Raw genomic sequence first — 243726 nt, forward strand, 5'->3', positions numbered from 1 at the left:
CCCTTGTAATGCAGGAGTCTCAACTAAAGGATCATGGACAGATGACCATCGAACCTCTGCTTTAAAACCTCCAAGAAAAGAGAGTCCACCACCTCCTGAGGAAGTCTGTTCCACATTATCTAACTGCTCATAAAGGTAAAGGTAAAGGTACCCCTGCCCGTACGGGCCAGTCGTGTCCGACTCTAGGGTTGTGCACCCATCTCACTTAAGAGGCCGGGAGCCAGCGCTGTCCGCAGACACTTCCGGGTCACGTGGCCAGCGTGACAAGCTGCATCTGGCGAGCCAGCGCAGCACACGAAAACGCCGTTTACCTTCCTGCTAGTAAGCGGTCCCTATTTATCTACTTGCACCCGGGGGTGCTTTCGAACTGCTAGGTTGGCAGGCGCTGGGACCGAGCAACGGGAGCGCACCCCGCTGTGGGGATTCGAACCACCGACCTGGCGATCGGCAAGTCCTAGGTGCTGAGGTTTTACCCACAGCGCCACCCGTGTCCACCCTTTGGAACTGCTCATAAGACCAGATAAATTCTCTCTCTCTCTAGATCTTGAGAGAGTATTGCTTTCAGATAATGTATATTCTATTGTTAGGAAAATCCAAATCAATGTATACTTTGGAACCATAACCCATCTTTTAGTCATGACTATGCCATGAAGCTCAATGTGTGATGGTTAAAAATTTGAAGTGTGTCTAGTTCACAGGGTTGTTGTGAATGATGTGTGGTGGCTGCTGGGGTACTCAAAGACCAGTAAGTGTGTCACACACTCTAAGAGTTAGATGAGAAGAATACAGTGCAGGGGTTGCAATCCAAAACATTGAACTACATATTTAGGGAAGTCATAAAAAGACAAGAGAATTGCTGTTGATAATAATAATCAAGTTGGAGTTGGCGTAAGCTTTCCAGCTGACCCCTTTTTCAGTGTCGCCACAAACCTACAAGATAGCTTAGGGTTTAGAGTTTCACCATTGCAAGACACTTAAAAAATAATTCTGTCCAGCTCTGCTCATCTTTCATCTTCATCACCACTGGGGCAGCGGAGACCAACCTTGTATGGCGCTTGCTGTCCTTTCATCACTCATGCCCCAGACAGACAATAACCCTGCAAGCAGATGGCTACTTGATGGGCAATTAGCTGGCTCATTGATTTGCAAATAGAAACAATCTGGAAACATATGGAGATAGCATTGGCAGCACTGGAAATTATGTTAGGCACATAAGTAAGAAATCACTGAGCTATCCTTAGGCTAGACATCAGCATTCAATTCTGCCATTATAACTTGGACGGGAGGGATTCTAAAGTTGTAGCTTTGTGGGTTGCAAACAGCCACGGACCAGGAAATAATAAATGGTGCATCAGATAGCACCTGGGATGAAAAATATATGCACAACTTCATTCCTAGATGAGATCTATTGACCACCTTGAATCTGTGCCTTTCCTGAATTTGTGCAATCCTGTTTTAAACCCATCTAAGTTGAGGACCATTATCACATCTTTTGACTGTGAATGTCATACACCAGGCATGGCCAAACTTGGCCCTCCAGCTGTTTTGGGACTACAGTTCCCATCATCCCTGACCACTGGTCCTGTTAGCTAGGGATGATGGGAGTTGTAGTCCCAAAGCAGCTGGAGGGCCAAGTTTGGCCATGCCTGGCATATGCTGTGGGGAGAACTACACACAAGAAGGGCTCAAGATGCCCCAATATTTGGAGCAACAACTCACTTTTTCTCAGATTAAAGTTTTTTTTATTTTACATCCAGGGTCAGGCCACCCATAAGTTAGGAGGAAGCAACCTGTGTCCCAAGGACCCCCAAAATTATGAACCCAACTTTATCCCCTCTTTTGGTTTCCAGCAGCTGGCATTTGGAATCATTGTTGTATCCAGCTGTGGACACAGAAAATTGGCTTTCAAAGGGCATGGCATGCCACAATGGTGTGGCAGGAAACTATGGCAAGCAGGGCAGAAAGATTCAAGTACCATCAATATTACATTTTTGAAATGATTCATGTGCTCATGTAACTGCATTGTTTTATACTTCCTGGATGTCCCATGATCTTATTATAAAGTAGTTGTGTTCGAAGTTATAAATCAGGCACTGCAGGGAGCTGTTTCTTTTTGTTTTCCAATGGATGTATGAGAGCAAGAGGAGAAAAAAAAACTTTTCTCTATCCACTTTCACCATTCCACACATAATTTTATAAACTTCTATCATTCATTTGCAATGACAAACCTAGACAGCATCTTAAAAAGCAGAGACATCACCTTGCCGAGAAAGGTCTGTAAAGTTAAAGCTAATGTTTTCCCAGTAGTGATGTACGGAAGTGAGAGCTGGACCATAAAGAAGGCTGATCGCCGAGGAATTGATGCTTTTGAATTATGGTGCTGGAGGAGACTCTTGAGAGTCCCATGGGCTGCAAGAAGATCAAACCGATCCATTCTTAAGGAAATCAGCCCTGAGTGCTCACTGGAAGGACAGATTGTGAAGCTGAGGCTCCAGTACTTTGGCCACCTCATGAGAAGAGAAGACTCCCTGGAAAAGACCCTGATGTTGGGAAAGATGGAGGGCACAAGGAGAAGGGGACGACAGAGGACGAGATGGTTGGATAGTGTTCTCAAAGCTGCCAGCATGAGTTTGACCAAACTGCGGGAGGCAGTGGATGACAGGAGTGCCTGGCATGCTCTGGTCCATGGGGTCACGAAGAGTCGGACACGACTAAACAACTAAACAACAACAACAACATTCATTTGGGAGGTGCAGATCAGGTCAGCTGGTATCAGAATCAACAAAGATCAAGCATCCTGCAGCAGCCTGCAACATTCATTTCAAGGAAGACCCTCACCGAGGGGGATGGATAGCATGCAACAGCAGTACTTGCTAGTTTTAACAGTAGACTATGTCCACTGTTGGATGTTTCTATGTTGGAAGCTTCTCACAAGACAATGATGCTTTAACTTTGATCAGCAGTGATGATGCATTGTAGAAGACTGGACTGTGATATCAAAGCGGCTACTTCCCATTTCAACCTGCTTGTACACTGACCATTGGTGGAGGCCCTGCTTCAGGTAACTCCACTTTCAGAGATTGGTTGGCTGGCAATCACAGATTGAGCCTTTCCTCAAATGGAATTAAAACTGAAATGGTAGAAGCCAACGTTTATTTTATTTTTAAAAATTATATATTGCTTGATTGTAAAAAGAACCTCAACGGAGCAGTTTAGTCTTCATCAGCCTCCACAATGTTCTGGTAAAACACTCTTTTCAAACAATTGTTAACCTTAACACCTAAGGACTATTTTTAAAACCAATCTCACACCAGTACATTAAGAACTAATGAAAAGATCTCATTAAGGCCACTGGCAATCCAGTCGTCATCAAAATGTCTTCTAAAGGTGCACCTACGGTTTGGCACATGATAGAATTACATGATGTTAACTGTTCAAAATATTTTTTTATTAAATGAATGCAACTCCATGACCTCAATCACACCAGTGCTTGCTGCATAGTCCAAAAGCTTGAAGAACATTTATTTCCGGAGCCGTGGCTATGATTGCTCAAATCTGCCAATGGCAAAAATAAGCAAGCTACTTTATGAAACATTAAGATGGGCAGAATGTGGTTTTTGGACAGCTGGATGCGATGTTCTAAAAGCATCATTGCCCAGGATGTACATAATCATTTTTTATCAGCAGCCCCTTATTTTTATCCTTCTTTATCTATGAATATTTTTACCCTGCTCTTCAATCCTGAAAGAGCTCCTGGAGCGAATAACATTTAAAATCAGCAATTTAAAACAATAAACTTTCTAAAATAATCATTTAAACCTGAGCAATACACTTGTTTAAACCAGGGGTGTTCAAAAGGTAGGTTGGGAGCTGCTGATATATATCTAGGTCAGGGGTGCCCAAACTTTTTTCAAAGAGGGCCAGATTTGATGAAGTGAACATACATGAGGGCTGACCAAAGTTGTTGATCTTTTTTTAAGATTGAAGTTGTTCAGCTTTTGGGGGGATTGATGTTGTTCAGCTTTTTTTAGGGTTTTACCCCAGGAAATAAACTGCCACAGGGGCCGGATTAAACCACCCGGGGGGCCAAATTAGGCCCCCAAAATGGACTTTGGACATGCCTGATCTAGGTGATTTGGCATAGATTGGCAAGCATAGATTGAGAGCCAGTGTGGTGTAGTGGTTAAGAGCGGTAGATTCATAATCTGGGGAACTGGGTTCGCGTCTCCGCTCCTCCACGTGCAGCTGCTGGGTGACCTTGGGCTAGTCACGCTTCTCTGAAGTCTCTCAACCCCACTCACCTCACAGAGTGTTTGTTATGGGGGAGGAAGGGAAAGGAGAATGTTAGCCGCTTTGAGATTCCTTCGGGTAGTGATAAAGTGGGATATCAAATCCAAACTCTTCTTCTTCTTCTTTCTGGGCATTTCTGGGTCCTACAAAGTCATTGCGCAAGCACAGTGCAACTTCCCCTCTTTTCCCCAGTGAGATGACCTCTCCTCCTCAAAATCTGCCCTGAGTTTCCCCCAGGGACAGATGTATTGTGAAATTAATGAAGCTTAAGCTTCAGGGAATTAGGGGCCCTTGAAGTGACTTTAGCCCACTTAATTTTTTTGGGTCTAGTAGACCCAATTTGAGTCACACAACTCAAGTTGATTAGTTTTTTGTTGTGTGTGTGTGTGTGTGTGTGTGAGAGAGAGAGAGAGAGAGAGAGAGAGTATCAACAATCCCAAAGTCTGAGAGTCAGTAGGACAAATGTTGTACTCCCCTCCTTTTTAACAGAGGTCAAGACTCTAGAGGAATAGCGATGAGTTCACGAAAGGACGTAAGTACAGGGCTTTTTTTTTTTCAGCTGGAGCTCAGCTCTGGCACCTCTCAGGTGGGTGCCATTGCCATTCTAGGAGAACAAGGGGAAAGCTCACGGTGAGCTCCAGCACCTCTTTTTCTAGAAAAATAGCACCGAGTAAGTTGATGCCAAAAACGCAAACTCAGGTGGAAGCGATCTGTCGAAATTTCTAAATGTCAAAAACTATTTTGCAGTGTCAAGTGTGTCAACACCGACCGTTGAAACAAGCCAAGCCAGTGGCAGTGCATAAACTGTGGCAGCTCTTTCTAGGAATATTTAACCCACTTTTGATACAGATGATGAGCACTAGGCTTGTCAGGAAAATTCCTGGTAAGTCCTGGTTTTCGGGTGTAAAAATGGCGTTGGTGGGAATTTTGCCGAATGAGCAAAATGTCCGGGCGTGGGGGAGAGAGGAAGCATGAAACAGGAAGCAAATCCTGTGTTTTCAAAGAATACAATGACCATGGGCACTGGCCCAAAACAGTTGATAATGATTTTATACAAAACTGTTTAATGCAAGACATAGGTTTTTGTGTGTGTTTTTCCAGAATAAAAAACCAGGTGTACAGTGGTACCTCGGGTTACATACGCTTCAGGTTACAGACTCTGCTAACCCGGAAATAGTGCTTCAGGTTAAGAACTTTGCTTCAGGATGAGAAGAGAAATTGTGCTCCAGCGGCGCGGCGGCAGCAGGAGGCCCCATTAGCTAAAGTGGTGCTTCAGGTTAAGAACAGTTTCAAGTTAAGTACGGACCTCCGGAACGAATTAAGTACTTAACCCGAGGTACCACTGTATATGCCGAATCAAGCAGGGTTTACAAGGAGCAAAAAAGAAGTTTTAAAAATGGCCAGACTGTGAGGAGATCCTGATATTTATTGTTGACTCTGCGCCTGACCTGACGCATGTTGACCAGCTGGTAACTGTGGTTTGATAGTGCTATAATGGAAACCCCTGTGGGACATTTTTAACATTTTTACTGATAGAAAACGTTTCATCCACGACCTTGTTCAACAAAATGCCGCAAGTCCTGGGTGAACATAAGCTTTCACTTGAAAAGATCTGTGAACAGCTCTGTTCATAAGCCCAGTTATTGCTCAACAGGAAACAGGGGGGAAAGTCTGATATCTACAAATAGTAGCCACAGAAGATATTTCTATTTTTTTTCAGGAACTGGAATGGATACTGAACCCATCAGCAGTTTTACCCTGATGACAGACATGAAAATATGACTTCATTTTGGAACAGATTGTAACGGCTGGGAATGAAAACAGTATTTCAGAAAAAGGCTTTTATGTAGAAGTGGTTTGGGGGTCAAGTTAAATCTAACAACTGTGGAATCTGGAGAAAGAGTGGGACAAACCTGCACTCCTCCATCAGCCACAGCCAGCATGGCCAATGGTGAGGGATGACAGGAATTGAAATTCTCCCCAAGAAAGGAGATGTTATCGCAAGATGCTGGGAGGTGGGGTAGAATGAGGACTTTATTTTCAAAACAGCTCAACACAATCAGTTTAGTTTGTTTCCAAATTTTGAATATTCATGTGATGTGTTGTCTTTGTTTTGATAGCCCTGGAGGGAGACCTTTGCACAATAACCTCATCCAGATGTTTTTGACAACTCCCATCAGCCCCAAGCCAGGCTGCTCTATATGGTCCAAATCTTAGGCATTCTTCAGCAAGGTAGAATGGATCCATAATAACACATCTCCTTGTCTGGATAGGGATGCCTGCAGGGGTGCCCACTCTTGTTGTTCGGCCACCTGAGGCAGCTACCTCAGACTGCCTCATTTCCCGGCCCTGCCCGGTCCTGCAAGCTTAACTGAATGAAGTTTTTTGTTCCTATGATTTGAATGCAGTTGCATTATGTTTAAAAACCAGCGGGTGTATGAAATATACTTGGGGCCGAGGGTGGATTTCATGCTCTTTATTCAGCTCATAGTGGTGAGGAGGAATGGAAGTTCCCCCAGAATGTCTGCTTTATATACATTATTTACACAATGGGCTCCATGTGATTGGCTAATTCCGGGGTTCTCCTGTAGGCCAATCAGGTTGAGGATTCACTTCCATCTGGAGCTGGATTGGGTGGCTCATGTGGACCAATCAGACTGTTGCATTCTGGGTCCTATTGTTCTAGGACCAATCAGACTGCTGCATTCTGAATCCTATTGTTCTAGGACCAATCAGACTACTACTGCATTTTGGATCCCATTCAGCTCAGTACATAACAGTGTAGTGGTAAACTAGGAAGTACTGATCCTCTTCACGACAACCCACAGAGCCATACCCTAGACTAAGTCTATGCAACGAAAATTAACTTTTTGACTAATGCAGACAGGTAAGCCAGATATTTCTCATTCCTCCACCATGGCTTTGATTTACATGCAGCCTGATGAAGGGCTGTGGTGAACTCCAAAGCTTGCTCACCATCTTGTGACATTTTCATTGCGTCACGATAAAGGGGTTTTGGTTTGTTTTTTGGTTTGTTTTTTCCAAAATAAAAGTGGCATGTTTAACCGCTCACCATGCATGCTACTGCCTCTTCCTCTACTGAACTTCTCTGGTGGGTTCCCTCTCTGAGAACAGCTTATTTATGTGGCATACAGAAGATTGGCTAACGGCTCCCCAGAAGATGACATCATCTCCCTGCTGTGAGATAGATGTTGGTGTTTCCTTCCTTGCCCATCACTTCTCCATTGCAGTGCTGTTAAGAACTGTTTTAAAACCACAGGAAGTTTTGAGTTAAAAAAAAGAGAGCATGAACTGTTGGTTTCACTACTCCTTTTTTGTGGTTCTGGGTGGGCACCAGCTAAAATCCTGGGTTTGTCTGTGGATTTCTTCAGACATTTCTTTCTTTCCTTTATGTATTTATTTCATAAAATTTATACACCACCTGATTGTAAAACAACAACAACCTCAAAGCGGTTTACAAAAATAAAATTAAAAAAATTAGTAAAAATGGTTAAAAATAGAAATTATTTTTTAAAAAATTAAAATCAGCAATAAACGTAAAGCTGATTAAAACAGAGGTGAAGCGAAAAGGTGCCACCCTCGCTGCCCTGCCACAGAAGCCCCACTTACCAGTGGTATGTGGTAAGCCTCATTTACTTATCTCTGCCAGTTAGATCTCATGAAACACTTGTGAGATGGCACAGAAGTTCTGCAAGATCTCACAAGATCTTGCTGGAAACCACTGCCACTTCTCTGGCAACTGCCTCAGTCCATCTCATGAGAGCGTGGGCCCTGCTTGCTGAGATTCCAGTTTGTCTTTATTCATATTATGATTCTATACTTCTAAGTAAAGGAAACATTACAAAGACACTCTCAATCTCCACTACTTCCTCATGCAAAGGGAACCAAACCTAGCCACATTGCCTTAGAACATGAGTAGGCAAACTAAAGCCTGGGGCCCAGATCCAGCCCAATCGCCTTCTAAATCTGGCCCACAGATGGTCCAGGAATCAGTGTGTTTTTACATGAGTAGAATGTGTGCTTTTATTTAAAATGCATCTCTGGGCTATTTGTGGGGCATAGGAATTCATTCCTTTTTCTTCTTCAAAATATGGTCCGGCCCCCCACAAGGTCTGAGGTCCAGTGGACCGGCCCGCTGCTGAAAAAGTTTGCTGACCCCTGCCTTAGAACAATGGTTTTCAACCAGTGTGCCACGGCTCCCTGGGGTGCTTTGAATGATGGTCAGGGGTGCCGAGGGCAACACTGACCTCTGTCCCTCTTTCCTTCCTTGCTTGCCTCCTCTGATGCCTTCTTGCATCTCTGCCTCCCAAAGGCTTGCACAGCTGTTTGTTGCAGCAGCCCTGGCTACAAACTCCACAGGTGAATGGTGCCTCTGGAGCTGGCCAGGGGGTGCTGGTGCCAGGAGCTGAGATGGCCTCAGAGTAAGCAAGCAAGCAGGCAAGGGAGCCCAGCCAACCAGTCTGCCAGCTCTTGCTGGGACAGACAAGTCCCAAGCCCCTGTGGGGCACTGTGAGGAGGCATCTCTCTTTGGGGCAGGGGAAAGCAGCTCAGAGACAAGGGGTGGCAGCAGTGGCTGCCTAGTGACTCCCAAGGAGAAGGAAGAGGAGAGGAGGCTGAGGGAACACTCCATAAGGGAGGCTGTTTGAAAAGGGTGAGAGGCTGCTAGCTCTGCAGACAATGAATGACATAACTGGGCTCCTGAACCCAACATGAGTGCTGCAGAAAGAATGTCAGGGGTCAGGGGAACCATGGACTCAAAAAGGTTGAAAACCTCTGCCTTAGAACATCTCACCATCACCACTCAAGGAAGTGAGAGGCAGAAACTATATAGTAAGAAAAGCCACTTTTTCATTTGATCATGGAAACAAAAGAGCTGGTAAACTTTGGCTTACCTGTCACACCTTCCCCCATTGCCCTAACATTTGCACACAAAGACTATAAAGTTTTTGAGAAAGAACATATATGGGAAGAATGAGCCATACGGTACCAAACAAATTATTAGAAGATTGCAGATGAGGTTTCCTAGGAAGTAATTCACACCTTGACCCACTGGTTAAACTGGAATCCAATGGATTTAAGGTGATTGAATTGGCTTAAATCCAAGCTCTTGAGTAGTTTGGAGAGCTGGCAACCCGCCTCCGATAATCAACCGGTCTTTGAAAGGTATTATTATGTCAGGCAGGCCTAACTCTTTGTTTTTACTGAAAGTAATTCAAGCCTTCAGCGCTATTCCTGTTCACTTTACTGCTCCAACTCAGTAGCTCTATCCCTTGAAGTGCTTTGCCAGGAAGAGCTATAGGCGATGACAGAAACCTGTGATATCCAGGCGCAATTTAGTATCACAAATAACTATTGGTAGTAAATAAAAAGGATGATAGCCTGCCAAAGTACACACGGTAGGTGTTCCTCAGAAAAAGAAATGGAATTCCTTCTGAGATTTGCAAGTCCATGATTTCGCAAGCTAAGGGTGTGTTTAAACCTAAGTCTGCCATTCTGATTATAAATTACACAAACATTCCCTCCCGTATATCAAACAAGTCTCTCTCTCTTTTTTTTTGGCAGCAGATTTTACAGGTGGGCAAGAAAATAGCAGTTCTGGGCATTGTTTAACTATCAAGCCTTTTTTAAAAAACAAAAGAAAATCTGAAATTTTATTTGTTCCAAAAATTTCTGCCTCGCTTTTGACGAAATGCAGCAAATACCACCAGGCCGAGCATTGCGCTCCTTCCCGTCTCTTTGCCTCTGAGACCCTCCCTGCGGAAAAGGAGGAAGAAGAGAAAGAGGAGTTGCCACCGGCGGCTGCCGCAACGCGGACATGCAATGTCACACGGACTACATGCAGCCGTGTTCATGTGACATCTCACACCCGCATTGTAGTGACGGACACCCACAATCCTGAGGGTGAGATGGCAACCCAGGATTAGGAAAACGTGTGGAGAAGCCATCTGTCAACAATCCTTGGCTACGAAAGCCAAATGAAATCACTGTGTTCAAAAGCTGTGGACTAATGAATATAAGATACCAGGGCCAAGGACATACAAACACATACGAACAAATACACACACACACACACACACACACACACACACACACACACACGAGATGTTGACTTCGCCTCGTAGGCTTCCCAGAGGCACTTAACAGCTGGCTTATATTGAAGAAGAAGAAGAAGAAGAAGAGTTTGGACTTGATATCCCGCCTTTCACTCCCTTTAAGGAGTCTCAAAGCGGCTAACAATCTCCTTTCCCTTCCTCCCCCACAACAAACACTCTGTGAGGTGAGTGGGGCTGAAAGACTTCAAAGAAGTGTGACTGGCCCAAGGCCACCCAGCAGCTGCAGGTGGAGGAGCGGAGACACGAACCCGGTTCCCCAGATTACGAGACTACCGCTCTTAACCACTACACCACACTGGCTCTCTTGAAAGCAAGATGCTGGCTTTGATCTGATATTGTGCTCCTCCCCTCTGAATGGAAGCCCTCTGCCGCAAACGGCAAGGGAGACACATTTTGAATTTCCTGTCAGTTTCAGCATGGCATTCACCCACCAACGTCTTCCAGAGCCAACAGGCATGAATCATCCCTCACTCCGCTGAAAACCACAACAGTTCTGAGGCCCACAGTGGGTGGCGCAATTCTTCTGCAACTCATGGCTCCCATTGGATTAGACTTTTCCACAAAAGGATAAACTGTAGTGCCCAGCCCAGAGATTTTGTGGGTGAAAAGTGAGCCCTAGAGTAAGAGGCCAATTACAGGCAAGAAGCCGAAAACAGCCTTTGCTGCACTGGGGCCTGTAATGTGCATTCCTATCCTATATGTTGGCCAGAACGCACATCAACATTAGAAATGCCTCTGTCCTACTTTCGGCTTCTGCTTTTAGTGGAAAAATCAGGAGTTGCAATAATCCATTCAAAAGCAACCGAAGGGTGATTTAAGACATGTGTAAATAGAAAACACCCCAAACCAGCTATTGAAGCAAGAAGCTCAGTGACATGAGCATGACTTAATTTGTCCATGGGCTCACCCCCTAGAACCAGTAAGGATGAGAATAGTACGACTGCTGTGTGCAGAGTGCCACTGACCATGTGCAGAGTGGCTGTAGGGTGCAGAGAACTTTAAGGCGGAAGAGTTGGGTCTTAGAAGTGCTTCAACATGGGGAACATTACTCTCAATGTGCATTATTCATTCATTCAAAACACAAAAATATATAAAGTATATATATATATTGTAAAGCACTAGAAAAACCAATGCAAAACTAAAGTACAGGATTTCAGTGCATCATCTGCTGTAAACCATGGTTTCTGCCAAATCGGTATTAATGGTTATGCAATGCCTGGGCAAACATATATTTTTTAAACAAATGCAGGGAACATAATGTAATTGTTGCATGCTTTATTATGCATTGTAGATGGCATGTGGCTCAGTGACTGGGAGTTCTCCCTAGACTGAAAAATATTCTTGTTACTGCTAAGCTGGCGACAACATCTGTGGGCACCTAGCTATCAAATGTTCCATAGGCAGCTGTTGGTTCATTTCCAGGAAGGTGGATGAATTTGAGTTCTCTGGTGGTGTTGCTGTCATTTTAGCATTGTGCATTACCAGTTGTGCTATAATAATGGAAGTAGCTGCCCTGTTCCCACTGCCTGGTTTCCAAGAGTAACACTCTCTAAGAGTAATCAACACAACTGTATAGGAAACAATACAGTATGAGCGAAGAGAAGGCAGAGTCTTTATGAATCTTCAGTGTAAGCGGAAAATGTTTTCCTCTATGTTAAGCTCAGTCTACTTTCCTCATTTTAATTCGTATTTGCTAATAGCCAGCATAATCTCTAAAGTGCTACTTTTAATCTTATGACTGTCCATGCATGTTTATTTACACTATGAATCATTTTTTTGTTACCTAGTTTCTTTTAACTTCATTAGAATTCTCTTGATTCGTTTAAGACTATGATTCATAAGAATTTGTTTTGCTGTATCCATCAAACTATTCAGTCTGTAACCATTGCCCTTAAAATAAATCATTTTACTTTCATCCATTGTGGTTTTTTTTAAATAAAAAAAGTCTTTATTTTTAAAGGAACGTTATGGCTTGAAAGTTAAAAATTCCAATTAGTGCTGGGCCAAAGTGTTTAGCAGATATTTCTTTTCAGTATTTCTGAAATCATGTCAAATCATAGAATTGCAGAGTTGGAAGCGACCCCAGGGGTCATCTAGTCCAGCCCCCTGAAATCTGGGCATCTCAGCTACATCATGCATGTCAGATGTCCAGCCAATCTCTGCTTCGAAACCTCCATAAAATCATAGGTGCGATCCTATCAGAAGGTCTATTCAGCTTGATGTCTGAATTGAGTATTTCTTTGGCATGGCCTGAAAAGGGGAATTCAGAGTAGGGTCGGGGTCGGGGTGGGTCCCAAGCCTGTTCAGCATAAACTTATTTTCCCTCTGCCAGGCTTGGGCCAGCTCAGCCAGCAGGAGCCCTGCTCCTGAATGGAGTTTGGATTTCATGGCTTAATTTACCAGCTTAATTTGTTTTGTTTGTTTTGTTTTCTTGTTTTTGTTATGCATTTTGTGATTTTATCTTGCATTTTTATGCTGTGAACTGCCGTGAGATCTATGGATGAAGGGTAATAAATAAAATAAGTAACAATAATAATAATAATTTGCACCAGCTTTGGTCCTCCAGTTGTTGCTGAGCCACAACTCCCATTAGTGTCATCGCCCCATCCGAGTCCCGTTTCCAAGCAAGCAGGGGCTAGGAGTCTACAAGGAACAGTAACTTGAGAGCAGGCTCCACATACAATGTCAAACAGTCTAGAGGTCAGGGAATCCATAGGAACACAGAGCCAAGGGTCCCGATGGAGTGCAGGAAGCAGCAAGGTAGTTCCGGGAACTACAGGTGCTGTTACCAGCATTTGACTGCTGCTGAGAGCTCTGTTTATGAAGGCTAGAGCCAGCTAGTCCCCATCAGCGCCTTCTCCTCTGTGTCCTTGAAGACAGATCAGCTGCAGGTGGAGTCAATCCACCTTCTTCCTCTTCAGGCTGCTGTTCAGCAGGTGAAGCTGACTCCTGGCCCATGACAAGTAGCCCTAGCAAGCATGGCCAATGACCAGGGATAGGGGGACAAGTAGTTCTGCAAAATTTGGAGCCCCACAGATTCCTCACAGATGGCATAAACTACCCTTTCCATTTTTGTCTCTCCCAACCTGTGTTTAATAACAAGGGACACTCAAGATGGCTTGCAAGAGATTGTCCCGTTAATGCTCATAAGATCAAGTGGTACAATTTGAAAACGTTTGAGCAAACCTAACACTAAACACCTTAATTAATGCAACATGAAGATTCAGTGGAGATTTCAGGGGCAGTCATCTACCAGCCCGACATTCTGCAAGTTCTTCAGATGCTTTCCTTGCGAAATTGGAAGAGATTGAGCAACAAGGAGGTCTAGACCCCCTCCCTCTGTTATGCTCTCATTCTCTGCAAACACAGAAGTGGACTCAGCAAAGCACATTTGCTGAGAAGCATAGAGCCTGTATGAACCATCTTTCAGGAATGCCTTGTCTACAGGGGTGTAGACAAAGCAAATAATAGTACTAGTCTATTTGTCAGAAGCTATTTCTTCTTTCCATGAATGCATTCAGATAGAGGCTGGACAGTCGCCTGGTCAGGAAATGATGGTTAGGTAGCATGCCTTGAGGCAGGGATTGGACTCAATAACCTGTGATGTGCCTTCTGGCTATGATTCATGATGTTTCTTGTGAGCACCAGAAGAACACAGGTAAATGGACAACTAAGGAACAACTATTTTTCTTCATGAAAATTGGAACCACAGTCAAAACGATAGATATTTCCCCCCAGTAAGATTCCACAACAATTAACAGTAAGTTTCCTCCCCAACGCCTGTATGTTCTCCTAATAATGGACAGCCATCGCTGCTACAAAGGAGCCCAGACAATTAAAATCAATCCTTTGATCCACAGCTTTGTCCACTTCCCCAGCTCAGGAATGCTGGAGTTTGGAAAGAAAGCTGACATTTCAATAAACAAAAAGCTCAGACTGGAATTTTATATAGGAGGTGCCGGTTCCACCTCTTCTCGGTTGTCAGACAGGCCCTGATATAGGCAGGTGCTTCCATGCACTTCCCCCTCCTCTAGAGTAGCCTCATGTGCAGCTAGCTCCTGCCTACCTTGCTGTCTCATCCGTCCCTGTGGGAGATGTTTGAGTGTTTGAGAGGGAGCTGGGCTCCTCCTGGTAGACCTCAAGTTCCAGGTCTAGGTGGGGCAGAACCCCGTCTATCTTTCAGGAACAGACCCCTGCTTTCTGGGCTACAGCAAGGCCTTAGCAATGATTTCTGCATTGACTTCCAACTCTACAATTCTATGATTCCTTATGCCAATAAAGACCAATAATAACAACAATTCTATGATTCTGTGTTAACTGTTCTGCAGGTTACATCCAGGAATTCCATTAACTATAGCAGGGATGGAGTCTGTGGCCTTTTTGACACTGTTGTACTACAACTCCCATCATCCCTTACTATTGGCCATGCTGGATGTGGCTAATGGATCTGGAGTCCAATGACATCTGGAGGACTTCTGGTTCCCCATCTCTGGCCTTAAGGTAAACACCCAATTACAGTCAATAGGGCTTACACCCAGCTATGTGTGCATAAGGTTGAAGCCCTACTATGCAAATATACATGGGAATTACCACAGTGGGGCTTTGTTCCATCCAAGCAAATATGCACAGGACTGGGCTGCAAATCACCTTAGAAATGTGCGTAAGTTTGAGCCACCACCAGCGTTCTACACTCAATGCAATCTTTTCATCCCAAGAGTCTGGTGTTGTAAAGCTGCAATGAGTGTGGGGACATGGGTAGCCCTGTGGTCTAAACAACTGAGCCTCTTGAGCTCAGCGGAAGGTTGGCGGTTCTAATCCGCATGACAAGGTGAGCTCCCATTGCTCTGTCCCAGCTCCTGCCAACCTAGCAGTTTGAAAGCACACCAGCGCAAGTAGATAAATAGGTACCACTGTGGCGGGAAGGTAAACGGCGTTTCCATGCATTCTGGCTTCCGTCACGGTGTCCCGTTGCACCAGAAGCACTTTAGTCATACTGGCCACATGACCCGGAAAGCCATCTGTGGACAAGCACCAGCTCCCTCAGCCTGAAAAGTGAGATGAGGGCCATATCCCATAGTCACCTTTGACTCGATTTAACCATCCAGGGGTCCTTTACCTTTATCAGGAGTGCAGTAAGTGATGTTCCTACTCGAACAAAAGTCTCGATTCTCTTCTGCCATGCACATCCACCCTCCTCATGTTTAGCAACACTTTACAATAATTAAAATATTCTTGAGACTCTGCCAAATGAAGGGGATCATTGAGTGCAGATGCTCACTCTGCAGTGGGAAGCTGATCTCATCTCAGCAACCACCAAAGTCGACTGCTTGGGGCTTTGACTATTTTTGCCAGGAGTTCTGCCACTTCTCTTCTTGGCAATCTTAGAAAGCTGAGATCACTTTTTTGGCTCTTGGGAAACGTTGAGCAACCTCGGTTTCCACATGCCCGTCTTTCCCTTTTATGGCACCCACAGAAGTGGCATCCTCCCCACCTCCTCGTTAGCTAATTTCAAGGCATGTCATCGCTACCTGTACACACCTTTAGCAGCACACATTCCCCCTAAGGGAAATGGGACTTATTCCAGCATCGCCCTATGACATTTGTTTTATTCAACGCTGCAAAAGCGCACTACCTGGACCCCAGTAGAAGGGGAACTGGTGCAATGTTGGGCCTTGTAGCCTGATCCTCATATGCATGTTCACTCAGAAGTAAGGTAAAGGTAAAGGGACCCCTGACCATTAGGTCCAGTCGTGGCCGACTCTGGGGTTGTGGTGCTCATCTCGCTTTATTGGCCAAGGGAGCTGGCGTACAGCTTCTGGGTCATGTGGCCAGCATGGCTAAGCCGCTTCTGGCAAACCAGAGCAGCGCACGGAAACACCGTTTACCTTCCTGCTGGAGTGGTACCTATTTATCTACTTGCACTTTGACATGCTTTCAAACTGCTAGATTGGCAGGAGCAGGGACCGAGCAACAGGAGCTCACCCCGTCGCGGGGATTCAAACCGCCGACCTTCTGATCGGCAAGTCCTAGGCTCTGTGGTTTAACCCACAGCGCCACCCGCGTCCCTCACTCAGAAGTAAATGCCACTGAATTCAACCGTAGGAACACAGGGAGATGTCTTATAGTGAGACAAACCAATGACTCATCTTCACTTAGCAGCTTTCCTGGAAATGCAAGGGATGCAGCCTCGGTGCAAAGATGCTCTGCCACTGAGTTATGGCTCTTCCCAGCTCTGGCTCAAATAAGAGTGCATAGAATTGCAGGCTAACAGGCGAAGCTATGAACAAGGCAGGCAGCTATCAGCATGTCAGCAACCTAATGTGTGAGCAGGGCTATTGAGACTTGTTGGGTACAGGGCAGGCTATGGCCAAGCCAAAACTTCTCAGCAAAGCTATGGGACACAGTGCAACCTTATGCATTGCTGGGAACAATATAAGAACGATAATATATTTATGTGCTCACATTATTACATGTTTAATAATTTAATGGGTTGCAGCGCAACAGTACTGAGATCTTTTTCATATACTGTTTCCACTTTGGGGCCATTGTTTATTTTTATGGATTCAGCAGCATTTTACATCGCATCTGGGATGGCGTCCTATTTAAATAAAACTTATTGGTGAAGTGAAACTCATTAAAGAAAAGGAAAAATTGCCGGGAAACCGAATTCCAGAAAACTCAAGTCGGGGTGGGAGGTTCAGACCACATACAGTGGTACCTCGGGTTATAGATGCTTCAGGTTACAGACCCCGCTAACCCAGAAATAGTACCTCGGGTTAAGAACTTTGGTTCAGGATGAGAACAGAAATTGCATGGCGGTGGTGCGGCAGCAGCGGGAGGCCCCATTAGCTAAAGTGGTACCTCAGGATAAGAACAATTTCAGGTTAAGAACGGACCTCCAGAACGAATTAAGTTCTTAACCCGAGGTACCACTGTACAGATAGGGAGCATGTGGCTGCATCAGGTAGCTTCACTCTTGATGTATAAACTTTGCCAAACCAGTGAGCTGGCCAGAAATATACCTGCCCTGGAGGAATTACATGACTGCCATTCCCACCCCTTCCCTAAATATCCGCTTTGTTTTCAAAGGTAATCCGCTCAAGCCTAGCCCTTGAAACTGCACGTGGATCAGGCTTACGTAATTTGAACTATGCCTCAGCTCCGGAGCTTGCTTCAAATGCAATGGGACATTTGAAATAAATAATAATCAGGAGTGTTCTTTCTAAGGGACGCTCCCTTCATCAGCTATGCAAATTACACGGCTGTAAAATGTAACTACAGCCAAAATTGCCATCTGTTGGTATCTGTCAAGATACCTGTCCTTTTAATAGCTGTGTGGCACTCCATCACCGGCTGCATTTAAAAAAACAAAACTACTTTGCACCTGATCAGAATTCTTCATTCATGGTTTTCCATCGCCATCAGATCTGTGTTAGGTTTAAAGTCTCTCTCTTGCACTCTCTCTGCAGGAATGGGGATGCAAATGTCCCCCTTCTCACTCACCAGAGTTGGACAATGGTACTTCTAGATTTATATAATAACATATGGTAGTATAACTGATTCTATTTATTGCACCATGCTGTATCTTTTCTCTCTCGTGTTTTACTTCATTTGTATTTGCACTTTATTTTCTATAACTGGGATTTTCTTACTAAAATATTAATAAAGAAATAAAACAAAAAGGTCTGCACAAGGGAGAATTGTAGGTCCTGTATGTTTGTTTGTGTGTGTGTGTTGTCCACACCCACTGACATGTAGGCCCCAGAGGGTTGGTCAAAGATGAACACGATCCTTGGGTCAAGAAAGGGCTTGTTGTTGTTTAGTCATTTAGTCGTGTCTGACTCTTCATGACCCCATGGACCAAAGCATGCCAGGCACTCCTGTCTTCCACTGCCTCCCGCAGTTTGGTCAAACTCATGCTGGTAGCTTTGAGAACACTGTCCAACCATCTTGCCCTCTGTCGTCCCCTTCTCCTTGTGCCCTCCATCTTTCCCAACATCAGGGTCTTTTCCAGGGAGTCTTCTCTTCTCATGAGGTGGCCAAAGTACTGGAGCCTCAGCTGCAGGATCAGTCCTCCAGTGAGCACTCAGGGCTGATTTCCTTAAGAATGGAGAGGTTTGATCAGTGATCAGTGTGTGTCAGGGGGTGGGTTAGGAATGAATGAATGTTATTGTTGTTTAGTCGTGTCCGACTCTTCGTGACCCCATGGACCAGAGCACACCAGGCACTCCTGTCTTCCACTGCCTCCCGCAGTTTGGTCAAACTCATGCTGGTAGCTTCGAGAACAGGGAAGGGCTAGCCACACCTAATTTAGGCTGCATAGAGACCATACATTTAAAGCACATCTACCCTCCCAAAGAATCCTTGGGGGCTGTAGTTTACTGCCCACAGAGCTACCACTCCCAGCACCCTTAACAAACTACAATTCCCAGGATTCCTTCTGTGTGTGAGAAAATATGTTTTGAACATATTGTGTGTATGCAGCCTTAGTCCAAATCCCTTTTCCTGGATTCGAATCTGTTCTGGCCCCAGAGCAAGAGCTTCTAGTTTGGCCCCGAGGGCATTCACATCCTGTGCACCTCAGTCTTTTCAACAGGAGATGCTGAGAACTGACCTTTCGCATGCAGGGTATATGCTGCGGCCTTTGCCCTCAAAGTCTCAGGTTCAGCTCTTGCAGTGCGAAGCTTGGGGTGAGTGGAGTCTGCGCACACCCAAAGCTCAGCAACTTTATTTATTTCAGCGGGTAAGATTTTAAGTGCATGCCTAACTCTTCTATTGAAATCAACAGGACAATCAATCAATCAAAAGTGCTTATCTGTGGCTGGATCATGCCCTATTAAGAGAGGGTGCTGCAGGCAGCAAAGACCCATAACGTAGCACAGTATTCCTTGTAAAAATAAAGAGTCCCGTTTCTGGAAATTGCAGAAGGGGAGTGTGCTTTTGTGTTTGAGTCGCGCTCATAAGACTTTCTGCACTGTGAAAATAGGATGCTGAACTAGATGAGCCTTATCCATCAGGCTCCTCTTATGTTTGCAGAGATGTGTTGGGGTGTTACTTTGTTCTTCTCGTCCGAAGCGGATATTGCAATGAAATATGACAGTAATAATAATAATGAAGCACCCAGAGTAGTCAGCTAAGTCCTACCTGGAGTCAGACACACTGAAATTAAAGAACCTCCATCAGCAATGTCTGTTAACTTCAATAGGTCTACTCAGAGTAGGACTTGCGCTGAATATAACCACCCCTATTTCCATATTCAGTACTTAAAAAACAGGAGGCCATTGCTAAATGCCCCCAATTCTATATGGTGACTACAAGGCTGCAGTCCTACAGTATCTGTACTTTCTTAGAAGTCCAGCGGAATCAAGTTAAGACAAGCTAATTCTATGACAGCTCAGTCGGTACAGCATGAGACTCTTAGTCTCAAGGCTTTGGGTTCGAGCCCCACGTTGGGCAAAAGATTCCTGCATTGCAGAGTGCTGGATTAGATGATCCTCATGGTCCCTTCCAACTCCCCAATTCTGTAATTCTAAGTCCTGCTTATATATGCAGGAGGAGAATCAAGCAGCAACACTTTCCTTGGACTATACCACTTCACCCTGCAGGGGGAGGATGGCATGTTTGAGTATTTCACAGGATCGGGGAGGGAGGCATTGCAATGGAATTAACAACCTCCGATTATGTGCGAAACTAGCCTGCCAGCGGGAAAGGTTCAGCTTAGTGTTTGTATGCGGAAACTTTTTCACAGAACAGTACTGAAATAAAAACAAACTTGTGTCTGCAGTATGAGACAGTATTGCCACTTGATTCTCTTGCAAGCTGCCTTTCCGAGTCAGCACGCAGAAGATTAAGCTGGCTGCATTGCCTTTGCTGGACTGTTTAATCGATCACCAGGGCACAGGGAAAGGGGTATCCAGTATGTTCCCTGGACTGCACCGCCTCAGGTTTAGGCGAGAGTCTGTGCATTTCAACGTGGCATGAAATCTCCATTCCCCGTCCTGTCTCTCTCTTTGTGTATTAGTTTGCGTTTGCGGGCACAGCTAAGTCTGTGTGGCTGAACTATACGTTACAGATGCTGGTGGGTGGCAAGCAAGGTTCTTTGCTGCGGGTAGGCTATAGTCCCTTTGCATGATTAGAAAAGAACCAAACCTTTAAATAAGCTCCTAAACCTTTCTTGCTGACATGCTAGCTTTCTACGCGCAAAGTATCGTTGGATGGGGACGAAACGTTCTCGCGCACGTGCCGAACTCCCAACTGCAGACCTGCGGAGGGGGGAGGGCGCCGAAAAAACTTCGTTTGAGTGGAGGCCACAGGGAAAAAGCAGGAACGCACCCGATTTATTTGCATCATCGACGAGGCCTTTACTTGAGAGTAAACGCGCAGAGGCTCAGGCGCGCCACGGCCCTTGCTCGCCCTACACCACCGATTTCGCTCAGCTGAACTCGCGGGACGGCAGGGCTGCACCCATCCTTTGCCAGGATGGATGATGGCGATCGGGGTGGGGGGGACTTAGCTGGAGGGAGAGGAAGGACCCCACCCGCCATCCTCCCAGCTTCTACTGTCGAGGGAAGGCGCCCTTTCGCTCTCCGGCGTCCACCAGCTCCCGCGCCCCGCGTCTTCTCCGTGCGCTTTTGGCAAGCCCGAGCGCGCCGCCTTCGCTCCTTCGCAGCCGCGGGGAAAGGCCCTCCGGGCGCTTCCCGAGGCAGCTGGGCCGCACCCACTTGCCCCGTGGCCAATGGGGCGCCGGGCTGGGCGGAGCCGGGCCGAGCTGCCTCCCCGACTGGAGGAGCTCGAAGGAGCGAACTTGCAAACGGCGCTGCGAGCGAGTGAGTAATCCGCGAGCCAGGCGGCGGGAGCACATGGTGGCAGCAGCGGCGCAAGGACGCGCGGGCGCCGGGTCCGGGTAGCGAGTCTGTCCGTCTCCCTCGTCCCCGCGCTCCTCCTGCTCCTCGGTCCGGCTTGGCTGCCTGGGACGCCGGGCTCCCAGCTGCCCTCGGAAGGCGGCTGATGAATTCTCCCGAGAGAGAGACGCCCGGCGCCCCGGCTGCGCCTCTCTACTCCCGGCGCGCCGCTGAAAAGAAAAAGACGCGCAGCGGACACTTGAGTCGCCACCGCTGCTAACGGCAGACGGACTTTCCGAAGCCACCGAAGGGCTCTAGGTGGCGTCGAAGCTTTTCGAATCGGCGATCGGCTTTGAACTTGGCAAAGCGTTTGGAGGAGATACAGTTCGGATTATTATTATTTTTGTATATATATATTGGAGAGGAGGGGATTCATTTCATGTTGACATATTGCATATGCATACGTAGGTGAAGACTTGCATCGGAGTGACAAGTGAGGTGGGCGGGGACTGGCCGAACTAGAAGAGAGGGATGGAAAGTCCCACTGAGGCAGAAGGCAAAGACCAGTTTGCAAGCTGAACTTTGAAAAGCGCGAGACCTGGCAAGAAAAGAAAGCCAGCCTAACAGACAACTGAGAACGCTTTTATGCAAGAAAAGGCATCTTTTGCTGGCTAGCCAAATTGCACTCAGCTTCTAAGAGCTCTTTTTGCTATTACTGGCCACCTTTTTTCTAATCTACCTACTTTATGAATTTCTCCGAAAAAGCCTGCCGCCTTTCCACCATCTGCTCTCCTAGCTCTGCCTTTGAAATGCAGGATTCTTCAGTTCTCTCCGATTTGGATTTCCATCCTCTTCCGGCTGAAATCTGGGACTCTTGACTTTTGCTGCCGTTTTGTTCTTCTTTGACCCAGTTGGCTCCTTGCGATTGTCCCAGCCTCACCATGTCTTTCAACCCCACCATGCTGCCTTCTGCCAACGGTTCCTCCAATGGGACCGGAGGGGCACCTGAGGGCAGCAAACCCTTGACCATCCCCGCTGTCATGTTCATCTTTGGGGTGGTGGGGAACCTCATTGCCATTGTGGTGCTCTGCAAGTCCAGGAAGGAGCAGAAAGAGACCACCTTCTACACGTTGGTGTGCGGCTTGGCCGTCACGGACCTCCTGGGCACCTGCCTGGTGAGCCCGGTCACGATAGCCACATACCTGAAGAACGAGTGGCCGGGCGGCCAACCGCTTTGCGAATACAGCACCTTCATCCTCCTCTTCTTTGGACTGTCTGGACTCAGCATCATCTGCGCAATGTCCATTGAGAGGTACCTAGCCATCAACCACGCGTACTTCTACAGCCATTATGTGGATAAGAAGCTGGCAGCGCTCACGCTCTTTGCCATCTATGTTTCCAACGTCCTCTTCTGTGCCTTGCCGAGCATGGGCTTGGGCAGCACAAAGCTGCAGTACCCCCAGACTTGGTGCTTCATAGACTGGCGGACCAACGTCTCCACGCATGCCGCCTATTCTTACATGTATGCTGGCTTCAGTTCCTTCTTGATCATGGTCACCGTGGTTTCCAATGTCTTGGTGTGCATGGCCCTGATCCGTATGCACCGACAGTTCATGCGGCGCACCTCCCTGGGGACAGACAATACCGCCAGCCGATTGTCGGACTTCCGCCGGCGCAGGAGCTTCCGGCGCATGGCCGGCGCAGAGATCCAAATGGTCATCTTGCTCATTGCCACCTCCTTGGTTGTGCTGATCTGCTCCATTCCTCTCGTGGTGAGTAACGTTGGCTTAGCCTTTTCTTCCCAGTTTCGTCATTGCAGCTACAGATTCCCCACAGCAGAAAAAGCCAAAGGCTGCTTCTGTGGTTGGAAAGGGAGGTTCCTAACGGCGATATTTCCATGCAGGTGATCTAAAATGTTCTCTCAATGCCCCCCCCCCACCGCCATCCACAAGGGAAAAGAAGGAAGCGACTCTGTCCCAGCCTTCTTCTTTGACACTGTTTATTCCTAGGCGGGGTAGGAGAAGGCTGTGGCCATTTTCATAAAGAAACTAAGAAGCACCTTTGAACTTGCTCTTTGTGTCACATGTTAATGTTTTGTCACCTGCTCACGTGGGACAGGATGCAGAAGAGACATTAAATGCACATTGTGGGCCAGTCCAAATGTGAAATACACATTGCACTCAAAGTTAAGTGGTGGGTGTGTCTGTGGGTGTATGGTAGAAACTGATTGAAGCCCAGTTTCTGAAAAGTCCCTTTGTGCCCCATGAATTGTCAATAGCTCCCCAAATATAAAAGCAGCCCTGCACATGGAGTAGTTAAATAATACTTGAATTCTATACCAATGTATTGCTTGAACTAAAGCTCATAGAAACATACATGCACACACAGATACTTCCTAACCTCAGACTTACTGAAACTACAAAGTTTGTGGCCAGCATGGGAAGCTGGATGAATTTCTACATGTTTATAGGGCTAGCATGAAATTTGCAGAGACACTCACATGCCAGAGAATAAAATGACTGCTGAGGTGTTTTTTAAAATCCCCAGCTGTTAGCGATACATGTGTTGCATAAATATTTCTGGATGGGGATTTCAGGCTGAAACATTCACAGTCTGCGCCTTACAGTCTGCTGGTTTTAGCTGGTTCCAAAAAGATCTCCCTTTGAGAAATGCAGAGATGTTATTGTTGCACAGATTGCTTCAGTAACAGTTGTGTGCTTGATGTCAGGAGGTAAACCTTCAACTTCTAGAAAAAAGCACACCCTTAAAGAAAGACCAGTGCCTGTCTTCCCTTCCCCATTGACTGGGGTGGGGAGGGTGAAGGTGTGTGCCGGGGGTGGGGTGGGGAAAACCAGTTGTGAGCTTAGCTGAGACTTGTACCAATAAAACAGAAATGAATGAAACATGGCAAACTACTTCTTTCTTGGCAAGGGTACATTAAACAAACAACTGGCAGCACATACTTGCTTATCGCCCCGCCCTTTCACCCCGGGAGCTAAGCCATTGTTGTTAGGGGAGAAGTATGGCGAATCCAGCTTGGTGCAAGGGAGCTTATTGTAGGCGATAATCGTTCTGAAATAACTCCCTCTCGAGGGTGTAGCAAAACCAGGGAGGCTCATAATTAAGAGGGAAAGAGGACTGGGCTGAGCACAATCCTGAACTGTTCAGGTAAATGGTATACTTTTACAAGTCAGGCCAGTTTTGCTACATAACTAGCATAATCCAGCTGTGGTCTGGGTTACTAGCACTTGACAAGCTGTCCGGCTGGTGTTTTCCGGTGTGTAACTGGACACCTTTGCATGCGGTGCTGTTTACAGGGACTGTACCAGAGGCTGTGTTGCACAGTCTTTTTCTTACAACGAAACCATCTCCATTTAAGGGGGGGAAAGTGCAATCGACACATAGGAGAGGCATGCAGTCAGTGCTCTGCAAAGGTTGCCTCAGCAGAAGAGACACATGTGCGTTCTACCTTCGTGGGTGGAGATAGTCTCTGTGTAGGAAGAAGCATCCTTTTAAAACATGCAATGGATTGAGTCAAAAACATCTTGGGTCACAGGGTATTTCAAGTAGAATACGTTCACAAACAGAGGGAATCTGAGCCTACCGACTTGTGTGCTTTTGGACAAAAAGCAAACTCTGAACAGTGAAAATAGACTTTGTTTACTGCCCAGGCACTAGCCTGTTTTCGTTTCAGCAGCAGATGGACTCCTTGGGCAATAGAATAACCCAAGCATTTTGACATTGTTGCAACGTGTATTAATAGGCCCTAATTGGAAAGCCTGTTTCTCCACCTAAACATATTCTAAATGCCAGTGGCTGGTCCTAGAAGTTCAGCTATAGTGAGTGGGCCGTGCTGGTGCCTCCTACACATTTTGAGATGAGAGAATTCCGGACCGTACCATTTCAGACTGCATGCTGGGGACCGCTATAGTTTTGGATACAATCGTTCTACAAAAGCTCTGTTGCAACTAGTAAAACTAGTGTTCTTGTTTTGAAGATATTAAGAAATATCTGTCTATATCTATCTATCTATCTATCTATCTATCTATCTATCTATCTATCATCTATCTATCATCTATCTATCTATATCTATCTATATCTATCTATCATCTATCTATCTATCATCTATCTATCTATCATCTATCTATCTATCTATCTATCATCTATCTATCTATCTATCTATCTATCTATCTATCTATCTATCATCTATCTATCATCTATCTATCTATCTCTCTATCTATCTCTTAGAAGATGTTGTTGATACCTATTGTATCAAAAATTCAATAATCTGGCCTGCAGCCTGATGTGCAACAGTTCAGAACTGTACCAGCTCTTAAGATGTATAGGCTTGTACTTTAACAGGCATCTGCCAGCTTGCCAGTTCTCCAGGGCAAGTGTCCTCTTGCAGACAACTGATGCCTACCTCTCAGGTCTCATTTCTACTGCATTTTTCAAGCAGGTAAGAGACAGCAGCAGAGAGTCCCACTGTTTCTTACCTCTCTCCATATCCCACACAAATCAAGAGAACAGGCCCTCTGTGCATGCCGTAGGATGCAAGGGAGGAAGTGGGTGAGTTCCACAAGTTAGTGGATAGCAAAACCCTGGCAGCCCAGTGGTGGGTCTACCAGGATACAGAGTATGGGGGGCAGGGAAGAGAGACACTTCGGGAAGCACTTAAGGTTAAGATGGTTTGCCACTGTGGGAACAGGCTGTTTGGCTAGATGGACCTTTGTTCTGATCCAGCAAAGTTATTTATATTCTTATTAAATCCATCTGAGATTCCAAAATGAAACAGGACATGTGAAATGTTTGTCCAGATTGTCAATTGGAAACAGCAGTTGGAAACAAAGATGGGATAATTGTGTAAGAGTCGGTGAGTTCTAAACATGGGTACATAAATTCTGTGGGGTTTGCTTCCCAGTAACTGTTTGGAGGTGCATACTTTCTTTTCTTTCTTTTTTAAGGAAAAAGATGCACTGGTTGAAAATTTGCATCTGATTTAGAGGGGAACTGAGTTTACTCCAGTGCTAGCTCTATCTATCTATCTATCTATCTATCTATCTATCTATCTATCATCTATCTATCTATCTATCTATCTATCTATCTATCTATCTATCATCTATCTATCTATCTATCTATCATCTATCTATCTATCTATCTATCTATCATCTATCTATCTATCTATCTATCTATCTATCTATCATCTATCTATCTTATCATCTATCTATCTATCATCTATCTATCTAGCTATCATCTATCCATCCATCCATCTGTCTATCTATCTCTATCGCCTGTCTATGCTATTGGGCTAAGAGAAAGTGACTTACCTAAGACGCCCCCCCCTCCGTGTGCTTAATGAATGAATATGGATTTGAAATTAAGTATTTCTGATCCAAGCCCAACACTCATGCATGTTGAATGTATGTTGTGTTTGGGGAAAGTTGAGGCTGATTGTGGCATTGGTGACGCAACGGTTACTACATAGCTGTGAAGTTTGGTGAAATTATTTACTATGTGAGGAGCGGTCCCACAGCGGAGGACAACTCTGCCCTCACAGGGCTGACACAGGCAGTCTAGCACACAGTGCTTGTGGCAAAAGAATAAAAAAAGTATGAGGAATAGATAACTAAACGAAAAACCACCAGACTAAGTTATGCCTTGCAATTTAAACTGGCTAATGAATATGAAAGTAGTTTAATGGCAAATGCATGTAATTAGTGGGAGAATCCCCCTACTGAGTTTATTTCAGAAACTAGTGCCCTATATTTATTGAAGCATTGGAAGAGTCAAGTTACTTGGCTAAAATCTGACAGAAAACTGGAAAAAATTAAGAGCAGAATAAAATTATTATTATTATTATTATTTAAAAAGAGCACACAGACAAATAAAAGCATGTTGCTTCCACACATTTGAAATGGTTGTATATTCATGGTCAAACATTGAATGAAGGCCTTTAGTGTACCTTTAAAGTGAAGAGGCAAGTAATAAACCCAAAGAGGTGTATATTTAGCAAACAGCACATTCCCTGCTGAATGAGATCATATCATAATAGGGTTTATTACATGTGGGTTTTTTTTGGAAACAGCAGCAACAATGTATTTGCATCATGTCCTCACTCTAGTAAGTTATGACAAGGAGTTTCTCGTGATTTATATCTTCGACCTGGTGCCTTCCAAACATTTTGGACTCCAACTCCCATCAGCCCCAGCCAGCAGAGCTCACTGATGGGAGATGAAGTCTAACAACATCTGGAGGACCACAGGATCTCCATAAGAGAGAATGGCTGGCTTAAGACCAACTCAGGAATTTGAACCCAGATCTGCCCGGTGAGAGGCAGGCATTTTCTTCCACTAGGCTGAGGTATTAAGAATAACAGTATCTTGCATTTGAAGGAGCAGATCTGATCCTCTGTCAAGCCATTCTTGGTTTGACCAAAAGCAGTTTAGTGATTTACACTGTGGTGACAAGTGATTTCCCTCCACAAAAGTGACTGTTTATTGAAGTTTGGCTCAAAAGAAGCGCTGACTGTCAATTGGACTTTGCACTGATTTTAGTCTTTCCCTTTTTCACATCCTGCAACATGGGACTTACTCGAACGACTTCTATCATCCCTGTGTACTCGGGGCTGATGGGAGGTGGGAATCTACCAACATCCTTGCTGTGTTCATCTATGATCACCTGGGGTTTCTGAACAAAGCTCCCCATGTTCTCTTTAGATTGGTTTCAGCTGGCACTGATGAGATAGCAGGCCAGATTTTGGAAGTGCACGGAGGCTGCGTAAGGCAAGTACCAAGTTCTTCTGGGCAAAGGTTACTTCGTAAATCCAGCCTCCCACTTAATATTAACTGGCTGGCTATATATAGCCGTGTATCAGAATGTGATAGAGGGACTTTTATGAGCACAGGTGAAGACTTGGTGGAAGGAGACTCCTTTGTTTGTTGTGGGAGGTAACTGCTATAAAATGGCACTTTATGGTAAGCTTTGCTGGGTAAGGCGTATATAATGTTTGCCTTGAGTCAGGACAGGAAAAAAGAAAAACCACCCCTAAAGTATTGGATAAAAACTAAAGCCCATGCTTGCACACGACACATTTAAAGCACATCCCTCTGACCCCATAACAGAATACTGGGAGCTGTAGTTTACCCCTTACAGAACTACGATTCCCAGCACCCTTAACAAACTACAATTCCCAGAATTCCTTGGAGAGGGAATGTGCTTTAAATGACTGGTATGTATGTAAACTCAGTGTTCCAGGCTGGCTCACAATACTGTCTTTTCTTAGCGTTGCAAAACCTCAGAATCATCACACCGGGAGCTAAATATCTTATCTGGATATGGAAGCTTTCCACGTGGAGGGAGATTTTGACATGGAGACGTACTCTGTCACCCATTCTCATGTGCATTCTGAGGTGACACAGCCACATGGAGGGCTGTACCGCATGGGAGTCTTCATAGTTGAACTCTAAAAGCATGTTTGAGGCATAGAAGCCTTCCTGTTTTGAGCTTCGGAGGGAGACGGTTCCACTGTCAAACAGTTCTTACTGTCAGAAAGTTCATCCTAGTGTTTAGTCGGAAGTGCCTTTCCTGCAACTTGAAGCCATTGGTTTGAGTCCTACCCTCCCGAGTTGGAGAAAACAAGCGCTTGAAATATTTGAAGATGGCCTTCATATCTCCCTCTCAGTCTCCTCTTTTCCAGGCTAAACCACCACTGGAATGTGTCCTCCAAAAGGTTGTCTAGAAGGCATTCTGGCCCCCGAGCTGGAAAAGGTTCCCCACCTCTGCTGGAAAGGATTTCAATGGAAGCAATTCCCATTGAGCTCAGCTGAACTTGCTTCTGAGTCAAACATGGGTTGGATTGCACTGTTTTGAGTTTGATTTCCACCAGCAGCCCTGCTAGTAAAGAGGTCTGGGTGGAGCTTCCTTTGGGAATGAAGTCATTTGTTGTCTCCTGCAACAAGGTTCCAAAATATGAGCACCTTTCACTGTGTGCAAAGAGTTACGATTGGCAGGTATCACTAGCACACAGCCGCTACAAATATCCAGCAATTAATGCAGCTTTGCGATAAAAATGAAGGTTATCGAGTTAAGTGTCCTAGTTTGCTTAGTGACTGATTGGGTTGTTTTTTATTTTAAAAAATCGGCATTAGTCAGGCGTGCTGTGTCAACTTCGTACGAGTTTTAGGAACAGCTGGATACACACTAATATTTCCCCGCAGCGGTCTCTGCATCAGAACGCTTTTATCCTAACAAGCTGTTCGTCTGAGAGTGGAATTTAGACCATGACTACATTTCCCTGGAGTAGCAGTGTTAAAGCAAGAAGCAACTTCATTTGTGCAATTACAAGGAGGGCGGTGGGTGGGAAGACATTTGTGAATTCAGATAAGCTTATCTGGTTGTGTCTGGCACTTAGACTTGCCTAGGAACTGCTCGGAAATGAAGGTTTTGGCATCTACCAGCAGGGCTGCCAGATGGCCATTTTTTGAGAGGGTTGTCCAGAACCTCGTCGGACAGCTGTTTCCAACCTGCTGCCCTTCTGATGTAGCTGGACTACAACTCTGGCTGTCTCTGGCAATTATCCATGACCTCTGGGATTTGTGGACCAGCCACATCTAGTGAACATCTAGCTTGCTGCCAACTCACGCCAACTCTGTAGAAGCGGGACCACATCTCAGAACTGCCCATTTGTAAGATGTACATTTAACTAGGGCTGAGCGATACCTGGTTTTCAACATTGTGATATATAACCAGCTGAACATCGCAATGCACCGATATATCACAATGTCTGAAATAAGGATGCAGCTATGTAGAGGCATCGGCGGGCTTCACGGTTTTCCCTGCTTCGTGATTTTTGCCAGCCCCCCCAACCATCATGATTCACGATATATTACCAGGTCAAAAATAATGAAATCGATATCACAATATGGACTTCAAACTTAGGTTTTAGATGATATATTGACATATCCCCCAGCCCTACAGGTAACATATTTTATGTGGGTGAAATGGATGCTTTCAACTATGTGTGCAACAGGTAGATTCACTAGAGTATGTGGGATACATATATCCATGACTGTCCTAGAATGTAGCCATGCATTTGGTACCATATAACACACAGTGAAGCTTCTAGGTTCCCTTGGGGGCAGGGGTGGCTGTTGGTCTGGCTGGGGGTTTTTCAAATGGTTCTTAATTTTATCTTGAAGTTTCTTGAGCTCAGGGGTGGCTACCCTGTACCCCTCTGCTTGTTGCTGCACTACAGCATCCAACAGCAGGGGTAGCTTACTTGGTAGAACATGAGACTCTTAATCCCGGGGTCATGGGTTCGAGTCCCATGTTGGGCAGAAGATTCCTGCATTGCAGAGGGTTGGACTTGATGACCCTTGGGGTCCCTTCCAACTCTACAATTCTCTAATTCTATCCCATGCTGGCTGGGGGTGATGGAATCCATCAGCACGTGAACGACAACAGTTTGGTGACCCTTGCTTTAGATATTTGTTACCAAATAATAAAATATACTTCTTCTTTATTTAGAGGTGAGTGTGTAAAGCTGTATACAGGGTCCCTCTAGCCCAGTATTGCCCTACTGTGACTGGTGACGGCCCTCTAGGGTCCAGGTTCTCTAGGGTCCTGCCTTCTTCTGCTAATTTTTCAAAAATTAAACTGGAGATGTTTGGGTTTGGACCTGAGACTTTGGGCGTGCAAAAGCTGTGGTCTTTGGCTTGTCACCTGTGGTGAGCAAATGAATAACATAGGCATGTGCAGGCAGGCTCAGTCAATATTTTTGTGGGCTTTATTTGCAAGACTGCAGAACATTAAAGCATATGCAAAAGAGAGAGCAGCGAATATGCAGTGACTTCACCCCCATACAACCTATAACCGGAATACTCGGAATTCAGCCTTAACAGAAAATTGTTGCAGGCTCCCAAAAGATGCCAAGATACATCCTTTGGTGAGTCACCAAGGAAAGAGAGATCCAGAGTACCTTAAAGGTATTTTGGAGGTAAGGGAATAAGCCTGGTTGATTACCATTTCCTATGGGATGGTGATTTTCTTCTTCTCCCTTAGCAGTATGAAACTGGACAGCCAACACACTGCGGTTGGATTTGGCACCTGAGTTTCGAATCTGCATTCTCTTGAGGACTCCTGGCATAGCTATGGATGAACCCCTTGTTGCTTGCCTCCGTTCTCACTCTGTAAAACGGTAAATGCAAGGTAGCACAGATGAGGAAATATGGCTCCCCTCAGCCTTCCTTATTCTGAAACACTTGCCTGGTGGCTGCAAGCAACAAGGAATTGAATGCAGGCGAGTGAGGGGGCTGGGAAGCCCCTCCTCCCCCTCGGAAGAACATAGGAAACTGCCTTATGCTGATTCAGACCATTGGGTCTATATAGCTCAGTATTGTCTGCACGGATTGGCAGCAGCTCTCCAGGGTGTCAGGCAGGGGTCTATCCCAGCCCTACCTGGAGATGGCAGCAATTGAACCTGCATGCAAGGAAGATGCTCTGCCACTGAGCCATGGTCCTTCAGTAAGCAGGACAGAGCTCCTTATTCCTTCTGCTAGGTTGCTGCTGCTTCTTCATCTTGCAGGCTAGTAACTTTTGTGGGCTTATTTACAAGGCTGCCTTAAGCCATCAGCTTTCAGACTTTCTTCTTTCAGGAAACACTTTCCACATCCATTTGTCTGCTAAGGATTTCTTTTGCATCTGCAATATATTGCAATAGGTACTTGCAAATATTTGAAAGCTCACATTCTGCACTGCGTTGGCCAGCCCTGTTGGTTTGAAAGTGCACACCCAGATCTCACCTGAGATGCCCTTGAATTTACTGCAAAGATCAGCAGTGGTGGGCAGCCCCTGATCTTCTACAATGGCTGAACTTCTCACTGTAATAAATAGAGAGGTCCCTGAACAGCTTCTAAATAATAAGGGGCAGCTTGTTTGTTGTCTCTGGCAACAAAACCAACAAAACGTCTTGGGGCATCCTAAAAACGAATACATTTTAGTACAGCATAAACTTTTGTAAACTAGAGCATCTGATGAAATAGAAGGCTAGTCTGCAAAAGCTTATGCCAAGTGTTAAAGGTTAAGTTTCCACAAGACTTTTTGGGCAGGTAAATGGTGAGCTCCTCATAGGTGCTCCTCATTGGGTGCAAATCCGATGCCTGTGACTTTAATTTTCACAATCTAATTTTGTTTGGCTTTTGCCGCACTTTCTTGCTTTATATTAAACCAGCTTTCACTTTGGGCTACAGCCCTCCAAAGCCGAAAGCAAATTCTAAAGGCAGCATCGGAAGCATAGTTTCTCTGCCACCTAGTGGTTTGAACTGAATGCATCCAGTTGAATTCAACCAGTAACACCTTCCGGTCAAAGAAACTATGCTCCAGCAGAGCTGAGGTGCTTCTGGGTGGGGGCTTATTCTGTAAACAGGTTGTTGAGAATTTGCAAATGCAATACTGGCACAGATTTGCCAGTTAAATGGGGTGAAATTTGGGCTAGTATTTTGATGCCAACAATGCTGTGTGGATGCTGAGGAAAAAGGAAAAAAAACCCACCTTGCATATGCAAAGAGTACCAATCCCACAATGAAACATTTGTCTGGAAGCATCCTTGTTTCCATAGAATGAGAAGCAGAGCAAGTGAAATCCCAGGGCCCGCTGGTGCATAAGATGTGAGTCTGTTACTTTCTTAGGAAGCTGCCTTAGACCAGCTAGCTCAGTGCTGTCTACACTGATGGCAGCAACTCTACAGAGTTTAAAACAGGGAAATACCAGGGATTGAGCCTGGGACCTTTTGCAGCAAAGCAGATGCCCAGCCATGGAGCCACATCCCTTCAGGTGGATGTTTAAGAAAGGTTTATGATAGTGGGGAATGACTGCTTATATCTACAAGGTTATGTACAATATGTGATATCCATATTGCCAAAAGTTCGATATAATAGCCTTTTGTGGCATTGCAGGAAGTGTAAGATAATTTACAGTGCAATAAACAAAGGCTGTTATTAAGTACTATTATTAATCAGCTATTACTCATTATTAGAAGAAAGCGCTAACTATTTTCTTTCATTACTTATTGCAGTCAGATACTAGAATCTGCTCTCAATCACCACCACCAAAATGTCCTTAACTCTCTGTCCCTTTTATTCAACCGAAACTTTAGTTTATTAATCTGAAAAATGGAAGTTTGCAGCTCTGCCTAATACTAGCTAGCATTTATATAGCATTTCTTGAGTGTTGAAAGCTTCAACTTTTCTGCAAATCCCATACAAGCCTGTATGGTAGGGCAGTATTATAACCCCCACATTGCAGATTGGGGCAAGTGAGGAGCTGAGAGTGACTTCCTCTCTGTAACAAGAGGTGAGATTTGAATTGCAGACTTCGTGATTTTGCAGCTCAGTTTCTTAGCTGCTATGCTCTAGCAGTTCATTCCTAAATGAAAAGTGCAATCGCGTAGGTCACAGGGGTGCCCAAACCTTTTTCAAAGAGGGCCAGATTTGATGAAGTGAACATGCGTGAGGGCCGACCAAAGTTGATTGAAGTTGTTGAGCTTTTTAAAGGGTTTCCCCCCAGGACATATACTGCCACGGGGGCCGGATTAAATCGACCTGCGGGCCGGATTTGGCCCCCGAAACGGACTTTGGACATGCCTTGCTTAGGGTGCAGCTCAAGCCCAAAGTTCAGTGCTTTCAGGTCTTGTTGACTTGAATAAAAGCATAATTATCTCACAGTTAAAGCCAAGCAGGACTTTACAAAGTGATTACCGTTGTTTTTTTTTTTTGCTCTATAAGACTCACTTTTTCCCTCCTAAAAAGTAAGGGGAAATGTGTGTGTGTGTGTTATGGAGCGAATGCAGGCTGTGCAGCTATCCCAGAAGCCAGAACAGCAAGAGGGATCGCTGCTTTCGCTGCGCTGCGATCCCTCTTGCTGTTCAGGCTTCTGAGATTCAGATTTTTTTTTTCTTGTTTTCCTCCTCCAAAAACCAGGTGCGTCTTGTGGTCTGGTGCGTCTTATAGAGCGAAAAATACGGTAACTTTGGCTGGTTCATTCCCTTAGGGAGATATTCAACAAAAAGGTTATGCTTGCATAAGGATTAGCACAGGCACAATGGGATATTCCCCCTTTCCTCCCCACCTTCAGGGTATCCCCCAGATCTGCTCCAAAGGGTTGGGGAAACCCCAGAACAGATTTGGGAGGGGGCACCCAGAGGGAGAACATCACATTGCACAAGGAGAAATCCTTGCACTGACAGAACATTTTGCTTAGCTCTGTTTGAAGTACAGCCCATAGTCTTTAAGACCTATGAACACCTTTTAAGTATCTGGCCATCATCCTATGCCATTGTTGTTCAACTTTAAACTATCTGTCCGACTGCTGCCAGGATTTGTGTAAAACATTATAAATAGGACATCACCAGATGCACATGGGAAGATGTCAGCTGCATAATTTGATGTAGTTCATCATTTTAAGTGGTGTACATTCTTTCTTTTTTTATTAAAAGAAAAGGTTCATTCCAGGCAAGCTGTTGTTAAAGCAGAATATCCTCCGACAAGCTTCTACAGGCAAAATTTGGAGGGTATATATCTATAAAAATCCTGGAATACTCAAGTCTTGGAAGATACCAGCAAAAGTTACTTCTAACCTCAAAGAGCATACAGTTCCAGGCTTGTCCCTGAAAGAGAATTTGCCTGTGAGGTGGAAGTTTGGGTCCAATTTTTTTTTGTTTTTGGAAACATATATTTATGAGGAGGCTGGCTGGATTAGAGTGATTGGCTGGATCTCCCGAAATGACTCAAGGCCACATTCTGCAGCTCTTACGCACCCAGAACAGTTAATAGCAGAGTTGGTTGTAGAAGGGAGAGAAGAAGGAGGCAGCTGAAATAACAAAAACAAAATTGGGAAGAGGCTTAATTTTGAGCTCTAAATTAGGGAAGAGAGACGAAACGCCAGGGAGTGCAGAGAGCATCAGAAATAATTCACAAAATATCTGTTATAAGAATTTTAAGGTCTCAAATATAGAATAAATATTCATAAATGCACACATATCAAAATATATGAACCATGTGTCTGAAATAGTAATGGAGAGCAATCCTGAAGCCATTTTGACTCTCCAAATGACCTCAAATATTCCTCTGCAGTAAGGGAGGCAAATGAGGGAAAGCCTTCCCATTGTCTTTTTGCTTTCAAATCCTGTCTTAAGGTTGCATTTGTGTATGAATGGGGTGAGCCTGTGACCTGGATTCAGGAACTAAAGTATTAACCATCACAAAAGAATGGCCAGGCTGCCCAGGTAATGCAACCAGTGACCATTATCAGGTATCCTGGCAGGCAGGATTTCTGCTCTAGACCGCCTCCTTCTGTCATGCATGTATGATGTTTTAGGGGGGTGGTCTTGGGCTACAGGGTGGGCAATTTCCAAAATCTATATAAGGGCTTGCACACCATTGTTCAGGGTTCTCCTCCCTCCTGCGTGTGATAAGTGGGGACCCTGTTGCAACAGTTCCTTGAGTAAAGATCAGGCTTACTAGCTGCTTTGCTTCTCAGTATACTCTGGTTGGCCTCTTACTTTCTCCTACCGATAGAGAACCCACTTAAAGACTCTGTACAGTGGTACTTCGGGTTAAGAACTCAATTTATTCTGGAGGTCCGTTCTTAACCTGAAACTGTTCTTAACCTGAGGTACCACTTTAGCTAATGGGGCCTCCTGCTGCTGCCGCACCGCTGGAGCATGATTTCTGTTCTCATCCTGAAGCAAAGTACTTAATCCGAGGTAATATTTCTGGGTTAGCGGAGTCTGTAACCTGAAGCATATGTAACCTGAAACATATGTAACCTGAGGTACCACTGTAACATGTTTCATTGGCCTGCTTATATGCCAGTATTTTAGATGGCACGGAAGGCAGGGCACAAAGGTCTTTTTATCTCTGCACTGGAAATCTCTCCCCCCCCACCCTGGTTCTGAAAACAGCTCTCTTTTGACATGACACAAACCTTCACTCTGCCTGCTTAATATGCGGTTGCTAAGCCAGCTGTTAACTTTGAAATGTCAGCTTGGCCCTCGCTCATCAACTTTATATTTCTCTCCCTCCCTCCCTCCCTCCCTCCCTCCCTGCAATCTCTCTTCAGGTGCGTGTCTTTGTGAACCAGTTGTACCAACCGCCTTTGGTGAAGGACATTCAGCAAAACCCCGACTTGCAAGCCATCCGCATCGCATCGGTCAACCCCATTCTGGACCCCTGGGTGTACATCCTGCTTCGCAAGACGGTGCTGAGCAAAGCCATCGAGAAGGTCAAGTGCCTTTTCTGTCGTATCGGCGGAGGCCACCGCCAGCACTCGGGAAGCAACTTCAACTGTGCGGACGGCCGCCGGGCTTCCTCTGCCACAGCCACCCATTCGCCCTCCTTCATTTCGCGGGAGCTGAGGGAGGTCAGCAGCACCTCGCAGACGCTTCTGTACCCACTGGAGCCGAGCGAGGGGGCCGCTGGGGACCGGATGCTGTTGCCAGGGGCCAGCAGCCGCCCGGCCCAGTCAGACACTACGTCCATAAGGACACTGAGGAGCTCAAACACCTCGGAGTCGTCCCAGGGCCACGAGTCGGAGACGGTCTTTTTGGTGAACGAACTCAGGCCCGGCGCTGCTCAAAAGGGCAGCTCTCTTCAGGTCACCTTCCCCAGCGAGACGCTGAACTTGTCGGAGAAGTGTATATAAAAGAACGGAGGACGTTTGTGAGGTGCAGAAGGTCCTTTGGAAGAGGACCAGAGAGGAACTCGTACAGCGGACATATCAAATGTCCGGCCTTTGCCATCCGGTCTGCTCTGCCCATTGTGGTTAAGGCACATCAGAGGCCGAACAAGGCCGCCTTGCTGATCTAATGCGACCGTGTAGCCGTTTAGGGCAAGGTGAGCTGTAAATGGGCATCTAGTAAGAGAGCTCCTTTGGGTACGAAATGGCAATTGGGTGGAATTAAACATCCTGGCTGCAAAAGATGGTACGCCATCTTTCCTGAAAAGCTGGGCGGTGGAGCTGTAACTTTGACCGGATGTGCATTTGAGTGTGATAAGCACAGTTCTTGCAGGTGACTAAGGATCACCCCACAAATGCATCAGACTCTGCCGATGTAACAGGTGAATGTATGGTGGTGGCAGGTGTGCAGGCTGCTGCTTGTTGTCTTTCCTTGCCCTGTGACACAGGACTGTTTTGCAGAAAATCCAGGGTTTGGAAAGAGTTGCTGATTTTCCCCATCCAGACATGACCGAAGCATACTTACCCCCTATTCCTCTCCCCTCCCTTATTACTTAATAAGGTTTCGAGAGAACTGCAGTTCAAGCAGTGTAAACTGCTCCAGTCAATAGTGGAATTGAGAATCTCTCCTGTGGCGTGAAAAAAAAAATGTGAATTTCTCTGGCTGTGTATAGCGTGACTGAATGTATTTAAAAAATGCTGTATTCTTCTCTGTGAGAAGGTTCGTTATTAATACAAAGTATATAAAAAGAAATATTGCCAGCCCTCTCTTCCTCCTTACGCCTGCTGATAGATAGTTTTACGTTAAATTTATTTTTCAGATATGCAAACTCAGCAGGCCATAGCAGAGCGAATTCCTAAGGCAGGAGTGGAGGGATTTGGAATCAAACAAGGAAAATGTTATGAAACCACTGGGGGAAATAAAGGAAAAGGCTTTTATGTTTTTTAAAATGTTCCTTGTATTGTATGTGTGCGTGTGTGTACTAAGAAAGAAAGCGAGCAAGAAAGCAGTTTATGTGTTGTGAATGTCTTCTCAAAATGCAGCAGCTTCAATGTAGGCCAACAATCCAGTCCCCTAAAAATTTTATCCGAACTTTCGGCACAATCCTACTCAGGTTTACTCAGAAGTAAGTCCCGCTGTATTCAGCGGAGCTTAGTCTCAGGCAAACAGGAAGAAGCTTTTGCAGCCTTAATTATGATAGTGGGAATTCTTGCAATCTGGAAAACGTTTCCCGGATCATGGCTCAAAACATCCATCTCTGGCCCCTGCCCGTTTTCCTCAACTTCAAACTTCTTTCCTCGGAAGCAGCTTCTGAGTGGAGCCCAAGCAAATATGTTTAGGGTTGTAATCCTAGGACCAGCTCATGCAGCGAGTTGCTCCTTTGCTGGAGGTTGCAGGGCTGTCAGTGGTCTAACAAGCATTGTACAGTGGCAAGTATTGTGGCAAGTGCTGCTTCCACATGGGATATGTATATGCAGCTGCTGCTGTGTGTGTGCTTGTGGCAGCTTAAAAAAAAAAAAAAGGCCACTGCCATTGCATATATTTTTGGGCTGCAGGTATTTGGGGGCAGTAGATCCTACCATGGAAGTTCATACAGCCGTGCCATGAACACATCATCAGTTAGAGGTGACCAAGTGCATGAAGAAATGCATAGCCTTGAAAAAAGCTGCTAAAATATTTTGACTTGTTAAATGTTTTCTCATTGTACAGTGCCCTTGGCTTACAGGAGTGTACTATTGCCAGTTGCCTGCACAGAATACCTTTTCGATTGTCAATAGACGGCCCCTTCTAATTCTACTGTTCTAGTTACCATTGCTTTCTGTATTAAGGGTTGGACCACTGTACGAGATGTGGAGAAGCAAGGAAACACAGGACCCGGTGCTGTATTGTGTCCATGTGCATGCTTTAGCATTGAACCTAGAGATGATCAGTATTCCACCATGGGCAGCCTGGTGTGGGGGCTGCATGCTAGAGGTGGGTGGGGTTGGGGGCAAAAATAGACGGAGCAACAGATGCAAGTCTTACCTTTGTTGTACAGTAGTTTTATATTCCACCCATGGGAAAGTGAGAGGCTTCTAATACCCACACATTTATCCATCTGGCAGGCAGGCAGGCAGGCAAGCAAACAAGCGAGAGGCATCGTCCTAATTCAAGGGTGGGACTTGAGGAGGATGTGAAGCAGGACTAGTGAGAAGTGTGGCCTGAGGAGTCCCGAGGACCAGACAAGGGAGGCTTGCAGGCCTGTGGTTCTCCATCCCTGCTCAACACCACCCTCCCCCTGCTCTGGTGTGGGTCTAAAGCAGTCTCTCCCAAACTTGGGTCTCCAGCTGTTTTTGGACTACAAATCCCACCATCCCTAGGCAAAAGGACCAGTGGTCAGGGATGATGGGAATTATAGCCCCCAAACAGCTGGAGACCCAGGTTTGGGAAACACTGGTCTAAAGGTACATGAGGCCACTACCTTGCAGAAGCTAAGCAGGTCTAGGTCTCCATTTGGTTGGTGTCTGGATGGGTGAGTGCCTGGGAACCACAGTCTACAGCCTTGGGTTCCATGATTGAAGAAGAATGCAAGAAAAGAAGTTTCAGCTCATCTGAAGTTAGACTGCTCAGTTTGGCCTTATACACTCCACTTGTTACATGGGAGAAAGTAAGTTTGCACTAATACATGGGGAAAAGAAGAGTGCCTCACATTTAAAAACCAATACACTGATTTTTGAACCTCAACAAAAAAAGAGGAGACACAAAGTAATGACCAGTAAAATACTAGGGGGACTATTAGCCTTAAGATTTCACTTCACTAGAAATAACAGGTAAAGCTAGAGGGGATTTTATGTCTGTGTGCCATGTTCAAAGGGTTACACTTTGCCTCCTGGTGTTATCCTGTACAGCTATTTGGGAGGCCTGGTTTTCGTCAAGGAAAATATTAAGCATGTTATGTTGCTCAACATGTTTTCATGTGCATTGCTTTCTGTTGGAATTAGAATTCTGAGCCTGAATGTCAGCGATATGTTTTACAAAACTGTTTGTACTGGCACAAAATCTCTTCTGGCAATCACCATTAAATGCAGGCATGCCACTGGAGTACAGAAGTCTGTGTCTGTCTACTCAAGTCTTTTATTATCTCGCCTTTTATAACACAAACACCACATTCAACATCTAAGTCAGGTGGGTGACTTGTGACCCTCCAGACTACAACTCCCATCACCCCTGATCATTGGCCACACTTGGCCGGCTGGTGGGGTTAGAGGAGGCTGATGGGAGTTGGAGTCTTTGAAACTACTGAAGGCACACAAGGTTCCCCATCCCTGCTTTAGCTATGTCCAGACAGCCAATGCAAGACATAGCTAAGCAGTCCTTTTCTTGATACTCCTAAGTTTTCATGTAAATTTATTGCCCCAAAGAATTGTCATAAGTCTAGGCTCAGGTGTGGAGGGGCAGGCTAAGCCAAACAAGGACGGGGGACAGGAGGATGACATACGGCTGAGACCAGGGAACAGAGGTTGGAGAAGGCATGTATTTATACCTCTTCAGATCTGGCTGGTGAAACAGGACTTATAGCTCCCTTCTTCCCGCTTGGGGAAGTTGCACAGCAAAGCAATAAGGAAACAGCAGCAGCCCACTGAGAGGAATGAAGGAACCAGAAGGGGAAGGCACAGCCTGTCTGGCCAGGACCTGGTAGTGCTGGGAACAGAGTCATCCTCCTTGGTGCATCGAACATCTGCATGCTTGGCCATCTCTCAAAGCACAACAGTCGGGTAAACAAGAACCCCAGTACTCTTCATTGTCCCTTCCCTGCTCCCAGTCTAGAAAACCAAAATGAGTTATGCAAAACGCTAAACACTGACAAACTAAGCAGGCAAAATGTAAGTAGTTTTGCATATTTACATCATAGAACTCAGCTCTTCATGGTTCAGAACTGCCTGGATACATAATTTATTTAGTGTGGAGCACACACACCCTGGGGCACAGCATTCAGTGACTACTGAATGACAACTCAGATTCTAAGCAAAGACTTCGTTCTCATAGTAAGCCAACTTTAATTACAACACAGGAATATTCAGTGACAAACCTAGGCATGCAAAACAATCAGGGATATGAAATTAGGATAAAACAAATAAAGCCAGTAGAATGGATAAAATATCAGTAGCTAAAGAACAGTGACCGACGGCTACTTCTTCATGAGACTATCTGTTGAAGTTACATATCTGAGAGGGAAGTCTTGATCTTCTGTCCTCTTTAATTCAATTGCTATCATTACTGTGGTGCATATGTGAAAGTCACAACACTGAAACAAAAAAGTTCTGGTAAGCTTAAATGAATTCAGGATGACACTTTCCATGTTCAAGCTGGCAGGAACAAGGACACCAGCAGCAGCTTAGATTCTCCTGAGGTTGTTGATGAAAAATGTCACTGTAGCTCCCAGATTCCCAGTCTCTCATAGGGTACAATCCTATGCATCTTTATTTGAAAATAAGTCCCTTAAACTCAATGTGACTTACTCTGAGTGATCATGCACAGAAATAGGTGGATTAAAGTGATGACTAGGTCAATTAGAAATGTGGAACTATTATGGGAACAAGGTGATTTGAGTCAAAGACTTCGTTGATCTGTGGGAAACTATATGAAAAACCTTTCATGTGAATCTTATGACAATCAATGGACCTTACAAAAGCAATTTTTTTCAACCTGTTATGCACTTATTCAAAAGATTATTAATTCAGGTTTGTATAACTGAGTTTATTCCAAATTTTACTGTCAAACAATTTCTCAATACTGGCTTTTTAAAAGAATTTTAAATTAAGCGTGGCTACCAAGATTTCATGGGATGACCTGAGAAGTGCTACTGTGGTACAGAGCTCTTTACAAAGAAATTTGGTTTGAGATTACAAGGGAATTTACAGAAAAGAGCACACTTACACATACACCTTATTCAATATACTAGAATTTCATCAAACCTGACCCAACAACTTGGACAAATGGCATGAACGCGAGGGCAAATATTATGGGGGGCATTGCATTTTATCTTGTTTCTTTGCAGATTCTATTTCATTTCATTTTTAAATTGCAGTAATAAAAACTAGTTGTTTCCACAACCTAGTGCCCAACTTGTTCCACACCACAGAAACAAGAAGATGAGCAGGGCAATCCAGTTAATGAACATATTTGGGTAGTCATAACTACAATATATGTACTCCAAACTTCTGCTGACCGTTACTTTACAGTGCACTACTTTTTGTGAAGAAACAAGACCTGTTTCTTGGCAGGAAAGGAAGGGAACAATTTGCACCCTGTACTCCTCACGTGTATCCATTCAACTGCAAATAGGGAATTCTTTTGTAACTGGATTTTTTTAAAAAGAAAAGAATTGAAGCATCTTGTATCAGAAGCAACATCTGATACCATAAACTGCTGCAGTAACAGTGGAATCTGATTAAATCAGATCTTGTCGCCAGAGGCTTTAAGTTGAAACATGTTTGGCATACCACGTACTGCGATAAGTTCTTTTCTAAGCATCATTTTGAGGCTCGGCCTCCACCTTTTCACCTTTCTTTGTTTTGTGTTCCTGTCCCTTTGGTGCTGCCTCCTTTTCCCTCCTCCTCATGACAAGAATAACGACAAAGTAAGGCAGAGGAGGAAAACCTAACCAAGGGCTGTTTATGGGACCAGGAATGCACATTTCCCCAACTTCCAGCTCAAAACCATCATCTCCATCTCAGGAAACCCAACATGTCCAGGAGAAGCCACCTCTGTCTCCATAGTGCTGTCGTAATTCCAGGGCACTGCTATGGCCCTTAAGCCCTTTCTCCCCTACCTTGAGATATTGGTAGCGAGGGGTTCAGGAAGTAAAGTGAAGCAACTGCAGCTACTGTAGCTTAACTTGTTGGGGGCAGATGAACTCCAGTGCAAGATGATCCAAAAACAGGCTACAGCATGGGGGAAAGTTGGAAAACAGGATTTCAAAGGCACGGCTGTCAATCAGCAGAGTCAGTGCCCTTTACCGTGCTTTGATAAAAACGGTACCGTCAGGGGCTGTGGTTGCACATTCCTTCTTTTCAGTTACTGTCTCAACCTCCCCGGAAGCAGAGACGATGACAACAGTTTTAGAGGCCAATGTGGCTTTCTCTTTCTCGGCAATGGCTGCACACACCGCTAATATCTCGTCACTTTCAAAATCGTAATCCGGGATTGCTTCCTCTGAAGTCTCTCCCTGAGATGCCGTGCTTTGCGTCCCTGTCTCAGCTTTGGTTGCTTTCTTCTGCTGCTGTAATTTCCTCGCCCAAGACAGATCTTCATTCCACAGTTCAGGGCTCAGTGGACAGATATGCAAGGCAACCTGGAAACTTCGGATGGCCTGTAATGATGAGCAGGGACACAGCACAGTGAGAATTTGCCCACATGAAATAGACATACTGGGCTCAAGAGATTAAGTCACATCATTGAGTAAAACACAGGTGATGTTTCATAAATGCCAATAGCAGTCGTTACAGAACCTGATTATTTTCAAATAGTAAGGGTCCACAAAACTGACTGCTGAACTTATGGGATGTGGCCAAATCCTTGCCACAAACTCACTGGTGGCTTTGGATAAGTGTAATAATAATTCTTCTTCACATTTATAAAGTGCAATTCCAGTCTTAGGGCTGATGCAAATAACGGGAGAGCTGTGAATTCGTGTGAGACTGTGATTCTGAAATCTGCTATCTTCCCAGATCATAGAAGGGAAACCACGACCTGCACTTCTTACCTGTAAAAGCTGAATAAAGCAGCAAGGGTGAATGAAAAATTTAAAAATGTGTAACAAAAATAAACACATCTTGCACACGTATCCGCTTCTTCCAGTTTTAGGGTATAAGCACCAGCTGTTTTAGATACTTCCTTACAATGCAAAATAAAGAAGGCATTGTTTTGCGTGTTGGTACATTGGCATTCAGCAGATTTATACTGTTTGGTGACTCAGAAGACACATAGACATTGACAGAAGGTATTTCATTGTATAGGCCTCTGTTAAAGCTATTGGAACTGCTTATAACAGAGCTTTCCTTCTGCCACTCCAAAGGCAAAAAAAAACAGACCCAACTAATTCCTGCCCCAGTTGTCATTGCAACATATGCATTCCATATGGAGATGGATTGGTCCCAGCAGAAAAGAGCTGTGAACCTTGTGACTTCTGTGAAAGAAATGCTGAATCCCGGATAATAACTACGGCATGTTTGTTTTTCGTCTTGATCAACTGCCTTTGGTTTCCAAGGAAGAAAGGAAGAAAAGTGGGCGGCAGGGATTTGCATTTGAAGGCTACTTGCCAGCACTCAAGTTTCTGAACATGCTTGACACGCCAAATGTTTGAAACAGTGTAGCTTAATTATTTCAATGTAGCACCAGTCAACAGCTGTTAGCATCAAGAGGCTGCGGAACTGTGAGTAAATATGAAAATATCCGAAGTATTACAAAACAACTCAAGAACGCTTTGATTTCTTTCTTTTTTAAAGTTCCTCAGGGCATAGGTTTGTCACTGTATAACTTGGTCAGTAAAGTACCATTTGCTTTTATGAGGCTATAAATTGTATTACTAAGCACCTTTGTTCTAACAGCACATTCTAGACTAATGCCTGCTATTGGATAAATGGACATTTCCATAGTCAGAAGTAAGTCTGCCAAGGATGCTAAAATGTAACAGGATTAGCATAGCATTAAACAACCTGACTCCCACGAGTCAATTAACTCTAGCCCCTGCCAAAAACATTCTGTAAAAATCTGAATTTTCAGAATGAAGAAACTTTGTTTCAGGGCAATGCCTGAAAGCTAAGATACATCACAGAGAAGGGCTGATTACAAAATCAAAACTGGGCATCATTTTGAGAGAAATCCTGAAATTATATTGATAGGGTATCTACAAGAATGAATTAGAAGAGCCAGATGCTTTATTGCAAATTTATCAGCAAAAGCAATCCTTGCCAAAGGTTGAAAATGGAGAGACAAATTTGGTGGGGAGACAAAGTACAGTTGGCTACGTGAATGGTAAAATTGCTATCTGTTCCAGAATTCATTCCTGCCATAATTTAATGGAATTTAGAATCCTTAAAAATAAATAGCCAATTCTCTCTCTCACACACACCACCCGCTTTCAGTTTCAGGAATAATATAGGAAGGGGAAAGCTATATAACATGGCCTGGCCTGATGCAACATCTGTGTTTGAGCACCCAGGACTCCACTTCGCACTACTAATCCATCAGAAGTCACACTAGTCACCTATTTCATAGGGAGAAAGACGATCTCCTTGCAGCTCTATCTCCCCCCACTTTCTGCCTGAAATGCTATCAACTCACCATTTCCCCAACAGTTCCAAATGTGCGTGACCCGCATGGCTGGGCCAGAGGATGGGCTCCACACAAAGGGCCACACCTGTCTGCATGAGAGATACCTCACAGAATACCTCATGAGAGATACCTCATAGAATGTATTCAATAGGGAGTGTCTTTTGCACAGTGTAAACAGAGCTAGGAAACTGATTACTAAGTGGCTTTGTATGTGGAGTTTGGAACTGACAGGGTCAGTACTCCGGTGTGTCCTGTGTCTGAGAAGAAAAGGAGGGGGAGCAGAAGGAGGGGCTTGTCGCAGAGAAGTGACGCACAAAGTCTTTCTGTTTCCTCACTCAGTTTCACTTCTCGGTGAGCAGCAGAAGCTGCGTGTGTGCTCTTGGAGCACGGAAGAGAATGTCTGAAGTTTCGGACGGTTTTATTGCCTTGTAAATAAACGCTTCTAGAGATAAGAACTGAGCTGTCTTTGGACTTGATTTATCCCTCATCTCACACGGACGGGACCGCTGCAGCTCTGCTCCCCTGCCGCGTCAACTTCCAGCAGAGCGACGCAGGGAAGTGTGACTGGACGCAGGGGTTTGATTTATGCAAGAGGTTATGGACGTGTCGCGTTTCCTGACAAGTGTGAGAAGGGAGGAAATTACCAGCGTCGGTTTGCTGTAAATCTCCTGCCAGGAAAGGGCAGAAGGGAGATGCCGGAGAGCGGTGCCAAGAGCCAGAAGGAACGGCTGCTTCGGAGGTCCGGCTTGCTGGCAAACTTGTGAGTACGCTGAAGCCCCGGGGAGGGAGGAAGAATGGCTGCTGCACAGGCACAGCAGAGCCAAGAAAGCTACCCCGGTGAGAGGCTGAATGGGGCCAACTGGGAGGCCTGGTCAAGAGGAGCAAGGGGGTGGTTTGTGGCCACAGGGCTCTGGAGTTCAGCCCAGAAGGAGCCGGCCCCACCCATGCATGCTACTGCTCTGCTGAGTGAGAGAGAGCAGAGAGAGCTTTGCCTGCTGAAAGCAAGTGTGGACGCTTTGCTGTTGCCCCATCTGGAGGGCGTTGAGTCGGCTGAGGCCGCTTGGCAGGTGCTGAGGAGTCTGTGCGAAGGCTCAGCAGGAGCCAGGGGCCGGGAGAAAGCCGAGGGCCAAGGGAGCAAGCCCCAGGCCGGAGTGGGAGCCACATCAGAGGGGGCTAGAAAATGCCCAGAGAGAGCACCAAGCCCAGTGGGGGCTGTTCCGGGAAGCTGTTTCTCTGTTTCGACACCTCTGTGTGCTGGAGAGCAGCTGAGAGCTGTGGAAGAGAGCGCAGGCTGCACCCCAAAAGGCAGTGGGGGGGCAGGCCAGGCAGGCCATTCCAAGAGCTCTGAGGAAGCGAAAGGCTTCGAAAGTTGTTTGTGCTTTGAGACGACGTCCAACAGCGCTGGGAAGCATCCGCTTGAGGCCCAGGCTGCCAAGGACACTGGCCGGCGTGGAATGTCAACAAAGCAGGTTCCCAGGGCAGGTTCCCAGCAACGGCGTGGGAAAGCAGCAGGCGGGGAGAAAAACAAAGACAAGGCGTCTTATCACCTCACAGCTGCGCTAGCGTCTCTGAGAAAAGACAAGAGCCTTAGCCCGGGAGAGGCTGTCGCCATGGCAACCGATGGGAGTGCTAGCAACGCCTTGGCATCTGTGGAAAACAACCAGAGACACTCTTTATCTCTCGTCATCGATTCAGGCGCCACGCATTGTTTAGTGACATCGTCTGGGCATTTGAGGAACTGCAAGACAGTTAAAACTGGACGTTATGTTACTTTAGCTGATGGGTCTCAAAGACCATTGACTGAAACTGGTCTTCTTTATTGCTCTTTCATAGACCATTGGATAGAAGCTTTTGTGGTACCAGAGCTTGCCCACTCTCTTCTAAGTGTGCCAGCCCTTATGGCTGCTGGGTTTGATGTTTTGTTTTCTAACAATGTGTGTTCCTTTTTCAGGAATGGGAAGAAGATCCACAGTGTCCAGAGAAGAGGCACGCTCTTTCTGATCGAGATGCCCATTGAAGATGGGGCTGGTGGGAAAATGGGGCTGGTGGAAAATGGGGCTAGTGGAGAGTCCATTGAAGATGCCCAAGGGCAGTGTGCCAATGTCCCACCACACCATGATTGCTTACACCTATGGCATCGCAGGTTTGGACATGCAGGGTGGTCATATGTGAAGAAGGCCACAGACAACACCATTGGGTGCAGGTTCAAGGCATGTGACAAATACCTAGATTGTCAAGCCTGTAAGCAATCAAAGGTTGTAACATGCTCATATCCCAGGTCTGAGAGGAAAACCAGTAAACCCTTTGAACTTGTTCATTCAGATTTGTCGGGACCCATGCCGACACCTTCGTTAGCTGGTTCTAAGTGGGTTTTGGTTCTGGTTGATGATTTTACAAAACATGCGTGGCTGTTTGCACTGAAACAGAAGTCAGAGGCAGCTGCACTGATCAGGGATTGGATCACAGCGGTAGAACTACGGTTCTCTACCAAAGTAGTGTCCTTTCAAACCGATCGTGGGGGGGAGTTTACAGGTTCTGCGCTGCAATCGTTCTTCAGGCAGAAGGGTATCAGTCATCGACTGACGGCCCCCCACTCTCCGCAACAAAATGGGGTTGCAGAGAGGAAGTTTCGCACGCTGCAGGAGTCAGCGAATGCTATGCTGGCAGACTCAGGTCTGCCACAGCGCTTTTGGGCCGAAAGTTTCCGAACGGCTTGTTTCCTGCAGAACAGAGTGTTCAATTCCAGTGTAGGGGACACACCGTACTTTCTGCTTCATCGGAAAAAGCCGAAGGTCCATTTTCTGCGCACTTTTGGATCTACAGCTTGGGTTCTGATTCCAAAGGCCATGCGCAGAAAAGGGGAGCCAAGATCCAGGAAAATGATCTTTGTGGGCTATGAGCCGGGTTCAAAGGCATGGCGCTTCGCATACCCTGCTGGCAACCAGTCCAGGCTGCTTATTAGCGGCAGTGCTGAGTTTTGCGAGCAGAGTGGGTGGAAGCGGCTTCACGGAAATCCGGAAATCCTGGTAGAATCAGATGAGGAAGAGGAAGAGGGTGAGGCTGAACCTGTTGCTGATGAGCACAGTCCACAGCCACAGAGTCCAGAGCAGGGATCTCCAAGGGAGATGCTCCGTGTCTCTCCAAAAGGGAGTCCCAGGACCCCTCCACAGGTCTCTGTCAAGTCTGAGCCAAGAAGGGAACCATCCTCGCCAGCAGAACCAGCTGTTCGCCCTAAACGGCGCAGCAGGTCAGAGGGGGATGATTCTGACATAGAAGAAAGGAGGGTTGATCCAGGTGAATCAGGCGCAGTTCCAGAATTCACGCTGAGGAGGTCAGCAAGATCAACCAAAGGGAAGCCACCTGAAAGGTATGAAGCCACAAGTGTCTGGGTTGGTGTGGCTAGGTGTGAACCTGAATCCTTTGAGGATGTTCAGAAGTTGCCTCGGGAAGAAGCCAGCAAATGGCATGAGGCGATGCAGAAGGAGATGAACTCTATGGAGTCTCTAGGAGTGTTCTCACTCACACAGCTGCCGGCTAACCAGCAAGCTGTAGGCTGCAGATGGGTTTACCGTCTTAAACCCACAGAAGCAGGAGAGCCACAGTACAAAGCGAGATTAGTGGCGCGTGGATTTACGCAGAAACGCGGGGTCCACTTCACAGAGGTCTATTCGCCAACTTCTAGGGCGGAGACTTTGAGAATGCTGTTGGCAGTAGCAGCACAGAGAGGTTGGAAGGTGAACCATTTTGATGTAGATGTCGCCTACCTGAACTCAGATCTCCAGGAGGAGTTGTACATGCGTCCTCCTCCAGGGTTCGAGGTCAGTGAGCCAGGCGTCGTGTGGCGGTTGCACAAATCCATCTATGGGTTACGCCAATCTGCCAGGAATTGGAATATGTGTCTACATGAAGCTTTAGAAAAGCTAGGTTTTAAGAGATCTCTTGCAGACAGTTGTCTTTACATTAGAGATTCAGGCTTGCAACAGCAAGTGGCACAGGTGTTTGTTGATGACATCTTGTTGATGACAAGGACAAGTGAACAGGTGGAGAAGTTTGCTAAGGAGCTTGGTAAGCGGTTCAAGCTGAAGCAACTTGGAGATGTCAAGTCCTACCTAGGCGTAGAAATCGCAAGAGCAAGTGATGGAAGCTTTTTGCTTCGCCAGAAAGGTAAGATTGAGCAGTTGCTTGAGAAGTTCAGGATGTCTGATTGTGCAGGTGCCAGATCACCCATGGAGACAGGGTACGTGAAGGAGTGTCAGCAAGTAGAACGCGTGGTGTTCGAAAACACTGAACTCTTTCAGTCAGCTCTGGGTAGTTTGTTGTATCTGTCACAGTGGAGCAGACCAGACATAGCGTTTGCTGTCTATCTGCTCAGTAGAGAGGCTTCAAGTCCTAGTGTGCAGGCCTGGAATGGTGTTAAGCGGGTGCTACGTTACCTGCAAGATACCAAAGACTTTTGCCTCAAGATGTCAGCTGAGGGTGATGTTAAGCTGACCGCCTGGGTGGATTCGGATTGGGCTAACCTTGAGGACCGCAAGTCAGTGTCAGGCCTAGTGGTGAAGTTTGGGGACTCAGTGATTGGGTGGAGGTCCCGGAAGCAAAGTCTCATAGCGCTTTCATCTACTGAAGCTGAGTTCAGTGCGCTATCAGAGGTTTGCAGAGAACTGGAGTTCTATGTGTGTTTGGTCGAGGAAATCTGTGAGGAGGATTGTCAGCCTGTTGTGGTGCATGAAGACAATCAACCGTGCCTTAAATTAGCTGAGACAGGGCAATTCAAAGCGAGGACCAAACATTTGGACATACGCTTCCGGAACGTATGTCAGAGCGTTCATGAGGGGCTAGTTGCTCTGAAATACTGTCCCTCAACAAAGAACCTCGCTGATGGTTTCACAAAACCATTAACCTTCCAGAAGCACGAGGAGTTCTGTGAGGGTCTGTGTATGGGGAAAGCTTTGATGGCTACTGTCCCCAGACGCAGGACAAGAGGGGGTGTGGAGTTTGGAACTGACAGGGTCAGTACTCCGGTGTGTCCTGTGTCTGAGAAGAAAAGGAGGGGGAGCAGAAGGAGGGGCTTGTCGCAGAGAAGTGACGCACAAAGTCTTTCTGTTTCCTCACTCAGTTTCACTTCTCGGTGAGCAGCAGAAGCTGCGTGTGTGCTCTTGGAGCACGGAAGAGAATGTCTGAAGTTTCGGACGGTTTTATTGCCTTGTAAATAAACGCTTCTAGAGATAAGAACTGAGCTGTCTTTGGACTTGATTTATCCCTCATCTCACACGGACGGGACCGCTGCAGCTCTGCTCCCCTGCCGCGTCAACTTCCAGCAGAGCGACGCAGGGAAGTGTGACTGGACGCAGGGGTTTGATTTATGCAAGATTGTACGCATCACTTACAACAATATGTATACTTGCATCTGCAACTCAGATTATTTAATGTACTGTTTATTATTCGTTTATTATGTTTATATCCCACCTTAGTAAACTTTCTTTAAGCAGAGGCTTGACAACCATATGTCAGGAGTGCTCTGATGGTGTTTCCTGCTTGGCAGGGGGTTGGACTCGATGGCCCTTGTGGTCTCTTCCAACTCTATGATTCTATGATTCTTCTGCAGGACCCTAAATAACCTGTACAGTGGCTATAGATATATTGGTAAATGGCTCCCTGCAATACAATGGTAATACGGCCAAGCAATTTTTCTGTTCTCTATGTTAGTTCGTTGGAGTCATCTCTCATTCCCCAATCAGTATGATTGGTTTTATCATGCTGTCAGATTAGCAAAACCTGACAACATGCATATTTGATCTGAATCATTATTATTTTTATGCGCGCACACACACACACGCGCACACACACACCTTTCAGAGTTTTCATTTACATTTACAAATACAGAACCACAGAACTGTAGAGGTGGAAGGAACCCTGAGGATCATCTTAGTTCAACCCCCTGCAATGCAGGAATATGCAAGTTGTGCCATACAGCGATCAAACTCGCAACCTTGGCATTATCAGCACCACACTCCAACCAACTGAGCTATCCAGCTTGCTTATAGATAGTAAGACAGTCCCTTTTGTGCACAGACAACAGATTTTACGACAATTATGTTTTCCTGCGGTATCTTTGCAACATGTACAGTGGTACCTCACAAGACGAATGCCTCGCAAGACGAAAAACGCGCAAGACAAAAGAGTTTTCCGTTTTTTGAGTCGTTCCGCAAGACGAATTTCCCTATGGGCTTGCTTCGCAAGACGAAATGTCTTGCGAGTTCTTGCGAGTTTGTTTCCTTTTTCTTAAAACCGCTAAGCCGTTAATAGCTGCTAAGCCACTAAGCCGCTAATAGCCGTGCTTCGCAAGACAAAAAAACCGCAAGACGAAGAGACTCGCGGAACGGATTAATTTCGTCTTGCGAGGCACCACTGTAATGTGCATGTGCGGTTTGGGCATCAAGCCAGGACATCAAATTCGACTATTATGCCTGTATGCCTATTTTCACCTGTGAAATATTGGATGGCATGGGAAATTAAAGGCTTCTGAATCCAGAGACACCAGCTAGGCAAATGGATCAAGTTCAAGACTCTGAACCAGCTGCTGGAGATCAGGAGAGCACTGCACCTAAGACTATCAGGCAGGAGCCCCCAGAGGAAATTCCTGGACCAAAAGGGGCTGTAGGGCTAGGGTTTAGACCCAAACAGGAACTTTCCCACGCCACCACATGCCTCTTCATCACACTTCACTAGTCCCTGCAGGGCAGGGAACACACTGGGAGGGAGGCTATGGAAAGAAGGAGGATGGTCAGTCTCCAGACCTGAGGGTTGGCCCTTTAAAGGGTGGAGCTCAAATGAGGCAGTGCAGAGAAAGTGGTTTAAAGGGTCTCAGTTTAGTCTCAACCTGAGGGAGTGGCTCACTTGGAGCTATCCATGGTACTGCAACTTCTGACCATCCTTGCTTTGCCTTGCCTCCTCCTCCTCTGTGAGATCCAGTGTGGGACCAGAAAACGATACTTAACATCCAATATATAACTTGACTAGGCCTCCCTCAAGTTATCATGTTCCAAATTTGCAGCTAGGGAACTGCACTCAAACTGATGTGAAAATGCTATTCAACTTCCTCGTTTATGCTGACTTTTTCTTTTGGCCTACATTTTCACACTTCTACAGCAGAGCCAATGCAAATAAAAGGACTGCCTTTACATCGGTTTCTTTCTAACCTGAGTAGCTTTCCCCCCAAACAAAAACATCCAAAAGGGTTCGTCAACGATATTAGTAAAAAAATCACAAGATGCTGAAGCTGATCTCTATCTATTCCAAGAACAGGTCTGACGTATTTTGAGAAAGCATCTTTATTTCGGATAATTTCCAAGCTGCTGAAACGAATAAAATTTCCTTTGTTCTGCTTGCCTGACAAATGGCAGAACAAAGAGCATCCATTTCTTCGAATAATGCATAAATTACGCTGAAGCAAAGTGCTTCTTTGAAACACAAGGGATATTTTCTTATTACTTTTCAAATAGATGATCAGCAGAGAACTCTGGGATTGTTTTTTGAATTCTCCCATAAAAGCAGCCATAGTCCCAAAAGCTTTTGGCTATTTATAAAAATGAGAAAAATTGCTACATTTCATCAAAAACATCACAAGCTCTCTCCATTGTCGCCCAAGGCTGATTAGTGGAATCATCTATCTATAGTTCTCAAGCCCGTGTGTTTGAAACTTGCTTGCTTTTAAAGTTTTTAATTGTTCTCTTTGGGATATCTGGTATTCTGATCTAAGGAAGTTTAAAGATGATTTCATGCACTGTGAAGGTCGCAGCAAGATATAGCTATATGTCTGTAAACAATTTGGAATGGAAGATGAGCCTTTCTCCTTTTTTATACTTACCAGTGTGATTTCTCCTAATCCAAGCTGGGCACGTCCCAAAGTTTGCCATGCCTCCCAAGAATGGGGATCTCTTTGGACAGCCATTTCTGCAGCATGCACTGCAGGGAACATTTCATGCAGAGACATCAGCACCTAGTAAGGGGATACACAACAGAACAAACCATAAACTAACCAATTATATTGCAAAAAGAGTTCAAAAGACGAGTATGCAGAGGACTTGCAATGTAGATGGTTCTGGAGTCAGTTATGAGCTAGGTAAAAGGTAAAGGGACCCCTGACCGTTAGGTCCAGTCATGGCCAACTCTGGGGTTGCAGCACTCATCTCACTTTATTGGCCGCGGGAGCTGGCGTACAGCTTCCGGGTCATGTGGCCAACATGACTAAGCCGCTTCTGGTGAACCAGAGCAGCACACGGTAATGCCGTTTACCTTCCCACCGGAGTGGTACCTATTTATCTACTTGCACTTTGATGTGCTTTCGAACTGCTAGGTTGGCAGGAGCAGGGACCGAGCAACGGGAGCTCACCCCATCGTGGGGATTCGAACCGTCGACCTTCTGATCGGCAAGCCCTAGGCTCTGTGGTTTAACCCACAGCGCTGCCCGTGTCACTTATGAGCTAGGTAGTTACCTCCAAAATAACTGTCCCAGAATCCTAGAATTTTAGAGTTGGAAGGTACCCCAAGGCTCATCAAGCCCAACCCCCTAAAATGTAGGAATCCTGCTCCCAGCCATCCCTGAGTGGGCTTGAACCACCAAGCTTCTGGTTCAGTAAGATGTACTGGCCCACTGCGCCACAGGGAAGAGGGTTGACTCTGAACTGAACTGATTTTTAAAAACCCATATATGGAGTCATACTTATGCAATTTGCTCTTGTCCTAAATGCTTTCTTAAAAAGCAACACGGTAGTCAGTTTGATGATCCGCTTCATCAACCAGTTTTGCAAACAACGTAAACCCAAACTCATTCCTATACAAATACCAGTTGGGATACCAATGACCACCACTCACAGAGAACTCTGTATTTAGCCTGAACAAGGGACTATCAGAATGAACCACCTACCCATAGTAACTTGGATAAAGCCTGGAGGAAAGAACCAAAAATTATCAGTATATTCAAGATAAGTAACAGATTAACCCTTGCTTCTCTTGCACTGAACACATGGCTGACGGTATATGAATGATTAGTGAAGACTAAAGTGGAATAAAGCAGATATTAAGTGGTTCCCAGGAGTTCATATTTTTTTTTAAAAAGATTATTATTTTTAAAAAATGATTATACTATACATCTTAAATATATGCTCAGTTAAAATGAAATTTGAATGTAAGAAAACCATATGGAAATCTACATCGCAGTCAACAAAAACAAAGGAGACGGAGGGTCAGCCCCTCAGTCCCCAGCCCTTAAAACTGAGTGCAAGTCCTGTTGCCACAAGCACCACAACCTTACACATATCTCTCCTGCCTCTAAGTTAGCAACTTGAAGATCAAACGGATACTTGCCTAAGGGCTACTTTTGCCCCTGAAGAAGCTAGTTGCTTACTGCCTATCTTAACATTTTCTCTCAAATCAAATCCGGAATATGCAATCAAACCCACTGAGCTTAAGAATGCTGGCCAAAGAAATCTGCATGTTGAGGTCAAGCATGATCACCAGTATTGTACAATACAGTGGAACCTCGGGTTACGTACCGTCCTCCTTACAAATGCTTCGGGTAATGAGCTCTGCTAACCTGGAAGTAGATGCCCCTGGTTGCGAACTTTGCCCCGGGATGCGAGCAAAGTCGCACACCAGTGGCACGGCAGCAGCGGGAGGCCCCATTAGCGAAAGCGTGCCTCATGTTAAGAATGGTTTCGGCTTAAGAATGGACCTCCAGAACGAATTAAGTACGTAACTGGAGGTACCACTGTAGATCATATATAATGTTATGGATGATACCGTGGTTCAAGAATTAGCTAGTCCTCACAAGTGTTGGGATTAAGCTCCTGGGTCTACAAGACAACATCCTCTGTTTCATCAGGATTGATTGGCTGAACTCATAGTCCTAATTTTAGACAAACTACTCCATTACTCAAGTTCTACAATAGGCTCAGCTTTTAAATTTTTGAATACTTAGGATTGTTATCAACATGGACATATAATTTCCATCTCACACAAAAACACTATATCTCCCCAGTAACTACTAGACCTTCAGTTCTATCCAATTAAGTCATTCCTCATACCCTCTGGAGCAAAGATAGGTGTACAGGGGGAGGAGAAGAAAAGGAAATTCAATGAGGGACCACAATGTCCTAATTGGGCTCAACCATTTGTTTCTGGAAAGTTCTGGTCTCATTCAGCAATGAGGAAAGAAGCGAACCCTATCAGATTCACTGTCGCTTTCACTCAGGCTCATTTTGTTTGCTCATCTTGTCCAAAGAGGACTTGCGCAGGAACATTGCACCAGCTGTCAAGTAGAAAAGACTTAACAGAAGCTTCTATTTCATTTGGATGTTTGCAGAGCGTGTGGTAGATCCAAGTCTCTGCCAAGTATTAATTCTTCCCACAAAACATTGGGAAATGGGAACAAATGGGAACAATTGCAGGATACTGCCGGTTGTAAAAACTGGAATGTGGGAAGCTCTTCCCAGGACTTGTTTGTTCATCATCTAGGTCAGAACAATGAGCTCAGAACCAGAGTCCTTCTACATTAAAGCCAAAATTGGAAACCAGCAGCTACAATAAAACTTTTGCCGTCTGCAACAATAATTTTTTTGCTGATTCTTCACCTTTGCCTTCCGATTATATCTCCCATGAGACAGATGTAGCCTTGGACACAACAATTCTATATCTGATCTTCTGCACACCAAGCAGTCACCTTAATGTTGTCAGTGACAAATAATGTTATTGTGGCATATTGCTTGGGAGAAACAACTCATTCATATTTATCCTGTTGATTCAAAATTCTATTGATGCTAATGCAGTTGCCAACAGTCTTGTTAAGTCAGGAGTGAGGAAACTATTTCCCCCCAAGATGAGATTGGTAAGTGAGAAGGTAGTGAATACGATAGTGTGCGGATGCAGGCACTGAAAATGCGCTTCAGTGGGTGTGGAGTTGCACTTGGATATGTGTGCCCTTGGACAAAGCTACATGCCTCCCATGGTTATGGTGAAAGAAAGCACAATAAAAGCACTTGCTGCATTACAAATGCTTCATAAATTAAAACTGCAGGCAGGGCAAACAAGTAGGTTAGGATGACACCATCTGGCAGGTTTACTAAAACAGAGCAGGAGCCAAAGCAGTGCAGACACAGAGGCAGCCAGAATGTTTATGGCTGAGCACTGGCTTGATTCAGAAAGTTGATACAGCATCGCCTGAGCAATCGAGATGTGGTCAGACATCAAGAGATGTGGTCAAGGAGTTAAAAAGGGTCTCATGGCTTCCGTTGGGGTGGCTGTGAAAGCGCTCATACATAGATTTAAAGATCTTGGATTCTATGATTTTTCAATGCTGGTACCAGCTATTAATTGAAGAAGCTGCCTGTGTACTCAGGGATCTATTCCAAGTTTGTGAGTAGTGAGAGGAGTCATTTGTAGATAAACCAGCCATGCAAATAAGGTAGGAAGAGGCAGCTCAGGGCCATCATATTCTGATGAACCACTGTCCCCTCGCCCCACCATCCCCTCTAAGCACAGAAACCAACTGCCTGCCACTACCATGTGCCATGCATCCAGCTAGCTCCTAAGGGAAACATTGGCAGCATACCAGTCCCTGTCACCCTTCTGCCCTACACACACTATGGGTAGAGAGGGTGCTGCATGTGCAATTAACCCAGAAAAATGCATACAGACTTATTCGGACTACTTTTAAAAGTCTATCTGCTCTGTGTTTTACTTGCATCATGGCCTATGGTCAGAAAAAATAAACTCACAAATTCTTACTCTGCTGAGGCTCTGTCATGCATTACCTGTGATTTCATCTCATAGAGGGTAGCATCTTCTGGAGTTAACTGAAGTGCTTCATCCCACTTCTGAATAGCCTCCCGGTACCTGCAAGTTGTTAAAACAATAGTTCATTCTTACTAGATTTATGGGTGTTTCAAAGGCCAGTATTCTTACCTTTTCATTAAGGGACCAACATTGCTTTGACTAGATATTCATTCCAAACATCTCACAAATATAAATTAATGTTCCATCCCACCACCCCATGAAACACAGGGGGTAAAAAAAAAAAAAGACAGCGCAATTGCAATTTCTTATTGTGTATTTTGCCAAACATGGTTAAGTATGCATTTGAACAGATGCACGTAATTGGTGGGAATAAAGTAGGCCTCCGCATGTGACCTCTCAGCCAAATCTGGAGCCTACTCTACATGTTTTAGCCATTCCTGGGGTCAATGCAATAGCAAGTTCTCCTATGTCCGTTGCAGAAAATAACAGACTGTTCCCCTGCTCGTGTGTATGCACAGAACCCCCGTGCAACTATGCTCGTGTCTTCCTTTCAACTGAAGCAACTAGTTAATGTGTGAAAATCTGTACCTGTGGAGATATACATATGATAAAGTGCACAGAGAAGCCCTGATGGGTGAATAAAACTTTCTTTTGGACCTTGGAAACCCCATCCTCAGAAGGGGCAGCAGAATCTGGATGACTATGTCTGAGGGAAATACACACTAGAGAAAAAAAGTGAGCGATCGTTTAACTGCATTTTGTTAGCTTCAAGCTGTCATCATAGAATCACAGAGAGAACTCTGAAAGTCATCTAGTCCAACCCCCTGCAACACAGGAATCTCAACTAAAGCATCCGTGACAATTCACCATCAAACCTCTGCTTTAAAATGTCCAAGGCAGGAGAGTCTACCACCTTCCGAGGGAGTCTGTCCCACTGTCAAGCAGCTCTTACTGTCAGAAAGTTCTTCCTGATGTTTAGTCAGAATGTTGAAACAAGATTTTGATGAGGTAGTTCTTTCCGAAACTTGGCAACGAAAGTGTGCTAGTGTGGTACTGCACCACCTCTAAAATTATGAAGGCATCCTATACAAATTTTTGCTGTAGCAACTGTATAAATAAAAACTAATTTATAGCCCATCTTAACATTCCACAAGTGCTGTTTACTTTAAATGGAAGGGAAAACCTTACAAAATGAATAATTATACAGTTTCATGAGAAGTATACAATGCATTATAAAGTGAGTTTTCTATTTTGAAAATGGGGTGTTTTTTTTACAGAATTGTACAACTTTTACATTTTTTATTAACAGCTGCCTCACAATCATATCGCACATTCAAATGTAAAACATGCAATTATTATTTTTAAAGAAAGAAAAAACCACAGGAAAAACAGATATTCTTTTTTTTTTTTTAAGGACAGAACACGTAGAGAACTGAATGTTGGACGTGCTACTGAAAATATCTGGAGAACAAACAAACACCACAAGGCTGCAAAATTGTCAGGGCAATGGCTGATTAAAACCATGACTTTTGAGCTGTAATAAAAGTTAAACTCTTTGGGGGCTTATATAGTCAGCAAAATGAATGAAAAAATGCAGGCCATAATCCATGCCAAGCAAGAAGACAACATATTTTTCCATGAATAGGGAAAAAAAATATTTGCATACACTTTTTAACAAGGACAAATTCAGCACAATGAATGAAGTGCAGCCCTTCCAGGTCAGAATCTGAAACTTTTGGGTCTAGAGGCTACTACAGAGGCCTCAAACATTTTGCCAACACAAATGATGTGGAACCTAGGGCTGTGAAAGGAATTTGACATAGCATCTCCTCCTTTCCCTGCTGCCTCCCAATCATATGATAAAAATAGGGTTTTGAAAACCCTTGGCGCCTCAGCGAGGCACTAAGTTCTGCCCAACATTGGAGGGGCTCATCGCGTGTGCATGACATCACACATGTGATATCATGAGAATTGGGAGGAGGCCTGCTGCCACTGCAGGGAGGCCCTGAAGATTGGGGTGGCGGCGGCGGCTCTGCCCTGTCCCCACATATTTTCCAATTCCAAAGCATATCAAACAATGCGAAAAATAAAAATAAAAAATTCGCATGCCACCATTGAGAGATGTGTATGAGAAAGACTGGCATGGAAAAGTAAGGAAAGGTTTAAGCTATCTTTTCTAACCCTAAATTTCAAGCATGGTTCACCCATAATGGGACAAACATGCCTAATGGTGCATACAACTATTTTGCTGCATATGCACACACTGACTCTTCACATCTCAGCCATTATGTAGAACTGGCAGAGGGGTTTGTGAGATCTACATCATTCCCCAAATTGTTACTTAGAGGAAGAGGGTGATGGGAGAGGACTGGTTTATTTGCTGATGATACTACAACGGGCTTTAAATCTATAATACAATAGCATTTTCCCTTATGCTTGTTCCCGGGGTGTTAAGGCATACTTTACCAAGAAATGTTGGCGGGTTCGCTTTATTTCTGCTTTCTAATGGAATATCTCCTGATCACAATGGTGGAAAAGTTCATTGAAAAGACCCTTTAGGTTCCACAATACAGTCGTACCTCATGTTACGTCCGCTTCATGTTACGTTCTTTCAGGTTACGTCCCGCGGCAACCCGGAAGTACTGGAAAGGGTTACTTCTGGGTTTTGCTGCTCGCACATGCGCAGAAACGCAAAATGACGTCACACGGGTGCGCAGAAGCAGCGAATCGCAACCCGCACATGCGCAGATGTGCCACGGCGGGTTGCGCTCTTTTCGTGTTGCGAATGGGCCTCCGGAATGGATCCCGTTCGCAACCAGAGGTGCCACTGTACCATCTCCATGCCTTTGTAACATTACCATCTGCTCACTACCAGATCCAGAAATCACCACATGGCAGCAGAGAAATGCAAGTGGGTTATGTCTCCATTTTGTTGCTTAAGATCAAGTAAACAGGCTGAGGGACCTCACACATACACAAGGAGAAATTGTGCGACCAAAGCGAACCTCAGGCCAACACTGTTTCTAGCCCCACATGAAAAGAGAAGGCAGCAAGGGGGGAACTGTGCCAGTTATCTCCTGCTATCTATGGAATCAACTCAATTCATCTTTGGAGTACTGCTGCTTCCCAGGCCACAAAGATAATATCAGAAGCCAAAGGACGCATGAAGCTCCTCTCCATGCCAGCCTCATCTCATCCAGAAACAGGAGCAAGGAACCACGGGTCCTTCCATCTGAACTGAGTTTTTTAATGTTACCTCTGTGATGTGCACTGATGAATTCAGACTCCTTTGCAAGGAAGTAGTATGAGAAGGTTATGAAAAGGGCATTAATTGGCTTTGCTCTTACATAAAAGGAAACATTAAATAACATTTCCTTGTGAATAAGAACCAATTACCACCTCTATCAGCAAGCTGGAAAATTAGAAGCCTGAAAATCTCTCTCTAAAGGCCAATTTCACACACGCACAAAAAACCCCAGCAACTTGTCCATTAAGATTTGTGGATGCATGAAAACATAGCTTTGCTGGATCCAGTCACAGGCCCGGCTAGTCTAGCAGTTTGTTCTCACAGTAGCCAACCATATGCTTGTCGGAAGGCCACAAGCAGGACACAAGAACAACACTCTCCCACTCATGATCCCCAGCTACTGGTATTTAGAGGCATACTGTGTTTGACATAGTGTTATAAACTCAGATATATAGGCGTCAAATGGCTCCTTTAACCAGGGTTGTAGTCAACTAAACAGAATGTCTAGTTGCCATTTTTGGACTAGACGGCTCGAAAGCTGTATTTTTCAATAATTTTTTTGGTTCCTGAAATTCATTCTGACTGTGCAGATAAAATATAATGGATAGAATTATACAGGATGTGTTGCACCTTCAGGCATGCACCTCTGGATGGTAGAGATGTCAAGTGTCATCCTGGCGCCCGGGTATCTTCACTTGGTCACAAGCCTTGCACCTGGTGAATTTCAAATGCTGGTCTGGTACAAGAAACAGTGTGATGCCATCACAACTGATAGTCATGGATGGATGACAAAGAACATAGCAAAAGCAACTCCCACTTCTTCTCAGCTCACCAGATAACCCAAATCTTGAAAAACCAAGGCAGACTGCAGTTCTGAAACATACTCAGACCTATTGTTGGAAAATGTTTGAGGGAATTTGGAGCCTTCAGTGCACACATCAGCATTCATGGTGGAACACTGCCAACAGCAAGCAGACTAAAAAACACAGATCAGACAGCATTTTTGCTAAATTTTAAGATACACAATATTAATCTTCTTTCTTTAAAGTAAGGTAGCAGATAAACAGACATCTCTGGAGACTATATCTGGAATGCCTGAAGTTCTCGTACTTATAAATATACAGGCAATCTACTTAACTCCAGCGGCGTCAAACATTTCAAACCATTTACACATAATTCCATGGACCTAATATTGCAGTAAGAATTCCATAAGCGCACACTGGACTACATATTATGTTTTAGTCAGTTATATTGATGTAGCTGATATATTACCTTATATAATTATGATTCATCTACATAACACTTTATGTTTATAGCAACAACTTTGATAAACATAACAATGATCTCTGATACATTCACTTGGTGGGAGGGGGGGTGAAACACACTCCAAGTAGACTTTAAAAATTATAGTTGCCTGGTAGTCTTTGGTACTGCTGGAATTTTAAAGATTTCTTTCAAACCACTTTGAATGTTTTGTTTTTATGCCACTTTTTTATTACAAAGAACTTCTAAAGTAAACTAAAATAAAGTAGACCAAATATCTAAAATATTATGCTATGACAGTGGTACCACGGGTTACATATGCTTCAGGTTATGTACGCTTCAGGTTACAGACTCCGCTAACCCAGAAATAGTACCTCAGGTTAAGAACTTTGCTCCAGGATGAGAACAGAAATCGTGCAGTGGCGGCGCAGCGGCAGCAGGAGGCCCTATTAGCTAAAGTGGTGCTTCAGGTTAAGAACAGTTTCAGGTTAAGAACGGACCTCCGGAACGAATTAAGTATGTAACCAGAGGTACCACTGTATCACTAAGAACTGAAAACATTTCTTTCACTCTTCCAAAGTTCAGGCTTTGGTGAGCCTTAAGATGTTGGGAGCCACTGTAGGCACAAAGGTTTGCTTTATTTACTTAGAAAATTTGTAATCTGCTTTTGTTTTCCAAATTGAAACTGCCAAGTTACAAAACAATAAAAGTAAAATAATAGTAGTAGAGCAACAAAACAGCAAAAATCCAGCAGAAAAAAGAGATACACTCCCCGTTTCAGACATTTAGTATACCTGCTTTGAACACCTGGTCTGATGCACCTCAGATGGGAGGAAACTCCATATGCACAACAGCCCCCTCTGAGAGAACTCAAACAACTGTAGATGGCGAACTTGGCTCGGTACCACATTGTTAAGAAGTTGGCCAGTCATAGTGCCCTGTCTCCCGCCCCCAAATACACACATAAAAGCTCTTGTAAGTAAAAAAGAGATCTTTATGCAGGCAAATAACGGTATAGGCTCAGCAACAGGCACAAGGCTCGGGAGCCATGCTTCAGGAGTTCAGGAGCAGGGCAAGAAGTTCAGAACTGGACAGAGACAACGAAGCTGTCCCAATAAGTTTCCCATGCCCCACCCACCAAGGTGTGGCGCACTCGTTCCCTTGTGGGAATGTTGGAATAACAAATCCATGTTCCTTCATGTAGTCTGCCCCATCTGCAAAGGTGGCACCTGATTCTAGGTGACAAGACTGCACCCCCTTGTTTGGGCTCCTGTTCAATTATTGACACCTCTGGTTCCTCCCTGCCCCCCATAGCTGCTTCAAACCTTTACCAGTTTCCACTGGGCTCTCTGCTACACCCATAGGAAAGTTGGGGGGAGGAGCCAGTAAGGTTCCAACTATTCAGGCCCCGCCTTCTGGTTTTTGCCCCTCCTCCTCTTTCGAGTCTGCAAATCCAAAGCCAATCCTGACAGCACTGAAGGCTTATGTCAACAGCATCCAAAGGAAGCAGCTTGCCCTGTGCCGCTTGTTAAAGGGAACTATTGTTTTTCTGTTTCAGACTAGTGCTGCTATATTTCTATCTGACAAAGAAACTGCAGTATAATCTCCATGTCCAATACTCTCATGTATAGGCACACAATAAATTAATGAAAAGCCGGGTCAAAGAACATTGTGTGAAGTTTATCACTCTTAAACTCGTCATAGTATCTGCTACCCGATAAGAATATCCTGGTACAACCTTCCCAGGTCGATAAGAAGAGCAATATTATTTCCATACAAGTCAAATCTACTCGCAGAACATTTATAAACAAGGATATCTCAGGAGATATCAAATCGCAGATGTCCGACCTGACAATGTCTGTGGGCGGTGGGGGTGGGGAATGAGGTTTCCTGGCAAAACCAGACCAAGACATTCATAGTTAGCATGTCAAAGGTTGAGAACAGGATAAAAGACCCCCCTGAAAAGGAAGCTGTTTTCTTCCTTTTATCTCTCACAAATGAGAGGTTCGCCTTTTTGTTACTCATTTCTTTTTTTAAAAGGACCTCTGAGAATGATCTAGCCAGATTTCCTTCTATAAAACACAGAGACACTGCAGGAGTTGGAGAAAAGATTTTTCTTACTGAAGGGGCTTATCTTTTTAATTGGCCATTGATTATATACATCAGTGAATGAATGGCCTGTGGCCACACCACAAAAACCAAACACCAGCAAAAAAAATGGTTCCAAAAGTGACATGACGTGGTACTGCTGATTTAGCTGGCAGCATTCTTCCATCTGAATCACAATTACTTATTACAGTGGGGATGAACTGTGATTCTGAGAAACACAGTGCTGTTGGAGGCGTCTCTTCGCTGAAATAATGGACAACTAAGTCTTAGGACGCGGGTGGCGCTGTGGTCTAAACCACAGAGCCTAGGGCTTGCTGATCAGAAGGTCAGCGGTTCGAATCCCCGCAACGGGGTGAGCTCCCATTGTTCGGTCCCAGCTCCTGCCAACCTAGCAGTTCGAAAGCACATCAAAGTGTAAGTAGATAAATAGGTACTGCTCTGACGGGAAGGTAAACTGCGTTTCCATGCACTGCTCTGGTTCGCCAGAAGCGGCTTTGTCATGCTGGCCACATGACCCGGAAGCTGCCCGTGGACAAACGCCGGCTCCCTCGGCCAGTAAAGCGAGATGAACGTCGCAACCCCAGTCATCAGCGACTGGACTTAACAGTCAGGGGTCCCTTTACCTTTAAGTCTTGGTACTTTGGTCATATTCAATTGTGGGCAGGAGAAAGGTCTCTCTTAAAAGGTGTGAACTCAAGATCACTTATGAGGAGGGTAAAAAATAAGAAAGGGATGGAAACTAATCTTTTCAGTATGTGTTTATGGGTGGAAATGGGGTTTCAACCCACATTGTGTGGACTAAGGAAAGGCAGTTTTATTGCTTTGATTTGATATCCTTCCTGCACCTTCCATTTCTAAGCTGTTGGTGGCAGTTGATTAAAAATGGCCTGGCAATGTTTGTTTGTTTGTTTGTTTGTTTGTTTGTTTGTTTAAGGAACAAGAAAAAAAAAACCCATAAAGCATATACAAAAGTAGTGCAAAAATTAGAAATATATAAACATGTATTTCAGAAACAGATTGTGATACAACATAGCTACATTATATCACAAATGATGTCACCACTTTTGGAGGTTTGTTATAATACACAATGGGCAATAGGTTACAAGGAATCTAATGGTGGAATGATGCTACAATACGGCAACAGGCATACTAAACGCACTCGTTTGGAAAGCAAGTTACAACTAAATCAATGATGCTCGACTATATCGAGCCTCATGGAGCTATACAGCAGAATGTAAGCATTCTAAATAAATAACAACTGTCTTGCACTGAATGTCATTAGTCTATCCTGAACAGTATTTTAATCTGAATGGAAACTGCTCCATATTTTAAAAGGCTGCTGTCTACACATGCATTAACACATTGGGAATCTATAATATTTGGTGTCTTAAAGAAGTTTTCATGTCACTGGCAGATGTAAGAGAGGAGTAGGGCAATCAAGGATATAGACCCATGGACAAAGGGAGGGTTCAAAACCTAATTTCTCCTATTTATTACTGTATCACAATGACAATGAACCCATCTATCAGGAGACAAGAGCTGCAACTCACAAATGGAGTCTGTACAGAAAACAACACTATCAAACATATTATGAGAGGAGGCACTTGCCACATGAAAACCACCCTTCTGCATTGTAAGAACAAGTCCAGAGATATCATTGTAACTGCTGAAATGGACTGGATCAAAACAGAAACAAAGCAAAATCAGAAAATCCTGAAAAGATGAATTTATATCCCAAATAATCCGTATCTTTGAACCCAATGTTGATGGCGTAACTCTGGCCACAGTCACAACAATGGCCTCTATTGTCTGAAAAAGGAAGAAGATTCAAATGCAAGGCCCAACACAGATAGGATGCTTTCTTATCCGGAGTCAGATTACTGGGTCCATCTGGCGCAGGATGATTTGCACTGATTAGTAGAGGATCTCCAATATTTCAGAAAGGTGTTTCTCCCCACTCAGCTTGAGGTGCCAGGGACTGAACCTGAGACCTTCTGCATGCAAAACAGATGCTCTTCCACTAAGGCACAGCCCCTCCCCTTCCACCTAAGGGGACACACACACCTGATTGCTCCACAATCTTTCCATAGATCACTTGAATGGAGCTGGCAGACCACCAGGGGTCTGTGGGCTATAATTTGAGAGCCTCTGCCCTAGACCCTGAATTCTATCCCCAGGGCCCTGCAGAAAAGCTGTGAAACTTATATGGGTTTAGACTAAAGCATAGTATGGGGGGGGGGACCTGGCTTTCACTGGACAATGACACTCACTTCTTTCTGAAAGATGCATATGCCCCCACTCCCACTTAGCTCATTTCCTGTTCGGTAACGATGGTTCTCTTGGGTATCATCATGCAATGTGTGTGATTCAATGACTTCTACTTCTGTACAGAGGATTTGGCCATTTAATTTCTCCTGAAAAGAGAGATGGCTCATTCTTGATTTCAAGAACTTTTAATAGCTGGGGGCAGGGACAGCTGCTTTGCAAAGATGAGCCGCAAATAAATGTCCCACCCTTCATCTCTTTTGTATACATTTAATAGTTTAGTTCCCAGAAGGTATTTCCCCCCGACTATATTCTACTACTGCCATGGTAACCAGTAGCACTGCAAGTGCATTTCATTTCTCCTTAGAAGCAATTGCTGCATTTGTGCTTTATTACCCTGGACAAATGCTCTTTGGGGACCCACCGCATGAGCTCATTCTTACTCTTCCTTGGAATCACGGAAACTGGAAACAACCAAGACTTGTTATCACCATAATAATCAGGGGGTTGAGTCTCCTAATGAACAATTACTGTTCATTAATCAAGTGCTGCTCTGAAACATCTTAGGTGACGCGATCTCTCATCATCTAGTATAGGAAACAATTCCCAAACACTTGCAAGCATTCTCTGGACACGTAACAGGCCACGGATAATATCCAAGTTTGCCTTCAGAAATAATGTACTAGCTTAGTGGGCTCCAGTGATGTTAGCTCCTAAGGTTGTGCAGTCTCCCCATTTTATTCCATAGAAAGAGTTTGCAGGTTTTACAGTCTACAGGCTTACAGATTTTTAACGCCTGAAACTACCATCCTTACGCCATATCACTTACACAACAACAACAGCAACTCCCCATGTTTGCCATGAGATATAAGGTGGGCTGCTATTCAAAAGAAACAAGGGTCCAAAAAGCATTATGATTAATATGGATACTGTACAGCTGATATGGATACTGTACAGCTGATCTGTACATCACTGCTCTTTGTTGGTATTGCTAATGCTATGTTTTTATGGAATGAAATGTAAATGAACAAGAAAGAAAGAAAGAAAGAAAGAAAGAAAGAAAGAAAGAAAGAGTCTACACAATTGGTAAAATTCACATAGTAAAGTTTTTCCTGGGCTGTACCTCTTCAGTCTCCAAGACACAAGGCACTTTTTGTGTGTGAGAGATTTACATACACACGGGGGGATAAAATAAAATATTTTGGTAACTAAGCAAAATAAAAAAATGTATATAAATATATGTTACCATTGCAACAATCTGTGCAAACCTAAATGCTGATGTGTGGAGGATGTTCAAGTTGTTTTTAAAAGTACTCCATGTTTTCCTGTAAGCACACTAAATAAAAACTTTTCTTAATGTCCAAAGCCTGATATTTTGAACTCAAGTTTCATTCTGATAATGAAAGCTATTAAAATCAGGAAAGATAAATCTATAAATTATTCTGATGAAAACCTTTGTATGCTCTACAAATTACAGTGAAATGAGATTTATTGTATGGCCTGTAGAATCTCCAGAATTATGTGTATTCAAAAGCAAGCCCCAATATGTTCAATGGGTTTCCTTCTAGGCAAATGTATGACTACAGTACTGCTCCAATCTTATCGTTGTGAACTAGCCCAGTTTGGTATTCTTTGCATACAACAAGAAGCAGGCCTGTTCTCCCTGCTTCTGCAGATCACAAGGTCTGAATAATCACTCAAAATGGCACTCCATCTTAAATCTACTCCCATCTACTGTAGAAAGTAGTATGGCATTCTCTTCTCCGGATATCATCAACCTTTTCCTTCAAAGAGCAGTCAATGAAGTGGGGTTGGACAGGAGAGAAAGTTCTCCAATATATAGCGGAGTAGATAGGAGCAAAACTTGACACAAGGGCTCTGCTTTCCGAAGCAGAGTAACATTTCTTCTAATGAGTGGCTTGCCCAGATTGCTTTAACCACTTGGGATCCAAGTCACAGTATCCTATTGAAATTGCAACTTAAGCTACGCTTAAGCCTGCATGCAACTGCATGCCATATTCTTAATTGCATAACATTATTATGTGCTATTAAACAGCAAGTACATTTCTCCCGAGATTATTTGGTTCATATCACATTTTCATATTACACTTGTGCAAGAAGTGTCAGCTTCCTCAACTGATTAAGCAACTCTTAACAACTTTGTACTCTGTCAATGTTCCCCACATTTAAAAGTAATCGGTATCCAGGAAAGAACATAATTTCGTTACTCTCAAATGATCCGGCATCTAATGTACCTTTAAGCCAAGAGATAATGTTTTATTGGTATCATAACATTCTACGGAAGGAAACACGTGCTTGGAATTAGCAACCATAATGGCTTCAGATCTCAAGAAAAATGAAGTTCTTTACGCTGTTCCAATATCAAATACAAACTGATTGCATAATGTTAAACAGCTCTGACCTCCATGATAATTTTTTAATAACCTGAGCAGCAATAAAGTACACAGGAAGCAAAGCTGTTAACAGCATTTATGTCTATCAATTGGCCAACAATTACTGCAACACACTATATGTGGGGCTTCCATTGAGCTTAGTCTGAAAGCCATGGTTAGCACACCATGCTGCAGCATGATCACTGACAAGATGGTCTTGCTCAGAGATGTACACTATATGTTACTGGGACAAATTTAAAGTGTTACTATAGGTATATAAAGCCCTCAATGGCTTAGGGCTGCCTCACCCCGTCTGTGCCCACTTGACCACATAAATTTAAGGATCTGGCACTTTTACAAACGCTGAATAATATTAATTCCACATTTGCAAGCCATCAATCTTTCAGCGTGGCCACACATACACATTGGAACTCCCTGCCCATGGGTGTTAGAGAGAAGTCCTGGCAGGGCTCTGATGGGTGTGTGATGGAGGCAGAGGGGGCAGAAGACTGACCCAGGAGAGAGGCCAGCAATTTATGGAGTTTGGTGCCGCCCGCAAAGCAGGAAGCAAGATGGCAGGAACGGGAAAGGTCTGAGCAGTCAGAGACTGCTCAGTGAGGGCACAGGACATGTTAGAAGTGAAGGAAGAGGGTGATCTTCCAAGGGGTGGGTTGGTTGAATCCCCACCATCTCCCACCCCACTGTCTCCTAGAACCAGGAAGGCCTTGAAGAGGGAAGTGCAGCGATGATTTCTGTGTAGAAGTCTCAGGTTACATGTGTGAACTCCATTAAGTGAGGTTAGAATGTAGGTCAGTAATGTATCCACAGCGGCTAAAATAAATCTCTCAATTTATTTCTAGGCCACCTATCTCGATGACTTTCTATTCTTTTCAAAGATCTCGTTAATCAAGAAATAGATTTAAAATTGACCCTACAGTGGTACCTGTAGGGTGACATACGCTTCAGGGTTACATACGCTTCAGGTTACAGACTCCGCTAACCCAGAAATAGTACCTCGGGTTAAGAACTTTGCTTCAGGTTGAGAACAGAAATTGTGCTCTGGCGGTGCGGCGGCAGCGGGAGGCCCCATTAGCTAAAGTGGTACCTCAGGTTAAGTACAGTTTCAGGTTAAGAACAGACCTCCAGAACGAATTAAGTACGTAACCCAAGGTACCACTGTATTTCTAATCCTCAAACAACACTGTATTAAAGAGGTCTTTATCACCATCTACTGGCTAGTTAACATTACTACTACTAGATCATGGCAAAAAAAAACCTATTTTTTATATCTGTACTCTTTTTTTGACCGTAGATAATGGAACTTCCCCCTCCTCTCCCCGCTCTGGCCCCACACCCTCCTGAAATCTGCTCCAGAGGGTTGGGGGGACCCTCAGAACAGATTTAGGTGGCACACAGCAGAGAGGAAGTTTTATTGCCCAGCCAACACAACCTATACACCTCAAAAAATCCATCATAAGACTTAAATCTTTCAAAAACCATCATCTTTACCTTTCATTCTCAGCCAAAATTGCACCTTCATCCTTCAGATGTTTACTTTTGGCTATGCAGTCTTCCAGGAGAAGCCCCTTTTTTCTTTTAGTGTCATGGAACCATTCAGCTTCATCACTGTCAGCAAGATCCTGCTCATCAGCAGCCTGAGCTTCAAATTGCTGAGATGTTACCTTCGACACCTTCTCACCAATCTTCCTCTTCCACCCAAAGGAAGCCATTTCGGAAAGCTTTTGGAAAAGAAGGTAATTTCAACCATTGGCACCATTTTGTTTTAACACAAACCATAACAAATGACAACTGAAATTAGTTGCGACAGAGGTTAACTTGCTCAAAAGAGACTGATTTGTGCAAATGAATTCTGGCCATGGTGTGACTTCCACATCAGCCTTGCCAACTTTAAAGACTTGTCGAAAGAGGAAGGTCTTCAATAAGCATCAATAATAACATTAGGAATACAGTGGTACCTCGGGTTACATACGCTTCAGGTTACATATGCTTCAGGTTACACACTCTGCTAACCCAGAAATAGTACCTTGGGTTAAGAACTTGGCTTCAGGATGAGAACAGAAATCACTCGGTGGTGGCGTGGCAGCAGCGGGAGTCCTCATTAGCTAAAGTGGTGCTTCAGGTTAAGAACAGTTTCAGGTTAAGAACGGACCTCTGGAACGAATTAAGTACGTAACCAGAGGTACCAGTGTAATAATAATAATAATAATAATAATAATAATAATAATAATGGCAGCAGAGGTATTGCCCCATCTACTAATTAATGGGAGCGTATTCCAAAGGGTAGTCTATCAAATGTAATAATAATTGGGACTATTACAAGGATATTTGGGCCACCATTCAAGCAAAGGCTGAAAGGGCGAGGGAAAGTCTACATCAGGAACAAGGGGGTAGGGAAAGGAAGACCAACATTGGGATTGGCTGGGGGTCCTGCCGCCCAAGGCAGTCGCCTCACCTTGCCTCACGGGTGGGCCAGCCCTGTCCCTACATTTATCAGAGAGGGGTGCAATACAGTGGCAGTGAAGTATCAGTAAATGGCAATGGTTATTATGGGATGGGGTGAGGGAAAAGAAGCCTGCACCTCCAAACTTCCACTGCCTCCTCAACCTCCCTCACAGAAACTAAACCAGAGACGAAAAGTGGAAGGCTTTAAAGGAAGGCACTTCCCTCCTTCAGGAGGCAGAGAACAAGGTGCTCAGGCAGCCATTTCTCTCCCTTGAGAATATTATATCCATGTTTAATTGCCTTTTTGATGACACCCCGCCTTGCCCCCAAAGCGCGCGCCCCCACTATGCTTTTAGCGGTTCTTATCTGTAAGCCGCCTTGAGTCCCTGTCAAGGGAAAAGGCGGGTATAAATAAAAATAATAATATAATAATAATACAGGGGGAGGAGCGGAGGCACAATCCCCAAATGAAGACGGGGGGGGGGATATTTACCTGAGGCCCCCTCCCCTCTCCAGCTCTGTCACAGTCCGAGCCGGGTCACATCTGATTTTTCAGCTCCCCGGAAGCGGGGGTAGGGGAGAACCGGAAGCAGCCGCGCTCGGCCGGTTTGGGAAAGCAGCGTCTATGGCAGTCCATGAGGCCACTTCCGGTCTAGAACTCAGGAAGGTCTTCGCTCTCCCCTGACGGTCTTTTGCCGCAGGGGCTTCTAACGCGACCCTCTCCCTCCCTCTCAGGGCCGGGAGAGACCATAAAGATTTCCATGGTAGAGCGGCGCCGCCCGACCTTCGCCATTGCATGTTTTATCTACCTTCTACAGGAGCCGGCGGAACTGAGAATTCCACCCTTCCGCCCAAAAGCATGCTGGGTGTTGTAGTTCAAGGAAGGCAGCAGCGCCCTGATGCGCCAGTGGCTGTTTGATGGGGTTGTTGTTGTTTAGTCGTGTCCGACTCTTCGTGACCTCATGGACCAGAGCACGCCAGGCATTCCTGCCTTCCACTGCCTCCCGCAGTTTGGTCAAACTCATGCTGGTAGCTTCGAGAACACTATCCAACCATCTTGTCCTCTGTCGTCGACTTCTCCTTGTGCCCTCCATCTTTCCCAGCATCAGGGTCTTTTCCAGGGAGTCTTCTCTTCTCATGAGGTGGCCAAAGTATTGGAGCCTCAGCTTCACGATCTGTCCTTCCAGTGAACACTCAGGGCTGATTTCCTTAAGAATGGGAGAGGTTTCCAACCCCAACCTCTCTGTTTTTTTTTTTTATATAAATATTTATTAGATTTTCCAATTTTATATAAACACAAAAAGAAAAAGAAAAATATTAAAAACAAGTCAATTTCAGTAACAATTTTTCAATAACATATTTCTTTGACTTCCTCGTACCTCCCCTTCTTGTTTTCTAGTTCAACTTGTTAATCCAGCAAATCCTAATCTCTTAACATTCCTTTTAAAATAACACCTTATTTTCCACTCAACTTTTTTTAAATTTAATGACTTAAACAATTTTAATCCCTATTATCTTTATCATAACAGCTAGAGACCACAAAAGTTCAATCCAACATCTTTTCAAAGTTCATTACCAACCCCAACCTCTCTGACCACCAAAGGAACACAAGTCATAGCTGTCAACTTTCAGATTTGAAAATAAGGGATCAGCAGCCTCAAAAATAAGGGATCACCAGCCAAACCTGTCCCGGGGACAGTCTATGGGATATCTAACAATCCAGGATATCAGCGGGAAGCAGCCAGAAACGGCGCTGGAATAAAGGAATTTCCCGCAAAAAAAGGAAAGGTTGACAGCTATGACACAAGTGAATAGCAAAGAACCTGTACAAGCGAGGCTGATGCAAAACCCCACAAGTAAAATAGAAACATCGCCACTCGACCCCAGCCCCACCCACCTCTCCCCACTTCACCTCTCTCCCCCTTTTCTTCCTAATGTCTCAACAAACAAAACTGATCTGTAAAAAATGTAAAAGTAATCTTTAAAAAAGAGATTGCACGTACTTTTGTAGACCAAGAAAATCCTTAATGAAAATACATTTTTTAAAAAAAGAATGGATAGTTTGATCTTCTTGCAGTCCATGGGACTCTCAAGAGTCTCACTGTGTTGCCGTGGCGAAGGGGCTTGAATAACTCCAAGAAGCTATGAGCTATGCCGTGCAGGGCCACCCAAGACGGACAGGTCATAGTGGAGACTTTTGAGTAAATGTGATCCACCCGGAGCAGGCAAGCCACTCCAGTATCCCTGCCAAGAAAACTCCATGAACAAAAACAACAGGCTTGATGGGGGGACGCCACAAAAAATTGGTTATGCGCACACCAGATATCTGGCCTGGGGACAGTGGAAACACACCCATATATGCAACCACGCTGACCTTAACCTTCTGAAATCATGTGCTCTCTGAAAACCTTCACTCATTGTGAAAGGGAAGGTTTTTTACAACTGATTTTAAACTGCAATGCTAGCTCTAACAGGTTTGAGTTACATTGACTTTGTAAAAATGCTACTAATAAATAATTCATTTATACATTTATATTCTGCACGATTCAGCACAAATGCTCTCAAGACGGGCAACATAAAGGATGCACCTAAACCATGGGTAGGCAAACTAAGGCCCGGGGGCCGGATCTGGCCCAATCGCCTTCTAAATCCAGTCCGTGGACGGTTTGGGAATCACTGTGTTTTAACATGAGTAGAATGTGTCCTTTTATTTAAAATGCATCTCTGGGTTATTTGTGGGGCCTGGTTGGTGTTTTTACATGAGTAGAATGTGTGCTTTTATTTAAAATGCATCTCTGGGTTATTTGTGGAGCATAGGAATTCCTTTTTTTCTTTTTTTCAAAATATAGTCCGGCCCCCCACAAGGTCTGAGGGACAGTGAACCGGCCCCCTGCTGAAAAGGTTTGCTGACCCCTGACTGAAACGACAGCACATCTTCTGGCTGCACAATGTTTCTCAGCACCTCACTTGGTTTCATAAACCCATCCCCTAGAATATACTGATCGCAACAGCAATAATGGGTATTCTTCAGGGAAGCTTGTCTGGCGTTACTAGTGTCCTTATTAAAGAATCTGACAAATGTCTAGAAACCCAGCAAATGCTCAGGAACAGTTGAAATAAATGGCTACTGTTGCATTTATTTAATAGCCATTTGTGATGTTTTTGATATTTATACAGTTTTGATATGAATTCAGTATAACTACCACATTCTACTTATTGTTAACTATATTATCGTAAGGGCTGTTCAGATATTGCTGTACTGATAATTTCTGATTCGCTGCTTTGGGCTTTCGGGAAAGAAAAGCACATGGCGGATATTAAGCAGAAGTGAAGTGGAACTCCATTGGTGTAGTTTTTATACTTTTACCAATTTTGTAAGACTGAAATCAAGTTTAACAGCTTCCCAAAGGGTTAAGATGTCAATGTAGACTATAGAGATGAAGAAAGCCAGAATGGTTATTGAAATTAGCTGAATATGCAGTGTTAGCCAAGTTAACCAAAAAATTGAAAGACAACTCAAAACAAGTCTTTATTGCAAAACATTTCTTAAGAACAACTGTGGTAGTCTGAATTTAGTTGCTGGCTTTGAATAACCTCTGTAGCTGTACTAAGTAAAAAATAATGATATAGGAGAAATAATACTTTATTATAGAATGAGTGGATAGGTTTATGCAAAAAGTTAAAGAACAAGAAATGAAGTATAAAGAAAACAGGACATTAGAAGTATTTTTTAAAAAATTACTGTCAAGTATATGAACCTATTTTTCTTTTTTGGTGACTTTGTACTTGTGTGGTAAATGATGTAAATGTATGATTTTCTTTTTTTGTGTTTTGTTGATGCGTAAACATAATAAAGCATTTTATATATAAAAGAAAGAATGCCAGGACACCGTGCACACAAATACATTTCACAGATTTACTTGCATACAATTTAATGTTTATTAAAAGTAACAAGTCATATACAGCTATCACAAGCATATTTTTTTTCATTCAGTATTGCCGAAAAAGAAAAAAGAAATCCGCAATAGAAGTAGGCACATCTTGTTTGTAAGAGAAGGTGGTCATCCATGTCATAAGCTATACAATGGTAAAATCAACTGACAAAAGAAAGTCTCTCAAAAGCTTGTACTGAAACACATAAAATGTCAGAACACATACGAAAGTTGGTCTTTTGAAAATATTGCACCACAAAGATGGACTTCTACCCTCTCACCAGTGTTAAATTACATTGCACGTGGACAGTTTTATACACACACACACCTCGCAACTGATTATGAATTTCAGTAAAAACAAATCATTTGACGGTACTTGGCCAATTAACATGATGCTCCCTATTGACTTTATTTTTGAAGTTGCTGTTGAGAAAGCCCTTTTTTTTCTTCACAGTTCCATGGCTGTCTCTTTTACAAAGCAGTTCCTCTTGTTGCATGACCATCTATTGCCCTATCCTAACATACCACTAAGAAAAGTCAATTCTAAGGTGACCTCATAGGGTCACACAAAAAAGAAGTAATTACAACATCAATATTTTACTGTAAGTGTAAAAAAACCAAAACACTATGAAAAAGGGTTGTTTTTTGCTTGAATAATACACATTGGATAGCCTGCACTTTGGGGAGGCATGGGAAAGTTATTTTTAAAAGAATGGAATAGAAAGAGAATGTTTCATGGCCAAAAACTATTTAAAAAAAATAAAAATAAAAACTGGCCATTTAAGATTAAGTAACTGTACCCTTCTGCTATGTATTTAGCCCTAGGGACCATGATAATATAAAGGATGTATCCAACCAAGTTATATATGGGAACAGACCCATTAGAATTAAAGGACCCAAATTAATGCCCATTAACTTCAATGGTTCTGCTTTATGTAAGAATTAACACTGGATACAACCCAGACAACCTGGTAGCAAAACCAAAAATGACATATATTGTTCCCAGTGCAAAGACACGGGGTGCAATCCACAGATGTTGCTGGCATATATCTTCCCAGTCCCATCCCTCTCAATGGAGCTTGTATAGCAGTCTCACCGAAGCTGTAGTCCTAACGCAAGCAGAATTAGGAATAAGCCCCATTGAACTGAGTGGGACTTCCATAGAAACATGCATACAATTGGGCTGCATATCCCACAGAGATAAGATAGACGATGTGCAGCAGCGATGCTTATGGCTTGTGCCCACTATTGTCTGACGTTTGCCAAAGAGAGCTTTCGGGTTGGTTTCTGAACACATCCTAGGAAAGCTACCCAGCAAATAAAGGGGCAGGGGCGGGGAAGAGTGTGTTCATATCATTTTGCCAAGTGCACTATTAACAACAATAAAAATAAAATCACAATTACTGAATAGGTGCAGCAGAACTAGACATAAAAGGTATTTATATAAAAGGTAGGACTGTTGCTTGGTCCCCCAAGACAACCTCTCTCTCTTACGGCTTCACAGCAGCAGTACATACCCCTTGTTCCTTTAAAGCCCCCTCCCTCCCGACAACACACACACACACACACACACACACATTCTCTCCTTTGGGAGGACAAATTACAGATCGCTGCTCAAGTTCCACTCTAAAGACATTGCTGCATTCTGGAAAGTTATGTTACTGTTTGAAAATAGGCGGAAAATGTGATGTGAGACCACTCAATGTATCTGGCTCTGAAAGACTAGGGCATGGCAAGATTCCCAAGTAGCTGGAGTTTATGGGCTTTTGACACCATAATAAGCCATGCAATGGTCCAACTTCCTTCTAGTTAAACTACCGACAGTCAACAGTGCGTGAATTCATGCAGCAGATGTGGGCTTAAGCAGCTGCATGTTTATTCTAACTCAGTGCATATTCAAGCGCAGATATTGACTATGATGGGACAATCATTACCTTGGTTTAAAGGCAAGCTGTGAACAAGTGTTACAAAGCCCCTTCGCATTAGCTAGCAAGGAAATCAGGAAGCTTTCCATTAAGTATAGTTTTCCATTTTGTCCTAACTGGAAAACTACGGATAACCCAATAGGCCAGGTATTAAACCACTAATTAATTTGGTTGAAAATGGTGCCTTGTTCTGAAGCTGTTAACCATGGTTTCTCTGTTCATACAAAACAGGAAACTATAATTAATTGAAGGCTTCTCGTTTGGTTTGTTCCTATCACAAAGCAAGGAACGAAGAGGCAGCATAAAAGGCTTGTTCATATCTCAGCTCATTACGCTGAGAAACTATTGTTATAAATCCTCCCATTAGCTCACTCAGCAGATCCAGATTAATATTATATCAGTTCAAACAGGTTTGTTCCCTTTGGTGGTTCTCTACTTATTGCTGGCGCAATACATTTGGAAGATTACCACCAAAATGGATGAATAAGAGATCCATTTTCTGTGATCTGCAGGTACTGTGCAGCAAACATAACACTTAACATGGTTGTGTTTTCCTTAACTGTCTGAACAATTAAATCATACTTAACCAACCTGATGCCCTTTGGGTGTTGTTATCGACTCCAAATCCCATCACCCCCAGCCAGGAGACAATGGTCAGAGATAATAAAGTCATAGTACAATAACATCTGAAAGGACACCAGTTTGGGGAAGGCTGACCTAAATCATGGTTAAGGATTGGCTACAAACTAAGGTGCAAAAACAGTTTGCGTTAACCATGGTGAAAGTGCTACATCTGCAAAGCACCATAGGCAAGGCAGTTTCCACTACCTGCTTGCAAGGTGAAAGGCAAGTCATATGTACCTTATTATTTGGGGCGGGACTTAGCTTGGCAAGCTAAGATGTAGCTTCACTGTGTGTTTGGTTTGCTTGAAATCCTAACCAGGATTAAGGCAACAGACCAAACTATGTGTTGATCATGATTGGTATGTCTGCACTGGGCAATGATTGGAAAAATGTAGCATTTCCACTGGCATATCCTTCTGCAATTCTTTAAAAAAACAAAAACGCACACAAAAAAACATTTAAATCAATGTGTTCTTTGGAGTAAATTCATCAAATAAACATTTAAAAAACCCACAGCACACCCAGCTGCTTTTTGCTGTTGCTGGCCATTCTGTCAACACTTGCAGTTCATTACTGAAAAGCACACTTAAGTTTCTAGCGGCCAAACCTGCTCGCTCATTTTTTTAATCAAGAGGTTCCTGTACATTTCAAAACTGAACCAAAGCTACTTATTTTTTAGAAATCTGAATTCAGTATTTAAAAAGTTGTGTAAAAAAAGTGATTTATGCAACACAGGCCATTACCAGAAGAGTAATCTGCCAAAAATCTGTATATGAAAGCCATATGAAAACAGGGCGCCAAGGAATTCTCAGTGCAAGATTCCAGAACTGCATGCACCAATCCACTTGGGACTGTCTGATGAGCCACATGCTGTAAATAGCATGCAGGAAGCTGTTCACTAGCTACCGGTATGACACATGGGTCACTGAATCTACACAGTTGTTAACCTACCAAGGATATTCTTGACTTTAAAGATCGGTAGCACCAGAGGCTGGAGAGCCCCTTTCCCTAAGTCAGGGGTGGATAATATTTTGGGGGGCTGAGGGCCGCATTAGCTGTTGGGGGCCACATTCCAGCAGATCTATTTGCAGAGGAAGGAGCTGGACTTGCAGACTTTGCACAACACCAAAGGCCTTTCCCCACCCTACAGAGCAGCTGGTGGTCAAGAGGGGACCCACGGGCTGGATGAACTCTGGTTATGAGCTGCATCCAGTCCGTGGGGCTAAGATTTTCCATCCCTGCTCTCTGCAGTTCTTGATTAAATCCCACAAGCAAGATCCAAACATCTGATTAGGCTCAGAGAAAGAGCCTGCACTAAGTGTGGGGAGAATTCTGAATTGCTCCCCCAACTAAACAGAGGTCCCTGAAATGCTTCTGAAACATGTGTGTGGCATATGCAGTAGCTGCTCAAGAAAAGTCACGCCTAAAACCACCCTCAGACTCAAAAACAGGTTCCGGGATTCTTTCGATCCCGGCCCATTTCTTCCACTCTGATCACAATTTCTAACCCAACACTGCTCTGATTAAGTCTATTTGGCGTTACAATTTTCACTCTTATGCTTTGTGCAGAATTCAAATGCATAAGGTTTCTGACATTGGGTTGCCTCTAACTAAGGTTTACTCAGAGTAGACGCTTTTAAATCAATGGACGCGACTAACTTCAGTCCTTTCATTTTAATGGGTCCACTCTGCGTACAACCTAGTTGCATCTGCCAACACATTGACTAGCAAAAGTAGAAGTTGCTTTAGCCTTTTTCATCCCAGCGCATCACTGGCTGTCAAAAACCGGAGACCAGTGCCACAAGTTTCAAGAGCTGTTTGACAAAGAGAACGCTTATACTGACAGAGGAGGGTGCAGCTGACGGCTGGGATCCAAAGAGTCACCCCTCATCTAGAAAGTGACCACTTATACTGTAACAGGTATATAATATCAGCAATAGAAATACATACTACAAAAATGATCCACACGGTTAATACTCCATGAAGCCCCAATGTGCGTACAATGAAAGATAAACTCTTGCTGGAAAAGGCTGTCATAGGTTTTTTTTGTACCTGTTATCACAACAGTGACTGTCTAATCATAATTTGCTTCATTACGTTAAGAGGTCTAGACTGCTTTTAAATGTATGTTCAATTCCTGTGCAAATTGCAATGTGGCTAGTCTTCTCAGCGCCGAAGTTAACTACAACTTGATTATAACTGGAAGCATCAGACTATGATTTTTTTCCTCTTTTTTTAGGCATGCTTATTGCTGTAAAAAAAAAAGCCAATCTTACAAATCATTGTGCAAGTATTTTAATAAGATTTGCACACATCTCAAAAAATTCTATCGTGTGGCTCCCTGATCTTGGGGTTAACTCGGTTGCAGAGGAATCAAGGGAAGAGGTCACTGATGAGGTAAGAGACATATCAGAGGATTTTCCTTGAGCTTCAGTGTCCAAATCCTTCTGACAAGATCTGTAGTTCGTCACAGAGCCTGACCTCTGGGGAGTGGTAGTCCCCGATTTTCCTTCGGTAATTTCATCTGGTGCAAGAAAAGAAAACAATTTAAGAGCCGCAGTGACAAGGCTGTACAATGGCAAATGAGGTAGCTGAAGCTGTTACAACACCAAGAAGAAGAAGAGGAGGAGGAGTAGGAGTAGGAGGAGGAGTTTGGATTTGATATCCCGCTTTATCACTGCCCTAAGGAGTCTCAAAGCGGCTAACATTCTCCTTTCCCTTCCTCCCCCACAACAAACACTCTGTGAGGTGAGTGGGGCTGAGAGACTTCAAAGAAGTGTGACTGGCCCAAGGTCACCTAGCAGCTGCATGTGGAGGAGCGGGGAAGCGAACCTGATTCACCAGATTACGAGTCTACCGCTCTTAACTACTACACCACACTGGCTCTCAGTGTGGATTATTATGGTCACAGCTCACCAGGCAAAGCCATTGTGCTTCAGTGGAAGAAGCGCTGACATCTGGTTCTGGAAGTAATCCTATGAACTCAATTGGGACCGTAAGAACTGCCTTGCTGTTCAATCTCCCCCTACCATTCTGTTTCCACTAGTGGCCAGCCAGGAAGCTCACAAGCAATCGTGCTGGCCATTCCATTTGCCCCCCAGCATATGGTCCTTAGACGTATACCATCTCTAAACCCGAGTCTCTCATACAACTATCATCACTATGATACCCTGGTACCTTTCCTCCATGAAAAGTCATGGCCAGCATTCACCTCCACATGTGGTAACAGTAGAGAATGTGGCGGCACAACTGCTGACAGGCTTGAGGTGAACAGATTGCTTTAATTCTGCATTAATTAACATTATTTTTAATATATTAGTGGCCATGTGATAATTTTAGCTTACAAATTTTATTGTTTAATGTCTTAACTTGCATATTAAGGTACTTTTATAGCTCTGTTTAGAGTAGGTAATGTCTTGATAATATAAATGTTTTAAGTTTTTTGTATCAATTCAGTATATTTTCTTTTAATTGTTGAATGATTCTGTGTACATTGGGGCAGCCTTTGGCTATGTGCAATAAAACTAAAAGGAAGAAACGAAAGCTCAAAGCTCTTTACAGCTCAGGACCCCAATTTCTTCTGGAATGCCACTCCCAGATGCTTAAACCGAGGGTAGCTCAGAGGGTAGGGACACTGAGACAGCCTTTTCGGTGGTGGCTCCCATTCTGTGGAATGCTCTCCCCAGGCATGGTTACCTTTGTTGATATCTTTTCAGCAGCAGGTAAAAATTTATCTCTTTCCCCAGGTTTTTAATAAGAACTAAAATTATGTTGTTTTGTTACTAAAAGCTTCCTATGGTTCCCACCCCCCGTTTCTGATGGAAAAGTGTATTTATATTTATGTTTTAAATGTGTTGTAAATTGCTTGGAGACCTCCAGGTAACAAGTAACTCTTAAGTCTGAATTAATAATACAGTGGTACCTTGGATGTTGAACTTAATCCGTTCAATTCCCGGAACAGTTCAAAAACCAAGGCACGGCTTCCGATTGGCTGCAGGAGCTTCCTGCACTCAATTGGAAGCCGTGGAAGCCCCATTAGGCGTTCGTCTTCAGAAAAATGTTCGCAAACCAGAACACTAACTTCCGGGTTTGCGGCGTTCGGGAGCCAATTTGTTCGGGAGCCAAGCCGTTCGACAACCAAGGTACCAATGTAATAATAATGAATTAATAGATTAAACCCGCTGCAGTAAATCTCATCGTGTTTTTAAGCCATCCTCAGATCCCACGTGTGGAATAATAGTGGTTTGCCTCACAGGTTTGAGGGCCAGCACTTTGGATAAGGAAGAGGTTGGTGGCAAATGATCGACATGACATACCATCAATGCTACGAAAATCCAGTAGGTAAGTCCTACTGTCGACCTGGTATAACTGGAGGCTCATTTTGGAATACGTGCCGGTCACTGGATTCTTCCTTCGAACACGCAAGTAGTATGGATTCACCACCTAGGGAACATAAAGGTAAAGGTAAAGGGACCCCTGACCATTAGGTCCAGTCGTGGCCGACTCTGGGGTTGCGGCGCTCATCTCGCTTTATTGGCCGAGGGAGCCGGCGTACAGCTTCCGGGTCATGTGGCCAGCATGACTAAGCCGCTTCTGGCAAACCAGAGCAGCGCACAGAAACGCTGTTTAGCTTCCCACCGGAGCGGTACCTATTTATCTACTTGCACTTTGACGTGCTTTTGAGCTGCTAGGTTGGCAGGAGCAAGGACCGAGCAATGGGAGCTCACCCCGTCGCGGGGATTTGAACCGCCGACCTTCTGATCGGCAAGTCCTAGGCTCTGTGGTTTAACCCACAGCGCCACCCGCGTCCCATAGGAAACATAGTTGAAAGTTAAAATCCCACCTTTTAAAAAATAAATAAACTAAGGGACTCCCAAAACAGTAATGCATAGGTTGATGCCAATGAAGATAGACACGACAAGTCCACTGAGTTGGGATTCAACCCTAAGCCTATTTTTGTAACTTCCTTTTCAAACCATCATCTGTTAGCAGAAAGGAATCATCTCACCTTCCACTCGTAATCCAGCTGTTTGATTGCTCGACAAACTTCTGCCATGATGTCGTTGGGTCGACTCTGGCTCCGGATTCCCAAATGCCACTTAGCTCTCCTGACCCCTTGATGTTTGGACTTCTGTGGGTTTAGCTCGTCGAGCGTATGGCGTTGCCTTGGCGTTTCAGCCACTAAAAATGGCACTCTTTCGGGGTGGGGGCGGGAGAAGTGATCATCGAGAAAGGAATCTGGTGGGCTCGTAGCCAAATAGAAGTCTTTTGCTTCATTCATTATTCTCCTGTTATCTATAATCAGGTGGTAGGCGACCGCTAAAGGATCCTGGTGGTTCCGGTTATACAGGCAGCCCAGCACCTCCTCCTCTGTGCATTCAAATTTATCGCAGACCTCTTTTAAGGCTTCGTCGTCAATCATCGTTGAACTGTAAGATGGGTCCTCGGGAAAGAGGTACTTGGGGAGGTCTTGCTTGAACCATTCGTGTTCCCTAGATGCCAAACGATCCAGTCATTTCAAAAGCTAATTGGTGTATTAGCTAGAAAGCCTTTTATCAACAAAACATGGCAAATACGGATTTTACTTTGACTCAGCAGCTTAAGAACTTTTGAGTTCTCACTTTGAGAATGGAATTTGATGTGGCTCACAGCAGAATGCTGTGATAATTGCTGCAACTGTGGCCAAAGTAGTCATCAGGCTACGATATAAGCCTTTTTAGTATTCTCTCGACCCAATATATGCCTTCTAGCTAATGCGTCTTACAGAGTCTAAACATGAGCACTTCTCTTACACTGCAATCCTAACCAAGTCTATTCAAACAGGGCTTGTCCCCCATTCCAAGTGGGGCAGCATTCTTGCCTTCATCTCATATTGAATTGTGTCTGATTGGATTCAATTCAGAGTAGCCCCATTGAAATTAATGGACCTAAGTTAGTCATGTCTAGCAATCTCAGTGGGTCTACTCTTGTGTATGACTGATGTAGAATACAACTTATAATCTCTGACAGATATTTAAAAGTGAAGCTAGAATAAGATACAACACTCTGTTTACAACTTGATTTAAAACTGACTTAATCTTTTCTACATATTTTATAATATGAGTCTAAAGGTAAAGGTAAAGGGACCCCTGACCATTAGGTCCAGTTGTGGCCGACTCTGGGGTTGCAGCGCTCATCTCACTTTATTGGCCGAGGGAGCCGGCATACAGCTTCCGGGTTACGTGGCCAGCATGACTAAGCCGCTTCTGGTGAACCAGAGCAGCGCACGGAAACGCCGTTTACCTTTCCCGCAGGAGCGGTACCTATTTATCTACTTGCACTTTGACATGCTTTCGAACTGCTAGGTTGGCAGGAGCAGGGACCGAGCAACGGGAGCTCACCCCGTTGCAGGGATTCGAACTGCTGACCTTCTGATTGGAAAGTCCTAGGCTCTGTGGTTTAACCCACAGCGCCACCCGTGTCAATATGAGTCTATTTTCCTGTTATTTAAAGCTTATTCTCGTGTACTTGAATGGTGGTTGCAAAACATTTGAATTACAATGAAATCTAATATTAAAATCAACATATGACAAAGCTAAATATACGGTAGGGACTTAATACATTACTATAACTAAGAAAAACAATGCGAAAGCAAAGAAATGAATCCTGCAAATACTGTTTTTGAAGCATGAGCGTAGGAAGTTATTCAAACCTCTAGGAAATTAAAATGAAGGTTGTATTAAATCTAATTTTTAATACACTAGCATAAAAATTTAGAAAAAGGGGTGCATCCTGGTCTATATTTTATTTTTTACTTCAAGTGAAAAATACCTTATGTCTCTGATTGTAGCTCTCTTCATGGGATCCACCTGCAGCATGTGTTTCAAAAGGCTAATTACTGCTGGATTCAGGTACTGAGGCGTATAAAAGATACCATCACATATCTTTTTAAAAAGAGTTGGCACATGATCATCATCGAATGGAAGTGTTCCACATAACAAAGCATAGAGAATAACGCCACTGCTCCATATATCCACTTCAGGACCTGCGTATAACCTGAAAAATGAAGCTCATCATTAAATTTTGTTCAGGTAACACATACACAAAGCACTTCTTCATCTGGTTTGTCAGTCATTCAGCAATTAATGGAAAAGACTGCACACAGCACTAAAATTCAATGTGCTTTTAACTGTTGCTATAAAATGGACCCCCAAAAAAAGTGTGGTGAACTTTTAGTTAGCCACCATGTCTATGTCAAGTACCTGTTTAGAAGCAAGCCCTGGTTATTCATAACCATGGCTACTATTTGTCTCCCTGCTTTTTCTATAAATGGATGCCTCTGCTGGCATCACAGCGCTAGGAATATCACCCAATACATTTCCCACTAAGGAGGAATTGATAAAACCAAAACCACATTACGATAATTTAAATTCAGATGGCAAAGCCTGAAAACCCTCCTAGGATCATGGTCACCTTGGTTCATAAGATACTGAAATTACTGTATTTTTTGCTCTATAAGACTCACTTTTTCCCTCCTAAAAAGTAAGGGGAAATGTGTGTGCGTCTTATGGAGCGAATGCAGGCTGCGCAGTTATCACAGAAGCCAGAACAGCAAGAGGGATTGCTGCTTTCACTGCGCAGCAATCCCTCTTGCTGTTCTGGCTTCTGAGATTCAGAATATATTTTTTCTTGTTTTCCTCCTCCAAAAACTTGGTGCACCTTGTGGTCTGGTGCGTCATATAGAGTGAAAAATACGGTATTTTCCCAAGCATGCCCCAAATATATGAGTTTATCATCTTCATTAAAGCCAAGAGCTTGCATATTTCCAGCAAAGCTGAATGACTAAAATTGGCAAACTGCGTTTTTTTTTAACCACTTGGACAAGTTATAGGCAGTGTTAGGATGATTGTATCTTGTTGGACTGCACCAGTTGGACTGCCCTCCTGATAATGGCATGATGAAGGGGACGGTTAGGGCAGTGGCATGGTTGGGTACACCAGTGTGCGCAATGAATGGCCCCCATGATGCACCTGTGCACCCCCAACATCACTGCTATCCTGCTCCTACTTCATTCTAATAAGTTGTAGTGATGCCACTGTTTGTAGGATGACTCCATGGAGGATACAAGTCAGCATGCATGGAGCAACTCCATTTTCCTTTCACATAAACAAGCCAGAAGTCTTGCATTTAACTGTATTTTCCCAATTTGGACAAAATGGTTTGTGTAAAAGGGAGAAATGGAATGGCTGCATGTGCAGCCAAAGGCTCATATTCAGATCTTGACTTATTATTATTGACAGTCCAAATGCCAGCCCCCCGAGAAGGTCTTATACATAACAAGCATTGAAAGGAACCAAAAGAAGTCACTAAAGTCAGACATTTCAAGTTTCCAAACCTGGAAGTTCAGCAATCTACCTTGCGGCTTTAACACTGAAGAGCAGGGCTTTGTTTTTGACAATACATATTATACATTTATCCAAGAAGAGAAACTACCTTCCTGAAATTACTTCTGGAGCAGCATAGTTAGGAGAACCACAGCTTGTTCTTAAAAATTCTCCATCTGACATCATATTTGAGAGGCCTGAAAATGCACAAAAGTTCAAATGAAGAGGACGAGCCCCAGAACATATATTAAAGCCTCTCACAGTGCTAAAAAAAATTATTGGCCTACCTGCACAGAAAAAGTAAAATGATGATACCAAACATACAGTAATGTAAAGAAATAGGTTTTATGGTTGTAATCTGAACAGAAATTATACACAACAGGGTAAATGAGTCCCAGCCTGCCCCCCAAGCTGAATTTTTAGGAAAAACTGAATTGGCTATTTTGAGGCTTGTACCAGAATGTGGCAAGACCAAGAATTCTGAAGGGAGTTTAAGAAAACAAAACAGCAGCTGTGTCCCAGAAGTTAGGGAGGAAATGTTCCTCTGCATCAGTTTTAAGAACTTGCTAATATAATTAATAAGAAACTCAATCGGCAACTAATGACAAGCATATTTTATAGATGTCACATCCAAACTTCAAATCACAGGATGATATCCAGCTAAGTGGAGGCCAAACTTGGCCCTCCAGCTGTTTTTGGACTACAACTCCCATCATCCCTAGCTTACAGGATCAGTGGCCAGGGATGATGGGAATTGTAGTCCCAAAACAGCTGGAGGACCACTGATAAGGCAAACCCTGAGTAGACCACTAAAGTCCACTGATTTCAATGTGCCTACTCTGAGAATGACTTAACATTGGACCCATAAAGAGGAAATGCTATTTCATGTACCCTTCACATAAAGAAGAACAGAGATATCATGCTGCTATCATTCATTGCTAAGTCTCCTTCAGTTGACGCATCACCACTTCAGCATGACCCCTCAACCACTTGCAAGTTGTAGTTTATTTTTGTTTTCGCTTCTGCAGGAAGGAAGGGGACAAGACTGGGAAGCGAGCGGCAACGGTAGCCACAACCCAGACAACATCATGCTTCTCAAGTGTACGTAATTAGATCAAAAGGCACAGCTCTGCTAAGGTGACATGCAATGGTGGCACAGCACAAATGTGCAGGATCATCTCTGTAGCACAGCAAAGTGGGGAATCTCTGGCCCATGGGCCAAACCCGGCTCACCAGGGTTTCAAAGTACAGTGGTACTTCGGGTTAAGAACTTAATTCGTTCTGGAGCATAGCTGTCAACTTTCAGATTTGAAAATAAGGGATCAGCAGCCTCGAAAATAAGGGATCAGCAGCCTCACCTGTCCTGGGGACAGTCTACGGGATATCTAACAATCCGGGATAGCAGCAGGAAGCAGTGGGAAACAGCGCTGGAATAAGGGAATTTCCCGCAAAAAAGGGGAAGGTTGATAGCTATGTTCTGGAGGTCTGTTCTTAACCTGAAACTGTTCTTAACCTGAAGCATCACTTTAGCTAATGGGGCCTCCTGCTGCCGTTGCACTGCTGCTGCACGATTTCTGTTCTCATCCTGAAGCAAAGTTCTTAACCCGAGATAATATTTCTGGGTTAGCGGAGTCTGTAACCTAAAGCGTATGTAACCCGAGGTACCAATGTAGCCATTTCCCCAAACCGCACTCACCCATTCCACACCTGACGTCATATGTGACGCTAGGTATAGGGCAGGTAGAGATGCAGTCGCCAGTTCACAGGTGTGTAGTTCCCAGTTGTACATTGGCATGGGATGACAGGCTTTGGCTCTACTCCCCAGCAGCAGCTGATGGGTGGTAAAGTTGAACCCTGCCAGATCAGCTGCAAAGGGTATGCAAACTGCTTTGTGCTGGGGACTCCAAGCCCTCCACAGCCAGCTGGCTGTTGGGCCCTTGGGAACCACTATGCAAGGGGTTTTGGCAGCTTAGCAGGACAACCTACCTGTCAATCATCCAACAGAATAATGCTGTTCTGTGATTGGCGGGTGGGTTGACCTGCCCACCAGTCAAAGTTGGCCTGCAGGGCTGTGGCCAGATAAGGTTCTGGCCTGCTGAGCCAAAAAGTTTCCCCACCTCAGCCAGAGAACGACAGCTCATCTCCCCTTAAAGCCAACCACAGGCAAATTACTTACTCTACAGTGGTACCTTGGGTTAAGTACTTAATTCGTTCTGGAGGTCCGTTCTTAACCTGAAACTGTTCTTAACCTGAAGTACCACTTTAGCTAATGGGGCCTCCTGCTACCGCCGCACTGCCAGAGCACAATTTCTGTTCTCATCCTGAAGCAAAGTTCTTAACCTGAAGCACTATTTCTGGGTTAGCGGAGTCTGTAACCTGAAGCGTATGTAACCTGAGGTATCACTGTATTTGCAAAGGGCTGGCAGAAGGGGAAGGGCCATACATCAAGCAACAGAGAATATGCTTTGCATGCAGAAGTCTACAAGTTCAGTTTCCAGCCTCTCCAGCAAAAAAGGGTTAGGATATCTGCCTGGGAATGCCATTGCCAGTGAGAGCAGATACAGTGGGCCACTTGGGCAGCAATCCAGCTTGGGAGAAGGCAGCTCCTTGTGTTAATGCTGTTCTAAACCATATTTAATATTGGAAAGTTAAAATGACATTCTACTTTAAAGATAAGCAAAGCTGCTTGCTGTCCCAAAGTGTTTGGGCATTGAGATGTAGCAGTCCACCAGAGAGGAAAGATGCGGCAAGGTGGTGAACCTCCAATTATACCGTACCTTTGAAATACCTAAATACTTAGCATTTCCACAGCATCTTTCATCAGAGACCTCAGAGCTGTTTACAAGGGCAGGTGCTAAAACACCATGGGAACAAAACCAAGGCCAGGATTACGCAGCCATATATTCAAATTTATATGCCACAAATTATTTGTAAGGACAATCCACAGTGCAGGTGTTTGTGGATTTGCTTTCTCTAGACTCAGTTTTTTTAAAAGCCAAGGCAGCATACAAATAGCATGGATATATGATATATTTAAGGATTGGTGGGCGGGGCAGGCTCTTCTGTCTAGAAAACAGGTTCTTCACTAAAAGGATGGACTAGGAAGAAGGGACTGCAGGCTGATACAGTGGGCGGCTGGTGGTAAGGTGCCAACTCACATAGTGAAGCAGGGAAGATGAAGGGTGTGATCCTACACACTTACCTGGTAGTAAGCCCCACTGTGGGAGGTTACTTCTGAGTAAACATGCATAGGACTGCACTGTTAAGGATGCAATGCTTATGAAGGGTTTCTTGGAATGTCCCCATAGAACTCGTGGGACTTACTACCAGGTTAACAAGCACAGGATCGGGCTGCAAATTCACATTACATAAGCTTGGTCAAAGCAAGTTGTGGCACCGGCTTTAATCCCATATAAACAGAAAAGAAGGCAGAGTAAATAGGATTTAGTAAGACATTTGCTTTTCCTCTTGGGTGGTTTAATCACCAAGATGCATGTTGAGCGTTCAAATTTAAATCCAAAGTAAACAGTTTGCATTTGATTTCAAACAGCAATAGGCAAGTATACAGAATGCACTGCAGTGTTATTTTTTAATGCCACTGGCTTTCACTAAAGTATATTATACTGAGGTTTTTAAATACAAAATGGGAGCATCATCTGGATGTAGGAGCTAATCTTCCACATCTGTTAGTCTATATAGAATTAAACATCCCGCAGACCAATTTTACCTGGTGAGGGAGACTAATTATTGAGCTGTTGAATCACTGTTTGGCATTTTTTTGTTTGTTTGTTCTTATTTGTTTTAGTTACCATTTTTTCTGAAATTTTCAAACAATGTATTTTGTTAATTAAAAAATAATAATGCAAACAGGAGCAGTATTGAGTTAAATGTTTCCTAAATGAGCAGAGCCTCAAAGGAGAAGGATGCCTCGATAGCATTTTTCTGCAGTGTTCCAACAAAAAGAATTGCCCCCAAAGAAAGAAAATAATCAATGCATTCTAGAAGTTAACAGCTACAAAAAAACTTGGGGGACAGACCTTAAGAACCCTTCTTTCTTTTGCTTCCTAAATAGGCAAAGGAACACCTTAGTACCACAAGACACAGATCTCTGTTTAGTATCAGAGTTCAATGCAAGCACCAGGAACTCAGTACTACATAAATGTTCATTGTATACCAAAAAATAAGAGACATTCATCAAAGGAAACCTACCAAAATCGGCAATCTTGGCATTCATGTGTGCATCAAGCAGTACATTTTCAGGTTTCAAGTCTCTATGCACTACCATATGCCTATGGCAATAATCCACACCAGAAAGGATTTGCTGGAACAGACGTCTACTCTCCTTTTCATCAAGCTAACAAGAGGAAGGGAGAGAGAAAAACAAGGAAAGGGATACATTTTTAAACAAACACACACACATACAATCAATCAAACAAACACACAAACGTACTGCAAGACATTTGAGCATTTCCAATTTTTTAATGGCAGAGCATGTCAGCTTTGTGGCATTAGGATGCCAAATATATTCCCTGTTTTGTTTTGTTCAAAAACAGGGTGGGGAGAAAAATGCTGGGGTACAAAAGAAGTTGGAAAAGTTAAACAAGTCTTGCTTACTTAGTGGTAGTGGCAAGAGCTAGATTAAGAACTTTGCTGTCTCCAAAAAAAGAGAAAAAAACGATTTGGTCCTTGAAAAGCGTAGCTGTGTCAAAACCAATGTTTCATGATTCAGAAAACAGCTTCTTAGATACTTTGTCACATCGACTTTACTTAATAAGGGTATCTAACATGGTTTAAAATGTCAACACACACACATAAATCCTCAACCTCTCCAACCCGCAACTAAACCAAACTCTTTTGAAACTGCGACACACTTTTAGCAATGCTAATACGTGATTTTGCTAATACGTGATAATGCAACTTCACATATGAAAAGCTATCAATCATTCTGATAACAAAACCAGAGGTCCATCAGTTCCCGCTTAAGGTGGCATTCTAAACAATGCCAAACATTGTTTGGTTTTGAAAACAATACGAAGGATCCCTTTGGGTAAAAACTCTGGTTCAGTATAAATACAGTGGTACCTCGGGTTAAGAACTTAATTCGTTCTAGAGGTTCGTTCTCAACCTGAAACTGTTCTTAACCTGAAGCACCACTTTAGCTAATGGGGCCTCCCGCTGCTGCCACACTATTTCTGTTCTCATCCTGAAGCAAAGTTCTTAACCCGAGGTACTACTTCTGGGTTAGAGGAGTCTGTAACCTGAAGCGTCTGTAACCCGAGGTACCACTGTACTGACACCTTTTGACACTGACTAGACCAAGATCAAAGATATCACACAAAGCTTCATCAGACCCTACTGCAGTTCTCATATGAACTAGGGCATCTCGACTGATTGTAGCTCCATGTTGGCAATGGAAACGGATACTGAAAGACCCCCCCCCCATGAGACCAATGGAAAAACTCTTGCTTTCACAGAGCTCAAATAAGCACAAGGAAAACACAATGGAAGCTGTCATATATACGGTCAGACTACTGCCCATCTTGCCCAGACTTTATCTGCCTGAATATGGCTAGCAGGGTTTCATGGCAAAGGCGGCCTCACACTTCTAACTGGAGATTTCAGGATTTGAACCTGGGACCTTCTGCATGCAAAACATGTACTCTTACCAGTGAGTTACAAGACCAAAGATCAGCCTTGATCCTTGAAGCTACAAGTTAGACTGCAGCCTAGCCAAATGCCTTTCCGTGCCGCTTCTTACCAGTGTGCAACCATTCATCCGTCATACAAATATATCAATAAGGAAGGGAAGGAAAAAGTTGCAGCCACAGATACATGACTTCACTGGTAGAAAAAAGAGTGCCTGTCATTCTCCTTTCCAGTTCATTGTCCGTTATTCTGCATCTGCTTCCAGGAAAATATATACATTGAGGGGAAAAATACTTTGGAAGGTGATGGGTCTCTCCTTCACTGCATGAATTTAAACAGAGGTTGGATGGTCATCGGTCTGTGATTAGCTGTGATTTCTGCAATGCAGGGGGTCAAATGCCTTTCTCATGGGGTCCCTTCCAACTGTACAATTCTATGAAAAAGAACTGGCATACAATGCTACTACTATTAGAAGAGTGGTGTTACTGATCAGAAGTACTTATTGTGGATACTTTCTTCGAAAGTTAACCGCAGAAATGGGGAGGAAAACACCACTGGTATTTGTTTACATGTATGTGAACATTTTACGCATCCTATCACCCACTACTGCTGATCTACACAGTACCAGAGTTGATGCCATTTCTAAATAAGTCAGAGACTGGGTCCTAGAACTCAAGATGGGCTGCTCTGCACAAAGACATGGCTCATAAAAGTGATTGTGGGAACGATGTAACATGGGGTTAGAGAACAGTCCAGTCACTTGCTCTGTTCCATGAACTGTGAAATTGCAATTTTCTAAAACAGAGAAAGTTCATATAAGCAGACTACTCGAATGTGAAGTATACTTTCTGCATACTTCGCTTTCAACATCTAGTCTGAACCAATGAACTCACAATTCTGGTCAGCAGCCCACTCATGAAAAATATAGGGAGGATTTTGAAAAAACTGGGTAGACTTACCCTTCCATTTTTACAGATGTAATCAAACAGTTCACCTCCTGAAACATATTCCATCACCATGAATATATCGGATGGGGTGCTGATAACTTGGTACCTGAGAAAGAAAATATATTATTTTACTCACTGTGTACACTTACTTGAGCCATACAAAGTGAGCAGCTCTTCCAATTAAAGGGTGTGTACGGATGAGCAACCAAATAATACATGTGCTTATCTAGAAGTGAAGTTTCATCAGGTTCAATGGAGCTTACTTTCACATTCAGAGTGCGAAGGATTTGCCTCAGGCCTTTCCTTTACACATGCAGCTATCACAGGATTTTCTGAGTCAGTAAAAAATGCAGAGCAGACCTGTGGCACCTGGAGGGAATCCATGGTAGCTTTTATTGATGCCCTAGACTCCTGAAAGTCTTCAGGGACTGCTTTGGACTATCCTGGACCAAAGAAAATATGAAGTACTACTGTCTGGAGCTGGGGAAAACATTTCAACCACCAAGTCTATTTTACCACACATCACCCAAGAGGCAGTATGACTTGACTATGGCAAAAGCTTCCACAGCTAGGGACAGCATCAAAACAAGGAGAGGAGATTCTGAGAAAGCAGGTTCTTGATCAACTAGGTTATACGTTGGATGGACTGTGTGTTGTAAAAGGATGAGGCACATAGAAGCAATGCAAATATACCACTCCCGGTGTTTTGAACCATGGTTACAAGATTTTTAGGGGAACTCAGGATCATGCAATCCAGTATTTCTGAAGGAGTGTCTCCACCCCCATCGTTCAGCCCGGATACTGAGGTCCAGCGCCGAGGGCCTTCTGGCGGTTCCCTCACTGCAAGAAGCCAAGTTACAGGGAACCAGGCAGAGGGCCTTCTCGGTAGTGGCGCCTTCCCTGTGGAACGCCCTTCCCACCAGATGTCAAAGAGAACAACAACTACCAGACTTTTAGAAGACATCTGAAGGCAGCCCTGTTTAGGGAAGCCCAGCCAGATGGGCGGGGTATAAATTATTATTATTATTATTATTATTATTATTATTATTATTATTATTAATCTCCCTGACCCTTGCCATACCTCACAGAACTCCCTCTGCCTTAAACGTGATGGTGCATTACATCAGCATTGAGTGCTACTGCTAAAGAAACCCCTTCTTAACATTGGAAGCTATTTCAGATCTTGGTTGCAAACCCTGGTAAAGATAGAACCCTGGATAAGGCTTGCAGAAGAAATTGGAATCAGAGGAAGGGAAGAGAGGAGAGTCTTATGGCCCCTGATCTTCTACGGTATGATCTACTGCTTGCTGGTTTTGCTTTTTAGATTGCACTTTGTCTTGTTTATAGGTTGCGCTTTTGTCTTATTTGGTACTGTGTCGTTTTTGCGTAAGCCACCTTGTATACATTTGTAGAAAGATGGGGTATACATTTAATTACAAATCGTGATATTGGCTCCTAAGACCTACTGCAGTTGCAACACAAGCAGGTAGTCAGAAGACGATACACACCATAATAGGTAGACGTTTAACTGCTTGCCATGGGGCAACTGCATTACCTAGTACTAAAACACACACACCCCCACACACATATTCAAGCCTTGCTTCCACTGACTTCCCCAAGGGAGTTATTTTCCATCCTTGTTATTGTGCGGCTGAAAAAGCCTTCACTCAACATTTTAGCCAAGAGCCTTCCGGCTCCCTGTGAGTTATAAATGGTTGCTTGCCATGACTGGTTTATAGCACAAAGGAGAAACAAGAATCACACCAGAAAACCTGCCAACATTCATTTTGCCCATTGAACGGGAGAGCTCCATTTCTCAAGGAACACCCAGCGCCCGGGAGATTATTCTTGAACGGAAACATCCGTGAACTTACAGCTTGATTATGTGCGGATGCCGGAAAAGCTTCAGGTTCTGAATCTCTCTGCGGATTTTCCCCACCACATCAAGGCTGCGAATCTTCTGCCTGTTCAAGATCTTCACGGCCACTTTGTGCCCAGTCAGCTCGTGTTTGCCAACTGAAAGAAAGAAAGAAAGAAAGATAGTTAGTTTAGCCAGGGTTGGCAAATATTGCTTCAAAAAACTCCAGGGACCAAGGGGCTCTCATAGACTACAGTGGTACCTCGGGTTAAGTACTTAATTCGTTCCAGAGGTCCGTTCTTAACCTGAAACTGTTCTTAACCTGAAGCACCACTTTAGCTAATGGGGCCTCCTGCCACCGGAGCACGATTTCTGTTCTCATCCTGAAGCAAAGTTCTTAACCCGAGGTACTATTTCTGGGTTAGCGGAGTCTGTAACCTGAAGCGTATGTAACCTGAAGCGTATGTAACCCGAGGTACCACTGTATTTCATTGATGCTGTATCAGGTGCCTTTACCCTAAAAGAGGTTGGGGGAGGGGGCTTCTTTCAGATGACTTCACCTGAACAAAGGCAAGCCACACCGGTTACTTCTGCAGGAATTATTCAGCGGGACACACCTTACTTCCTGATCACTCACACAGAGTTCTGCTTATTTACTATATACTGCCTTCCAGACAAAAGAAGAAGAAAAATGACCAGGCAAGTGAGAATTGCTGCCAATCAATCAGAGAAGCTTTTGTAAACATCAAGAGGGTCGAGTGATATGCAAAAACAAAACAAACCAAAAAACCAAATAGAAGGCACTTGTGGGAAAAGATGGGGTCATAAAACAACAGTAACTTGCACAGACTTGGTTGTTGCAAGACTGTTTCGGAGGAGCAATTTTTAAAAGGGCAAGAGAATGTACCTTGCAAACAGGGCCACAAGACAGTCTATGGTTGAAACTAGCAACAGTTGTGTGTTGTTATGGGAGAGGTGTGGAGGGTCGTAAATTTTATTGCTGTGAAAGGAGGTGATTGGAGGCGGTATAGTCCTATGGTTAAACATAGGAAATGGTTATTTAAGACCATGCCCCTCCACAAACATTTAAAGGAAGAGTGGGAAGACATATTGCGGCAGAATGCAGCAGCTAGACTGGTGACTGGGAGTGGCCGCCGGAACCACACAACACCGGTTCTGAGAGACCTACATTGGCTCCCAGTATGTTTCCGAGCACAATTCAAAGTGTTGGTGCTGACCTTTAAAGCCCTAAACGGCCTCGGTCCTGTATACCTGAAGGAGCATCTCCACCCCCATCGTTCAGCCCGGACACTGAGATCCAGCGCCGAGGGCCTTCTGGCGGTTCCCTCACTGCAAGAAGTGAGGTTACAGGGAACCAGACAGAGGGCCTTCTCGGTAGTGACGCCTGCCCTGTGGAACGCCCTCCCAGCAGATGTCAAGGCAATAAACAACTATTTTACTTTTAAAAGACAACTGAAGGCAGCCCTCTTTAGGGAAGTTTTTAATGTCTAATGCTGTATTGTTTTTAATATTCAGTTGGAAGCCGCCCAGAGTGGCTGGGGAAACCCAGCCAGATGGGCGGGTATAAATAATACATTATTATTACTATATTATTATTATTATTATTATTATTATTATTATTATTATTATATTAGATCAGTTGCGATGGCTGCCAGGTCAGTTCTGAGCCAAATTCAGTGATGGATTTAAAGCCCCAAACAGCTCGGGCCTCAAATATCTGAAATGCCCTACAGACTTTCTCGGGTGTTAAAATGGGCAGCAGGGGCCCTCTTGGTAGCTCACCACTGGCAGAAGTTTTCTTGAGCAACCTGGGAGAGGGCATTTTCTATGGCAACCCCTATGTTGTAAAATCCTCTCTCCACAGAGGTGAACCACTGTAAACCTTCTATCGTGTACTTAATATTTGCCATTGATGCCCAAGAGATGTATCTGTAGGACCTACCCTATGATGCTGACTGCAAATTTTAATTGTAATACTGAATTGAGGGAGGCAGGTTGCATTGCTGTGACCCACTCTGGCACCTTGTGGCGAAGGGTGGGTACAAAATCTAAATAAATATATAACAGCAGCACAGCAACGTATTTGCTATCTCTGGTACTCTTTGGTCAAAAACAAGTGGCTACCCCACTTAACCATGCCATATTTTTTGAGTAAATGTCATGATTATCAACCAGCACTGCAGCCATTCTGCCCCACATGCCAGATCTCACAGGCTAACAAATGAAAGTTGCTTCGTGCAAAGGGCCAAAGCAGAATTACAGGGGGAAATCAATGAGTATGGTCTTTCCATTGAGGGGAGGGGTTTGTTGGTGGTTTTCCATCTAATAATTAGCAGTCCCGTAGGACTACTTCAAAGATCTGGGAAGTGGAGAAGGTGGTGTCATTTTCTAATCTAAATCACATACCTACAAACAAGCACAGAGGACCCCCCCCCCAAAAAAAAGAAAGCTATTAGCTCTATGGAGTGAAACTTAAACTCATATGGCACCTATTCATTTTTCTCTGCAGAGCTACTAGTAGTTTTGTCAATGGGAGAGGGTAAGTTAGAATGACCCCTGGTATTCAAAGCAGCCATGTGGGACAGCAAATCAATAAAAACTGGGAGATCCTGATCAGCGATATTTCACAATATCACAATCTTTTATTTTCCATGCTGTTTTTTAGATATATAATTGCAATGCTATCAGGAAACCTTCATTGTCAATATATGCTTTACTTAACCGTCTTTATAGAATGGGGAAGTGCAAATCCACATAAATTATATACAGTTACTTGCCGCTATTAGCTGCACGAAGATGATACAGAACTCAACTCCCAAACCTTCCAACGTTCATTATACAAACCAACCAGAAAGCCTCAGTTTCTGAAAGAACAGCCTGTCTTATAAAGGGGGGCATTACCGTTGAATAGAAACAGTCATGAAAAGACACCAAGAAGAAAAACCAGTTTTCACACAATCTTTTGGGGAAATTTGCATTTATGAATTCGTGAACAATATCATCATCTTGTTTTCCAAACAGAAAGCTCATAGGATGAGCCTCAAACACAAGGAGAAATTAGGAAGACAGCAAAAGACATACATGGCAATTTCAAAATGCCTGGGCAAAACTAAATCTAGATACAAATAAAAACACAACAAGACTGTAAGGACATGAAACTGGTGCTTCAGGTAACCTCAACTTTAGAAGTCAATTCTCTAGTGACTCACCAAAGTCTCAGTCTCTGCACATTCTGGAAGCAGCACATTTTTATTCTAACCAGATGTTGAGAACCAGCAACAGAGCAGAATAAGAAACATGTTACCTGCCTCAACTCAACCCTTAGTATTAGGAGTGTCAGAAGTCAAATAAAATACATTTTACAATAGACCTACCATCATCATCATCATCATCATCATCATCATCATCTCTTTGACATCTGATGGGCACCAACACTTTGAATTGTGCTCGGAAATGTACTGGGAGCCAATGTAGGTCTTTCAAGACCGGTGTTATGTGGTCTCGGCGACCACTCCCAGTCACCTGTCTAGCTGCTGCATTCTGGATTAGTTGTAGTTTGCGGGTCACCTTCAAAGGTAGCCCCACGTAGAGCGTGTTGCAGTAGTCCAAGCGGGAGATAACTAGAGCATGCACCACTCTGGCGAGACAGTCTGCAGGAAGGTAGAGTCTCAGCCTGGGTACCAGATGGAGCTGGTAGACAGCTGCCCTGGACACAGAATTGACCTGCGCCTCCATGGACAGCTGTGAGTCCGAAATGACTCCCAGGCTGCGCACCTGCTCCTTCAGGGGCACAGTTGCCCCATTCAGGACACAGCAGTCCCCCACACCTGCCTGACCCCTGTCCCCCAAAAAGAGTACTTCTGTCTTGTCAGGGTTCAACCACAATCCATTAGCCGCCATCCATCCTCCAACCGCCTCCAGGAACTCACACAGGACATTCACCACCTTCACTGGTTCTGATTTGATAGAGAGGTAGAGCAGGGTATCATCCGCATATTGCTGAACACCCAACCCGAACCCCCTGATAATCTCTCCCAGTGGTTCCATGTAGATGTTGAAAAGCATGGGGGAAAGGACAGAACCCTGAGGCACCCCACAAGTGAGAGCCCAGGGGTCTGAACACTAATTCCCCACCACACTTTCTGGACACGGCCAAGGAGAAAGGAGCGGAACCACTGTATACCAGAGCCCCCAGCTCCAATCAAAAGCATTGTCTGACTAGCACAACAGTTAAGATGTTTGGAGGCAGGAAATGGAAAACTGTCCAGAAAAACCCAACACAGAACCATTTAAAAGAATTGCAAAACGTGAAGCTTAGTTAAAGGGAAGCAACGGAGTAGATGCTAAAAAGGTCAAATCCATTCAAGAAACCTGGGAGTTATTTAATCCTCAATAGTTAAATGAAGCACATTACTAGCTGAACACTGGCCAGTTCTCATGTAACTCTAAGTCAAACCATGGCTTTCCTTGCTTGTGCTAACGTGCAGGTTCTTGGATCAAAGATCAGAGCACTTGAGCTCTTCCCTCAGTCCTGATCCTGCTGCACTACCCAGTCCTAAACTATGGCTTGACATAACCTAATGGCCAAACCAGGGTTTGATGTTTGTCTTGCTGCAGACAAACCATGAGTGGCAAACCAGTAACAAACCTTGGTTAAACTGTATGGTTTCTCTGCAGCAAAGCAAACCACAGGCCCCGGTTCAGATGTACCACAACCCCAAGCCATGGTTTAGCCCCGGATAGTATAGCAGGACCAAGGGAAGACATGGCGATCATGAGCTTTGCTCTGGAAATCTATTGTTTGCTTGCTTGTGCTAAGGCATAGTTTGGTTTGCACATAATGCTAAGCCAAAGTCTGTGCCAAATGAAAAACACTGTGTACCAAGGAGAAAGATACTGTGGTCTTAATGACTCAGAGAAAACAGTGCACAATTCAAAGGTACTGAAATCTATTATTGCTTTTTTCCTTTTAATGTTTGACCACTTATTTTGCTTAGACAGGAGTTCTGCGAAACAAAAAAGCTTCCAGCACATTTTGAAACACTTAGTTCATTAAGAGATGACACTGCCCCTCTTTTAGGATGGTGGTTCTGTTAATAATTTACCATCAATTAACACATCTTCATACAGGGAGGTAAGCCAAACAATCTAGATGTTTAACTATGTTATGTCCCGGAATATGTAGGCAAGGCTTCCCAGTGAGTTTTTAATGCCTGTGCCTGGTTTCAGCTTACCTTCAGTATATGTTTTGCTACAGAGTCAGCAGGTGTGCGCAGGGGGTCTCTAAGACACAGCCTCGTGTGGCAAAGAAGTTCAATGGAGCATGAGAAAGAAACTGTAAAGCGTTCACATCACAACAACACTGGAGGGTTGTGGCCCAGTAAAAAGAGCACATGATTCCCATGCAAAAGGGCTCTGTGTTCAATCCCTGGCATTTACTATGAAAAATACCTTAGTTAGTAGGTGCTGGGAAAGACCTCTGGAGAGCCACTCCCCATCAGAATACACCAGGGGTCCCCAGACTTCTGGGGGCCTCAGGCACATTTGGAAATCTAAGAAACTGTTGTGGGCATCACAAAATACCCATTTCCCAAAAGCAATACTGGTGATGCTGTGAAACCACCACCCCACACCCCAAACAATGGCAAAACCTACACACTCCGAAACCAACAGAAGACAACCCACCAACAAACAACTCAAAAATGCACCAAAAACCCAATCTTCAGTTTATTTATTTTTGAAGGGACAGGTGACCAAGAAGATGTCTGAAGGTGCTGTGATACCACAACTGATATATCAGGAGACCACAATGCGGAGTTACAAGGAGAGATTCATTCACATGTCACAGTAAGCCATAATTATATGTTGCAGAAGTAATGAACCATCTTACGGGAACTTTTTCTCTCCTCTGTGCTAACTGTGTTATGTGCAGACCAGGGATTACGGTTTGTTTTGCTCCAACGAACCACAACTGGTAAAGTCACTAGTGGCAAAAGATTTAGATGCAAAATGCAAAGCCAGGGATTGTGGTTTGTTTCTTACTGGAGTGAATAGGAAGGAAGGAAGGAAGGAAGATTTGTTTCTGCACAGCAAAGTAAGGTTTATGGCTTACCATGACATGCAAAAATGGTCTGAGGCAGGCTGATATATTCAGCGTCTATACAGTGGTACCTCGGGTTAAGTACTTAATTCGTTCCGGAGGTCCGTTCTTAACCTGAAACTGTTCTTAACCTGAAGCACCACTTTAGCTAATGGGGCCTCCTGCTGCTGCCGCGCTGCCAGAGCATGATTTCTGTTCTCATCCTGAAGCAAAGTTCTTAACCCGAGGTAATATTTCTGGGTCAGCGGAGTCTGTAACCTGAAGCGTATGTAACCTGAAGCGTATGTAACCTGAGGTACCATTGTATAAAATATGCTTTCAGTGTGGAGAGTTATGGTGAGGAAGCAGTGTCTTTTCAGCAAGTGGTGCCATTGCTGTGTTAAGTTCTTAAGTAAATTAATCGTGTTAGCTCTGCTTTCCCTTTGAAAAACCTTTTTATTCCCAGAAACTTTTGAGAAATTTTATTACCCATGGTTAATATAGTTTTTAGGGTTTTAGCATTTTGCCTGTAATGATTGACACTCAGTGTTGTGTTTTACTGCACACACACACAAACACACACACACACGCGCCCTGGGAGTTCTGGGGAGCAACTGTAGCAGGAACATAAGTGTGCAAGCATGAGAGAGAGAGAGACGCATTGATGCCTTTCAGATTAATTTTTCCTCTACATAAAACCCTGTATCATGTATGAAAGCAAATGCTCCAAAGCTTACCCACATTTGGCAAACACTCAACGAACAAACAGGTTCTACCTGAAGTACTGTGGTTTTCAAGGACACACAGAACAAGGTACTTGGATGTGCTTGTTTTCCACTGAATTCAATGTTTCAAACGGGGATACGGTTCCTGCTGATTTCAATGGAAGATAAGGTTCACCTAACTTTCGGTACCTATTCTACACATTGGAAGTCTCCCCAAAACGTCCACTGTGCATCATTCCCCCCCAACCCCAAGATATTACTGGATTCTATTCAACCCCAAAACCTATTTGATAAATATTCTACTAGAAAAGAATAGGAAAAGAAAGGCTACGATTAATTCTGAACAACCTGATGTAAGATTGCTATGTGCCTTCTCTGTCTGACAGCAACCCTCCAAGATCTCAGTCAGAGATTTTTTTATATCAACACTTGCCTCCGCCACCCTTAGCATGGTATGTTCCAAATGTTTTGGATAAAAACTCCCATTATCCCTGACCTTTGACCATGCTGGCTGGGGCTGGTGGAGGCTATCATCCAAAACATTGGGAAGCTGAGCTGCCTGATCCCTTTTTAACTGAAGATGCTAGGAACTGAAGAAGAGACATTCTGCATGCACAACATATGCTCCACGCTTGTGCTATTGCCCCTCCCTAATAAAGTGTACAAATGCTAGCAAGTCAAACATAAAACCGAATCAGTTTTCCCGTTTGAGAACACATGCACGTATCCAAGTGTTTGGAATGGAGGGGTATACGGTGGTACCTCGGGTTACATACGCTTCAGGTTACAGACTCTGCTAACCCAGAAATAGTGCTTCAGGTTAAGAACTTTGCTTCAGGATGAGAACAGAAATCGTGCTACGGCGGCGTGGCAGCAGCAGGCAGCCCCATTAGCTAAAGTGGTGCTTCAGGTTAAGAACAGTTTCAGGTTAAGTACGGACCTCCGGAACGAATTACCGTAAGTACTTAACCCGAGGTACCACTGTATATTTTGTGTGCCTTTTTGCAATACAAAAAACCCCCAAAGCCTTGTAGGTTAATCAACACCTTATAATAGAGGCTCACATAAAATGTATACCACAATTAGAATTCAACGCATATCACAATAAAGATTTAAAAACATTTGTTAACTGAAATTTAGAGCTACAAAGCTCATATGCCCAATTTGCACATCACTGTAAACTATGGACAGTAAACTCTGGTTTGCAGTAGACAATCATTTACTGTGAATGCCGATTTTTCCCTTTTGCTTCTCCCTTAAGCATGAACAGCAGCAAACCAACCACGAACTTTGATCTCTTGCTGGGCTCTCTAGTTTATTGGTAGGAGCTGTATGGCGCAGCCTAATTTACAGACAAGATCACTCTCTAGAGGACCTACTATCAAGTCCTGAGATAAGTCACTCATTTCCTCTGCAAACGCCCCTGATTAAAAAAAAAAATCATTTGCACTTGGCCTCCCTATCCCAAGAGAGAAAATGTATGAGGAAGTTATGACGTGATGCATGAAAAATATGCTACATGGATTATCGGCACTGGTAAATGAAGCTGCAACTGCCAGAGAATGGCCAAATATTTAGATAAATAGAGAATGCCTTAAAATCAATAAGCAGCTTTTTTTTCCAAGGGTGACTGTGAAACGTTTGCAAGGGAATATCTTTTTCTATACAGAACTGCTAATACACTTTGACAGATGGAAAATCAGAAGTCCTTTTCATCTCTCTTTCTGTTTTCCCTTTTGCTTCTATTCTTTTTATATTCCTTCTTCTCTCCCCCCCCCCTTTTGTTTTTCTTAGTGTCCTCTACTCTGGGAGTTTTATTGGGATTATATACACAGGAAGGTGATGGCTGGCTGGTGAAGGACCCTTTATGAGGGGCAGAGAAGGGAAGATCACCAGGGTGGGCAATTGGGGGAAGAAAGGAAAGCTCACCCCTTTCTATGTGAGACAAGGGTTAAGATCGACCTTTAAGAGAGGACTCTGCATTTTATTTTCTCTTTCTCTTTTTGTTTTTATTTAGGTTACCTTTTCTTGTACTGTATTATGAAAAAACCTTAATAAAATATTATTGGGAGGGGGAAAGAACTGCTAATAAGGAAGGGAAAAAACACATCTCTTGGTGCCTAGTCACTCTTTGATCATTGGTATCTCCTCCCTCTTCACCTTCACAATTTCTTCTTACAGTTTCTCAAACATAAAGCAATTTAGCTTTATTGTTTAGTTTCTGGAAGACCTCAAGACAAGCCAGGCAGCCAAACTAAATTTGCTAAATTGCATGCTTTTAATACAAAGAGAGAGAACAAGAATCTCTGGTAAGCAGAAAGTGTTCAAAGGACCCGACGAAAAATTCATTGGCAACAGACAGTTGGCCGCTTGCACCTCTGGGACTGAATTGCAGAGTTCAAAGCAAGCTTGAAGAGTTCATAGCATTGCCTTGGTTTCTGTGGGAAAGGAAGAAAAGGCAAAGCAGACTTTCCTTCCTTATCCCATCAAGTTATTTCCCACACAAAGCAAGGACACAAAACACAGCTTTTCTCTAAAATCAGAACACAAGATACTCAGATGCAAAATTCTAACTACCAAAGGGAAGCAAGTTCAGTTTGCGTGCCTAATAGCGTTCACAAAAGGTTACTACCCCTCGTTTTTATTTTTACTAGCCTGCCTGGTCTCAAATGCCTGTACTGGTCATTTGGTGTATACTGACAGGCTGCAATCCTAACTATGTCCACTCAGATGTCAGTCTCACTGAATTCACCGTGGCTTACTCCCAGGTAAATGGGATTCAGATTGCTGTCTAACAGATTTGGACAAGCAGGGAAGATTTTGAAGCCTGCCCACCAAGGTGTTTTGTGTGTTTTTAACAGCTCACCGTGGGCACCACCTATTTAAAAACATGAATCAAGTGGTTTAAAATGGCCTAAACCTGGATTAAGGTGGGTTGAACCAGAGAGTTGCAGATTCTGAGGACTGAATTATGACAGCCAGTTTTCAGAGGTACTGTGTCCAAGTTTAAGCAGAGGAGGAAAGTTAGCATTGAACTGTATTCACATTACTCCCAGTTCATCATACCATACATAAAGCACAATAACAAAATCTGATTTGATACTGGGATGGCTCAGCTGGTACAGCATAAGACTCTTAATCTTACGGTTGTGGGTTTCTAGACCCACATTGGGCAAAAGATTTGTGCATTGCAGGGGGTTGGACTAGATGACCCTCGTAGTCCCTTCCAACTCTGCAATTCCACGATTCTATGATGCTCTGGAGAATATGTTTAGCCTGGCACATGGCCTGCACAACGAAGCCCAATTTCAACAAAAGTTTAAAAGCTGTGCGTAACAACTAGATGAGAAAACAGAAATCCTAGAACATGAGTATTATTTCTCATAACAAAGCGTGGGCAGAATATGATTCAAGAACCACAAAACATAGCAGTACCGTTGTCCCGGGTCAAAATAGTAGCCTTGAGAAGACTAGGTCTTGCACTGTTATGAAACATAAAACATACAGCACAGCATGCTATAAACGATGAGAGCAAGAGGCCTTTGGGAGGGGAAAAAATGGATTAGCCAGTCAGGATTTCTATGTGAGCTACGGTTCTTCAGCAACTCAAGCAGGTTATTATTATTTTTAAATTTTATAGATCACCTTAATAGTAATAATAATAATAAGTAATAATATCTTTATTGTCATTGCCCCCTCTCAGGGACAACGAAATTACTTACCAGTTATGCAACCGCCCAGGGCAGTGTACAGACTATAAACACATACAATAAAACCAGTAACAACGATCATTATTATCAGGCTATCAGCTCACTCTAAAACTAGCAGCTAAAATGTCAATAATTTCAAAGGTCGGGCAAAACGCATTGGCTTCTGTCATTTCCCTAAGGGCAAGGTAGAGTCCTCTAGTGAGGATGTTGCAATGAAACTGAGATACAACAGGAAAGGTAAGTATCATGTACCCTCCTGGAACAAGCCTCCCACCAAATGGAACAGAGACCATCACCTTCAGGTCTATAAACATTTATTTCCTTAACATCTACAATTCATCCGCTGAGAAAGCTGACATGCTGAGGGATTAGCAGGGCAATAAAATAATCAGATTATTTTCTTTTCTGCCCCAGTGGGTTCTAAGCTTATTTCACAATGTGAAACCTTTGGGACGGACTCCACGTTTCTACATAAAGTTGCACTCACATGTACACATGTGGGATTCACCTCCAGGTAAATATGCACAGGTTCAGGCTATGTGTGAAAGCACCAGCAGGAGATAGCATCTACCCACCAGGAAAATACTTTACAGAAGACAAATGGGATGTGCAACAAAATGTTGCCGTATACAACATGCCGGTCTGGGATATTCCACTCTATTCCCCTCCCATTTTTTTCTTCACCCTGCCCCGTATAATTAGTCAGTATTCCATGTCCACTGAGCACATTCAAACCATACAGGGCCCCTTTCCCCAACCCAGACGTGTACTTCTGCAAATCTCAGGGCTCCCCAAACCTGACGACACTTCCCTCTTGGATGTGGATGGTATCACATGAGGACCATTATTCCGAGAACTGAAATCACTTTTAGTACAGAGGGGACGGAGCAAAGATAGGCAGCTTCCATCCAAACTCTCAGGAGTCAAACAATCCAACCCACATGTATATGATAAGGGTCTTGAGCAAAACTGGTACAACCAGAAGTAACTTCATAGGAACATAATGCAGACACCCTACTGAGAGATCATCAACAGGATTGCAAAGGAACAAAAGTCCCTCCCCAAAGCTCTGCTCACTAAGTAGATCTGCTGCTGTCCCTTGTCTTAACTGAGCACGGCTCCTTTTTCTGCGAGAGAGAAGGGGGGGACCTTAAACCACACCTTGAATCAAATTTGGCAGGACTGCTAGGAGCCTCATAAAGTTATTTCAGGCACTTTATGGCCTGCAGACTTTAAGCTGGCCACCTCCGATATGGAGTACAGAACAGAAAATAATAGACTCAGGAGGAAGATGATCTTGTTTTTAAAACAGAAAGACTGTATTACCAGTCATGTTCTGAGGCTGCTAGGAACACAGGAAGTTGCCATAGCAAGTCAGATCATTTGTCCATCTATCTCAGTGGTGTCCAAACTTTTTTCAAAGAGGGCCATGAAGGGCCGACCCAAGGGCCAACCAAAGTTGTTAACCTTTTTTAAGGATTGAAGTTGTTGAGCTTTTTTAATGATTTTATCCCAAAGTTGGAAATAAACTGGCACAGGGGCCAGATTAAACCGACCGGCAGGCCGGATTAGGCCCCCGAAACAGACTTTGGACATGCCTGATTCTAGCTCAAGCATAGGCAAACTCGGCCCTCCAGATGTTTTGGGACTACAACTCCCATCATCCCTACCTAACAGGACCAGTGGTCAGGGGTGATGGGAATTGTAGTCCCAAAACATCTGGAGGGCTGAGTTTACCTATGCTTGAGCTAGTTCAATATTGTCTATAGCGATCAGCATAGATTCTCCAGGGTTTCAGACTGGAGGTCTCTCCCAGCCCTACTTGGAGATGCTAGGTCCTTCTGCATGCAAAGCAGATGTTCTGCCACTGAAATGTGGCCCTTCCTGCCGAACCACATAGCTCTTGAAGGTCTCCAGCTCCTACTAAACATGATCAGCACTCGAAATTAGCTAGCGCGTTTTGCAATGGAGGATTGTCAGAATGCGAGCACTTCCAGAAGTCTTGCTGCCATGTATGGCGACTGAGACTCGATAATAAAATTGCCACCGCTGCCACTGAGGGCATGGGAGGAGAAAAGCCTTCCTGTCCAACTCCAAAGTAGGAACACTGCAGCGCAGTGAAGTACCACTCCCCCTGCCACAGCGCAAGTCACTCTTGTAAAAAGAACAAAATGGCGACTAGACTTTGTGTTTTTGCACCCGTGACCTAGGTTCCAGGAGCCATGTGGCGAATAATTTTCTATCCAAGTTTCTAAGACTGTAAGCAAATGTAGTGCTATACAACTGTCATGCAAGGGCCAACAGGACTAAAAACTCCCTGAACACCTCCCTGAAGGTGCTCAGTGCTCCTAAAGATTTAGTTTGGGGCCAAAGAACTTAAGTAATTGCCAAGCTCTAATTAACATGGGCTGGGTTGACAGTGAAATTCTCATTTCAGGAAAGACCTGAATTAAAACGGTTGTGCAATGTGGAAGAAAATTATTTCCTTGCCGATTAACTGCTTTCTTCTTTGCAAGACGGAACAAGACCTCACCCAGACGTAATTGGGCTGCAATTTCCTGTGAAGATACACAGGAAAAGAACAAAGCATCTGCTGCATGCTATCCAAATATTCACGTGATGATTCTGATTCCATCAGCTGTTCAAGCCCCAAAATAAAAATGCTTGAAAGCCTGCTGGAAAAGACAGGCTAAAAAGTTCCACAAACACATACATGTATGCATGACCTCAACACACACTTACATTTCAGAAAGGCCCCTTCAGTGATCCTTTACACAAGAGAACTAACAACTTGCCCAGTTATTACCACACCAACATTCTCCCCTCTTATGTCAATTCTGCTCTGCTACTATTAGTCAGAGATGCTGGAACAGCATTTGAAATTGGCATTTTGATTCGTACATTTAGTGATTCATCCGACTGAAAATCGTGTCTAAGACAGCAGTAAGCAAAACAGCAGATGCTTAATATATTTCTTCGAATTGCCCACAGAGCAATTGCTGCAAGAGAGATAATTTCTCCACTGAGGTTTGCATTAACAGCTTATATCACCTTTAAAATAAATTTTAAAAGCTACAAGGCGGGCATGTTACAGACATTGTTCCAGTTCTGTTTGTTTTAAAACAGGTCTGCCAATTTGACTTATTAATGGCATCAAACTAATCCCACCTGCATATATCCGGAATACAAATGGATACCTGCTTTTGGTAACTTCATGAAAAGACTGAAAATAGGTTGCAAAACACTATTCTAAGACTGCAACCCTATGCACACCTTCTTGAAAATAAGTGTCATCAAACTTCTCCAAATCTCTACATAAATGTGCATGGGAGGTTCAAGTTGCAAGGCCTTGTTGACTAGAGTAGCTAGAGCACATTGCAGTTACACAGCAAGTACTGAATTAGAAAGCTGGATTAGTACATTGATTTTATTATGTTCATCTTCGATAATCACCTAATCCATCACAATTATTACTTTTAGCAATTCCCTTACAAGATCCTCTAGAAAATCACAATTCATTAGCTCCTAAACTTGGTTGATACACATTATACAGTCTTAATGTCTACTATTCTGTTAGCACAGCACTGATTACAAAGTATTCCACTCTAGTACATAGGTCCAAATTAGGCAATGCCATTTATTTGAACAATGCATTCTGAACAAGTGACACAGAACTTTGTCAGACAGCCTAGAAAGCCAGTCAGCGCTCAGCGACAAAACAGTACCAGTTCAAAGTTTATTGTCAAGTCCAAAAATCAAACATAATAAAGAGCAAACTACTGTTTGGAATATTTCTGTGAAATTTAGCAACAGTAAGAAGATCCATTAACAGCTTTTTAACGCCACTTGCAAATACATGCAGAACCTTCTGCAGAGTAGGTCAATAAGTCATTTTAGCAAGCAGTTGGAAAAGGTATCTGCACCTTATCTTTTTCAAGACAGAACATTTGGACAAACAGCGGAGAGTATCTTCCTCTACATTGTCCCCACAAATGAAGAGTGATCATCTGCTGTACGGAAAGCTCTTCTTGTCAGATAGTAGGTGCCAACAGATCACAGCTACTTACTAATGCAAACAAAACTTTAATGTGCAATTGTGCAAGATTTATTCAGTTGCATCTGGTAAGCAGCCTGCCACCAGTCCCTGAAGAAAATGGTTTGCCACAGTCACTTATGCTCTTGCAACCTCCTAGATCTATTCCTGTAGAGGTAGTGCTCTCTAGCCAAGGTGCAAACAGATACAAAATACTACCCTCCAATTGCTTGCCGGAATCATGCAAAGAAGACACACTGCTCTCGTTAGCACATCACTTTTAAATATAGCTAACCTTATGGTTGCCATGCAACTGAGAGCTAAGCCACTGTTTGGCTTAGAAGTCTGAACCGATGCACATGGTTAGTCTCTGTCAAACAAACCATGACCCTGGGTTTGGATACATTAACCCAAGACATGGCTTAGTTCTTGATAGCACAGGAGCAATGGAGGAATGAAAAGGCAGCAATTTTTTTCCTATGTACACCAGCATGCATTAAGCCGTAGTTAAGCTTGACCGTGGTTTAAAGTGATGTATGAACTGGGTGTTTACCACTTTGGATCACCTACACTTTGACTGACTAATTCAAGATACTAGCTCTGATTACCTTCAGAGCATGAAATTAGCAGAGCCATTATATTTGAGGAAATGTCCCCCCCCCCACACACACACATATGAGCTTCAGGAAGAGCACTGCTCCAGGTATCATCCTAACGGGAGGTTAAACAAGGGACAGCCCAAGCCAACAATCAGTGCAGAAAGCTACCTTGAGAGTCAAAATTCAAGAGGTAACATGTTATGAAAAGCTATCAAGGGACAACAAAACATCCTCTGATTAGCCTTATAGGAAGAGAATCTCTCCATGTTTCCACTTGAAAACACCCTTGAGGAGGAAAGCAAATCACTCCACCCACAATATGAAGAAAGAGGAAAGTGATGCAACAAAGTTAATTTTTATCAAAATAAAGTGATGCCTGGGTTAATCCATCAGCTTGATGCACAGCTAACCATGGTCTGGCTGTTGGGACCATTCCTTGGGATCACACTCTCACTCCTATGTTCTGGATCCCCACCCTCACTATGACTTCTAGCTCACTTGGCTGAAATGCAAAAGCAGGAACCGGGAAGCAAGGGAGGGAACTGAAGCATGCAAAGAAGGAGCAAAGGAGTCTGAAGTACAATCCCATGGGCCAAATCATTGTCTAATTGTTACAAGTGGGTGATGCGGCCGGACACTTTCTGGCAACACCATAATTTTAGAATATGTTCCCAAAGTGAGTCTGCCAGACTACAAAACTATTAGGATTCTGAAGATGAACCAAATCCTTATTTATTTCAGCTAGTTTTAAATGTACAACTACCTACCCTGTCTTTATTACTTTAATGTGCATAATTATTTTATGATGCTGAGTTAATTACTGTGGTATCTGTATCTGTTTATTCCTCCAAGTCATTTCTTTTGTGAAGCCCTGAGACTTGCATCTAAGTACACATGATTAAGATTGGCTTGTAAGATCCAAGACCCCATTAGGAATATATCCAATGGTGATTTTAGAGGGATAATTATTATTTTTTTAGGCAAGAAGTAACAGAGAAACAAATTCCACCCTTGCCAGCTTTTAGTAAGAACACCATGAACTTGAAATTCCATGTATACACATCAATCACCTCGGCTTTAGCACTCATAACTAGCCTGTTCTTTTTAGAAAGAATTTAGACTGTTGATTACTGCTGCAAAGTTTTCCAGACAGAGCACAATTCTCTACCTGCCCATATTTACCAACACTCTTATTTTAACATATCACTTTCAGGACAGATCTCAGCAAAAGCTGCTTATGGGGAATGGGAGGAGGGGAAAAAAAAATGCAGCCCTGGACTGGTTGAAACTGGTTAGGGCAAGAACAAGGAACTTAGCCCTGGCTGCAAGCAGCAGGAGGGATTGCAAGGTGACAGTAACAGAAAAGAAGCCTGAAGGTGAGTTCACAAAACTACACACTTTTGCTCCACATCAACTAATTAGGAAAAAACACAAGCTGTCACTCCTGTGAGTCATCCAAGCCATAAATGCACATACCACTTCTTGGAAGTAAGTCATATCAGAGTCAGTTGGGCTTACTTCCGTCTATAAAGTGCAGTAGATTGCAACTGCAAGGCTGCCTGCAACCCAGAAACCCAAATGAATTCAATGGGACCTTGTGTCCTGAGCCAGTAAGTTTGTTAAGGATCAGGTTGTCAGGACACAAATCCCAAACTCTGGGAGCAGAGCCTCACTGAACTGACTGAGCTCTTACCTCTGAGTAAACATGCACAGGTTTGGGGCTGCCCTGCGCGGTTAAGCCTTGCAATCCTACACCCTCTCTTCTATAGAAGTGAACTTGCATCCGGACAGGCAACATAGACAGACCATCTTGCATTAGCAGAGCCATAAGATATGGGTTGCTGGGAGGTTTTGCAGGCAGATTTTTTTGGGGGGGTGGGTCTTTTCACACCCAATCCTGATATTTAGCTGGAAGACCGAAAGGTGCAATCCACCTGCCTTCTTCCCTACCTCCCGCCCCCCCAAAAAACGAGAGCCCCGTTTTGCAAAACTGAGGGGGGGCCAAAGCTACCACTGATGCAACCCCTCCCCAGGTTACTAAGCAACGCCCCGTCCCGCCATCGCCTCTCCCACCCCCCAAAAAATTCTCCCCGTTAGGAAAAGGCGCCAGCAGCCTTTGGGGTGGAAAGGACACAGCCCCTTTCCCCCGCCACCCTGATCCCAAATGATCCGGGAAGGGGGTCCACTCCGCTGCCGCCTCCGCCCTCCCTGCCCCGCGCTCACCCTTGACTTTGCCGAAGGTGCCCACGCCCAGCGTGTCCCCCAAGATGTAGTGCCCTATCTTCACCCGCCCGTGCTCATGTTTCTGTTTATCCGCCGCCGCCATCTTGCGCCGAGAGCCGAGCCTGCGCACAAGGGAGCGGGGGAGCGAGGCGGCCCGGTGCCCTCCCTCCTCGCCAATAGGAGAGAGGAGCTCAGGCGAGGCTGTGCGGGGTGCGAGGAGCCTCAACCACACAAGCGCCCGCCCGCCTCGAAAGCCCAGAAGCGAGATTCCGCGGCTTCTTGCTTTTACCCCGCTTTTACCTAGGGGCGGGAGGCGGGTGGGGAGACATAGGCAGGCAGGCCTCGGGGGGAAGATCATTATTCCAAATAATCCCAGAACACCCTCCAAGTGTCCCCGTTTTCCAGGGACGTCCCCGATTGAGAGAAGGCGCCCCGGTTTCTGATAGGATCCCGGAACGTCCCGCTTTATGTCCCTATTTTCATTGCAGAAATGTTGGAGGGTATCCGACCCCCAGACGACTGATGGCAATCAGTGTTTGTGTTTTTTTGTAATGTTTTATTATGTTTTTATGTATGTTGGAAGCTGCCCAGAGTGGCCGGGGCAACCCAGTCAGATGTGGTGGTGGGGATAAATAGTATAATTATCATTATGGAATGGGAAGTCCCTATTATCATTGGTGAAATGTTGGAGGGTATGTAATTTCCTGCTTGGGAAATTAGGAAACGACAGAAAGCCTTGCTTCTAGACCCTAGAGTGAGCCTGGTTGAGTTCAAGGGGACTTGTTTCGGAGGTACAGTGGTACCTCGGGATGCGAACGGGATCTGTTCCAGAGCCCCGTTCGCATCCTGAACAGAACGTAAGACGCGACTGCGCGTGTTGTGTTTCACCGCTTCCGCACATGCACGTGATGTCATTTTCACTGTCTGCGCATGCACAAGCGGCAATACCCAGAAGTGACGTGCTCCATTACTTCCGGGTTGCCGCAGAGCGCAGCCTGAAAATACTTATCCTGAAGCATATTTATCCCAAGGTATGACTGCATATGCTGTTTGAATCGCAAGCCTTTTAATTAAGCTCAACAATTCGGTTCCTGAACTATGAACCGACTTGAGTCCATGGCGGTGGGGAAAGGCATATAATTGCCTTCTGTCGTTTATGATCTAGTTGAGATCCCTAAACTAGATGACCCTTGAGATCCTTTCCAATTCTATGATATATATGTGTGCATATATATAGTCTGCTTCAGCACATGCACAACTAAAAGACCGCAATAAATCCACTCCTTCGTGCAGCACGTTGCCCTATGGGACTCACTCCCACAGAATATAGTGATGGCAGGGCTTGCCCAAGACATCTTGGCACCTGAGTCAAACCACAAAAGTGTCCCTCTCCCACCCTGTGCCAGGGAAGAAGTGGGGAGTGAAGATCTACATCAGGACTAAGATCTGCATTCCTTGGAGGCTGAATCTGCTGCCCCAGTGAATCCTGCTGCCCGAGGCAGTTCTCTTACCTTCCCCCATGGGTGGGTTGACCGCCACCACCTTGCATGGCTTTCAAAGTGGATTAGGCAGATTCATGGTGAATAAGGCTGCCCACTGACTCCTAACCATTCTGGACGTGCTCTGCCCCCAGTCATCGAGTGAGGTGAGCCGGAGGCATGGTTGGTAGTGTCTGCTCCAATATTGTGGAATTCCCTCCCAAGAGATGTTAGACTGGATCCCTCCTTGTTATCCTTTTTAGACTGGTGATGCTGACCACTGGTTCAAACATATTCAAACATTTCCTGGCAGATAGGAAGATATTTACCTGTCTAATTTTTGCAGGCCGCGCTAAGATTAAAATACATGGCAGTAATCAGTTTTTAAGAGTTACTAAATGTATTCCAGAATAGCTCAAACACAGACACACAGAGAAGAGATTCTCTCTTCAGAAATGAACCTGGCCAAGGGCCAGATCAAGGGAGGTGCAATAGGCGGAAGAAAGGCTGACTCACAGTTCTCCTTCTCTTCCGTTATAAAAACACACCCACTATTTCACACAGAGAGAGGCTGGATTCCCTCCAAGGTTACTAAAAAATATGTTGCCCTGTATTAAAAGGTAGATGTTTTAAGTGTGCATGCATAGGATTGCAGCATTAATATGCCAAACCTGCATTAGCGCAGGTGAGTAGTCAGCACTGCAACAAAACAAAGAGATAACATTCTCTGGAAAGAACAATCAAATGAGTACCTGCTATTGGGTCTGGCTTTGTTCGCATTATTGCAAATCACTGGCTACGATTCACCCATGTCTATAACAAAATAGCAGCCACCTCATCAAATTCAACTCATGTAATCAGCAACACAAATGAAGTATTTTCTCCAGTTCTGGCAGCAGTGCTCCTTCGTAAAGGTGCAAGGGAGCCTTTGGAACTACAGCCTTGTGGTTTGTGGATACAACTAGAATTTCTTAAAATGTGGACATTACCACAGTTTCTGCGGTGTGGGACAAAATAACTGCTGCAGTGGTACATGGTGGGGAGGGCACATAGTGAATCACAAAATACTGGGAGTATCCCAAGAACAAGTGCACACACCTCCATTGACCTGCATGCAGGTGGTGGGAGATTGTCTGCAAAAATGGCTGCTGGATGGGGACCTTCTGCATCTGATCCTTAGGGTCCCTTCCAACTCTACAGTTCTTTGATTCTGTGATTCACAACTCCACTGAAAAAAATGCATTTGCTGCTGAACTGTGGTCTCTCCTCCCAATTAGGTATGCTCAAACCCATCTTTTACATGCCTAAGCATTAACTGGAGCATCAATCAGACCATTGGTTGATAGAGATCAGTACTGCGTGCAGTGACTAGCAGCAGCTTTGCAGGCTTTCGGACTAGAACCAGAGACGGACCCCCTTTGAGCTATGGCAGAATTTGATACCGGATGGCATACTTTACAGAGCAGATCTCTTACTATCAGATAAATGAAGTTTTCAAACTGGACAGGAAAATTGGCTTCCAGGTGGAGAGGTCAAAATTAGAAACAGAGCTATTGGAATCCAATACTAAGAATCTGTCAAGAATGTATAACTTGCTGTTGAAATGGAATACACAGGATGAGACGGTTAAATCAGTTATGATTAAATGGGCACAAGACATTGGTCATAACATTATGTTTGCTGACTGGGAACAGTTATGGACCACCGGTATAAAGTTCACGGCATGTAATGCCTTAAGAGAGAACATTATGAAAATGATATATAGGTGGTACATGACCCCAGTCAAACTTGCAAAAATCTATCATATGCCCAATAATAAATGTTGGAAATGTAAGGAAACTGAAGGTACCTTTTACCACCTTTGGTGGACGTGCCCTAGGATTAAGGTCTTCTGGGAAATGATTTATAATGAAATGAAAAAGGTGCTTAAATGCACTTTCGTGAAGAAACCAGAAGCTTTCCTCCTGGGCATGGTAGGTCAATTGGTGTCAAGGAAAGACAGGACGTTCTTTATGTATGCTACAACAGCAGCAAGAGTACTCTTAGCAAAGTATTGGAAGACACAAGAACTACCCACACTGGAAGAATGGCAGACCAAGGTGATCGACTACATGGGACTGGCGGAGATGACTGGCAGAATCCGTGACCAAGGGAAAGAGACGGTGGAAGAAGACTGGTAGAAATTTAAAGTTTATCTTAAGAATTGTTGTAAAATTAATGAATGTTAAAATGTCTTGGGTAATGCAAAATAGAATTGCAGTGACAAACAATTGGATACGGGAAAAAAAAAAGAGTTAAAGTGTTATGAGAAATTGAAATTAGGGGTTGCTGGAAGGATTTAAAACAGGGATGCAGAAAGGGGAGGTATGGGGAAGTCGCTGAAAGAAGGTTTTAGGAAAGAAAGGTCAAGAAATTATACGTGTTTATATGTTTGTTTGTTTATGTATTGTGTTGTTTTGTCTTTTAATATGTGTTGAAAAACCAATAAAAAATTTATATAAAAAAAAAAAATACAGAGCAGATCTCACCAAGGCCCTACTTCACTGTGCCCGCCAATGACCAGACACTGTCAGATCTTATACCAACAAATGATCTAGAAGGTAATCCATAATTACTGAGAAATTTGCATTTTGCTACTTTTCTTAAGTGTTGCTTTTAAGCTCTGTAGTCCAGTTGTTGAATGTGCAAAGTCCCAGTTATGCTGAAATTTTTAAAAAGTTTTTTCTTGAAGCTATCAAAAATCTGGTTCTGTACATTATAGAGAATATAGCATTTCATGTTAGTGCTTAGTATTAACTACAGCAGTTAATACTCAGAGCAACCTGCCTTGTAAACCTAATTTTTTTGCCCAATGCTATGCTCTGCTATCTTGGGTTTGTGTGTGTTGGAGACCAATGTGGAGACAGCAAAGAAGTCAATGCTCACGGCGCTCTCAAAATTCCAAATTTGCCCATGTGGCCCAAAACTTTGGCCATGTAATACTATCATATATAGCACAATCCTTACTTTATTGGACCTTTCCCCTTACAATGGACAACTTTGGCAGTATATTAAATGCAAATACAGTAGGTGATATCCAATGTTAGTCATACTTGTAGTAGAATCTCTGACACTCAAGTATTTCGATATCAAAGGGTCTACGCCGCTACGTCAAGGATACCCAACACCGAACATCTCATAATATGCCTTATTTTAATTCACTATATACTGGCAACTCGGCAGTATAATAAAGGGCACATGCCCTCTGACAAATTCGACATTTGAATTGTAATAAATACTTGTACAGGCTAAAATGTATGATGGTTTAGGTCAAGACTACAAAGGCAGCTCCACCTCTATTAAACCAAAATGAAGCTGTTCCTAGTATCGTTTTACTAGTGAACTTGCAGAGGAATGTTTCAATAAATTTCAGATGTGAAAGCCCCCACTTGATGTGCCAATTTCAAACCTCGGGCAAGACTTCGGTGGATATAATCCCATTATTTGGAACTCCTAAGTAAAATGAAACCTGACATGGCTATGTTGAAGGTAAGCCCAAAATGCCGAGATGTTTGTCAAATCAAGTCCTTCCCCTTTGCAACAATAAAGCAATGCTTGTTGTAAAGACCAACAAAGCAAAGTGATAAAACAAGTGCTCAAGGAAACAAGAACCTTAGTAAATATTTAGCATTGGGAAAGGGTGCATTTTTTTCTATGCAGTTTGAGTTTTTGTTTACCATTGCTAACCACATTAAAGTACAGTTGAGATCTTCTTTATGCAGTATTGAACTTCAGAACATTCCTGGAACAATTTCATTTTGGTGCAGCACTGGGACTGCTTTGGAGCAGGTGGAGAATTTTACCAAGCACTTTAAGGATTACAGCCTAAATTACCATCTTCTATATGTGAATATACAACGCTAGTTGTGGACACTCCAATAAAATGTATTCTTTATGTTATAAATTTCTGGAGCAAGTTTTCTCATGACACATCTTCAACATATCCAACTGTACCATACCACCAAAATGAAGCTTCACACAACCAGTACTAAGGTTTTGGGGGGGGGGGTGTTGTTGTTTTTTTGGGGGGGGGGTTGTATATTTGAACATGAGATTTTATATATTTATCTCATCAAATTTCAGATTACTTTCCATCAGGAACTATCTGAACAACCAAGCTTGAACAAAGGTCTCAGTGTGGAAGAGGAGATACTGAGGAACATGTAAAGATGACAAGCGTTCTTAGCAGTTCAGGCCATTTATTTTAAAAACACATTTGAGTCCTTAAGATGAGCTGGATGCTGCAACAGCAGCTCTCTTGGGCTTTGGCGCTGTTCCTTCACGGAATCCATTCCTGTGTATACAAGACGAAGTGGAGTTAGTGATTACTACAAGTGTTCTAGAGCGAACATTTCCATTTAACTGATTTTAGTGTTCTTTTTAATCAGCTTATCTCAGTTAAAAAATGAAATCACTTATGAACTCAGATGTTCAGACTTTTGTTTTTTGTAGGCATCATAGATAAGCTGCTAAAATGAATAAACACATCTCAACATGCTGAACATTTTAAAGTGCCCTTTAATGCCCCCCAGGGGTAGCTGTGTTTGTTGCAACACAAACCTGTCTTAAAGACTAACCAATTTATTATGTCATAAATCTTCATGGACTAGCATCAGCTTTGTCAGATGAGTCAACTTTAATACATTGCATGTGTGTATGTGTGTTGGGGGTGGGGGTTAAAGCAGTAAGATTTAAATACCCTGGTAGTGTTTTCAACAGTATAATGGACTTCAAGATGCACTGCTGGAAATGTATCAGCCATTGGGGCTGCTCTTTGTTTAGAATACACTGCCAGGTTAAAACTATTTACAGTGCAATCCTACACAAGTTTACTAAGGAGAAAGTCTCACTGAGTTCAGTGACGCTTAATCTCATTTAAGAGATATAATTGCTTTATTACCTATTAATGTTGTAATGGACATGACTAACAGGCACATTAATCTAGTTAGCTAGAACTCATTACTTCTAATTTATTAATATTTATACCCTGCCCATTAAAAAAAAAACCACCATGGTAGCTTACAGCATATATTCATATGGATCTTGCATTAAATAACCTACATTGCATTCCAGAACACATTATCTGTAATAGCAAGGATATACTACTGTACCTGAATCTGCGGTAGACCTTTTTCAGATGCCTCATACGGCCAGTTCCGGTAGTATTGCGCCTCTTGGCCTTAGCACTCCAGTTATCTAGAATACAAAAAAGCAGATTATGTGATACATTACAATCAAGAAGCAAGTTTATTTGATCTGCATATCAGCTTTCCTCCACGGGTTCTACTGCCCATTTTTATGCTCACAGATAAGGCCTAGAGAGTGACTGGCCCAATGTCAGCCAGTGAAACACATGGCTTGAGTAAGGATTCAAACCTTGTTGACTTCAATACTAGTCCCTGCACTTTAACCATTCTACCCATGCTGGCTCTCTTTGAAAAGGCCAAGGGCAGAAAATATGAATAGCAATCTCAGAAAATGTGAAAACGTTTTGTTCTCCACGTTAAAACTGAAACACACACACACAAGTAATTAGCCCGCCATTTTTACTAGTGTGCTCAAGCTAGTAGCCTGAATTTCTACACTGGCGATGGAGTGAAATTGCCTCTATCAAAGCAGAAAAAGGGTAGCACAACCTGTTACTCCTTCCTCAGCCCAGTCACTTGCCTGCATGAAACCTCTGATTGCCTATAGCTACGATTCGTTAAATCCAAAGTTATATTAAACTTGCTACATTGTTTTTCTCAGGCAAAATATTTTCACAATAAACTATGTATTTGCGTTTATATGGTGCAACACCATGGATCTCAAAGCAGCAAGGTATCATAGAACCAGTCATGTGAAAGTCAGATATGTTCCTGCATTTGGGAAGTTCTGCACTTACACTTTCTCTTGCGCTTAGCAGGATATCCACATTTTCCACAGGTGGACTTCTGGAGATGATAGGCCTTGGACCCACATCGACGGCACAAAGTGTGCGTCTTATTGCGACGCTTTCCAAAGGAGGATGTTCCTTTCGTCTAAAACATAAATGAAAATGTTTATGCAACTACTACGATTATAATAATATGCAGTGTTACATTATTAGAATAAACAGATGTAGAACATTCTTAATCCTACACTTTGATAAAGCATTAACGAGCAACAAGCGTTTTATAGAAAAAAATGAAGTGTATTTTGCATACATAGTATAAGGACAAAAGTTATTGGGTTGGTACAGCATATGAAGAGTGTGAACTACAAGATATTCAGCTCCCATCTCTGCTATGCCATTCACTTTGTGGTTTCAGAAAAGCAATTCTCCCACAGTCTTTGCCCCAGCAAGACAGAAACAATGCTGGCCCACTGTTGGGATTACTAGGATCTTTTTGAATGTTTCCTTGAAATGTACTATATACATGCTCATCATCCCATACCAGCACAGCTGTGATGACTGGAGGAAATAGGAGTTGCAGTCCAACAAATTAGGAGGACACCAGATTGGTGAAGGCTTAACCATACAAAGGACGTGAAACATTTCTAAAGTGAAACCAAGGGTCTCTCATTTCCACTGAATGACAAAACTACAGAAAATTTATGGTGGGTTTACAGGCACTGTCAATTTTCTGTGCTCTTTCCCAGACCACCTTATTATTAAATGAAAGGCATGCTTTTCACTCAAAATGGCAATGCATTTCAGATTTTAAATGAATTTCAAATCCCTCTAAGAACGAGGGGTGCCGGCCTCCCTCAGAAGGTGCCCAAAGCCCCTTACCCTTTTGCCAACCTTTTTGTTTTTTAGTTCACCTTTCCATTGCTGTGCTTGTGCTCGATTCAGCTGCTATACTAACAAAACCCAATAAAATATTATAGCGATGTGATCCCCGAGGCCTCTGTCCCATTGAAACTGAGGTTTTAATCTGAGTCTGCATGAGTAGGATCCGGCTGTAAAGCATTTTCGAACATTCACAAAGTTCGCTGAGACACCCTTAGGCATTTTAATACCAACTGGTATACTGGCCAAAGCATCAGTATTAGGGGACCCACGTGTACACACGCAAACATAAGCTATCCAACACATTGTATGCGATATATATATTAAAAAAACCAAGAGCTTTCATTTTTCTACAGTGCTTTAAGGTGATTTTTTTTATTAAGAAACACGAGCATTCTGCATCCTTCTCAGCCCAGTAGCATCTTTCACTCCAGAAATCAGAGCAAACACACACGCCTAACATGCCAGTATTGCAACCCATCAACTTTGCAGCCACACGTTTGGTCACTCTCATTCCTCGCCCTTAAAACAACGCGAGAAACAAGACAACGGGTCGTGGCTCGAGCTGGGAGGTGACCTGAGCCAGGCCTGGGCCTCTGCACGGCTTCCCCCTCTAACCTGCGCCCAACCAACCCGTGGCGCTGCCGAGACAGAGGAGCCCGCTGGTAGGCCCAACCGGGCCTCCTCGTAGCAGCTCCCCGCGCTATGGGACTCGAGGCTCCCGCGGCTGAGCGCGGCCGCAACGCCTGAGGGACGCGGCCAAAAATACACGGCTCCCCGTCTTTAGCAGTCTCCGGTGAAACGCTTCCCTACGCGGCCCCGGCCGCAGGGCCATAAACGGCGACAGATGGCAAAGGATTACCCGCCGCCCCCAATCCCGCACTCACCATCTTCCTTCAGCCGCCACAACCAAAGAGGGCTGGCTCCGCCTCCGACTTCCGCAATATCCTCGCCGCGGCTTCCGGCGAAGGAAGCGCAACCGCTTAATAGGCTCCCTTGAATAGGCATGCGGAGGGGGAGCGGAAGGGGAAAAGGGTGACACGAGGAAAGGGCTCGGGAACGGCGGGGGAAGTGACGTCAGTGGGGGCGGGACTGAGTCTCAGAGTTCTCTTTGCGCTACTCAGCATCTCTTGCAAATAGTAACTTACAAATAATAGTATAACGACGCTACAACCCCTGGAGGCGGCAGCGGACATAGAGTTGCAAATTCCTTTTTCTTTTTTTGGAGGGGATCTAAAAGCAAACGGCCCAGATACTTAGAAATTCTGCCGTGAATTTTAATGGGTCACAGTATTCGATAACTTGCTTGTACGTTTTTAAACAATTGTAATTTTTTCTTGATTTTATTGTTTGGTCTTAGCTGTTTTGAGATGTGTGTTTTTTCTCTCTCACCCCGCCCAGCAGTGTATAAATTTTATGAAATAAATGGACCACCTGCAAAACTCTTGCACGGAACGCCTTGCAGCACAACCCTGTGCGTGTTTACTCTGTGCTGTTTTCAGTAAGGCTTACCCACGGATCCCGATTCTAGCAAATGCCGGTTTTGCTGTTACATTACAGAACAATTTAAACAAAAGCTCGCGACAGTACTCGGGAATAGGCCCATTTAATACAGTGGGACTTCTGTGAACATACATAGGGCTGCACTGTAAACCTCCATTTGGAACATAATCCTGAGAGTTGAAAAGTGAATTCTTTTTTGTTGGCTCAACTTCAGTTGTGCAGTATCTAATTTCATAGATGAAAATAGGAGCTTGCTTTCCCAACATCCCAATTCTAATGCATTGCTACAACCTCTTCTCTTATTACATTGCCTAAAGTTTTAGTCTGCATATATATATATATATATATATATATATATATATATGGTATATAAAAAGCATTTAGAAAGCAGTATCATTATCAGAGGCCTAGTGTGCTTCCTGGGGCAGAACATACACGGACAGGAAGGTGAAGGCAAATCACTGCCCCACTTATAGGAGCAGATTCAGACCAGTGATCTATCTAGTTCAGGGGTCAGCAAACTTTTTCAGAAGGGGGCCGGTCCACTGTTACTCAGACCTTGTGGGGGGCTGGACTATATTTTTTTGGGGGGAAATAATGAACAAATTCCTATGCCCCACAAATAACCCAGAGATGCATTTTAAATAAAAGGACACATTCTACTCATGTAGATTCCCGGAGCTACCCATGATCTAGTTTATGGATAGGCAAACTAAGGCCCGGGGGCAGGATCCGGCCCAATTGCCTTCTAAATCCAGCGTGTGGACAGTCCGGGAATTAACGTGTTTTTACATGAGTAGAATGTGTCCTTTTATTTAAAATCCATCTCTGGGTTATTTTGGGGCCTGCCTGGTGTTTTTACATGAGTAGAATGTGTGCTTTTATTTAAAATGCATCTCTGGGTTATTTGTGGGGCATAGGAATTCATTCTTTCCCCCCCCCTAAAAAAAAATATAGTCCAGCCCCCCACAAGGTCTGAGAGTCAGTAGACCGCCCCCCCTGCTGAAAATGTTTGCTGATCCCTGATCTAGTTCAGTATTGTCTACACAGTATTGTCTACACTGACTTCCAGCAGCTCATTTGGGGTTTCAGGCATGTCTCTCTTAGGCCTGCCTGCATGTTCAGTGGGTGAAATGGGGAACTCCACATCAGTGTTAGGAATCCTGCATTGCTGGAGGCAGGCAGAGGCCAGCAGGGCTGAGCCCCACCAAATCAAGCACAGCCCACGAGTCATGTATGGCACTCATCAGGGATTGATAAAATTCTTGGTTTCGATGCTTGTCTTAGATTGCCAAAATACGACTGTTGTCAAGCAACTGGTGCTCTGCTAGTTACATTGTGCAGGCTTAATGTGGACAACACAAACACAGATTGCCACTAGAGGTCAGTATGCTTCCAGTTAACCGCTTGCATCTGCCCAATTATTTTTGGGTTTGAGAGGGTGGGAGGGAGTAAGTGACTGTAACTACTGTGATTTTCAAAAGGTCAGCAGGGAAATTGAAATTAAAGTGAAGTCAAATTAAAGAGAATGGTGAAGTCAGACGCCCCACTATTTCTTTAAAGTTGAATCCTACAAGATAAAAATATTCTGAAGGGTTTTAGTGAGGCATCTGGGCATGTTTGTTATTCCAGATTTCATTCCATGGAGGGGTCATATTAGAAAGGCTACCTCGTGACTCATTTCTTACTACTAAACATAAGGGTTTTTGTGGCGGATTAGTTTTGAGGATCACTATCGTTGAGAACCCTGCTCACAAAGACAGATGACACCAAATGCTGCAGGTGGACGATTGCTTCATTGCCAATTCTGGGTATTCTTTACCATCTGAAATCCAGAACTGGTACTGTTAGTTGCTGAAATTGCACTTTTAAGGTTGAGAGCTTAAGGAATGGTTCTGCAACTCGTATCTTAATTTCTGCGACCCTGTGTCCACAGTGGATGATGTTGTATAGAACCTGCTGCATGAATGTGCAAAGAAATCCTTTGTTTTCCTTGGAGGCAACAGAAGGTTGATTAGGCTCCTATGAAAGTTTGCTTCCATTAAGCCCCCTGGGAAAGAACCATTTGTGCTGCAGAAAATAGCCAAACACTGTCGTTTGACACATTTCCAAAAGGCACGTCCCTAGGCTCATTCTATTAGTCCCTGAAATGTGATAAATACTTTAAGAATTTTGGAGCCAGCTAATTACAGCTAATTAGAAAAAGCAAATGACATTTGCTAACAGAAGAAAGTCCAGAAGCTCTCGCTGACAGCCAATTTCCCAAGCTAAGAACATATCAGCCCGATGTTCTCTCTCTCTCTTTCCAGCCATAATTTGACCATCACCATCTGCAGAAGTAATAGAGAGAAAGGGTTGGCATCTGGGAACATAACAGATAATGAATGGAGAGGGAGAAAGAATATTTGGACATTAACAGGGATGGTGCATCAAGGGATGCGTTTGGTTGTCTGTCAGCTGCAATCTTCAGATCGAGATCAGAGGACCTCTTAAGATCCATGACTTAAATTCAATTTTAATGTGTGTGATGTTGTTATGCTCCAAAGGCATTTGAAATTTAAGGAGGAACCTGAATATCTGTTGCATAGAAAGCCAAAGCTCATAAGGAAATATAATAGACTCTTTGGAATGCTACAACGCTTTAGGAAGAAGAATTAAAGCTTTCTTAGGCAGTATCTTGTTTTGTTCTAGACGACAGATGGAAGTAGCCTGAAGGGACCCAAGTAGAAACATCCCATTAGTCCCTAGACATTCAGTTCCAGTACTGTCTATTTGTGCAGCAAGTTTTAAATTACTTACTGCACTGAACAAAAAAGTTTGGGGAAGGCTGAAGCTCGTGGCACCATATTGCCTCATCTTCCTCACTTTTTCTTTTCCTTGGTTCTTCGTTCCGTTCTCCGTTCTCCAGCTGTTCCGTTGTCCAAACAGAAATTCTAGCACAGCTTTCTCCAACCATTGTGCAGGCCAGAACTGATGGAAGTTGTAGTTCAAAATGTCTGGAGGGCACTGGGTTGGGGAAAGCTGTTTAGTCCTATCATTGTCCAAAGGAATACTTAGTCCTGAAAAGATTATCTTTTCTACAAGATTTGCGAAGCACTTTGAAGTCAAAATTGCCTGGAACTATGCTGAACGCTTCTGGTGAGAAAAGCAATGACAAACCTAGACGGCATCTTAAAAAGCAGAGACATCACCTTGCCAACAAAGGTCCATATAGTTAAAGCTATGGTTTTCCCAGTAGTGATGTATGGAAGTGAGAGCTGGACCATAAAGAAGGCTGATCGCCGAAGAATTGATGCTTTTGAATTATGGTGCTGGAGGAGACTCTTGAGAGTCCCATGGACTGCAAGAAGATCAAACCTATCCATACTCAAGGAAATCAGCCCTGAATGCTCACTGGAAGGACAGATCCTGAAGCTGAGGCTCCAGTACTTTGGCCACCTCATGAGAAGAGAAGACTCCCTGGAAAAGACCCTGATGTTGGGAAAGATGGAGGGCACAAGGAGAAGGGGACGACAGAGGACAAGATGGTTGGACAGTGTTCTCGAAGCTACCAGCATGAGTTTGACCAAACTGCGGGAGGCAGTGGAAGACAGGAGTGCCTGGTGTGCTCTAGTCCATGGGGTCACGAAGAGTCAGACATGACTAAACGACTAAACAACAACAATGCTGAACGATGCCAAAATTAAAACAAAATTTTTTTTTCCTTCCAGTAGCACCTTAAAGACCAACTAAGTTAGTTCTTGGTATGAGATTTCGTGTGCATGCACACTTCTTCAGATGCCAAAATTAGTTCAGGCTTGTTGGACAGCAATGGAGCACTGCCAAGTTACAGACTGTGGATGTTGTTGCAGCCTGGCGATGTGAGCAAGAGGCTTGTAGTGGTGAAGCTGACTGCCTGCCCATCATGGCTGGTTAAATCTAGTAAGAGGTGCTTGACAGGATGGATCGAGGGAGTGGTTAATGCCACACTATGGGAGGAAGTTATTCCTGCCACTTTGAAAAAGGTGATGATGCAGCCCCTCTTGAAGTGGTCCTCCCTAGAGGAAGCAGGTTATCTAAACCAATCAGAGTTTCAGTACCAAAACAGCCTTAGTCACCTTGATTGAAGACCTCACAAATCCTCCCCACTATGTGTTGTGTTTCAACTGAAAATCCTAGTGATTATATCTAACTTTGTTTTTTGTTTTTTATGTGTATATATCCTTTTATTGGTTGAAAACTTTGTAACAAAAATGTACAATAGATGTTATAGGCAAAATGAGAAATAAAAAATAAACAATTATTCATACTTGCTTTGTGTATACATTTGTTATTAAATTATACAAGGATTCCGATCTTCCCCTTGTGTTCCCGAATTAAATTCCTTAAATACACACTTAGACTTTACTTTCTCCATGTTATTTAACTTACTATCAGTTTTATTTTATAAAATTATCCTAATTGCACATTGAAGCTCCATCAAGACCTGCCAACGGACTGATCTTTTGACAATGTTCTTTTACATAGACTCTGTATGTATCCCACTCTCTGATAATTTTTTCATCCGTAACGTCTCTTAGCCTTGCTGATAATCTCACCAGTTCAGTGTACTCTCTTAGTTTGTTTTACCAGTCTGATTTAGATGGGATATCTTCTTCCTTCCAGCCTTTTGCGATTAGGATTCTGGCAGCAACTGCAACATACATAAAGACTCTCCTGAACTTTTTTGGGGATTCCATTACCCATAATTCCTAGCAGGAAGCTTCAGGGTTATATCTAACTTTGCATCTGTATGTCTAAATTAGCACCAGGCCATGGAGAGGCAATGGGATCCTCTCTCACTGCTGCTGCCACTATGGGCAAACTCTGGCTCATCCTCCACCCCGAGCTCAGTGGCAGCAGCACTGGTGGATCAAATCAGAAGCTTTCATAATTCCGGCACTATGCCTGGAAAATCAGGGCACTTGGAGGGGATGTTCTGATACTGAATCAGACTATTGGTCCCACTAGTTTAGCGTTGCCTACACTTTCTGGCGGACGCGTGTGGCGCTGTGGGTTAAACCACAGAGCCTAGGACTTGCCGATCAGAAGGTCGGCGGTTTGAATCCCTGTGATGGGGTGAGCCCCCGTTGCTCGGTCCCTGCTCCTGCCAACCTAGCAGTTTGAAAGCACGTCAGAGTGCAAGTAGATAAATAGGTACCACTCTGGCGGGAAGGTAAACGGCATTTCCGTGCCCTGCTTTGGTTCGCCAGAAGTGGCTTAGTCATGCTGGCCACATGTCCCGGAAGCTGTACACCGGTTCCCTCGGCCAATAAAGCGAAATGAGCGCCGCAACCCCAGAGTCAGCCACGACTGGACCTAATGGTCAGGGGTCCCTTTACCTTTACACTTTCTGGCAGTGACTCTCCAGAATTGCTGGCAGGGGACATTCCCAGCCCTACCCAGGGGTGCTGGGGATTGAACCTGAGATCTGCATACCAAGAAGATGCTCTGCCACTGTGCTACTCCCCTAAAGGGCCCAGAAAGCAGATGCCAGTCAAAGTCGTAGACAACGCTGGTCTAAGTGGATAAACAGTCTGACATGTTGCAAGGCAGCTTCCTAGACTCTTAAAAAAAAATTCACCAGGGCTATATTCCACTCTAAGCCAAGCTTTGTTTTATAATCTAGTTCTTACTATTTTAAGATACTTGGGCAGTTACAGGAACAGGCTGTTAGTGTCCCTAGAGGAGAGGAGATGGGTTATTGTTAACATTCCTCCGTATTGCTTAAGGCCTCTCTTGTGAAAGAAAAAGCAGAACCGCCAGGCAAGCTTAGTCTCCAGAAGTTTTGAGACAGACAGACTGACGACGGCTCCTCCTGGTTCTAAATTGCCTTCTTCTCCCAGAGGAGGAATGTTTTCTTCGCTGCTAGTTGCCGTGTAGCTTGAGCGTTTCTCCCAACATGAAGGTAAGGCAATCATTGAGCCAATTTCTGTAGATGAAACCAAGTCTAATGCAAAATTCATTTACACAAGGCATATGGATGCAGAACTACCAGGATGTGGGGGGGGGGGAGTGTCGATGGGGACATGCTGAGTTGCAATAATTGGAACCTTTAAATTCAGCCCTACGACTTTCACAGCTTCTTGCCTTTGAGTTCTGCCTGATTTGGATGCGATCCTAGCCCCATTTACCTGGGATTTAGCTCCCTTGCAGTCAATACAAGTTGCTTCTGAGTAGGCATGGTTAGGCTTATGCTGTTATACTTGGAAAATCAGTCCAAATGTGAGCCAAACAATAATCCAAGCCTTCCCTTCCTTCTTTTTAGGTCCTTGGAACATTCGTTCTGATGGCAATTGTGGGCTCCTTTCCTGCTTTTTCAAGGTGAGAGGTTATTTGGTACTTTGAAAAGGGATGAGCATATATATTCAGCATGTATTTTCCCCTGTTCAGCGGTAGGGCTTGAGTAGCTAGTATAAGTTTAGGATTGAGGGTGATCTTTGCTCTCTGGTAGGGCTCCTGTGCATTTAACAGCTGCACGATAGGCAGGAATTCAGCTGGTAAACAGGCAGACAAATGCTATCGCAAGGGAGGGGGTGGAATCACAAACTGAATTCCTGCTTTTTATGCAGTTGTTAATTGTGGAAGTCCTGGACACTGACGACTGCACAAAAATCAGAAATTCAAACCTGTGATTTCCACCACCCTGCAGGAGCTCTATGGGAAAAAAGAACCCCATAGTTATTGCATGTGCAATCTCCATATGAGATTTTTCATATTACGATAAAATTATTGAACTATAGAGTTGGACGAGACCTTGGAGACCATATCTTCTCACTCCAGCATCCCTAACAGATCACATCCACACCTATACCACTTTAGCAGTCATGGCTCCCTCCAAATAATCCTGGGAACAATAGCTTTTAAGGGTGCTGAGACCTACAATTCCCTGCAAACAAACCACCATTCCCAAGATTATTTGGTGGAAGCTGTGGCTGTAAAAGCAGTACAAGTGGTACCACTTCAGTTTCTTCAGAGTAAACATGCTTTGGTACTTGGTGCACATTTCCCAGTGCCAGGAAGCACTGCTGTACTTTTGTAAAATCAATTGCTGGTGAAGCTGCAGCAACCACTGGCTGCTCCACACTTCTGTATGATCCGCTACATAAAAAGCATGGCCTTGTGCAGTAACAGAAAGGGGAAGAGCTGTGGCCAGGCAAGCAGAGAACGGGAGCAGCCCAGCAGCGAGGCAAGAAGAGCAAATGGCTTTTCTCAATACAGTCTTATAGTGAGGACAGCAATCTTCCTGCACCTCCATCAATTCTCTGTTGTCCGTAGGACGTTCTTCTCCAAATCACTGCCATCCCACACTTTCTCCTATATCAGTCTGGATTTTCTCTTACCAGGGATACTCCAAAAGGAGAGGGAATGAGAAAATCTGGATGGAGGAAGGAGAAAGTGTGGAAAGGCAGTGATTTGGAGGAGAACGTGTTACGGACAAGGAAGAATTGATGGACGCACAGGAAGCTTACTATTGGCAGCATATGACCATATGCATGAGCCCCTCATCAGCAAGATGTGCAGCCTAATAATAATAATAATAATAATAATAATAATAATAATAATAATTTATTATTTCTACCCCGCCCATCTGGCTGGGTTCCCCCAGCCATTCTGGGTGGCTTCCAACAAACTATTAAAATACAATAGTCTATTAAACATTAAAAGCTTCCCTAAACAGGGCTGCCTTCAGATGTCTTCTAAAAGTTTGGTAGTTATTTTTCTCTTTGACATCTGGTGGGAGGGCATTCCACAGGGCGGGTGCCACTACCGAGAAGGCCCTCTGCCTGGTTCCCAGTAACTTGGCTTCTCGTAGCGAGGGAACCGCCAGAAGGCCCTCGGCGCTGGACCTCAGTGTCTGGGCTGAACGATGGGGGTGGAGACGCTCCTTCAGGTATACTGGACCGAGGCCATTTAGGGCTTTAAAGGTCAGCACCAACACTTTGAATTGTGCTCGGAAACGTACTGGGAGCCAGTGTAGGCCTTTCAAAACCGGTGTTACATGGTCTCGGCAGCCGCTCCCAGTCACCAGTCTAGCTGCCGCATTCTGAATTAGTTGTAGTTTCCGGGTCACCTTCAAAGGTAGCCCCATATAGAGCGCATTGCAGTAGTCCAAGCAAGAGATAACTAGAGCATACAGCACTCTGGCAAGACAGTCTGCGGGCAGGTAGGGTCTCAGTCTGCGTACCAGATGGAGCTGATAAACAGCTGCCCTGGACACAGAATTGACCTGCGCCTCCATGGACAGCTGTGAGTTCAGAATGACTCCCAGGCTGCGCACCTGCTCCTTCAGGGGAGCAACTTTCTCCCAAGGAAATATTCATAGGGCAGTAGCAGCACAGGGTTGCAGCCAATGCTACTCCTGCTCAGAGTAGTCCCACTGATGTTAATGGACATGATTAACTTAGGTTTGTTACCTGGATCTGCTCTGAGCAGGACTGACTATAACTCATAGTTTATATAGGGACTAGGTTGGAAGGAGCAGTGCTGAACAGGATGATTGAGATGCAGGCCATCCACTAACTCTGGGATTCCTCAAGATTACTTTGTTATGGAGGAAGTCAACAACTTTTCAAAACAGACAGCTACAAGATCAAATGGGAATCTTTCCGAGACCTTCCTGCAGATGCTTGTGATTGAACCTGGGATCTTCTGCATGTTCTTTACCATTGGCCTATGGTCCTTCTCCCAACGTTGAAACCTTGACAGTATTTTTCTTTCTCCCCAACAGGGCGTCTCCAGTCGATTGCAGCTGGAATCCATTTGGTCCTTGGTCAGAATGTGATGGCTGTACTAAGACTCAGGTATAGTATTATAAATGTGTGCCATTTGTATGCTACTCGGGTAGTAATAACAGCAACAATCTTATTGCCATTATTTTGTTACCCATTATTTTGAGGATCATATGTTTATTAATAATCATGAATTAATTGGATTATAGAGGTAATTTGTTGATTTTAAGTGATGGCTACGGATGAAGATCTAGGACAGGAATGGGCAGACTTGCGTGATGCACTTAGTTCTTTTATTAATTCTCCAGTATCTACCAACCAGAACCAGGTGCAAATAGCATATACTTAAAATTTTAATGACACATATACACACACATGGTGCTTTGAAGTACATTCTGAACCCTAGGGGATTTACTTTCAGCACCAGAATAGAACTCAGCTTAACCCTTTCATGGGAAATCCATTTCAGCAGTCTAACTGAGTTGGGAAAATCATTTTGTTATTACTGTTAAACGACTAAAAAATTGGAAACCCTGGCCAATCTACTGCAGATCTCCCACAGATCTACCAGTAGATTGCCCACTCTTGGTCTAGGGCACAGTCGTTTGGGAAGTTCTCCTGCTCAAGTGCCTTGGAATGGGAACTGCACAGCAACACTGCTGAGCTTCAGCACAGCCTATTATTTCAAAAGGGTTTGCACAGGAGAACTTCCCAGAGGATCATGCCCTAGATAAGGGGTTCCCAAACTGTGGTCTTCAGGCCAGCAGGTGACCTAAAATGTATCTGTGGATTTGTGGTTTAAGATGTGAGATGGTATATCCATCATATTAAATTGGTGTTTGATTGTATTTTTGTTGTTTCTTTTATTTCTTATATTGTATTTCGTGGCAATATGAATCCACAATTACACGTTAAGTTGCAATACAATGAAATACAATATATAATTGGGGGGGGGAATAAAAATACACTTAGTATCGTACTACCACAATAATTAAAATTGCTACATTGGGCAGAAAAACCATTACAGGGTCCAGCAAGAAGACACTCTGCCATTTGCAAGTGGTCTGTGAAGAGAACGTTTGGGAAATGCTGCCCTAGATCTTCATCTGCAGCCATTGCTTAAAGTCATTTTCGCCAATCACTACAGGTGCATCCAGAAGTCCTGTTTATGAGCATTCATTCATTTATTTTAACTTGGGAAGGTTAAATGATGCTACTATTTGAACATTCATTCTGATTTGTGTGCGGGAAGATTAGACAACATTGTGTGAAGGATAGCTCAGTTGTCAGAGCATGAGACTCTTTAATCTCAGGGTCGTGGGGTCCGAGCCCCATGTTGGGCAAAGCAGGGGGTTGGATTTGATGGCACTTGTGGCCTCTTCCAGATCTATGATGCTGTGGTTGTGGCAGAGCAAGTGTTATCCCACACTTTCCAGTGCATCTTCCCCTACAAGGCCACTCTAACTGTGCAAAGTTAATTTGCCAGTACAGTGGTACCTCGGTTTTCAAACACCTCCGTAGTCAAACGTTTCGGAACTCGAACACCAAAAACCCAGAAGTAAATGCCTCAGTTTTCGAACTCGCCTCGGAAGTCGAACAGGAAATGCAGCTTCCATTTTGAGTTCTCAATATTGAGGCTTCCATTTTGAGGCTTCCGCTTTCAGTTTTCGGTTTTCAAATGTTTCAGAACTCGAAGGAACTTCCGGAACGGATTACGTTCAGAAAATGAGGTACCTCTGTATGTGATTGAATCCCACCTGAAACACCCTATATTTCACACCTCAATCTTATTTATGTTTACTCATAAGTATATCCTACTGAGTTAAGTGGGACTACATGTGCATAGGATTGCTGCCTCACAGGGCAATCTTATGTGTGCCTATGTAGGCACAAGTCCCATTGTGCTCAATGGAGCTTACTCCCAAGGTATAGGATTGCAACCTCAGCTAGCTAAACTACACTACTTTAGCTTTCCTATATTGATTAATTTCCTCGCATCTGAGTTCTCTAGCAGAGGATATATAAATCCAGGAACAGACAGCCTATAAACCAAACCGCTGTTTTTCATTTGCTGCTGATGTGGCCAAATAGAACCGCCTGTTTCCCCCACAACAATAACTCTCAAATTAAAATGCAAATTATTTCCATGTTTATATTCTTCGCTGGTTACTTTTACAAGATTCATTGCCTGAGTGGCTGAAATGTTCCTCGATTAAGGCAGCGCCAGTGAACAATCCAAGTTTTCTTACCAGATTATTAGTTAATTTTCTCTTTAAGCAAACTCCCACACCATAAATGGTGAACATGTGGTCTAGCAATACAGAGTTTTTGGCCTACAGTAACCAACGCAGGGAAACTTAATAAGGTTTTCTGCTTGAGTGACAATTTGAAACTGGGTCTCTCGTATCCAAATACAACACTTCTGAATATGCGGCAGTATAAAGCACACATGGGTACGGTTGCCAACTTTTAAACCAGGTCCTACTCCTACGCCTTATAACAGCAGCTTGTTCTGCAGACAGGTGAACATGTGATGTTGCCAGTGACGCAATTAGGACTGCACTTTGGGTATGAAGTTCATGGCCCTACATCTGACCACTGAGAGCGGCAGATGATGGAGATAGAGGCAAAAAGGCCCAGCATTGACCTACCTGCCTCCACAGGAAATTTGTGACATTCCCCTTTCTTCGAAGGGCACAAATTCAGAGCTAACATATCATCCCCCTTACCCCTAAGAGCACCACCGGAACCTACCTCTAGCCTAAAGGATTGCTTTTTGGATTTAGATTCGCAGACGGACCGTAGCAGTTTATGGGCAGTTTGGAGGACAGCCATGTCCAGGAAGTTCCTTTGAATCCCGTCCTTGTGTTCCTGCGAGAGGGTGCCCAACAGAAGACGGATGTGGCAATCGTTTTAGATGTTCGTCAGGTACGTTGCTTCAAGAATCCAACTGACCTGTTCATTGTCCTTTCCAGCTCTATGATTCTATTATCCTATGACTGTTCCACAGCGGGAGCTGATGGGACCAAAAAGGGGGAGATATGGGAATGCAAGTGTAACTCTTCATTATGATTTTTACTATTCATATATATACACACACAGACAAAGAGAGAGTTCTTTATGCAGGGTCTCTAGAGGGACTCACAGTAAATGACTTATACACTGGTAAATAACAGAACTCTCAGGCATCAGATAACAGCACATAAATATGGGTTGCCTGCACCCCAATCTCTGAGCTTTGAGAGACCCCAGGAGTTCCAGTGCTTACCCAGGGTACAGTTTCCTTGGAATGAAGGTTAATGGACACTTGATGTCTTTAGGATATATGGTTTTATTTACACATATATACAACTTGAGGATAGGATAGAAGGGCTCACTACACTCCAACGGACCTTGCTTGCCCATGAGGTTTCCAGAGAAGCCTCTAAAGGGCCTGCCAAGGAGATTTGCCTTGTCACAAAGGACAAATAACTAATCCAGAAACTTAGTGGGAGGCGGAGGCTGGGTTTCAGTCCCAAATACCAAACCAAAGCAACCCATTTCACAGAAAGAAAATTCCAAGACACTTGGAGAAACATGTCCATCCACAAAGCCACAAAAAATTGGCAAAAATCTGCTGATCCATTCCCAAACATAAAACGAAAAGGAAAGAAAGAGGACATTTGAAGGCTGAAGCTTTGCTTTCCACTGAGCCCAGCATTGTTCAAGGTCAAAGAAAAGAAAAACCCAACAAAATGTAAAATAAAGGAAAGAGAGAACACCAGGAGACTACAGGGGCCTCCATAAGTACCAAGTGAGTTGTTTTGGGGCATTGTGGTAGGTGATCCATGTGAGAGCCATGTAGGGGCCCCACCTTTCCATGATGGAAGTGGAGTCTCAGAGGAATCAGTTCTGTTCTCTAGGTGGCTGCAAGAGTTTCTTCATCATTCCTGTGTTACCTGTCTTTATGGCCATAGGGCAGTGCATTAGCAAATCCTTGCTGTGCAATGGAGATCACGACTGTGAGGAAGATGGCGCTGATGAGGACCGATGCGATGAGATCAAGATGGTGTGTGAAAACACCAAGCCACCTTTGAAGCCGCCTCCTAATGTAGAGCTCACAGGAGCAGGGTGAGTTCTTTGTCGTTCTTATTCATTTTGATGCAATGATTATTGGTTATTTATGAGGAACAACAACATTTAGCTACTATATAGGGCGAAGCGTTTATGTAGGTTCAGGTCTTCAAAGTATTTCGCATCCATTGTCTCGTGGCCATATGAAGTGAGAAGATTATCTTTTCATGAGCATTGTAGCTCGGACAGGTCATTTAGAATTTGTTTTGGGAGGTCCTCAGGGAGGGAGTTGCTCTTAAGGGGCCCTCCTCCCAGAGCACGAGGACCATTTCTTTCTCGCCATTGTTGTTGCTACTGCCCATTTGCCTGTCTCTCCCTCTGAGCCTGACCTTCCTTGCCTTCCTCAAAGAGAGAACAAGGCACCTGGGCCGTCTTTAGCATATGCGCCACTGGGGTGCAAAGATTCTCCCAGCGCCCCCAAATTAACTTTTATTGAGCTTTTTTGGGAGGTGGGAAGCCAAAATTGTTGACCTTTTTTGGGGGAGGGGGGAATTGCTCACCTGTAACAACAATGCAGTGGGGGGGGACTGCTTTTGTTTCCTGACTTGTCGGGAATATTTGATGCTACAGAATAACAGAGCGATGGAGACTTTCGCTCCATTGCTTTTCACTGCCGCTGATCGAAAGGGACTGGTATACAGTGGTACCTTGGGTTAAGAACTTAATTCGTTCTGGAGGTCTAACCTGAAACTGCCCTTAGCCTGAAGCACCACTTTAGCTAATGGGGCCTGCTGCTGCCGCCGCACCGCTGCTGCGCGATTTCTGTTCTCATCCTGAAGCAAAGTTCTTAACCCGAGGTACTATTTTTGGGTTAGCGGAGTCTGTAACGTGAAGCGTCTGTAACCCGAGGTACCACTGTACAGTAGGTATACATTTGGCACCCCCCAGAATTCAGTGCCTGGGTGTCCCACACCCCTTGCACCCCTGGGTAAAGTTGGCCCTGCAAGGCACGAAGAGGTTGCTACTGCTGCTCTTGTCACTGCTTGCTTGAGCAGCTACAGCATGGTCAGGAGGCCCCAGAGCTCCAGAGGCATGGGCCTTGAGTGACAATGTAGACTTCTGACCAGAAGTGCCATCTTCTCAAGTTGATTGTGGGGGCCCACCGAGACATCCTGACATCACACATGTGATGTCATGGGAGGAGGCAGAGTTGAACAACATACAATAATTACCACAGCTGTTCTTACAAAACACTTGTGGGGTAGGCCAATATAGTAATCCCTGTGTTGCAGGTGGGTGAGGTATACTCTATCACCTCCCTGCAATGGCTCATAGGAACGGTCACAGTGAACTACTGCTGCTATTCCTTAGCTCTCGGTGGATTTACCAGAACTTCAGCATAAATGGCAGGTGATTATTTCAAAGCAAATAAATTACAGGCTTTATGTGTCCCCGTGGCCTTGTTGGTGACCTCAATTCAGGCTGAACACAGGAGGAGAAAAAAGATGCGAGGAGATTGACCATTGTTGTTTGTCAAGTTGCATTAATTTTACCTGGAAATGTAACATAGCAGGGGCGGTTGCCATAGAGATAAAATGCATTAGAATTATCAGGTGCTTGCTCTTTTCTGTTGACACACTCCAGGGGAAACATTTTGTTTTATTTTCCCTGATGTAACTTGCAATGGCAGGGATTTGCATCGTAGCTCTGCCAGTACAAAATCTCATTACAGAGTGCCCTGTTCTTTGCATAATTTAGTTTTGGAAGTAGTCTGCTGATGTATGCTAACATTTAGTTAACAACTGATGTTTCTAAATCCTGTGAACTTTGCAATCTGTGTCCTGACTCTGATTGGTTGCAGCTTTGACGCCCTTACGGGTGAGAGCAGACGTGGAGTCATCCATACTAAGAGCTTTGGTGGCCAATGCAGAAAAGTGTTCAGTGGAGACCAGAGAGAATATTATCGGCTGAGTGACAGTGTCCTTGCTTACACATTCCAGGTGTGTTCAATTGCTTGTTTTCAGTCACAGTATCATCTGAGGATAGGAACAGAAGCAGCCCACTGGCTGAGCAGGGGCAGAACTTTAGCATCCTGGCAGCTGGGTCTCTGTTGCCTATCAGGCAAGGCGAAGAGTTTGGTGCAGTGCAAACACACTGGCAAGAGAGCTGGATTGGCTCAGCTGGTGCATTTGCACCTTGTTGAACTACTTCCGCTATGCTCCTCTTGGCAACCAATAGCAACGCACCTGAGAGCCAGTGTGGTGTAGTGGTTAAGAGCGATAGACTCGTAATCTGGGGAACCGGGTTCGCGTCCCCGCTCCTCCACATGCAGCTGCTGGGTGACCTTGGGAGGAAGGGAAAGGAGAATGTTAGCCGCTTTGAGACTCCTTCGGGTAAGGAGTGACCTTGGAACCGGGTTCGCGTCCCTGCTCCTCCACATGCAGCCGCTGGGTGACCTTGGGAGGAAGGGAAAGGAGAATGTTAGCCGCTTTGAGACTCCTTCGGGTAGTGATAAAGCGGGATATCAAATCCAAACTCCTCCTCTTCTTCTTCTTCTTCTTCTTCTTCTTCTTCTTCTTCTTCTTCTGTATGGAAGCTAGTGTAGTGCTTCTGTCCCACCCTGCAAACTGCTTCTAGACAGGAACATAAGAAGCTGCCCTATACTGAGCCAGCCCGTTGGCTCATCTAGTTCTGTTTGTCCTACACTGACTGGCAGCTGCTCTCCATAATTTCAAGCAGGGCTCTCTCTCAGCCCTACATGAAGATGCTGATGCCTGAATCTGGGACTTTCTGCATGCAAGCAAATTCCCTATGACTGGTATACAGTCTTTCTCATGGGCGGCTCAGTCTACTTCCAGTCGGAGTCCATTTTTCATGTGTTCATTCACAAGTCTATGCCGGCTCGTTTTCTCAATTTAAAAAGGACCGAAAAACTTTAAATATACTCTTCACATGTTTTTTATTTTTATTATGGTTTTTTATTGTGATTTTATGTTGTGAATCGCCCTGAGATCTATGAGTATTGGGTGGTATACAAATAATAATAATCATAATAATAGGTATACAAATATAAATGTTTTATCTCAATGCACACATTTTAAAAAGCACTTTATTCTGCAGTATGCATTTTGGGTATGTTTTTAAAGCTAAGAACTGTATTGCAATGTAGAATGTGTGAAACCCATAGCATAATTATTTTATGATCCAGTGGTGATGTGAATTACCGGTAGGTTGGTTTGCTTAAAAATACAAGCTGAACAACATTTTTTTTAATGCAAAGGTGTCTTGGGGGATGCAAGAATGTACATTATCTTTAGGGTTCAGGTTGAGCTATACTGCATGGACACAGCGTTTGTCCACACTTTCCAGGCAGAGGTCCACAAATGCTCCGTCTCTGAGTGGTTTTTTGACCTTGACTTTCCCCACTAAAACCTACTCTTTAAAGCTGATTCGGAGCAGTCAGTTTGGGTTTTCTGTGGATGGATGTTTACTCCAATTGAGCTTTAAAGAGCGTTTTTTGAGGGGAAAGCTCCAGAGCAAAGAGAGGGGCTTGGAGACACAGCTTTAAATTGTGGTCCTTGCCTGGAAGGAACAGAGGAAAGGAAACTCTGAAGAACCTGCAGTACATCACAATAACTTTAAAAAGAAAGCATGTATCTGGCAGTCATGACAGAATTGCTGGGGAGGGGGACAGGTGCTTTATAATACACTAAATTTGGTGTAGTTTGTGGATGTTTAGGTTTAATGTTTCACACACAATTTTGGGTGGCATGAGTTAAATTTGTACATTTCCTCAAGAAAATAGCTAGCATGAAGGTACCTAGTATCTGGGCTGAGAAACAATAGAATTGCCAATATTTTATTTCTTTCTAGAGAATTTTATATATAGATACCTTTTGCTTCTTTTTAATAGGTGGCCATTCAGAATGACTTCAGCGCTGAATTTTACAACAGTTCCTGGGCTTATAGAAAACACACAGAGAGGCTTGCAACTGGAAAAAATTACCGCCGGGAAGAAAAAAATACAATTGAAAATAGCCATTCAAAGGTACCCAGTGTTCTGCATAATTTCTTGCAAGCAATTTCCCCAAATTTAATGCATTTTTAATGTTATTTTCACTATTTGTGTGCTTTCATACACAGTGTCTATTAATATACACAGTTATGCGTGCATATTGTAAGTTGGAAACGTGCAAAATTTAAAGGATCACTGTGCTTTGATTTACGTTCTGTTTTACACATCAAATTCACATCAAAATGTGAATAGAACTGAATTTCTTTCCCATCCCTCATCATCCATTACAGCAGTGGTTTTCAACCAGTGTGCCATGGCACCCTGGGGTGCCTTGAATGATGGTCAGGGGTGCTGTGTGTAACACTGGCCCTCTTTCCTCCTATCCCTTCTCTGATGCCCTCTTGCATCTCTGCCTCTCAGAGGCTTGCACAGCTGTTTGTTGCAGCAGCCCTGGCTACAAACTCCACAGTAAATGGTGCCCCTGGGGCTGGCCAGGGGGTGTTGGTTGCCAGGAGCTGAGGCAGCCTCGGGGCAGGTGGAGCAGCTCAGAGACTCAGAGACCCAAGCAGAGCAGAGAGGAAAGGAGGCTGAGGAAACACTCCACAAGGGAGGGTGTTCGAAAAGAGTGAGAGGCTGCCAGCTCTGCGGGCAAGGGGTGATATAACAGAGCTGCTGAGCCCCACAGGGGTGCCACAGAAAGAATGTAGTTGGTCAAGGGAGCCGTGGACCTAAAAAGTTTGAAAACCTCTGCATTACTGGATCAGGTAGTTTGAAATTTCAGTATTTCCCTGTTTGCTGAACTCTGACACCAAATAGCTAACCAGCATGTGAAATTCAGCAGTTAACAAAGAATTCTTTATCCAGGAGATATCAGCTGTAAATTGCTCTTTTTATAAACACTTTCCTACTATTGTGAAAACAACTGCCTGAGTTCTATATATTTTTTGCTTTCCTAGAGTAATCTGCTCATGGTTATCGAAAACAGCGTGGAAGTTGCTCAGTTCATCAATAAACAGCCGGAATTTCTAAATCTTGCTGAGCCCTTTTGGAAAGAGCTTGCTAACCTTCCCACCTTCTATGAATATAATGCATACCGAAGGCTGATTGAACAGTTCGGAACACATTTCCTGCACTCTGGATCTTTGGGAGGACATTACAAAGTTCTGTTTCATGTTGCTTCAGACAGTGCAAAAGCACAAGGTAGTGTACCGGTACACTCATTCCCAAATAGTAAAGGAGTGAGGTTGCAGCGCTCATCTCGCTTAACTGGCCGAGGGAGCCGGCATACAGCTTCTGGGTCATGTGGCCAGAAGTGCTTTCGAACTGCTGGGTCATGTGGTCATGTGCTTTCAAACTGCTAGGTGAGCAGGAGCAGGGACCGAGCAACGGGAGCTCACCCCGTCACGGAGATTCGAACCACCAACCTTCTGATCGGCAAGCCCTAGGCTCTGTGGTTTAGACCACAGTGCCAACCGCAGTATAAAGGAGTGAGTTTGGGAATAAAATGCATTCTATTCTTGCATGCAAGCAGCAGAGAAACCCCAAAACATTATTCTCTGTTTATATGAAATGCGGAGGAGCCCTTAACCTAGTAAGCAAGAGTAGAATCTAGTTCTAGTACACTTCCAGACTGTCGCTGTTTTGCCGGTGGGATACAATGGTGTAAGGTAAAGGGGACCCCTGACCATTAGATCCAGTCATGACCCACTCTGGGGTTGTGGCGCTCATCTCGCTTTATTGGCCGAGGGAGCCGGCGTACAGCTTCCGGGTCATGTGGCCAGCATGACTAAGCCACTTCTGGCGAACCAGAGCAGCGCACGGAAATGCCGTTTACCTTCCCGCCGGAGTGGTACCTATTTATCTACTTGCACTTTGACATGCTTTTGAACTGCTAGGTGGGCAGGAGCAGGGACCGAGCAACGGGAGCTCACCCCCGTCGAATCCCCGTCACGGGGATTCGAACCGCCGACGTTCTGATCAGCAAGTCCTAGGCTCTGTGGTTTAACCCACAGCGGTGTATCAGCCATTAAATTCACTCTCTGTTTTCCCACTCCCTCCCACCCCCAGAGAACCCTCAGAATGCGACTATACTCTTACTTCAGAATATACTGGTTGGAGTTGTTGCTGCAAGAGCTCAGACCCCCTTTAAATGACTGGAGTCCTTGGCGTTGATCCTGTTTCTTACCCCTATTAGCTGTATGATCCACAGATCTCCTGTTACAGGCTGCCACTGGTATATCCAAACCTGTTTTTCTCCTCCCACCTTCCTTTGGATGCTGCTGTCACTCACCATTTTTACCTGATTTCCTCTCCCTCTTCCAGAGTCTGGGATACTTACCTCTTTTGTTAGCCTTCCTCCCCCAAGATGGTAAAAGATTCATGCAGCTAGCCTATGTAGGTTGTGACACTACCCATCTAAATGGCTATTCATCTGCGTCTTCATCTACTAATATAGGCGATGTCAGCATCTTCATCTCTGCTTGCCAGCTGCTTTCTGGCAAGTTGTGCTTGGCCTTGATGGAACCAGAGACTGGAATCACCTGTTGATGGTTCCTTTACAGTTCTATTTGAGACCTTAAAAAAATGTGTAGGCTGCCTTGAAGCCTTTCGCTTAGGCAGAAAGGTGGGGTGCAGCTCTTAATAAACAAGCAAATCAGTAAATAAATCCATCTTGCTTAAGAAGTTCCAAGCTACCTTGGGACCCAGTTGTGTGGGACATTTTCCTGCACATTGGAAATGATTGCATCGATTGTTCATTGATCATCAAGGTTAATGCCCATTTCTTGGCCTAGGTTTGAGCATGCTGGACATGCACAAATGCACTTCATCAGGCTGGAATCTTCTGTTCGTAAAGAAGAAGAAAACAGAATGCAACAAACTAGATCAACTGCTGAAACAATCTTCAGGTAAATAGTTGTGTGTGTGTTCTTGGAGAGGCTTCCTGATCAATAGCAGTCGTCCGGCTTAACCGATTGGAATGTTTCACTAAAGCAAACAGGAGCCGGCCGGTCCTACTGTATTCAGCTTCGCAGCTCCCTTGTCTCCAAGGGCACAAAGAGGCAGAGCAAAGAGCACATGGGGGCCCTTCTCTGAAGGAGTTTAAGACTGCTGGGGAAACAGGTGGACGAGGAGGAGATGCAGGGGGAAGTGCGAGGCTCTGGCAACTGCTTAACCGAGGCCCGTCTTGCCGTAGGTTTCTCTGTTTGTATTCTGTTTCCTTGAGCAAAGAATCAACTTGACTGCTTGTCTCCGAGTCTCTGTGCTGACCTGCAGCTGAACCAGCCCTGACCCAATGATGGCCCCCAACCTGGTGTCAGGAGTTCAGCCTACACTTGAGTATGACCCTGGTAGAGACACATGCCTGACTGGCATGTTCCCTCCCTCCTGGTCGATTGTTCGGGAGCTTCATAAGCTTTCTTCAGCCCGAACATCACAGCGACCGATGCCAACAGACACCGGCACACTTAGGGATCCGCAGAGTTTTCGCAGTTACGTAAAAGAACCCCAGCAATTCAGCATTTTGGCTAATCTACTTTATTTATGTATAAACACACAGAAAGCACTGCAACATGGCTCCCTCTCTCTCTAGCGTCAGACAGCAAAGTGAAAAAAACAACAAAGAACAATAGTCCCACTTCACGGAACACAATAACACAAGCATCCTGTCTCCGTCACTTTCCACTCTGTGGAGTCAAAACATATACCGTCATGTGATAGACAAAAATCCCATGACTGCAATCATGGAGCAGGAATTCTAACACTTGGATGGCTTTACAAAGAGAGTTAGAAACATTCATGGAGATGGCTGTGCTCTGTCTCCAAGGTCAGAGGCAGCCATGCTTCTGAATATCAGGTGCCACATTAGGGAAGAGGGCTCTTGCACTTGAGTCCTGCTTATAGGTTTTCTATAAACCTCTCATTGGCTGAAGTTCCTGCAGCCAATCGGAAGCCCTGTTGGATGTTTGGGTTCCAAAGAACATTCGCAAACTGGAACACTCACTTCCGGGTTTGCAGCTTCTCAGAGCCAAAACATCCGAGTACCAAGGCGTTCAGGATCCAACTGTACTTAATTTATATGTTCTCAAGTCCATTTAGATGTCAGTTGTACGTGCCACCACACAACTGTTTGACAATATAAAATGCTTGTTTTTAAAACGCTGTGCTCTTTTCATGCTTCCAGGTACCAGAAGCAATCAGATTCGAGCTGACCCGTTAGTTGAGGGAGGAAGTCCCGGAGCTGTAGCTGGGCTAAGCTACATGGACATAAATGATCCTGTGGCAAATACTCAACGGTACTCCTTCTGGGCTAGATCGGTGTCCTATTCTCCTAGAGTCATTAAGCAAAAGGTAAAACTCTGATTTGCGTGATTTTTTTTTTTTTATTAGATGAATCATTCTCATACAGTTAAACGCCAGGGATTTTCAGCACATGAAGTGGGAATATGCTTCTGAATACCAATTGCTGGAAGACAGAGGAGGAGTGCTCTTGTGCTAGAATCCTGCTTGCGGGTTTCTCCACGGTAGCTGTTCAGCCCCTGTGAGAACAGGATGCTGGACTAGACGGGCCATTGCATTGACCCAGCAGGGCTATTCTTATGTTCTTATCATGCTTTTTGTCATTGTTTCCAACCTTCAAATGTTGATCTCATCTTCTGCACAGAGCTTATACACATGCCACTTGCATGCTGCATGAACCCTAGAGATAGATGCAACTGTTTATTTCGGCTACTTTCATTTTTCCAGTCTAACATTCAGTTCTCCACAAAATGCCTCTTTATATGTTCTCCCAAAAATTAATCAGTGTTTTAGTGCACATTTATCCCAATGTAAACATTTTTGTATGCAATTTTGCCTAATAGACACATTTCTGCAAGCAATTTCTCCTAATATAAAGCATTTTTGTATTATTATATTTTTTAAAATGCTCACAATTTTATGCACACTTCCCCCCAGACATGTGCATTTTTCTATGTATTATTTGGTTGGAGAATGGCATCACAAAGTTCAGAGACGTGCAGATTTCAAAGGATAGTTTTTGTTTCGATTTGCATCTTGGTTTAGGGGTTGCGAATTAGATCGGTTCGCAGTTAATGCGAACTGAACCAACTTTCTCCCTCATCCTTAAGGTGTGATCTGGTGCACTGCAAAATGCAGGCTTCACCCATCACACACAGAGAGCTTATGTGGATATCATGTGTGCATGCAGAGGCTCTGTTTTTACAAAGGAACAATCAATGCTTGGGTATCAAGAGCAAGGCAGTGGGCATGATGTTGAGCATCCTTGAGTCGTGACCATCTGAGAATGTCTACTGGCTTCTTAAAAGTGCAAAAGGAGAACTCCTACTGCAAGGCTTCCTGAGAGAGGCTTATGCCTTCAGTTCAATATCGCTGAAGCAGCTCTACCATCACTGTCCCTGACATGGCTACTGCCACCCAGAGCTAGACAAGACTTCCATTTAGTGTAAGTTACTCATGCCCACTTTTTAAAAAATCTCCTTTCTTTTTCTCCTTCATTGTAGTTTCCCCAAAAAACGCTATTCAAGTGAAAGGAAGTTGCTGCTGAGCTTGCTAAGTCAAATAAATCAAATAAAAGCAGAAATCCCTGTGAGCATTGTACCTTGTTTGCGAGTTAATTAAGGTCCCTATACTCAGTCTGAGCATCTAGTTTGCTCGGATCCAGTGAGTAAGCAGAAATTTCAAGATGTCAGATTTAAGCAAAGCAATTCAGCGTTATTGCATTTGGCATAATTAAGATTCATATGCACAGTGCTTGCCAGCTGTGTAGCCCACATGAACAAGTTTGGTTAGGTATAGGCATCACACAGCAGACATTATCCTGGGTGACTGGCTAACTTCATCTAATGAATGAAACACGCCCCTCCCCCAAAGACAAAACCTCAACAGATGCACAGGTCAGTACTTATTCGCCTGAAAACACGGCCCACTTTTTTCATGAAGTATCCGCCAAAATTCTAGTTACAGGTAGGTAGCCATGTTGGTCTGCTGTAGTCGAAACAAAATAAAAAAATTCCTTCCAGTAGCACCTTAGACACCAACTAAGTTAGTTATTGGTATGAGCTTTGATGTGCACGCACACGAAAAGTGTATCTGAAGAAGTGTGCATGCACACGAAAGCTCATACCAATAACTAACTTAGTTGGCCTCTAAGGTGCTACTGGAAGGATTTTTTTTATTTTATCTGCCAAAAGATGGACTTGCTTTAGACTATGCAAAGAAAAAAAAGAATGTAAACCAGGTTGAGATGTACACGCTGCATCTTGCACGCCACATGCAATTTTAATTCTTAAAGGGATTCCACTGGCAATTAAAATAGTTTTAACTACTGATTATTTTGGCCTGTTTAGTCATTATTGTTGTCTTTCATCTGTTAATTTTGCTGCTGTCCTTTTGGAAGTTGCTCTAGAAATATGGCAAAAGGCAAAGTTAAAAAAATAAATAAAAAATAAACAATAGAAGTTTTCCACTCTGATGTCCAGGGAATGATCTGAGGATGCTCAGATTCTTTGTCACTCTTAAGCAGGTCTGAACCTACTCACCTCTTGAGCGAAACACGGTACCACCTGGAAGCCCTATTATCACAGTCGTAACAAATTAAGTTCGTTTATGTCCCACGGATTTTAACAGGCATGTTAATCACACAGGACTGACATGTATTAATGTTGGTTGCGCTGAACATTGCTCTTTGTTTCTTGAGGCAAGAGTAGCATTAATACTGTGCCAAAATCTGGCCTCCAATTTCACAGAAGTTTTCTTCCCCTGCAAAAAGAAAATAGGTTTCATTTTTTCCCCTACCTAATTCTCAGGGCAGTTGAGAATTCCTTTAAAATTTCAGGGGTTTGGAGCGTACTCCTCATCACTGCAAGGTGGCTAGGCATGGGGGTGGTGGTTCTGCTTTCCAGTAAAGATCGGACCAGCGTTGTGCAGCCTCCCCAGCTGTCCACACTTACTGATTAAAAAAACAACCACCATGGGAGGAATTGCCTCCAGGTGTCTTTTCCTGGGTTTTAATTGAAACATGTGCACCTTACTCAAAAGTAAGGGAAATTCAACAAAAACCCCACACATTAATTTCATCTTCTCTCCCTTTGAATAATTTTTGAGTGCAATTTCCCCCTCGTGGAGAAAAAATGGGGAGCCAAGTAGAATGTAAGAAAAAAGTAATGTTCTTTGAAAACAAACAAACAGTTGGACATGTTAATTATATATATATATATATATAGCTCACACCACTGTATGAGTTGGTGAAGGAGGTACCTTGTGCATCCGTCAAAAGGCATCACCTGAAACGAGCCATCGAAGAGTACCTGAGCGAAAACGATCCCTGCAAATGCCGCCCGTGTCGAAATGGCGGTGAGCCGGCTGTTGTGGAAACTCAGTGCCTATGCTTCTGCAAACCGTATACTTTTGGAGCAGCTTGCGAACTGGGAACTCTTGTGCAAGACCAGCCAGGCAAGTCATTTCTCTCCTGTTTTAGAGTGGAAGTGTTTAAAGCAGGTAGTGCAATGTGTGGACACTACAGGCCCTCCCCTAATGCACACATGCACACATGATGTTACTGTGATTTGAAGTTACTTAGGGCTTATCCACTCTACATTTCTCCCACTGCTTCCCCACCCCAAGGGAAACCTGATATTTCAGGCTTCCTCAACCTCGGCCCTCCAGATGTTTTTGGTCTACAAGTCCCATGATCCCTAGGTAGCAGTACCAGTGGTCAGGGATGATGGGAATTGTAGTCTCAGAACATCTGGGGGGCCAAGGTTGAAGAAGCCTGTGATATTTAGTGCTGACTTGGAGCAAACAGCAATGGGGTTTTCTGCCAGTTGCCTTTTTGTTCTGATTTAGTGCTAAAAAGTAGGTTTTCGGGGGGGAGGGCAGTGGGGCAAAGGCCAATTGGACCTCTGCCTACAAAGCATGGGTCAAGTGGAAGACCACCCAGACTCATGCTTTCTAGGCATGGCTTAAGCGAAAGTGTGGCTGGGTCCTTAGATCGCAAAAGGACCAACTCTTGTCCCTGTCCTCTTCAATGCCAGAGGCAGGCTTGCAGGATCGACTGTAACTTGCATTTGTTTTACTAGAACCTCAAGGTAAACCTGGTTTCATCCAAACCTGGTTCTAGTAAACTTGGTTTCAACCGAACCTGGAAGCAAAAGAGTGGTTCAGGGGGAGGAGAGTCTGATAGCTGAGCGGCTGGAGATAATAACCCACCACATTCTGTAAGTCACATGCTGGAAGGTACACATCTGCTTTCTATAGGCATCCACAGGAATTTTTAAAGCAAAACACTGAAAAGGGGAGCAGGCCAGTTTCTCACAACAACAACAACAACAACAGCAGCAACAGCAACAACAACAAGAATAGTGGCTGTGCATTTCCTCTCATATCTCAGGTTATACAAGTCCTGGAAGCTTGCTCTTTGGGGAAAAAAATAAAGCTGGGAATTGGGATTATGATTCACCGGGGCAGGGGGGACAACAGTCAGCTTTTCTGTGAATTGCCATTTGCTCTGATTCAGCAGTAAAATGCAGGTTTTCCCGGGGAAAGTAGTAGGACACAAAAAGTGCTTTTAAGTGCTGATCTGTGCCTAGAAAGCATGATGCAAAAGGAAGTCCGGATGAGTCCTTAGTCAACAGCAAGCAATTATGTACCCATAATTTACGTGTGAGGAACACTGGTACTGAGAGACAAGGAATCAGTACATCAGGATTTCTGCCCCCTCCTTACTTGCGATTGTCAAACAACTGGGAGTCATGAACTCTTGCTGATTTACTGTAAATCACCTAGGGCTCTGCCAAATGATCTCTGTTGGTCTTCTGTGCAGTTGCAGCAATGTGTGAACTGTAGGGCCACCGTAATAGTTAACAGCAGGGATCAGCAAACTTTTTGAGCAGGGGGCCAGTCCACTGTTCCTCAGACCTTGGGGCGGGGGGCTGGACTATATTTTGGGAGAAAAAAAATGAATGAAGTCCTATGCCCCACAAATAACCCAGAGAGACATTTTAAATAAAAGCACACATTCTACTCATGTAAAAACAACAGGCAGGCCCCACAGATAACCCAGAGATGCATTTTAAATAAAAGGACACATTCTACTCATGTAAAAACATGCTGATTCCCGTACCATCCGTGGGCTGGATTGAGAAGGCTATTGGGCCAGATTCGGCCCCTGGGCCTTAGTTTGCCTACCCATGGTTAACAGCTCAGCTATTTTCACCTCTAAGAAGGGAAGCAGCTGAAACTGAAGGCTGGTGCATAGACAAGGGTGCAGTTGGCCCTCACTCCTTAAGGGGAATCAAATATGTCAAATTTCCCAATATTGTCCAGGTTTCAAGCTCTTTCCTCTGGAGGAAGGAGGGTGCAGGTGAATATCTTGTGACAGTGAGTTGCATAGTATCCTGTGTCTGATCCACTGAAAAATGATGCATGACCTTTCCTGCCATTATGAAGGAGTCATTGATGGGAGCTGGAGCTGCTGGTCCTCATGGAGTTCTTGTTCAGGAGGAAGGAAATCAAGAAGTCGAAGCTGTAATAATCCCAGTCCCAGTGGCGGTGGAAGGTCCTGCATTGGAGAAGCAACCGAAAGCCGCCAGTGTGAGGATGAGGATTTGCAACATTTTCGGTAGGTGGAAATGATACTTGCTAAGAGGAAATATGGTTTGGCAAGTCTTGGAGTCACCTGAGACTTGTTGCAAATTATACATTGAAGAGAGAGTCAATGTATTGCTCTCCAGAAGTTGCTGAGCTATATTTCCCATTATGCCTGACCACTGGTCATGCTAGATGAGGCTGATGGGAGTTGTAGTCCTACAACATCTGGAGGTCAGCCCATATACATGGTGTAGTGAAGTGGTTCTCCAACAGTGATCTTTGGACCACCAGTGATCCACAAGGTTCATTCAAGTGGTCTACAGTACATCTGTGGATTTGTGGTTGAAGACAGAAGACAGCACATCCATCACACTGAATATGCCTATTGGCTTTTAATGGTATTTCAATTGCTTCTTTTATTTCTTATGTTGTATTACAGACATTCTGTGTTGATTTTGCCACACATCCTACCATTTTTACTTTGTGCTCATAAAGTAGTATGAATAATTATAAAACAACATGGAGGCAGGGAGACCCACTTTTGGTGCTGGGTGCAAGATGGGTGAATGGCTTGGAGTTCTGAAACCACCACAAATGTCTACCAAGTGCTTAAGATGAAACTTTTCAGTGCCTTCAACAAATGGTTTGGGAGGACCTGAAATGGCAACATTGCAGAAATTGGGCAAGCACAGTTCTGAATGGAAAATCCAGTTGTACGATCAGGATATAAACACTTTTTTAAAATTGCAATTTTTCAATCTCATTAGAGAATTATTCGTGAGCTGGAAAAAGTATTTATTATTTGTGACCTGGAAAAAGTTAGCTCAAACTAACTTTTTTTCATGCAAGGATTTGGAGCATTTCATTTAGGCTGGGACAAGAAAGAGACAAAAGTCAGTGGGCATCCATAAGCTGCTTTTTCTCCATGGGTGTGTTTGTGGCCCTCTCCAGATGCTGATAATTTAAATTTGATAAAAGCTTAGTGGCCTTGCAGAAGCAGAAACAGACACCTCTGAGAAGTAAAGTGTTTTGAAATGAAAGGTGACAAATCTCTTGAACTCTGAAATAAATTATAATCATGTTTTTTCCCCAAAATGTTTTGCTTTATAGTTCAATAGAACCACACTGCTTTGATGTGTCTACACTGGGCACAGAATCCTGCCCGCCACCTCCTCCCTTGGAAAATGGATATGTGCAAGTAAGTGAAGCACAATGGAATGCCGTCCTTATGCAGGTTCTCTGCATAGATAAGAGTAGTAAAATTTAGGTTGCAGTTCTGTGCACCTCTAAGGTAGCCCATGCGGTAACCTCCAGATGTTGTGGAACTATAATTTCCATCAGCCAGCATGGGCAGCAGTCAGGGCTGATAGGAGCTGTAATAATCCAAACAGGACCTGAAGGCCACCTGGAATTCCCACTTGCCCAGGACTAAGCCCCATTGAACTCAGTGGAACTTAACTTCTGAGTCCATATGTTTGTACTTTGATTGTACTACAGTGGTACCTCGGGTTACAGACACTTCAGGTTACAGATGCTTCAGGTTACAGACTCCGCTAACCCAGAAATAGTACCTCGGGTTAAGAACTTTGCTTCAGGATGAGAACAGAAATTGTGCTCCGGTGGTGCGGCAGCAGCAGGAGGCCCCATTAGCTAAAGTGGTACCTCAGGTTAAGAACAGTTTCAGGTTAAGAATAGACCTCCAGAATGAATTAAGTTCTTAACCCGAGGTACTACTGAACAGTGGTATCTCTGGTTACATACGCTTCAGGTTACAGACTCCGCTAACCCAGAAATAGTGCTTCAGGTTAAGAACTTTGCTTCAGGATAAGAACAGAAATTGGGCTCCTGCGGCGCGGTGGCAGCAGGAGGCCCCATTAGCTAAAGTGGTGCTTCAGGTTAAGAACAGTTTCAGGTTAAGTACGGACCTCCAGAACGAATTAAGTTCTTAACCCGAGGTACCACTGTATATGGATTTCATATATGGATTTCATTGCTGGTTCACTGGTTTATTTAGGCAGTAAGCAAGTTTACCTAGGCAGAAATATCCATGTCCTGGGCCACGATGCTGATCATTCAAAAATGCAAACAAATAATTCTATAACGCTGTATATTTTGAATAATTACGTCAGAATTCTTCAAGCATGTAAGAATAGAGAGGCATCCTTCCACTCAGTGATCCTCAATTTTTCTACTTTTTAGGATGCCGATTCATCCTATCCTGTGGGGAAGAGCATCATTTACACCTGCAATAACGGATATGCTGTTGTGGGGGAGCCAGTGGTGACCTGTGGCGAAGGCTTGAGGTGGACCGTTGGAGAGATGAGCTGCCAGAGTATGTATCTGTAAGCCTGGCTGCAAAGTTCAATTCACTATTTACATTTGCGTGCCCAGGCAGAGACCCCCTGACCCCAGGCGACACTCGGGTGGAATAATGACTCGTGACAACGTGTTATGGGATTAAAATTTGCCACAACTTTATTAAACTTTCAGATGTAGGAAGACCTTGCCTTAGGCATTGGTCGTTTATCCCTCCCAGTCCCCGGCCCAGTCCCCCCCTCAACACAACCCCTTTAACGGGGAATGCTGGGATCGCTGCTGCGGGGGGCGTGTGCAGTGGCGTAGCGTGGGGGGTGCAGGGGGGGCCGGCCGCACCGGGCGCAACATCTGGGGTTAGGGCAAATCCATGGGTTAGGGGGCACAAATCCATGGGTTAGGGGGCGCAAATCCACGGGTTAGGGGGCGCAAATTACTTGCCTTGCCCCGGGTGCTGACAACCCACGCTACGCCACTGGGCGTGTGTCACCACTTTACACCCCCCCCCCAATTTAGGTAAGATAGACTAAAGGATTCCACCCAAGACCTTTAACTGCCAAAGTTGTGACGTTTTGCTACAGGGAAGGCAAAAGCTGCCAATGCAGGGAAATTCCTTCCCGGTCCTTCAACAGCAACCATTGTAAGACTGTAGCAGTGCCTTGATGAGCTATGCAGAACTGGCTAAATTGACATACAAACTGCGGGACAAGGACAACTGTGACTTTAAGGAAGAATGGGAGCTTTTTACAAATTATCTAAAAAGATAGCAAAATGAACTGGACTCCTTGGCAGGTTTTGAATAAACATGCACAAATTTATTGGTTGATAACATGATAGACGGATAACTTAAGGATACATATAATTTTATAACATGCAGAGAACAATATATGCTGAGAAATGAGAGAGAGGAGCTGAGGGAAGTCTTGAGGGGGGAGGGAGGGTTTGAAGGGGGGAAAGGGTGAAATAATGAATATGATATGTTTTGACAGTGTGCATGTTGAAATTGTTAATAAAAACATTAATATAAAAAATAAAAAAGACTGTAGCAGTGCCTGCATACCTGTAAAGAAGTAGTTAAAGGTAAAGGGACCCCTGACCATTAGGTCCAGTCATGGCCAACTCTGGGGTTGCGGCGCTCATCTCGCTTTATTGGCCGAGGGAGCCAGCATACAGCTTCCGGGTCATGTGGCCAGCATGACTAACCCGCTTCTGGCGAACCAGAGCAGTGCACGGAAACGCCGTTTACCTTCCCGCCGGAGCGGTACCTATTTATCTACTTGCACTTTGACGTGCTTTCGAACTGCTAGGTTGGCAGGAACAGGGACCGAGCAACGGGAGCTCACCCCGTCGCGGGGATTTGAAGCGCCAACCTTCTGATCGGCAAGTCCTAGGCTCTGTTGTTTAACCCACAGCGCCACCCGCGTCCCTAAAGAAGAAGTTAACCTGCAATAAAAGGCCTAAACGAAAGGCAGGAAGGCTGAGTGAAGCTCTGGAGCTGACTAAGAGCTCCCATGTAGGCTCCGCCCCCCTTTATGTTTAAAGAGCGGACCCAATCCTTAGTGTTCCGCTCACCTGGCTCTGCCTCCGCAGTCACGATTGGCTCTTTGAACGGAGGTTTGGCGGGAACCTCAGGGTTTGTGACTTGGGGTCGTGGTCCAGGAGCGCTCCGCCGGGAGTCATGTAGGACCGGGGTGCTGTGCGTGGGCACGAAAAGGGCGCCCTCCATTTGGGGAGCGGTCATTCTATGCCAGGAAAAGGACACCGTTCTTAAATTTCTGTCATGCAGCTGTTCATGACCATTGCCGAAGGAGATGAGGAAAGGGAGTAACAATAGTGTGGTGTAGTGGTTAAGAGCAGTAGATTTGTAATCTGCTGAACTGGGTTCGATTCCCCGCTCCTCCACATGCAGCTGCTGGGTGACCTTGGGCCAGTCACACTTCTCTGAAGTCTCTCAGCCCCACTCACCTCTGTGCGGGAGGAAGGGAAAGGAAAGTCTTAGCCGCTTTGAGACTCCTTCGGGTAGTGATAAAGTGGGATATCAAATCCAAACTCCTCTTCTTCTTCTTCTAGGTGACTGCTGAGAGGGAGCATTTGTTTGCACCTCACAGCCCTCAAGGGCTAGGGATACAAATGTGTTTTCATTCTTCCCTCCCTCTGGATATAGTCCTGACACAGCTCTCCCTTGCCCAGTTTATCTTTGGGGCAGGGCCTTAATGTTCACCCTAATGAACCAGCCCCCACAACTTGGTTCTCCTCTTTATTCCCTAGAAACGGCTTGTGTCTTGCCTGCGTTGGAAGGAGGACTGAGTGCGGACCCAGTGAAACCATTGTATCAGATCGGAGAGAAGGTAAAGCTGTCATGCCCAGAAGACACGCAGTTGGAAGGAGCAGCTGTCCTTTTGTGCGAGCCCACCCTGAAGTGGTCTCCTAACATCAACAATATCCAGTGCCGGAGGAGAGGTATGTAGATCTAGGACTTTTTTTTTGGGTCCACTTGTAGCCTGATCTTTCTTTGGAAACTTCAGAGCAGCGCCTGTGGACCTCCAGAGAAGCATTCCACTGTCCAAACTTAACTGAGCATGTTAAGACCAGATCAGTTTTAGCCATTTAACAACACCCTGCACCGCAAAAGCTATTCACTGGGTGCAGAGACATTAACTGGATTTCAGAGAATCTTCTCCCATTTGAAGGAAGGCAAGCCTTGTCACTTTTGCCTGTGTGGGATCAGTGTTGTTTTTCTAGAAAAAGAGGTGCCAGAACTCACTGTGAACAGCTCCTTTGTTCTCTTAGAATGGCAATGGTGCTCACCTGAGAGGTGCTGGAACTGAGTAATAATAATAATAATAATAATAATAATAATAATAATAATAATAATAATTATTATTATTATTATTATTATTATTATTATAACCCACCCATCTGGCTGGGCTTCCCCAGCCACTCTGGGCGACTTCCAACAAAATATTAAAATACAGTGATCCATCAAACATTCAAAGCTTCCCTAAACAAGGCTGCTTTCAGATGTCTTCTAAAAGTCTGGTAGTGTGGTGTAGTGGTTAAGAGCGGTAGTCACGTAATCTGGGGAACCGGGTTCACGTCTCCGCTACTCCACCTGCAGCTGCTGGGTGACCTTGGGCCAGTCACACTTCTTTGAAGTCTCTCAGCCCCACTCACCTCACAGAGTGTTTGTTGTGGGGGAGGAAGGGAAAGGAGAATGTTAGCCGCTTTGAGACTCCTGAAGGGGAGTGAAAGGCGGGATATCAAATCCAAACTCTTCTTCTTCTCTTCTTTGACATCTGGTGGGAAGGCGTCCCACAGGGCGGATGCCACTACCAAGAAGGCCCTCTGCCTGGTTCCCTGTAACTTGGCTTCTTGCAGTGAGGGAACCACCAGAAGGCCCTCGGCGCTGGACCTCAGTGTCCGGGCAGAATGATGGGGGTGGAGACGCTCCTTCAGGTATACTGGACCAAGACCGTTTAGGGCTTTAAAGATCAGCATCAACACTTTGAGTTGTGCTCAGAAATGTACTGTTCCTTTGAGTTCCCCCTGAAAAAAGCCCTGGGTGGGATGATGATGATGATGATGATAATAATAATAATAATAATAATAATAATAATAATAATAATAATAATGATGATGATGATGATGCCACCAATTTGGAGTCAGCTGGTAGGCTTAACTCCTCTCTTCCCCTCATTTTCAATGGGAGAAGGTTGAGTTTCAGAGCACTATAGTGGGCACTTGCTGCAGCTTCCAAGGGTCCAGGGGAACTACATTTCCTCTGCTTCCCAGCATTACTAAATTGTGCAGCAACAATGCACCATAGCACCCATGTCCTCAGTCCCAGCTATGGCATTCCTTGGATGCCCCCGCCCCCGACAATCCATGCTTCTTTTCACTGGTAAGTTGCACAGTGTGAGAGGAGGAGGATGGGGAGAACGCCAGAGAATGATGCAGCACAGAATGGGGGAGGTGTATGATGGATTGATGGATTGATTAAATTTCTATACCACCCTTCCTCTGAAGATCCCAGGGCAGTTCACAACATAAAAATACAAAATGAAAACACAAAATACAGAATAAAATGAGAACAAAAACAAACCAGTGACACCCCCCCCAAACACATTTAAAAGGCCATAAAAAGTCCAGTCAGCCCAAGGCCTGGTTATGGAGAAGCATTTTTCACCTAAAGATATGTAACAAAGGCACCAGGCAAACCTCCTTAGGGAGAACATTCCACAAATGGGGAGCCACTGCAGAAAAGGCCCGTTATCATGTTGCCACCCTCTAGAACTCTCACCAAGAAGATGGGCCTCAGATGATGATCGCAGGGTCCAGGTCAATTCATACGGGGATAAGCAGTCCTTGAAGTAGAAGAAGAGTTTGGATTTGATATCCCGCTTTATCACTACCCAAAGGAGTCTCAAAGCGGCTAACATTCTCCTTTCCCTTCCTCCCCCACAACAAGCACTCTGTGAGATGAGTGGGGCTGAGAGACTTCAAAGAAGTGTGACTAGCCCAAGGTCACCCCGCAGCTGCATGTGGAGGAGCGGAAACGCAAACCCAGTTCACCAGATTACGAGACTACCGCTCTTAACCACTACACCACACTGGCTCTTTTGCGGTCCTAAGCTGTTTAAGGTTTTATAGGTCAAAACCAACACTTTGAATTGGGCCGAGAAATTAATTGGCAGCCAGTGCAGTTGGGCCAGGATGCAATATGTTTAAACCATCTTGGCCACTGAATTCTGCACCAGCTGAAGCTTCTGAACTTCTAACTCAGCGCTAAAGCCCCTGCTTTGGATGCAAAAGTTCCCAGGAAGGACTCCAGCTTGAAAACAGCTTCTGCCATTCAGTGTCAATGATACTGAAGCCAATGGACTGACTCTGTATGAGACAGCTCCCTCTGTTTCCAGTTATGGATCCAGTTCAGAAGGTTTGGGATTCAATTCAAAAGTATATTAGGAGGAAGAGATACCTATAATTTGGCTCCAAACTTCCCTTCCCTTCCTCATTTTGGAATTTGCCCCATGACTGCTGCTATATCAGGATTAGCCAACGTGATGCCCTCCAGATGCTGTTGGACTACAACTCCCATCAGCCCCTGCCAGCATAGCTAATGATCATGAATGATGGGAGTTGTAGTGCAGCAACAACTGGAGGGCACTGCGTTGGCTACTCCTGTGCTAGATGGTTAAACTCAGCCCAAGGTTGTCAGTTGTTAACCCTTTCAGTACTGTGTGGGCAGAGAGAAGCATCAGTGATGAAGAAAGAGAATGCCTTTTTTAAAAAAAGTTCACAAAAGAAATGAGTTGCCTTAAAACAGGTATATTAAAAATGAATGGGCTGCATTAACTGTGTTTGTGAGAGCTTCTAAAGTAAACATAATTGGCCTTTTTGAGTCACGGTACTGTGAAGGGAAAAAAATCAATAGATTTCCCCCTCATTGTAAAACCAGAGGGAAAAGACAGGTCTAGTCGCTCCAGAGGCTGCAAACGGGGAGGTTTTTAATTATGTTTTGATGGATTGGGATTACATTTCAAGTAGAAATAACTCAGGACCGGAGGTTCAGTAACAGAAAAGGCCACAAACAGGCCAGTCGTCAAGCATCAAATTTGTGCAGTTTCTTTTCCTGGTCCTTTGGTGGTTGTTCTTCTGTATTGCTATGTGTGCCCCCAATCTCCAAGAAATCTCAGGGGTGGGGACTCAGCACGCATCTCTTCTTGGAGCAAAGGTCACCGGAGTCTTATGGCGTCTTTCTGATAGATGGTTTTGTTTACAGGCTGAGCGTAGGCTAGAAGGTGCACAGCATTAGCATTCGCAGCCGATCTTCCTGTCCCATCAGGTTTCTAGCAGGGCCGCCAGTGCCATTTCTTTGGATTCTTGCAGAAAGCAAATCAGACCACTGTTTGTTTTGAGCTGGCTGGTTGTTCTTCTTCCCCACTTGCTCCCAGCCCAGGGAAAGAGAGGGAAACTGAGGCCCCATTCCCAAACGGCTTTCCTTCCAGCAAAGCCCACCGACTGAGAGGAACCTAGAACGCTGCCTTATAGCGAGTCAGACCATTGGCTCCATCTCATTCATTGTGTTGATTTGCAACTGGGCCAAGCTCAAGGTGTTACTATCAGTATATAAAGGCCTTAAAAACCAGGGGGCCAGTTTACCTGTGAGATCACCTTGCCCCATATGCGCCCCCTCAGCCGCTTCGATCAGCGGAATTGACACAGGTACCACATAACACCCTTTCCACATTTGCGAGAATTCAATCTTTTAGTGTGGTTGCAGCTACCCTTTGAAACTCCCTGCCTATGGATATCAGGCAGGCACCTTCACTGTGCTCTTTTTGGCACCTGCTGATAACACAACTTGAAGGAGCATCTCCACCCCCGTCGTTCTGCCTGGACACTGAGGTCCAGCTCTGAGGGCCTCCTGGCGGTTCCCTCCCTGTGAGAATTGAGGTTACAGGGAACCAGGCAGAGGGCCTTCTCAGTAGTGGCACCTGCCCTGTGGAACGCCCTCCCATCAGATGTCAAGGAAATAAGCAACTATCTAACTTTTAGAAGACATCTGAAGGCACCCCTGTTTAGGGAAGTTTATACTGTTTAATGCTGTATTGTGTTTTAATATTCAGTTGGGAGCCACCCAGAGTGGCTGGGGAAACCCAGCCAGATGGGTGGGGTATTATTATTATTATTATTATTATTATTATTATTATTATTATTATTATTATACTATTGTTTTGACAAGCCTGTCAAGAGATGTAGGAAGTTGATGTGCATTTCGGTCTGCTTTTTAGTCTATTGTTGTTTTAACTTTTCAAAAGTTTTGCACCAATTTTTGTTTCCTCAGTGATCATTTTATTGTTTTAACTCATTAGTAAACTGTTTTTGGTCAGGGGTCCCTTTACCTTTACCTTTAAACTGCTTTTAGGTGCTTTTTTTTTTTTTAACAATCAAGCAGTGTATAAATTTTATGAAATAAATAAAAGATATCATTGTCTATGCTGACTGCCAGCAGCTCTCCAGGGTTTTAAGCAGGGGTCATACTCCCAGCCCAAATTTGGAGATTGAACCTGAGTCCTTCTGCATGCAAAGCAGATGTCCTGCTGCTGAAATGTGGCCCTTCCTGCCAAACCCACATAGCACTTGGATGGTCTCGACGTCTTACCGAACACGGTAACAGAGTTAAAAGGGCAGCGTTCGAAATTAGCCAGGCGCCAGGCTCATTTTGTGACTGGGGATTGTCAGGAGGGGAGAGCGTTTCAAGAAGCCTTATCACCGTGTATGGCTGCGGAGACTCGATAATAAGTTTGCTGCTGCTGGCACTGAGATCGCGGGAGAGGAAATGCCTCGCCACCTAACTCTAGAGAAAACAAAGCAGGAAGGAACATTGTCGGCTCTGCCAGGGCTATCAAGATAATCTCTGGCCGGTCTGCTCATTCCATTCTAGATCGTCTGTTTCTTCTTTCTCCTCAGTTCCCAGCACAGATACTGGGCCAGCTGCCCCAGAATGCCAGCCATGGGAGAAAGCCCAAGAGGCAAAATGTGTGTGTAAGATGCCGTATGAATGTGGGTGAGTAGCCATAGGTATCTCATTTCTCTTACAAAGCTAAACCCTCCAAGGGCATGAGCCCATGACGGATTAGAAAGCTTTGGAGAAATAAAGCGAGCTTTGCTAGCAATAAAATACCGTTTTCTCAGCCCTGTCCCACTTTAGTCCGTTTCATCTTTTTACCTGCCTTGATGGAGCTGTCGTTTGGTATTAGTAGAGATATAGCTTGGCTAAAAGAACAGAAAGGGGAAAGAGGGCTTTGGTTGTGTAAAATAGGGAGAGAAAAGGAGACAAAAACATATATTCTGGAGATTTGGAAGTGTGGCAGCGAGTTACCTTAGATCCTGCAGGGACCTTTTTCTAACAAAGGCAAGTGAGCATGTGAAATAAAAATGGATGGTTTTTATTTGGGGGATGCTAGTCAGATAAGTAATAAGTAATTTGATTCCCTTTTTCCGCTGAAGCTTCGGAGAATTCGTCCTGTGATACTGGCAATCTCTGTCAAGTAATATATGCCCAACCTGACATTCTTCTTTTAAGTTTATTCCTGAGGGCCCCTCCAGACTGCTGGGTGTATTTTTTGTGTGGGTATATTCTGCAACATGTCATTGACGGGTTTATACTGAACTGTCCACACATCATTATTTTGCTGTGTGGACTGTAGAGAATTCTGGTTGACAGGAAGCATCTGGCTTTGCGGGTCACAAATTGTGCAGGCTGCCCCCGTAAAGCAGGTATAGGTAACCTGTCACCTTTCAGTTTTTGTTGGGCTACAACTCCCATCATGCTGGTTGGTGCAGACTTAGGACAGGGCCTTTCCAGTGGTGGTCAGGAGGGATTTGAAAACACCCATGTTTACTCAGGCATTTGGTGACTGAAGAATACTGTTCCTGCCAACCCTGGGATCATGGTTTTTAACCACAACTGCTTTTAGGGTGTTTTAACTTGTAGGTTTTTAATTCTTTTCAGAATATTTTAACTGTTTTGAAATGTTTTTGCTTTGTTGGTTTCTAGAATATGTTCCATTTACGAGGTATAAATTCAAAAAAGTAAAATAAATCCCTCACCATTTGCCACGCTTGTTGGGGCTGATGGGAGTTGGTGTCAAACAACAACTTGGAAGGCCGCAGATTCCCCAACCCTGCTGTAAATTTCAGCCCCCTGTCAATAGTGTGATTTCCTGCTTTTCCTCCCAGCTCTTCCCTGGACATCTGTGCTACAGACCAAAGAACCAAGAGAAGCACGTGGCTAACCATCTGCAAGCTACATGCATTGGAGTGCATGGGCAGGCAGTATGCTTTGGTCAGCAAGGAAACCTGCAGGACTCCTGCTGCATCCACAAGACCTTGTGGCTCATGCCAGCTGTGGGAGACATGTCATGGTAAGAGGTTTCCCCAACATCCTTCCCCATCCAAATTCCCGACCACATAGTTCAATTTGTGGGTGCACTTGCTCCCCACCCCACCGCGGTACTTCTAAATGCGATTTACTGGGAATAGCATGGAACGAGCTTGGATTAAAGAAAAAAATATGTGGTTGACCTTCTAGATTTAGTGCAGAGTTATCTTAGGGTTGGGACGTGGGTGGTGCTGTGGGTTAAACCACAGAGCCTAGGGCTTGCCGATCAGAAGGTCAGCGGTTCGAATCCCCGTGATGGGGTGAGCTCCCGTTGCTCGGTCCCTGCTCCTGTCAACCTAGCAGTTCGAAAGCACATCAAAGTGCAAGTAGATAAATAGGTATCGCTCCAGCGGGAAGGTGAACGGCATTTCCGTGCGCTGCTCTGGTTTGCCAGAAGCAGCTTAGTCATGCTGGCCACATGACCCAGAAGCTGTACGCCGGCTCCCTCGGCCAGTAAAGCGAGATGAGCGCCGCAACCCCAGAGCCGTCCATGACTGGACCTAATGGTCAGGGGTCCCTTTACCGTTACTATCTTAGGGTTACCCTCCCTAGATTTAGCTGGGGCATTTCCTGTGTTTCTGGCAAAGAGCTTCAGAACTATGGAGAAGGAAAATTAGGATTTGTTTCCAGAGATGAGAGCAAAGGTTAGCAGTAGGAGGAAGTTTACAATGGTAGTCTTCAAACTTACTTTTCTCATTGATTTGCTTGATGAGGAATACCAATACACCCACACTGCAGGGTTCTAGGGAACATTCTTTGAACCAAACTACAAATTATGTTCACTGTATAGAAGGGGGTGTTTTTCATTTAAAACGCTTTGATGAGTAAAACTTACCCAAGGCTGAACAACTTACTGAGCAGCAGATAAAATACAGCTTACAACAATTTTAACACATGAGCTATTGCTGCTCCGATTGTATATTTTATCTTTATGAACTCTGTTTTTATTGTTGTCAGAGCTACCCTAGGTCCCAGCTCACTAAGGACCAACGCTGCTTCGTTGTTAAGTATAAAAGTCTTTATTGAAGTTCAGTTTCACTTCCAGAGCCGCAGCGCGCAGCCCCACGTCCAAAGTCTCAGACCACTGATGCTCCGTCTGAGTCTCCTCCCCCTTGACACCAATTTAATAGTCTAGCCTTGCTCCACCTTCTCCGCTGCTCCTTCCTCCTCTGGGTCCGCCTGCCCGCCGGGGTTCCGCCCTTTCTAGCCTCTTCTCCCGCTGATTCCCCTGAGCCTTCTCCCTCCCTCCGGCGGGCTTTAGGAGCTGGTTCCCCATCCGGGTCTCCTGCTGTTCCGCGCGCCTGCACATTTGAACTTGGCGCGCACGCCCAGCCAGCAGCTTTCCTCCTGACCGTTCCACTGCTGCTGTCACTGCTTCCCCCATCGGGGGGGCTAGCTGCAACTGACCTCCCCTCCGTTGGAGGTGTGGTCAGCCCTGACTCCCTCTCTGGAGGAGACACTGCTCCTGACACATGTGACTCCTCCCCCCCACTACGCTCTGGTGGGGAAACTGGTCCTGATCCTCCACTGCTGCTTTGGGGTTCCCCTCTGGCTCCTTGTTTCTGGTGCGTCCCCCCTGGGACCCCCCTTGCCCTGACCATCGGCGCCCCCTTCTGGGAATCTTCTGATTCGCTGGAGAAGCTCATGGAATCTCTCGGGCCACTGTCATACTCCCCTACGCTGCCCTCGGATTCTTCCCCTTCGCTCTCCCAATCCTCTCTCCCCAGTGCTCCTGCTCCTGATTCCCTGACATCCATCCCCCCCTCGAAGCCCCCCCTTCCCCCCTCCCCCTCTTCGGGTGTGGGTTCCGGGTGCTCCAGTCCAGTGGGTGTGAGTGCGGGATACCATTCTTCCCCCCTGGTGTGTAGCCGGTCCACTGCATCCGGCCCAACCGCAACTGGCTCGTCGACGTCGATTTCCTCTGCTTCCATCTCTCTGCTGATGTGCTCGAATCCAGGATCCTCCCCCAACACGTCCATGTCCTCCCCTCCCCCGGGTACCTCTGGTGAGACTGCTTGCAAAGGTCCCCGCAGCAACTCCCTGCGCCACCCCACCTCCGGTTGAGTGTCCCACCAATAGGAGCGGTCTGTGGCAAACCCCGAGAGAGACCCCTCCGAGGAGCTAGTGTCCGGCGTCGTCTCTTCAGCTGATGAAAAACCCTGGAACGTACTGGCTGACAGAGTGGGTGTGAAGAGCCAGTCGTCGAAATACTCTGCCGGCATAGGTCTGTGTGGGAAGAGTGCATGGAACTCGTCTTTAAGATAGTGCTCCTCCACGGCATAGCACGGTACCCACCTGTTAGCGCTGGCTGGGGTACCTTCCCTGGCGAGGAGGTATTCCACCCCCTCTTCCCCCCACCTCGAGTCCAAAATCTCCGTGACCTCGTTGAGTGGCGTCGCCCTCCGTGACCCCTCCCTCTTCGGAGATTCGTTAAGTGGGTCTGGCACGTTCCCTGTCGCCTGAAACCTGTGGGGTTCCCTGTAGGGCGTGAGCACTGACCTATGAAAGACTGGGTGCATTCTGGAGCCCTCCGGGAGTGTCAACCGGAAGGCCACTGGATTGATTTGCGCCGCGACCTGGTAAGGTCCCAGCTGCTTGTGCTTGAGCTTCCTCTTAGCTAGCGTCCTGGCCGGCACTGCCTGGGCTGCTAACCAGACCCAGTCCCCCACCCGGATGTCCTCCCCGACCCTCCTGTGCTTGTCTGCCTGCATTTTGTAGGCGTGTTTCGCCAGTTCCAATTGCCTGCGGAGTTGCTCGTGGACCTCCTGTAACTCTGCTGCTAAGTGCTCTGCTCCCCTTGGCTCCCCCTCCCCCTTCGTCTCTAACCCCGGGAAAGTTCTGGGATGCCGCCCATTATTGGCGAAGAACGGTGTCACTCCTGTAGACCCGTGCTTCGTGTTGTTGTAGGCAAACTCGGCCAGCGGTAGGTAGTCCACCCAGGTCGAGGGTTGTTGATTGGCGTAGCATCGCAGGTACTGCTGCATGATGGCGTTGACCCTCTCCGCTTGTCCGTTGGTCTGCGGGTGTCGTGCCGACGCTAAGTTGATTTTGACGTTCAGGATGCCCAGCAGCTTCTGCCAGAAGCTCGAGATGAATTGGCGACCCCGGTCGGACAGGATGGACCGTGGCAGGCCGTGAGCTTTGAACACGTGGTCTATGAACAGCTTGGCGGTCTGTTCCGCTGTGGCCACCTTCGCGCACGGAATAAAGTGCGCCATCTTGGTGAACATGTCTACGACCACGAGCACCGCTGTTTTGCCTCGCGAGCTGGGCAGATCTGTGACAAAGTCCAGGGCCACTTTCTCCCACGGTTCGAGCGGCGTCTGCAGGGGTTCTAGTAGACCCGCCGGCTTCCTGTGTACTGGCTTGGCCCTTTGGCAGGTGTCACACCTGGAGACGTAATCCGCGACTTCTCCCCTCACCTTGGGCCACCAAAAGTCTCTGGTTACTAATTCCGCCGTCTTGTCCTTGCCGAAGTGCCCAGCGCTGGGCACGTCGTGTAGCTGCTGCAAGACTTTCGCGCGGAGGTCGTCTCCGGGCACGTAGAGAGCCCCTCTGCGGATGAGCAGTCCGTCTTGTATCTGGAACTCGTCGTCCTTCGCTGTGCCTTTTCGCACCTCCTCCATCTTGGATTGTGCGAACGAATCCGTCTGCAGCGCTCGACGCACCGCGTCCAGGTCCACGGCAGCTGAAGCGCACGCCCACGCTTTCGGTGCGAAAATGTGCTTGGCCGCCACCGGCGCCGCTTCCTCGAGATACTGCGGCTTCCTGGATAGTGCATCTGCCATGACGTTGTTGTCTCCCGGGATGTATTCTATCCGGAAATCGAAATCCGCAAAGAACTCCGCCCAGCGAATGTGTCTCTGGTTCAGGAACCGCGCCGTGCGCCAGTACTCCAGGTTCTTATGGTCCGTGCAGACTTGCACTGTGTGTCTGGCTCCGACGAGGAAGTGCCGCCACGCCTTGAAAGCTGCATGAATGGCCAGCAACTCCCTGTCCCAGATGGTGTAGTTCTGTTCCGCCTTGCTGAGTTTCCTGGAGTAGAATGCGCACGGCCTCCATTCCCCTTGCGGATCTTGCTGCAACAGGACGGCCCCCACCGCTCTGTCCGAGGCGTCCGTCTCAACCCTCATTGGTCTGCTGGGGTTTACATGTAGCAGCTGTTCTTCGGACGCGAAGAGACGCTTGAGTCTCCGAAAGGACTGCTCCGCCTGGTCCGTCCAGGTGAACTTCTTCTTCTTGGAGCTGAGGGTGTCCGTGATGGCCGCCGTCTCCTTCGCGAACCCTTTGATGAACTTGCGATAAAAGTTGGCGAAGCCGACGAACTTCTGGACCTCCTTCCGATTGCGCGGGCTCTTCCAGTCCAACACCGCGCGGACCTTGGTGCTGTCCATGGCGAGTCCCTTGTCGGACAGCTTGTAGCCCAGGAAATCCACCTCCGTCATGTCGAACTGGCACTTCTCTAGTTTGGCGTAAAGTCTGTGCTCCCGTAGCCTCTGCAGGACCTCCTTGACGTCCCTCTCGTGAACCTCCTGCGATTCCGAGAAGACCAGGATGTCGTCCAGGAAGCAAACGCACTTCTTGTAGAGGAGTCCCGCTAACACGTGATGCATGAAAGCTTGGAAGGTATGGGAGCCATTTTGCAGACCAAAAGGCATTACGCGATATTCATAGGTGCCTAAAGGTGTAAACATGGCTGTCTTCCACTCATCGCCCTCCCGCATGCGTATAAGGTTGTACGCCCCTCGTAGATCCAACTTGGTGAAGATCCGTCCCTTCCTCACCGTCGCGAGCAGGTCGTCGATCTTGGGCATGGGGAATGCTGCGGGCTTTGTTTTGGAATTTATGAGCCTATAATCAACTATGAGCCTGCGTTGGGGCGTGTCCTTCTTCTTCACGAAAAACACGGGACTGCCCCCCACTGCTTTAGATTCTTGGATGAACCCCCGCTTCAAGTTGTGATCTATGAACTCCCTGAGTTCTTGCAGTTCGTCTTCAGACATGGAATACAGTTTCCCAGTCGGCAGCGTCGCTCCCGGCAGGAGGTCAATCTTGCAGTCGTAAGGCCTGTGGGGAGGCAGGTTATCCGCTTCCCTCTCGCAGAAGACCTCCAAAAACTCCTTGTACTTGTTGGGTACCGCTTGCACCATGCCTAGGTGTAACTGCGGTTCATCCTCTTGCCCCTCCTCCTCCTGGCGGGTCTGGATGCAGTGTTCTGCGCAGTAGGAGGAGCAGAAGGTCAATTGCCGCTGGTACCATGCTAATGCCGGGCTGTGCCTATCCAGCCAACTCATACCCAACACTATGGGCGTGTCTGACAGGTGGGTGACGTTGAAGCTGATGACTTCGCGGTGGTTTCCAATATGCATCACCATCGGTGGTGTTTGCTGTACCACCTCTCCTCCAAGTAGCTTCCTGCCATCGACCGTGACGACGTTTAGGGGCATCGTGGCTGGCATGAGTGCTATGCGATGTTGCTTGATAAAGTCCACTCCTATAAAGTCTGCGTTGCTCCCAGAGTCAATGGTTATTGGTACTTGCATGGTGTGCCCAGTGGGCAACTGGAGCGATGCGGTGAGTTGCACCACTGGTTTGGGTGGGAGGGGGTCTGTGGGCTGTAAAATCTCTGGGGACTGCTTCACTGACTTGCCTGGTTGGGCCCCAGTGGCTCTGTTTCCAACCAGGCGTCTTCTTCCCCCTGCGGCTGCTTCGGCTGCTGACTTGTTCCCTTTACTGTTGCTGAGGCTGCAGTGTGCTTCTGGAGCCTCTGGGGACACTCTTTGGCCATGTGCTGAGCACTGTCGCAGATGTAGCACTTCCTGGTCCCTCTAGGAGCCTTCGCCTTGACTGCTCCCGGTGTTTGGGCTCTGCTGGCAGTCTGAGCCCTGGCACCACCAATCTCCATCGGCTCTTCTCCCCTCCCCAAAGGAGGCATGGACAGCGCCCGCCCCGCCTCTCTGGGAAAGAAAGGGGTTGCCCTGGCTGGGCTGCTTGCCTTACGTCCTTCCTCCCTGCTCCAAGGGCGTCCTTCCAGGCGCACACCAATCGCCAACGCTCTTTGGGCAACTTCTTGGGTACTTTGCGGTCGTTCCCCTCTTGCCAGCTCATCTTTCACCTCTCCACTTAGCCCCTCCCAGAACAGGTCTCTGACAGCAATAGAGTCCTTCTCCCAGCCCAGCACGTTCAATAAGGCAAAAAAGCGTGAGTGATATTGTCTCACCGTCGCTTTCCCTTGCTGTAGCCCATGCATTTCCCTCCGAGCAACATCTACATCTACCGTAGATTTAAAGCAAGCGTCCATAGCTTTGATAAATGCATCGGAATCTTTGAGGGCGGGGTCTTCTTCGCGCCACAAATTCCGCAGCCACGCTTTTGCTTCCCCATGCAAATGAGTGATTATGAAGCCCACTTTCTCTTCCTCATCTCTAAAGTCCTTCCGAAGCAAATTGAGCGCGTAAACCACGTCAGCTCTGAAGTTAGGGTATTGCTGCAGGTTCCCATCGAAGTGGGCTACTAGGCTGCCCCCCCTCTTCCCGAGGCCAACTCCCTCCGGTTTGGGTCCTGGCAGCCCCTCTTTCCCCCAACGGTCCCACCTTGCCTGCAGATCCCGGCAGAGCGCTACTGCTTCTTCTTCTCTTTTCCTGGATGCTGCTACTTCTGCGTAAAGCGTCGTCACTGCTTCTTGCAGTTCTTTCACCTGGCTCTCTGTAGCCATCTTTGCCTATCTTCGTGAGCTTGCAAAACACCAAGTCTTGCCCCTCGCTGCACCAACTCACGCTGCGAGGTTTTTAAAGGGGACGGAGCATACTGTCAGAGCTACCCTAGGTCCCAGCTCACTAAGGACCAACGCTGCTTCGTTGTTAAGTATAAAAGTCTTTATTGAAGTTCAGTTTCACTTCCAGAGCCGCAGCGCGCAGCCCCACGTCCAAAGTCTCAGACCACTGATGCTCCGTCTGAGTCTCCTCCCCCTTGACACCAATTTAATAGTCTAGCCTTGCTCCACCTTCTCCGCTGCTCCTTCCTCCTCTGGGTCCGCCTGCCCGCCGGGGTTCCGCCCTTTCTAGCCTCTTCTCCCGCTGATTCCCCTGAGCCTTCTCCCTCCCTCCGGCGGGCTTTAGGAGCTGGTTCCCCATCCGGGTCTCCTGCTGTTCCGCGCGCCTGCACATTTGAACTTGGCGCGCGCGCCCAGCCAGCAGCTTTCCTCCTGACCGTTCCACTGCTGCTGTCACTGCTTCCCCCATCGGGGGGGCTAGCTGCAACTGACCTCCCCTCCGTTGGAGGTGTGGTCAGCCCTGACTCCCTCTCTGGAGGAGACACTGCTCCTGACACATGTGACTCCTCCCCCCCACTACGCTCTGGTGGGGAAACTGGTCCTGATCCTCCACTGCTGCTTTGGGGTTCCCCTCTGGCTCCTTGTTTCTGGTGCGTCCCCCCTGGGACCCCCCTTGCCCTGACCATCGGCGCCCCCTTCTGGGAATCTTCTGATTCGCTGGAGAAGCTCATGGAATCTCTCGGGCCACTGTCATACTCCCCTACGCTGCCCTCGGATTCTTCCCCTTCGCTCTCCCAATCCTCTCTCCCCAGTGCTCCTGCTCCTGATTCCCTGACAATTGTGTTATGTTATGTGAGCTGGTCTTTGACCGTAATAAATGATATATCTATCTCAGCTTACAACAGTAGTAAGATAGAATATGACACAAAACACCCACTGCACCCATGTAATTCATTGATGGCTCCTTGTACCCCACATGAATTTCAGTCTAGATTGCTCCCTCTCCTACACACATACACTGGCAATTTGTGCAAAACCAAAACTTAACTGAAACCCTGCACTTCAAAGTAGGGGTGGCTCAGGGCTAGATCTGTCCTGGCAAGCTGCAGGAAGTGGCCTGCCAGCTTTGTTTGCTGATCATTTCAGGAGATAATGCACTCTGCCAGATATTTGCAGAGTGATCTTTAAATCAGCACCTGGGGCGGACCAAAGTTATTGAGCTTTTTTTTTAGGAAATCAAAGTTGCTGTGCCTCACTGAACATTCCCATGCCGCCCTAGCGACCCCTGTGGTGCCCAACGCTCCCCCCCCCCAGTGCAGAACTTAGAAGTGGGCTGTGTGACTATGCCAGATACTAGAGCACTTGGATGTCAACTGACCAATACGGCTGATCCCATAGGTGGCAACTCCACCATTTAACTGGCTTATTTACTGAAAGGTTTGCTGTCTTTTAAGAGAGGAAAGAGGGAGAGGTTGGGTGGGTAAACTGAGAGAAAAGCTGAGAGAAGAGAGAGACTGAAAGAGGAAAACAGAGGAAGTTGGACAATACAGTACAATGGTACCTCGGGTTACATACGCTTCAGGTTACAGACTCCGCTAACCCAGAAATAGTACCTTGGGTTAAGAACTTTGCTTCAGGATGAGAACAGAAATTGCGCGGCGACAGCAGGAGGCCCCATTAGCTAAAGTGGTGCTTCAGGTTAAGAACAGTTTCAGGTTAAGAACGGACCTCCGGAACGAATTAAGTATGTAACCAGAGGTACCACTGTATATGGTTAAAGATTTGGAGTTCCATGACTGAGATGACTAGAGGACGCCTCTGCTGCAAGTTGATGCTTAGACTGGTTTTGAAGAAGTTGAAGATGACTGTGTTTTGCTTGGTAGGTCTTTAGCTGTCTGAAGCCAGCAATAACCCACAACACTTATTTCATATTGTCTTAAAGCAAGCAGATGGACTGTACAGAGCCAGACTTTGTCAGCCAACCTGAAATACTCAAAGGTCATGACTTATCTTGTATCAATAAAGTGGGAGAGAGGCATCTAGCTGAGATAAGGAGAGGTGCATTGTTTAAACATCAGGGCCCCCCCCCCTTGCAGAAGCAGCTGTCTCCAAGAGACTCTGGGAGATGGTTGAGTCCCGCTGAGGCTGTGTACCATCTGCCTGAGCGGCTGAGCTTCCCCAAACCAGCCCCAAACCTTGCATTGGTGCTGGGGAGGATAAAAGGAATGCCTGCGAAGTTGGCTTCTTTTGGTCTTCCTGTAGCTGCTTGTTAATCCAGATGGTTCGGTGAATTACTGTCTCATTCACTATTGTTTATTTTTTCTCATTTGCGGCGGTTGTTTAGATCCAACCAACCAGTGCACGTGCAAAGAAGCTGGACAATGCGGCGACACAGGAATAAGCATTTGCGTTGAAGTGGAAGGAAGGGTCGCGCAGCAGACCATGACTGAATGCGAGGCTGGCGTCCTCAAGTGCCAGGGGGAGAACATCACTGTTGTTAGCATAAGACCGTGCGATGTACAAAATCCCTAGTCTATGTTTGCTTATTGCACTAGGATAACCACTCGGTTTTCCAGTGTGTTATACACTGTATTACATTACTGCTGCAACCTTTGGCCAAGTCTCTCTGGGCATATAACTCAGTTATGTATACTTGTTGGTTTTTGTTGATTACCTTTGTATATTATTGGAATTTTTTTAAATTTTGTTTTATCTGCCCTGCTTAGGAATCATTTGATTAAGCAGTTTATATGTTCTTCTACATAAAATAAAAAAGTAAAGGGTCAGGAGAATGGTGGGATGAGGATTATTAAAACTAGCAAAATGGACATAACTTTGTAGGTGATATGGGAAGAAGAGCCTTGTTTATTTCAAGGACATATGGGGGGAGTGTATTCCCCCCCATGGCTGTCATAGAGGAGCAGCCCGCCCAATGTCAAACACAGGATAGATTTTATTCATACTTCAGATGTGTACTTAAGTATGGCACTTTACATTTTCCTGTGGTGGTAAATGGCAACTGTTCATTGGTATGGGAGAAAGTAAAGGAGGCCATCTGAGGAAACTAGTTATGTGCTATTAAATTGTTCTCTGCACTTACTGACTCGCACATGGAAAACCAGGCCTCCCTCCTCTTCTTCTCTGGTCTCCTTTGGGAGGAAGGTTCAGATATAAATTTGATAAATGCCCAAGAATATCTCCATAGGCTCACAGTTAGCTCTGCTTCTTGACTATGCCAGATACTAGAGCACTTGGACGTCAACTGACCAATATGGCTGATCACACAGGTGGCAACTCCACCATTTAACTGGCTTATTTATTGGAAGGTTTGCTGTCTTTTAAGAGAGGAAAGAGGGAGAAGTTGGGTGGGGAAACCGAGAAGAAAGAGAGTGAAAGAGGAAAACAGAGAAAGTTGGACATACAGGATATGGTTAAAGATTTGGAGTTCCATGATTGAGATTACTAGAGGACCCTTCTGCTTCAAGCTGATGCTTAAACTGGGTTTGGAGAAGTTGAAGATCACTGTGTTAGAGTATGGCAGTGCATTTTGCTTGGTAGGTCTTTAGCTGTCTCAAGCCAGCAATAACTCACAACACTTATTTCATATTGTCTTAAAGCAAGCAGATGGACTGTACAGAGCCAGACTTTGTCAGCTATCCTGAAATACTCAAATACTCTTGTATCAATAAATAATGGTTGTTGTGTTTGTTTGTTTTTTAAAAAAAGGCTGTGGTATGATTCCTGTTCATAATCCCCTCAGAATTGTTTTATCACTTGTTGTTTGCCCCCCTGGGCTCCTTTGGGAGGAAGGGTGGGATATAAATTAACTTCCCAGAATGTCTTGGGGTGATGCAACATGATGTAGCCTTACTCTTAAGACAGTACAGTTGTACCTTGGATCTCAAACGCCTTGGCTCCCAAACGATCAAAACTCAAAAGTGAGTGTTCCAGTTTGCGAATGATTTTCGGAAGCCGAACATCCAGCGCAGCTTCCGATTGGCTGCAGGAGCTTCCTGCAACCAATCAGAAGCCATGCTTTGGTTTCTGAATGTTTTGGAAGTCGAACGGACTTCCAGAACGAATTCCATTTGACCTCCAAGGTACGACTGGAAAGGGAATGTGGCCAGTGGGAAGCAGCAGAGAGAGAGAGCATTGAGCTTAAAGGGAGAAAGAAAAACTTTAGCTACATCCTAAGTTTAAGTAAGGTAAATGGCAACTCCATCTCATCTCCCTCAATATTTTTGGTGAGGGATTCATTTCATCACATGCACCCATTCCACCTAATGAATGGTTGAAAAAGACAGTTCTGAAATATTCAGCAATGCTCTACTCTTTGGACATATGTAAAGCACTCCTTATTTCAGTGATTGTCATATATTGATACCAAAGTACTAACGTCCATTGATATTTATTCTGAATATACCATGCTACCGAAATATGTCTGTCCATAAGGAGATGAGTTTTGACATCTATTTTAAGGCACGCAGTTCCCAGGATGAAAGGATTCCATCCTCATCTTGGTGCACTTCATGGCCCCCAATGCACAGAGGGTGTATGTCCTCTTTGGACGCCCTCTTCTGGTCTGGATGCAGTAAAGGTGACCCCCATCCTTTGGGCACTGGTTTGGAAGCAAGCAGGTACACCGTGATTCCGTTTCTGTGAATGGGAAATGGCTTAGGGTCAGCTGAGCATGATTTCTGTTTGCTTGTTCAGAGCAGGGGTGGATCACTTTCCGGCCCCCAGATGCTGCTGAAATACAATGACATCATCCCCAACGAACATGGCTGATGACCGGGGATGATGGGAGTTGTAGTTCAGCATCATCTTTCAGGCCAAAGGTTCTCCACGACCTGATCAAAGGTTTATGCAGTGCATCATCCTGTTTTCTACAAGATGTTTATAGGAAACCCACAAACAGGAGAGTTAAAAAAAGCAACAGTCTTTTCTTGCTGTTGCTTAGTTATTGGTTTAACCTATATCTGCTTTCCCATCAAATGGTACTCAGAGTTGAGTTGGTACTCCTCACTTCCTTCTGTAGCATGTGTAGAAACCGCCTTCTTGACTGCTGAACCTACTACTGGTTTCGTCTGCTCCATCTGCCAGAGCCTGTCTTTGCATGCAGGGAGAAGTCCTAACTCACTGAGGGTTTGAGACCCATCGGCTATCCTCACCTGGTTTAGCTGGCCAGTCAAAACCATTCCCGGGGTGTGGCTGCTGTCGCATGCTGACAGCTTCTAGGAGCCACAGGAGAAAGCTGAGTGCAGGTTGGGGACCAAAGGTGGACAAATTACTCCAAGGAGCACAGTGTCCTCCATGAGACGTAAAGGTAAAGGGACCCCTGACAGTTAAGTCCAGTCGTGAATGACTCTGGGGTTGCGGTGCTCATCTCGCTTTACAGGCCAAGGGAGCCGGCATTTGTCTGCACCGCAGACAGTTTTTCCAGGTCTTGACTAAGCCGCTTCTGGCGCAACGAAACACCGACACCAGAGCAGCGCACGGAAACGCCGTTTACCTTTCCGCTTGAGTGGTACCTATTAATCTACTTGTTTTTGAACTGCTAGGTTGGCAGGAGCTGGGACCAAGCAACGGGAGCTCACCCTTTCGCGGGGATTTGAATTGCTGACCTTTTGATTGGCAAGCCCAAGGCTCAGTGGTACCCCACACACTACATAAAGTGTAAAAAATAGGGGATTACACCACGTCAAATATGATCTTCGAATTCATCATAACATAATAATGGAAATGCTGTCCGTAAGCTTCTTTTGCACGACAAGGCCTCCTTCCAAGCATATATCACATATTCATTTTGACACATTGAGGGCATTCAATTGCAATGCCAGCAGTGGTGGTTAATTTAGGAATACCAGCTAAAATACACACCACCTATTTCTGGAATAAATCAGTTGCACCTCCATTAGCAGAATATTTTTAATAGAACTTGGGATTTTGCCTTTGGGGCCATTCAGACACAATGCCCTCACCGCAATCTGACATGACAAGAGTAAGCCAGCACAAGCTTCAGGGTCCTACACTCCCTCCCTCTTCTCGCTGCACATGGTGCAAAAATAACAGCAATACTAATAACAAAGTCTGAGCATAGCTTGTGACAAACCGTAGTTTGCTTTTGCATCCAAACCTGTTATACTCTGACAACAATCCTCCATCTGACTCAGAGGCAGACTCAGAAGGAGCTGAGGCAATCGCTTTACCCTCCTCCCAGATAATCCAACGTCAGATTATCAGGTTTTAACAGACCCTTCCAGGCCAGAGTACAGCCCTCCAATTCTATGATGATGATGATGATGATGATGATGATGATGATGATGATGATGATGATTTATATACCACCCTATACCCGGGGGTCTCTTAGCACCTCCTTAGCACCTCCATGCCATAGAAGTCAGAATAGGGCAACTGCTCTTTAAATGAAAATATGGTTCCTCGGAAGGGGCAGGGTAAATAGGAAGTTGAGGCCAGCCAGCCTTCATAAGAACTCACTAAGGTGTTGGGGCAATAACTCGGAGTGAATACTTCCCTGTGAGCTCTCCAGGGTGCTGACAAGCTGCCTTTTTGCCCTGGTTGGAACATGGTAGCTCCCTCCTGACTTGCCTTGCTATGGCCTTGCTTTTGGAGGTGTGACCTCTGTCGTATCAGTGAGTGCCTAATGTTCACCTGGCCTCCGCTAGGACCCTAAACTGGGAGAAGGAGAGAGAAAAATCCAGCAGAAATGGTTTGTTTGGCTACAAACCAGGACTGCAAACTATGAGTACAGGCAAAATAGCAAACTCCCATCTGCTATATAACATGGCTGTATCAGACATTAGTCTTACTCAGAGTAGACTCAACTAAGTTGTTAATTAATTTCAGTGGGTCTACTCTGAGCAGGGCCAGCCCACAACATTTTGGAACCTCAGGCAGACCCCAGAATGGCTCCTCCTCCCATCCAGGGAAGAAGGGTAGAAGGAAGAAGATCTACATCAAGAACAGGGGGGTTGGGAAGAAAGATTGACATTGGGATTGGCTGCCCCGCTGAATCTTGCCACCTGAAGTAGTTGCCTCACCTTGCCTTATGGGTAGGCCGGCCCTGACTCTATGGCTCAGTTGGTTACAGCCCCATAACTAGAGCTTTCTAATATGTGTCTACGTTTGGAGGAGGCAGCACTGTGTCTGCTCACTCTCCTAATGCGAAATCATTAGCACTAGCTGCTTTAAATCAGGTGTCACCTCCCTTGTCAATATTTTGAACCACTGCTTGTAAATAATATATAATGTTTTGTTTTTCTAATCTCTTCTGATGCAACTGGAAGTTGCTTCCATCAATGAAGCAGTCTAATGACAGTACTGAGACCAACCTCTTCTACATAGGGCTGCCTTGCCCTGTAGCAGTCAGATTGTAGCTGCAGAGGGAATATTATTTCTCTGCTTCCAATCACTATATGTTATTTTCATAAAGAAAAATAGTTCTCATCCAAATTGGAAGGATGAGCGAGTGCGGTTTTGCTTCAGGTGTGAAAGCGTCTAGAGTGGGTTCTGCTTCTGCTTCTGGCTAAAAGGAAGATGATCGTCTTGGGGGAGGGGGGAGAAGGGAGAATTTAACCAGACAAACCATCTTTTTCCTGGCAGAAAACTTATTCATGTGCTCTCAGCCAAGGCAATTTACGAGAAAACCCACAATTGTTATCACCCTGTTGCACAGTGAACAACAAGTTGCATAACAAACATTGACACAAGGCTTCGTTTTTGCAGAGATCTACTAACCAAAAAGGCATTTTCTTGCAGCCACTTTCCCCCTGAAATCCATAAATAAACATGGATCTCACACATGTCCCCCCCCCCATTTAAGAATATGATTTTGAAATGTCTTGGAAATGAAACAGCATGACCCTCTCCACATTTTTTTCCTACTCAGTAATAAGCCCTCTAGATTTCAGTGCCACTGACCTCTCAGGAAGTATGTGGAGGAGTGCAGAGGCATTAGCAAAATTATTTCAATAGTTGTAGGTTGATCACTCACTAACAAACGGACAAATCAAAAGGCAGGTGACTTTTGGACCAAGCTTGACAAGGTGGGAGCACTTTTAGATGCCCAAGTGACAGCAGTGGCTAGAGGAGGTTTATCTCTTACCACCTCCAGATTAGATTAATGTGTTTTGCAAGGGGATCCATTGAAGACAGTAATATACCTTTATTGTCAATGTACAACCTGTGTACAGTGAAATTAACTGAGCCTCCCCCCCCCAACACAAACACTCAGTCTCATTGCACTCTGTGTGCTTGTCGCACAACACACCAACTGCGAAAGTCAGTTGCACTATATTATTTTCCATTCAGCAGCCTAACAGCCCACGGATAGAAACTGTTTTTTAGCCTGTTGGTACAACTGATTATTCTTCTATATCTCCTGCCTTAGGGTAAAAGATTAAAGAGGTGCTGGACGGGGTGTGATAATTTTTCTTGCTCTCCTAAGGCAATGATCCCTTGCAATGTCATCTAGCGGGCTCAGGGGACAGCCCATGATACCATGTGCTGTGTTCACCACCCTCTGTAAAGACTTTCTGTCTGTGGCTGTCAAGCCAACATACCACACTGTGATACAATATGAGAGGACACTTTCTATTGTGGTCCGGTAGAAGGGTGGTGCTGTGGTCTAAACCACTGAGCCTAGGGATTGCCGATCGGAAGGTCGCAGTTCGAATCCCCACGACGGGGTGAGCTCCCTTTGCTCTGTCCCAGCTCCTGCTAACCTAGCAGTTCAAAAGCACGCCCAAGGGCAAGTAGATAAATGGGTACCGCTCCGGTGGGAAGGTAAACGGCATGTCCGTGCATTGCTCTGGTTCGCCAGAAGCGGCTTAGTCATGCTGGCCACATGACCCGGAAGCTGTGCACCGGCTCCCTCAGCCAATAAAGCGAGATGAGCGCCACAACCCCAGAGTCGGTCACGACTGGACCTAATGGTCAGGGGTCCCTTTACCTTTTTAGAAGGAGGTCATCAATTGTTGTTTAACATTGTTCTTTCGCAAGACCCTGATAAAATGGAATCTCTGTTGGGCCTTCCTAACCACCTGAGTTATATTGTTTTTCCAAGTGAGGTTTTCATTAAGGTAAACTTCCAGGAATTTAAAGGAAGAGAGTCATGGGGGACTCATAGCCCCATATGGGGATTAATATATCCCATATCAAATGGCAGAGAGGCAAGGAGTGGGCCTGCAGCAATTAGTCCCACCCTGACATCACATTCTCCTTCCTGGATTCTCAAGTTTACTGCACAAACGTCTGCAGGGAGTAGGCTTCACATGTGTGGTTGCCTAACCAGAGGCAACCTCAGATTCTACAACTCTAATTGTTCAGGGTTCCAAACTCACGGTTTGCAATCCTGGATTGTGGCAAACCACAGTTTGTAGGAACTGGATGCAAAGGCAAACTTTAAGTTGCAAGCTAATTTGACCAAACAGCAACAGGAAAATTAGTGTTATTGTGATAATCAATTAATACAATTAATTGTTACTATATGCGTGCATATGTCACACACACACACACACACACACACACACACACTGTGATTGCTTGGATTTATATTCTGACCAGTCTTGGATTCACGTATAAGTTAAACAAGCTATAGCTCAGGGCATCACTCTCCTGGGGACACCCCGAAAAATTAAAGAAAAAACAACTGGATGTATGTTTTCAAAATACAAGATAAAAAACAAATAAAATAAAACCTACATACAGCAACAGTGTTTTGTGTTGTGTAGGCTCCTATTTGTTATGTGCAAATGGCTTTAGATACCTATTAGGTCCATAAATTGCCATACAGCATATATTCAACACAAAAAGCAGCGACAATTTGTTGTTGACAAAGGACAGCTGGACATATAAAGGGCCTCATTACCTTCAGTAGCTTAAGGCCTCATCAAACCTAAATCCAACATGCATCTATAGTGTTTCATAATTTATGTATTAGCTGAAATTGTATATTTTCTCTAAACACTTAACTGTCTCTTTTCAACAAGCCTTTCATTTTACATTTAAAAAGTTCATCCTTCCAGGTCAAGAAACTTACCTGAACATGTTTCCCAGTCATAACACACATCATAGCCACAAGGTTCTTTCTTTGTGCTGTTTGCTGAAAAGCTTGCCCTCTCGATGGCCCAGTTCAAAGGCGTGTCATGGCGGCAGGGTCCAGAATGGAGGAAATGGAACTGTCCAGAGCCATTGCACCTTTCAACCAGATACTGGCAGCTCAGTTTTGTAAGGGCTTGTTCAGATGCCCCATCCAGCACACAGATCTCTTCAGAGTAGAGACTGTCAAGACAAAAGGGTGAGGACTGGGAGACAATATGGTCCCACCATTTGTTGCTTGCTTTTCTGAAGTGGCCTTTTAACAGACTAATGCATCCCCAGAACACCTGATCTTCCTTTGCTGCTTTAAAAAAAAATTACATTGAAAAGAGCAGTACACAGGCTTTTCACAGCTATTCCAGAGTTCAAGAGATGCCAAGGACTCTGCTGCTTCGTATCTGCGCTTGTGTTGGGCTCCAATTTATGCCCTTAATCTGTCATTAGGACAAAACTAAGTAATCATTACTCTTGACAGGTGCATTCATCTTACACATCTCACAATTACACAATAATTATTGTATTTCAATATTTTGTTGGAAGCAGCCCAGAGTGGCTGGGGAAACCCAGCCAGATGGGCAGGGTATTAAAAAAAATATTATTATTATTATTATTATTATTATTATTATTATTATTATTATTATATTACACTGGATAGAAATGCATCTCCCTTCACAACCATCAAGTTCTCCATAAAGTCCTTATTTAAGCATGAGATTGCAGGTATTAGGAATTTCAGACTCCTCCAGAAAGTTGATGTGCAATTTCCCCCTCATAGATCGCTGAGCTCCAGGCTCACCGCCCCCCTCCTGTTCCACTTGTTCTGATCTTATCTTTAACATCAGCTTACGGCCACCATAAAGAGGAGTCAGGTCTTTGGAGGGAATCATTAAAATATTTATTTATTTTATTTGTATACTGCCCTTCATCCATGGATCTCAGGGCGGTTCACAGCATTTGAAATGCAGTGCATGTATCTGTATATATATGTGCTGGTGGCTTACTCTGGGCAGACCCTTTTGAACAATGGCATCAACACTTTAACAGAGGTCACCAGTGTGGTGATCATGTGCCCACAAGTGCCCACCGTGGCCTTCTCTGATGCCCACAGGGTTCCCTCTCCATATTGAAATTAGATCTGAAAGAATTAGTCTATTGTAGTCAAGAGAGCAGGTAGCAGTGTGTGTGCTTGGTTGCAGTTTTGCAGCCCATGAAAGTTTCACAGGTTTGCAATGTGCCCACAGGCCCCAAAAGGTAAAATGTTGACAACCACTTCTGTAGAACAACAGCATCAACACATTTACCCTGTTTCTTTTGGCATTTTGACATCAGGTTGTTGTTTCAGAGAGCTTTGAGACCTCCCAGAATCTGAGATGGTTTTTCCTCCTGGCTGTTTGTCTTTGTGAAACATCTTCTGCCAAATTGCTTTGTCGCTTTTCTTCTTCTTGCTATTGGTTTTACCTGATTGCTGCTCTCTAATTTGATTAGGTCTAGTTGATTAATTTTTTTAAATACTATTAAGCTTTGGTTATGGCGTGTGTGTTTGTTTATTTAGGGCTATGCAGAATTTGCTGGACCCAAAAGGTAGGATATGAATGTATTAACAAATAAATATGGGTGCACAAAGGTTGGAGGAAAGACAAGCTGCAGGACACCCCTATTCTTATCACCAAATAAACTTTGACACAGATCATAATCTGTGAGGCAGAATGCACAACATCAGATGTGTATTATGTGGTCCACCAGGAACGCAACACCCCTCCCGTTTTTGCTGTCCTACAACTACAGGAAGATTGCTGAGCAACCGTCAGGCCACAAGACCAGGTTTATGGTCAGAATTAACTTCATCAGGCTTACTTACTCACAGTCCTCCTCAGCAGATATACAAACGCACTGAGACTCCACCTCTTTTTGTCCAAGTGGACAATTCCCTCTTGAATTCATCTGCCCATCTGAAGAAAAAGAATTAAGCAAGCATCACATATTGGCAGTTCACAGCTACAGGCTTCATGATAGACTGCCAAGTAGGTGAGCAAAGTTTCATTATCCTAGCTAGTCTGGAAGAAGAACAGAAGTTAGGGATGTCAACAAAGATCACCATATACAAGCCCCTCCCACCACAGCTATTTTTATATGATGTTTTTCATCTCCATTTAGAACAGGCCTGGACAACCCACAGCCCACCAACCTATTGAAGGTTTGACAGCCCATCAGGTCCCAGCTGGCTAGCAAGCCAGACTGAATAAGCCCTGAGTGGGACACCATATCCTGGCTGGTAGACAGTGTTTGATTTATCATCTCACAATTTGTGCATGTTTGATAGAGAGCCAGTGGTTGTCCCCTGCTAAGCCTTCAGCACAGGGTGAGGAAAATACAGGAAATGGTGAATACATAAGAAGCCTAATGTCATGAGTGCAGAAACTGGCATTCGTAGGGACTTACCTTCCTTGCAAGTAAGTGATGTCAGAACAGGAGGTGTCCATGATAGATCAGCCCCACAGGTGTACTTCTTTTGGCCAGTAACAACACGACCACCTGGGCAACTCAGGTGGATGATGTCCCCAATCCGGTACTGGAATTTAAATGGGGTGATTCTGATATCATCGGAGATGGGTGGTCTGGAACAAGTCGACACTGGAGTTTAAGAGATAAATTTGGACGTCTGAATGAATAAGTTGATCATTGGATGAAGGGTGGTGGGAGGTAGGAAACATCCCACTTCCTGAAAATGTTATGGGAGAACTGGGATAAATGTTGCACCCAATGCTCTTAAGTGTGTGGGGGGGGGGAATACACTTCTGCCTACACAATGGGACTTCACATTCCTCTGTGCCCGAAAATCTGCTCTGCAGTGGGGGGGGGGCAGCCTCTGGATCAGATTTTGGATGTTCATGAGAAGCTGCAGGTGGTGGAGAGGAGGAATGTGAAAACCCATTGTCTGAGTCCGCTTCCACAATGTTGGATTCTGCCCATAGATGATAAGGAGCTTCACTTCTATTCTTTACACCAGAGACAGGGAATCTGTGGTCCTCTAGATACTGGTGGCCTGTAATTCCCATCACATCTGCCCATTGGCCATGCTGTCTGGGGCAGATGGGAGTTGTGGAGTCCCAAGGAATATCTGGAAAGCCACGGGTTCCCCATCCCCACTTTCCATCAAAGCTATTCTGCTGCTTCTTACATTGGCACTCGACCGTGTGTTGATTCCATGTTTTGTCCGGCAGGCACCTGAGGAACTGGTACCCAACAAGGTTATAGCCACTCAGGCAGACAACTTCTGCTTCTTCTCCAATGGAATAGTGTGGTTTCTCATTCTGCAATCAGGGTAAGAACAAGTCATGAAGTGGGTGATTCACTGGCTAAATGACAAAAAATAGATGACCCTGAGGTCTAGCGTTGGGGGAGAGAGGTAATAACACTTAATTAAGTATAACATGCAGCTCCTTCCTAAGCAGCAATGAGAAGATTAGGAGCAAAGCTGGGTTGTCGCACACACCTCCTGGGGAAGGACAACACACCCCCACAGGCAGCAGTGATGGCCACAAACCTGAATGGTTTCAAAAGCATATTGGCCAAATTCATGGAGGTTAAGGCTATCAGTGATTGCTATGCTCTGCTTCCATGATTGGAGACAGCAAGTCTTCTGAATACCGGTTGCTGTAAACCACAGGTTGGGTGGGGAAAGAGTGCTTTTGTGCTTGGGTCCTGTTAGTGGGTTTCCAACAGGTATCTGGGGGGGCCAAGGTAGGAACAAGATGCTGAACTAGGTGGGCCGATGGCCTGATCCAGCATGTTCTTACATTCTTACTCCAGGTCTTTTAAAATTGTGCCATGTTGCTACTGAATGGTCTCTCCATCTTTGGTTTTGGTGAATGTCTAACTAGTTCTGGCACATTTTAGTCTGTACATGCTCACAAAACCATTTCAGAAAGGCGATTCTCATGAACACAAAATGGCATTCCAGGATTAGTGCCCTGAGCCAAAGCCTTCTGCCAGATGGTTTGAGACACCCACACCCACCCCCCAAAACCCCTTTTCTGTTGCAGTTTGTGAAATGTTCCTCACCCTGATGAATCCATTTTCTGGAGGTACTGGAGTCACGCATCCCAAGTCTTGTTCAGGTTGATACATATCCACTTCTCTTACGGCTTCATCATCATTTATGCAAGGAGCCCCTCTGAAAATGCATGAGTTAGGAGCTTATTAAACAAACAAGAGTAATAGAGAAGACATTACAGCCTTAGAGTGCAGTAAAGCTGTCACCCCCCCTCCACATCAGCATGGCTTCATTAGTGTCAGATTTGTTTCTGTTTGTGTACACAGCAGGTGGTGTTAACTGAGTGGGGGTGTCCATGGAGAAGATCCTAGGTCCAGCTCCCCGCATCTCTAGGTACAGCTGGGAAAGACCCTTGTCTGAAACCTTGGAGAGCCACCTCTAGTCAGTGCCTTCCCCAACCCGATATTTTGGACTACAACTCCCATGATCCATTACCATACTGGAGCTGATAAGCATTGCAGCCCCAAAATCTGGAGGGCTAGATAGATCAGTGGCTTGACTTGGTATAAGACAACTTCCTGCATTCCTATGCACCACCCACCTCCTCCAGATTCGGGGAGGGCTCCAAAATGCTAGTGCCAGCACTATTTGGGTTGCACCCACATGGTGACCTTGAAAGGGGACTTCATTGTTTTTAATCCAGTGCACATTCACTCCCTCTGGTGCACTCACTTATCTTTATCACTCAGCACTGCAGGATCAGGGGATGGGGCAAACTTTAGGGTACAGTATGACGTGTAGCTTGAGTTTGAGCAAAGGACTCTGTCCACTGGTGGCACTGCATGGATGATGTGATTCTTACTTGTCTTCAAACAGTGAAATATAGCAGTCTTCCTCTCCTTCTCCATCACCTTCACAAGGTTTTCCTCCACTTGTGGGCGGGGGGTTGTTGCACAACCGAGTCCTCCTCCTCTTGAAAGATGCATCACATGAACTCCAGGCCGACCAGCAGCTCCAGAAGCCATCTACTGCAACTAGCATTCAATACAACAAGGTGCAGATGTGAGCTCATCTAAAGACCACTGGTATCAACAGAAAGCTTGTTACCAAACCCAGTGGCTGCATCCATATTTAATAAACCCAGTTTCTTGCTTTATGATTTAGTGTGAACAGGCAGAAGTGTACTCTCGCATTGCCCGATCACCCCAGCTTCACTTCTCCCCTGGTGTGAGCAGAATAAGCAAACCCTAACAGGCCACTAACACTAGCCAACTTCAAGAGATGACTTGCTGGTTGTGACTTCTTAGGGAGGAACAAATCCTGATCTCTGGTTCAGATGCAATGGGACACCAAGGCCTCTTGGATGGTTTGCCCTGCTCATGCCAGGGGAGGAGGAAAGCCTTAGAAACTGGACAAATTGCAGAAGCACAGCGCTCATTCCCAGTAAGCCATGATAAGCAGAAAGTCTGGCTTATTGTTCTGGAAAGCCAGTGTGGAGACCAGGTTCAAATCCCCCAAGGTCGCTGCCTCTCAACCTAACCTACCCCACAGGGTTGTTGTGGAGATTAAATGAGGAGAGGGATGAAGCATGTACCATCCCCTTGAGATCCTTGGAGGAAAGGTTGCGGATCGGTGGAGTAAATGCTTTGCACGCAAATTATCCCCACTTCAGTCCCAGGCATCTTCAAGCAGGAGAGACCTCTTTTATGAAACTCTGGAGTACTGTTAGTAGACATTGTAGACATTGCTGAGTTAGGTCTGGCTTAGCATAAGGCAGATTCCTATGTCTCAATGCAGCAACTGAGTTCTCTCTCTCTCTCTCTCTCTCTCTCTCTCTCTCTCTCTCTCAGCACACCTTTTGTAATAATGTTGTCTCACCCCTTTCTAAAACCATCAAAAACAGTTCCACAGCCCATTCCATGATTCATTCATTCAACCAATCTGTATATTAGTCATCCGACAACAAGTGTTCTCAAGGCGACACTGCACACGAAAACAGATTTTTTAAAAGATCACGGTTCCATTAGAACAATGATTGATAAAGCAACTCTAAAAACAAAGTGAGCACTTCAAAGCTGAGATCTATAGAGTGACAGACAACATGTTTGCCTTGAGCCAAGTGTAATCAGGAGCAGAAAACCTAACAAAATAATAATTCTCAGCCTTTCCATTGTCGCTCTTCTTTTCTACTCCATGGCCCCATTAGCAGGTCAGATATAACCGACTATGCAGGCACACCAAGGACTCAGCTATAAAGCTGCAAATAAAACATTTTAATAGTGTTGTAAAGTGCATTGTACAAATGTGACACTAGATGGCGATGGTGAGCTGTGGCAAATTCAATATATTTATCAATTTTTTTTTTAAAGCATTTTTTCATTTTTTATATGTGTCTAGATTCCACTCAAGAAGCTCCTTGGGCAGCAATATTTTTTATGGCTATCTACAAAGTCATGCTTTGGGGGGGGGGGTTCCAGGATCCCTTCCAACACTGGGTTTTAGATGGCAACCTCTTTCATTGTGTACAGCTGTTGTCCCTGTGGTGATCACACAGGGTCCCCGGACATTTCACCGTCTATTGATCCATGTGCCACCACTTTATTTCTCACTGCCACCACCCAGGCCCTACCTGGTACAATACTGAGTCCAGTCAGGGTTAAATTGGAACATAAACGTCTGTTTATTTATTGCAGTTTAACAAGCGTGTGATTTCATAAACAATATCGGTCAATTACAATCATGGGGTGCCTATCCAGACCTACAACTCCCGCTACCTGCTGTCACTCACTAAACCACCTCTCAGATATTTACTTGTCTTCCTAGCCCCTAACTATTCCTAACTCAGCTTATTTCGCTACACTAACTCAACCTACCCACAAACTCTATCCCAATTCACTCCCACTCCAACCAACCACCCAACTCCCAACGAACTCCCCTTGGCCCGTCCCAGAGCTGGTTTTATAGTCCCTCTGACTCCACCCCCTGGGTTCTGATTGGGTAACCTGTTTAACTATTTCACCTCCAGTACTCTCATATGTTAACATCACAGTCCCCTTGCCCCCAAGATAGCACTTTTCACAGGACTCCAGGAAACGCCCCAGAGGCTGTGTCCTACAGCTACATGGGGCAGCAAAAAATGTTGCTGGCCAACCATTCTGATATGTTCACTCTTACTTTCACCAGCTTGTGTCTCAACCATTTAGCACTAGCACCAACATTCCAGGTGAGACTGCTGCAGTGCGTTGTACCTGGAGCTGCCTTTGAAGACCCCATGATTACTTCACTCAGTACAAAATGTAGCAGATGGGTAGCCAAGGCTCAAATGGTACAAGGCACCATATGCATGCTGAATACCTGACTGGTAGTCTGGGGCTCGTATCTCACAGTTATCACCGTAAGTTCCAGCTTTGCAGATACACAGGCATTCGGTCCCAGATAAAACAGGGTGACCATTGTTGGGGCATGGGGCACATCGGCATGGATCATATTTCTCCATATATTCTGAAAAAGCCTTCCTGAGATTCCTGCGTTTGGTCACAGCACATGGGAAGTTCTTCACCAAATCCAAAATGGGGGTCACCTAAGAAGGAATTACGCAGAGTTTCTCAAATGTGGTCATGGTGAAATCCCCTAGGCCTTGTTTGGCCCTTCTCTATACAACCAAGAAAAAACAAATGTTTCTCTTGTGTTTTCTGCTTTTTCTGTACAAGGGCAGTTGAATTATAGGATCATGTCACTGGAAGAGGTGTCTAGTCCTATTGCCTGTTCAGAGGAAGACCAGCCAGGTGCCCCAGCATAGATTAAATGAAATAGGAGGAATCAGGACTTGCACAGACAAGGAACAATTTTACATAAATCAGCACATATGCAAATGGAAAAAATAATAATCCTCACTTCTTCTTTTTCATCTAGGAGAAGTGAGCATCTTACCATCACAGTAAGACCTGTTTTCCTTGTATCTACTCTTTATTTTGCTTTCTATCTCTTACCTCAAAGTCAACCACCACTGGGTTTTCCTTGGTTGATTCCATCCAGTCGGTAAAGATAGTTTGTCCCGGGAAAGACCCTTTTTTCTCCCAGCCTAGCGCTGCAGCATACTGTGCCCTTCCACCCTTGACCAAGGAAATAGACCGTTCAGATGACTTCAGCATGGAACCTAAGATGGATATGAAATCAGCAAATGCAACACACACAGAGAGAGAGGCACAGAGTAAGGTGATGAGCGATGGTCATGAACTGGAAGTTCCAGCTGCCAACTGGGGGTGCCAGCTGGAGGTGCCTTACTTCCTATACCCTTCTTGGTCTGGGCTTTGAACCAGTCAGTTAGAGGAGGATCCATAATGGAAGAGTGGCCTCTCAGCTACAGTACTGACTTGAGTGATGTCAGCTGACCCCACAGCCAGAAAGTGATCAGCTGACTCTGCAAACCATTGGAGGGGGACCAATACCTATTTCACCCTCCCTCCCTCCCTTTCTGTCTCGTCTGAGCAACTTGTTCCAATGGCTAGTGACTGTCCTAGCTCCCAGTGGACGCAGAACTCGAACTTGGATTACTTTTTCATCCAAAAACTTTGATGTGAATTGCTAGCGTTTTGAATTTTATTGTATTACTTTCTTCCTTAGTGGGTCATGCAAACCACTATTCTGAATAATGCTTTTCATAGGGTAAAGGGGCACTGGGGGCGATATTATAGAACCAAGTGTGGGAGGCAGCCTGCAAAAGTTTAGATACTGGTCAGACTTGGCCAGTGGTAACCATTGTGGTGTCTTTCGGACTACACTTCCCAACAATTGTGACCATTTGGTCATGCTGCCCAAGGTTGAATTTCAACAGCTCCTAGAGGGCACCACATTGACTACCCTTGGACTAGTGTCTTGGGAATCTTGAATGCAGTATATGGGGAGCCCTAGATGCGGGTGGCGCTGTGGGTTAAACCACAGAGCCTAGGACTTGCTGATCAGAAGGTCGGCGGGTCGAATCCCGTGAGCTCCCGTTGCTTGGTCCCTGGGGTGAGCTCCCGTTGCTCGGTCCCTGCTCCTGCCAACCTAGCAGTTCAAAAGCACGTCAAAGTGCAAGTAGATAAATAGGTAGCGCTCCGGCGGGAAGGTAAACGGCATTTCTGTGTGCTGCTCTGGTTTGCCAGAAGTGGCTTAGTCATGCTGGCCACATGACCTGGAAGCTGTACGCCGGCTCCCTCGGCCAGTAAAGCAAGATGAGCGCCGCAACCCCAGAGTCGGTCACTACTGGACCTAATGGTCAGGGGTCCCTTTACCTTTAGGGTAGGATAGCTACCTTCATAGCTCTCGGTCATTTTATTTCTGATGCAATCGTAATGAATATCTGTTTTCTTAATGAAGAAAAAATAGGTTCTTGTCGTTTCTGTTCGCACACAGCGTTCCATTTGTTGCTGGGTTAAGCCTAGACACCATTCAACAGCAAAAATAGCAAATGACATTTCACAAAGGAGAACTGAGCACCCACGATATCAAGCACAATGGCATCTGATCCTTGAAAGTGGTGGTTGTCAGGCTGCGGCCAGCAGCTCACACTCAAACCACAAGGCACGTTTGAAATATTCTACCACTCTGAGAATGTCACGTTTTTCTTTCTTTCCCTTTTTCAAGAGTATCTCATGGCTGTGCAGGAAATTTAGCTTTCCCGTTGTTCTAATTTAGCTTCCCTGTTAAAGCTAAGAGGGTTTGGAAGAAACAGCTCTATCCCATTTCTTGCCCCCCAAAAAGCATTTCCTTTATATCCATTTTTCTCTCCCCCTCCCACATGGGAGTGTGGTTAGAGGGAAAACAGTATTTTACGCTTTTCCAATAAACCATGAAAATCACCCCATCCCATTTCACCCCGTGTTTGAGGCTGGGGCAAACAGCCTCACCACTTCCTACAAAATGTTATTTGGATTTCACTAGTCTGCAAGCAGAGTTGCTATCTCACTTCCAGCTTAAAGCAGTCTTAAAGTCTGATTCTTTAATGTCTTGATTCCAAGCAAACTGCACAAACCCAGGGTAGAGAAATGTTCCCAGACTCATGTTTCCCCACTCCATTCCTTGTTCCTTGAAAAAGTACCAATTATTGTCTCACGATGTAGATAGGCATACCTGAATTTTTTGTCTGCTCTTCACTGTACTGGTAAAGAAGGTCATATTTGCCTCCCATAGAGCCAGATTTATAGTAATGAGTCCCAAAGTCATCAAATATCCGGCTGTAAAGTGCATAGTTGTATTCCAGAGGCAGGCTGTTGAGGGCTTGTAAAAACACTCCAGAGAGGTGCAAGCCCGACTGCTTCACTGTGAAATTCGACACAGCAATCACCTTATGGACCCTAATGAAGTTGGAATTCTTGGAAATGGAAAAAGATTGATCATGATGAGAATTATTATGTCGTCTCTCCCCCACCCCTCTGCCCTGGCCTTAAAAACAACAACCCTATTTATCCTCTCTGGCCTATACAATGAACAACTTGGTCGAGGGTGGGAAACTGGTGGCCCTCTAGATGTTTGCTGGACCCCAACAGCAATGCTGTCTGGGGATGATGAGAATTGTAGTCCAAAACCTCTGTAGGGCACCAGGTTGGCAAAGGCTGTCTAGCACGGAGCTTCCATTTATCTGTGAAATCGTCATACACCATATATGCTCACCGGACTGCTTTGATCTGCAGAACTGGAACTGTTATAGGTGCCACATAATAGTCATTCCACACTTGCAAGAAATCAGCCTTTACATGTGGCAGTCCCTCCCTGCCACATCAAGCAGGCAACTTTACACTTTTAGGTGCCACCTAAAAGCATTTTTGTTTAGGCAAACCTATGCAGATATGTAAAATATTTGCATGTGTTTAAATCTGTGTTTATCTTATCACTGATTTCAATTATTATTTGACCGTTTTAAATACCTGTTTTTAACTGTCTTTACCAATAATTTTATTGTTTTACTCTTTTCATAAACCACGCTGAGAGTTGTTTTTTTTAAAACAATTGAGCAGTGTATACCTTTTATTTAAAAAGCAAACAGACAGACAATGAATAAACAGGAAACAGCCTACACAAAGGGCTACACATTCTCACCATTTTGTGGGATGATTTGATGGCTTCGTGGAAGGAACTCGATGCCGTAGTTTCTGTGTTTGACGTTGACCCCCATAAATACGGGATTCCCCAATTATCTTTCCCGTGTCCCCTGAAATACTGCATATTGCTAGAAGAACATACCAAGGGTGTTAAATCTGTATAGTAATTTGTTTTCAGGTCATCTTCTCGATGCTTCACCTGTCAAGAGAGATCCACAGATTCATGTTTGGGTTGGAGAAGAACAATGGAAATAAAAGCCTCTGGCGTACAGCCAAGTGAAAGAAATGTGTTGCTTTGCCAAATTGCTTTAAATATAAACTATGTGATAAGTTACTTTAAAAAAAGCCATTGTTTACAAAAGAAAAGAAAATGAACATGGATTTCAAAGAAAAAAAATATTATGAATTGGTGCTGTTCAGAATTTTATACCGTTCATACAGAATTTGACTTCACCCCTGGAGGCGTACTGTCTCACAAGACAGACAGATGCCAACAACAAGAAGTCTACAGAATTTTGGACAATTTTATATACAAGTGCTGGTATAGCACAGAGGCGAAGAGATTGAAGGCTCGCTGGCCACCTTAGTTGCTAGTCCTACAGAAGGCCTTGCCAAGCCACCTGAAAGTTGACAGACTCAAGGTTTGCAGGGACACGAAATGTGCTCCTTTTGTCTTCACTCTTCAGAAGGACGCAGCTCCCGCCATAGAAAGAAAAATCCAGGACTTCTCCTCGGCTCTCTCCTGCCAGAATATGGTATCTAGAATGAAAGATAGATTAAGCAAAGTTGTAATTGAGCAAATAAAGATTAGATTACCTTTAAATGATAGAAAGCCTTTGTTGCTGTCTTGCACCTAATTTGCACCAAATCACCAAATTTGTTACACGTCACCCAAAAAAGTCCCACAAAAACAAACACCTCAGCACTCCAGGGTGGTCTCACCTTCATGGATGCTCTGGTGGGGCCCTTGCTTAAAGTTTGATTACCCTATTTCATAATTTTTTAATGTAAATATACAGCATATCCCACAAGTGTCCCAGAAAAACAGAGACATTCCGTTTTTTATCGCAAGAGAATGGCAGCCATTTTGGTTGCTGGGATCTTGCGCAATTTTGCGCTGTCTTTTCAGGGCCGCAATCTTGCGTGGCAAGCCAAAACAGACATTTTGGGGCACTGTGCCTGAGAAAGTACTTTGTGGGGGGCAGTGCAAAATCGTGCAAGATCACGGCATCCAAAATGCTCTCACAATAAACAATGGGAAGACGACATCTGGGAAGAAGACACCACAGATTTTTCTTCAAAGTGTTCGAGTCTCCCACTGGTCGTGTGCCATGATTTAGTACAAACACCCCTCCCCCCGTGGCATCACATTCACCTAAATTGCCCCTATGAAGCCCAAGTGAAAGCAATATACAGTGGTACCTCTGGTTGTGAACGGGATCCGTTCCGGAGGCCCGTTCACAACATGAAAAGAGCGCAACCCGCAGCGGCGCATCTGCAGACATGCGGGTTGCGATTTGCGGCTTCAGCGCATGCGTGTGACATCATTTTGCGCGTCTGCACATGCGCGAGTGGCGAAACCCGGAAGTAACCCTTTCCGGTACTTCCGGGTCGCCACGGGACGTAACCTGAAAGAACGTAACATGAAGCGGACGTAACACGAGGTATGACTGTACCCCAGGCCCATGAGCTGCACACTGGGTATGGTCTTGACTGATGGGCGGCAGGTGTTCTTTATCCTCCCACAGTGCCTTTCATCTGAATTGTCTCCGCAGTCATTGTCTCCATTGCATCTCAGTTGTCTGGCAACACAGCGACCTGTTTCGGAGAAAGAACAGCAGGCATGACGACTTTCAGGTACGAGTAAGCCCCCCTCATGGCACGACTCAAGTTGTGCTAGCTAGGACTAATTGAACAGCCCAGCAGTGTATTTAATGACTACTTCAACAGATCATAACCATATGTGGGAGAGAGGTTGTTTTTAGTTCTTATTTTCATTATGTATTTTGTGCTTTTAAATATTGTATTTTTATGTTGTGAACCACCCTGAGATCCACAAATGAAGGGCGATATACAGATTTAATAAATAATAAAATACTAACAATAAGAAGAAACGTGCTGGTTTAAGAACCTGCAAAAGAACACTCGAAATTAACTGGCCCTGAAGTAAAACAGCATCATAGCATCCCTGTTCCAACCATCCATATATATATCTACACACACACACACACACACACACAGGTTTATTTTTTAATTGAAAAAGGGTTCCTTTTGTTTGTTTTATTTGTTTTGAGGGCGCTAAATATGCTTAGAAAGTTTGTACGAGTTTAAACTTGTTTTAGTCTTTCCTGTTGTAGTTTTAGCTTTCTGTATGTTTTAAATTGTGGTTGCAAATCTTTTAGTGATAATTGTTTTAACTTTTTTTGTAAATTGCTCTGAGGTATTTTCTACAATCCAGTAGTATATAAATTTTATGAAATAAATAAAACAAATAATACTTTTTGGGGTAGTGGTGGTGGTTCTGAGCACCATCAGTTTTTCTTCTGTGAATTGGTTATTTTGTGGTGCGCACAACAGTTTATTATTTCCAGATGTGTCCTCTCACCCAGAAAAGTTGGTGACCTCAGGCCTTGAGGTTCAGAATCCATGAGATAGAAATAGAGATGATAGATAGATGATAGATAGATAGATAGATAGATAGATAGATAGATAGATGATAGATAGATAGACAGACAGACAGACAGACAGACAAACAAACAAACACAGAGAGATGTATAAATGCAGAAAATACCATTTTCACACTGGAACTTGTTCCCACAACTGACTTCCTCTATCCTGCATAACTTTGTGGGGAAGCATCTCCGGAAATCTGTCATCTGCTCAGTACAGGGTTGACCTCCAAACTGAGACGGCTGTACCAGAGACCTGACACGAAACTGAAACAGATGGAAATACAAGGGTGGGATCTCCCCACCTATGTCCATTTGACTCACAAGCAACCGCATATACGTGCAGGTCTGACTCGTGCCAGAGCGCTGGAAAAACGGGACACCTCGGGATCCAATCAGAAACCAGGATTAGCTTCTGTAATTCTGGGATGTCTCACTTCAATCAGGATTGTTGAGTGGTATGGTATAAGATCCTCCGGGCTTGGCTCAGCGGGTTGGATCTCGACTGAGCCGGGAAGGGGAAGTCACAACTGTGTTGCCAATGCCGGCTCAAGACATTTTGCTGCCGGAGCTGAAGGGCAAGATGGGGGTCTTTCCTGAGGCAGAAACAGAAGCCAGTGGAGTGACATTTGAACCCTACTTTAGTACTGGTGTCTTCCACTGTACTTGAGGGCAGCAGGCTGGCACATAACTGTCAACCGTCCCTTATTTGGCGGGAAACTCCCTTATCCCAGCGCCGTGTCCCGCTGCTGTCCCTTATTGATGATGTCTCTTAAATTTCCCGGGTTTCAAAGCTCCTCTCCCTCCCTCCCTCCCTCCCTCCCTCCCTGCCGGCCAGGGAGGAGGGAGGCTCCAACTGGGTTGCTTGGCTGCATTGCTCACCCAATAAGGAGTCTAAGAACGACGGGGGTGGGTGGAGCTTGCACGCCTTGTGCTGATCAAATCGGCCACGTTGCCTGGGGACTCGCCTTTGCTCAGCGCTTCCCAGCAGAGAGGTGGCAGTGGTTTCCCTTGCTGCATCCCCTTTGCTGGGTTGCTGTGCTGTGAGAACTACTGCTTGAGGCTTTGTTTGGCTGATGGCCGGGCTTTCTGCTTTTGGCTCGGATGGGCTCAGAAGTTGAACATACCTGTGCCCAGAAAATCCCTTATTTTCGAGGCTGCTGGTCCCTTATTTTCAAATCTGTAAGTTGACAGCTATGGGCTCGCATAGGGGTTATAGGGCAGGCCACATGGTACTCACAGCTCTGGCCACTCCCTGCACTTCAGTGTCTGCCGCCTAAGGCGCAAAGGCAGATTACAGAGTTCCGTTTTCTCACGTGTCCCTGCAATCAAATTGCTTACTTGCTTTTTAACGCATGGGTCACACTCTGACCAGGAGCCCCAGTCACTGATCTGGCAGTTGATGGGGCAGACTTGCTGGTTGCAGGCCCACGTCTCTCTCCAAGTGCACAATCTGTCGCAAGAATTCTTATAATAGTAGGCATCGTAGCTGCTTTCCCTGCAAGATGAAGGTGCTGCAAATTAGTGCTGCTTCTTATGTTGGGGAAATGGTGAAGCGGGGTAGGGGAGGATTTACATACAGGCCCAACCCTCTCATATTCATTCCAGGCATGGACAGGGCCCTCCCTTGCTGGCAACAAGTACCGTATTTTTTGTTCCATAAGGCGCACTGGACCATAAGGTGCACCTAGTTTTTAGAGGGGGAAATCAAGAAAAAAAAATATTATTTCCCCCCCCCCCCAGCCCCAAAGAGCTAAAGAGGAAGCCAAGACAGCCAGCGGGATCCATCCTGCTGGCTGTCTTGGCTTCTGCCATAGCCGCGCGCAACCTCTCCGGCCGGGAGAGGCTGCGCGCGGCTATGGCAATTCCCCCATCTCCCGCAAAAGCCCACAGGAGCCATTCACCCTTTAAGGAGCGCGTGGCTCCTGCAGGCTTTTCTAAGAGGAGGGAGAAGGGACTGACTGGCCGCGTCAATCCCTTCTCCCTCCTGGGGAAAAGCCCGCAAGAGCCGTGTGGAGCTTGTGTTCGGCTCTTGGGGGCTTTTCCTGACTGCCTCCCCCCTGCATTCGCTCCATAAGACGCACACAAATTTCCCCTTACTTTTTAGGAGGGGAAAAGTGTGTCTTATGGAGTGAAATATACGATATCTTGACCACCTCCTCCAGTCACATGGGGAGCATGAGAAAGGGCCCTATACAATTCTCCACTTATGTGTATAGGACTCCACTTACAATTCTCCACTTACGTGTATAGGCATGAGGCAGGAATCCTGGGCCTGTCAGGATGCCCTTCCCATGGGAGAGTTCTATATATGTCATAGAATCATAGAATTGCAGAGCTGCAAGGAACTCTGAGGGTCATCTCGTCCAACCCCCAGCAATGCAGGAAACTCAACACACGGTCTCCCATCCAATCTGAAATCGCACCGGACCCTGCTTAGCTTTGCAAATGTGCTAGAAATTTTATTGCTGCACCACGGTTCTTTACTGCATGGCACCCATCCCTGGTGCTGCCCCCTCCACTGCCCCCTGGAAAGCTCTGTTGGGGAGGGGTGGTCCCAGAGGATTCCTTGTCCAGGACCCTCTTGAATGTGGCCCTTGCCAAAGCATTGATTACTGATGGAAGAAACTAATGTGGGAAGCTTTTGCTTCCTTCCCTAACCCTCTCCTTTCTGGTTTGTCACACAAAGCAAATAATAATTATGAAAGGATGACTATATAAATTCAAATTATTACTATTAAGAACTTCATGACAGTAAGAGCTGTTCAATAGTGGTACAGGCTACCTTGGAAGGTGGTGGACTCCCCTTCATTGGAGGTTTTTAAACAGAGGTTGGATGGCCATCTGTCAGGGATTCTTTAGTTGCGATTCCTGCACTGCAGGGGGGTTGGACTAGATATGGTAAAGGTAAAGGGACGTGGGTGGCACTGTGGCCTAAACCACTGAGCCTCTTGGGCTTGCCAATCAGAAGGTCGGCGGTTCGAATCCCCATGACGGGGTGAGCTCCCGTTGCTCTGTCCCAGCTCCTGCCAACCTAGCAGCTCGAAAGCACACCAGTGCAAGTAGATAAATAGGTACCGCTGCAGCGGGAAGGTAAACAGTGTTTCCATGTGCTCTGGTTTCTGTCATGGTGTTCCGTTGTACCATAAGTGGTTTAGTCATGCCGGCCACATGACCCAGAAAGCTGTCTGTGGACAAATGCCGGCTCCCTTGGCCTGAAAGTGAGATGAGCGCCGCAACCCTATAGCTGCCTTTGACTGGACTTAACCATCCAGGGGTCCTTTACCTTTACCTTTTTATATAAGATATGGATTCCTTCCAACTCTACAATTCTATGATGATGATTATTTCTATAGCATATTTCTGGAAATTACGTATGAGTTTGTTATTAATGAAGGTGAGATCTTTTCCCCCTCTGATGTTCTAAAGGTGGGGAGGAGATCTTGTGATTGCTAATACCAACCTTGATCTGGTTTGCGTCCCATGATTACAAGTCTGTGAACAGCTGGACCAGGAGCTCCATGGGTAATGGTCACAGTAGCACCCAAAACTTTTCCTAATTACAAGGCTCAGTAGGATAAGGAATACCAAGCTGGTTCTCTCCATCGCCTGAAAGCGTCCAGTTACAAAGAATATGCAAATAAGTAGTAGTAGTAGTAGTAGTAGTAGTAGTAGTAGTAGTAGTAATGTAAGAATAATTTAATTCACTGTTTTACTTGTAGGAATAGTCAATAAATACACTATCCTGTTTCCAAGAACCAATAGTATGTCCTGGATAATCTTTTACACACCAGTAAGGACACGGGTGGAGCTGTGGTCTAAACCACAGAGCCTAGGGCTTGCCGATCAGAAGGTTGGCAGTTCGAATCCCTACAACGGGGTGAGCTCCCATTGCTCAGTTCCAGCTCCTGCCAACCTAGCAGTTCGAAAGCACGGCAAAGTGCAAGTAGATAAATAGGTATCGCTCCAGCGGGAAAGTAAACGGCGTTTTCCGTGCGCTGCTCTGGTTCGCCACAAGCGGCTTAGTCACGCTGGCCACATGACCCGAAAGCTGTACACCGGCTCCCTCGGCCAATAAAGTGAGATGAGTGCCACAACCCCAGAAAAGTTCGCGACTGGACCTAACGGTCAGGGGTCCCTTTACCTTTAAGGGTCTTCATTGGGCTGTGTTGTTGTAAACCCTGAGCTTGCTGACACCTCCACCATTTTTCTTGATGTCTCCATTTCTGTATGTACTCACTAGTTGCATTTGCAATTAGGGAGAGTGTGGTGTATGGGGTGTTAGGGGAAGGGTAGTACCTCTGTTGGGTTCATATTGTTCTCCTTCTGGGGTAGTTTGTCCACCTTTGGTCCCCAAACTGCCCCCAGCTCTCCCCTGTGGCTCCTAGAATCTGTCAACATGTTACAGTGGCCACATCCCAGGAATGACTTTGATTGACCAGCTAAACCAAGTGAGGGTCGCCAATGAGCCTCTAAACCTCAGTGAGTTAGGGACTTCCCCTGCATGCAAAGACAGGCTCTAGCGGATTGAGTGGATGAGACCAATAGTGGGTCCAATGGTCAAGAAGGCAGTTTCTGCACATACTGTTGAGGGAAGTGAGGGGCAAATGGAGCTCAACAACCAGGAAGGTAACCCATCTAGGAAAACGCTGATCCTAAACCTCCGCTGCCTTGTGGGATATTTTCAGAAGGAAAGCCTAAGAAGTAAACCCTACACAAATCCAGAGTGGATTTCCTAAAATGGTTGGATGGTACCTTGTATCCCTCCTTCCAGCAACTCCTGCAGCCAAGCAGGTGCCAAAAGCATTGCTCTGCTTTCCTTTGGACCACATCACTGAGGCTGAGAGGGAGGTCTTGTCGTCTGGGCAGCCCAGGACCTCTCTACACACCGTCCATGCTTGTGTCCTGGAGAGGTCACTTTGGTCTGCTAACACAGCAGTGTGACTTCACCCCTAGAGAGGCACTCACATTGTTGCTCAAAACAGACAGACGCCAACCAAAACCTTAACTAAATGGAATCTCTGTGTCCAGAAGGAACAGACAGAAGGCCATTTTCAAGCCATTTTAATTCACAATATACATTTAAAGCATATTCATTCAACGTATGTTTAAAGCACATGACTTCCCCCAAAGAATCCTGGGAAGTGTAGTTTGTCAAGGGTGCTGGGAACTCTGTGAGGACGAAACTACAACTCCCGCGATTCTTTGGGGGAAGTCAAGAGCATTGAATGTGCTTTAAATGTACACTGTGGAGCAGTTCTAGAGGCATTTGGATGTCCTTTGTTTATAAAAGAGGTTGCTGATCTCAATAATCTTCATGTGACCCAACATGGCAATTCGTAGATTTGCATATTTCCCTGAATTAATGCACATAAAGCCCAATATACCAATGAATCAAGCATCTGTCAAAGAAAGAGACTTACCCCGCTGGGCCAAAAACCATGTATAGGAAGCCACAATATGCCAAAGAGAAAGAGCAGATTTGCAGATTCAGTCCCCCGGTCTACTCACAATTAGTATTGAATTATTTTCTTTTCTTTTAGCTGGCCATCGAAACTAGAAACTGGGTTGGCCTTTCTGATGAGACGTTTATTTGTATTAGTTAAGTTTTAACAGAACAGAAACTTTATTCCCCAAATGTATGTCAAGTGGACTCGAGGTTATGGTCAATCAATGCTGAACACAGAATGGCGAGGCAACAGGCAAATACATCTTGTACTACAAAATAGCCCCCAAGCCACCTACATTAGACAGGATTCTAACCATCACAATATGCACCCGTGGGGATTGTCTGAAACCAGAATGACATAATAGCCCTAAAACTGCCACTTTCTGAAGCTCTGGACTTCCCAGGGAAGTTCTCTGAAACTGGAGAAAGCTTGCATTATCCAGACATATCTGGAGTGTGGCCTCCTATATTCTTGGTTGGCTTCTGAAGTCAAATTTACATCTAAGGCTGCATTCACATGGCAGCTCATTCCATTTCCCCACATTCCCTGTCAATTTCCATATTGCATTTGATCTTTCGCACAATGTAAGAGTCACTTCTGAGAATCTAATGGAAGTTTAGTGCTTATTTTCTTGTTAACTGGTTCTGGAAATAATCTGTTTGCAACCTCATTAGCCTAGAAAATTGATGGAGTAAACATGATGGAATTCAGGATGGTATATACTGGCAGGCTGTTCTTTCCTGTCCTTTTCGTGGGTGAAGAGAGAAGCAGGCATGTGTGGAAAGGGCAGGGGAGTAGAGGCATTGTCCAAAGGCTTCCATTGTTGGGCCACACCACGCCCACTGGTGTGAGTGAAATTTAGTGTGACATGCCGGTCAAAAAGCCACAGCATGCAACAGGTTCTGTTGTGTGAAAGGAATATTAGAACATAGGACAGAAGTAGTGGCATTATAAGCAGGAAAACGAATACAATGTTCCTCGCATCTGAGCAGTGCTGGATTTATGTATAAGCTAAACAAGCTATAGCTTAGGGCCCCACTCTATTGGGGGCCCCCTGAAAAATTAAAGAAAAAACAACTGGATGTACATTTTCAAAATATAAGATAAAAACAAATAAAATAAATCCTACATACAGCAACAGTGTTTTATTTTGTGTAGGCTCCTATTTTGTTATGTGCAAATGGTTATTATGTCCATAAATTACCATATGGTATATATTCAACACAAAAAACAGCGACAATTTGTTGCTGACAAAGGACAGCTGGACATATAAAGGGCCCCATTACCTTCAGTAGCTTAGGGCCTCACCAAACCTAAATCCAGCCCTGCATCTGAGGAACAAGGAAGCAGCTGAGGGAAAGCCAGCGGCGACCTTGTGAATTTGTGGAGCTGCCTTACAGCAAGTCATGCTATTGGGCTGTCTAGCCCAGTCTTGCCTACTTCAGTAGGTGGTGACTCTTCAAGACCTTTCCCAAGCCTACGTCCTGAGAATCATTCTGTTGGAGTTGATGAGTGTCAAACCTGGACATTCGGCATGCAGAATATGTGCTCAACCCAACCACTGATCCAGTGAGGCAAAAACACTCAAAGGGGGTGCAAGGCAGAGCCAATGAGTGGGGTGGCCTGAGGAGAGACAGAAAGGCCCGGAGGGTCACATTTCGCCCTGAGCCTGAGGGTCCTGTCCCCTGGAACAGATTGCCAGCTCATGTCAGCTGTCTCTAGCTGAGTATACAGGGATACCTTTGCCAACTGGTAGGGCCGGCCCTGACATGCAACATTTGAAGCAGCATCCTCCCGGAGGCACTAGGAAGGGGATAGAAGACAAGAAGGTAAAATCTAGTGTCTGAAGAGTGAAGTAACAGTTTATAAAACTGTAGTAGGGAGGCATCAGTTGTGACCCACTTCTGGCAGCAAAATGCCTCAGGTTGACACTGCCCACTGTCCCTAATTTTACTGAATTCTTACTAGTCAATATTTTTATCTTTATTTTCTATATTTTAGCATTCTGATCATGTTGAGAGGCACTGTCATGGGATTTTCATAAAGCGGCTTCTTGTGAGAGGAAAGGCACTCCACACTAGGACTGTGTCCTCTCAGGTGCATCTTATAAGTAGAGAAGCTGGCTTCCTTCAAAGTAAGGACACTCTACACACGACCAGAGAAAGTCAGCTAATGGAAAGCAGGATTGGTATGGCCTTGAACCCCCATGCACATTTGGGCTGTGAGAAGAAATAGCCCTGAATCAGAAAGCTTCGTCTTTGAAATCCAAGCTGCATGTAGAGGCCCAGAACAAATGCAGCCACGCAAGCTGCGAACCCAGCAGTGACCCCCGAAGGCTCCTAGTCCAAGCAGCGTCCTTCATGCGCTACTTCAAAGTTCATTTTGGAGCATTTCATGGCCCCCAGTGTGCAGAGGTTGGCTGTCATCCTTCTGTGCCGAACGTTGAGGCAGAAGAGGCGCTCCTCGCTTGGCGGGCACTGGCTAGGGATCAGGCAGAAGCAGGTATTGTGCGTCTCTGCAAGAGAGAAACAGGTTTTTGTTTCACTCAAATGGTACCCAGAGAAGAAGAAGAGGAAGAGTTTGGATTTGATATCCCGCTTTATCACTACCCGAAGGCGTCTCAAAGCGGCTAACATTCTCCTTTCCCTTCTTCCTCCCCCACAACATACACTCTGTGAGGTGAGTGAAGCTGAGAGACTTCAGAGAAGTGTGACTGGCCCAAGGTCACCCAGCAGCTGCATGTGGAGGAGCAGGGAATCAAACCCAGTTCACCAGATTACGAGTCCACCGCTCTTAACCACTACACCACACTGGCATGTTAAAGGCTGGAAATATTATAGAAGGAAGACAGAAATACAGCGTCTGGCTGGAGTCTCTTCCAGCCCAACTTTGGGTGCTTGGGATTGAACCTGGCACCTTCTGCATGCAAAGCAGATGCTCTACCACTGAGCTACAACGGTTCCCTAGGAAGTTCACAACTACTGACATTAGGAGCTGCCAGGTCAAAAATTAAAAAGGTGTCTTCTTTTCCTGGTCTTCTGGAGATGTGGTCAGCTCACCCACTGAGAAACAATGTACTAACTTGTGTTAGCTTATTATACTTCAAAGAAAAGAGTCAATTCTCTTTCACAGGCCAGCCCTATTCTGACCTCTCTCCACACAGCCATTGTCCTTCCCCCTTTTGGCTGAACTGGTCGGTGCAACAGGCCAGCCAAGAAACATTTCGTAACCTTACGGGAAAAGCCATGGTTGTTTCTCCCTCATTGCACAATAATGCTTGAACAAACAATCCCACGGGGATTTCACTTCTTAGCACAGGCACGCACTCAGAAATATACCAGATCGTTTTCATAAAACAAACAGTACTTTCCATTCCCAGCTGCTGCTATTTGTACAAGATGGAGCTTTCAACTGTGTGTTGGGAGCTGGAAGGGGATCACAGCTCTCCTGGGACCACCCTGGTATTTCCAAGATGGATAACGTTCTTTTCCTCTATTGGCCATGGCTGGCATTGGCAGTTAGCCGTGTTGGCCGCTTACTGCAGCTTAGTTGATACAGAAACCTATAATCCAGGGAGGGGAACCTCCAAGTCTGTGGGCCAGTCCACATTAGCCCACAGAACCATTTCTCCAAACCACACCCACCAACCCATCAACTGACATCACTAGTGACATCATCCGACGGCCTTGAGGGTGGGTTGGCTGTATACACCTCTGTTCCTGGGCAGCCAAATGAGCAGAATTTAACCCCTCACTCATTAGCTGATGGGCAGAGGGTCATTGAGTCCAGCCCCTGCCCAAAGGAGTCCACTCTTTTGACCAGCTCAAACCCATGAACATGAGTTTAAGAGTCTCATAATCTACCAGCTGAGCTATGCCAGTGCTGCTCAGTTTGGCTGAATTCCATGCCATGGAAACTCCTGCTAAAACCAGGTTTGGCCAATGGAGCCAAAGAGGTTCTCGCCTCTGTTTTAATCGGTTAATCAAATTAATTGACTAAAGATGCAACTGTAGTTGCTGCAAGTGCGATCACAGTGCTGAGCATTAGCCCAGAGCCACTGAAGGACCGAGGAGTCATGCTTACCCAGGCAGCTCTCCCAATCATAGCATGTGTCGTAGCCGCAAGGTTCTTTCTTTACGCTGTTTGCGGACATTTTGGCCCTTTCCTTGGCCCACCACAAGTCAGTGTCACTGAGGCAAGGGCCAGCATGCAGGAAATGGAGCGAATCCTCCGCAAGGCATTTTTCTGCCAAGTACTGACAGCTGGGCTTTGTAAGGGTTTGCTCAGAAGCTGCATCCAGGACACAAACATCTTCAGAGTAGTGTCTGCGAAAGCACAAAGAGAAAGAATTTAGTGGACAGTAGGAGGAGTGAAAGGAGAAGCTAATTCTAGTTTTGTCCCCATATTCCTCCCACTGCACAACAAAAAGGAGGAACCTGACAGCTAGTGTCACCTTCTGAATTTGTTGCAAAAAAGAGGGCAGGTTGAGGTTAGTGGGGCAGTGCCCTGTTTGCCCGAATGAAATAGTCTCTGATGGATGGATGGATGGATGGATGGAAGGAAGGAGCAGCCTAGGTTCCATCATCTTTAAAGGGGGACTGTAGAACAGTTGATTGTAAATAACCTGAAGCCTGCTCAGCACATTGGAGTGATTCAAGGAGACAATGAATCTAAAGTCTGGAATGTCCCTAGGCTTATCAGACAGCTTTATGAGACTAACATAAATCTGACATGGAGGCAGATGATGCTTTGTTTGTTCTTCAGAGTGTTGAAAAAGGTACATAAGAAGTATCATTGCCCTCTGTGAGTACAGTAATCTCTCGCCAAACAGGTTTTGTAGTGGGTTTTCTTTTTGGGTGGGGATGCAGCAGGGTAGTGTTTCAAAAACTTATTTGACCAAGGATGACAGTGGAACAAAAGAAATATGTGTGTGCATCAACACCTCTGTCATGCTGCTTAATAGCTATTGTCTGTTTCTTTATTTACATATGTATGGGGAATCCCACAAGCCTTGAAATCTCATTGAAACTTCCCACTCCAGCTAAAGAAGTTTAGAGCTATACATATTTCAACATGTTACATGGGGGGGAGGGATGAAGCTTTCCTTACCCACAGTCCTCTGTTGGCGACAGGCACACACACTGGGATCCAGCCTGCTTTTGGCCTGGCCTGCAACTGCCTTGAGCTTGAGAGTGACCGTCTGGGGGGAAAACAACAACCAGCAAATCATGATTTTCATGGGGCTTGGAAACACAAATCCTACTGCAGATAACATAACATATGAAGCTATTTTATGCTGAGCCAGACCTTTGGTCTATCTAGCTCAATAGTGTCTGCACTGACTGGCAACAGCTCTCCAGGGTTTCAGGCAGAGGTGTCTCCCTGGACATGCCAAGGATTGAACCTGGGACCTTGTGCAGGCAAGGCAGATGCTCAGCCACGGAGCTGCAGTCCTTCGCCTGCACTGAGCATTGACAGACGTAGAGACTTGAAAGGATTAAGTTTGAATGTGGTATGAAATGAGAGAAGAAGGCTTTGAAGAGATGCATACGGAGAACTGATATATTAGAAGCAAGAGAGCACAGCGGCAATGAAGCCTAAAGTCACAAGTCAGGACCGGAAAGGAGGACATACTATATCAGAGAGGTGCATAAAAAGTGGTTTTGGTGGGTGTCCATTTATTTATTTGCTGTATTTTTATTCCTCCCTGCTCCTAGAGAGCTCATTCTTCTTCTTCTTCTTCTTCTTCTTCTTCTTCTTCTTCTTCTTCGATCACTCGTAGCCAAGTAAGATTGTCTTCCATAGTTTTAACAGTGAGCCCATAAGTGACTGTGGAGGCCAAGTCTGGCTCCACATGTCCTTCCAAGTGGGGAGATAGGCTTCTTGGTGGGAGTTGATCATGGTGAGGGTTTCCCTTAGCGTGTTACTCCCTTTCGTCCTGAGTTTGAGCATCTTCAAAGTCCATGACACCTTTGGTAAAGGCTGTTCTCCAAGTGGAGTGCTCACAGGCCATTGTTTTCCAGTTGTCAGTGTTTATACTACTATGTTTTTTAGATTTGCCTTGAAAGAGTCTTTGAGCCTCTTTTGTTGACCACCAGGATTACACTTACCATTTTTAAGTTCAGAATAGAGTAGTTGCTTTGGAAGACGATAATAATAAGGTATCCGCACAACATGACATATGTAGTCGTGCACTTTTATCTTTACAACAACCCTGCAAAGACTGACAAGCAATGACTGACCCAAGATCAACCAGTGAGCTTCATAGCTACATGTGAATTTGAACCTGCATCTCCCCAGTCCTGGTCTGGCAGACTACTAGCCACTGAACCACATAGAATCAACTTGCTTCCCTTTACCTTTCTCACAGGTGAGCAGGCTCCAAACAGGAGGCTTCCAGGATGGGCCTTTCCCACAAGTGTATTGTCTGTGGCCACTTAGGATATAGGTTGCAGGGCAGCTAAGTTGGATGGTTTCTCCAATGCTGTAGTCACTTTTAAATGGAGAAATGGATACACTAGGAGATGCTGATGGTCTGAGACAAGAGGATGCTGTAGCAAAATAAAATAATAAAATAAGCATCTTGTGATAAAAAGCCTGCAGGTTAAACGTGCAGTTAAAGATCCACTCATATGTTTAGTTATCCCTTTGCTCCAGATTCAACTAAACAGTTGCACTAGCAGAAGCAAGAGCAATAAGTCCCACTAACACAATGGGGCTTTCCCCCTTCTCCTCCTCCCCATAAATTGGCTTTGCAGGGGTTGGGAGAACCTACAAAAGGTCACACAATGGGAGGAGGGGGGAATCGTTCTATGTGGCAAGGGTTTTTCTGGCTCTTACGCTGGCAGTCGACAGGCCTCTGTGCCCACGTTTGATCTGGTAGGCAGAGAAAGAACTGATACCCCACAAGGTTGTATCCACTCAAACAGACAACTTCAGCTTGTTCGCCAACAGCATAATAGTTCTTTTCATTCTGAAATCAACAGGGAGAATTGGTTTTACTCGCTGAACAAGTTTTAAAAAGTTTTGGAATCACAACTTGGATTGGTAACACGAAAGCTCTTCCACAGAACCTTTCTTAAGGATATCACTAGCTCTTCTATTTATTTGGGCAAATGCCATCCCATCCTTCTACACAAGTACTCCCAGGGAAGCTAGTGTATCCAAAAAGTTCTCCACTGTTCCTTTATCTGTTCAACAACCCTGTAAAGTAGGTGAGGCTGAAAGTAAGCCAATGGTTCCAGTGGGCTCCATGCCTGAGTGGGAATTCCCAGGAGGAGCTCCCAAATCCTAGTCTGATAATCTAATCTCAAAAACATTAATGTTTTATTTCCTCCTGGACAGCCCAGTTGGTTATAGTGTGGTGCTGATACCAAGGTTGATCCCCATATGGGACAGCTGCATAATCCTGCATGGCGGGGGGGGGGGCGTGACCTAGTGTCAGGAATGAGCCAGCTCCAAGCAAAAGTTTGCAGCTAACTGCAGAAAACAGCCAGGAACAGAGAGGCTGCTTTGATGTTACTCAGACAGAGGAGAGCCGGCAGCTGCATGCTCCAGCTCCTCCTGACCTTGACGTGCAAGCTGATAAGACATTAATGGAGATCAGGCTAGAACACTGTCAAAGTTTGCCGGAAGCACAAACAGGCGGGAAAGAGTTAAGAGACAATCTCTCAGAGAATGGGGAAGAGGCTGACACACTAAGTCCAAGGACTCGGCAAATGGGAGGGCTGCAAGACAGGAAGCAAAACAAAAGAAGTGAAAGTTCAGTTGCTTCTGGTCACACCAGAAGCAGTCTTCAGAAGGGTCATCTTGAGTAATGGTGCTGGAGGCTTGGTTAGAGCCGTCCAAAGTGATCTGTTTGTTTTTGCAATAAATCCTTTTTAATTACCGTATTTTTCACTCTATAACACGCACCAGACCATAACACACACATAGTTTTTAGAGGAGGAAAACAAGAAAAACATATTCTAAACGAAACAGTGGATGTATGATTTTTGTGGTTCATGCTGTGGCCACAGACATGTGATCTGACGGTGAGTTTGGGGTAGCCCAATGCAAAAATCCTGAGGATCCATGTGGATCCATGCAAAAGTCGCCCTAAAGTCGCTGGGGCGCTGGAAGTCGCAGGGGCGCTGGGGGAGTGAACGGGAAGCAAGAGAAGGAGAACAATCCCTCTCACACACACAGACACACAGAGTATCAATCCTAAAATCGCAGGAGAGCACAGGGGCGCTGGGAGTGGGAAGCAAGAGAAGGAGAATGATCCCTCACACATACACACCCACAGAGTATCAATCCTAAAGTCGCAGGAGAGCGCAGGGGCACTGGGAGAGTGAACAGGAAGCAGGAGGAGGAGAGCGATAGCTCAAGCACACACACACACACACACACACACAGCCCCTACAGTGGCTAATCCAAAATCAGACAGCAAAAAACTGCAGGCAGGGACAGAGAGCACGGGGTTGTTTTAAAGCAGCCAACCCTGCTCTGCTTCTCTCCCTCCTCCCCGGCTCGGCTCGCTGACGGGAGCCGCTTACACCCGCTTTGCTGTTTCAAAGCGAGCCACGGACTGCTCACAACTGCAGCAGATTTCCTTGCCATCCGTAGGCATTCGCTCCATAACACGCACAGACATTTCCCCTTACTTTCTAGGAGGAAAAAACTGCATGTTATGGAGCGAAAATTACGGTAGCTATGCTTACTGTGTTATCAAGCTGAGAACTTGGACTCCTGACACCTCCTGATGATCCTCTGCGTCCCTTCCAACTCTACAGTTCTATGATTCTATCTTAAAGGCAGAATGACAGTTGCAATGATGTAATGAAGAGTCTGTTGAATGAGGTCAGGGGCCCACCTTGTCCAGCATCCTGTTCTCACAGTGGCCAACTAGATACCCTCAGGAAGCTCACAAGCAGAATCAGAGCGCAAGAGTACTCTCTCCTCCTGAGGTTTCCAGCAACTAGTTCACAGAAGCACAATACCTTTGACCTTGGAGGTAGACAGCATGGTTAGCAGCCATTGATAGCCTCCTCCTCCATGAATTTGTCTAACCCTCTTCTAACACCATCCAAGATGGTGGACACCACGGCCTCCTGTGGGAGCGAGGTCCAACGTTTGACTGCACTGCATGAAGAAGGACTTCCTTTTATCTGTCCTCAATCTCCCAACATTCATTGGATGTCTAGAGTTATGAGTGAGGGAGAAAAGCTTTTTCTCTATCCAATTCTGAAGAATTGTGGGAAATTAAAATGGCAGCTCTTAGCTGCTCATGGAACACTGCTGGTCCTGCCCACAACATGGATGAGGAATCCCAAACTGGTCCACTAAGGCAACAAGGGGCCCTTCAGAGGCCTCTCAGGCCATCTCTTTGCTGAAGACAGGATCAAGAGCAAGCTAGGCATTGAGATAAAGGCTTTTACCCATTTAGAGAGAGACAAGTTCCAACACTCACCCTGATGAACCCATGTTCTGGAGGGTCTGGTTTGAGGCATCCAGATTCAGGCTGCTCAACCAAAATATCCCTCTCCTTTTTCTCGTCACCATCGTTGAGACACAAAGCCCCCCTAGAAGAAAAGAACCACGGAATTTGTGCAACCTTTGTTTGCTTACTGCTTACTAGAACCACCAGAAAGACTCTAGGGCTCTTCCATGTTCTTAAATATTAATTTAAATAATTGTCACAAAGACACCAATCTCAAGTAACCTTCATTCTAAGGAAACCCAAAACAAGGTAGGTGCTTCCTGCCAAAAAAATCCTCTCACTTCTCAGAGATTTGGGTGGACATAAGAATACTGTCTTCACTGAGGAGCAATTGCTTTTCAGGGTTCTGGAGCCCTGTCTGGAGATACCAGGGATCGAATCTGAGATGTAAAAAGGCATCATTTTCCATTGTCTCTTTATTTGTCACATGCAGCACTGTTTTCGTTCCACTATACATCATCTTCTGCCAAAGACTATATTGTTTGCCTCGCTGCCTGCTGTGGTGGACTTATCTAACTTAATTATGTAGATTATGTAACTGACATTGTCATTGCATTATTCTACCTTTTCATTTCAATGCAAAGGAGTGTGAAATAAATAATGTATTGTTTGTGGAATGAAAGTAGCAAAAAAAACCCAATCATACGTGTCAGGGAACTGCCATCGGAGCCAAGAGTGGAGGTAAGGCTCCCCAACGATGCAGGAGAAGGGACCAGCAGGGAGAGAGAGAACACTTCCTTTGGGGAAGGAAATCGGCGTGACACCAGGAAGAAAGGGGAGCAGGGAAGGACTTCGGAGAGATGGCTCCAAGACTCTTCCACAGAGACCAGCGGGGAGAGCCCAGGACCTCCGCTGGCCACGCCCACTCTGCGCAGAAGACTTCCGCACAGGGAGGCTAGGAGGAGACTTGGCGTCAAAGAGCTTTTATGTTGGAAGAAGTTCAGGAAACGCCCACTGACAGATTCTGCCAGTGACTGACACAGCCACGGAGAAAGGGCTGTCCAGCCAGGGAAAGGTTTAGCCAGACAACGTTGCCTAGAGCAGCAGCCCCCTTACACACGAGCAACCCCAATTCCCTTTACAATACGCACCAGATTTATTTCTATCCGAGACATGGAACAATTAAGTGAGCATTGGCAATTTCCACTCCTGGCTCCATTTTCCCTGAAATTCTGCAAATAGGGAAACTGCAGAATCCTGACAAATGAAAATCAATGGAGCTTCAGCCCTTCCCACAATTAGCCCTTCTAGTTCACTCTTACTTGTCAGCAAATATGGAGAGGTAGCATTCTTCCTCTTGGGCCCTTTCACCTTCACATGCTTTCCCTCCATTTAGCGGTGAAGGATTGTCACACTCGCGGGTCCTATATCTCCTATGGGCAGCATTACAAGGACTCCATTGAGACCAGCAGTTCCAGTGACCATCCACGGCGACTGAAACAGATGGGAAGAGAAACCCCTAACAAGCCTGGAATAACCACAAGTTTCACTGAAATGTTACACAAGGTGAGAGCAGCACATGCCTATACCCAGTGCTAATAATAATAATAATAAATGATGATAACCATAACAATAATAAATAACAATAATTTATTATTTATACCCTGCCCATCTGGCTGGGTTTCCCCAGGCACTCTGGGCGGCTCCCAACAGAATATTAAAAACACAATAAAACTTCAAACATTAAAAGCTTCCCTAAACTGGGCTGCCTTCAGATGTCTTCTAAAAGTAAGATAGTTGTTTATTTCCTTGACATCTGATGGGATGGAGTTCCACAGGGCGGGCGCCACTACTGAGCAGGCCCTCTGCCTGTTTTTTTAAAAAATGCAACACCGGTACTTATGTTTTCCTAAAAGTGCCGTGGGTGCCAGCACAAAATGGCTACTATAGACAGCAAAAGACGAAGAAGAGGTGATGGTACCCTGTACTGGTGAGCACTGTCACACAAAAATTCTTCTTCTAGGTGTTATAGTTGTATCTGCACTTCCCTGCATTTCCGCCATGGTATCAGGACCATGCGAAGCTGAAATGTTGCGGGGAGAGTTGTTGCATGTTGTTATATTTGCTGTGACATTGCTGCTTTATTGTGTTATTATGAAACTGTTCTTGCGGTGGTTGCCTATGAGGTGCATCCCTTTTCTTTGAGCATGATTCTTTTTCAGAAAAGCAGCATGCAAATAAAATTATGAAGGAATATACCAGATTTGTAATCAGGTGCTTTCATCTCACAGTTGTCGCCATAAGTACCAGCCTGGCACACACAGAGGCATTCGGTTCCGGAGAGCACAGGCCTGCCATTGTTGGGGCAAGGAGCGCATTGGCACGGGTCAAATCGCTCCGCATATTCCGCAAGAGCCTTCCTGAGGTTACGCCGTTTAGTCGCCGCACACGGGAAGTCCTTCACCAGATCCAAAATGGGAGCCAGCTAAATGAAAAGAGCCTTGTGGTAACATCAAGTCCTAACAAGTGCAGTGCATCTTTATCTCAGGAGCAAGGGACATGTGGTCTTCAAGATGCTGTTGGAAGCCAACGCTCATCACCACTTGCCCAAATGGGCAGTGTTCAGGATGATGGGAGCTATTTGTTTGGTTCATAAAATTTATACAGTGCTTGATTGTTTAAATTCTAACGCTAGAGAGCCAGTGTGGTGTAGTGGTTAAGAGCGATAGACTCGTAATCTGGAGAACCGGGTTCGCATCTCCGCTCCTCCACATGCAGCTGCTGGGTGACCTTGGGCTAGTCACACTTCTTTGAAGTCTCTCAGCCCCACTCACCTCACAAAGTGTTTGTTGTGGGGGAGGAAGGGAAAGGAGAATGTTAGCCGCTTTGAGACTCCTCAGGGTAGTGATAAAGCGGGATATCAAATCCAAACTCTTAAAAAAGGGGGCGGGGCGACTCAGAGTGGTTTACAAAGAGAATAGTAATGTGGTTGGAGTTCAACAACACCTGAAGAATCGCATCTCTCCTTAGATGCTTTACAAAGTTAGAAGGACACAGGAAGCTGCCTTAAATCAAGTTGGACTATTGTCCTACCCACTTCAGTAGATACCCACCAATTGTCTATACCACTGGTCTCCATCTGGTGGGTAGGTGCCTCCTATTGAGTTGTGGGCTGATCCAATAATAATAATAATAATTTATTATTTATACCCAGCCCATCTGGCTGGGTTTCCAACAGCTTCCAACAAAACACTAAAATACAATAACCTATTAAACATTAAAAGCTTCCCTAAACAGATGTCTTCTAAAAGTTTGGTAGTTATTTTTCTCTTTGACATCTGATGGGAGGGCATTCCACAGGGCGGGTGCCACCACCGAGAAGGCCCTCTGCCTGGTTCCCTGTAACATGGCTTCTTGCAGTGAGGGAACTGCCAGAAAGCTCTCGGCGCTGGACCTCAGTGTCCGGGTAGTACGATGGAGGTGGAGACGCTCTGTCAGATATACTGGATCCAAGGCAAGTGCTAAGAGGAACTCTACCCCCCATGCAGATGTCTGGCCTAAGATTAAGAAACAGGTCTCCCAAAAACATGCTTGGGCTAAAAGTAGGTTCAAAAAGGTTGAGGAAACCTAGCCTACACTGCCTGGTTTCAGTCCCAGCTTGAGATGCAAGGGGTTGAACCTGGAATCTTCTGAATGCAAATCAGATGTTCTACCACTGAGTTACACAGCTCTTCACCTAGCTCTTTAACTTTATTTTGTGACCAGAATATCCACAACCAGATTAATAAAGGCTTTCCCCAATGTGAACCAAGGTCCTATGTTCATCTCTTTGTGGGCTAAAAGGATACGTTGCTTCATTGCTCCTGCTTTCCTACCTCAAAATCAACAACGATTGGATTGTCTTTGGTCGATTCCAGCCAATTTGTGTACACGGCATGCTCTGGGAAAGATCCTTTCTTTTCCCAGGCAAGTGCTGCAGCGTATTCAGACCTCCCTCCTTTTACTAATGAGATAGACTTTTCAGAGGACTGAAGAAAAGAACCTGGAACAGATTTGAAAGGAGTGGTTTTTGGTTACCAGAGCAATGCTCAAATTCACAGCATCTATTCAAAATCAAGGCAGATGGTGGTTTGCAGAAAACCACCTGAAAGAATGAAGATATACTGGCCATGACAAACCTCCAGCCCATGGGCATAATTAAGTCTATTAGGTCTCTCTGTTTGGTCCATGCAGCCATTTTGACCAAGCCATGCCTGCCTGCTTGTTTCTGTCATCATATATTATGTCAAGCGTGAGTCAGCTTAGCTGAAAATGAAGTTTGTTTCGAAGGCAACTCTGATGGTCAGTGCTTGAGCTACATAGCAAGTGCTGGCATGATTATTGGCACTTGTGACAACACAGGGCTTTGCATGCACCAACTATCATCTGAACGTTGGCAAATGCCATGCCCTGCAACTTGCAAGCTGATTGTCGCTGCTTGCAGAAATGCTGTTTCTTTGCCCACACAGTTTAATCCCAAACTGTGCAAGCAGAGAAAAATGGGTTACCTAACATCACTGAATGTCACCTTAGTGAATTAGAGAAAAATCTAATTAGAGAAAAAACTTACTAAATAGTCCAGTGAGGTCAGTGGCTGTGGAATGCTGACCGACTGTTGGAGGGGAAGTAAAACCGGGTGGGAGGAGAAATGGAATAAGCTTGTCCTGAACAAGAGCAGTGCAGACTGCAGTATTACATCAGTGCACCAGAAGAATAGAGACTTATACACCAAAGAAGGTCACTGGGTAGGGCAGATGTAAGTTCATTTAATTTACATAGTGTATGCAAGATGCAGGATGGAGCTTTCCATGATACATTTCATTTCTTTACTTATGTTTCTTCCTTTATTAGCCACTTGTCAGCTGAAACTCTCAAGATCAAACTAGAGTCGACATGCATTTGACACTCTTTTTTAAATAAATAAATAAATAAATAAATATGCAAATAGCATCTGCTAAGGGAGGTATTAGGGACGTGAGTGGCGCTGTGGGTTAAACCACAGGTCGGCGGTTCGAATCCTAGCAATGGGGTGAGCTCCCGTTGCTTGGTCCCTGCTCCTGTCAACCTAGCAGTTCGAAAGCATGTTTACCGGTGGGAAGGCAAACGGCGTTTCTGTGCGCTGCTCTGGTTCGCCAGAAGTAGCTTAGTCATGCTGGCCACATGACCTGGAAGCAGTACGCCAGCTCCCTCGGCCAGTTAAGCGAGATGAGCGCCACAACCCCAGAGTCGGCCATGACTGGACCTAATGGTCAGGGGTCCCTTTACCTTTACCTTTAAGGGAGGTATTTCCTCCTAATGAAAATAGAAGCTACAGAAAAAAATGAGATTTCCAAGGACAGCAGCAGAGAAAGGGCTAAATTCCTTGACCATGTCTGCTTCAGTTAACCCTCCCCAAAAGCAATTAGTCTCTCACAGTGCTTTGAAATCGTGAACATTTAGACTATTCTAGTGCAGAATTTAATGGAGGTCATTTTTTAAAGAATGAAAACAACTGAATCCCTGGATATCAACATGATGCACTCCTTGCAAGTATTTGCCATTGGAAAAACAAAGGATATTGAGGTTATTGCTTATTCTTATTATTCACCATGACACACTTCGAGGCAATAGGATCGCTAGAAATCCACTATCCTTTTTAGCTACCTTCATGCTTCTCACTCATTCTGTTGTTGATGCAATCTGTACGCACTTTCTTTTTCTTCCTGAAAACGACACGCCTCGTTGTTTCTGTCCGGACACACTCATTTGCTTCTTGCTCTGTTAAACCTATAGTGGGAAGATAAATCATTTCCCCAGTACTTTAAAATTCGCAAAGCAACTCAGCATTCATGTTATTTTTACTTATTGTTCTGCCTTGCTCACTGTCTCTTTCCGAAGTGGAGAGCAAATGTTGTTCATCAGAACTGGCTGAAACTGATCAACGCATCTTAGTGAGTAAGCAGAAAGGAGCAGCTCCCAAGTCTCATGTCTGGCAGCATTCTGCTATTACAGAAAAATAACAATATGTGCCTGGTTTGGAATCAGAATTCCAGCAATCTTAAATAATACAAAATAACACAAACCTAGGCTGGTTCTAGACACATCAAATAAGTGTTTCAGGAAAATGCACTGTAAACTTTGTATGAGAAATTGCTTTGGTGTCACATTGTTATAATGCATATAAAACGCATACAAAACGCTTTTTCTTTACCAATCTAGCTGAGCCCCTAATGAGTTCTAGGGATATGCTTTGACCACAAGATTCAACTTGCATCTGTATTTGCAGCTTTGGGGAGCAGTAGGATCTGTTTCAATGGTGCTCTCTGCCTTTCCAAAGCAAATCATTTAGAACCACATTGGATCCACCCAATTAACTACAATGGATGATGTAAAAATGCCCCCACCTGCCTTTTTCTAGATGAGGATGAAGTTGGCAGAGAGGATGAAATTTGTAGGTACAGCAGCCCATCCAGAATGGATTGCTTGCCAAATTCTAATCTAGGCAGATAAATCCACAGGAGTCTTGTGCAGCAAACTTTAAAGTATGATTTTTCAAACAAAGGAAAAGTCTATACATTTTTCATTTCTATATTGCCAGAACTGGATGTGAGAGGATGAAGCATGCCAGAGTTCAGAAGCCTAGCTGCCATGGTGTTCCTGCAAGGGCAAGATTTACAGGTCTGTGGTAGGAACAATGGGAGTTATAGGGGGATGTTGTTGGGGAAGAGAGCATGGAACCAAGGAAATGTCACACAAACCAAACATGCACATAACCAAATTTATTCAGTTACTCAAGACGTCATTGGTCAGAGTAGGCATAAGAGAGGAACTGCACTGTCCATGATCTAAACATTCCTCTTTGTGCCCTCTTCATGAGAAATCTAAACAAACATTCCTTCAGACGACATCTGAAGGCAGCCCTGTTTAGGGAAGCTTTTAATGTTTGATACATTACTGTATTTCAATATTGTGTTGGAAGCCACCCAGAGTAGCTGGGGAAACCCAGCCAGATGGATGGGGTATAAATAATAAAATTATTATTATTATTATTATTATTATTATTATTATTATTATTATTATTATTATTTTCAGGTCCCCTGCTCCCAACGTTTGGTACAATATTCCCTCATGCATATCCTATTTCGTTATACCACTAAAGAGACTTCTGGAAAAGTTTGGTTTTTTAAAAAGAAACTGTTGCATATCCTCTCCCATTCTCTCCCAAACAGGGCCATTTACTGCTGTTAAAATGGTGATGTGGGCTTATCTTCCCTAGCTAACTGCCACATACCTGAATTTCTCAGCTCTTCAGCACTGTATTGATAGAGGAGGTCATACGTGCCCCCCATTGAACCAGAAGTATAGTAATGAGTCCCAAAGTCATCAAATATCCGGCTGTAAAGGGCATAGTTGTACTCCAGAGGCAGGCTGTTGAGGGCCTGTAGGAAAACTCCAGAGAGGTGCAAGTCTGACTGTTTCACTGTGAAGTTCGACACAGCAATCACCTTATGGACTCTAATAAAGTTGGAGTTCTAAAATGGAAGAATTAAAGTTAGAGTCTGTTCCAGTTGCTAATAAGGCACTTATTTGATTTTTTATGGCTATTCTTCACCAAATGCTCCCAGGGCACGTTACATAAAATGACAATGGTTTTAAAACAACATAAAATTCATTAAAACCATGAATTAAAAGCACAAAGCTCAACAAGATCACATGAGCAGCAAAACAGGAGTGCAGCAACATAAAATAGCAGGAGGGGAAAATGCTACTCGGCCAAATGCCTAGGACAGCACCTTGATCCAAGGCCAAAAAAAGTATATCAATTGCCACAAGATATACCTGGAAATAGATGGGCATTCCAGAACACCTTGGAGCCACCACAGAGAAAACCATTTCATGTGCTGCTGTCACTTGAATTGTAGTGTTTCTCAGGGCTGAATACATACCCCATAAGTGTCCCCCCAAAAACCTGGACACCCCATTTTTTATCACAAGAGAACGGCAGCCATTTTGCTTGCTGCGATCTCACAGTGCAATTCCCCCCTAATTAGCACTTTGGGGAGGGCCATGATCTCATGTGGTGCCCCCAAATACACATTTTTGGGTGCCATGCTTGAAAAAAGCAAATTTTTTGCCTGGGGGGAACTGTGGTGTGAAATTGCGCAAGATCATAGCAAGCAAAATGGCCGCCATGCTCTCATGATAAAAAATGGGGAAGATGGTATCCAGTAAGATGGTGTCCCAGATTTGGGCTTCAAAGAGGTGGAGGGTATGTGAATACAGTGGAGCAGTTCACAGGTGAATACCTACATACCAACACACAAACAGACACCCTAATACCTCTAGTTTATCAGTTGCCCAATTCTGGATTAATTTGTGTCAGCACTCAACATCTGAGTTCACCATAAGTGGGAGTGATGGCTAATAGCAGCCAAAAGTACTATCCCTCCATGATTATGTCTCTTCACCTTTGAAGACCAATAAAAACCAGCCACCTGCACCACATCTTATGGTGATGAATTTGTTGGTAAGAAACTTAACTTTAGTTCTTTCTTGGTTTTTGGTTCCTTTTATTGCAAATTGCAACAATTCTGTCTGGAATGTTCTATATATTACATGCTATCAGTAAATGGACAAATCACTACCTCCAGCACCAACAATTTATTTATTTCTAAAATCTTTTCCCATTTACAATCCCTGGCCGCTGTTTCTACTGTGATATTTTATACAGTATATAAATGAATAAATAAACTGGTTTAAGAGAAAAGCTTATCTCTACACTGCAGACACTAAAGTAATTATGTTCATATTTGTTTCACTTAGGAAAAGAATTTTTTTACTTATTAAACCAATGCTACCAAGAACATTATTTAAAAAAATAAATATTATACCCCATAACACCCACACTTTTACTGAAACATGGGCTATTATGAATTCATTTAGAATTTACAAGTATACATTAGAAAGAAAGGACAAATGTTGCACCATGATAAAAAAACCAACTCACCATGCAGAATATGCTTTCCAGAAAAAAAGAGAGATTTGCTCATTACATTTATATGCCATTTTTCCTTTAAAGAATTCAAGCCACAGTGCAAAAGGTCCTCCCTCCCATTTTATACTCATGACAACCCTGAGAGGTAGGCTAGGTTGAGATGTCATGATTTGCCCAAGGTCATCTAGTGAACTTCCTGGTCAAGTGGCAAGTTAAAACCAGGTTGCCTGAAATCGACTTCAACACTTTAGTCCCTGAACCACACTAGGTCTCATCTTAACTGCTGCCAGATATATTAGAGCAAAAAGGCATCTAGATTTAGCACCAGTGATATCTGTACAGAATAGGTATGGGTGAATCTGTCAGTTTTGGTTTCTGCCATTTTTCCCTATCCTTATCTAGTTCTCCGCATTTCCACAGCAGTCTGCCATTTAAAAAAATATATAATCTTGAAAACTCATCTGCATTTTAGTGTAAAATTCTAAAAAGACACATATTTTTACTGGACAATCTCCCTTGCTATGATGCATATTAGTCTGCTATTTTTCACCAATATATGCACACTTTATCCTAGTATATGCAGTTTTCTACATATTCCTTGACTGGGGAACTGCATTGCAAAATTCAGACAAGTGCAAATTTCAAAAAACGGCTCTGTTTGTATTGTTGCGGAAAGTGTGGATGTTTGCTTTTAAATGCAACTCGGATCTAAATTCTCCCCTTTCCCTAGTGCAGAATAAATATAATTGGTTTGGAAGTAAATTCCCTTCGTTTTTTTGTCAAGGCATGAAAAGAATTGCCTTGCTTGATCAGCTCAAAAGTCTAAACCAGCATCACAGCCTTCGATAGCAACCTCAGGCGGTGAGTGTTGACAAAAATGGAGTCACGGAGACAAGAATATTAGCATTCTCAGGGGGACTTCAGTTTTGGCAGAAGTACACAAAACCTAAAACAAACAGTAACACACACACCCAAAATTACAGCCCAGTGAGGGCTGAGTATTTTCAGCAGCCACAGAACACTGATGGTCAGATGGGAAACAGAGAACTGAAAATTAGGTGGGCAGGGAAATGCAATACAACTTCCTGAGTTCCTTACACTGATATTATCCTGGAGATGGGTATGGCTGGGTGGCAGGAACCCTGAACAGGAACACCACTGCTAGGAAGTGAGGATACATCACACCATTTTGTTGCAAGCCTCACTTGCTCCAGTGATCTTTGGTTGTCAGATTTAATGCACATGGTTGTTGAAAGGGTGTGTGTGTAAAAGTTGGTATTAAATAGCAATGGAATGCAAAAGCTCAGTCTGCGGTTAATTGCATAAATGTATGCAAAATGAGCGTGGTGATCTTCCCTGATAAAAATAGATTCATCTCAGCATCGCTGCAGAAACTAACAGCTGTATTGAAACAGGAAAAGCATTGTCTCTGTTCAAACACAAATAAATAGAAGTTTTTGATCAGATGCAATCAGGTCTACTAACCTTAATCTCAGTACAGAAACATTCTCAATAGACACGCCTTAAACTTTATGATAGTGTTTCTCCCCCAGCCCTGATTGCAATGTATCTAATATTATCTGTCTTTCCTGCACCACCAGACATTGCTAAACAAGAAAAGATCACTCATATTTCAGTTGTATTGTAGTGGTTTCATTGGGCTTAGAAAAAGTCTAATTTCACCCATCAGGAGACATTTAAAAAGAAAAAACATATAAGCTGTATATGAAATATAATGTCTCTGTATTCCCTTTCAAAGATCTGAATGGACTGCTCTAAACTAATCTGCTTTGATCAACACTTTCAGACCTATGATACAATTTTCTGCTTTCCCACAATACAGATACTTCAGTAGAGGAAAGGTTTTGTGTTCCCTGGAAAATAAACCATATCCTTTTCCGCTTCTGCTGGTCAAGACTTGAATTCAGCACTGGTGGACAGAGACTGAAAAAAAGGAGAGAACAAAAACATGAGTACCTTTTTATATGAAGCTTGCACAGCCTCTCTGAAGGAGGATGAAGATGTGACCTTCACTTTAGTCTTTCTGGAGAAGAGCAATGGGATTCCAGAAGATCGTCTGCCTGAGCTAGAGGAAGAGCTGCTTCCAGAGGAAGAAGACTCTAGAGGAATTAAATCACTGTAAAAATCAGATGCCACATCGTCCTCTTCATTCTCTGTCTGTGGAGAGGGAAAACAGAGACACCCTTTTTAATGATATGCACCCACAATAAATATAAGGCATAAGTTCTATTCAAAAATTATGTCTCCTACATCCAGATCAGCATGTCACCAAGGAGGACTCAGGTTCAGATGTCCCAAAAGTCACCCCACTTGGGGGGTAGGGAGCCTTCAGCAGTACTTTCTCCATCATTTTGGCCTAAAAACATGGTTTCCCCTTCATCTTTGGACTCTGGGGATGACTCCACGGTAGTGTCTGCAATTCCGCAGCCACACAGGAACACGAAACTGCAGGGGGAAAATTACACGACTCCCAGAGAGGGTAGAACCACAAAAAGCCTTCAGATGATCAGATCCTTTGCTGCGACAACATCTACCATAGCTCAAAGAGTGGGGAACTGTCCAGGGTCCTGATTTGCCTGCTCTATCTGCTTCCACTTACCTAGCAAGCCTCAAATCCCAATAGAACAGGATGAATATTGCCTAAAGATACATAGATTTCTGGAAAACATCCAGTCCTCTGTTGCTAAAGTAAGATATCATTTGCCTTATAATCATTGTAGAGCTTCTGTATGCAAAATCTGGTGCTTTGTATTTTGTGATCAGTACCTGAAAGCTGACAGTCTCCAAGTTTGCAGGAACCCGAAATGTCTTCCGTGTATCATTATTTTTCACAAGTGTACATTTGCCTCCATTGAAAGAATTGCCAAGGACTTCTCCTCTGTTCTCCTGTGCCATAATATGAAATCTGGAGAAAGGGAAGATTTCAGAAAGTTTGGTTGGTCACAAAAAGCAGCAAGGGCCAACTTGTCAGTCAGATAAGTTGGATAAATGACTTGACTGACTAAATAACACTGTGTGCCTATGCATACTTACTGGGAGGGATAGCCTGAAAGCCAATGGGACTTACCTTTGAGTAGCTAGGCTAGAGTATAAATTTATCCCTCTCAATTTGTCCACTGTTCATGTCTATCCTAGCTAAGGATGGGGGAGAGAATTGTTTGGTTCACATTTTTATGTGAATCTACATAATGTGTACCTCCCAAACCAATACAGGAACAAAAACACAAACTATCTTTCAAAATCCATGCTTTTGCAAATTTTGCAATGCAGTTCTTCAACTAAAGAAGGAGAAGCATGGGGAAATGTGAGAAATGTGCACAAAGATGTGTAGATAAGTGAAAAGAATGTAGAAAATGCAATATATCAAGGAAGACTGCTTGCAAAAATGTGTCTATTAGGTAAACTTACGTACAAAAATGATTGTATTAGGAGAACGGAATATGAAAATCCATACAATTTTGCATGGAGACTTAAAAATAAATCGCAGACTGAAGTGGGAACGAGGCAAACTGAGCATAAGATTGGAAAAATGAGAAACCAAGAGAAACTGAAACTGATTAGGTTCATCCACCCCTAGTCCCACCTTTCCCATGTATTAAGAATGCCTGTTTATAAAAGCAGAACCTGCTCCTTCATAGCTAAGCAGAAGTAAAGGTAAAGGACCCGTGGACGGTTAAGTCCAGTCAAAGGCAACTATGAGGTTGCGGCACTCATCTCGCTTTCAGGCCCAGGGAGCTGGCGTTTGCCCACAGACAGGTTTCTGAGTGGCCAGTATGACTAAACCACTTCTGGCACAACGGAACATCATGACGGAAGCCAGAGTGCACAGAAACGCCATTTACCTTCCTGCCGCAGCGGTACCTATTTATATACTTGCACTGGCATGCTTTCAAACTGCTAGGAGCTGGGACAGAGCAGCAAGAGTTCACCCCGCCACGGGGATTTGAACCGCAACTTTCCGATCGACAAGCCCAAGAGGCTTGGTGGTTTAGACCACAGCGCCACCCACGTCCAGCTAGTCAGAAACCAGCTTTAAAACCACCTCCTATCAGCTCATTCCATCTTTCTCAGAGTTAATGCAATTCATTGGCATGAAAGTTAGCCACAGCTTTTGGAGTTGTTTAAACATCAACTCCTCTTTCCAGGGAACTCTAGGAATTGTTGCTCTGTGAGTGGAATAGGGGGTCTTCTGGGTTTTAGATTGTGGGTTATTCTGATCAAGTGAAACTTCTGTAGGAATTTTGAGGTATCTTAAAAATAATTTAAATGGGATTAGCAAGATTTTTCAGTTTGCTCTGCTCCACCTTGTGGTGGGGAAAGTGTGAAGGCAAGTGGCTTCATTATAGGGGGGGGGGTAGAGTGTCTGCTGCAGTTGAACTAGACATTTGGGAAATCCAGTCATTGCAGAACAATTGTAAGAGGATGCAATTTGTAGACGAGGGCAGGATTAATCCTTTCTCTGCCTGTCATTTGCTCCTTGTAATTCCCCCTCCAGTCAAATAAATCCCCCCAACAAATACAAGGAAAAGCAATGTAAAAATACAATATTAAAATCAGTTAAAACAAGTTAAATTATCAGTCATGTTATGGTAATCAATATATTTTTCTGTTTACAACAATTTTTAGGAAACCACAGTGATAATAGTGCATGCAGAAAGCATACTTGGATTGTATATTTATATTCTGTTTGTAAGGTGTTCTTTTTAACTTATTTACTAGATGTGAACAAGCAAAAGACATCTAAGAATAGCTTCCTTACCCATGGCCTATTAACTGCACGCTAGGAATGCTCTCGTGCCTTCTGTTGCACACAGCCTTCACACGGCGACAGTTCCTTTCATCTGAATTGTCCCCACAGTCATTTTCGCCATTGCATTCCAAGTTTCGGCCAATGCACCGACCTGTTGTCAGGAACATAAGAAAAGACCTGCTGTATTGGGGCTAAAGACCTATCTAGTCCAGTACTCTGTTCTCACACAGTGACTGGCCACAAATTTATCTAGTTCACTTTCAAAGCCATCCACATTAGTGGCCATCCAGCCCATCAAGATGCCTGCCAAGATAGATTTGGTAGGCATGGGCCCTGCCTTTCACACCATAGTTTTAAGAGTTAGAAGCTATTGTTTTAGATTATTGAACACCCACACCCACACCAAGAATGTATTATTTCACTAAGTCAAGGATAGGGAACCTGTGCGTGGCCCTCCAGATTCAGATGCTAATCTGGAATGGAGAACTGGTTAGAGAGCCTAAATAAATGGTGTCAGAGCTTAAATAAATAAATAGGGCTGTATCCAACAAAGTTATTGCACAAGTGGAACAGCTTCAACTCATGCAATGGAACTTCCCCTCCTTCTGTTCCTTCTGTTTTCCCCACACCCTCCAAATTCACTCTGTGTGTTCCCCCAGCAGATTGGAAAGGAGTGCAGGGGTGCATGGGGGAAGGAGACAGTCAACTGCACACATGGAACTTGCTTCACTACTAAAATGCTTGTAATTTTTTTTATGGTGCATCTAGATTGAAGGAATCAAGATACAAATATGGGTTACCATTTTCACACTGGAATTTATTCTCGCAGTTTACTTCCTCTATGTTGCATTGTTTGGTTGGGTAGCACCTCCGGGAATCTACCAGTGGCTCATTGCAGGGTTGCCCCTTAAACTGAGAAGGTGTGATAATGGATCTGACACGAAACTGAAAGGCAGAACAAGGACATCACCATCATCACCACCACCGTCAAGTAATTTATATTCTGCTTAATTGCCAAAATGGCTTCTAAAACCCATGACCAAAAAATAGAAACACACATTATTAAAATACACAGAAAGCCATCCCACCAAAACATTAAAATAAACACCCCCAATACAAATGTGCAATTAAAAAGCCCATTAAAATAACACAGCAATTAACAGTTACAACAGGAGCTTTAGGCCAGGAGATCAGAGGACTGCTTGTATAACAGCAGTGTCTTTATAAGCCAATACTGATGGGGGTCTATTGTAGTTCAGCAGGGAGAACATTCCGTAACATTGGTGCCACTAGTGAAAGCAGAGTATGAGGAGAGGGCAGTGAGATTTTGCCTCCCCTCTCCAGATAAATTTAAAGAAACAGTGCATGTCTTGAGTTGAATAGTTAGTGGGAAGATAGGAAGGAGCCTTAGATTGAGTCAGACCAATGGTCAGTCTAGCTCATTATTGTTTACAGTGACTGGCAGAGGCTCTGCAGGGTTTCAGAAGGAGAATCTTTCCCAGCCTTGGAAATGCTGAGCTTTCAGAATGGATAATGAGCTGTACTGTGAATGAATCAAAATACCGTATTTTTTGCTCTTTAAGACTCACTTTTTCCCTCCTAAAACGTAAGGGGAAATGTGTGTGCGTCTTATGGAGCGAATGCAGGCTGCGCAGCTATCACAGAAGCCAGAACAGCAAGAGGGATTGCTGCTTTCACTGCGCAGCGATCCCTCTTGCTGTTCTGGCTTCTGAGACTCAGAATATTTTTTTTCTTGTTTTCCTTCTCCAAAAACTAGGTGCGTCTTGTGGTCTGGTGCATCTTATAGAGTGAAAAATACGGTAATACAAAAGGCTCACTTGCATTTCTCATTGCCTGTCAGGCTTCAGGGACTCAGTTTCCTCCCCCCCACCCCCAGTTTGGTCGTAGACAAGCAGAACAAAGAGAAAGGAGTCTCTTACCAGTTAGAACTTTAATGATCACAGCTAGAGAACAAAGAATCCATTTCAAAGGAATGAAGGTGCTTCCAAGTAAGGGTTCCACACACTTCATCCCTAGTCCCCCCCCCCCGGGTCACTTTTGTGTCTTGCATCCTGATCTCACAACCACTGTGCTTCCTGTGCTGCCACCTTATCTGCTCTCCTTGACCTTGGGCTGAGCGGCTGGACCAGGCAAAACTCAGCCCTCCAGATGTTTTGGGACTACAACTCCCATCATCCCTAGCTAACAGAACCAGTGGTCAGTGATGATGGGAATTGTAGTCTCAAAGCATCTGGAGGGCTGAGTTTGCCTATGCCTGGGCTGGATGCTTTCCAACGACAGTGAGTCTGTTAACTGTCTCTCTCCCAGTTCTCCTCCTCCTAGCTGTTCCTCACCCAGTACTTCCCAGCTTCTGCCTTCTGAACTATGTCCCTCTGCAAACCACTGTTCCAAATCTATTCAAAATCCTGATCAGGGGGAGGGGGAGGTTCCCACCATTCCTCCTCAGTGCAGCCCTCCTCTGCACGGTCCCTGACATTGACTTCCTTTCGTGCCCACCTCCCTTCAATTTTTGCACTTACTTGTTTTCTAACACAGGGGTCACATTCTGACCAGGGACCAAAGTTTCCAAGCTGGCAATTGATAGGGCACATCTGCTGGTTGCAGGCCCTGGATTCCTGAGTTGTGCAGAGTTGGCCACAGAGGTTTTTGATATAATAGTCATCCATCCTGATTTGCCTAGAATACGGGGGGGGGGACACATGTTTGTGGTCAAGGGTTCCTGTCAAGGGAAGCAAAATAATTCCCACCTTGGAACCTGCCAGCCAAAGAGGACAAATGAAGATGAATTAATGGGCAATTAGTTGCTGCAAGGAAGCCTTTTGTCTCAAGGACGCCTGAATGGACCTGGAATGCTGCAAGTTGCACTGGCTCTGCCACAAGGGATGGAGGATTGAGATGCCTGCCTTGTCTGACAAAATTAAAAGAAAAAAGTTTATTTGAAGCAGTTCAGGTTTTCCAAAACTTTGGGGAAGAAGATTAGCAGTGATTCGCAGCGGCGGGAATTGGCAGATAAAGGGGAAACAACATGTGTTACTGTTAGTAGATAAAGCTCTTAACAGCTTGGGGGCAGTTTACCTGCAAGATCTTCCGCCATATACACCCACTTGACCACTTTGATTTGTTACAAGTGCCACATAATACAGGCAATGACCCCGGCTCCCATGGGTGGCACATAAGCCAACTCCCCCCTGTTATGCCCCATTATGCCCTGTTACTCCCCTGCCCCCATCACGCCCCCCCAGTTACACTTCCAGGTCACCCCGATGCACAGGTGTCCAGTAGCACGTCAATTGGTCATTGCCTGTACTCATTCTGCATTTGCAAGAAATTGATCCTGCAGTGTGGCAACACCCACTCTTAGACTGAATCATTGAATTGTTGAGTTGGAAGCAACCACGAGTGTCGTCTAGTCTGGAACTCCCTTGTGACATTAACATATGAGAGTGCTGGAGGTGAAATAGTTAAACAGCTTACCCAATCAGAACCCAGGGGGCGGAGTCAGATGGACTATAAAACCAGCTCTGGGAGGGGTGAAGGGAGGAGATCGTTGGGAGTGGGGTGGTTGATTGGAGCGGGAGTGAATTGGGAAGAGTCTGTGGGTAGGTTGAGTTAGTGTAGTGGAATAAGCTGAGTCAGGAACAGTTAGGAGCTAGGAAGACAAGTAAATATCTGAGAGGTGGTTTAGTGAGTGAGAGCAGGTAGCGGAAGTTATAGGTCTGGACAGGCACCCCATGATTGTAATTGACTGATATCGTTTATGAAATCACCCGCTTGTTAAACTGCAATAAACAAACAGAAGTATATGTTCCAATTTAACCCTGACTGGACTCAGTATTGTACCAGGTAGGGCCTGGGTGGTGGCAGCGAGAAATAAAGTGGTGGCACAGGGATCAATAGACGGTGAAACGTCCGGGGACCCTGTGTGATTGCCACATCCCTGTCTACAGACATCAGGCAAACACCTTCCCTCTATCCTTTCTCAATGCCTGCTGAAAACATTTTCGTCCAGGCGTATTCCTAATAGACAACTTGAAAGATAAAAAGGTATGAGTTTGTGAAGTCAAAGGTGTTGCTTCTCTCCTACCTTTGCCTACTTTGAGTGCCATAATTACAGGTCCTTGAGCAGCTAGACCAGGGAGACCATGGGTAATGGTCACAGTAGCATCCCACGCTGCTGTCAATTGTGGCATGCAGGAGGAGGAGGAGGAGTGGAAGGATGAAATTCATTTTTCTCTCCATAGCTATAGGCAGGGAGTTAGCAAAAGTCAGCAAAGTCTGCAATGCAGAAAAAGAAATTGTCATTAGAACAGCTCAACATCCGTCGCTATAATATGGCAGCTTAATAGCTAATCTACCGCGCGGTGCCCTGCAGTGAATGACCAAAGCCGAATCAAACTGTGATAATCACTGGAAGCGTACGGTGAAAGCAGGATGGAACCCTAAAGCCTTTAATACGTACCACTGTGCAGTGGCGTAGCAAGGTCAGGTGGTACCCGGTGCGGATAATTTCTTGTCAACCCCCCGCCCCTACAATGAAATCTAGTTGGACTCCCAAGAGACTGCGATCTACTCACAGTATAAAAAGACTGCCTGTGATCTGCCCATTGCTTTTTTGGGGGAGGTTAGCAAAAGTTGTTGAACTTTTTTGGGATTCCAGGGTTTGGGTCCAGAGTTCCCTCCACCCTCGGCTTGTTTACTCACCTGCCTCCTTCGCGTCCTCTCCCTACATGCCTGTATGCCTCCTCCAGCAGCCCAGGAGTGTGGGGTTGTCAAAACGAAGGGGGAAGGAGGGAAGACTGCAGCTCCTCCCCCCCTTTCCCCAGACAGATGGGGAGTCACAGGCAGGCAGTGGGCCGAATGTCACCCCCCTCAGAAATGACACCGGGGCTGTCCGCATCCACCGTACTCACCTTGCTCCACCCCTGCCACTGTGAACAAGCAGTGAGGAGAACTCAGGCTGCAATCCTAGACCATCTTGCCTGAACTCAATGGGACTTACTTCTGAGTAGACGCACCTAGGATTGTTCCGCAAAGGCATATTCATGAGCAAAGTGTGGATGGGGGCAGCAGCTATATGCAGGCTCTGCCCCACCCTTCTCATGCACACATTATTTCCACTCAGACTTTCACCTTTCCTGTGCTGAAAAAGGAGCCATACAGCCCCTCATTTTTCATTCCCCCCCTGATACTAACATTCAGCCATCACATTTAAAGCACATGACTTTCTGGGAACCAGGAATCTTTTACTGACTCTTAAAGGAATAATAAAAGAGCTTTCAATGTTCTTTCACATCCGAGAATAATTAGCCTCCTCAAGAAATATCTCTGCAATGCTAATTCCTCTCGAATACAGCCCATAAGCAGCGCACAAAGTATCAAAACAGTTGTGAACCTTATAAACATTTTAACAATTACATTGCAACAGTTCCTCTCATCATTAAACTTCCCAATTTATGATAATATTCACCTCATTTTCAAAACAACCCCCTGATCCTTTATATATTTAGCTTTCACACGATGTGACAGAATTTTCTAACCATTTTTATCGCCGTTTACAACATTTCAAAACATTTTGTCCATATCTGCTAGAATTGCTACCTATTTCTTCATCGACCAGAAAAAACAGCAAAGCTCCAGACCTGCCTCAATGCTAGAACAGTTTTACTGGCTTAATTACTGGCTTTTAAAGGTGCAGGAGCAGAACAGGGAAATAAAAAGGTCACAACCCAAAGAACAACATTAACAGTGCCATGAATAACACCACTGTTCTTCCAAAAGTTGCTAAAGGACTGCCATCGAATTTCAAATCTATCATTCAAGATACTTGCTTCACTCCTTTTAACTAAGCCCCTATTTCACATACTCAACAAATAGCATTATAAATCAGTTCCTACAGAGCTCGTAATTGCAGTCCTTGGGATCAAAAAATAATTCTCAAAGTTCTCCTCTGTGACAAAGCATTCCCTGCAGGAAGCAGAAATCACACCTCATTAGCAGCTGAACCAGATTAACAACATATCTTATTCCCTAGAGGTTTTTTTCAGCTCTGAGACTGGAAGGGGTTTGCCACACCCCCATAAAACATTTTTGGTGCATTCCTTATTTTACTAGGAGGATAGCAATTGGATCTTCAAGAAGAGACACCCAAACTGGAGATCTGCTATGCAGGTTTATTGACAGTAACCACGAGTCACCTTGCATACAAATACAGCAAAAACTTACCTGTGCAATTTGTGTGAAAATAATAATTCACAGAAGGCTTCTGCATGCAACGTGAATCCCTTTGGCGGCATCTGTCAACCTAAATGCAATGTGGACATTAGCCCATCAGAACAGGAGTCTTTATACAGCGATGGTGCAACTCATAGGTTTTGTTTGCATTCAATTAAAATGTAACCCAGGGATCCAATCCTAAACCTGCTTAACTATGGGAGCAAGTCTCATTGACATCGTGCTGTATCATGACTCATGAGTAGACATAGTTGCAACTTGTACTTACAACAGTAGCATAAGTGTCTGTAGCTTCCATAACAAAAATAAAAATAAAAATGAATAAGTAAACCAGTGGAATTTATTTACTTGCCAGATGTGTACCTTACCTTTCTTGCTATGATTTCATGATGCTAAATACACTAGTGGCCAAAATTATGGCAACCTTTTGGGGATAGTGTATTTCCAAGGTTTGATGGCTCATAACACCTGATTGGCTCTCTAAACGCTCATGCTCATTGGCTACATTCAAATGAAGGAAAGCTACTGCCGATCTACCTAAGCAAGATGTGCTCCCCTTTTCTGGTTATTTGGCTATAACTTTTGATAGAATACAAAGTTCCTCTTGCTCTTCCTTTCTCCAAATGCCCCAGTGCCATCTCTAGATCTGCTCCAGAAGGTTGGGGAAAACCCCAGAACAGATTTAGGGTGACACAGTGGGGTGCATGGGATCAGGAGAGAGAGGAGAAGTTCCTTCGTGTAGATCTGTTTTGCTGGATACTGCCCACAACCCCAAGTTTTGCCTTGCAATGTTATCAAATGTTTTTATGTGCTTTCAATTTAAAAATAAAATAAAATTGTTCTATATATGTTTTTCTTTTATTTCTAGTGAACATGTTTTATCACAACTGTGTTTGCTGCCTTGGGCTCCTTGGGGGAGGAAGGGTGGGATATAAAATTTCATTAAGAAGCTATGTAAGTAGAATAGACTTTGCCGGCACTTTGAGGGAAAACAAAACTGCATATAAATAAAACCTTGATGAGTCGGTGCAATTTCTCAGGGCAGATTTTGCATAGTTCCAGGTTTGTTTGTTCATTAAATAAAGAACACCTGGAATGCTACACTTTCCCGGAACATGTTTCTTGCAACCACAACCACTTCCTGTAACATTTCTAAATCCATTACTGGAAGCCAATATGTGTGGGGGGTTTTGTGTGTGTGTGTGTGTGTGTGTGTGTGTGTGCGTGTGTGCACTTGCGCACTTGTGTGTGTGTGTTTGTGTGTAATTCAGCTAGATCTGGAGAGCTTAATGTTACAACAGCTGCTATAGATATAGGCACACACAGAGACTCACACATTAAATAATTAAGCCACAGATTCACTAAAGTTAAAAATATATATGTATATTGAGAGCTCATTATTTTTCTTCCATTTTTTCTTCAATTTCTTCTTCAAACTTTCAAGAAACTTTGCCTGAAAGGACTTCAGCAGATGCAAGGACTTCAGCAGATTCAGAAGTCATTCTGCCTTCTTTCCTTTCATTAGGAGATAGGATGCAGAGTTTGTGTGTAACACTGCTCTTCAGTTCTGAAAGAGGTGCTGTCAGGTGAAATTTATAAAGCTGCTTTTCAGCAAAGCTGAAGGGTGGGTTCTGAGAAGTCTAACATTTTGAATAGATAAAGAAATTTAAAGTGGTTCACAATTCAAGGCGAATCTACCTAAATAGCACTTTCCCAAACAATTTGTGAACCAAAAATATAGATTCCAGCTCTAGAATTCTATGATTCTATAGGCATCCTTCAAAACGCGCACTTTTCTGAATTTTGCAGTGTCAAGTAATATGCACAAAAATGCATATAATAAGGTCATGTGTGCATAAAATGCTTACTTGCAAATTATATTAGTGAAAAGAACATACAAAAATGAATTGGGTGGAAAGGAATGTTTGTAACAGATGCAGACGTGCTTGCCAGTCTAAGCTTAAATGTAGTATCTTCTGTGAAAAGCCATGAACACAAAGACAGAATTAGCTTGCCAGTTTAAGCAGGCTCACAGCCAAATGCCCATCTGCTATAGTAACTGGGCAGCAGGTGGGGAGAAGTCACACCTTGAATTTGTATAATGACATGATGACACCTGGTGTTTATTAAAGTTCCTTTTTCACACACTGCCTGCCTGTCAATCTCACACTCCCTAGGTTATAGACAGTCAGAGCATGGCAAACTGCCATGCACTTGAATAAGCCCTCTGTTCTGTGACCTCTCATTAGCATCCAAATTCATTCAGCTGTGTTAGTGTTGCAGTATCAGCACATGTTGGTCTCATCATATAAGAAGCATGGAGTACCAATAGGAGGCTTGCTGTCTGGTAATGCATGGTCATTTTTCGTTTCAAACACACGCTTCTGGACCACAGGGGAAGAGCTGCAGATCAGCCTTCTTTGTGGTCCAGCTCTCACTTCCATACATCACTACTGGGAAAACCATAGCTTTAACTATACAGATCTTTGTCAGCAAGGTGATGCCTCTGCTTTTCCTTAAAAGGTAAAGGGACCCCGACCGTTAAGTCCAGTCACAGACTACTCTGGGGTTGTGCGCTCATCTCACTCTATAGGCTGAGGGAGCCACAGACAGCTTCTGGGTCATGTGGCCAGCATGACTGAGCCACTTCTGGCAAACCAGAGCAGTGCATGGAAATGCCGTTTACCTTCCTGCCGGAGCAGTACCTATTTATCTACTTGCACTTTGACGTGCTTTCGAACTTGCCATCCCCACCTGGGATCTACCTAAGGAGGGCTTGGAAATAAGTCCTGACCATTCAAAGCCTGGTTGACGTCTGTTACATTACCAGGGTCTGCATAGGTGTGTTATGTACTGAGTTGAATAGGATCCAAACTGCAGCAGTCTGATTGGTCCTAGAACAATAGGATCCAAAATGCAGCAGGCTGACTGGTCCTAGAACAATAGGATCCAAACTGCAGCAGTCTGACTGGTCCTAGAACAATAGGATTCAGAATGCAGCAGTCTGATTGGTCCTAGAACAATGCAGCAGTATGATTAGTCGACAGGAGCCATCCAATCCAGCTCCAGATAGAAGTGAATCCACAATCTGATTGGCCTACAGGAGAATTCCGGAATTAGCCAATCACGTGCAGCCCATTGTGTAAATAATGTATATAAAGCAGATACTTTGAGGGGACTTTCATTCCCTCCTCACCACTATGAGCTGAATAAAGAGCATGAAATCCAATCTTGACTCTGAGTATATTTCAAGGTGCTTCTGAAGGAGCAGTCAAGGGGTTCAACAGGCAACGGAGGCAGGATCCTTTTGCTACAGAAGTTCCTACAGGCCGACACTGGCATCACTCCTGCCTCTTGTGTCAATCGACCAACACAACACAAGAACAAGAACGTGTTCATTGTCCTCCTTCTCCACTAACTTCTTTTCTAACTTTCTTGACATGTGCTGCTAATTCAACAAATTTGCATGCTTCCGGTGACTGCAGTTGTGCGAAACTAAACTTCCAGCATCAGTTCAAGCTCAAAGGTTGGAAAGTTAGATTGATCATTCAACAAAACATCGAATGGGAAAAGTTTCCCCTTCCCCCCAATTTCCTAAGGCTCTTAAAATTTGTTATTGATTAACCAACTGATGGTTTAGAGGTAGAGTTGCACGGGCTGGGAGCCACTTCAATCTTCCCCATGTATCTTTAATGTTTGCTGTTGCTTAAGGATTAGTCCAGGCAGTAAAATCTCTCCCTGATGGGGAAATACCCAGCCTTTCCTCTTTCATTTCTAATGAAAAAAAAGGCAGTCACTTCCTGCTTCTGTATCAAAATGTTCATGAAGTCCATGTTCTTTGGTGCTCTGCCAGACTCAGGGTGGGACTTCCCCTTTGCTCCCTGTGATGTTCTCTCAAATGTGCCAGTAAGGACTGATATCAGATTCCATCATACAATGTTGTTTCATTTATTTAACCATCAGAGGGTAGTTTCAGTGTTTACTTGGTCCTGTTCTGTGCTAGCTGCTCCCCAAAGCTAAGGCTGATGGGAGTGGTAGTTCAGCAGTGTTATGTACTGAGTTGAATCCACTCTCAACTCCAAGTATATTTCAAGCAGCATCTGCAGAGCCAAATGTCCCTAATAATAATAATAATAATAATAATTTATTTATTATTTATACCCTGCCCATCTGGCTGGGCTTCCCCAGCCACTCTGGGCAGCTTCCAACCAAATATTAAAATACAGTACAGTGGTACCTCAGGTTACATACGCTTCAGGTTACATACGCTTCAGGTTACAGACTCCGCTAACCCAGAAATAGTGCTTCAGGTTAAGAACTTTGCTTCAGGATGAGAACAGAAATCATGCTCCGGCGGTGCGGTGGCAGCAGGAGGCCCCATTAGCTAAAGTGGTGCTTCAGGTTAAGAACAGTTTTAGGTTAAGTACGGACCTCCAGAATGAATTAAGTACTTAACCTGAGGTACCACTGTAATACATCAAACATTAAAAGCTTACCTAAACAGGGCTGCCTTCTAAAAGTTTGGTAGTTGTTGTTCTCTTTGACATCTGGTGGGAGGGCGTTCCACAGGGCGGGCGCCACTACCCCATTCTTGAAATAAGGGGTGCATTTAGGTAGAGAATGCCTTCAGGAAAGGCTCATGGCCAAATGGAGGATGATAAAGCATATTTTCTTGACTCGCTTCATTGCGCTTTCCCTTTTCATCTGTTTTTCTCGCTGCTTATTATGTGCTGTTTAAAGGTACACTCAGGTAAAGGTAAAGGTAAAGGTACCCCTGCCCGTACGGGCCAGTCTTGACAGACTCTAGGGTTGTGCACTCATCTCACTCTAAAGGCCGGGAGTCAGCACTGTCCGCAGACACTTCCAAGTCACGTGGCCAGCGTGACAAGCTGCATCTGGCGAGCCAGCGCAGCACACAGAAACGCCGTTTATCTTCCCGCTAGTAAGCAGTCCCTATTTATCTACTTGCACCCAGGGGTGCTTTCGAACTGCTAGGTTGGCAGGTGCTGGGACTGAACGATGGGAGCGCACCCCGCCGCGGGGCTTCGAACCGCCGACCATGCGATCGGCAAGTCCTAGGCGCTGAGGTTTTACCCACAGCGCCACCCGCGTCCCCTACACTCAGGTAGATTACTTATTTATTACTGCAATCGCTAATTCCAGGGAATAATAGGGTTTCAAGATTATGGACATATTCATGATTGTGTTAATGGATGTTTTCAGGCCATTTGAATTGAATCAACTTATGTAAAGATCTGGTGAACACGTTATATTACATTGTCAATGTTTCTGTCTGCCATGGTGAACGATCCTCAATAAAACATTGATAACCAAAAAAATCAACCTTCCCTAGATGAAAATATCTTGTATGAGTGACATTTCCATACTCGCCACTCCGAAGAAAGGAGTTCATATATTTTCTCAATATGAATTTAATTGCATTTCGACCACAGGAAGTCAAAAACATTCTGGACAGCCACTGAGTGAATTTTTTAGGCTTGCTGAATTCTACAGGGCTGCTAAGACTCCAGTCTCTCTCTTTTTTGTCATTAGAACCCTTAATTCATTTACTGCAGAGTTTGGAGGACCTTGTTTTTAATCAGAATTGTAAAAGATTGCCATCCCCACCTGGGATCTACCTAAGGGTGGACTTGGAAATAAGTCCTGGCCATTCAAAGCCTGGTTGACATCCATCTGTCTTGGGAGACAATGGAGGAATGTGCCTTTGGGGGTGAAGTCAAACTGTTGGAAGGTTCCAGCACTTGCTCCAGCTGTAGAGACATGTTTTGTTGCAGCTGGGGCAGATGAAGGCATCTGATTGTGCTGCTGCAGGCGTACCATGGCGTTTTTTCTTTCCACGCTCCTCCCAGTGGTCATTCCTCCTCTGGTCACTGCTGCAGATGCACAATCTGACTGATTGTTTCCAGGCACTGTGGTCGTCTGGCAGGGATTCCACCATGGCAGGGTTAATGCTGCCTGCCTTCATGTCACGTTTACAGATATCTTCAGAATATAAATGTTATAGTTCTCACCCTGGGCCAGCAGGGGGATACTGTAGATAGTTGTGCAAATAAGGGATCGAAAGTGACGTTCAGTGATTGGATAGTTTTAGAAAATTGTTACAGTTACGTTGTACTGGAGCTCTATATAAGCAGGCTGACTGAACCCTTCAGTTCAGTTCTGTTCTGGCCTGTGAATAAACAAGAGCTGTTTGAAGAATCACTGTGTCATCTGATATGTTCACCCACAACTTAACAATAAACAAGCAACTATGCAGTCCTATAGATGTTTACTCAGAACACTGTGCTCAGAAATTGTGTTTAGGATTGGAGCCTAAGGGCTGCTTCTTGTACTTATGAGTGAACAGAGGGACATTAAAAGTTCAGAACATTGTATTAGCTCTGTATTATCTGCACTGCCCTGACTGATCACAGCTGTCCAGAGTCAAGCATATTAAGGCAACATCCTGTGGGTCCCTACACATACTGTATATAGCATCATACAGTGGTACCTTGGGTTAAGAACTTAATTCGTTCTGGAGGTCCGTTCTTAACCTGAAACTGTTCTTAACCTGAGGTACCACTTTAGCTAATGGGGCCTCCTACTGCTGCCGCCATGCAATTTCTGTTCTCATCCTGAAGCAAAGTTCTTAACCTGAGGTACTATTTCTGGGTTAGCGGAGTCTGTAACCTGAAGTGTCTGTAACCCGAGGTACCACTGTATTGAACTATGGCTGCCTCCCACTGTAGGTGCTGGCTCCTAGAGACAGAAGCACTTGGGGGGCAATGTTTTTTTCCCCCGCCAAGGGGGTCAGGCCCCCTCAGTGTTCAGAGGGCATTCAGCTCCAGCCCCTGGCTCCTGGCGACGTTGTGCACAAGATGTCAGAACATCGCATCTCCTTGATCACCCTGAGAAGCTGCCGCTTCTGCCTCCCACAATTTGTATATGTAATCAGGAGCTACAATAACGTGTCTACTCATAATCAATGGTTTCTAAAGGAACCATTTCTGTTGCAAGCATGACCTCTATATGGAATACCTGCTAGAATTTGGGGTGATGTTTTTCTGATGTTTTTTCCACTGATGTTTTTTCTTCCGTAGGACAGTTCGTGGTCTAATTAGAATCATAGAATCATGGAACTGTAGAGTTGGAAGGGAACCACAAAGGTGATCGCTGAAGCTATATTTACCATACTTTGAGCGTTCCTACCTCAAAGCAATGGGTTAATACTCTCTATTTAGTAGCTATAACTATTTTTGCTGCTGTTAAAAGGCTTCCTGCTAACTCCAGATGCTTCCTTTTTAAGACCTCTTTAAGACACCCAAGTAAAATATACAGAAGATTAGCAGACACAGATTTCACACACATCTCTATCTTCTTTGATCCTTTTTTATGGCCACACTAGATTTGGGCCAAAATTGGGGAGGTTGTCTAAAAGGAAATAAAGTACATTGTACTTAGTGAGAAAATGGCACTTCTTAGAAGTCTGTTCTCCTCCTCTCTCCCCTCCCCCCGGCTTTAATAAATAGTTTAAAGGATTTTAATAGTGACTGTTACTATGACAACTTGCTATAGTAACCAAGCAAAAACCAAGGTTTTGCACTCAAAAAAGGAAACCAATCTTTGCTTAAAGATCTACTGCTGCCAAATGAAAGAGACATATTAGCATTTTCCTGTGCTTAAGTCCGTCAGTTTAATATAACGCTGAAGAAAAACCAATTCAGAATAACCGAAGCCTTTCATTGCAGCCAAACATTTCCTGGGCTTGCAAGATAAAAATCTTACGGGCCATATTGGCTCAGCCAAATATAAATCACAGGCATTGAAATAATACATATGATTGGAACTGACTGGTGTTTAAAATGCAATGTTTGAGAGCTTTAGAGCTGCACTGATGGAGCTCCTCTCTTCATGGATTTGCCCATTTCTGTAGGCTTTGATGATTCCACAAGGGAATGGAAACTGCAGTTGGCTTTGTTGAAATCAGGAAGGACATCTAACTTTTGTTTCGTTTTGCAGCTAATCCAGGAGGTTAACACACCACTACCCTCTCTAAAGTGAGCTTGAGGTTGTGAGCCAAGGAGGGGCAGTAGATTGAGAATTAGACTTAGACTAGAGATGTCGGAGAATTCCAACAAAAAAATGAAAACAGGAGAAGAAATTGCCAGTGTTTGCACATTTGTCCGGTATGCAGAATGTACATCAATCTAGCAACTATTATCATTATTCACTGTTGCTTTTAGTCTGAAAATGGTACAGTGGTACCTCGGGTTACAGACGCTTCAGGTTACAGACTCCGCTAACCCAGAAATAGTACCTCGGGTTAAGAACTTTGCTTCAGAATGAGAACATAAATTGTGCGGCAGCAGCGGGAGGCCCCATTAGCTAAAGTGGTACCTCAGGTTAAGAACAGTTTCAGGTTAAGAACAGACCTCCAGAACGAATTAAGTTCTTAACCTGAGGTAGCACTGTACATAATAGGTTATGCCCCCCTGCCATTTGCATTGCATTTCCTTTGCATTGTAAAGAATGGGGTTGAATTGTTGCTGTTGGCATCCGTCTCAAGAGACAATGGAGTGCACCTCTGGGGGTGAAGCCGAACCGCTGCATTTGCAGCATCAAATCAACCTCCCCTTGGCTGCAGGAGTTGCTGGAAGGAGGCATACAAGACACCATCCAACCGCCTTAGGGACTCCACTCCAGATTTGTGTAGTGTTTATCCTTAGTCTTTTCTTCTCCAAAAGATATCCTGCAAGGGAGCGGAGGTTTAGGACCAGAGTTTCCCTTCTCCTAGATGGGTCATCTTCCCAAATTGACGAGCCCCATCTGCCTCTATGGCGCAGAATAATATAACAAAAAAAAAAATGTATGTAAGTTATGTCAGTACCTGCTAAAAACATTTTTATTTAGGCCAGCCTACCCTGATACACGAGGGATGCAGGTGACATTGTGGGTTAAACCACAGAGCCTAGGGCTTGCTGATCGAATCTCCGCGACGGGGTGAGCTCCCCTGCTCGGTCCCTTGCCAACCTAGCAGTTTGAAAGCACATCAAAGAGCAAGTAGATAAATAGGTACCGCTCCAGCAGGAAGGCAAATGGTGTTTCCGTGTGCTGCTCTGGTTCGCCAGAAGCGGCTTAGTCATGCTGGCCACATGACCCGGAAGCTGTATGCCAGCTCCCTCGGCCTGTAACGCGAGATGAGTGCCGCAACCCCAGAGTCATCCGCGACTGGACCTAATGGTCAGGGATACCTTTACCTTTACACAGAATGTTTACATGTGCAATCACTTATTTAAACTATCGTTTGATTTTTTTTGGAATAGCTGTTTTAAACTATTTTTACAGCCAATTTTATTGCTTTATTATATTTGTAAACTGCTTTGGTATTGTTGGGGTTTTTTACAATCAAGTCGTATATAAATTGTATGAAACAAATTTTAAAATACATTATATAATTAAATTACATAATTTTGCCGCAGCAGACAGAGATAAACAAAGTAGGTTTTTTGCAGAAGGTGAACTGCAGCGGAACAGTAACAGTGTTGCATGCAACAAAGCTAAGCGGGGTCCAATATGGTTTCAGATTGGATAGGGCCTCCCCACATGTTGAGATTCCTGCATTGCAGGGGGCTGGACTACATGACTCTCTACGGTTCTATGATTCTACGAAATACATCCTCTTCACTGACATCTTCTAACTGAGCCCAACTCTCATCAGCTCCACCCAGCATGGGCAATGGCCAGGGACAATGTGAAATCTAGTCTAGCAACATCTAAAGGGTCACAGGTTCCCCCATCCTTAATCATCAATGTATACATTATGTATAGCTAAGGCTTTAATAATTTAACACCATCTCTGTGTATCATGCAGGTCTAAATGAGAAAACAAAAATAATATTTTCTTCATTCAATTATAAGGTTGCCAGGTTTTAAAAACTTGCTCTGTATTTTTAACAGCACTCTGACACACAGAAATTTAAGGATTCCTCATTGTTTACCTCCATACCAGGAAAAACTGCTTGGCTGGTAATTTCTGTTGTAAGGGATATAAGTTCAGGACTAGCAAAAAAAAAAGAGGCTGGCAACACTTTTCTCATGGGGGAAGACAGAATGCTATCTATGGATTGAAATCTAAGGTCTTCTGGTTGCTATATAGTGAGGCATCAGATCTGCAAATATGCAAAACTTATGCCATTTTTAAAAAATGCATAATTGCCTACTAATATATATTTGGTTGCATAACCCTGAGAAAAATTAATATCCTATACTTCAAAGCAAACTCCACCACTAGGGAGCACCAGCATACTAGATATTAAGGAGGTCTTCTTCTACTAAAAGCAACAAACACAATTACCCACTGGAATAGTTTAAAGTCAACATACTTAGGTAGCTTCAAGCTTCCATCAGGCAAGCAGCTCAATGAGCTTTGTCCCATTGATTTTAAGGAAACTGACACCATAATCAATATGCCACATATTCCTGAATCGTCCAACTGGTTTAATAAAAAAAGGCATTGAAACTCATGGATTACATCCTGAAATGAATGAATGCAATATAGGATACTTCCACATTACCTGTTTCCCTGCTGGTATTGACCTTATTTACTTACACATTTACTATCTATATCTAGATATTTCAAGATGACTCACCTATTCCAGCTGAGGGCCACAGTTGACTCATGGTCAATCTGCCAGGGGCCACGAACTGATAGTGTGATCTCAATCCTGCCTACTCAGAGGTAAATCATATTGAATTCAATGGGTCTTGCTCTGAGGTAAAGAAGGGGGGCTTTTAGGATTTCAGAAAGCCTTACCTGGGCATGCCAGAAATTAAACCAGGGACCTTTTGTATACCCTGTACCACTGATCCACATACTTCTCAAAAAACAGATGCAATTTGACACTGGACAGAAGCAGCCAGCAGCTTTTCTGCAAAAATCTTCTACACAACAGCAAAAAGAACTTGGAATTTTAGAAGCATGTTCCTTAATGGCCCACCATTGTTCTTAATTTGCCCAGGTTGTAGGAGGGGTGAGTTAGGATTAGGACCTCTCTCCTACTTACATTATTGTTGTGAATGAGAGCATAAAATGAGCTAACACTGGCAAAAGTATTCTACCAGGTAGGGCCATTGGAGATGGGGTGAACCCCAAGTCTTTTGTACAGCTCCCCAGATCTCCTGCCTCTTCCTGTCTCTTGAAAAAATGTTGTTATTATTATTACTATTTTTTTAAAAAAAGCTTAAGACCTAAGATGTTGTCTTATGGTGAGTGAGACAATGTGTCCATCTAGCTTAGCATTGTCAACATTGATTGGCAGTGACTGTCCCAGATTTCAGGCAGGGAATGTTTCTCAGCTGTGCTTGGAGATGCCAGGAATAAATTTGCAAATGGGATTGTGCTCTGAGTGGCTGACAACACCCCAACCGCCGGTGTTATCCATCAGATTTTTATTGTTTGCGACCAATGGCTAGAAAACATGTAGCAACAACCTAATCCAAGAGTGAATTAAGCATAGGCATATTCAGAATGGCAAGTCACCAACACAAAATGCTCATTTACTTTTTAAAAGGCAGTTGACACCATCTGGGGTCAAAGCCTGTCACTTTCTGACCACCACAAGGGAATATAATGCTATCTTGAAGGTGTGTGTAGTGGTTAAGAGCGATAGACTTGTAATCTGGGGAACCGGGTTCGTGTCTCTGCTCCTCCACATGCAGCTGCTGGGTGACCTTGGTCTAGTCACACTTCTCTGAAGTCTCTCAGCCTCACTCACCTCACAGAGTGTTTGTTGTGGGGAAGGAAGGGAAAGGAGAATGTTAGCCGCTTTGAGACTCCTTCGGGTAGTGATAAAGCGGGATATCAAATACAAACTGTAGCAAACTGGTTTGCATCAGCCAGCAGCCATCTAATTTTGAAGTCACCTGACTGACCTTCTAGAAAATTATGAACCTGTTCGTAGGTGAGTTGTAGAAAAGGCAAGACAGGCACAGTGGGGTGATATCTCATGCAACACAAGCAGAGTTCCAGTCAAGCCACAAGGCCTCCCCTTCCTCTCCTCTCCCCCAAATATGGTCCAGAAGCACCCCCTCCAAACCTCTGGAGCAGACTTTGAGAGTGCATGGGATGGTGTGGGGTGGTGAGGAGCTGTAGGGGAGATGAAGGGGGAGTTCTACTGAGCAAAGGGACATCTGCTTCACTAGAGAAACAGCAGGCTTGGCTACAACTCAGCATCTTTGATCTGATCTTTGATCTGATCTGAACTCCCAACTCAAAGATGGTCATTTGATAGCCTGTTAACGAACTCACCAGCTGCTAATAGAGAATGTTGGTGCATATGGGGCCCAGCAACTTAGAAGTCTCTGGGTGGAAATGCACTAACTTATCGCTATGACTTCTGGCAGGCATCTCCCACCCACTGGCTCGGCAGCAGAAATAGCCAGAGGACCGTTTCCATAATGCGGCGCAATAAAAAAAGTCACGGTGGCATCTGTGCTTTGTTTATGGCTCCATTAGCCTTTCCTGAACTGCAAATTATTTGGCAGCAGCTGGGGAAGTGGAGGAAAACAACTCCAGAACATCACGACCAATTCAAGCCCTTTCAGGCTTCACTATCTGCAAAGGTATACGCTTACCTCTTGCCATTTAGAAAAGACAGGAAAAAACTCATTAGCGGGGTAGCCGACGCATTCATAGCACCTAGATTAATGCAGTGCAATGAAACATGGAAAAGCTTTAGAAGGTTTTTAACAGCAAAAGCCGTAATCATCTTATAGGGATGTTTGGCATGTACATTTTTTATATTATTACAGTATTGCAATATTCAAAATAAGCCCACTGATTGCTTTTTTCTTTTTCTTTTGCTGAGCAGACAAGAGAAGGAAGCACAGAGAAAGAAAGAAAGAAAGAAAGAAAGAAAGAAAGAAAGAAAGAAAGAAAGAAAGAAAGAAAGAAAGCTGCAGACCGACATATCAGAACTTCAACAGGTACAGATTTTCCTGGCATAGAGATAAGGAAGGTGAAAGAGGAAGTCAACTGCTACATTTTTGTGTGTCAGATAGCTAATACAGTGATACCTCAGGTTACATACCCTTCAGGTTATATATGCTTCAGGTTACAGACTCCACTAACGCAGAAATATTACCTCGGATTAAGAAATTTGCTTCAGGATGAGAACAGAAATTGTGCTCTGGCGGCGCGGCCGCAGCTGGAGGCCCCATTAGCTAAAGTGGTGCTTCAGGTTAAGAACAGACCTCCAGAACGAATTAAGCTTCTTAACCCAAGGTACCACTGTAAAGACACAACTTAGCCATTTGAAAGCACGCCAGTGCAAGTAGATAGATACCGCTGCAGAGGGAAGGTAAACGCCATTTCCGTGCACTCTGGTTTCTGTCACAGTGTTCCATTGCGCCAGAAGCGGTTTAGTCCTGCTGGCCACATGACCCGGAAAGCTGTCTGTGGACAAACGCCAGCTCCCTTGGCCTGAAAGCAAGATGAGCGCCACAACCCCATAGTCACCTTTGGCTGGACTTAACCATCCAAGGGTCCTTTACCTTTTACCTTTAAAGAGCAAGGCTGGGTCAGGTGGGGTGGGAGAAGTTGCCAATCCTAGAACCTGGCAGTGGTTTTTGAATTATTACATGGCTTTGTAGACTCTTCATTCATAAAGTTCATGCAGAAGGCCAAAGGTTCAGTCCCTGTCATCTACAGCCCAAATAAGACCTGTGGTTTCTGCATCAGGCAGGGGGTGGCCTACAAGCAGAGCTGGCCCACCCATGAGGCAGCCCCCTCAGGTGGAGGAATGCCATGAGATGGTGCCCCTAAGGACACCTGCCCAGCCTGTTGCCTCTGCCACTGGCTGAGTAGAGGCGGAGCAGTGGTGGCTTCCAGCAAGATCTCAGGAGATTTCGTGCACTCCATGAGATCTCACAAGAGCTCTGTGAGATCTCATGGGATTTCACAAGAACCCACCACCACCACTTTGCCACAAGACCCAAGTAAAGGAGCTGTGTGTCTACTCTGGGGTTGCGGTGCTCATCTCGCTTTATTGGCCGAGGGAGCCGGTGTACAGCTTCCGGGTCATGTGGCCAGCATGACTAAGCTGCTTCTGGCGAACCAAAGCAGCACACAGAAATGCCGTTTACCTTCCCGCCTGAGCGGTACCTATTTCTCTTGCACTTTGACGTGCTTTCCAACTGCTAGGTTGGCAGGAGCAGGGACCGAACAACGGGAGCTCACCCCGTCGCGGGGATTCGAACCAACCTTCTGATCGGCAAGTCCTAGGCTCTGTGGTTTAACCCACAGCGCCACCCGCGTCCCCTGGGTGCTGCATTAGTGATGGATTTATACCAAATAGTCCACATGTCATTCTGCTTTATTAGTTCTTGTACTATGATTTCCCCAATGTCACTGCATTATTGCTGGTCTGGAGAGGCGCTCTTGCACTCCGGTGCAGTAAAAGCGGATTGAAAAATAAAATGTACCATCTGTCATGTTGCAGGGTTTCAGTTGGAAGTTCTGGGACATTCACTGAGTGGAAACAAAGCAGTATGTCTAAACCAAAACATCTGAAAGCACAAATGGCATTGAAAGCAGGACAGTGTATAACTGCCCTCATGAGCACTAATGCAGAAAAGGCCCTAAGATCATCAGTGACTACTATAGCCAAGTTGAATGGGCCCAGCAGCTGAAGGCCAAATCTCTATCAACTACATTATTTTGACTAATGATGGATAAGTCAGCTTCATCCTTTATAAGTCAATTTCATTTCTTACACCAACCAGCCTATTTTTTAATTAGTCAATTTCATCATTTCCCCCTTTTTTGCCTGGCTGAGAAACTATTCAAAAAGACCTTCAAGACCTTTGGAAGAAGACGGAGAGAGATTGCAACTGCCTCTTTAAGGGAACTTGAAGACTTATCAAGCTGAGGTTGGAGTGCAGTAGGAGCTCCCTCTTTTTGCCCCTTTAGGCCCCTGTAAAGAAGCAGTCTGCAGCTAATAGCATCAGGAAGCATCAAGCCCTGATAGCATCTGGAGCATCACAAGTAACTCAGCCCCATGTAATTATGTTAATTGGCTTTAATTGCGCCCAGAGACCCACACACACTGCTTCACAGATTGCGACAATCAAATAGTAGTGAGTTAATTTAGAAAGAACTTCAACGAGCATGTAAGCCAGAATACAGCATGGTGGTACTCTTACCTACTGGGCTCACAGAATTATCTGGGAGCAGTTGATGCCAAAGTACCCGGGGAAGGGCAATGGGGAAGCATCAGTTTTGAATGCTCTACCAAGGTCCTAGGTTCAATTCCTGGCATCTCCAGGTAGTTCAGGGGGAAAGCCCTGTCTGAAATTCTGCTGCCAATCCGTGTAGATCATACTGAGCTGGATGGACCCAATGGGTATAAGGAAGTTTCCTATGTTCCTGCATCATGAGGTGGAAATGTCTGATGAATCCCTGTGTGGTAGGTAACTGGGAGTCCCATGTAAGCTGCTTCAGCCTAAGGAAGTGGAGGGTATAAGCGGAACTAATAAATTACCTGTTTATATCCTATACAGTGGTACCTCTGGTTGTGAACAGGATCTATTTCGGAGGCCCATTTGCAACATGAAAAGAGTGAAATCCGCAGCGGTGCGTCTGCGCATGCGCAGGTTGTGATTTGCCGCTTCTGCGCATGCGCGAGTGGTGAAACCTGGAAGTAACCCTTTCCGGTACTTCTGGGTCACCACGAGACGTAACCTGAAAGAACGTAACATGAAGCGGACATAGCATGAGGTATGACTGTATTAGGGTAGCCAATGTAATGTTCTCCAGTTATTGCTGAACTACAACTCCTATCAGCACCAACCAGCCTGGCCCAAGGTATTATATGTCTAACAACATCTCAAGGGCATATTGTGGGCTATGCCTGCCATAGATTGAGGACAGCTTACAATAGCTGGGGCAATCCTAGTATGAAAGGGCTTTTTTCAGATGGAACTCACTGGAACTCAGTTCCGGCACCTCTCAGGTGGGCGCCATTGCCATTCTAAGAGAACAAGGGAGGTGTTCATGATGAATTCTGGCACCTCTTTTTCCAGAAAAATAACACCGGCCGGAATGAATTTGGCCTGCTATTGTATTTCTGAACTCACGCACTGCTCTCTTCTCCGACCCTTCTTCGGTTTGTGTGCTCAATTAAAAACACCTCAAGCCTCGCCTTCACTTTTCCTCTCTTGCCTCTCTCTCTTCACCGCTGGAGTCGCCTCGTCCTTGTTAGGATCCCCACATGGAAGGCTCTTAGGCAGTTGTGGCTGACAGTTCTTCCTAAGCTGTCTTGACTATTAACTTCTCACATTCTTGAGCCCCATAGTGAGAAGTGGGAATTGGCAATGTTGCCTGCCTTCCTTGTCATCTCCTGTGACATTTCTCTCTATTTTGATTGCAATTTTTATTTAAAAAAATATTATGCTCTCTCTCTTTTTCAGCTCAAAAAATTGACTGATGTAGGTATGATCTGGTTAGACGGCGAAGCAGGGCATGGAGAATTGTAGACTGTGGACCCCAATACGCCTCTGTTTCTGTATGAGCTGAGCACACCAATTTATCAAAATGCTATGCAGATCATAGGCTGAGAGCGCAGGTGTACACTTGGCTACAAATGCCCACATACTGCATGATTAGAATAACTTTGCCATTTCCCTCTTCAGTATAAGCAAACCTCAATAGTTGTCTTCATGTTGTTTTCTGGCAAGCAAAGCATTTTCGACATGTCTGGATGAAAATTGCACAAAACAGAGTTGCTCTGGAAAGGACTTGGGTGAACTTGTTTCATTCAGGGTCAAGTTCAGACTATTCCCTTGTTTCATGATTTATTTATTTTTAATTATTATATCTGGGTTGAAAAGCACCTTCCATTTCTAAGATTTTTGGTCCATGGTGTTCTGACTGGCATGATCCTTCACATTTTCCTCCACAACTCTGTTGGCTATCACAGATGTTGCCAAGGGTGCCTCATCATGCAGGGCAAATGCTGAGCTGAACTGTGCCATATTAGGAGGAAAAAGCAACTGACTGCCATCTCTCTCCCACCTTTTGAAATGAGAACTCTTTAACGCTGGGATGTTCTGCTGCCACCGCCAGTATGAAACGCAGAAACAGTTACACAAACTGGCACAATCCCCAGTGCATTCTGAAGAACTCTTTCATCAATGGAAATGGTTTTATATTCCTTAATCAAAATTGCTTGAAACAAACGTGTGAGCCACAACACACCAAAGCAGAGCTGGGCGGTTTTTGTGCCCTGCCACCAGGGCATCACTGTAGGAGCACAACATTCATATGTGTTCATATTATCTTGCATTGACACTGCATCATGGGTTTAGTGGAAAGCAATTCTCCCCACTCTTCAACAGCAGAGACGCAAAATTTGACCCCAAATCCATTTTAGATGCAATCCAGTAGCTTCTATAGGTTGAAATATATCACACATTCCGGATCCTCTTTTTCATCCCCATTGCATGTCAAGGTCCCCCAACCACCCCAAATTAACTCACACTTCACACAGAAATTTTTGTTTAAGGTTTTTGGCAGAATTTTGGCCACAGCTTTATTTAAATACACAAACGTGAGTGGTTGCTTAGGTTACGATTATCTGTCCATGCCCCAGGGACAGAACTGACTTCCAGGTTCCAGCAGAAGCCAGTCAGGGAAAACAATATTGAGGATCAATGAAGCTAGGCAACAGACCCTCACCTCTCCTCGCATTCTCCCAGGGGCTTATGTGGCCCAAACCCGATGCCAGGGATTTGGACGAAGGCATGGTAGGCCCCCGGATTCCTTTAACGGAATTCCCTTGCAGCACCAGCATTGGAGGGGTAGGCACTTGCCCCTCCACCAACCAATTTTTTAACCAATGCCTAACCGCAAACCTTACAAGTTGTGACGATTTGCTACGCAGTAGGCAAAAACCAAATGGCACCAGCCAATCAGCCAAATGGACAAAATTCCTACCAGGCCCCTGCCCCCAAAGCAGGCAACCCCATGACAGGCATAGCAAGGTCAAGCGAAATAACCCTCATTTCAGGGAGGGTGGGCGGGTGATCCAGTGCACGCAGCAAAAGAGAAAGTCCAAAGCTGACCTGTATTAAAAACCTTTGTGTCCCACCCCCAAATTGGCAACATGAAAATCTCCCCAGAAACTCAACTGCCCAATGACTGCCTATGGCCATCCAAACAGATGCCCAGCAACAGTGGGGTAGCCTGCTAGACCCCACCACAACACGTGCTCTCTATTAGGGAGAACACGCTTTGTCCTGACAGTTCATGACAGAGCATGATTAGGAAACCAACAACAGCGATAATAATTGCAGCAATGGCGGTGACAGGAAGACAGCTCTGCCCCACCACACTGCCCCTCACTGTCGCTCCCTGGAGCCAGTTCCATCTCCTGCAAAGCAGCCCCTCAGGAGTTTTGAAGATGGCCACAGGAAGCCACACTTTTGCACCACCTTGCAGCGCCCGATTTTGTACATGGCTAAGAAATGCCAAAGCACCACAGCCAGAAGATTAAATGCTTAAATATTATTTCGCTGAGCTGTTTGGGAATTTATGAATTTGAACAATGATCAATTTCCTCCCTAATCCCGGGAGAAAGCTATAAAACCAGGTTTTAATTAATTTAGTCACAGCAGAACATTGTTATCGACGTTCGGCAGCCTCATCTGTATGCAGCACCACCAGCCTCCGTGTGATAAGAAGTGGGCAGCCAGGCCGCTTTATTAGTTCGCCTTCACCTTTTGCCACCAGAGCTAATTTGCATTGAGATTGCTTGAATCAATGCCACCAGCAAATTGCCACATCTCGTAATTCATAACAGAGCCGTTCTTAAAGCACAGCCTGAAACCATGAACTCGAGAGCACAAACAGGGAGTGAGACCCATCACTTCGACAAAAGCAAGCGATGGAAACAATTCAATTACATTTTGTGCAATGACCTATAAAGCGCTCTGTGTGTGTGTGTGTGTGTTTCTGTAGATGTGCATTGCGAAGGAGAGCATACAATTGTTCTTGTGCTCCAGTTCTGCTGAAGTGGTTTTCCTCTTGCTTTCAGATAGTCTTCGTGCTAAATGCTTGCTACGTTTTCCATTTGCTCGGACAAAAATGGCAACCTAGGTTAAAAAGTGGAAAGTACAACAGACGAGGCTCTGTGAGTTCTCTG

At 44.7% G+C, this 243726-nt stretch overlaps 7 protein-coding genes across 9 annotated transcripts; 2 read left to right on the forward strand and 5 right to left on the reverse strand.

The window, feature by feature from the left end:
- Positions 1–20998: 20998 nt before the first annotated feature.
- On the forward strand, positions 20999–40084 carry PTGER4 (prostaglandin E receptor 4). The gene is made up of 2 exons (XM_083576202.1): positions 20999–23037; positions 36380–40084. Exons 1-2 carry the CDS (start codon positions 22207–22209, stop codon positions 36959–36961), a joined length of 1413 nt encoding a protein of 470 aa, XP_083432328.1. The 5' UTR covers positions 20999–22206; the 3' UTR covers positions 36962–40084.
- Positions 40085–41012: 928 nt separating this feature from the next.
- Positions 41013–71676, reverse strand: TTC33 (tetratricopeptide repeat domain 33). Its single transcript, XM_083576298.1, has 5 exons — positions 71338–71676; positions 69891–70120; positions 57122–57203; positions 53179–53310; positions 41013–43347 (listed from the first exon to the last, which is right to left on the reverse strand). Exons 2-5 carry the CDS (start codon positions 70109–70111, stop codon positions 42991–42993), a joined length of 792 nt encoding a protein of 263 aa, XP_083432424.1. The 5' UTR covers positions 70112–70120; positions 71338–71676; the 3' UTR covers positions 41013–42990.
- A 3083-nt stretch (positions 71677–74759) lies between these two features.
- On the reverse strand, positions 74760–111701 carry PRKAA1 (protein kinase AMP-activated catalytic subunit alpha 1). The gene is made up of 9 exons (XM_083576193.1): positions 111530–111701; positions 94156–94297; positions 92294–92387; positions 89898–90042; positions 85798–85885; positions 84136–84360; positions 82334–82817; positions 81642–81768; positions 74760–79849 (listed from the first exon to the last, which is right to left on the reverse strand). Exons 1-9 carry the CDS (start codon positions 111630–111632, stop codon positions 79605–79607), a joined length of 1653 nt encoding a protein of 550 aa, XP_083432319.1. The 5' UTR covers positions 111633–111701; the 3' UTR covers positions 74760–79604.
- A 5533-nt stretch (positions 111702–117234) lies between these two features.
- RPL37 (ribosomal protein L37) lies at positions 117235–120844 on the reverse strand. The gene is made up of 4 exons (XM_083576343.1): positions 120688–120844; positions 118931–119066; positions 118158–118242; positions 117235–117340 (listed from the first exon to the last, which is right to left on the reverse strand). The coding sequence occupies exons 1-4, from the start codon at positions 120688–120690 to the stop codon at positions 117271–117273; spliced, it is 294 nt and encodes a 97-aa protein (XP_083432469.1). The 5' UTR covers positions 120691–120844; the 3' UTR covers positions 117235–117270.
- Positions 120845–126946: 6102 nt separating this feature from the next.
- C7 (complement C7) lies at positions 126947–169144 on the forward strand. Its single transcript, XM_083576074.1, has 18 exons — positions 126947–127229; positions 127590–127645; positions 130053–130125; positions 132840–132981; positions 134010–134163; positions 135968–136106; positions 138020–138154; positions 139078–139321; positions 140914–141027; positions 142302–142468; positions 145363–145591; positions 147587–147758; positions 148838–148925; positions 149927–150059; positions 152309–152500; positions 157514–157610; positions 158786–158970; positions 168104–169144. The coding sequence occupies exons 1-18, from the start codon at positions 127224–127226 to the stop codon at positions 168289–168291; spliced, it is 2514 nt and encodes an 837-aa protein (XP_083432200.1). The 5' UTR covers positions 126947–127223; the 3' UTR covers positions 168292–169144.
- A 1007-nt stretch (positions 169145–170151) lies between these two features.
- On the reverse strand, positions 170152–195180 carry LOC310744563 (complement component C6-like). The gene is made up of 18 exons (XM_083576055.1): positions 195044–195180; positions 193084–193229; positions 190962–191118; positions 189743–189887; positions 188628–188769; positions 187572–187710; positions 186950–187150; positions 185984–186224; positions 185166–185291; positions 183862–184028; positions 183227–183452; positions 180735–180906; positions 179941–180052; positions 179057–179189; positions 178318–178509; positions 177737–177827; positions 175820–176061; positions 170152–170415 (listed from the first exon to the last, which is right to left on the reverse strand). The coding sequence occupies exons 2-18, from the start codon at positions 193224–193226 to the stop codon at positions 170234–170236; spliced, it is 2811 nt and encodes a 936-aa protein (XP_083432181.1). The 5' UTR covers positions 193227–193229; positions 195044–195180; the 3' UTR covers positions 170152–170233.
- An 8-nt stretch (positions 195181–195188) lies between these two features.
- LOC310744559 (complement component C6-like) lies at positions 195189–224660 on the reverse strand. 3 transcript variants are annotated; one of them, XM_083576044.1, is made up of 19 exons: positions 224519–224619; positions 224191–224260; positions 222381–222571; positions 220816–220972; positions 219076–219220; positions 218285–218426; positions 216292–216430; positions 215482–215682; positions 211801–212041; positions 210174–210296; positions 208367–208533; positions 206751–206976; positions 205814–205985; positions 204522–204633; positions 201911–202043; positions 201430–201621; positions 200180–200270; positions 199154–199395; positions 195189–197585 (listed from the first exon to the last, which is right to left on the reverse strand). In XM_083576044.1, exons 1-19 carry the CDS (start codon positions 224587–224589, stop codon positions 197410–197412), a joined length of 2991 nt encoding a protein of 996 aa, XP_083432170.1. In that variant the 5' UTR covers positions 224590–224619; the 3' UTR covers positions 195189–197409. The 3 variants fall into 3 exon arrangements, with proteins under 3 accessions (XP_083432170.1, XP_083432171.1, XP_083432172.1); XM_083576045.1 differs by lacking the exon at positions 224191–224260 and having other exon boundaries at positions 224519–224660; XM_083576046.1 differs by lacking the exons at positions 224191–224260; positions 224519–224619 and adding an exon at positions 223207–223472.
- Between the last annotated feature and the right edge of the window lie 19066 nt (positions 224661–243726).

This window comes from Podarcis filfolensis (assembly GCF_964270895.1).
Source record: "Podarcis filfolensis genome assembly, chromosome: 11".
NCBI lineage: Eukaryota > Metazoa > Chordata > Lepidosauria > Squamata > Lacertidae > Podarcis > Podarcis filfolensis.

What these genes read in the sequence shown, in the direction of transcription:
- PTGER4 (XM_083576202.1), top strand. Translation starts at nt 22,207, where the DNA reads ATGTCTTTCAACCCCACCATGCTGCCTTCTGCCAACGGTTCCTCCAAT. An exon ending in TCTGCTCCATTCCTCTCGTG is followed by an intron (nt 23,038 to 36,379) that starts GTGAGTAACGTT and finishes ATCTCTCTTCAG; the next exon opens with GTGCGTGTCTTTGTGAACCA.
- TTC33 (XM_083576298.1), bottom strand. Translation starts at nt 70,111, where the DNA reads ATGGCTTCCTTTGGGTGGAAGAGGAAGATTGGTGAGAAGGTGTCGAAG. An exon ending in ATTTTGGCTGAGAATGAAAG is followed by an intron (nt 57,204 to 69,890) that starts GTAAAGATGATG and finishes AACAACTTGCAG; the next exon opens with GTACCGGGAGGCTATTCAGA. An exon ending in GATTAGGAGAAATCACACTG is followed by an intron (nt 43,348 to 53,178) that starts GTAAGTATAAAA and finishes TCATCATTACAG; the next exon opens with GCCATCCGAAGTTTCCAGGT.
- LOC310744559 (XM_083576044.1), bottom strand. Translation starts at nt 224,589, where the DNA reads ATGCCGCCAAAGGGATTCACGTTGCATGCAGAAGCCTTCTGTGAATTA. An exon ending in TTTTCACACAAATTGCACAG is followed by an intron (nt 224,261 to 224,518) that starts GTAAGTTTTTGC and finishes TGCTTCCTGCAG; the next exon opens with GGAATGCTTTGTCACAGAGG. An exon ending in CTCTCCATATTTGCTGACAA is followed by an intron (nt 204,634 to 205,813) that starts GTAAGAGTGAAC and finishes CTTTTCTTCTAG; the next exon opens with GGGGGCTTTGTGTCTCAACG.
- LOC310744563 (XM_083576055.1), bottom strand. Translation starts at nt 193,226, where the DNA reads ATGGAGAGAACCAGCTTGGTATTCCTTATCCTACTGAGCCTTGTAATT. An exon ending in AGCCCCAGACTACCAGTCAG is followed by an intron (nt 180,907 to 183,226) that starts GTATTCAGCATG and finishes ATTGAATGCTAG; the next exon opens with TTGCAGTAGATGGCTTCTGG. An exon ending in ATTTCACTGTTTGAAGACAA is followed by an intron (nt 180,053 to 180,734) that starts GTAAGAATCACA and finishes ATGCATTTTCAG; the next exon opens with AGGGGCTCCTTGCATAAATG.
- RPL37 (XM_083576343.1), bottom strand. An exon ending in TGCTAAGCGCAAGAGAAAGT is followed by an intron (nt 118,243 to 118,930) that starts GTAAGTGCAGAA and finishes TTTGTATTCTAG; the next exon opens with ATAACTGGAGTGCTAAGGCC. An exon ending in AAGGTCTACCGCAGATTCAG is followed by an intron (nt 117,341 to 118,157) that starts GTACAGTAGTAT and finishes TTGTATACACAG; the next exon opens with GAATGGATTCCGTGAAGGAA.
- PRKAA1 (XM_083576193.1), bottom strand. Translation starts at nt 111,632, where the DNA reads ATGGCGGCGGCGGATAAACAGAAACATGAGCACGGGCGGGTGAAGATA. An exon ending in CATCCGCACATAATCAAGCT is followed by an intron (nt 92,388 to 94,155) that starts GTAAGTTCACGG and finishes TTTCTTTCTCAG; the next exon opens with GTACCAAGTTATCAGCACCC. An exon ending in GGATTTTCGTAGCATTGATG is followed by an intron (nt 79,850 to 81,641) that starts GTATGTCATGTC and finishes TTCTTGCACCAG; the next exon opens with ATGAAATTACCGAAGGAAAA.
- C7 (XM_083576074.1), top strand. An exon ending in TCCTTTCCTGCTTTTTCAAG is followed by an intron (nt 127,646 to 130,052) that starts GTGAGAGGTTAT and finishes TCTCCCCAACAG; the next exon opens with GGCGTCTCCAGTCGATTGCA. An exon ending in TCCTTGCTTACACATTCCAG is followed by an intron (nt 136,107 to 138,019) that starts GTGTGTTCAATT and finishes TCTTTTTAATAG; the next exon opens with GTGGCCATTCAGAATGACTT.